The sequence below is a fragment of the Podarcis cretensis genome (genome assembly GCF_951804945.1).
Source record: "Podarcis cretensis genome assembly, chromosome: 11".
NCBI classification, from domain to species: Eukaryota; Metazoa; Chordata; class Lepidosauria; order Squamata; family Lacertidae; genus Podarcis; species Podarcis cretensis.
In genome coordinates, this window is record NC_137180.1 from 28680985 (window position 1) to 28969342 (window position 288358).

Genomic DNA, 288358 nt, shown 5'->3' on the forward strand with positions numbered 1-288358 from the left:
GAATCGCCACGACGGGGTGAGCTCCCGTTGCTCAGTCCTTGCTCCTGCCAACCTAGCAGTTCGAAAGCACGTCAAAGTGCAAATAGATAAATATGTACTGCTCCGGCAGGAAGGTAAACGGTGTTTCTGTGCACTGCTCTGGTTCGCCAGAAGCAGCTTAGTCATGCTGGCCACATGACCCGGAAGCTGTATGCTGGCTCCCTCGGCCAATAAAGCGAGATGAGTGCCGCAACCCCGGAGTCGGTCACAAGTGGACCTAATGGTCAGGGGTCCCTTTACCTTTACTTTTATCCACGAGGAAAACCCTCTTTCTTTACCCAAGGCATTTCTCCATGGAGTCAATCAATCTGTTACTCAAAAATTGACCAAATGATCTAGTAATCTACTTCACATTAGACATTGCAAAAGCAGACTACAATGCCCCAAAAGTATTCTCCGTCATCATTTCAGAAGTTTGCATTACTCAATAAGAGAAACTGAGGCAGCAAGGCATAAGTAAGCAGTCATACCACCGAGCTGCTTATAGCATGCTGCATAGCTCTGATCTCTTAGGATTCAGCTAGAAGACTCTCACTTTTCTATTTTTGTTTTGTTCCTTGGACAAGTTAATTGTAAGTGCTTTACAGACTACTAATCCTTTATAGATGTTTTTTAAGTTCATCGGAAATCAGGCAATGCTGTCTCATTTATTGGAAGCCTTTATTGTTACAGGTTGGAAGCCTTTATGGAACATTACTAAGCATCTGTATTCCCAAGCAGAGATGCTTCATCATGTTGAGTGCAAGGCTATTTCTTGTGAGGCTCTATCAAAAGGGTTTTTTCTGCAATAAGCAAGTCCCACCTGGAATCAAAATTATTTCCAATAAGGATAATGATTAAAGGTTTGGGTTAAAATATGTGCCTGTGCCTGTAAAAACAATCTCTTATTTAATTACACCTTTAGTTAAGATGAAACCCAGAAAAGAAAACTGGCTTTTAGACAGTGTCTAATGAGGTATATGCATTGATTAAACACTTTGTGGCCTTCTTGTTCCAGACACCTTAAACCTCACACAGTGTGCAGCCTTGGGGTCATTTTGTACTCACAGTTGTCCATGGGGGCACAGGTTAATTCTGTGTCCAGGGCAGCTGTCCACCAGCTCCATCTGATATATTGGCTGATACCCTACCTGCCTGCACACTGTCTCACCAGAATGGTGCATGCTCTAGTTATCTCCCACTTGGACTACTGCAATGCACTCTGCCTGGGGCTGCCTTTGAAAGTGACTCAGAAACTACAACTAATCCAGAATGCGGCAGCTAAACTGGTGACTGGGAGCTGCCGCTGGGACCATATCCTGAAAGACCTACATTAGCTCCCAGTACATTTCCAAGCACAATTTGAAGCATTGGTGCTGACCTTTAAAGCCCTAAATAGCCTTGGACCCTGTATACCTGAAGGAGCATCTCCACCCTGAGGGCCCCAAAGTTACAGGGAACCAGGCAAAGAGCCTTCTTGGTAGTCATACCTGCCCTGTGGAACACCCTCCCATCAGATGTCAAGGAAATAAACAACCATCTGACTTTTAGAAGATATCTGAAGGCAGCCTTGTATAGGGAGTTTTAATGTTTAATGTTTTATTATGTTTTTATATATGCTGGAAGCTGCCCAGAGTGATGAGGGCCACCCAGTCAGGTGGGCAGGGTATCATCATCATCATCATTATTTTCACAAGCAGCATTCATATTCCTGATGAAACAAAAATAGTATTACAGTCTCTCGGTGGAGAAGCAGATTAGGTAATATAATGTCAATCTTCTTTCCATGCTTACAAATTTAATTTGTTAACAGATGGAGTCATTTATTAAGGATTGTTATCTATGCTCCTGTATAGTATCATTCCATTATTATTTTTAAAAAAGAAAATTACTATAATAGCATGAACTTTAACATTTTTATTATTATTTTATTATTCTTTTGGTAGAGATAAATGTTTTGTATTGTTGGGTTACTAAAGCACTAGCTCTTTTTTTCTGCTCTTAAGACAGCCATAGGAAGGGTTGGGATAAAGCAGGAAGTAGATTGGGAACAAGGCGGAAAAAAGATCTACCTTGGGATTTGCTGCCCCTGTGCATCCTGCTGTCCGAGGCAATTGCCTCACCTTGCCTCATGTGTGGACCGGCCCTGTTGTTGCTTATCAGGATGGGGAAAGACAGGAAGGTGGTGAGGTTGGGGCAGCCCTGGTACACTGCCAGAGCCAACCCAGCACTTCTGCTTGTACACATGCAGTGTTCTAACCTCACCGCCACATGAACCAAACTCAATTCTGACTGCACAGTCAGAAAAGAAGAGAGAGAGAGAGAGAGAGAGAGAGAGAGAGAGAGAGAGAGAGAGAGAGGAAGTGTGGCAGGAAGCAACACTGGGGCCTTGGGGCACAAGAAAATATCAAACCTAGACATTTTAAGCATTTTTTTTCCTCATGTAACCATAATTTCTCAACTTTCTGTGGCAGGAGACTGATAATATTCTAGTCTTTGTAACTACTTTTGCGCCGCATGCTCTCAACTCCCCCCCCCCATAAACTCACAAAGCAGACTTTTATTTACGACTGCACACCAGCTTGTCACATGTCAATCCCAGTGATAAATCTGTGCACCTCAAATTCTCCAGTAAGCACTTGCACAAGTAGTGCCCAGCTCGACGCTTCAGGTCAAGTGGTGCTATAACTGCACAATTTGTCTTAGATTAATGCAGTGATGATGGATCTCTACAGGCCAACAGTCTGTGGCTTCTGCTATAGGAGATGATAAATAATGGCGACATCCACAATCCATTTCCCTAGGACCAACAGATGGGGCCAACTCAGCTAAAGGAGCAGCTATTTAAAAAGTAAGAGAAAGAATATATACTTCACTACGTTGCATATATTTCTGAAAACCAGTTTGGGGCATCTAACCAGCTGAACCTGCTATGCACTTGTTAACTTTTATGACTGATCTGCTTTCATGTTCGGCTCACCAGATACGAATCAGTAGCATCACTGAAAAGTGGACCAGAAACAAATAGAAGAAATTCAGAAGAAAAGGAAATGCTAACGTGGCTTCATTCTATAAGATGCCATTAAAGGATATCAACGAGGATATCAACGTACACATTTCTACTCAAATTGCCATTCCTTCTTATTCTGCTGTTTTGCTTCTTTGTTCCTTTGTTATCATTATTTATAGTAGTAGTTGTAATATCACTGGTGTGCATAGCATTTTACACATTATAGGACAAATCTCTGCCCTGAGAAGCATGCAATCTGAAAATAGACACAAAGCAAGCAAGCAAGCAAACAAACAGAAACAAGTAGATGGGTAGAAAGGTGAAGGCAAGGGTAGAAAAGGGAAGGATGCTGTGTTTGTTTAAGTTACACTGTTTAGCGATTCAGTCTAGACAAAAAGAAAGACTGCTTCTCACAGAAGCTATTGGCATCTGACTGTCTTGGGAAACAATGGAGAAGTGCCCCTTGGGGTGAAGTCAAACTGTTGGAAGGTTACAGCACCTGCTTTGGCTGTGGGGACTGATATGGAAGAGGCATGTTTTGTTGCAGCTGGGGTAGATGGAGCCGTCTAGTTGTGCTGCTACAGGTACACCATGGCATTTCTTCTTAAACTGTGGAATTTGTTCCCAGGGAATTGTGGCTCTGTGAGGGGGGAAAAGGGGTCTCCGAACAGCTCTCAGCACCCTGAACAGGTCGCAGTTCCCAGAATTCTCTGGGGGAACCAATGACTGCTTAAAGTGGTATGATACTGTTTTAAATGTATGGCGTGGGTGGCTCCTAAGAGGGAAAGGTTCACAGAGATGCTCTAAGAAGCAGATCAAAGCAAATGGTGTAATAAGGGAGAAGGGGTGCCGTCTTTTGAGGAAGCAAAACACCTTTGGACGGCTAAAGGTGATGGAACTGGAAGGTCAAAGAACATGGGCAGAGAGATAAAGGAGCAAAGAGATAACAGGCTTGAGGGCAGGAAAAGCCATGAAGGACTTTGAAGGTAAGGACAAAGAAATTATGCTGAATCCAGGAGCAGGCAGGAAATCAGTGTAGGGATTTCAGGAAGGGTGTCACTTAATCATAGTGACATTAGAAGTGGCTCATTTGGTAAGCAGAGTGCTAGATAGACATGAAGGGAGCCAGATGAGACAACAGACTAGGCAAGACATGGCCAGGAGTTCCCAATTTGTCCATGTAATATCAGCCCTCAGTGCTCACTGGAAGGACAGATCCTGAAGCTGAGGCTCCAATACTTTGGCCATCTCATGAAAAGAGAAGACTCCCTGGAAGAGACCCTGATGCTGGGAAAGATGGAGGGCACAAGGAGAAGGGGACGACAGAGGATGAGATGATTGGACAGTGTTCTCGAAGCTACCAGCATGAGTTTGACCAAACTGCGGGAGGCAGTGGAAGACAGAAGTGCCTGGCGTGCTCTGGTCCATGGGGTCACGAAGAGTCGGACACGACTAAACGACTAAACAGCAACAACAAAATGGATTGGCTTTAAGTTATCAATCAAATGTTTATAGTACGTCCATCTGCCATGAGCGTAAACATTCACTGCTACGTGATCATGGTCACCATTACTTCTTAAAAAGAGGGAAAGAAACGCAAATGCACTCCGCTCAGGATTCATGCTCAGACATGACATTTTATCTTATTACAAAGTCGTCTTTTCCCCTAGTCTCCTTTTATCCAATCACTATAACATGTTCCCAACAGGCTTTTCAGTTTTGCTCGTATTAATTAGGTGTGTACAATGAAGAATACAGTCACTTCATTAGTGACTGCTTTTCATATTGTTAGACAGGCAATCTGTCCATGCTCAGAAAATCTACTTGTACTCTGAACGGCGTGTGACTAATACTTGCTCTTTAGCAATGCATCTGCTTTTAATGAAACTTTGGAGGCAATTAGTGACTCAGTGTGTCAAGGAGCAGGCTTTACACATCTGAAAAGGAGCCAAAACCTTGCTGGTGGTGTTGCAAATGAAAGGGGCTTAATGATCTCGGTGCTGTCATCAGTTACTTCCATTATCCTGTGAATTATCTCTTGCCAAATTCCCTGTAAGCTGAATAATTCAGTTTCAATATAAAAAAATATATCAAGGATCAGAACATTTTCTGGGCAGCAGCAGCATCTGTTCTAGCCATCAGCTGTTTGTTGACAGACTTCAGAAGCTAGTCATCATCTCCTCCTCATCCTCACAGCACAATGTGCATCGCCGCTGCTGCCAAAGTATTGGGCATAAAGCATCTCAGCCAGGTCACAGCAAGCAAACGGAGGATGTCAGACGTGGCTTTGGAAAGACGAGGAAATGTTTGGGCAGAGGAAAATGTACGTCACCACTGTCCGTCTCGTGCTCACTGACACTCTCCATTTCTCATGACATCCCAGTGCTTTTCTTTTGAGGCCTTAAAAAGGGGGGGGGGGATGGCTCCAGAAGAACAGGGAAAGGAGCACACATATATAACAAACGAGCCAAACATTTTTAACATGTACAAAGGAGCTAACAACTAAAATGAGAATGTCCTCACATTAAGGCGCATACCTGCTAGCTGACATCATTCACAATATACAAGTTAGTACAATGCTTTTCTAAATCCATATAATACGATTATGCTGAAAACGGAATGTTCCCTAGAAGGAATGTATAATAGAGACAAATTCTCCTCTTTTCATGGCTTCATTTACTATCTTTCCTTGATGACTCCCAAATCTGATTTTCCACATTTATCCTATACCACAAACATTTCTTTCTTGATGTTCTACTGGTACCTCAAACTAAACGTGCTGGGTAGATGTCCTTGTTTTGATCACGAGTTCTGCTGATTCTGGCCACAAAACCCTTACAGTATAACCTGCCTATGACTGTATTACCTTGCATTGATTTTGGGGGAATCCCACGTTTAGATGCTTTCATTTTCAAAGAAAATCCCACATCCTCCAACATTTCTCTGATGAAAATAGGGACATCCTATTCCATACCCTCCAACCATGAGTGTTAGCCAGGATTTTTGGGGGGGGCAGCGGCAGGCCTTATGTTAGGGGGGGGGAGAACCTCAGTTAGCTATGTATGGTATTTATATTGATTGTTATTGATTTGGGGGGCAGCTGCCTCTCCCTGGCCCACCATGGCTACACCCATACCTCCAACATTTCTCCAATGAAAATAGGGACGTACTAAAGAAAAGTGGGCCATTCCGGGATCAAATCAGAAACCGGAATAGCTTCTGTAAATCCAGGACTGTCCCTGGAAAATGGGGACAAGGAAAGCTAATACATGAGGAAGAGAGTTAGACTAAAACCCTTCTCCCAAATAACATTTAAAAGTGCAGTCCATAGTTCAGCCATAAATAGCATGCCTGTCTTGACTAACATAAGACAACTTCCTATGTTCCAGTTTGAAGATTGAAGCAGTAAAATCCTGGGCGGAAGATTACCCCTGTGCATTTTCACTGCTTTTGAATCATCGTAAGTGCAGGCATGATGACAAGGTCCATGATCCAAAGAGGAGCATGATAAACCCTACACAGAAGCAAGAACTTCTGAAAACCTCTTCTTGAAAGCAGGTCTATACAACACCCAGTAGACTTCTGAAACTTCAAGGATCTTCAGGAGTGGTTCAGATGCAGCATGTGGAGGTAAGAAGATAGAGACAAAATGTTTCCACACTTCTTAAGCACTCTTTGGCAGTTAGTCATGGTGAAAAACCACTTATAGAATTATTCTGAGGACTCACTGGGCCGGGTAACAACTTATCAGCCCGAGGAACATCTACAGTTGTTTCTTAACTCCAAGAAACATAACTGGGCTGCTTTTCTGCACTCAAAGCATCACAATCATGCTGAGCTCTATTCTCTGTGCAACAGATTAAAATTGCAGGTTGCATCAATGGATCCAGTTTGTGCTTCCCTCCAAACTGCTTGTATCTGTTTGCTGCACACCCTCCAGCTTCAGCTCAGATATATTCATCACAGTGCTACTTGGCATTCCTCCAATCTGAATGCTCCCTGATCTTTTTCACTACATGATGTAACTCGAAACCTAGATGTCAGAGGTGAGGAATCTCCTGCCTAATTAGGTCTGCCAGGGGTCTGCAAGGCCATTTTTTCCAGAGCAGACCTCATAAGTGACATCAAATGTAGGGTAGATAAAGATTCAGCTGCAAAAGAACAATCAGGCGCTTAAAGTCCACTCCCAGTGGCTCCTTGGCAAGTAAGTTTTGCTGACAGCACTGACTGGCTGGTGGGTACTGACAGCAAGCCCCTTTGAAGCAGTCCGCTTTCAGGTGTGGTTTGAATTCAAAGAGGCATATTTTCCTTTGCAAACAGTTTTGCCTACCTTTGAACCCACACTGAACCCGCAAACAGGCAAAGACAGCTCACCATCATCGAGCCCCTTTGAAGAACGCTTTCTGGTGATTGACAGGTGCATGGCTCGGCTCACCTATAAAAAATGGCGCATGGAGGCGTGAGCTGATTCTCCATCTGGACCTTGGGCTGGAGGGGAAAATCCCTTGCTGGATCATTGAAATGGCATTACCAGTGTCACCTTCCAGGTCTCTCTGCCATTCCTTGAATTCTAGGGGTGCTCCCATACTGGTGCTTCTTGTGGAATAGTGCATTTCATTCATGTAACTCTTTTTTCACAGCATCCACAAGATAACATGGTGATCAAAATGCCAACCTATATTTTTTCCCTCATTTTATCTGGATTTACTTTTTCCATTGAAATCTGATGTTCAAAAAATAATAATGTGCCAACAACACATTTGCAATTTCTCAGTGACTCATTTGCAATATTAAGCCCCCATGTGGAAGGACCATAAGTGTCTTTTTCTTACCCATGAATTAGGCTTATCTAATATTCTGGCTCTACATGCTGCCAGTTGGCTCTGTGATGGCGATGAGGAAGATGTAGCGCTCCATATTTTGTTGGACTATGGCTGCCATCACCCTCATCACTGACCATACTGGCTGGAACAGATGGAAGTTGTATTCCAACGATATCTGGATGGTCACAGGTTCTCCATCTCTGCTCCAGGATGAAGAAAAGAGAAAGAGTGAGTTTTGTGAGATTTCAAAGTTTGCCAATGAGGTTTACATTTTTTGTTGTTGGGTCCAGACCCAAAGGGTTACCCAGAATTCAGTAGTACATGTGGTATAGTCCTGAATGAGACTCTGATAACTTCCAAAATGCATGTGGAGAATTGCATGACTGCATGACTCCCTTTCTTAAATTTCCCTATGTATGCAAAGCATAGTTAAAGCCATGGTTTTCCCATGGTTTTCTGTGTATGCAAAGTATAGTTAAAGCCATGGTTTTCCCAGTAGTGATGTATGGAAGTGAGAGCTAGACCATAAAGAAGGCTGATCGCCGAAGAATTGATGCTTTTGAATTATGGTGCTGGAGGAGACTCTTGAGAGTCCCATGGACTGCAAGAAGATCAAACCTATCAATTGGTAAGGAAATCAGCCATGAGAACTCACTGGAAGGACAGATCCTGAAGCTGAGACTCCAACACTTTGGCCACCTCATGAGAAGAGAAGACTCCCTGGAAAAGACCCTGATGCTGGTAAAGATGGAGGGCACAAGGACAAGGGGATGACAGAGGACGAGATGGTTGGACAGTGTTCTCGAAGCTACCAGCATGAGTTTGACCAAACTGCGGGAGGCAGTGGAAGACAGGGGTGCCTGGCGTGCTCTGGTCCATGGGGTCACGAAGAGTCGGAGACGACTAAACGACTAAAGAGCAACAACAAATGCAAAGCATGAGCACTTTAGAGGGAAAGTTTCTAGCCCCACAACTGCAGCAAGCTCTCTGGTGCCTGGAGATTCAAGTATTTATAAGACCGTTGGAAGATAGATACAACAATAAGTGGGTTTTTTAAGGGATTAATTGACGGATTGGATAAAGCAGACACATTTCCTCAGCTCAAAAAACTTTAGACAACACTCCCAATTATTATGTTTCTTAGTGATGTGTTTTTAAAAGGCACTCAGCCATGTTTGGCTCTTTCTCACCACCAGCTTCGCGGATCACCTTTCAGGAATTTCCAGTGCGTTTTTGAGCAGATGCCAGCAGGACGTTGCAAAGTGATGACAAGCCTGTGCCTTGAATTGTTCTGCATGCAAAAGCACTGTTATTTCCAGCCTCTGCCTGGGTTGTCTCAACAGAATCCTCTTCAAAACAAAAACAAAAAAACAGAGCACTAGGCATATTCCCTATCCCACTCCCAGCAAATATATTCTGTCGCATTTGCCAGCCGTTAGAATCCTGCTCTAGTTTTCTTTGCATTTCCTTATCTAGGAACCTACTGAGGCACTTTAAAGCTCGCATGGCCACCCCTCTCATTTTAATGGCTTCCCTGTAGTTCCCAGTATTAACTGGGTCTGGTATTAACCATGGTGCTCTGTGACGTATGGCATAAATCCATCCTTTTAGATTAATTTGTATCAAAGCAGAAGCTAAAGAATGGAAGAGTGATAGGGAATATCAGAGCTGAGGGTTAAATGTGGACCTCCAAGGCTTTCTAGCTGGCCCTCCGTCTCTTCAGCCAGGCCCTTTCTCCCCAGATCATATTCTTTACTTGCCCTGCTCTGCTCTGCACCATCCTTGAATGCTTTTGGTTGGCTGGAAGCTGCTCTTGAACAGGACTGATGCCTCTTGCTTCCTGAATGAGTGGTGGGAAAATGAGAGGGGAGGATGTAGAAACCTCTGACTAGTCAACCCCCCACAGGTGAGTGTCACATCTCTTGCTCAGACCACTTTTGACTCTGCCCCTGCCCACTGCTGTGAAGTGGCTCCTGGGAGGTTCCTCACAAGGGAATGTGGCCCCCTAGGCTGAAAGGCATTCCCATCCCTGACCAAGAAGGGAAGCAGCAGCAGCAGGCAAGTGCAGCCCTATCATATACATGGAAGACGAGTCCCACTGAATCCCAACAGGCTCAACTCCCATGTGGAATTTCATTTTCAAACTGCAATTCTTTTTTTGCAGAATATTTAGAAGTATATTGATTTACAATTGTCAGATGATAAGGTGAGCTCCAGAGGCAATACTAGGGGCATCAAAATGGCCCCATGCATAGTCAATGGGGCTTCTATCATGAAGACCTGGATTTACATCCTACCTTTTGTCAGCTAACTGTGCTTACCTGAAGGAGTGTCTCTACCTCCATCGTTCAGCCTGGATACTGAGATCCACCAATCGGGGGCCTTCTCACAGTTTCCTCACTGTGAGGTTACAGGGAACCAGGCAGAGGGCCTTCTTGGTAGTGGCGCCCGCCCTGTGAAACATCCTCCCATCAGATGTCAAGAAAATAAACAACTATCTGACTTATAGAAGACATCTGAAGGCAGCCCTGAATAGGGAAGTTTTTAATGTACAATGTTTTACTGTGGCTTTATAATTTGCTGGAAGATGCCCACAGTAGCTGGAGAAACCCAGTCAGATGGGTAGCATATGTGTTGTTGTTGTTGTTGTTGTTGTTGTTGTTGTTGTTGTTGTTGTATTCCCTACCCACCTCTGCCCCAGTCTCACATCTCTATTTTTAAAATGGCGTGCCAACCATTTTTTGTTCCAAACTGACCCCCACTCCAATCTTGACCCCTTCTCCTTACATGTGGGGTTCTAGACATGATTTTGCAAGCATATATAAGTAAACACATGTATTGAATCTGGCATGTAGTGGGGGAGATGATTGGGTGGGAGGTTGGAGTAGAAAGAAGACCAGCAGGAAAATGATTATCCATAACAGCACTTCTCAATTCAAAATGGCTGCTGTGGCAACTTTCTATTGAACAGCCATTAACGTTTTGCACCTGGGTATTTCCTTATAAATTCATGTGTTGCCCCTTAATCAGCAGTGGGGAACCTGACACCCTCCAGATATTGCTGGACTCCAACTCCCATCAGCCCCTGCCAGCATGGCAAATGGTATGGGATGATGGGAGTTGGAGCCCAGCAACATCTGGAGGCACACAGTTTCTCTATCCATGCTTGTAATTACAGGACACTTCTTCTCCCGTTCTGCCATAAATCCCCTTTCATTTCTATGACTAGGTTGAAATCACAATCTGTTCAACACTGCCTTGTCACAACAGGTCTTTGCTATCAGAATTGGGTTGGTTGTCTCAAAAAGGAGCATGAAGAACATCCCTACTTCCGCACAGATATAATTAAAGCTGTTGGGTATTTCAGTAAAAAAAGAGAAAGTCTTAAAAGCAAGGTTACGTTGTAAATGAAAGCCTTGACTCAACCACAAGCATTTATGCCATGGAAAGCAGTGTCTGCTAAAGTGCCTCGTTTGGTATCTTAAATCAGATTAAATGGCACATCAGCTTAAAATAAGACAAAAGTACTGTCCTCTAAATATACCATTAAAGGTTTTCTCCAAACCTTGCTGCCATCCTGAATGATATGGAGCCATAAGAGCAGCATGGCAGCTTTAAATGCACTGAGAAGTAAGAATTCCCAAGCAGTGTTAAGACTACAAGTATCTTCCTTCGCATACATTTCAATCATGGTTCATTACAGTTCCTGCTTACCGTAATATATACTGAAATATACTTGTCTTTTGAAGATCAGTGAAGCAAAACAGCAAACTCAAACATGACATGACATTTTTTCAGTGACATAGGTCAAGTGTGACACGGTGAATTTCTGGAAAGAGCAAAGTTTCAGATAATGAAGTGGTTTCTGTTTTGCTCACTGTGCCTGCCTTTTGAGGTTTACTTGCTTGTTTTTTAAAAATGAAATACTTGGTATTTTATAAAGTCTGAAATCTCTTTTTTTCTTAAAGCTCCTGGTAGCATCTATCTGATGGTTGCAGCTGGGCGTGGTACAGAGCAACTGAAACAGACACAGACCAAGGCAGTCATCTGCAAGTGACATGAGGAACGCTGCTCAGATAACAGGAAGCTCCTAAACAGAAAAGGAGAGTTGAAACTATCTCGGAATTTAAAAAATTCCTGTCATTTCGGGCTGTGACTTCACAGTCATTAAAATCCAAATAAAAGAGAAAGCACAGCAGCATTGCAGTCCATTCCTATGTAAGGCCTTTGATATATTCAATAGGGTTTCCTCCCAGTTATATGAGGTTGTAGCCATTTCACTAACCTCTGAATAACACTTAGCGCTCATATTGTACAATTGACCAAAATCTTTACTAATAAAGTTGTGGCCACTTTGAAGCCATTTTCTGTCTTGGGCCTCATCGACACCATGCATTTAAAGCATTTTTATTCCACTTTAAGAGTCCTGGCTCCCCTTGTTCCAAATCCCAGGAACTGTGGTTAGTTGGAGTTTTCTAACTAACTTTCATGAAATTAATTAACTGCCATTCCTAGGATTCTTTGGGAAAGGTAGCCATGACTCTTAAAGTGGAATGGGAGTGCTTTAAGTGTGCAGTGCAGATGTGACTGATATTTTGCTGCTGGTGCGATGTGCTTAGGGTAGTGTTGCACCCCCCCCAAAAAAACCACCCTAGCCCCTCCCCTGCTCCATACTGAGGATGCAACTAGATGTGACAGGGCACCTGTGCATGTTTAATCTTTAGGGTCGCTAAAGTGCCAACACACTATTGCAATACAAATTGCCAAATGTTGCAGGAACTCTCATCACTGGGCCACTTAGGACAAACTTTTGCCAATGGCTTACAAAACTATTTCGTCACGCACGATGCTTAAAATGGTTTTTGCTTCAATTAGATTCGTAATGCAAATATAAACACTGGCCAGAATTCTCATTTACTTTACAAATGCCTCGTCTTCACTTTCTCTTTCTCTGCATGAAAAAGAAACCAAGATGTAAAAAAAATAAAATTTTAAAAAAGGTTCAAAAGTGATTTAAGCTTCCTGTGTTTTCTGATTATCCTAAGGCAGTCGCCGCAGTTTTCTTCTGTTCCTTGAGGTCTGGTTCTACTTACATTAAAAGGTCATTTTAAGACCTTCTTCTCTTTCTCCTCAGAGAATTTGTATTCGTTCTATAATAACAAAAATTAAACTCTTGAAACCACATGAAGGGAACTAAAAAGAAGAAGAAGGAAGTACATTGTCTCCATTTTGGTCACTTCACATTTCTGTTTCTGTGTTTTACCAATACATACTTTATTGTAAATTGTGGCATTCACAGGGAACTTCTGCAGCAGCAGCGGGGGTAAGGGGGGAGAGAGAGAATTATCTATGGACCAAGCTAACCACTTGAGTTGATGCATTCTGCATGGGTGTGGGAAGCTGAGTCACTGCATCCAGTTTAGAATATTTGCTGAGTCGTGGCATTTGCACTACTTCGTGTCAGAACTACTGGAAACCTCCCTTAAGCTATGACACCAATAATTAAAGCAGCATCATTGTGCTCGTTTCCCTGGACTTATTATGGACAAAGACAATAAACCCATATTCTATAGTTATTATGTTGTAACCTTTTTCATTTCTTGACCAAAATTTCCTTTTGTCTAAAGAACTAAGCCTAATACCCCGAGTTTCTCTTCTTCACTTAAATGTACTGATTTGATGTAATGGAACTAAACAAAGACCATAAGTATGATAAAAGTGATTCATTATTACAGAACCTCCTGCTTATATATAACTAAATCATATGATGGCCATGTCTGCATTCATGTCTCACTCCATTCTGGTCTGGTTCTCCATTACTTGAGCTCTAGGTATGTATCCCACAGATAACATTGAAAATGCCCAGGCATAGGACTTCTTCAAACATTAAGAATTAGCTATATGCATATGTGCTTAGATCATGGTTTATGTGGTCTTAGAGTGCTCACTTGGCAACACTTCCAGGCTCCAAATAAAAAGGTGAGAATATCGGTCTATTATTCTGTGCTCCTGGGTGCTGTGGGTAATTGACTCTGCCTCTTTGACCCTTATTTTGCACCAACCTCTGTTTCCCAGCCACCATTTTCTTCCAGGCTTTTGTTGGTGGATCTAAAGGTCTAAAGTTGATCCTACAAGTCTGCCCCTTCCTACCTTATATATTCTTTAAAGGAAAAGCATTATTATCATTTAGAAACATATCAAGATCTTTTGAAAACAGAGCATTCTAGCATAATTTCACATTGGAGGGGTGCTCAACTCTCTCCTCTCTCTCTGCCTATATGTATTATGGAATAACATTGATTACAAATTTAAATATATGGGATTGAGGCAAAAATGCAACCTCCCATGTTTAGAGAATGGATTCTAGCTGGAGGACTTTGAAAGGAAAATATTACATTTATGTAAATCAGTTAAAAGAAGAACGTCATTCCTAAGTGAAGTAAGAATCATGCATGAGAGCAAATAAAAAAAGGAGAGGAGAAGGAAAGAAGAATTACAAGAGGGAATTTTCCTTTTCTCACAGACATATGCTTTCGCACAACCGGCACTATAAATCATGAGAAAGCAACAAGCACCTTGACCTGCAGGCCCATAAAATATCAATTACTGGCAGAAGCATGTTACAAGACTTGAAGGAATAAAGGTCTAGCATTGCAAAAAAGACAGAAAGAAAGAAGCATGTTACTCATAGGAAGTAAAACCTAAGATATGCTGGAGCAATCAGGCCTACAAACCAAAGATGGCAAAGGAAGACACCCCAGTGGAATTATTAGTAGAATTCTCTAGACACAAATGTCTACTTTGTCAAAATGGGTGAATAGATTTGATTTGTCAAATGCAAGTGAGATGGCCACATTCTCTTCCTAAATGCAAAGCAGGAGATGTCTGCTACCCTACACTTTCCCCGGCTCATACTCCCATTCTGATCATGCTCAGTCCTCCCCATAAAGGTAAAGATAAAGGGACCCCTGACTATTAGGTCCAGTCGCGGACACCTCTGGGGTTGCGGCGCTCATCTCGCTTTATTGGCCAAGGGAGCCGCCGTACAGCTTCCAGGTCATGGGGCCAACATGACTAAGCCGCTTTGGCGAACCAGAACAGCACATGGAAATGCCATTTACCTTCCCGCCAGAGCAGTACCTATTCATCTACTTGCACTTCGTGCTTTCAAACTGCTAGGTTGGCAGGAGCAGGGACCGAGTAACGTGAGCTCACCCCATCACAGGGATTCGAACCACCAACCTTCTGATCGGCAAGTCCTAGGCTCTGTGGTTTAGCCCACAGCGCCATCCATACCAGGTATTTATTTAAAAATACACACAACTGTGTAAGGGTTTTTAAGGAGGATTAAGAAAATTCATGGAGGATATCAGTGGCTATGAACCCTGATGCTTATGTTCTGCTTCCATTGTGGGAGGCCGTATCATATCCTCCAACATTTCTCTGATGAAAATAGGGACGTCCTGTTCCATAATAAATAATAATATTGATTTCATTATTTATACCCGTCAATCTGACTGGGTTGCCCCAGCCTCTCTGAGTGTCTTTCAACATAAAACATAAAAACTTAATATAAAAACTTAATAAAACACTAAATATTTTAAAATCTTCCCTATACAGGGCTGCCTTCAGATGTCTTCTAAAGGTTGTATAGTTACTTATCTCCTAGACTCGGGGGTTCACGTACCATATCTTCCAACATTTCTCCAATGAAAACAGGGATGTCTAAAGAAAAGCCAGACATTCCAGAATCAAACCAGGAACTGAGGCGGCTTCTGTAAAACTGAGTCTGTCCCCGGAAAACAGGGGCACTCGGTGGGTCTGAGTGTCCCAACCCACGGAACTGTAGAATCTACAGTTTTGGAAATCAATGGGACCACAGAATAGTTCATTTTAGACCTTTCAATTACATGCAGGAATAACACAGAGAAGGCAAATGAGGTCATTCTTGCTGTCCCTGTCTTGATCTCGCATAGAACACAGGACATCGCCAAACATGTATGGTCTCCCCACATGCTTTCTCCAGGTTCCACATCTTGTGGAGAATGGCTTTGTCCCAAAGGAGTGATCAATATGAGGCAAGGCATGGGCAGCGAGCATGAACCCATATTTCTTCCACCAGGTGTTGATTTTCCGTGGAATGTGAAGGCTGACTAGGATTCCTATAAAGCTAAGATAAACATTAACCACCAACAAATGGCGGTTAAGAAATACATTTCTAATCTTCCAACCAAGACTGTATGTCAATTTATAAAGGCACTAGTCCAGCTGCCATCAACAAATATACTCAGGCTTGTACCATTTGGTTATGAGAAGAATTGGGCTTAACATCCCTGCCTCCCCCGGTCTGCTTTTATTTTTCAATTTCATATAAATACAACTGACAGGCTTGGAAAGGATTTTTGCTCAGCTGTTCCAGCTATAACATTCCTCTGTTTTACCATCAGTTCCCACTACATTCCAGGCTTTGAATCAGAAATTGTTCCGTGTTGCTGGTTGAAGATATGCTATAAACCACAGCCCAAGAATTTCCAGTCGTTGTAAATTATTGTGCTGGCTCGATTTTGTAAACCCCTTTTTACAGAAAGAGTTATTCACAGACTTTTAAGGAATGGATTGTGAGAAAGGTGCACAAATGCCACATAAGACAACTGAAGTGCCTTCGCTGAGCAACTGGGTCCTGTGGACTTAACTTGCCTACCTTGCTTCTCCCTTTCCTTTCTTTGTCCTATCTGTGGTCCCATTCTTCACAGATCCAGGCTGCAGCATCCTTCTTGCCAGCTCTTTCTTTGAAGTAGCCAAGGGGAATGAAGCTGGCAATGCTATGCATAAGCTTAGTGCCTCAGCATCTTCTGCAGTGTCATAGACATTCCTGGCATGGGCCTCTTGGCTTGACTGCTGAGCCTATGCTGATGTCAAAAGGACCTCTTTGCAAGCTTTGACAGCTGGGGATAAAATAGGTGTGCAAACTAGATGAATAGCTTCCTCATATGTAGGGATGGGTGAAAATCTCAGTTTCAATTTCTCTCCTTCATTTTCCCAGTATTAAAATCAGTTCTCCAGGTTTCTATATTTTTTATTTTAAAAATCCTCATGAAAATCATTGGGATTTTAGTGCAGTTTTCATCCAAAATACACATTCTTGTATGCAATTCTGCCTAACATACATGTATTTGCAGGCAATTTCCTCCAATATAAGGCATTTGTGTATGTTATTTTCACTAATATGTGATTTTTTTTTAAATGCACACATTACCATGGTATATGCATTTCTGTACATATTTCCTGGGAAGAGCACTGCACTGCAAAATTTGGAATTTCAAAGGATAGCAGCATTTCAGCTTTGGGAAGTACAAATTTATTTAGTTTGCCTTTAAATGTGAACTGAACAGGGGCGTCTTGCCCATAGAGGCTAGTGGCGCCAGGGCGCCAAGTTCTGGAGGGCACCAAGGAAGAGACAGAGGCTGGACGCAGCACATCCCGGCATCAGCTCACTGCCCTTGCCCACCTCCGCCATGCCACACCCGGAGCCTCTGCCTGCCGTGGCCACCGCAGCACAGGTGCCAGGGAAGAGGTGGAGGCTGGGCGCGGCACCTCCCAGCATCAGCTCACTGCCCTCGCCCGCCTCACTGAAGCAGCGCTGCTCCCAGAGCCTCTGCCTCTTCCCCACCAGAGGAGCTGCCCTTCATCCACTGCCCATCTCCTCCAGCCCTGCAAAGCTGCCAGCAGCCCTTTAAAAAGGTCAGCAACTCTGGGAGATAGGGGGATACCGATGCCGGAGGGATCTTTGCACCACAGCACCAGATACACTTAAGATGGCCCTGGAACTGAACCCAATTTCTCCCCAATCCCTACTCCTAAAAGAAGACGGTCATTCCAGAATACCATGGAGGTCTTTGGGATAAAGCGGGGACAATAGATAATCCAAATCTTTTGGGAAGAAAGTGGGATATACATGCAAGAGATTGTGCAGTGTGTTAGTGACCAAGGGCCACAGCAAACATTGTATCTAACTGATCATGCTGTGGTCTATTGGGCTATAAATTGGGGCTGGACATCAACTTTGTGTATTATAAGAAATGTACAGTGTACAGGATGGAAGTCTCTCTCTCCTGCACTTTATTTGGCTGCATTGAGCCATTTTCCCCCAGCTCACTTCCCAAAACCAAATCTGGACTTGGAGTGTGCGTGTGTCAAAGCAATGGAACGCAATGAGTTCAGACAGTGGTGCAGTTATGATTGGACCTTGGAGCCAAAATCCCAGAGCAGAGACAAATGACCATCCACAGCATGGAGGATGCTGAGGGAAATGAAAAGCAAGTCCAGCGTCAGTGAGTTTAGGATGATTCTGTGATGTAAGGGAGCTTAAAATGCAAAACCAGACATGCCTAGAGTATTCCATTTTCGTTTTAATCAAGGAAAGTCAACTGGTTGGGTTTGGGTTTGGGTTTTCACTCTAAGCAGCTGTAATGCCTGAAATGACCTGGTGAGGATGGGGAAAGCACTGAGCCCTTCACAACTGAAGTAATGCCAATGGACTTCTAAATACCTCCCATGTCCCTAGAAAGACCAGTAATCCCAGACTCCAAAATTACCATTGCTCCTGTGCTCTTAGTATAAAGACTTACCCTTATCCTCACTTTAAAGGTGAAAGAGCCAACATGTTAATAACCACATATCTGTCCGATTTAGATCCAGGAGACTGAGCTTGGAAAAAACCCTGGAGAGGAGGGCATTCAGGCAGCTGTATTGTTGGAGCAAGACCTACTGGGAAGAGTGCTGGCATCACTAGGCCTGCACTGTTTTGGTCTTTTTGAATAAAGAGTTAACTTCACCGGTACCATTGGTTTTTTTTATCACTGACCTACACCAGATTCCAGCTCTTGACAGAGACTGAGCTTGCTCCTCCTTCTCTAGTCAGTTTCAGAATACAGGCCTTTAAATGTCTCATACGTCTTTATCAAATGCATGGCAGATGGCTGGAGATTATTTAAAAGCAACAATGCCATCTTTATATACCGCTTTATGGCTATTCTCATACGATCAGATTTAGTCTGCACTGCAATGCTAACAACCTAAAAAAACCATTTTGATTGAGTCATCATTCCGACATCCCAGCTTTCCCACCTGTTTGATAAAATGAATCCAGACCAATATGGCAGAAAGTGATGAATGGGCTTGTGTGTGCGCGCGGTCTTATTTTCAGAATATTCAAATTATTGCAATACATGTCACAGTTCGTTATGAAACAAACCAGGCAGCTTCGTAATTTGGTATAAATCATTCCTATAAATAATAAGGAAGTAGATAATATGCAAGGCAAGCTGTTCATTAAGATGGTATTACTTGAAATTATCGTGGAGGATCTTCCAGATATAAATATGTATAGGACAAAAGGGAGAATTGGCTGTACAAGCAGTACACAAGTTGAAACTCAAATCTCCTTGCTTCCAATGTTTGATAAACTGATCCTGGCTTGCAATTTCTGAATGATAGGAATTTTTTACAAAAATATAAAATGCATTGCATTTATAGCTGAGCCTGCCCTAATAGTTTATGTGGGGAAACAGGCAATCTATAGATCAAATGGGAACCAAAGTAATGAAAGGTAAGTTAGGACCAGAGGCAGCTGTTACATTCAAAGACCGGATATAATCTAATCCCCTCATAAGGTTAGATCTGTGCAAACAAATCAGGGTGGATGCTCAGTGAATAGTTTGTTTGAAGAAGGCTTTAGTGTGTGACACAAAAGTAACAGAGAAGTTATTTTCAGAATAGTTACTTATTATATCACATTTGTAGGGACGCAGGTGGCGCTGTGGGTTAAAGCCTCAGCGCCTAGGACTTGCCGATCGAAAGGTCGGCGGTTCGAATCCCTGCGGCGGGGTGCGCTCCTGCTGCTCGGTCCCAGCGCCTGCCAACCTAGCAGTTCGAAAGCACCTCCGGGTGCAAGTAGATAAATAGGGACCGCTTACCAGCGGGAAGGTAAACGGCGTTTCCGTGTGCAGCTCTGGCTCGCCAGAGCAGCGATGTCACGCTGGCCACGTGACCCGGAAGTGTCTCCGGACAGCGCTGGCCCCTGGCCTCTTAAGTGAGATGGGTGCACAACCCCAGAGTCTGTCAAGACTGGCCCGTACGGGCAGGGGTACCTTTACCTTTACCTTTTATATCACATTTATGCACCACTCAGTTTCGTGGGACTTATTCCTAGATGAGTATGTCTAGGACTGCAGCCTTAATGTGCAAAACCTGACTTAAAGGGCAAAAATAATAGTCTTGTGGTACCTTAAAGACAAACACATTTATTACAGCATGAGCTTTTGTTTACTAGAAGCAACTAAGGAAAACCAAGCAGCTACAAAAGTGAAATAGTACATGCAGGCATAGTGAGCAAAAGGCATTGCACAGCTGCCTGTTAACTCAGCCTTTGTTGAAGACACTCCATAACCTGGACTTGGTTGGGTTATACCCTAGGAATGGCACCCACTGGGAGAGGGAATGCTGGATGCCTCCAAAGAGGAGAACAACATAAACCAGTTAAAAAGCTGATTTTACCAAGCCAGGAGAGCAATCAATTCTATCAGACAGTGTGCAGGTTATCTGCTTCCCTTTTGATCAAGCAGAAGGAAGTGACCATGGTTTTGGGCTTTGGGTTTGTTTGTTTTTTGCTTCCTCTTGTCACTTACAATTCCAAAAAGAACCCCTTATTGTCACTACTGTGTAATTAAATTCACCCACTAAACTGTTGCTTTAAAGAATAGGTCAATGGAGAAAAAGGAGAACTCTGCCAAAGGTTTGGTGGTACCCTTTGTTTGACAAAGAGCTTTCTGTTTGAATACCTCCACCCCCCACCCCCACATGCTAAATCTAATACATTGGCCTGGGCTGAAGTTCAGAAAGCGCCATTTGTTTTCTCCATTATCTAGTTTTATAGGACAAACAGGGAAAGTACATTTGGCATTGCTGAGAATTTGGATCTGAAAACTTCCTAGGTCTTATAACATATAACTGCAGCCTTTTTTTAATGGCCATTTGCAACAAAAACATGAAAGTCAATACCTCATCCATTAATGCCCCCAGCCTGGTGAATAGGAAAAGTCAATAAAGCATTAGCACAATGATCATCTTTCTTTAGAGATTAACTAGGTAATATGGAGTGTTACTGGTGCAATTTGGTTGTGCAAATGGACTCTAACCCATGCAAAGCTATTTTGTTTAGATATATTTATCAAATAAAAGGGACGCGGGTGGCACTGTGGTCTAAACCACAGAGCCTAGGGCTTGCCGATCAGAAGGTTGGCGGTTTGAATCCCCGCGACAGGGTGAGCTTCCGTTGCTTGGTCCCTGCTCCTGCCAACTTAGCAGTTCGAAAGCATGTCAAAGTGCAAGTAGATAAATAGGTACCACTCTGGCGGAAAGATAAACAGCGTTTCCATGCTGCTCTGGTTCGCCAGAAGCGGCTTAGTCATGCTGGCCACATGACCCAGAAGCTGTACACCGGCTCCCTCGGCCAGTAAAGTGAGTTGAGTGCCACAACCCCAGAGTTGTCCGCGACTGGACCTAACATTCAGGGGTCCCCTTTACCAAATGCCATACAGAAATGGGTCTTCCTGGAGTGTAATATTCAATGAACGCCAGAAGTAATCGCCTCCACACAATATTCCCTGAAGAAATGCAGTATGATTCTGTCTATGTCTCTGTACATTATTATTTTTTTTAATAATTTTTATTCATTTTTCAGATAGATAACAAAAACAATACAAAACAGTATAATTTCAATCTCATCATTTCATACCCTTCTTTCTTTTGACTTCCCCATACCTCCCCATCCCTGCATCCTTGTTTAATAGTTCTTTAGCAACCCTTAGGTGATTCCGTCTATGTCTCAGCTCCTTCCACATCTCCTTCAGAAAGATTTGGGTATCACATGGCAGGACAGAGTTTCAAACAAAGACGTGCTCTCCCAAGCCCACGTTTCCCTTTTGAACTTTTTGGAATAAATCCTTCAGGAATAATGGAGCTGGGAGTCAAACTACTGTGTCTGTGAGTGAGAGCCAGGACACTTCCCAGCATTAAAAAAAGGAAACAAACAGCCCAATTTCATGCCAAATGCAACATTTCCAGTACTTCCCATTGATGTATATACACACATGGCATGTCTCTTCTGTTTGTAGGTGCTGCTCATCAAGCAAGACTGGCAGAGTGTAACTCAGGAAAACACAGCCCTCTTACAACAGACTGTGGATGGTCAACATGCTGGGTGGGAGATATCTTGTTCATGTATATCGGCCAGGAAACGAAGAACCATTAAAACTCTTGCTAAATCCCTGTTCTCTTGTCAAGTTTGTCAGGCAGAACTGCTGGGGTGGGCTCATTCATGTGAACTGTGACAGCCAAGTTCATAGCATCATTCCACTTTCCAAAAAGAGCTAGTTGCCAGAAATCTTAAACCCTTCTTGGGAAATATGATAAGTGGACTGCTTAACAAAAATTCAGAACTGGCGTACAAGTTGCTCCACTGGTAACTACTCAAACATTAACCAACGTTCTGTTTTCCCTAAATATGCAATCAGTTTTTCCATCACTATTCTCCCCCCTTTTGACATAATTATCCCCATTCACACCATGCCATTAACAAAACAAAAGATAAGTTTGACCGATTTACACATTGTCCCAGCCTTATGTACACACATCATCATCCCAGTCTTGGGCACTCAATTGTATTCATGAAGATAGACATCTCTTTAGCCTCCCAGTGTTCTTTCTTAATGTTCTTGGACAGGTTAGACTTCCCTAACCTTAATGGCTCCTGTATTTCTAAGTCGATGGTTCGCTGTGATAGGTAGGGCAAGGATAAAAAGGATTTTCATCAATGCCATCAGGACTGCATTCCACAAAGCAAAACTCCAAAGTTCATTAAGGCATCTTCTTTGCCATTTGATTTTTGTACCATCTAATGCATCTTTGTTTTTTCTCCTCTTCCATTGGATTCTCACTATATTCAGCAAGTAGCAGAGCAATCCAAATTCCATCTGCACCTTTGCAAAACCCAGGTAACTTTGCTTCATATCTTAGGGTCAATCATGCACAGGCATCACATAAAAAGCTATAGCATGTACCAAAGGTCGGAAGAGGCTAGCAAACCAACAAACTTTGCTATTTGCCATTTCCTTCCCAGGGTCCACAGCACTGCCACCAAATCAATGTCTTTAGTTTTCCTGGTTCTTTCATTTTGTTGTCTCCTATGGACTATGTTGTCTCTTTGACTGAAACAGCCAACTCACTGTAATGGGTAGAGTGGGGAGACAATTAGGCATTGGCATGAAGGGGGAGGAAGCAAGGCATCAAACCAAGGTTAACCAAGAACACATTTAGTTTTTTAAAGATATAATATTAGGGGTGGGGGCAGATTTCAAAAATACCATTGAAAAATGCATCTAACTAAAAATTCCTAGGTTATTTCCCTGCTTTAGCCAAGACCTAGCAATAAAACAATTTCTTTCAGCGATTACTAGTCCTATGACAGTGTAGCTTCCAGCCTTCTTGCTTTCTCCCAAGCGTCTTTTGTCTCTGGAGTCTGAGGTCTCTGTAGTACTCTCCACACCAGGTTTTGTCTTCTGATGTCTAGCTCTCCCAATTAGCTAAGTAGTGCGGACCCCCTGTTTTTCAAAAGCCAAGCCATGGACCCCTTAATTTTGAAAATGTTGATATCTCTATGGTAGTTTTTGTTATGTGAATAGTGCCATGGACCCCCTGGGAGGGTTACGCAGACCCAAGGAGTCTGCAGATTACCAACTAGAAACCATTGCACTATATACAATTAGAAGGGCAGCACAGTTTATACACATTTAATCAATAATAATAATAATAATAATAATAATAATAATAAGAGTTTTGCCAAGAGTATGGCTCTAAATGTATCCAGATTTTTTTCTCCCTTACCATTCAGTTTTTATATAACAATAACAATAACAATAATAATAATAATAATACCCTGTCCATCTGACTGGCTGTCCCCAGCCATTTCCTAGGTTGACCAGCTGTACCTTATGTGACCTTTTGACTCTAATGGCTAAATAATCTTGTCTAAACCAAAAGCAACCAATTTATAACTACAAACAAATGCATAATGGCTGGAGTTTCATTTCCTCATGTCGGCCCTCAATAATATTCTACTTGTGTTGTCACTATTTCTTCTTTCCCTTCAATATTCCAATCACTTATACTTGGGATGATCTCAAACTGAGGCAGATAGACTTCTCAGTCGCTTTTGCTTCCATCCATCAGGGACTTTTGAACTACCGTATTTTTCACTCTATAACACACACCCGACCATAACACGCACATAGTTTTTAGAGGAGGAAAACAAAGGGGGGGGGATTCTAAACGAAACAGTGGATGTATGATTTTTGTGGTTCATGCTGTGGCCACAGACATGTGATCTGACGGTGAGTTTGGGGTAGCCCAATGCAAAAATCCTGAGGATCCATATGGATCCATGCTTTGTAAGCACTTTTTTGGTGGGGAGGGAAGGAAAAGCACTCAAGGGACAAGGAGCACGCGTGGGGTGTGTGGAGAAGGATGCTGCTAATAATGCAGAAGAGGGGTATAAGAGGAGAAGGAACACGCGTGGGGTGTGTGGAGAGGGATGCTGCTAATAATGCAGAAGAGGGGTTTAAGGGGAGAAGGAACACACGCGGGGTGTGTGGAGAGGGATGCGGCTAATAATGCAGAAGAGGGGTTTAAGGGGAGAAGGAACACACGCGGGGTGTGTGGAGAGGGATGCTGCTAATAATGCAGAAGAGGGGTTTAAGGGGAGAAGGAACACGCGTGGGGTGTGTGGAGAGGGATGCTGCTAATAATGCAGAAGAGGGGTTTAAGGGGAGAAGGAACACGCGCGGGGTGTGTGGAGAGGGATGCTGCTAATAATGCAGGCGAGGGGTATAAGAGGAGAAGGCTCCTCTCCTCTCCCGCTTTGCTCCTTTGAAGCAAGCAGGCTCTGCTTCTCTCCCACCTCCCCGGCTTAGCGCTTAGCGATCTGAAAAACCTTGCTGCTTTTAGCGAGCTGAGTGGGGAGGAGAGAGGGACATGGTTGCTTTAAAGGAGCCAACCGGACAGGAGCCGCTTACACTCGTGTAAGCAGCTCCTCTCCTCTCCCACATTGCTACTTTGAAGCAAGCAGGCTCTGCTTCTCTCCCTCCTCCCCACTCAGCGGCTCTTCTCCTGCTTTGCTGTTTCAAAGCAAGCCACGGAGGAGGGAAGGACGGGGAACCATGGATCCTCTGCTCACGACTGCAACAGATCCCCCCGTCATCTGTAGGCATTCGCTCCATAACACACATTTCCCCTTACTTTCTAGGAGGAAAAAAGTGAGTGTTATGGTGCGAAAAGTACGGTATTCCCCTCATAAGAGCCTTTTGTTATGGGAGTAGGCCGGCTCTAAAAAAAAAAACACCTCTCAGTGCCCAGAACGTTTTAGAATACAAAGAATATATAATTTGATCAACAACTTCTTGAAATATAGAAAAAGAAGTGCTGGAAGTAATTTGCAACTGTTATGATGGCTTTTGTCATAGCATCTGCATCTATTTGAAAATAACAATATTTTTGAAGTGTTCTCATGGAAGCAATTTTAAAATGATATTATTTACCCGGACATTGTGGCTGTTGTTACATTTTTTTTTCATATTTGGTCAGTAGTCCATGTAAGGTATCATTCAGGAATCTATTCTCATGGTTAAATTAAAATTAGTGTTCCATCAATGAGATCTGCATGAGAAAGGACTGGTGAATCAGAATAGCTGATGCAATATCCTTTTCCACTGAACATTAGGCTTTTTTTTTTTTTTTGAAAAGGAATGTGTGGAGAGGGCAGCTAAACCCACCCTCTTCCCACCCCTTACCTCACTTACCCCTAAACAGCCTTCGTCCAGTATACCTGAAGGAGCATCTCCACCTCCATTGATCAGCCCGGACACTGAGGTCCAGCTCTGAGGGCCTTCTGGCAGTTCCCTCACTGCGAGAAGTGAGGTTACAGGGAACCAGGCAGAGGGCCTTCTCGGTAGTGGCACCTGCCCTTTGGAACACCCTCCCATCAGGTGTCAAGGAAATAAACAACTATCTGAGTTTTAGAAGACATCTGAAGGCAGCCCTGTTTAGGGAACTTTTTTAAATTTGAGGTTATAATTTGCTGGAAGCCACCCAGAGTGGCTGGGGCAACCCAGTCAGATTGGCAGGATAAGAATAAGAATACTGAACTCCATTGCTTTAAGCACATTTTCTCCCTTTCTGGCTTATTACCCATATTGCAGTTGGGTTCAGGAATAACTGTTTAAACACAGCAGAACACAGTGAGCTAAGGTGGGGAAAGAGGTGAATGGGATTGGTGTGCACATGACTGCCCTGTCACATCTAGTTTGGTCCTCAAAAAGAGTTATGAGTGCTGCCTTTTTTATTTTTCTTGGCAGCTTTTTTTTTTTTTAATGGCTCTTGCCGAGAGGGGAAAATTGGGATTTTCCGGAGGCAGTGGTTCTTCTGGGATAGGAGCCAAAAACCGAGCCAAAAACCGTGATGAATCATTACAGTTGGAGGGTATGACTTCAAATTCAGTTGAACAAGTTCAGAATCCATACTACCATTCTAGGCTGTGCACAGTTCCCCTGTCTCTTGCTGCCATCACTGTTTTGACCCATATCTCCAGAATGGCTTGCAAGAAAATGGTAATTCTGGGGGTAGGTTGTGGCAGCATATCTTTCCATGTAAGGACTCTATATGGGCTCTTGGACACCCCATAAGAGGAAAAGGGCAGATATTGTTTACAACATCTTCTTGTCATGTTACAGAGTCCATGCTAGTGAGGCATCTAATCATAGCCTGCATTTTTATTGAGGCTTGATCAGGGCCTGTATTTTAAAATGAGCTTAAAGATTTTCAAATGTTCATGCCAGGCAGAAGACCAGCTGCCTAAGAACCTTGGCAATATGTTTATTCTCCTGGACAAGGGGGCCCCCTGATTTATAGCAGAAAACAATTCTCAAAGTCAAAGGGAATTACAGGCTGACAGCCAAGGTTACACTGACCCTACATATTACAGAAGATAAAAAAAGAGATAAACATAATTAAGAGTGGGTAAATAGTAAAATAAAACCATGTGCCTCCCATTAAACTTGAGCCATATTTTCCTAAGGTTGAAAGGTCAAGAGCAGTGAAAAAGGCAACTGGCTTGGCTGGAGAAGAGGTTTTCTTTCTATCTTATTTTGAGGCTGTAAAATGTTCCTTCCTTTTTTACTTTGAAAAGGTTTATTCTTCTAAAAAGCTATCTATGTTATGTATTAAATATATTGGCTTAAATGTAATTATGCAAAGGAATTAGAAGCTAAGAAATGTTAAATCCTTATGCTAGATTCTTATTTCATATAGTTGGAAGAGATCACAGGGGCCATCAGCCACCAGCCCAGCCCCCCCCCTGCCAAGCAGGAAACATCATTAGAGCACACATATGGTTATCTGTTAAAAGACCTTCAAGAGAAGGAGATCTTTCAATGATGATGTGAACTCAAGATCCTTGACATCTGTTTAAGATAAAAATTTAAGATTAAACCACTTGTTTTGGAGGGCAATAGGGCGAGGTGAGCTGGTAATTAAGGTTCCTTGTTGAGACACATGTAAGATATATTACTACTTATTTGTCATTTATAGATAGAAGAATATATATCTTTTTGATTCCCATAAAAGGGCAAGAGGAAATGGGTGTATCTTTTGTGATTGGTTCTAGCAAACAGCCAATAGGAATTTCAACCAGGCTGATTGGACAGAGGCAGCCACAGGAGGAGCAAGGGGGCTGGATTAAGGAAATATAAGTGCTGGCCAGAATGGCAGGAGGCCAGGCCAGAGCTTGGTAACCATATACCACTGTGCCTCATATTTATTTGTCTGACAAATAAATTATTATTTTAATTTCTCTATTGCTGCGTTGAATATTTCATTCCAGCTAAGCGTTAACCACAAGCAGGGTGCTACAGTAGTTTGGAAAATGGAACTGTACTAACTATAGCGTGTTTACAAACCAGCTTTTGCTACCTTGCAAGCAACTTCCTGTCACTCTACCTGTGTTTCCTTGCCCTTCTATCTAGTCCTGCTAATGAAATGGAACAGGCTCGGCCCAGTTTGAAGTGCTCGCATCCATTTCAAATGATGCACTTGTTTCCCAAAGTTCACTTGAGGTTATTGTCACATTTTGAAACTGTAATAAGATGACACTGCTTAACATAATTAAGAGCCAATGCAAATATTAGCCGTGAACTGTAAGGCGTTCGGAGCCAAAGAATACGCAAACACAGTTTGCATTTCCTCTTTGCTGCAGCCGCCAAATTGTCCCTCTTTATGCAATGTGAATTTGATCCATGCAGTCTTTTCGGAGGCGCTTTATTTCATTCTCTGAAGCCTTTTTGGAAACAAAAACACAGGGCTTCTAAGGATCGCCTCAACCTATATACACAACTCTTTTTGCCTTCCCTTACCACAGGCTAATGCATGAAAAATATCTTGGAAAGCAGAAATAGCACTCATAATTTACTCAGTTTGCAACAGAGTATAGACATAACAGTGAGCCTTTCTGCAATTCCCTGTTATGTGTGGCTCAAAGTAGGGAAGATTTTTGTGAAAAAGAATAAATACCATTAGGAATGGAGGAGGATAAGTTTCATAAATGGAATTTGGTGGTTCTGAATCCATTGGTCTTAGCTCACACTAGACTGCCTCTTGTATTATGTCTCAGTCACTAATGCACTTAACAACAACAAAAGCTTGAATAATTAACTGCAAAAATATGTGCACAATGCATATAAAAGTCAAGACCCTTGCTGTATTACACTTCTGTAGCTTAATTTTATATAAATGCATGCACATTTTTATACAGCTATATGCATTTTTGTATGTGTCTGTTTATCTGCTGGTTATTTTAGGAAACCTGGAGTGTATATGCATAATTATATTATATGCAAAAATTGCTCCTACTTTTAGGAGAGCTTGGGGCTTGTTTTAAGTAAAGTTAAGGAGTGAGATGGGAATTAGGAAAAAAAATCCACACAGATAAGATCAGTATCGAGATTTTCAGAAAATTTCATCCCTAAGTAATATGCAAGAGAGCGGGACTGACTTGAAAAAGACATTGGGAGTTTTATGTTCCTATGATGTGTAGGAAGGTCACATAACTTGATTCAGCTCACAATTAAAGGTGAACCTACCTAATTCACCCTTTCTGAAACAATAAATGAACCAAAACAGCCGTTCTTCGAAATTTGCATTTTTCTAAATCTTTCAGTGTTGTTCTCCATCACAAGTAATGTGTACACAAATGCACATAGTAGGATAAAATGTGTGTATAAATTGTTAAGTTGTGGGTGAACATATCAGACGACACAGCGATTCTTCAAACAGCTCTTGTTTATTCACAGGCCAGGCCAGAACTGATCTGAAGGGTTCAGTCAGCCTGCTTATATAGAGCTCCAGTACAACGTAACTGTAACAATTTCCTAAAACTATCCAATCACTGAACGTCACTTTCGATCCCTTATTTGCATAACTATCTACAGTATCCCCCTGCTGGCCCAGGGTGAGAACTTCAGTATATAACATAAATGTGTATATTAGTGAAAACATTCAAAATGTATTAAATGAGGGAATTGCTTTGCAAAAGTGTGCATATTCAGCAAAATTGTATACAAATGTGGAAATGTGGAGAACCGATAATGAGAAAATGAGACAAACCAAAATTGACAGATTTGCCCATTGCTAGTAATGTGACAGCTAAAGTCAGCAGAGATCAGTTTTGCCTAATACACAGTTGTTAAAACTATATTAGCAAGAGCAAGACGGAGTCTGAGAGAATGTGATTCATGAAAATACATTTTTGCCAGTATTGTTGTTACTGAGCATATGAACCACGCTGCACTTCTTCCTCTGCCTCCAAATTGTTGTTCCTGGATTTAGGAAAGGTCGACATCATTTCCAGCACATTTATCCAAGCTCAGTGTTTGGTTACAGCCAATTCTGTTTCGCAAGCCAGAATGGAGAAACGTAAAGCACAAACTCATCAAGTTGAGCTCATGAGCCATGCAGAAGGGGCTTTGTTTAGCAGTATCAATAGCTCCTGTAAGCAGTACATTAGCAGCCTGGGATCAGATTTTGGAAGCATAAACTTGTGCAAGAACAAGTCTTCATTCGCATTTGAAGCTTCTCAGCAGAATCTCAAACTATGGATTTACTAATATTTTTATAGTGTTATAAGTTTGGGAGAGGGGGACTAGGCTGTAGGCTGGAACAACAATTTGGGTGTAGAGAAAGAAGTGCAGAGGTGGTTCATATGCTCAGTAACAACGATACTGGCAAAAATGATGTCTAATGTCTGGACCCCCACCCATCTAATGCCTGGAATAGCCAGGCTAGCTTCCTAATGCTCTGGCTGGCTTCAGGGGCTGCTGGCTGCCGTGGTGCCCACCATTTTTCCTTGCCGGAAGTCCCCATATGATGTGTCTTGTGCGCCTATGATGTGTCTTGTGCGCCTATGATGTGTCTTGTGCGATCTCCTGCCCCCTTCCCCCTTTGTTTTGACTGATTGGGGGAGGCTTGGGAGTTGTGGGCAGGTGGCTATTGCCCCGTTTTTTAAAAACTCTGTGCATTTATGTTTCACAGGGTGCGAAAGAAGGGCTTTGCACCTTTATACAATATGCATGTGTGCTTGGGCCCAGGGTCTTTTGCCTCACCATCCCCACTACTGACTCCCTGTTGCTACTCAATTTTTTTAAAAAAGTATCCCCGGATTTATTGAAAAAAATCTGGTAACCATATCCTAGACTCAGGTTGTATATATGCATATACATATATGTATGACATTACAGTCTCTACTGTGCTTCATTGCGACAGAAACACAACCCTGGGTAAGAGCCTGGAAACCCTGGAATGTCGTATACCTCAGAGATTGGGTTGGGGTGCAACAATATGCAGAATATTTACAATATATTTACAACAATTTACAATATACACCGCTCCCCTTTTTCTATGAACTCAGGCAAGCCATAGTACTTCCCTGCTAAAACGAACAAAGTGTCTAATATCCTCACATTCTGAGAACACATATAGGACCTGCAATATGATGGAATGCTCTCATTTATGGTGCCTGCCAGCCATCAATGTCCTCTCTTCCATTTTGTTCTCCTCACCTTGCTCCCCGCAACAGCCAGCCATTATTCCATGGCTACTGAGCATGCTCAGTCCTTATTGCACTGATCTGGGGTCTTCACACCTTCAGGGTTGCTTCCTAAAGATTGTGTGTATGTGTGTCGCTTCTCTACTTCTGAAAACCTTGCGTTTCCCTCAGTTGTGCATGGACAGTGCAATTTTGGCAACAAAGGGATCCACTCTTCTTAGAGAACGAGGCCCATAAAATGATCACTCTTGTCTTTGTTTTCTGTGATGCAGTACAATTTTAGGATACATTTTTAGTGTCCATGAAAGATTCTTATTGCACCTGACGAAATAAATGCTTATGACAGTGCATGCAACCATGAAATATATTTCTCTGGAGTAACCATTATTTTGTCGCCAAAGGTGCAAAGTGCTGAAAATGTGGTTTATATGCTGTTCTCATCTTTCCATGCCCTCTTAACAAGTTTCTTGCTATTGTTAAATGCACATTAAGAATACGGTGCTTAAAAGAAACCCTTCAATTGACTATTGCCATCTCTTTACGGGAACTTAAAAAATATATATCAGGAACTAGAATTCTATTGTTAACGTGAGTTTGAAGAATAATAACCGTACATGATTGATAATGGCTAGATCAGCAGATCTCAAGGGCTCTATCCACAAAATGGTATCACAGTCAGAAATATGGGGTTTCAACTTGTGGATCAAATGAGAAAAGCAGACAAGCTATGGGAGAAAATGAAAAGTAATTGGAAGACTATACCACAGACGTCTGTAAGGCAGAAGTTACTGCCCTCTATACGACGTGGTGATTACAGAGTAACAACTAGCAATGGTATAATCAGCCAAAGCTTTACAGTCAAACTATGGCTCATTTGGATGCTTCCCAACAATTTCTAAAAATAAAACTTTGCATGAATAGATGCCATATGGGAATTCTTAGACAGTTTTGGGCAACTGTGTTATTTTGGTTTACAAAACTGTAATATAGGTCATACATATGAATGGTGTAGTTACTGTAGTTGTCCTGAACTATTTTAGCAGAGATTGCTTATCCTGCAAACGTTAAAAGGATCACTGCTCAATCTGTGTAGACAGTAACATGTAATGGGAATAATATAATTTCAAAATCTAATGATTGCTTGGCTGAGTATGTTATGCCAATCCTAGGCACCTCTCTTTTGTATAAGCCTTTTCACAAACGAGCACTTTCAGATAAATAACATTCTTTCTGAAACCCAGGGGGGCACAAGTACGAGTAATAAATGCACCACTTCAGAAACCATGCTTTTTATGGATCCTTAACACAGATGGGTTGTTGTTGTTGTTTAGTCATTTAGTCGTGTCCCCATGGACCAGAGCACGCCAGGCACTCCTGTCTTCCACTGCCTCCCGCAGTTTGGTCAAACTCAAGCTGGTAGTTTCGAGAACACTATCCAACCATCTCGTCCTCTGTCGTCCCCTTCTCCCTGTGCCCTCCATCTTTCCCAACATCAGGGACTTTTCCAGGGAGTCTTCTCTTCTCATGAGGTGGCCAAAGTATTGGAGTCTCAGCTTCAGATGGGTTACTTGGAAATAATAATCATTGAACCCAATGGGATTTACTTCTAAGAAAAGAAGCTTAGGTTTGCTGGTCAATGAACCTTTTCAATAGACTGCATGTTCACTGAATTATATACCAGACATTATACACAATCAGCTTAAATGGGCTGATAGTAATACTTTATTATATTCCATTAAAATTTCAGTGGAAAGCTCTCATTTCATAAGTTTATCAGTAACAAAGAAGGAATGACAGCTGCAAATAGAATATTATAACTTCAGAGTTTTTAGTTTTGATTACTGAATATGAGTGAAATAAACAGGCCACGTTAAATCATTCCCTAGGGCATCAGAAATTTTTCTGATGCAGACTGAATTATTTTTCAATGCAAGTTAACCTAACTCAGATCTAATTACAGCTAAAAAGGTCATCAAACAAAGATTGGAAGAGGTTGATTTGCAACAAAATATTACTACAGGTGGAGGTACATGTTCTCCGATAAATCAGGGCTTTACATCTATGCCCCAGATACCTCGATATCTGTCTACCTTATCGGTTGCGTCGCATAGATTCGCATTTCTTAGAGCCAGATTTAATGTGTTCCCCCCAAATGTGCTGAGCAATAGATTTTCTAACGATAAAACCTCTGTTTTATGTGCATGTGACAACAAATCAATAGAATCCCTTTATCATATCTTGTTTAATTGCCCTTTATATATTGTTCCCCGATCAAGGATTCTGAGTTCAATCATTCTGGAAATTGTTGCTAAACCACCTGAATTACATCTAGCTTATCTACTCCAGGACATTGACTCTTATAGAACATTACAGGTCGCCAGATTCCTGTGTTCAGTTCTTTCATATAAAAGACTTCATGGAATGCTCCATGACTATTAAAAATCTAGTAAACTCTATGCACCATCTTTATCTTCAAGGCCATAATACGGTACATCTAGAGATTGTAAGTAATGTGAAGGAGATTATGTGTTGAAATATTTTAGTTGATATTTTAGAATGTAAAATGCTATTTTATTGATTGATTTGTTTTACCTTGTGGGCTTATAGCCGAATAAAGTATTATCTATCTATCTAACCTAACTCATTTTTTTATTTGAAACCCACATTCTTGTTTGACAGTGCTTCCAAAATATGGAGTTATCAAATCAAAAATTAGTCAGCCTACCACTTTTCTGCTCAAGCCTTGCCTTTCTTTAGTAACATATAATGAAACTGTATTAACCATGGCTTCAGGAGGCTACAAATGTGTTTATGATCCTGCACTGCTGAAAAAAAAGTGGTTGTAATATCACTCCTAACCAAAAAAACAAACAAACAAAAAGCAACCCTCTGGATCCCGAGGATTGTAACTATCAGTCAGTTGAAATTACAGTGGTACCTCGGGTTAAGAACTTACCGTAATTCGTTCTGGAGGTCTGTTCTTAACCTGAAGCACCACTTTAGCTAATGGGGCCTCCCACTGCCACTGCGCCGCCGCTGCATGATTTCTGTTCTCATCCTGAAGCAAATTTCTTAACCTGAGGTAAAATTTCTGGGTTAGCGGAGTCTGTAACCTGAAGCGTATGTAACCCGAAGTACCACTGTATATCCTTCCTGAGTAAGGTGACTAAATAGGTGGCAGCTGTGAAATTCTGTCCTGTTTAGGATGACTCTGGGTAAATGAATTCATTTCAGTCTGGTTTGAAGCTTGGGTTAGACACAGGAAGTCTTGGTTGCTGTTGCATACACCAGATAAAAGAGACAGGGAGTGTGACCTAGCTCAGGTATCGTCAACCTTTTCACACCAAGAACTCACTTTTTAACCCAAAAATCTTTTACCATATATTTGCATGGTGGTTAGTGTGACCCACATTGGATCAGGGCGCAACCCACTAGTGAGCCCCAACCCACCAGTTGAAGTCCAGTGACCTAACTGAAGTCCCCAGGACCTCTTAGCAGCTTTTGATACCTGACCATGCATTAAGATAGTCACTGGAGGCTCTTCGTCAAATGTCCCTGCCGTGACCGTCAGGTGTTATGAAAGTGATACCCCACTTATTTATTTATTTATTTATTTACTTGTCAGTATTTATAAACTTCAGTTTTACAGGTCGGGGAAAGCCTGGGCAAAATTAAATGTCCATATAAGTGGACTGAAGCAACTGTTTCACATCTGACAGAGGGGAGGATGTTCCATAATACAGGGGCAATAGCAGAAAATACCTGTACAGTGGTACCTCGGGTGAAGTACTTAATTCGTTCCGGAGGTCTGTTCTTAACCTGAAACTGTTCTTAACCTGAAGCACCACTTTAGCTGATGGGGCCTCCCGCTGCCGCCGTGCCACCGGAGCACGATTTCTGTTCTCATCCTGAAGCAAAGTTCTTAACCTGAGGTAATATTTCTGGGTTAGCGGAGTCTGTAAACTGAAGCGTATGTAACCTGAAGCATATGTAACCCGAGGTACCACCCAATGATACTCTATAATAAGGTGTGGTGCCATAAACAGAATTTTCCCAGATGATCTAGGTCAGGGGTGGCCAACTCCCAAGAGACTGCGATCTACTCACAGAGTTACAAACTGGCAGTGATCTATCCCCTTTTGGGGGGCTCAGGTCAAAGTTGTTGAACTTTTTTTTTTAGAAAGCCCTGGTTTTTTAGGGGTTCAGGTCAAAGTTGACCAGCTTTTTTTTTAGGGAGGAGGAAAGCACCGTTTTTGGGGAGTGCAGGGCTGAAATGTTGAGCTTGTTTAGGGGGACCAAAGTTGTTGAGGCAGTGATCTACCAGTGATCTACCTCAGACATCCAGTGATCTACCGGTAGATCACAGTCTACCTGTTGGATGTGCCTGATCTAGGTGATCTTGCAGGTCTGTATAGGAGCAAGTGGTCTTTCAGGTATTGTGGTCCCAAGCTGGCCAGAGCTATATATGATAACCACAAGATCTTTGACATGACATGGGAGCTGACTGACAGCCATTGCAGTTCCTTCAGCACAGATGTAGGTTGTGAACATTCAGGTGTTCCACTCAACAGCCTGACTGCAGTGTTCTACATCAGCTGCACTTTCCAAACCAGAACCAAGGGAATCCCTATGTAGAGTGTATTACAGTAGTCCAGTTGTAAGGTTACCAACACATCAATCACAGTGACCAAGCTGTAGCTGGCACACCAACCTATGAACTGCTTTCCACAGGAAAGTTTATCTGGTGCCTGCTCTTCTGCTATTCCAGCACCAGATGTTTTTCCCCAACTTTTTTAAATATTAGCTTAATGTGGTTTTAAATCTCTAAGACTAAACTACTTCATCTGTTTGGATAGAACACCAAAAATGCAGGTATGTTGTAGGGGTCCCGTCCACCCTGAAATCTGTTCTGAATTCCTGAAGTTATGAGGTTTCCAAGTAGAAGTCTGAGTTCATGGATGCTATGTTGGGACTCAGCATAGCAGAGTGTGTTTTATTGCTTACATAGTGTGAAAGTTAAGGCAGGATGCTAAGACTTAGCTTAACATTTCCATTTTTAGTTGTATTTTTGGTGCGTGAGTGAATTTGTCAAGGGCTTAACTGTTCCCTTAAACCAAAAGATTTTTTTATCTATCCTCAAATTTCCTTCCAGTGTTTCCATGTCCTTCTTAAAAGGTGGTAATCAAAACTGAACACACTGTTCTGGATTATGCCTATCCAGTATTTATCTAGTTTAATATTATGTCAGTTTAACCTTATTAGTCCAGGATCTTACTATTTGCAAAATATGTGAAGAGAACTTAACCTTCTCTAGTCACTGGAGATGAAGAATAGAAGCTTTATCTCAAAGCAAATTGTGAGTCAGGTCTCATCAGTGAGCTACAAAAGCACAATGGGTGGGTTGCCAATATCCCTGCTAAAACAGGAGGAAATGGGGGATGAAACTCTTTGATGGTTTTTCAACATAGACCATTTCATGGGTGCATATATCCCCTGAGAAAATAGTTTGGGAGCTGCTGCCCCTTTATTATCTTTTCTGACTAAGAGGATTTCAGTGATGAATCAGACTTTTTGCACGGAAAAGGAATTCATCAGAACACTTTCAGTCTCGGAAGAATACTAAGCCATGGTGTCACTATGTGCTTAGTGAGGTGCAAGCAGTACTGAGGATTCATTCAAGAAGATCCTCTCCCGTCCAAAAAAAACCCACCCCAGACACTCAGACACAATGGGTTGCATCAATGGCCATGAGCAATGTTCCACTCATGCAATGGAACTTCCTTTCCTCTTACCATGTGCCCCAAAATCTGCTCCAGAGGGCTGCAAGGGGGAGGAAAGCAAGGTTCTGTTGCACACGCAGCAGTGTTGGAGATATATTGTACTTCCTCACTGGGAGCTCCATCTTTGGAGGTGCTCCAGCAGAGCATTTTCAGTGGGTCCCCTTAGTCCCCTAAAGTGGGGCATTCAAACAGAGAGTTTTCTTATACTTCCTGTGACCTTGTTGGATGCTCTTGGGAATGGTGGAGACACTTGGTTAAGGTTTAGAAAGTTCAGCTATTGCAAAAGTTGATTTTATGCATTTTTAAAAATCACCATGGTATTTAACAGTAACATCTTACGTCTTTTAGAGGAGAAATTATGAATTGCAGGACTTGACATCTTTCCGCAGGGACTGCAAGACAGAGCTGTTCCACCAGGCCTTTGGTCAGGGCGCAGCCTGACTCCCTCCTTTGGCAATCTTCACAGAACTTTAGCTTAATGGTTGTCATCAATTTGATTTTAATTAATTTTTATAATGAAATGTTTTTAGAATGTTGCACTATTTTATTGTTGTTAGCCGCCCTGAGCCCGGCTTCAGCTGGGGAGGGCAGGATATAAATAATTTATTATTATTATTATTATTATTATTATTATTATTATTATTATTTAAATACCCGTCATCATCCTTGGCTTCACTCAATTTTGTTTATAACACTCTTCCATTTTCTTCTACTCATGAGGGGTGGGGAGGGGGAGGGGCTCTCTTTATCTAAATCCAGCCCTGGTTATGCTGAGCTTCATGGCTAGTGGGCGGAGAAGCCAAAGTGCCTCCCCTTACTGGCTCCCAAAAATGCTTTTCCCCAGGACTCTGAAAGCTGTGGTAGTAGGTAAGAGTATTTATTGATGTTGTGTCCTATTTAGGGGCTTCCCTGAACCATCTCGTTTGCCACAGTGGGAAAGAGGTTGCTGGAACATGTGGGCCCTTGGTTTGAAGAACAGCATGGCTGTTCTTAAACTCTTAGGTTCCAAAAGAGTTTGCACGCAAAATGAGATTTTTTGGACACACCAGGGATGGCCAGTGGGAGAGGTGGAGGCATGCACCTGGCCTTACACCAGCAGAGTCACTGGAAAGGAGTGAGGTGGTAGGGAGGTTTTTGTTGTGCAGGTGCACCAGCAGAACCAGTTCAGCACTCCTGCCATTGCACCAACCTCCCCATCCCCTCCTGCTTGCCAGTAGGCAGCATTGATTCCACTGCTAGGAGACCAAATATGTGATGGTGGTGCTGCTCGCTCACCAACCATTCCTGGTACCCATGTTTTTTTTGTTGGAGATTCCTCTTCATCACCTCCAGAGCTACAAATGTCTAAAGGCAAATTAACATTCCTTCCTTAAGGTAAAGGTAAAGGTAAAGGGACCCCTGACCATTAGGTTCAGTTGTGGCCAACTCTGGGGTTGCGGCACTCATCTCGCTTTATTGGCTGAGGGAGCCAGCATACAGCTTCCGGGTCATGTGGCCAGCATGACTAAGCCACTTCTGGCGAACCAGAGCAGCGCATGGAAACGCCGTTTACCTTGCTGCCGGAGTGGTACCTATTTATCTACTTGCACTTTGACGTGCTTTTGAACTGCTAGGTTGGCAGGAGCAAGGACCGAGCAACGGTCGGGAGCTCACCCTGTTGCGGGGATTCGAACCGCCGACCTTCTGATCAGCAAATCCTAGGCTCTGTGGTTTAACCCACAGCACTACCCGCCTTCCTTATTTACTCCAAATAGCCTTGTGCCATATTAAAACGATTGAAACTAAACCATAAATTAGAGAAAGAGAGTGTATGCAGTGGTTTTTTCATAATCCAGCAGCAGACAAAAGACTGTTCTTTGAACAGTACTGGAAATTTCTCATTTTCCACCCAGTTTGCACTGATTTCCCCCCCCCCCCCCATATTCTGTATGGGCCACTTGTCATTCCACTGACATTAAGCTTCTCTTCACATCTGCAGTGTTCTCTGCAGAATGCACTGTATCCCCCGTTCTATTAGCAGAAATCTAGATAAATGCCAACTTCACATTCCAAAGAAGAACGGGAATGTTCTAAGGAGTTTCCTTTATCATATAGTCCAAAGTTTGCTTGACATTTAATGGCTGTATACTGGGGATGGGATTACAGTGAAAAACAGGAAAGTGAGATTTCTGTTGCCTGTAAAACAAATGGGAAAGCTTGGAGGAATACTGTGGTATAAGGAATAAACACCATTTGCACAACAGCTGCTACTTCAGCCACTTGGAGAGGGGAAGCTGAGAGAAAATGAGCCCTTGGTATTTTCACACGCAAAAGTACTTGTATTTGCAAACTGTGAATTTAATAGGCTGTGACTACTGTCAGGGTTGGCATCAACTCTTGGTATTCTTGGGCAGCTGTCAAGAGCCCAGTGACCTGGCAGGGCTCACCATTAACCGGAACCCTCTTTTTAAAATTGTTGTAAGCTGCATGGAGAGACTGGGTCTAGCTGCCATTTTAACTTCCCCCGATGTCATAGCATTGCTTGGGAGCATTATTGGAAATTAAAATGGCAGCCTTCTACCATCCTATGCTGCTCAGAGCACTACTGCTTCCCATCCCCACTACCAGATTAGCCAAACAGTTGCAAAAATAAATAAAATGGAAGTACAGTGATACCTCGGGTTACGTACTTAATTCATTCCGGAGGTCCATTTTTAACCTGAAACTGTTCTTAACCTGAGGTACCACTTTAGCTAATGGGGCCTCCCGGTGCTACCGCACCGCCGCCGCTCAATTTCTGTTCTCATCCTGAAGCAAACTTCTTAACCCAAGGTACTACTTCTGGGTTAGCAGAGTCTGTAACCTGAAGCGTCTGTAACCGGAAGCGTCTGTAACCCGAGGTACTACTGTATACATCCATCTTACTGTAGGTTTTGTTTCATTTTTGGGGGAAATTAAAAAATATTCTTATTTTATTTGGACCACAATAAAGAATTGTTGTTTATATTTTGAATTAGATATATATGAGGGCACCAAAAACTTTTAAGTGCTATGGGCTTCTAATGGTCTTAATCTGACTCTGATTATCATGGCTGCATTTTTGTTTTGGTTCAGCCACAGCAATCACACAAATTGCTATGGTTATTTCGTGTCTGCTTTGCCCTCTACCCAGTAACACAGGACCAGCCCTGCCATGCAGGAGGGTAAAGCGTCCTGGTTCAAGCAGCACCATGAGGGAGCAATAGGTGTGAGTAGAAAATAGATGCTGTGAAAAGTATTTTTAAAGTGTCGGCCCTAGCAGAAGAAGAATTTGGACTTCACGCCCAGCAGCAAAATATATTTGGCCAGCAGCATTGTGGTAAAGTTCCCTCAAACAAGTGGTGTCATGGATAAGGTAAGTATTCGTGGTGACTGCCCCTACAGCTGACCCCCAAATAGTGCGTTTTGATAACACCTTTGCTCCCTGCAAAAGTCATCCCCATCCAGAAATTTTGGAACGGGTCATAAACCAGGGTGAAAATGTTCAGCTGCTGTGTGGAGCACAGAGAATGGGACCCTGTGTTGTCAAGGCAACCCTGTGTTCCCAAACTCTACTGTGGCAGTTTTATTGCCCATCCTCACAGCTCGGCACAAGGCAAAGAATGTTTCCTGGCATCGCTGAGGCAACTAAGCAACATGACCATTCTTGTCACTCTGTATTGTGCAGCCAGGCAATAAAACCACCACAGGACAGAGTCCGGGAGGAGCACCAGCCTGCTGCCTCAACATGGTATGTTTTCCCTCCTCCCTCCTGGGTGACGTCAGTACTGCTTCATTTGGCCTCAGTGACACTGCTAAGTAGCCAAATCTGATTGGTTACATAGCTTGGGGATATAAATTCACAGGGAGTATTATACAACCACCTACCAGGAACCTTCTTTGGCCCCCAAAAATCTTATGAGTCCCAGAATCATAGAGCTCTTTCTCTTAAGAGACACATCTGGTTGATTATCTTCTGGAAATGGAGCCATTTTTTGTTTGAGATGGCTATGGTTATTCTGCCATAGATGATGGAAAAGATGAAGAGTAGGTGGCATTTTAATTTAAAATGTTATTTTGTATGGTCAATATCTGGTTTATTTTTATTCCTTGGGAGTTTTTTCTAAACCCAAGCCTCTGAAATAAGGCAGAACAAGGACTCACAAGAATTTCTTTTACTGCAATGCTGCACTGATGAGCCAGCGAAAAGGAAAAGTTCAGAATACTATCGTCGTCTAAAAATGTAACAGGATTTAATCCTTTTTTTCTCAAATATGCTCATTGTCTTCTTTTTTTCCTTTTTTGCACTCCAGTGTTTACACTGCAGATGAATTCCTAGACATAATTAAAGGCAGGCATACTAAATGGGAAGGAGACATACCCACACAAATTTAGTATGTCTCCAGCTTTTCTAAAGGCAACTTTTCAGGATATTTAATTCATAAACAGAGCATACTGCTATAACCTGGTGCCCTCAAAGATGGCCCAAACATTTGGATAATGAGAACTTCAGATAAACTAGGCAGCTATTTATATTTGTATTGAAACATATTAGTGTAAAGACATAGATATGGAAGGCAAACAGCTACATCAGATAATGCAGTTTCAAATGACGATGCCTAATGTGAAGAGAGTTCCATTTTATTTTATTCAGGATTATTATAATGAGCTCCACAGTAAGTCATAAGGTTAAAAGTGGTAGACTTGGACAACCAGACTACTAGAATTACATATAGACTCTTAGAAGCTTCTGCAGCTTTATTGCTTTACAGACCATAATGACTGATATAATGGCTTCGTCTCTTCATATAATTACAATAATACATACACAGTGCTTTTAATCTTCAAAGCACTTCATATACTTAATTGAAAAGGAGTGATCCAATGTCTAGCCTAGTGATAAAAACTAAAAATGTGTGCCAATTAGACCTGTCAAACAAAAATGTGGGTTTTAACCAATTGAAAACCAAAATAAACTTCTCTAGGAGTACTTCAGTTACCCTTCCTTGGGTTTCTAAGAACCTGAAGGCACTAATTTCTGTAACTGCTGCAACCACAAACCACAGACCTCTGAACATTTTTTTTCCATTTCCAATATCCAAAGAATCATGAAATCAGAAATAAACATGCATATACAATGGTCTCATGGCTCAGATACTTGAAGGTGCACAGTTACATGAGCACATTATCTACTCTGAGCAGATTCATTTACATGTCTATATAGGGTAAGGCTACCAGATTTTTTTTTCAGTGAATCCGGGGACACTTTTCAACTTCAATGGATTTTGTATGAGGACGGATTTGTAAATCCGGGGACTGTCCCCAGGAAACGGGGATGTCTGGTAACCTTAATATAGGGTCTTATTGTTCAAATTCAGAGAGGAAGGAAAAGCTTATGCAGCCAAAGAGAACCCCATTAATTGCTGGGCTGTGTCCAACTGGTGTTGACCCACCCAGTTCAGCAAGTGACTTGACAGTGGCTTTGGCCCTGCCAAGGATGTGAACTCTCTATTTTTGTTGAGGAGATTCCTGCTCTTGTTCTTGTGACTCTCACTCTGCTGTTAACAGTCCTGGACCCAAGGATACCTACTAACTGGACACATATTTTGGCTCATTTTCTTTTTCTGTACTAAATATGAGATAAATCTAGTTCAGGGGGAAACAGAGTGAACTGAAACATAGCCTGACAATGAATGAATGAGGGCTTCTGTAAGGTACCAATGCATCTATAGCTAATGAAAAAATAAGCTGTGTAGTCAAAGCATCTATTTAAACAGCTGCATATAGAACATAATTACTTTTTTCTTTTTTTAAAATGAAATTTTCAGATGAACGTCCATCACACAAGCACTCTGCCCATGGTTGGGCTAGTATAGATTACAGCATGAACATCTGGTCTGAATTGTTGCAACATGACCCTGCATTATACTACATGCTTTCTTATTGCGGGTTAAGGATGAGAATAGAAAATTATGGTTTGCGCTCATGATAAACAATCTGGATGATCCACTTCACCTCAGAAAAGGCTTGTTCCCATAAATGGCACATGTTAAAGAGCGTTTCACAGAATTTTGTCTGCAGAATCCCAGAAACTCGGTGCAGATCCTCTTCTAAGTTTCATTCCTTGCTGTGCTTAGATTGCGTGGCCATGTTAATCCAATACATGAAAACGTCCAAGACTCATATGGTAGCCTTGGGGTACAATAGTCTGTGAAATGGGGCCTGGATTTTATGCTGTATGGGGTGCTTTACAGTGTGCCCTGCAGCAATGTGAGCTGAAAAGTCTTTCAGCTATAAAATTGCTGTTCTCCAATCTTCAGATAATTGTCAGCTATAGATGAAAGGCATCTGTTGTTCCAGTTTCCCCACCCCCACCTCTGTTCTTTTCATATGCGGTTTTCCTTCAGGGAACATTATTGGTCCGCATAATAATTACCGTATGTATGAAAAGGGAAAGTGGAAATCTATCATTTCAAACGCTCTAAAATAACAATAAAATTTGCTGATGGGAGAAGCTGGAGTTTATGCATGCAAGAAGTTGTCTTCATACCTTCAAGGCAGATTCCTATAAGGCCATTTCCGCACTTGAGTGTTAAAACTGTAGTTGTGGAAAGTATTTCAGGTGAAGGGTTAGGTGCCTTTTCCTGGACACACTGTGCCACTTGTTTTCAACAGGTAGATGGCAGCCCACAGCTGTCACCACCTGACTTAAAGTGGGTCAGAAGGGCATCAGTGCTGCCATCTTTTCCTTTTCAAAGTATGTTTAATTTGCTTAAGTCTCCCACAACATTAGGCACAGATAACCTCGGGGCCTAATGGACCCAGCTAGAGGAAACTCTGTGTCATTTGGTTTTCTGTGCACTTCTTGTTGGTGCGAAAAAATAGAGAGTTTCTTGATGCCAAGATCCAGGTTTGGAGTAAGTACTCTTTGGTGAGAGAATCTCTGCAGAGATTTAAAATCAAATCACAAAATTTGTGGAAAGATAGGCTACTAGACCTTTAAAATATGCCCTTCCGGGTGAGTTCCAACTTTCCCTCTTCCCCTAGCACAGGAAAAGACTACACATTTGTTAAGTTTTTTAAAAAAATGGTTTACTTACAAACTCTCCAAAGGTCTGCTTCATGTGCTTTTCCACAGATCGGTCAGAAAAGTTGCACAGGCAGTAAAACTTAGCTTAGTTATAAAGTAGTAAAAGTTCTTAGATTATTGGTATAAGAACACAACAGAGGCTTGTGAGAGCCATGCAGCTTCACTGGAGCAACCAGCTCAAACCTCTTCACATGTTGAGCTTCTCAGGTAGAATGAGGGGCAACAAGAGGCTTGATTGCCTAGGTCTTCCCAAGGTAAGAGAAGTGATATACCTAAGCCTGGCATGACAGCTTACTCTATGGCATTAACCCCTTTACGCAATAAGCATGTGGCTTATATAAGATGCTTATATATGGGATATGTTTATCCCACAGATCCTCCCCCTCTCTTTGATAAAAACACTGTGAGTATACCAGAAGCAGCTATAAGTTGTCTTTTTCTCTTTTGTGACTCCACAGGTAAGCAGGCAGGAAGTGGAAGAAGCACAGCTGAGCCACTTTTCTTCTTGCAGAGTTCCAGTTTCTTTAATGGCAGGCAGAAATTCAGTTGGTCCTGCTTTTCCTGTCTTGGGTGAATTTAATTGGGAGCTTCACTTATTAGAATTCTTACTGTCATTCTGATGTTAAACAGAACAGGAGCAAGGCAAGAAAAATGTAAATGTGACAATCCTTTTTCTTTTTCTTTTTCTAATTATATAGTAGTAGCATTACTGGAAAATTGATTTATGTTGTCTCTTTTTCTTTTGGAACAGTTATAATTTACCTTGAAAACCCAATAAACAGATAAGATATTATGTTCCTGTTAACACAAACCAAGCTTCCATTGTCACATTCATGCCATTTCTGTCCTTTAAATGTATAATTTTAAAAAAATTATCAGTTTCTTTTCATACTGATATGTGGCAGGCAGAGAAGACATAAGTGAATAAAAAAATTAATCCTAGTAGAACTATGGCCATTTTTTAATTTTAGTTTTTTGTGATAAACAACAAATTGGCACACTGGCAAAAGATTTCAATCACATTACACTAAGAATAGAGTGCCTTAAGAAAGCTGGCTGGTGTTATTTCCTTTCAACTTTTCAATTAGAATGTTCATAACAAGATTAATGGGATGCGCATGGCGCTGTGGGTTAAACCACAGAGCCTAGGACTTGCCAATCAGAAGGTTGGTGGTTCAAATCCCCGCAACGGGGTGAGCTCCCATTGCTCGGTCCCTGCTCCTGTCAAACTAGCAGTTCGAAAGCACATCAAAGTGCAAGTAGATAAATAGGTACCGCTCTGGCGGGAAGGTAAACGGCGTTTCCGTGCACTGCTCTGGTTTGCCAGAAGTGGCTTAGTCATGCTGGCCACATGAACTGTACGCCAGCTCCCTCGGCCAGTAAAGTGAGATGAGCGCCGCAACCCCAGAGTTGCCATGACTGGACCTAACTGTCAGGGGTCCCTTTAGCTTTTAACAAGATTAATATTTGGTACTTCCAGGGCAGAATGTGTGTAATGCTGTGAGTTCAATTATAGTACACTAGAATTAGCATTTGCAGGATCAGCTCCCTAAATAATATACATTTAGTTCACAGTTTTTTTAATATGCTGGTACTGTGTGTAATCATATATTGATCACATTATTTCATAGAATTGTAGAGTTGGAAGGGACCCTGAGGATCATCCAGTCCATCCCACTGCAATGCAGGAATATGTAGCTGTCCCATACGGGAATCGAACCTGCAACCTTGGCGTTATCACCACCATGGTATAACCAACTGTATTAACCTTCCCTTCTTCAGGAGCTCAGAGGAAAGTATCTCAGTTTCCCCTATGTTATCCTTACAAACTTTACCTTTGTGCGTATAATTTAATTTGGTTAATGAAGTGGAATTTAGGCTGCAGTCCTATACTCACTTAAGGTAAACAGTGCAATCCTATACAAACCTCTCTGGGAGTAAATTTTATTCAGTTCAGTATGCCTTAACACTGAGTAGGCATGCATTGTTAACCTTCACACCCCCAGTTCTGTTTATATTATTATATTATATTAATTTGGCCGTTTTCAAATTAGATTGCAATTGGCATCAATCTTTTTAAGTTAGGTAAAGGTAAAGGGACCCCTGACCATTAGGTCCAGTCATGGCCAACTCTGAGGTTGAGGTGCTCATCTTGCTTTATTGGCTGAGCGAGCCAGCGTACAGCTTCCGGGTCATGTGGCCAGCATGACTAAGCCGCTTCTGGTGAACCAGAGCAGCGCACGGAAATGCCATTTACCTTCCCGCCAGAGCGGTACCTATTCATTTACTTGCACTTCATGCTTTCGAACTGCTAGGTTGGCAGGAGCAGGGACCGAGCAACGGGAGCTCACCCCGTCACAGGGAGTCGAACCGCAGACCTTCCTATCGGTAAATCCTAGGCTCTGTGGTTTAACCCATAGCACTACCTGTGTCTCCTTTTTAAGTTACCTGAACAGAAAAGCTGCAGATAGTCTAGTGAGGCTATCATGAAGAGAGGTCCAGCTTTTAAAACAAGCAGGAACCTTGTATATGGAAAGGATTTCAGTTCAGTGGGTAACACCAGCTTTTTAAAACGCTCACATTGGAGAGATGGCAAACCAAACTATTGATTTGACTTGGTACAAGGCAGCCCTTGGAAGGAAAAATAGGATCATAAAGTTAAGATCTAGTAATAGCTAATATTTACCCAATATTTACTGATCCGTTCTTTTGGTTCAAATTCAGCATTTTTCTGTTTTCAAAGTTCTTCCCAACAAAGGTTTTCTGAAGTTGCCACGATTGTTGTTGTTGTTGTTTAGTAGTTTAGTCGTGTCCAACTCTTCGTGACCCCATGGACCAGAGCACGCCAGGCACTCCTGTCTTCCACTGCCTCCCGCAGTTTGGTCAGACTCATGTTTGTAGCTTCGTGAACACTATCCAACCATCTCGTCCTCTGTCGTCCCCTCCTTCTTGTGCCCTCAATCTTTCCCAGCATCAGGGTCTTTTCCAGGGAGTCGTCTCTTCTCATGAGGTGGCCAAAGTACTGGAGCCTCAACTTCACGATCTGTCCTTCCAGTGAGCACTCAGGGATGATTTCCTTAAGAATGGATACGTTTGATCTTCTTGCAGTCCATGGGACTCTCAAGAGTCTCCTCCAGCACCATAATTCAAAAGCATCAATTCTTCGGCGATCAGCCTTCTTGATGGTCCAGCTCTCACTTCCATACATCACTACTGGGAAAACCATGGCTTTAACTATATGGACCTTTGTTGGTAAGGTGATGTCTCTGCTTTTTAAGATGCTGTCTAGGTTTGCCATCACCTTTCTCCCAAGGAGCAGGCGTCTTTTAATTTCGTGACTGCTGTCACCATCTGCAGTGATCATGGAGCCCAAGAAAGTAAAATCTCTCACTGCCTCCATTTCTTCCCCTTCTATTTACCAGGAGGTGATGGGACCAGTGGCCATGATCTTCGTTTTTTTGATGTTGAGATTCAGACCATATTTTGCGCTCTCCTCTTTCACCCTCATTAAAAGGTTCTTTAATTCCTCCTCACTTTCTGCCATCAAGGTTGTTGATATTTCTTCCGGCGATCTTAATTCTGGCTTGGGATTCATCCAGCCCAGCCTTTCGCATGATGAATTCTGCATATAAGTTAAATAAGCAGGGGGACAATATACAGCCTTGCCGTGCTCCTTTCCCAATTTTGAACCAATCAGTTGTTCCATATCCAGTTCTAACTGTAGCTTCTTGTCCCACATAGAGATTTCTCAGGAGACAGATGAGGTGATCAGGCACTCCCATTTCTTTAAGAACTTGCCATAGTTTGCTGTGGTCGACACAGTCAAAGGCTTTTGCATAGTCAATGAAGCAGAAGTAGATGTCTTTCTGGAACTCTCTAGCTTTCTCCATAATCCAGCACATGTTTGCAATTTGGTCTCTGGTTCCTCTGCCTCTTCTAAATCCAGCTTGCACTTCTGGGAGTTCTCGGTCCACATACTGCTTAAGCCTGCCTTGTAGAATTTTAAGCATAACCTTGCTAGCGTGTGAAATGAGTGCAATTGTGCGGTAGTTGGAGCATTCTTTGGCACTTCCCTTCTTTGGGATTGGGATTTTTGCTAAATAACTAGTAATGTATGGTGGTTAAGATTAGGGACTACCTGAAGTGTCTCAGAAAAGAGTTTTGGGCTAGGTTTTTTAAAATTTTGAGCTTGTCCTGAGCTGCTGAAGAATTTCATCGCTCCCCTGGAGTATAGACAGCAACTGAATGTTAGGCAAAGAAAAACGGCTGCCCTGTTTTTGGCCTGCCATGTGCACAACTGTGGATCCAGTTTTCATATAGTTAAATATTTTATTTGTTTAAATATTTATTGGCTGCACTTTCAATATAGCACAGCAATATTTATCTATCTATATAATAAAAATCTAAGAGTGTCATGATGCTGCAGTTTGCTAGGCCCCAGATAGGTGGTGCTATGAACTGCAGAATGGTGACAAACTGGTTAGTTTCCCCCAGGAAAAAAGAGCGGAGAAGAAAGAAAGAGCATCTCAGAGCATGTTCTGTTACAAGTTTACACTGGCATTTGCTTGAGCTTTCCAGCTTCATTCGCTTGCTTGACGTTTGATGTGCCAACACAGTCAAGCACACCACCCATCGCTATCCATGACACATCATGCAGCAATCTGTGAGACTCAATCCCCGTCACTGGTAAAGCAGGACCTGTCTTGCATTTGCTTTGTGTTATTTGATTCCTCACACAAAATCCCAAACAGAACAAGGGATGAATTACCAAGTACCGTTAAAGAGATAAGCCTATAGATGGGAGAGGCAACAAAAAGCTTTGTTTTCTTCCCAGTTAGCCCTGATTGGATCTGAAAATCCAAACAGCTTAAAAGGCAAAACAAAATAAAAAAATGTATCTGAAGAAGTGTGCATGCACACGAAAGCTCATACCAAGAACTAACTTAGTTGGTCTTTAAGGTGCTACTGGAAGGAATTTTTTTATTTTGTTTTGACTATGGCAGACCAACACGGCTACCTATCTGTAGCTTAAAAGGCATTAGGGAACATAGTAAACTTTCATATCCACAAGTTAAGTTTCATATCCACAAGCTAGTAGCCACTGATAGTCCTCTCCTCCATGAATTTGTCTAATCCTCTTTTCAAGCCATCCAAGTTGGCCATCACTACCTCCTGGGGGCGTTCTGAAAGAATTTCATGCGGTCTGCTACCTCTTAATTTTTTAACACTGTGTTATAAGATTTTCAAGGTCTCAAACATAGAATAAATATTCATAAATGCACACATATCTAAATATATGAACCATGTGTCTGAAATAGTATGGGAGAGCAATCCTGAAGCCATTTTGACTCTCCCAATGACTTCAAATATTCCTCTGCAGTAGGAGAGGCAAATGGGGAAAGCGTTCCCATTGTCTTTTCGCTTGCAAATCCTGTCTTAAGGGCGTATTTGTGTATGAATAGGGTGAGCCTGTGACCTGGACTCAGGAACTAAAGGATTAACCATCACAAAAGAATGGCCAGGCTGCCCAGGTAATGCAATCAGTGACCATTATCAGGTGTCCTGGAAGACAGGATTTCTGCTGTAGACCATCTCCTTCTTTGATGTATGTATTATGGGGGGGTCTTGGGCTACAGTGTGGGCAATTTCAAAATGTGTAAGGGCTTGCACATCATTGTTCAGGGTTCTCCTCCCTCCTGCATGTGGTGAATTGGGACCCTGTTGCGACAATTCCTTTAATAAAGGTCAAGCTTACTAGTCACTTTGCTTTTCAATATACCCTGGCTGGCCTCTGTTTTCTCCTACCGATAGAGAACCCAATTAAGGACTCTATACAGGCTCTGGAATACCCCACATAAGGAAAAGGGAGCAGTTTTTCTTATAACAACTGTAAGATATATACGGTATATAAATTTTTGTGAATCTTTGTACTTTTGTCCATCTACTGTATTTATTTTTCCAGATTTGAACTATAAAATGGTGGTTTTCTTGAGTCAAAATGAGAGTAACCTTAAACATTTGTTTGGGGGGGGGAACTCTCTCTCTCTATATATATAAAATCCTTAGCAACACATTGTTGTTGTTTAGTCGTTTAGTCGTGTCCGACTCTTCGTGACCCCATGGACCAGAGCACGCCTGGCACTCCTGTCTTCCACTGCCTCCCGCAGTTTGGTCAGGCTCATGTTTGTAGCTTCGAGAACACTGTCCAACCATCTTGTCCTCTGTCATCCCCTTCTCCTTGTGCCCTCAATCTTTCCCAACATCAGGGTCTTTTCCAGGAAGTCTTCTCTTCTCATGAGGTGGCCAAAGTATTGGAGCCTCAGCTTCACGATCTGTCCTTCCAGTGAGCACTCAGGGCTGAATTCCTTAAGAATGGATACGTTTGATCTTCTTGCAGTCCATGGGACTCTCAAGCGTCTCCTCCAGCACCAGAATTCAAAAGCATCAATTCTTCGGCGATCAGCCTTCTTGATGGTCCAGCTCTCACTTCCATACATCACTACTGGCAACACATTGTCACCCTTTAAATTAAGATCTCCAACTAAAGGAAATCTGATTTCTGCTTATGTGTTTCTTAGTGGCGGTGTTTAATTCCACCTAACAACTTCCTCAGATAATTCCAGTTTTCTGATGCCTTTTTTTGTCCTTAGTTCTGGTTTGGATTGGGCACTGACTTCTAGGCATGCAAGCCTGAAACCTGTACCCAGTGCTATTTTTCTAGAAAAAGAGGTGCTAGAACTCACCACAAACACCTCCCTCTTAGAATGGCAATGGTACCCACCTTAGAGGTGCCGGAACTGAGTTCTGGTGAGTTCCGGCTGGAAAAAAAGCTTTGCCTCACTCAAAGCGATTCTATGTTGAAAATGGGGGCAGCAGAGGGGTGGAGAGAGAGAGAGAGAGAGAGAGAGAGAGAGAGAGAGCTGAATATTATCTGAACAAAGTCTGATTTAGTAAGTCCTGCTTAGTGTGGCCACTGACACAGGGCAAAAAAAGAGAGGACAAAGATAGCACAGGTTTGTATAAAATGCACACATACTAATTAATATGTATAGGTGCAAATTTAATAGTAATTATTATTTAACTACAAATGGAATAAATTTTACTTGTGCTCCTTACTACTCTGTTAGTTTTTTACTGCTCTCTTCTTACAACATAAAATTATATTGCAGGCAAGGGATGTAAATGACTGCCTCTGATACCAGAGATAGCCATCATGACTAAAAGCCATTGATAACTTGCAGTGGTACCTCAGGTTACATACATATATTCAGGTTACAGACTCCACTAACCCAGAAATAGTGCTTCAGGTTGAGAACTTTGCTTCAGGATGAGAACAGAAATCGGGCTCCGGTGGTGCGGCGGCAGTAGGAGGCCCCATTAGCTAAAGTGTTGCTTCAGGTTACGAACAGTTTCAGGTTAAGTACGGACCTCCGGAACGAATTAAGTACTTAACTTGAGGTACCACTGTATTTTCCAAAAAATTGTCTAACCCCACTTTCAAAGCTATCCAAGTTGACAGCCATCTCTATAACCCGTGCTAGAAAAAATTCAGGGTTTCACTAAGTATGAAAGTGCCTTTGTAGACTTAGAGGTTGTATCTGTACACATCTTCAGGAACATAATTTTTATTTTTTTTAACAAAAATTAGTCCAGTCATGTTTTCAGTGGGATTCCTTGCCTTCCTGAGAATAATGATTTGGTGGGGTAGGGAGCCTGGGGCAGCACAAACATATTTAATGGATCACCCTATCTGTCAAAACATGTCAGCGATGCCATATCATACTTTACTAGAGTTCAAGCATGCAAATAGAAACACGCTTAAGCAGATAATTTTATGTGGCAATATAAAATAGGAATGTATCTAAGTGGGTAATTAGCCATTCCTTGTGGGGCACATGGGTGTAGCCAGGGGGGCAGCTGCCCCCCTAAATCAAGTAAATAAATGAAAATACTGAACTAACTGTCCAATCGAGTCACAGATAGCTCAGTTCTGCATCCCCTACAAAAGTCTTTCCCCACTCCCCACCCCAGCATAAATCCTAGCTACACCCATGGTGGGACAATGGAACCTGTTTTCCAACAAAACAACCGATCTGGGGGCAGGAGGTGGGCACCCGTAAGGTAGAGAGAAAATGCTTAATGGTCATTCACATTTCTGTAGTACTTTAGCTATTCTTATTTCACATACAAGGGACGCAGATGGCGCTGTGGGTTAAAGCCTCAGCGCCTAGGGCTTGCCGATCGAAAGGTCGGCGGTTCGAATCCCTGCGGCGGGGTGCGCTCCCGTTGCTCGGTCCCAGCGCCTGCCAACCTAGCAGTTCGAAAGCACCCCCGGGTGCAAGTAGATAAATAGGGACCGCTTACTGGCGGGAAGGTAAACGGCGTTTCCGTGTGCGGCTCTGGCTTGCCAGAGCAGCGATGTCACGCTGGCCACGTGACCCGGAAGTGTCTCCGGACAGCGCTGGCCCCCGGCCTCTTGAGTGAGATGGGCGCACAACCCCAGAGTCTGTCAAGACTGGCCCGTACGGGCAGGGGTACCTTTACCTTTACCTTATTTCACATACACCAGCCTTGCAAAGCTTTATCTGTGACATAGTTGGAGCAAAACTACAACAAACCTAAAACCTACACACGCACCACATATTGTACCAGGGAACTAGAGAAACCTATCTCATTCAACTACCACATAAAATGTGCTTATTGACCATGTTTCTGACTAGCAGAACCACAGTGATTAAAAACTGGTTAAGCAAGGTTCTTCCTTAGCGTGGATCGAGCAACAATGCTTTCTGCTGACAAATACAAACTGTACATTGTAAGTGAGTAAAATGCAGTGTAACTTGCTCTGGGATCCCTTTGTTACAAATGCTTACCAATCAGTTGAAGCCAATGACTGAGTTGTTTGTTATCCTCTCTTTTCTGCTATGACTCATAAATCTCCCCAAGACAGGTTGATGGGACAACTAGGCTGCATGCAAATTACATTGTATTATTGCTTTCCCCCCCCCCCCCAGTCTTATTTGACCTTTCTTTTTCTTGCTTTCTGGTGGGTTTTTTTTTGGGGGGGGTGTATGATGGGAGCATTTTTTATTTTAAAGGAAGTAGAAAGAGCAATTTAAAAGACTTAAACTATTCAGCTGTTACGTTGTGTTCTAACTTTGGGCATCAAAATTTATCTCCACACGATGGTGCCAATTATAATAAATGCCACTCGTTGAATGTAGATACACAAAGAAAAGTTAGCAATGTAGTATATCTTCACTAATGGGGAAATGGTTGTGAATTGAGCAGTCTTAAATCAAGCTGAGGAAGGGCAATCGTGAACCAATGTGAAAAGAATTGCCTTTCCCCTCCAACATCCAATGCAATTTTTTCCCATCATAAAGGAACATAATGAAAAACATATGGTGGGCATGCTAGTTCTAGTAAGCTTCCTATAATAGAGATAAATTGCCACTTTAGCACCACTTGTATCCATGAGCAAAATGTACATTGACATTTTAATGAGCACTAGTATGGCTGGTTGCTGTTCTACGAATTTAATGCTCTGGGTGTGGAGGCTCTCAACACTATCGCACAGGATGATGCTTTAGGCAAACCAAGTGAGACATCAGTACAAAGCCACCGAGAGCTTTTTAAAGATAGGCTGAGATTCCTGACGCCAACAAAGGCGGATGAAATAGATGGCTGATACCTTGGAGAAATGGCACTGGGTTTTCAACAGAGATTGTAGGAATATTGTCTGAAGAAAGTGCAGGACTGAGAGTGAAGACATTTTTGTTCCCTGTTTTCACTTTCTCTTAAAGTAATAATAAAAAAGCCTGGATAAATCATTCCATCTCAGTGTCCTTCCTTACTGTCTCCACTTTTTCTGCAACGTCGCATCCATTGTGAAGAAATCCATTTGTCTCTACACAAAGGCTTAAAATATAACAGTAAGTTTTCAAAAATGACCATCTCCTCATGAACTCATGAATATGAACAGGATTGTCACAGAAGTATTCAAGACAAGGTCCCCCTTATTCCCTGGATATGTGGGACCATTCAAGCCATAGAAAAGGTGCTTTCAGCCAATCCCCAAATGCCATTTTGCACACACTCTGGCAAAAGCTGTTTTGGCTAACACATTTAAAGCATTCTTATATCACTTTAACAGTTGTGGCTTCTCTTCACCACCACAAAAAATTCTGGGAACTGTAGTTTGGTAAGGGTGCTGATGACTGTAGTACTATTGGGGCTGAACTACAGTTCCCATGATTTTTTTGCTGAATCTATGACTACTAAAGTGGTATAAATGTATGGTGTGGGTGTGACCCGAGTACATTGGTGCCCTTCCAATGTCCTATGTTTGAAGCTTCCTCTCTTCTTAGCTAGGGGAAAAGCAGAATATTCGTTAGCCATTGTTTTGCTTTTGGTTTTTGCTTTTTTAAAAAGCCACTTCCGGCCTGCCCAGGAGGTGGGGTTGCGGGCTTCATGCCCACCCCATGTGAGGGGGGGCTGGTTTCCGCCCCTGCGAGAACAGGGGAATCCCGGCCGCGTCTGCCCCCCAGCCAGCCAATCGGCAGGCTGGGGGGGGGCCTGCCCTATTTAGGGCCGGCGCGGAGGGGGCTCGCCCTCTTTTCGCCGGCCAGCCCTCACGTTTTTCCCGCCCTCCCTCCCTTTAGGTAGGCTTTAAGTAGGTCTTTGACTTTGCTATGGACTTCGGTCTGTCGCCGCAAGGGGCATGGTAGGAATTTTTCCCAATTGGCAATTTATAGCCTTTTGGTTTTTCGCCTACCTCGTAGCAACTCGTCACAACTCTTCGGCATTGGCGGTAGGCATTGGTAAGAAGGGGTTAAGAGGATGTGGGGGGGGAGGAACGCCATCACCTCCCCCCAGTGAGCGAAGGGTGGTCCGTTAAATGACTCCGGGGGGCGTGGCCCTGTCCGAAGCCTATGGAGGTGTGGGCCAAAGGCACGCCCCAGAGCGGTGACCCGGGGGAGCTCCTAGTCGACGTGCCTCGGCGGGAGACTCCCCTGATTTAGTGTTAACCCTTCCCTGTGTCTCCAGCTGGAGCCGGATAGTCGATAGGACCAATGCCTAAGCCAATGCCTCTCATTCCTGAATTCAATAAAGTTGTGGCCTAATTCGCCCAATTAACCTTAAATTATGGTGTCTCGTGTCTTTATTTATCCTGGTGGGGGGCGGGAACTCGCCACGCAAAAACAACAACACCTAATATCTTATTTGTGATCCAAAAGATCAACTGTGTCCACACACAACAGAGCCATCACAAGGTGGTTGTACCCTCTTTAACAGCCTAATAAATGCAGGGAAAGAGTTGCATACCTGCCAAGTGACCTGGGAAAAATAGAACATCTCATTTTTTTCACACGAGATCTCAGTGTCCGTTTTAGGTGCCATGATCTTGCACACTCTTGGGCTGTTCTCTAGCCCCCCAAAAAGCACTAGGGGGGGGGGCTAGAGCACAGAGCAAATCATGTGACACGCCCAGGAACTCATCCCTAAAGACGTGCGCCACAGTTTTGGATCCAAAAAAGTTGGACGTTATGGAGTTGTAGAATATTTTTTTAAAAATAATACACATACACTCATTTCAGTGAAAGAAACTACACACCTAAAAGACTGGGGAGATGTTGGGTACATAAGGTGGCCAGTGTTTACCTGAGACTAGGCAATGCTTTCCAGGGAAGCAGAGATGAATGAAAAAGTAGACTCTATGTCTCTCCCTCTCCCTCTGTCTTTCTCTTTCTCTCCTGATCCCTGGCAATAACCTCCAGAGGTTGCAGAAAAATGATCAAGAAGTGGTTGCAAGATGTGTTTCTTCACAAGGGTGTGGATGCAAATCCATCCCCTTAATAAAAAAAAAAGTGTACCATGCAAATGTGTCCTAATTAAAAAAAAACAAAAACTTCATTATATTCCATCCTTACTAGCTTAAAGAGTTGCATCACCTGAATGTGCAAGGACAAATAAAATGGCAAAATACGCCCATCTTCTTCTTGTGCTACAACATTTTCTCATGTTATAAGTTGTGGCTCAGAACTTGAACACAAGTTTTCAAGAACAAATGAAAAACTGAAGTAAGGGCCACAGCAATTCACTTTCATCCTTTTCTGTCTCAACGTGTAAGAGTGTGGGTGTGGTCCCAAAAACAAAGGCCAGGTGAGTTAGAACTTAATCATCACCATATACTACGATACAGGCTCATCAACTTATTCACTGAAACCACTGTTGTGCTTAATTTGGCTATCGCTCAAACGATGAACTGAGATTAATACTCAGTTTTACCATCATCGAGTATTAATTCAAACTAGTGAATCAGCAGGCATTTATTGACAGGGCCAATTCTTCTGAAATCAGGAAAGATTTCAATATGAGGTGTCCAATTTCAGCCCATGCAAAGGCCCTTTCAGACCGTGTTTACCAAACTACTCTAACCTTTAAAATCCTTCTCAAACTTCCTTGCATAATCATTTGAAGTCATGAGTGTGCGTGTGACTATCAGACGCATGCAAGGCTTTATCAGAACATTGCACACTGCATTTTGTTCACAGACTGACCTTAGCTTCCTTCTCCCTTCCATGTTATTCCCATTGTCTCTCAAATATTACTTTCAAAAATGGCTCAGGTCGTACAGTGAGTAGTCAAATAAACACATATTCCTTTTTATAGAGGATTCCTTGAGATCAGTTCCTTGTTGCCTCCGTCATCAGCAGTTCCTCTTCCACAGTCTCATCCAATATGACAGCCAATGTGAATTCCTACCTGGAAGCTAAGTTCACATAGACATATGCATGGAATGTCAACTAGATGGTACCATAATAATTCTCTGCACACATGGTGTGCATTCAGTGACAAATTTCTGCTTATTGCAATTTTTCAGTATAGCTACGCTGGCTCCCAATACATATCCAAGCCCCATTTAAATATATTTGTGTCCTTGAGATGACCATCACACAGTTTAATTCGGTTACACAAGCACTACTAAACCTGGCAGAGCAATTAAGAAACCCGGGATTTTGCTTGCCATTACTGCAGTTCATTTACATCTGTAGCAACATTGCCATGATTCTCACGTGATTAACTGCATGGTGATTTCACTGTATCTGCTGCTATCTTTGCCTCTCCCTTTCCATCGTTCTTTCTGGTGAATCTTTGTGGTGCTTTAGCTGGCTAATTTTTGGTGACCAAGATGATGGGTATGTGCTTGGAGGGAAGGAGAGATTCTGTCTGTGGCTTGGTGGTATAGTTTTTAATTCTCTTGCATAATTTATATTTTGTGGAGTGTTTTTGTATTGTAACTTCCATATCTACTTTTTTTGTGGCAAGCATCTAAGAAATGAAGATAAGGTTAAGGATGTATGTCTTACAATAAACATGTGGCACAGTGATCTGTATAAAGGGGCGTACAAATTTCTCCATGGAACTCAACTTCTGTATAAGAATTTCACCAGTTTTTATGAGGCTTCAATGCAATATAAGCCTGTAACAGTAATGCCCCTGGAAGACTAACAGCCTGCTTTTTCCTTCCAGTGTGAACCTTCAATTATTCTATGCACCAAGCCAGGTGTACTCCTGACAGATCACTCATCATCAGAGATGTCAAAGTCCTAAAATAGACTCTATGCCTGCCTGTGATTTATAAAATTCATGCAGCTTTAGGGAACAATTATATTTCATTTACTTCAAGTGCTCTTTGCTTAACAGGCTGCTTCTTGCATGTTAAGTGGGGTGATTTCTAGCAGGAGGGGGGAAATGTAGAATTGGAAGGTGCTGCAACCTCCTTTTGAAAAAGAAAGGATATGTTGTAGACATTAGAAATTAGACAGTATAAATCTTTTTACAGCTTTAAACATATTTTAAACAATTAAAAATAATATATAATGATAATATGAAATAATGATATATACTGAAGATAATGAGATTCACATTGTTCTCATCTGTATAGATGTTGCTCCCACATAACTTGCTTCAGATTGTCTGTGGGAGGAAGGGGAAATCTTTATTTAAATTGATCAGACTTTTCAGATAACATGTATGCTTGTCGCATCATGGATGCACCTCAGTGGCGGAAGAACCCTCTTCAGCACCTGGGGTGGAATACCAAGGGGCGGGACGAAACACCCGGTGGTGCACATGTGATGTCCATACGCTGTATGGACGGCGCGCAAGAGCGGCAGCACATACGGTCGACGTGCGAGAGGCAGCCCACACGGATGCCCATATGGACGGTGCGTGAGAGCAGCAGCCTGTATGGATGCCATGTGACTGCACGCACCCTTGGCTGCTCTACAGCTGAGGGGAGGCAGGGGCCATTTTGTCATGCACACCCCAGAGTGGCACCCAGGGCGGCCCGCCCCCTGCGCCCCCCACTTTGTACGCCCCTGACGTACCTAATCTCAATTTATCTTGTCAGTATCAGGTTGGTGATTAATTCATTATATGTTTACTGTCAGAAATTCCAGGTAAAAAAAATGTTCTCCTTTTTCCCTATTAGGAGGAGGGAAGAGGCATTTTTGTATGAGAAAAATGTATGACTCATGTCTGGGAATCAAAAGGCTGAAACTCAAGAAGAGATTATGGGTGACAGCTACGTGTAAACAGGCCAAGTCAAGAATAGCCAATGTGGTGCCCTCCAGTGTGGCTGGATGCCATATCTCATGAGACTCAGTCAGCAAGGTCAATGGACAGAACGATGGGAGTTGTTCTTCACCAACATCTGGAGGAACACAATTTACTTACCACTGATGTAAAATACAGACCCCTGATCCACCACACTTAAGCCAAATTGGATATGATGAAGATCTCCTTCAGCCTGGCTTAGCTCAATTCTGCTGGCATAAAGGGCCCTGCTGCACACCACAAAAGCTTGGGTGGAGAAAACTAATACTGGCAATTTGCTTGCCACTGGTAACCAGTGTGAGCCCCACAAAGGAGATATTTTGAGGTTGAACTAGGCCTGCCAAGAATCTGCTGGCTTGTAAGCTGGTCCAATTACTAGCACTGGACCCAACCCAGATAATGCGTAGAGTTTACTAAGGCAACTGTTCTCCTTGCACAATGGACTGCTGCCCCCTTACCTGCATGTCCCCAAAATCTGTTTCAGGGGTTCCCCCAGCTCTCTGGAACTGATTTAGGGAAGGGCATGTGGAAAGGAGAGGAAGGGAAAGTCATGTTGCACAAGCAAAAATTGTAGAGTTGGAAGGGGCCACGAGGGTCCTCTAGTCCAGCCCCCTGCAATACAGGAATCATTTCCCCAATGTGGGGCTCAAACCCACGACCCTGAGGTTAAGAGTCTCATGCTCTGCCACTTGAGCTAATAAGGATACCTAACAGAAGGGAAGGCACTTTGGCAAATCACAGACCACATATACCAGTGTATTCCGCTGAAACCAATAACAATGCACAGGGATAAAAAACCAACAGATTACATCCACAAACTCCTTGGAGATTTCATTTGAAAACCTTCCATATAATTTAGAAATTAACTCCTTTCTTAAGATTTCCCAAATGGTGGCAACTGCAAGGCAAAATGTCAGCATGTTCTCATTGCACCCAGCTCTAAAGAATTGGTTTTAAGTTATCTCAACAACAACGTTTCCTTGATCACCTTCCTCTTCTGATGGACATTTTAACGTTTGTTTAGCATGACATAGATAACCATTATGCTCTTAGCAAAGTGCACCACTAAGGTCTTCATCAGACTGGAGGGCGGGGAAAACACATTCGCACAAGTTGCCAAATCTTAACACACAAATTTATATGTCTTAAAAACATAAATTTGAAGGTGAGGCATATTCCTTGTAGGAGAATTGCACTGATCAGCCCAAGTTGCTAGGTGTTTTCTACACCTGACAGGTCAGCAGAAACAGCCCCACTAGTGGTGATTACACATCCTTTTTATGCTTCTGATGCACGTTATACCAGAAAAACTCCTCTGGCTCATGAGAACCAACACATTTGGGTGGATCCACGCAACATTTTACACCCAAGCTTTAGTTCAAAGTGCTGAACTCAGGAATGCTTCCCTCATTATCTAGCTTAAACACAGAAGTGTTCCTACACGATGCTCCCATATCTTCAGTGACCTTCAAACAGAACACCAAAAGAAGGATTGACTCATTGTTTCAGATTAATCATTTAAAATAACCCCACAGATATACTGGGGTCCTGGAAGTGGCTCAGCTGTCCTTAGAGCTACATGCATATTTTAACTTTCCCCATGTTACATTTTTGGAGTAATATAGCACAGCAAGAAAAATCATATGATATAAACAACTTGATTGCATTAATTCAGAGCTGTGTATCCACTCCAAAGCAGGCATGCAGCTCCTGTGCCTAAAATCCCATTCATTTCAATAAAGATGGGTTGCCATATTACAAGAAGTAAAAATCCGGACACAAAAGTTGTTGAGCTTCCTCAGAGTTGTTGGGCTTTCTTGGGAATTCACCCCAAAAAGGCAAAGAGTGATACTCAAATGCACTTTTCCAGGTGGCAAAAACCCAGACATTTTTATGATTTTGTAGAGGGAGTACTTTGACATAGAGTCAGTAGTTGAGTCCTTAAAAGAAAGACAACTCTTCATCTACACTGAAACACCTGCAAAACAGTGCTAGATCAGAGTGAATATATGCAGTTGATATATATTATCAGTGATATCAACTTAGAATATCTTAAGCAAAAAACAAACACCTACATATATTAAAACCTGAATTTTAAACAACCTAAAATAAAAATCTGTTTTTAAAAAATAGATTAAAACATCACACCTACAGAAAAGGCCATAGATAATTAAAACCCAAAGGCCTGTTGAAAAAGGAATGCTTTTTCCTGCGGCCTAAAGATATGTGATGATGGCACAAGGTGAGCCTTCATGGGGAAAACATTCCACAAGCAGGGAGCCACCACTGAAAAGGCCCATTCTCGAGTTGTCACCCTCTTCACCTCCTGAGGTGCAGACAATGAAAGGCCTCAGATGATGATCATATGGTCCAGGTCAGTTCATATGGGGAGAGGCAATTCTTGAGAAATTGGGATTCAGTGCTGCATAAAGCTTTATAGGTCACAACCAGCATTTTAAATTGAAATCAGAAACTAATCTGTAGCCAGTGCAGTTGGGCCAGGATTAGTGCTCACCCTGTCCTGTCCCAATGAGCAACCTGGCCACTGAATAGTGCACCAGCTGCGTTTTCCGAACCATTTTCAAAGGCAGTCCCACATATAATGCATTGCAGTAATCTAACCTAGAGGTTACCAGAGCCTAGACAACAGAAGTTAGGCTACACCTGTCCAGACAGGAGTGCAGCTGTGCTACCAGCCCAAGCTGGTGCTCTATGCCACCAAAGCCACTTGAGCCTCAAGCAGAGGCATAGCAAGGTCAGGTGGTACCCGGTGAAGAATTTTTTGTCACTCCCACACCCCACGTTGATGACTTGGAGTAGGCTTGGGAGTCTCGGGTGGGCAGTGCGCCAAATGTCACTCCCTCAACGATGACACCTAGGGTGCTCCACCCCCACCTGTACCCCACTTCCTATGCCTCTGGCCTCAAGTGATAGCAGGTGGATGCAGAAGTACCCCCAAGCGATTATTTTTTGTCTTCAGGTTGCCACAAGACTGTTATACATAAATTTGTGTGTGTTGCTCTGACTGGTATATTGTTCTTTGCATCTGTGCCACCAGAAGGAAGGGAGGAGGAAAATGCCCCAGCAGATATATATACTGATATGATATCTTTTACTATACGATGCTGGATCTATTCCTACCCCTACATCATATCGCATGCTTAGATATGCATTAAATTCCTGACACAAGACCAGGTATAACAAGGTTAGGTTAAGTCGGTCAGTTCTTCTGTGATGATCTTCTGAAGTGTGCAGAGATTCTTTATAAATTCAGATTCAGGCCCAGATCCTCTTCCAGGAATATATTGTTTACTGTTAATTAGCAGTGTAGTCAAAGATATGTAGAAAGTTAACAATTTGGGTAAAAAGGCATATGTGTATAGGAGACTGATTTTTCATATCGGTGAAATATCCTCAGGCATCAGATTTTGAGTGTCATGAAAAGGTGGCAAATGGTTATGTTTGTTGTTATTGTGCTTTTGTTCCCAGGGAGAGAGACATGTGGGATTTTTGCTTCAGGCCCCCAACTAACATTGTCAGCCTTAAGTACATTGTAGTTGGACTGGGACCAGTGGTGGGAGGAGGGAACTGTGCTGCGTTGCCTCGGGCAATGAAATGTCTTGGGCCTGCCCTATTTGTTTTAAGGATTTATTTGCCAACCTTTGATGTAAATATTTGCAGCACAGCTATGAATGTTGCTGGGTCAGAAAAACAGGACATAAAACAAGATAAACCTCTCTCTCTCTCTTGCTCTGTGTGTGTGTGTGTGAGTGTGAGTGTGAGTGTGTGTGTGTGTGTGTGTGTGTGTGTGTGTGTGTTTGCAGAAAACACAAATAAACAAGCTTGTGATAAGCCAAACAGAAGACACTCTTGGGTGAAAAACTAACTGAAAAAATACAAGGGAGAAATGGATGTCTTGAGTGATCTGGGTGGGGGGATTAATAATAATATTTATAACCAAGTTTCCTATGTGCCTCACTCATTGTAAAAAAAATTACAATGATTTTTGAATTTTAAGGAAAAAAACAATGATTGGAAACTAGTGTGGCATCTTTTCAAAAACCACATTTGAACTCAGTCAACCATAATGAGGAAAACTTTCCAGGAATAGGAGTTGTTTTCTCCTAAAACCTATAAAATTGTGGTCTGTTATTTAAATAGAAATTTCAGTGACCATGCTCATAAATGAACAAGGAATACAGGTATAAAAAAAGAATCAATTTTTGACACATATTCAGTGTTACCTTCAATATGCAACAGATTAGGCAGTGTTGATAGTACAAGTAGGAATTGAAAGAGGAGGGTAGAGAAGTCTGCAGAGCGTGGAAGTCAGGATATATGATGCATCCTGGGCAATTCTTTCTGTGACAATACATAGCATTCACAATCCAACACAAAGTGAGTGTGCTTAGAGCTATCAAGCCCATGTTGCATTGTGTTGATTTCAGCAACCACTTTAGAAATTGGTTGAATATTATGTAACTACTCAAGTGTCAAAGTTGATGACTTGTGAACAATAGGAATAGGCAGCTTGTGACCCACCGAGAGGCTAAAAAAATATTACAGTTGCTGCTATTAATGCATATAAATCTACAACTGCATGCTCTTTTGGGACAATTATCTGCAGTAAGTTTGATTTGACAGTGGGTTTTGACATCAACTTTTGTGAATTCTTATGTTTCAAGTTGTTTAATACTAAGATGGATCAGTAGCTCTTGCACCTGGTACTCTCTACTAATATCTGCCTGAAATTATCCTCTACATTGTAAAGTCTTCAGGTTCCTTTACTCAGTTAATTCTAGAGAGGAGAAGCAGTTTGCAACATTTTTGTAAACCATGTGGTCCAGTATAAGGAAAGTGACATTCAGTGCATCATTTAGATTATTCATCCCAGCAAGGCAAAACATTACTATTAGGTGTACATAAAAGGTAAGCAGCAAGAGAAGTCTGTTTCTGATAAAAGGCTTTGAGGCCAATTTGCACAAACAAGGTGTCATCAACAAGGTGTTCTTTAATGAGAGGTTTTCCTTAAACCTTAGCATTCAGAATCAAAGGACTCCCCCACTGCCCTGAAGCAGTGAGCTGTCCAGCCCAGCTGTCCAGCTGTCCTTGCAAAACGCCCTGGAATATCAAAGCAATGGAAACAGTGGCAGTCAGTGACATCTCTGGAGCCACCATCAAGTTCACTGGTGTCAAAGAGAGTCACAAAGAGAGCCAGTGTGGTGTAGTGGTTAAGAGCGGTAGTCTCATAATCTGGGGAACCGGGTTCGCATCTCTGCTCCTGCACATGCAGCTGCAGGGTGACCTTGGGCCAGTCACACTTCTTTGAAGTCTCTCAGCCCCACTCACCTCACAGAGTGTTTGTTGTGGGGGAGGAAGGCAAAGGAGAATGTTAGCCGCTTTGAGACTCCTGAAGGGGAGTGAAAGGCGGGATATCAAATCCAAACTCTTCTCTTCTTCTTCTTCACAATGCTGACACCAGGCAGCTGGCTCACTTGTTGGGGTTGTAACACAGGTCTGATATTATCATATCAAAGCATATAATCCAATGGCATTAACAAGCAAGGCTGGACCATCAAGCAGGAGGTTCAGCAAAACCTACGGCTTAGGAGGACAGGATGTCATGGCTGTCAGATGGATTCAACAAAGGAGGAGGAAGCCAAAGTAGGAAGGAGCAGGCCAGCGCCGGAGAATTACGAGAATTCTAAAGATGCTCATGGATAGACATAGAGCTGGATCCTTGAGTAATTGCTGCTACCTTTAGCTTTCAGCTCTCATACATGCATTGGTAACTTTCAGATTGAACTTGACTTCCACTCATGCGATGGAGTTCTCCTTCCTCTCATCCCCTCTGTCGCCTTTCAAACATACACATACACACACACACACCACAAAATTTGCTTTAGAGCAGATTTTAGGCGCACACAGGGGGCTGCAGAAGGGATGGGGAATTCATTCCACCATTCTTCAGGCAGGCAGACACTATTAGATTTCCTGCAAGGCATCCATAAACTATGCAGATGATGAGCTAAGAGTTATTGGTGGAGATCAGGTACGAAACTTCTCTCTCTATGAATGCTAGCAGAGATGACTGTCTGTGTTCAATGAAAACAGAGAACAGCAAATGCATTTTTGATTTCAGCTCATGCAGATCATTTTTCAAAGATAAAGTATTTGTGATGATGCCATACTGCAGGGTGATGGCACACAACAAATATGCATGTCAAATATCTGGAACGGCCACATAGCTGAGTGGCACTTTTTTTCAGTGGCACTAGCTCCTTTTGGAGGAAGGCTGACGTACCCATCCCTGTATAGCTGAGGGAAAACCTCGGCACTGCCTCTCCAGGCAATCATGATGGCCGGAGGCCAAAGTCCCAAAGGTAGGCAGCAAGAGAAGCTTCAAATGGCTAAATATAGCGAGTCCGATAGGCCACAGCCTTTCATGACAAATTCTCACAGTGACATACAAGCAAGACGGAAACAGAAGAGGCCATCTCTGAATTGACAAGATAATTTAAACAGCTGTTGTGTGTAGTCAGCTTTCACAGTTTAGCTGACTCATATCTCTGCCCAAAAAATAGAGCTTGGAAACTTCTCAGTTACATTGGCCGTTAAGTCAGAAATAATTCAAGCTGACTCTGCTGACTGACTTGAGTGGAAAAAAATCAGTTTAAAAAGTGCATTTTCACAAAATTATTATTGCTGCTGCTGCTGTTATTAAAGAGATTTCTAACCCACATTTCATTGATATCAGTATATCATATAATTGATGCATGACAGAAGAACTGGGAACAGTGTGTGAGATGAAGCACAAGGGAAAAGGCAGGGCAGTTACCTGGACCACCAGGACTTCCAGGTGTCTTGGTTGTGTATCCTCTTGCACAATAAGCCAGCTTTTATTTTATATTTTATTCTATTTATAAGCGTATTTCTAAACCACCAACTCTCATATACACACATATATACCATGGCAGTGTAAAAGGGGGAAAAAAACCCCTAAAACATCTTTAAAATATAAAATAATGAAATGGAGCAGACAGCCAACACTGTATCAAATTAATTCTCTGAAAATGATTTTCAAAACAGAAACTTTTGGCACCTCTGTCTGTTCATGATTATGCAGGTCTGGATGTTTGGCTCCAGTCAGGGGTATTTATGGATGAACCAATTAAAGATGGATCCTGACTAAGGCAGGATTCACCTAGTCACTCAGATTAGCAGCCTTGAGGTATTCCTGGATCCACTGCTGCGTCTCTGTCTTCAGTATGAGTACTTTTTGCCATCTGTATATATCGGAAGAAAGCTGCAACATTCCCAATGCAAAGTTTAGCAACCTCCCTGCCTGACTGCTGTGATGTAGCTTATATTTATTTATTCCAATGTACAACTTAATGTAATAAACTTCTCAAAAGAATGCAATTGCAATAAAAATGCAAACATTAAAAGAAAACCTTAAGCCAGGATAATAATAATAATAATAATAATAATAATAATAATAATAAACTCTATATCACAAGTAAAAAGAAAACTGAGGAGTATACAAAACAAAAAAGTAAACATTTTAAAAATCCGAGTCTAGGAAAGTGTGGGTAAACTTTGGGGGGGTTTTTTGAAGTCATTTAAACTGTCTCCACTTCACAAATGAAGAAGGGCATCTCAGAGTGGGAATGCTATTGCCAAGAAGGCGTGATGCCATGCTGTCATCAAGTGACAATCCAGTAATTGTGGATGACCAGATGCTCATAATATCTTAAAGTCTGGCTTGGTCTGAATCAGGGAATGCAGGTTGCAAAGTATCTGGTGTTCAGAGTTTACAACTTCTGCAGGTCACCCATTGCCTCAGAGTTGAGAAGTTGTATGCCAGCCTGTCAGGGAGAAAGGAAAGCCACTTCAACAAGCGAGCAGAGTGACCCAGGGTTAAGATGAGGCTGTGAAGCCCTTTCCCTCTTTTCCTATTGCTGGCCCCTTGGATAGAGAAAGAGAGGAAGGTGAGTTTTATTCAGAAGTGTCCACGGTTCAGCTTTGGCTGAGAAAGTGATCTCTTTTCTCTCCTCCTTGAAGACTGATCTTTGGACTCTGCCTTGTTCAGGTCAGTATCACTTTTGTTGTGGCTCCCTGTAATGCTCTTGTTGACTACAGTACGTTGCACCAGGACTGAACTTCCTGGCTCACAACACAGCACAACAACTCAGGTCCTTTACAACAGCTCATTTGTATTTAAATTAGCATAACTAAGCTAGGTCTGAGCAGCAAAACAACTCAGAACTCATATCTTGCAACTGCCACCATGCAAGTCTTTAGTTCTAAACCACTAGGGGTTAGAAAAGTTTCTAAACACATTTTCAACTTCATTTCTTTAGCACCTAGCAAAGCTTGAGACTCCACTGTTCAGCTCCAAAGCACTACTAATGTTTTAGATTTTTTGATGCTTTTAACTTCCATGATGAACAGGGTTTAAATGGGAAGATTAAAATACTCTTACAAGCCACACCAATCGTTGCTGGCCGATGTGAGATTCCATGGGTCTTGGCCCTTATCCAGGGTTTCTGTTCCTCTGCAATGAGGCCTGGGGAGACTAGTGTCTTTATGAAATATAGTTTATTCACACATATTTACACCTGAGTTTTTATGGCGAAAGAGTTAACAGCATTTACATCTCAAGAGGGGTTTGTCTTTCCCAGCAGCTCTTTGACTGAGAGGATGCAAAACTGTCACAGAATGGAAAAGGGCTCATCCATCCATTCTTAGCCATAAGTGCTTTTTCTCAGACCACAATGATCCCAACTCCAGGTATCAACTCATTGCTTTGAAGCAAAAATGCACAACGTCTATTATAAAAAGGGCCATTTGTCTTAGCTATAGTTTTCATATAGCTCTGGTGATTTACTATTGTGTTTCTTCTGTCTTTTATAAGCTTTATGCAATGAAATTAATGCAATCGGTTCAGGGTTTTCGCTTTCCCCCACCCCCTGTAACACTGCTGTGACTTTAAAAGCTGCACAACAGGCAGAAATTCAATAGGTTTGGCTTGCGGATCAATACACCTACATGTGGGAAGAGGCTACCCAATAGGGAACTCTGAAAGCCACAGATATATTGCCAAGAAAACCTAGCAACCTTAGATGTGTCCTAAAAGAGGGCAGCACAGCACTGACTGTTTAGGTTAGAGGTGGAGCTAATGTATAAACTTGATGTTCAAATTCTGGGACTAATCTGTGGCATTATGATCAAATCATCTGCTTGCAGAGTTCATAGCTGGAGATGCGATTCTTATCTAGTTCTGTATCCATGTCTCCAAAATGAGTGTGCCTCTAGAACAAGTAAGCGACAAGGAAACATTGGACAAGAGCCAAGCTGCTGTAGTGCAGTAGATAAGAGACTGTGGGCACCACAAGGCAGGCTGTGGGAGATCTGCATTTTTACAAGATAAAAGCAGCTGGGGGTGGGTCTAAGGCTGAGTCTATAGAACTGGACAAAGGAGTTCAACCCTTTCCCTTCCTAGCTTTCCCCCAATCTATGTCAGTCCCTTGACACAGAGATACATCTGTTTTCATCTGTGGGACAAATAGCAGTTCTGTGGGGGTTTTGGTGAGGTGAAATCAAAATGATAGCAAGGAAGAAAGCGGTTAACACCCCTACATAAAGAAAGTTGCAGTTCTGATCTCATTTGTGCACCCCACAATTGCCTTTTTTTTAAAAAAAAAAGTGAACCCCACACAATATATCACACTTCATTTGCATACACAACATATTTACTCATTAGTGTGCAACAGAAAACCCCAATACAGATGGAGAGAGTTGCTATATTGAGATGTCATTACAGGAATTCCCACAAGTGAGAATAGACTCACTGTACTACTGGGCCAGGAATTCAGAAACTTCAAAAATGCAAGAGAGTAACTAGGAAACTACCTCAGAGAGAGAACCACTTCCATCCCTTAGGAATGTATTACTAATCTTGAAAAGTTAAATGTATTATTATGAATGTATTCTTGAAAAGTCAAGAGAAGAAACTGAAAGACAGTGTGACAAAAGCTCACTTTCAACAGTCATGGTGAAAGCATCTTATGAGATATATTTGCAGACTTATATGGCCAAAGGGCTTTTCCATCGCGATATTATTTTCCACCTCCCTCCCCACACCCTGAATTAAGCAATACAGCTAATCTATCAAATACTGCAAATAAAAATAAGAATAATGTGAGCCAACAACTCAGAATGGAAAATTCTGTTTACAAAAAGATAATGAAATTTGTAACACACTTTTAGCTCCTGTTGTAGAATTCAGGGCACAATGTACTGTACTTTAACAAAGTATATGTTCTGTGTTTTTTTTATATATATCTATCACCCCCGAGGCTTCCATTTAATCATTTACTTCTTGATGACTAACTGCTGTTGCTCAGCCCATGGCGTCAGTGTTGCAAATGGATCCTCTTGCCTCCAGGAGGGAAATGACGTAAGCATTCCCTGTTAGTGCTGCTTGTTTGGGCTTTGTAGCATTTCCCCTGTGGGATTAGCAGATCTAAAGGAACAGAGGTTAAGCCATTTCAGTTTTAAATAGGTTAAAAGGAGGACGTGCTTGCCTGACATTCCGACAAGTCAAATGAAATGACAGTTCTGAACATTGGGAAAGAGTGGAACTGCAATCTTGATTTTCCTGTTTAATCATCCCTGTATACAAATACTATTATCTAGCTTCTGCTTCTGTTAAATGTCAGCAGCAGCAGCAACAGCAGCAAATTAACTTTTCTATGACCCATCAGCATGCACCCAGCATGTTCTGCAAGAGAGGTGGATTAAGGCTAGTTCAGATCTGAAAATTAATTCACATGACTTTTATAAATATTCTGAGTCCTCACTCAGGATAGTGAGCTGGGCATTTGTGAGTCATAGGTCTTTCAGTCCATTTTCTCTTCTCTTTGCCCCTCAGATAACACAGTAGTATGACCTAGTGGTCAAAGTGTAGATCACACATACTGTATGTGTGTGTGAGAGAGAGAGAGAGAGATCAGGTTACAGTGATACCTCAGGTTACAGATTCTGCTAGCCCAGAAATAGTACCTCGGGTTAAGAATTTTGCTTCAGGATGAGAACAGAAATTGTGCGGTGGCGTGGTGGCAGCAGGAGGTCCCATTAGCCCAGGTTACCTCAAGATAAGAACGGATTCAGGTTAGGAACGGACCTCCAGAATGAATTAAGTTCGTAACCAGAGGTACCACTGTATTATGTTCCTGCTGCACTGTAGCAATGTTGTATTAGCAGCATCTTCAGTGAAAGGTCTGTGAATTCTTTGCTTCTAAAGCTTGAAATCTATACTCGGTCCTGTGCTGCATTTCGCTGTGCAGCCAACACAAGAAAGAAAAAAAGATCATGGGAAGTGGTAACAAACCAGAACGGCTGTGGATCTTCACATGCTTCCCAATTTTTGTTATGAAATTGCATAAAAGGCAGTAAGATCTTGCCTTGGACCTTCTCGGTAGTGGCACCCGCCCTGTGGAACGCCCTCCAACCAGATGTCAAAGAGAACAACAACTAATGTTTAATAATGTCTCATTATTGTCTACTCCCTTGTTCTTCCCTCAAAATGTACCTTAGAACAGAGAAACAGTCCACAGGGGGCTGTTGGCAGCAACTACTGAAGCATTGTGCAAAGTAGTTGTTTTATTCAGAATTTAAAGACATTGTGTAAAAGTGAGGAGGAACAAATTCCCTCAGGTGAGGCGTCAATTACAACATAAATAGGCAAACATAAAGGGAATAAAGCTCTCTGGAGAACAAAAAAATTAAAACTATTTTTTCCCCCTTAGGGACTAACTTCCCTTGAAAATTGCATCAGCAGAAAACCACAGTGAGTCATGTTAAGGAACACAAGGCTGACCATAATCACGCAGTCGTGGCAAAAGTGTTTTACCTTAAAACCAACTTGAAACAACATTGACATGACTGGTCCTATCCCTATCACCAGAGTTGCTCTTTGCTGTTCTAATAAAAAGGGTTCCACCACCCCCACCCCCACCCCACACACAATGATGCTTGTCAACTAGAAGTGTGTAAATAAGCCTTCTCCAAAAACCTGCTTGGAACAACAGAACTTCAAAGGTGGTTATTATTAAAATGCTAATATGGTGGAACAGCAAGCAGTGACACAGAGAGCACTGCCAAGGAGAAAAACAAGGTACTGAATCTGTCACTCTTGAATTAAGAGATGAGCAAAATAAAAGGACAACTCAGGAGCCCGGGCAGTGCATGTAAGGACTTATTTTGGATTCTATCCCATTTGTCTCTACCCCAGATTACTCCACCTTATAACAAGCAAGAAACTGTGTAAACAACCAAAGTACTATAAAAACAAAACACAAAACCTGACTTGCATTTACTACTACTACTACTACCACTATTATTATTATTATTATTATTATTATTATTATTATTATTATTATAGTGCCCTTCACCTGAAGATCCCAGGGTGGTTCACAACAGAAAAATACAAAATGAGAATACAAAATACATAATAAAACAAAAACAAACCAATAAACACTCTCCCACAAACACATTTTAAAAGCCACAAAATGTTAATGAGCCAAACTCATGGTTGAAGAGAAACATTTTCTCCTGATGCCTAAAGATACAGAATGAAGGCACCAGGTGAGCGGGGGGCGTCATACCCATAGGGGCTAGTGGCGTGGGGTGCCAAGGTGCCAAGTTCTGGAGGGCGCCAGGGAAGAGGAAGAGGCTAGATGCAGTGCCTCCCAATATCACCTCGCCACCCTCGCCTGGAGCCTCCGTCTGCCGTGGCCACCATGGCACAAAGCGGCCAGCTGAGCAGGGAGCCACTGTGGCCAGCCTCTGCCTCTTCCCCGCCAGAGGAGCCACCCTCCAGCCGCTGCCCACCTCCTCCAGCCCCGCCGGCAGCGCCATCCTCCCTAAAAAAAGGTGAACAACTGGGGGGAAATGGGGGGTTGGGCGTCGGAGGGAGCTTTACACCACGGCACTGGATATGCTTAAGACAGTCCTGCAGGTGAGCCTCCCTGGGAAGAGTCTATCAAAACATTAAACTTGGGCTACAGGTTGCTAAAGTGATAAAGTGGCATCTTGAGCAATATAGATTTCCAAAGACGCTCTGCTACAAATTGATTATATCACAAAGATTATGTTTGCGCAGACACAACGAATGCTGTACTTCTCTCATGACAGAAAGCTGAAGTCGAACAATAGGAAGGGAATAATTACAGGGCCTAAGCATGTATTGCAACTTCTGTTCAATACAGAGTTATGCTGAGGTGTGTCCTTGAGGTAATAGGCACACCCATGCTGCCAGCTTCCATGGTTGGTGAAAGAACTTCTAGGGACAGCATCACCTAGTTTTGTTTCCTTCAGGAGAGGGAGCACTGGAGACACATCAGGTGTGACTTCATAATGAGGCATCTAATCATAAGCCTGAATTTTTATTAAAGCTTATATGTTTAATCAGGGCTTGTATTTTAAAAATGAGCTTAAAGATCTTCAAATATGCCAGGCAGAAGACCAGTTGCCTAAGAACCTTGGCAAAATGTTTTTACTCCTAGACAAGGGGGCCCCCTGATTTATAGCAGAAAACAATTCTCAAAGTCGTAAAAAGGGAATTACAGGCTGAGAGCCAAGGTTACACTGACCCTACAAATTAAGGGTGGATAAATAGTAAAATGAGCCATATCTTCTTCCTAAGGTTAAAAAGGTCAAGAGCAGTGAAAAAGCAACTGGTCTGGCTGGCAGAAACATAACATTTTTGGGAAGTCTTTTCTAAAGCTGTTTCTTTCTTAAACTAAGATCCTTTTAAGATTTCTTTTCCTTTTAAAAGGTTATTTATGTATTAAATATATTAGTTTAAATATAATTATGCAAAGGATTTAAGAAATGCTAGATTCTTATTTCATATAGTTGTAAGAGTTGTAACTATCCTGAAATTAAGTCAGCCACCAGCCAAGCCCCTTGTCAGACAGGAGACGCCATCGAGCACTCCTGATATATGGTTGTCAGGCCTTTTGTTTAGAAACCTTCAAATGAAGGAGATCTCTCAATGTTGATGTGAACTCAAAATCCTTGACATATGTTTAAGATAAAAATTCAAGATTAATCATCTGTTTTGGAAGGCAATAGGGCAAGGAGGGCAAGAGGTGAGCTGGTAATTAAGATTCCTTGTTGAGACACATGTAAGATATATTATTACTTATTTGTCATTTATAGATAGAAGAATATATAGCTTTTTGATTCCCATAAAAGGGCGAGAGGAAATGGGTGTATCTTTTGTGATTGGTTCTAGCAAACAGCCAATAGGAATTTCAACCAGGCTGATTGGACAGAGGCAGCCACAGGAGGAGCAAGGGGGCTGGATTAAGGAAATATAAGTGCTGGCCAGAATGGCAAGAGGCCAGGCCAGAGCTTGGTAACCATATACCACTGTGCCTCATATTTATTTGTCTGACAAATAAATTATTATTTTAATTTCTCTATTGCTGCGTTGAATATTTCATTCCAGCTAAGCGTTAACCACAAGCAGGGTGCTACAATAACAAACATACTGTAACACGCCACCCCACTCTCTGAGCAGTGTAAAATTCTGGAAGTCTTGGCACTTACCCAGAACTGCATATTAGATTCAAAGTGCTTTATATTCAGCCAGCTATCAGGCTTTCTTCTGTTTCTGCCCTAAACTGCTACGCTTGAATACAATCTGCTATGCCTCTGTCTCAGGCCTCACCTCTGCAGGTAAATTGCCCCTTTTAGCAAACATCCATTAAGAAACATTAACATTTTTTTTAATCCAGGAAGTGAACGGCCAATTCACAGTAACCAGCAAAGTCAGTAAACTCTTACTGAAATGTTATCCCATTTTACTGAGCCATGAGGGTAGGCGTTTTTTAAAAACAAAGTGAATGTTTCCTTTTAAATACACAGTAACTACAAAACATTCTAAATAAAACTCCAGAAGTATCAATAAATTGGAGGAAGATTTAGCAATTGACAAAACAGCCGTTGAATACTTTGCCATTGTCACTGTGTGACTTTGAAACTGAAAAACACAGATGTGAGGAGAAAGCAATCGGCTGTGTCAGGATAATAGCTCTCAGACTTTTAACAGGTAGCTTATTACCTGGAACGTTTCCTGTTGTTGTTCTTTTCAGACAATGAAGAAAGCTAAATGCAAATTATTAAACCATAGATCTTGAAAAGAGGTCACTTGGCTCATTGCTGTTTAATGCCCCTTTGGCATTCCTGAGCACAGAGCTGTAGACTTTGCCACCTATTTAAAATGAAAAACAGTTGCTATGGGGGTTTTCCTCTCATTTTTTTATGCATAAAAGTCAGTGGTACAAAGTGGCCACATTGCCTTTCTGACGCATGTACCCTTATGTCATATAGATAATGTGTGGACATCAGATGGCCTAGTTTACGCAGCAGCCTATAACTACTGTCCACCAACACAGGAAGAATGAGGGAATAATGCATTTTTCTTTTATTCTTCTTGAGCTGGAGATGCTGAGAAGAGCTATCTTCCTTCTGTGTAGGGACCCTGGTCTAAGTAGCTTAAGGATTTTGAGGAGTTCACTGGCAAGAAACCCCTGAACCTGGTAGAGATAGGACATGAACCCTAAGAATTCTCTTAAGTTGTATCTGATCTTCTAGAATGTTCTGTGCAAAGTGGAAATGGCAGCACTGTTAGGGTAGTGGGACTTCTGATATTATTGTGACAAGTCCTCTCCAGCATTTGTCACCCTCTGGAGCTGGTCCTGGAGCTAAGTCTAGTGTGTTGAGTGTTTTGGTTTACATTTTGTATGCCAGACAACTTATTTCATTTCTCATATACAAGTTTTCAACAGGCTACTTTTCCTGTCAGGAGCTATCAGCTATTTAATGTGGGTGAAAATCAGCACCATCTGTTTAATTCTGAACATGCATGTGCCAACTTGCATCTCTGGTTCAAGAAGATTCGTCCAGTCAACTACAGTAGAGCAGGGGTTGAGGGATCAAAATAAATACATAAGCAGCCTTTAACACATTAATCCAAATGTCTCCACCGACGTCAGGAGGCGCTTCCTCATGTAGCAGTGTGGCTGCCAAGCACTTATGTAAATACAGTTTATTTTAATTAAATCCAATGATATAATAGCAAGAAACAATTAAGAGTGTGAATAATGAATGTTTGTTTAATCATTTCAACCTGTGCTTAGTGTATAATTCAATATTAATAGCATTAAAATGCAAGCTATATACAAAGTTTTCCAGAGTAAACTAGATAGCCAGGGAGACAATCAGGACTAAAGAATGGGGCCAATGATATACTCACACTCATTTTTATTTTAAAATATATAAACTGAATATCTAAAGAAGTTCCCAATGAAAAACATTATAAACATTATAAAATCAGTATACTAGAAACACAGAGACAAGTTTTTTAAAAAGAAATGGATAAAATATTTCCTCAATATCTCCTCAAGAGATCCAAAACACTAGTAGAGCAATGCTATAACAGAGAAACCATTGTTTCCTTAGCCCAGGGGTGCCAGCTTGAATAAAATATTGGGGGGGCAGGTAAGCCCCACCTTGCATAATCAATCACATGATGGTAATGCCCATCAACTTGGGGGGGCTGGACCCCCTCAAATATTTTATTGGGGGGTCCAAAGACCCCTCAGCCTCTAGGAGTTGGCTCCTATGGCTCTGGTGAAATTGTGCCACCAGATTAGAAGGTAGAGGAAGCAGCTTTCCTCCTCGTTCCTATTTTATAAAAACTTATTTAATTCTTTCTTTAAACAAAAAACACCCTCCCATTGGTTTCAATAGAAGGAAAATTAACAATGCAAGAGGGAGGGACATTTTTAATTGGGAAAATGGTGCAAAACAGAAAGTCTTCAAAATGATCCTTCTCTAGCATCATGGTCTTATAGCTGCTACTAACTTTAAAACAAACAAAAACCCAAGGGACATCCTGCATGTCATCTCCTGCATCCCTAAGGAAGTGGCCTGGCGGGCCTTCTTGGGGAGAAAGTATTCTAAATGGTAGAGGTGCTCCTGGGAGATCCCTGCTCAAAGTCTCTCACATCCTGCCTAAAACGGACCGTGGGGGGGGGGGGGGAATCCCTTCCCACCCTTTCCTTGCACAGATGTTTCTCAAGTTAATGACCAGTGCAGGGCCAGGATGAATAAGTGTGGTGTCTTTATGAAGTGCTTGTTGCTGTTAAGTGTTGCAGAACAACATGAAGAAATGACATCTAACCCAGAGCTAACTGTCTGTTCTTTCCATATTTCATAACCAAAATATATATTAGGAATAAATTTGCATGCTTCAAGCACACATGTGGGTGGAACTTGGTTACAGCAATGGGTAAATGGGAAATTGTCAGAACTGTGCAAGGACTTGCAAATTTATTAACTTAAACTGCAGAGAATCCTGTGATTCTCCTGTTTGAGACGTGCACTTAGACTTGAGTCTTGATTAGTCTTGTGTATTTCTCAATATTAGATGGGCAGTTCTGAGTACTGCCAAAGAGGTCATGCCACTAAGTAAGTCTATTAGGCAAGAAATATTCATAGAACTCTTTCAGGAAGAGCAGAACAGATGTTTCTTCAGAATTCCCTGTGTCATAAAAAGTTTCCCACTTGTGACGTTCTTGGCTGCTAGTTGCATAGATTTTTGCATTGTTGTAGATGTTTCGTATTTCTGTCCCCTAGAAGAAGATACAAAAAACTACATTTCAAGACTATATATAACAATATTACTTAACATGATTTGAAACTATTTTTACGTATGAAAGTGTTTCTAAATGTTGTAATTGTTTTTTATATACAAAACTGTGATTGTTTTTATTGCAGATGTTTTTAATTGTGAAATTGCTTCTGGATATTTTATGGGAAGCGATTCATAAATGAAATAACTATATATGTAACTATATATTAGAGACTACCAAAAGGCTAACATTCTGTGATGAATGGATGGGTGATGGACAGAGCCCAACAAAAAGGAGTGACGCTTCTCAGATCATTCTCGATTACCCTTTTAAAAGACACAGTTTAAGCAAGAAAGAACACCCCTCCCCAAATTTTATAGCCATGTGTCCTTGTAATCCCTTAATCTGGTCCTGATTACAATGTAAACTGAAACAATGTTGTCTTCTGATCTAGTTCTAGTTCAGATAAAAACAGCAGCTGTAGAATGTGCATGTCCCTCCCATTCATGAAAGTTAACTTTGAAGTCCTGTTATTGCCTCTTATATGATAACGCTGTTAACTATCTCACAGCCCATATTTATATAATAACAAGCCAATTTATTAAGCAAGCAAGACACACCTGTTAAGTAAATCCTCCCTGTTACATTCCTTTGAAGGGGCATTCAGACTAAGTACACTCCTATATGCTTTACCTGATACAGATTGCACTGTTAAAGCCCCTTTAACAGAGCAGATCTTTCTGCAACCTAGATATTTTATTTTATTTTACAATACCCTTGAAACTAGCAAAAAGGCAAACTGAATGTATGCACATTTAATTCATTTAATATGTACAGTTATTAAATAATTACAAATCCTGGCAAATATACTAGGATTTTACACACACATACAAATATAAAACAAAAGAAGCAATGGAAATTGGTTTATTGTCAAAGTTGCCATTATTATTATTATTGTTGTTGTTGTTGTTGTTGTTGTTGTTATTATTATTATTATATATACACCACCCTATACCAGGTGGATTTGTTATATCATCTGTAAAGAATGACATGGATAAAAATTCTGGGACCAGTGGTTAAACTCTCTGATTTCAACCTAGAAGGTTTAGGAATGTGAGCTAAAGCTAAGTGGTTTTAACAATCAATCCCTCTTAACAGGGGACTCTTGGGATTGTACTTCTGCATGGGAAACACTGTAGGGGCCTCAGACCAACTCTCAGCACCCTTCCGAAAATGCAGCTCCCAGTATTCTTTGTTTAAAGTATATAATGTGAATATGGCCTCAAAGAGGCTAGGCTAGCCTGCTTCAGTCTGCATCCTTGCTAGAGATTAAGTCCTATTGATCTTAACTGGGTTTACCAGAGCAGACATGTATAAGGTGAACACTTGCAGTGTAAGCAGTTTTTGCTTACTGTAAAGAGGCAGACCGAAAATTGTATTGAAAACTTCACACAAATCTTATCTTCAGCAATTGGTTGGCTAAACATATTCCAAGATTCTGAGATATCCATTATGAATTAAATACTGGTTGCTAATAACAGCAAAACATCTAATTCCCTAAACCTATAAGATCTCAAGAAAAAGCAAAGTTACACTGAAAGGAAAGCTAAAAGATCAGATTTAGCTGTGGAAGCAGAGACACACATCTGCAGCATGCAGGTTTTGCTTTAATATCTGGTGTCCTTGCATGGGCAAGGTTCTTATCTTAAGTAAACTTTCTGGTCGGAGCACTTCTGACAATCCCTCCAAGTTAACACCACAAAGTTAATTAGAGTCACTCCTCAGTTGCTAAAATTCTGAACAAGGGTTACTTAGCTATTGGATTTGCTTGCAGTCAATTACTTTGCAAGAATCAGGTGAGATACCTTAGGGATTTTACATTGTCCAAGGCAGGCTATGCAATTCATTGCATAAATACCCTACATCATCAGCTTCAAATTAGTGATCCATGGATCCCAGGGCCTCTGCATAACCCACCCAGGGGGTTTGTGACACCATTCACATTTTTAAAAACCTACCAGGGAGATATCAATTTTTTTGAAAGTAGGGGGTCCACGGCTTGGCTTTTGAAAAGCAGGGGGTCTGCAGTACTTAGCTATCTGGGAACCACTGTCCTACATGATGAAAATGTGCAATATTGATGTAGGTGAAAGTCTGCAAGCATAGTGTAGGGAAAAACCACCATTATATAGCAACATTCAATATTATAGTAAGTGGTTAAATTGTAGTGCAAGGTTGCAATTGCTTAAGCCTGGGAGTCATTCCATGGAGCTTCAACTCAGTGGGACTTACTTTCATGAAGAAGCACATAGGATAATGGTGGAAGGGCAGCCTATCCCAACCTGTTGCCCTCTAGAGGTTTTGTACTACAAATCCCATCATCCTGGTCATTAGCAATGCTGACTGGGGCTGAAGGGAGTTGAAGTCCAAAATGTCTGGAAGGCATCAGGTTGGGGAAGGCTGGGATTTGTTCTGATATTAAGCCCCCCACACACACACACACTTAATAGGCATTAGGGGAGCCTAATATATAGAACACTCCATACACTTGTAGTGGCTACCAAGTTTCAAGAGTGAATACAAGTGTCTGTAGCTTCAAGGAGAGACTAACAAAGAGAACCAGCTTTGGCACTGTTTGGGTCCTCAATAACAAGAAAATGCAAAGCTAATGCCAAAGTGAGCAAATGCTAAACTCTGTCCTTCCTGGGAGCACAGAGCAAGAGATAGCTAGAGGGAGGCTTCTGTAGTATTGAAACTAATAGCCGTTACAGGTGCATGGAGGCTTTCCCCATATAGTGCACCATTAAGAGACTTAATATTCAGCATATCTGTCAGTGAATCAGCTCTAATATACAATATTTCATTCACATAACCTTCTCTAGCCTCCTGAAAGACAATAGTCTGACTCTAGATTCCTCAGCTGACAAGTCAGCTGTTGCACATAGATAGCAGGCTTTTTGAACGATATTCCACGGATATTTGTGTGCCAGTGGTGCAGTCTGCAATGATTTATATGATGTTACTAAGTGCTCCACTTGCAGCCTGAAGAAGTACAAACCTTTCTGTGTTTTGTTGTCTGTCTTCCTAGCCATCGTCTCATCCCTCTTCTTTAATCATCAGACCCATTCCTATTATGAGTTTGCACTATTGTCCCTTGCGGAAATTTCACCCGGCCCATCTGAAGTCTCCCCATCCTCCATTTTTTCAACAATGTGCAGTGCATCAGACTCATCTGGCACACATCTCCTGAGGATGCAAATGCAATTGCACAAACTCAGTGTTGTTGTTTTAAAAACAAAACAAAACAAAATAAAAACCCTGAGCCAACATTGTCAAGTGGTGAAAGCATGTTTATATTCATAAGAAGAAAAAGTGAAAGTGCTGCCTTGGATGCATCCAGAGTTTTAATATGTTTGGAGCCTCTTAACCTAATTTCAAAATTGTTTCTCAAACTTCTGTACACTTGGGCTGTGCAAAACTCTTAACATTTGCTAGATGAACTTTGATATATTTGTTTTACATTAAGTGAGACATAGCTGGCTAGTGAGTAAGCCTTAGCTAAGAGTTCCAACAGCTGAAAATTTTAGAAAGCCTTATTTTGAAATGCATATTGCCACACAAGTCAAGAAAGAAATGACATTAAAATATCACAAATCTCCATATTTGTAAACTTGGCATATACAACGATTAGATCCAGCATTAAATCTTGAAAAGTGGTATTCCTCAAGCCAAAAGGGGGACTTTTGGATACCATACTTCAAACATTTTGAGTACACAAACATTGTGCAAATAGTAGGGCTGCCATACATCTGAATTTTCCCAGACACTTCCAAGATTTCAAAGGTGGAATTGATGTCCGGGGGGCATAGCTGTCAACTTTTCCCTTTTCTTGCGAGGAATCCTATTCAGAATAAGGGAATTTCCCTTTTAAAAGGGAAACGTTGACAGCTATGCCGGGGGGGATTTCTGAAAGGAAGTGCTTCGTCCAGGATCTTAGGCAAGTCAATTGAAAAATTGTGGGTTTTGGAGCGTTTTTGTAAAATAAAGCTCAACAACTTTTGCGGTGTCCTGGTTTTTCCTTCTTGAAATATAGTGTTACAGGAAAAATCCGAGGGCTCCCTTGGACAAAACAAAGACACCAACCAGGATAACTTGGAGCAAAACAGCAGCCTGTAGGCTTGGTCTTTATTGAACTGTTGCAACAGGGTATTCCCCTCACTTGCAGGAGAGAGGAAAGACCCAGAAGAATAGTGCACAAGGTCTTATAAAAACTTTTGAAATTCCCCTCCTCTAGATCAAGCCCACCCCCAGAAACATCATGCATACATTACAGAAAGGAGGGGTTGAGGGAGGAGTTGGTGGTAACCTGAGTGTCTTGTCACCTGGCTGGTTCCTCCCTTCCCCCCTCCCCCTGAGTCACTTCCAGGAGACAAAGGGGAGTTTGCAGTTTCCTGCCCCCTGAGGGAAGATCTGATCAGTGTCCTTTGTTTCAGTCCATGCTGAATCCACTCCCATATGCAACTTCTTTGTGATCTTGATTGTCTTCTGTCTGGGACCATCAGGGTTGGCATAGCAACTGGGCAGGGCACCTGTGTATGTGCTGGGATGCTGAAGGGATTATGGCAGCCCTGTATCAAACCTGCCCCATTTTGTAGTCTTTCCTTCATGGAGTAAAATAAAAGTGGAACAGTGCAAATCCAATGTATGGTTGATTTTCTATGAATTTATAACAGAAGCATAGCGTATGTAGTGTGTGAGTGTGAGTGTGTGTGAAGTTTGTACAAACAGAATGATTGGGGTGGGGGGGTTCCTGCTACAGTTCCCCCCTTCGGAGATAAGATTGCAAAGGTGGCCGGCAGCTTTCTGCTGGTTGAAAGATTGGCTACTTCTTGAGAATGCAGACATTCTGGACTTGGAAGGATTCGACAACAGGTTTGGTTGGCATGCATATATATGGTATGACAAGGTTAAAGTTCACAAGGGTTTCAAAAACCATATTGTTAGGAAAGCATTATACAATGTTTGGATTCGATATAAGGATTTGTTGGAAAATAAAACTCCTAGGTGGTTATCACCAATGGAGGCTAAGGAGGTGAAGAAACTTAATATGGAATCTAAATGGCCAAAATATTTTGAAATCTTAGAACAAGAAAGTGGCAAATTCAAATTACAGAGCTTTGAGAAAATAAAGTCCAAGGTACGAGACTGGCTCCATTATTACCAAATAATGGAGACTTTTAAACAAGACAGGAAAATTGGCTTCCAGGTGGAGAAATCGAAATTAGAAACAGAATTGCTAGAACCCAATACTAAGAATTTATCAAGAATGTATAACCTGTTGCTGAGGTGGAATACAATAGATGAGACAGTCAAGTCAGCTATGATTAAATGGGCACAGGACATAGGTCATGACATTATGTTTGCTGACTGGGAACAGTTATGGACCACCGGTATCAAATTTACGGCATGTAATGCCCTAAGAGAAAATATTATGAAAATGATTTACAGGTGGTACATGACCCCAGTCAAGCTTGCGAAGATTTATCATCTGCCCAATAATAAATGTTGGAAATGTAATGAGACTGAAGGCACCTTCTTTCACCTTTGGTGGACCTGCCCAAAGATTAAAGCCTTTTGGGAAATGATTTATAATGAAATTAAGAAGGTACTTAAATGTACTTTCCATAAGAAACCAGAGGCATTTCTCTTGGGCATGGTCGGCCAATTGGTGTCAAGGAAGGACAAGACTTTTTTTATGTACGCCACTACAGCAGCAAGGATTCTTCTAGCAAAGTATTGGAAGACACAAGAACTACCCACACTGGAAGAATGGCAGACGAAAGTGATCGACTTTATGGGACTGGCAGAAATGACTGGCAGAATCCGTGACCAAGAGAAAGAGACGGTGGAGGAAGACTGGAAGAAGTATAAAGTATATCTTAAGGACTGTTACAAAATTGAGGAGTGCTAAAATGTCAAGGGGAAGGAAGACGCAGAATTACAGCTGAAATTGTTTGATGATTTAAGGTGAAATTGAGAAAGATAATAAGTTTAAATTTAATTGGCAAAAAGGGTTGCTGAAAAACTGTAAAATAAGGATGCAAAAAGGGTGAGGTATGGGGAAGTCCGAGAAAGGAGGTTTATGAAAATGAGGTTAAGAAACTACATTTGTATGTTTGTTTGTATTTGTTGATGTTTGCATGTTGTTGTTGACTTGTTTTAAAATTGGAAAACTAATAAAAATTAAAAAAAAAAAAAGATTGCAAAGGTGGCTACATTGCAATCCTTTTCTCCGCACAATTTAAAGTGGTAAATATTAACCTGCTATTCTCCCTCCCAGATGCGTGTGTCCATGTGAACCTGAAAGGGACTTGGATGTCACGTTTCTCAAGGATATTTGCATAGAAATATAACAGTGTAATAGTGCACATAGTTAGACATAGGATATCACGTAAAATTAATATTTTGTTGCTCAGTTACTTGTGGTATTTTTGCACCTTGGAATAAATATTTTCTCAATAGTGGCGTATGCTTTACATTTAGCAGGAAGGTCCACTAATGACTGAAAAATGCAGTTTGCTTTGCCCCCCACCATTTTTGCGTTCTCAGGTGTCAAAGTAGCTCTTCTGTGGTCTCACACCGGCATGGTGTCACAGTAGTGGCAATCCCTGGCGAATCCACTTAGGGCTTTCATATCAACCATGTTGCCTGGCACTCACCACAGCTGCCACAGGTTTGGACACGTCCTGAGAGAAATGTCTTTACCTTGGCCTTTCTATGGGGTTTTATTATTATAGGCTCTGGTCTTGCAGTCATGGGAAGTTGCTCACTTGCACATTAAGGACCAAAAAGCTAATTGCAGCCTGGATAAAAGGTAAAGGTACCCCTGCCCGTACGGGCCAGTCTTGACAGACTCTGGGGTTGTGCGCCCATCTCACTTAAGAGGCCAGGGGCCAGCGCTGTCCGGAGACACTTCCGGGTCACGTGGCCAGCGTGACATCGCTGCTCTGGCCAGAGCCAGAGCCGCACGCGGAAACGCCGTTTACCTTCCCGCTGGTAAGCGGTCCCTATTTATCTACTTGCACCCGGAGGTGCTTTCGAACTGCTAGGTTGGCAGGCGCTGGGACCGAGCAGCGGGAGCGCACCCCGCCGCAGGGATTCGAACCGCCGACCTTTCGATCGGCAAGTCCTAGGCGCTGAGGCTTTAACCCACAGCGCCACCTGTGTCCCGATACACTTGCCCAATTCAAACTGAGTCCAATTTGAATTTATCTTGCCCCATGGTTCTCAACTTTTCAAACCAATCTGTTAAAAGAAAACCATTCTTAAAAGGGCACTTGTCCAAATAAGTCAATTTAACTCTATAAGGGATCATTCCTGCTAAACCAAAGCATATCCACCTTCATGTATCTTAGAAGCTGCTCCTTGGTAAAGTGAGTTTTAGCACATTTTAAAATGGGTAGGGAAGTTGGCAGAGTGCCAGGTGAAACAACGAAATGTGGTTATAAATTTATCTAATTCTAAACATTGGACTACATAATAGCCTGATCTGTAAAAAAAGCATAAAATGTATGAGAATCCTCCACTGGGGTGTAAGGAATAAGACATTAAACATAAAAACAATTACACACAAAAATACCCCCCTTCCATTTGTGGAAATAACAAACTGTCAAGACACATTTCAACATTCCTACGTAATAACACATAATACAAAACAAACTAATTAAATATCAGTTGCATATCTTGAGACAATTGGGATATTTTATGTATGTATCTTGAGGTTCAAAAGTCAGAAAATGTCCTTGCAATTCCACTCCACCCCCCTTTGTCAGCCCCACTCCCCCGGCAGTCTATATCCTTTGAAAGAGATAGCTGTGGGCATTTTGAAAACTCTGGTGTCTGTTGTCGCAGGTCTTGTGATGGCGAAGAACTGAGTTGAGGGGTTGTTGCTGCTTTTTCATCATTGCACATCTGTAGAAGTGATATCCTGTAAGGGGTTAGGGTTTTTTTGGGACTTAAAAGACAGTTAGAAAAGGGAGGAGCAAAAAAACCCCTCCCCAAGAAAATCTCCTTGAGTTATTAGCTGCAAATAATAAAATCTTAGCATGTTAAGCATTTTACTCATTTTAATATTATTATCACATTTTCATATAATTACTGTTATTATCTGCTAAGTTTGTTTGCTTTCCTTCACTTAGTTTTTTTGGTGTTTTTTTTTTCATATTATTAAATAAAAAATTACTCCACATGTATAGAAAGAGAACTGTAAAAAATACAACAAAGGTTAAAAAATAAAAAAGCCAAAAATTAGATTACCTGTCAGATGAAAACAGACTTGACACAAAGACATCAGATTTAGAAAAAGAATTATTATTAAATAATACAAAGATATTATCAAAACCACAGATTACTACTGGACTGAAAGAATGAGAAAACAATGGAAAAGGGCTTAAAATGACTTTCAGTATGTGATGGACATGTCCCCAAAGTAAACACACACACAATGACCTATGAGGAACCAGAAATAATAATACTCAGGCAAAAAGGTAAACAAATACCATTCCACAAACAATGTTTGGTTGTGCTTCGATTAATTTCATAGACTTCATGGAAAAACTGATTAAATAAATGAAAAGAGATTATTTGTAACTTAAAGTGTCAAAGCCACAAAGAGATGGAAGTCACTAATACAGCAGGGATTCAGACTTGTTTCACAGAACAGGAAAGAAAGTTGCTGTGGGAGAAAAGAAGGGACAAACACTTTGTTATCGGGGTTCACATATCCTGTTAAAAGGGAAAAAATTATTTCATGTGAGAAGCCTGTCCTAAAATGCACACAAAGTCTGTGATTTAAATCCCTTGGGGGGGGGGAGTGCTTTGATATTTACCTGTGAAAAGAATTTGGCATGTTAATCATGTTAAGATTTGAAACTTGGCAACCTCCTGACTTTGATGGTCCAGTACTTAACACCTTTTGTCTTACGTAGCCCCTGGAGCAAAAGACACATTAAGGGTGATTTCCCTCAGTGGCTCCAAGTTTTTTTACATAAGGAAATTTGGATAAATTTCCCCTTCAGCCCAAGCTCCTCTCACTCCCTACAGTTCCCCCTCCTTCCTCTCTCTATCTCTCTCCCCCCTTTTTTGCTGATCTAGCCTCTGTGCATGTGCAGAGTTCATGTCTCAGCAAACCTTTTATACTATTGAAAATGTTGAAACCTTTGGCTAAATTACCATTTGAATAAAGGAAATGAAGGGTAAGGAGTAGATTTAAAAAATAGGGTTAGATTTAAAACAAAACAAGAAACTCTGTAATACAAGGCATCCTGTAGCCCAAGCAAGGGAGCGCTTCCTTTATTTACAGGAAAGGGCTGTCATTGTCGGACAACAATTCCACGCCCTTATATATGGGGGGAAATGGCCAGAGAGTCAGAATTCATAGGATTTTTTTTTTAACATTCTCAGTCATTTCAGCCTTACCATTTGCAGACAAATTTTTCTGCCCTTTATTTACAGGATAAATGGTCAAGACTCATATGTATTTGTATGTGCTTAAACTTTGAATTGAATTTGAAGTCTGATTTTTTTTTTTAATAGTAGACAAAATGATAAACACTGTAATCACTCAAATGTTTGAAATTACCAGTTCTGCTTCAAAACATCACGGATTTTACCTCCAGAATGATTGGGGTGGGGAGGTTCCTGCTACAATAGCAACCCTACAAATAGTTAATTAATTACAAAATCACCTTGGAATCACTTTATGTAGGCATATAGCCCAGATGAGAGCAGAACTTGGGTGCAGAGGCATGACATAAAGGTGCATAAAGTCTACATTTGCACATTTAGATGTATACACAATGTACAGTATATGTATAGATTGCCTATGGGATAGTGAAATGCTAGATTCCGGGTGTTTGATGGTTTGTGTTTTATCAACACAATAGTTTGCAGTGCACACAGCTAAACTATAAGCAACATTAAAAAAATTAATGCCACACTTGCAACTTACATTTTTAACAGGTATTGTACCACTGTCATGGCTTCCCCCAAAGAATCCTGGGAACTGTAGTTTGTTAAGTGTGGTGAGACTTGTTTGACAACTCCTATTCCCTTCACAGAGCTATAATTCTCAGCATTCCCTGTGAAGAGGGATTGATGGTTAAAAGGCCAATTTGTGAGGCATGGAAAGGTGGGATTTAGAAGTTAGTCCCACTGCATTCAGTGGTCTTAGAAAGTGCATTTAAAGACTGTGGCCTAACACCACAATCCTATAGATATTTTAGTATGGCTCACTCCCAAGTAACTGTGTACAAGATTGCAGCCTAAACTTCACTCCGGAGTAATAAAATATTCACATAAAAGGTCTACATTTTATTTTCAAGTACTCCATTTTGCTGGCTACTGTGTTCATAGTGTTTATGAAAGATAAGAAATGCCCCATTTACAAGCTTCAGTTCTATAAATAATGGCAAAACTTCGTCTTCCTAGAAAACACAGCAGTTATAGTGTTTTGACAGAACTAATGAAGGCTTAAGTGATGGCTACAACTTCTTCCAGCAAAAGAAACAAAAATTCTATTGCTTCCACAACAACAGAGACTTTCAAATACAAAACCAGAAGGGCAGGGCTCCTATTTAAGGAACAATATCTAAACACTGGGCACAATTATATATTTTAAAATGGAATAGTAAACTGAACCTGTTGCTACATGCTAAATTACCTACATGCAGTCCACCAGACTTAAGCAATTATAGTTTTAAACAAATTCCTTCCCCTCTAATTTGTTTAATGATTTTCTGGTGGGGACACATTGTACCGAAAAAAACAAATTCACATTTTTGATCCAGAGGGCTTTTTTTTAAAAAAAAAGGCTACAACCCTAGCCTGGTGCTCGTGGCATGCTAAACCAAGACTTGGCTTGACAACATACCTGTGGGCCCTTAGAAAGGAGCTTGCAGCTGCTTTGCTGCTCCCAAGCCCTTTTTGCCACCACACCATGATGAGCTAATGTCATGAACTGGCTGGATACAGAAGAGTGGTGGGAGGCACCAGCAGAGGAACCCCCAGGGGAAGAAGACTCAGAGCCAGGGGATTGGTGGAGGGACAATGATGAGTGGTCAGAAGGAGGAGACGGGGGTGGGGAGAGGTGTTGGAAGATGGAGGGGCAACAGGGTTTAGTGAGCAGGAAGAGTCTGTGGCTGAATGTAGTTCAGACTCTGAGGCAGAAGCAGAGGCTGGAGAGGAGGGGGTCAAGAGGCTCCTGAAGAATCCAGGGATTCTCTGCCTCCTGCAGTGACAAGCTCCCCAAGAAGGCACAGTATAATGAGGAGAGCAGAACAGAGCTCAGAGGTGTGCAGACACCTCTGCAGACACAGTTTGAGACTGTGTGGGGAAAACCCTGGAGAGGAGGAACCTTAGAGAGAGGTAGTGTTGTAAACAAAAATTGCCCTTTTCCCTTATGGGGTATCCAAGAGCCCATATAGAGTCCTTACATAGGTTCCCTATTGGTAGGAGAAGATAACAGAGGCCAACCACAGAATATTGAGAAGCAAAGCAGCTAGTAAGCTTGATCTTTATTGATATGTTGCAATAGGGTGCTCCCCTCACCCGCAGGAGAGGAGGAACTCCGAAAAATGGTGCACAAGGCCTTATAAAGACTTTTGAAATTGCCACCCTGTAGATCAAGACCAGGGATGCGGGTGGCGCTGTGGGTAAAACCTCAGTGCCTAGGACTTGCTGATCGTATGGTCGGCGGTTCGAATCCCTGCGGCAGGGTGAGCTCCCGTCGTTCGGTCCCAGCTCCTGCCCACCTAGCAGTTCGAAAGCACTCTTAAGTGCAAGTAGATAAATAGGGACCGCTTTATAGCGGTAAGGTAAATGGCGTTTCTGTGTGTTGCGCTGGTGCTGGCTCGCCAGCTGCAGCTTCGTCACGCTGGCTACATGACCCGGAAGTGTCTTCGGACGGCGCCAGCTCACGGCCTCTAGAGCGAGATGAGCACCTAACCCTAGAGTCGGACACGACTGGCCCGTACGGGCAGGGGTACCTTTACCTTTACCTTTACCTTTAGATCAAGACCACCCCCAGAAACATCATACATACATCACAGAAGGGGTGTAACCTAAGACCACCCCTCAGATATATCATACCTACATCAAAGAAAAAGCGGTCTAAACAGAAATTTGAATGTTGTTTTTCTCCTGTCCTTGTTTATCTCCTGTCTGGCAGGTTACTTGATTGGATTGCCTGGGGAGCCTGGTCATTCTTTTGTAGTGATAAATACTTAGTTCCTGGGCCAGGTCACAGGCTCACACCCTATTCATATCTTAAATGTGCCCTTAAGACAAGATTTGTGAGGAAAGAGACAATGGGGAGGTTTCCCACTTTGACCTTGCAGAGAAAACATTTGCTCAGTTTAGGAGTCAAAATGGTTCCAGGTCAGTCTTCCTGTGCTGATCTATGTACGTGCTTGGTTGGTACGCTTATGAACATTACAGATATCTAAGACCTCAAAATTCCTATCACAGTAGGAAGGCGGGGCCCTTCAGTCCTCGCAACTATGTCATTGGGGCAAGACTTCCAAGAAAGAGTTGCTGAGACTACAGGGCCTGATCTGTGGTTTGTTTCCGTGGATAAAGATTTAACTTCACTGGCCCTGGGTGATTTATGGTTTTTGATTGCTGACCTATGCCTTCCTCAAGCACTGACAGCTAAGTCAAGCTCAGAGGCAGATTTAAGAGCAGCATGACTGGCTTCCCCACACTGGACACTGAGTCTAAGAGACAATGCAGAGCACTGCAACTATGGCATAGTGAACTGAACAGAATGGAAGGCCAGAGGCAGGACGGGGCGCCGAATTTTGGCCTTGAACAGGGTGCCGCTGTAATTTGAAAGACCCAAGTCCGCCCCGGCTAAGCTATGGCTGAGCACATCATCCAAACCTGGGCTTGTGGTTAAGTTTTGTCCTCACCAACTACAAGCCAAAGTTTGTTCTAGGTTGCACCTCAAAAAGTGACATTTTGTATCATAAGGTCAGTTATAAGGATCTAGCAAAGGAAGACAAAGTGAAGATCTAGCTTAAACGTCTGTTGGTTTTTGGTGTACCGAAGGACAGGAACCACTGATCCAAATTTGGCCCGGGAGGCAATTTTCCCAAACGACACCCAACTGCCCTACACTTTACATCATATGTGAACAGGGAGAGAGACAGCTGGATTGTCTGCCCAACCATTAGACATCCTAATGATGGCAGGTGATTGATAGGTGAATTGTTACACCCGACTGTCCAAGTTGGCCCACCTTACTGTTTTTAACACTTGATTATTATTATTATTATTATTATTATTATTATTATTATTTCCATGAAGACCAGTATGTAGTACAGTGGTACCTCGGGTTAAGTACTTAATTCGTTCCGGAGATCCGGTCTTAACCTGAAACTGTTCTTAACCTGCAGCACCACTTTAGTTAATGGGGCCTCCCGCTGCTGCTGCGCTGCCGGAGCACGATTTCTGTTCTCATCCTGGAGCAAAGTTCTTAACCCAAGGTAATATTTCTGGGTCTGTAACATGAAGCGTATGTAACCTGAAGCTTATGTAACCCGAGGTACCACTGTACAGGAAACGGACCAAGCTTTCCCCCAACCTTAGGGCATAAGCTTCCCCAGGGTGGTGGCAGTCTACCTTACAATCTAGAGGGTCAACAGAGTGAGATGCAAATGAGTTCCAGCAGTAGTCTAACATGTATTTATCATTTTATACCCTGGAATAGCTTGTGAGGGCTGCTCCATGGAAACCCTTTTCACCTTTGGTGTGAACCCTCCACAAGAACGTTGCACAACGAAAATAAACAAAACAACAGCAACACTGCATTGTATTTTGTGTAGCAGGTGTTTCACATGTTTAAAATACGATTAACCTCTCAAATCTAAGCCTAAAACCTGTGTGTATGGGCACTTTGCCAGTGACCTTGGTGAGAGAAGACTCCTATCAAATGGTCTCCATTGTAAAAGTTCTTTGTATTCATTGTCTGACTTTTGAAGGTTCAATTGATCTCTTTTGTAGCCCTTATCATTGCACTTTCTGGCACCAGTGTGACTTTAACAATGCTCCCCTCCAGATGGGAACTCTCCAAATCAGATGCTAAAGTACTTTAGGAAATCCCTTTCTACAGACAAAACATGTTTCCAAAGCAGGATTCTAAGCCTTTTGTCCTGTTCTGAACAAAGTCATCCTGATTTGCAGCCATGGGACAAATGGACCACAGCAACTGCAGCCTATTTTCAGTCATAAAGAAATAAATAAATAAAATCAAGCGGTCTAGCAAGAAACACACATGATATAAACAGGGATGCAAGCCCAATGGACACTTCTGCCTGTTCATTAAGCTTTTACTCTTTCAAAGTCAGTGCAAGTTTTAAAAAACGGTGCTCACTTCAGTACTTAGGAGAATTAAGGAGAAGTTGTCAGGAGGAATAAATCACAATGCCTGTAATCCAGCATGCAACTATGCATGATTCAGTCCCACTGATTGAAGTTGTTCTATCAATCTGAATGGGACTTAAGTGAGCATAATTGGATGCAAGGCTGCTTTCATCCTATTTCAATTCTAGGAAGTGTTGTGGTGGTGGTACTAGTATCACTGTGTACACCTAAGACTGCAGCCTTATGCACATTTACTTGAACACAGCGGAACTTCCTTCCTGGAAAATCGGCATGCTGGTCAGGCTGTGAACTGGATCCATTTTTCTTTCAGTTATCTCAGAGGCTGCGGACAAAGACCATACAATTAAAACACATTCCCAGCACCACTCAAAGAATCCTGGGAACTGTAGTTTAGCCCTCACAGAATCAGCATTCCAAGCACCCTTAACCAGTGCCTTTTTTTCTATTAAAAAAAATGTACTCTCATTTTGACTCAAGAAAATCACCATTTTATAGTTCAAATCGGGGAAAATAAATACAGTAAATGGACAAAAGTACAAAGAACATGCATTACACGGGGAAAGGAAAGGAAGCCACCATTGGAGGTGGTAACAACGAAACTGACCAATCACCGTGCTAGATTCCAACTCCTACTTCACACATTAAATGCTCACTTCTGTCCAAGACTCAGAAAACACTGTGACAGGAAATGAGGCCACCATTGGGGTGGCAACAGAACTGACAATTCACCATGGTGGAGAAGAAAATATTTTTTAAAAAGTTTCTTCTCCTGTTAGATTCACAAAATGTTTAGGGGTATGTGTACCCCTGTGTACTCCCAGAAAAAAGCACTGCCCTTAACAAACTAGTTCTCAGGATTCTTCTTGATCTCTGAGCACAGGTGTTATATGGTGACAAGACCTCTCCTGTCAGCAATCGTGTCGCAGCATTCTTTGTTAAATAGCAGTTTCAGGGGTGTCTCAGACAGGAGGAGAGGGTTTAAAAACAGCAGCAGCCGCCTTCTCTGTGTTTCACAGATGTCCCAATCCTGATTGGATGTCAATAGCAAACAGCAGCGTTACCTGTAGTTTAGCCTTTGGAAGCCAGAGAACAAGGCTCCAGTGTCCTCCAGTGCTCCTGGACTATTCCCTCACAAGCAGAATAATCTTACATTAAAACACTAGCATCACAGAAACCATTCAAATGTGTTTATTTTTCCTGTAGTGGAATGTGAATAACCTGGCGCAGACTTTTGGAAACTGAGTACATGCAGCTCTGAAGACTACCAACTTCAGCACGAACAATTCTCTGTGATTCTTCCTTTGTTTTAACCATTGTCTGTGCCATATGCCATTATCGTCACACAGAGAGAGGCAGCCTTTTATCCTGGGAAGAAATTACGGTAGTGCAAAATAGTTCATCCAACTGTTTTAAGACTTCATATTAAAAAGAAAACAAAAACCCTGGCAAGGAGAAATAGTACCTGACCCTGGAAGAATGGAGACAAACAGGATTATGCAACCATCTGTTGCAACCTGCCACCAAATCACACATCCTCCCTTTCTCAGTATGTGTATCAAATGCTGGAATGTACTGAATTTGTATTAAAACAGTAGCTGATTCCCCAAGCCCAGCTATTGCTAGTAGTAATCTGCCGTCTTCCTTTAACACCAGAACGTAAATATTAGCTAGCATGTTAGTTGTCAAACAAACAAACAAAAACATGCAGAATTTCAAAACAAGGACAACAAAACATGGTGCTGATGATGCCAATGTTGCAGGTTCAGTCCCCACATGGGACAACTGCATATTCCTGCATTGCCAAGTGTTGGACTAGATGATTCTCAGGGTCCCTTCCAACTCTACAATTCTAGGATTCTAACATTACACACAGTCCTGATTTCTCGAGATATTTCCAGTTTGGGGATAAGCACACTGATGTCTCCAAAAATACGTTCCACCCGCTTTTTTTCTTAGCTATCATCTATGCCCTTATATGGCAAATGTAAGAAGATTGCATGACATAATAAACATTTGGGATTAAATTTGTAACCCCCATTGGGATTACATTCATAACACCCTTTCTGCCTTTATCCTGGATCTGAATAGAATCACAGTAGTGTATGGCTTCAGCTTCAGAGGAGGACCTGAGAGACCAGGGTTTTAATCCCCACTTGGCCATGAAGTTTGCTGGGTGACCTTGGGCCAATCATCTCTCAGTCTATAACCTACCTCACAGAATTGTTGAGAGGATTAAAAAATGGGGGAGGAGAGAACCATGACTGTCCCCTTGAGAAGAGGAAAGCTACAAGCATAGACCATGAGTGGTGAAACTGTGCTTCTGGACCTGTAGAGGTTTGCACTCAATGCATGGATGTCAAGGAGAGCAGCCAGGGAACTGCACACTTTCACAGCCAGCCACACTGCCCCTTTCACACAAGGGGGATTAAGCCCTCAGTCACAGGTCTGATATGAGAGAAAGGGCTTTAGGTGTGATTGCCACATCCCCAATGCACCAAGTGCAATGCTAGGAAAGCAAGGAACAAGCCAAGCATGGGCACCTCTCACATATCCCTTGAACTCATGGAAGGGAGGGATGTCTTCCAAACTCCCTGAGATGAGCGCATGAAGGGAGCTAAACTGAATAGTTAAAATGTCACTAAATGATTAACTCTAAGCCTCTTTCAATGCCTGCTTACGGATACAGTGGGGATTTTTATCTGTACAGTATATGGAACAGCATGGAAACAGTAAATGATACGTAAAATAAGAATTATGAAGTGTTTTGCACAATTAAAAAATGAACTATATAAATCACTCAATAATATATTTATTATCCCAGATTACTATGAGAGCTACATTTGGAGGGATAGCATCAAGCATCAAGGGTATGCCCTGCCCGATGTGTTGCACCAATGCCCATCTGAGATAGCCCCATGGTTGTCATGAAGGCCATGAAGTCATTTAATGCACTTTAAATATATACAACCAAGTATAAGAGACTCTATGCTTCAGACATTTGCCCAGCATCTTGTCGAGACTGACTGGTAATGGGAAAAGATAGTACATTCATTCTAGCTACCCCCACCACACATTTCCTTCACCGATATTTAGACTTTCTACAAAGAACAAATCAGGCATTAGGAAACTCCTGATTTCACCCACCTATAACTAAATTCTGTGCCACCTAGCGAGTCACTTGGCTAAGCAGTGAGGATGGGAATCCTGTGATCCTCCAAACCAGCCTTCCCTCACCCAGTGCTCTCCAGTTGTTTCAAACTCCAGCGCCCATCAATCCCAACCAGCATAGCTTAGATTTAGTAGTTCAAAACAGCTAGAGGTCACCAGCTTGGAGAAGGCTCGCCTCCAGAAGCTTATTTGATTTTTATCCCATCTTTCCTGAAAGGAGCTCAATGTGGTACCCCCCCCCCACTTTATCCTAACAACAACCCTGTGAGGCAGGTCGCTGGACTCCAAATCCTATCAGCCCCAGCCAGCACGCATGGCCAATGGTCTGGGACAAGGGAGGTTGAAAGCCTCAACATCTGGAGAACCCCAGGCTCCCTAACCCTGCAATATAAGAGCACAAGCCACACACAGAGAGATATATGCAGCCTCGTGGATCCAGATGTGGGGAGAAATAGCATCCTGGAGGAGAGCAAACACTGATGTGGGTAAACAGGCGGCACAGAGCACGGCCGCTGACAGCCCAAGGTACATAATGGTCCTACAGGTGACTCAACCCTAAGCGTCAATAATGATATAAACGCGCTTGAACACCGCCTGCGCTGACGTCAGCGTGCAGCCCCGCCCCCCTCCTCTCCGGCTGACCTCGGGTAAGCCTCTTTCGCGCGGATCCCGACTGGGGAAGCTTCGGCCAATCAGCGAGGCCGGCGGCGCGAGGCGTCTTCGCGCGGGGAGGGGGGCGTGGCGTGCGTGTCGCGGCCTGGCAGCGGGCCTGTCGCGTGGGGGGAAGAAAGGGGGCGTGGCTAAGGTGTGCGGAGAGGGAGGAGGAGGAGAGGGGAAGGGCGGCCGTTGCGCTGAGTGGGCGGGGTGCTGCGGCGGCGGCGGCGGCGCGGCGCTGGCGGCGTCTGCGCGCTGGCGGGCTTGGCTGGTACGTCAGCGGCAGGATGGCTGTAGCTGTTGACCCAGCAGCAGCAACAGTAGCAGGCTCCGGTGGCGGCTTGGCGGCCCCAGCGGTGGCAGTGGTGGCTGTGGGGCGGGAGGTGGCGGCGGCGGCGGCGGCGGCTTGGTAAGATGGCGGCGCTGCAGGAAGGGGGCAGGTATGGCGTGTCCTGCGGCAGAGTCACCCAGGACAACATCACGGTGCTACATGTCAAGCTGACCGAGACCGCCTTCCGAGCGCTGGAGAGCTACCAGGGGAGCAAGGTGAGCGGCGCCCCGGCGTCGCCGGTTGTCCTCACTCGCCCGGGCTGGGACGCCCGGGAAGGGAAGAGGGACACGCAGCCGGCACAAGGGGCGTGGAGGGGCTGCTTCTTCGAGGAATTCCGCGCACCCCACTCATCCCAGGGCGTGAAATCTCGCCCCACACTGAGCTCTGGGTCCGGCTGAGGATCCCTTAGAAAAGTCTCCTCTTCCCCCCCCCTTCCATGGGACCGTCTCTCCATATGGTTCGTGCCTATTTATAGGCATGGGGGGTGGGAATAAGAATACTAATTCCACATTCTTCCTTCTCACCAACTTTTGATCCCCCTCTCTTTTTTCTTTTCCTTCCGCGTAAGGGACAAAAAAAAAGTTTTGCGGGGCAACAAATGCCCCCAGCTGCCCTGTATGTACCTCACGCAGAAGGGAGGAGGAGGAGGAGGAGGTTGGCCGTGGCAGAGGGCGATCCTTTGAAAATGGCATTTACACAAGAAAGTCATTTTTCTCGGTGTCTGTGCCAGCTAGTGCCTCTGGAGCTGGCCGTGACCGGAGCCAGCCGTTCCCAGATGAGGCCGATTCTGCTGAGCTGTCATTTATTTATGGGCTTAGTTCTTCTGCCTGCTGATCTCGCTCGCTCTCCCCCCCCCGGGGCAGGGAGAGAGGGATGGGCTGAGCTTTTCTCTAGGCCCAGCTTCTCAGCCTGCCCACCCCGAAAATGTGAAGTGGCCCTGGTTGTTTTTTTAAGGGACAATGGCAACTATGACAGTTTTATTGTACATCTTTATCATGCTGTCAGGAAAACTGTTTCTCACTGTCTTCCTGTGTCCCCCACCACCTTGTCCCTCTCCCACCCCCATCCGTAACAGCTGCCTTGTGAGAAATCCTGATGGGGACAAGTTCCACAGCACATTCCAGTGGTAACAGCAGCTGTATAAATTGTTCAGCACATCGGAGATAATATAGAAATATTTTAAATCGGTTTATATCTGGATTGTATTCCCCTTTTCATTTATATTCTGTAGATAGGTTGGATTCATGCAATGTTGTCTTTGGTTGGGGGATTAACACCCTACACCCCCCAAAAAATAAAACAGCATAGGGGAAGGGCATTTTAGACTTAGGGGAATGGGTCAGTTAAAAAGAACATATGATAGATCTCTCTCTGTCAGGCTTCTCTTGCAAAAGTAGGGGACAGGAGAATTGATAGTCTTCTTTAGTTTTTCCTTACTGTAGCTTTCCATTGGAAACTTGAGCCTCCGCTTGTGTTTGTTCAGGGCACATTAAAAGTGGCTATATGTCCCAGCAAGGAGGATTAAGCTCTAATTAGCTGGTGTTTTAACATGGAATTTCAAATTAAATGTTGCTTGTCTCATTTTTTTTCCCTAAGGCCCATTTGTTACTCTCTCCCCTCTCCCTTACTGTTCTGAGAAATCTTGGAGGATTGTTACTTTGAGTACAATGAATCCCAAGAAAAGGTGCTGATCGACTCTTCTTTTTTCTTTTCTTTTAAAAAAATAATTCTTATGTCTTTTGTAGTGCCAGCAGGCTTTCTTCCAAAAAATTTCCTTTGAAACAGTTCTAGGAGCAATTCTTAAAAGATAAGCCAGGAACATACTAAAACCAGACAGAATTTAAATAACAGGTTCTTGACAGACAGCAGTCTCTCTTCTCAGAGTCTCAGTGCTGCTTTCCTTATGTAGTTCTTCATGTAAAAAGATGACTCAGACATGGTTTTCCCAGAATTGACCTCCAAATTGTGCCTTTTCTTATGACTAATGGTTGTTTTTCATAATAAGTAGGTGAATCTAAAATAGAGTAAGCAAGTAAGCTTCCTTCACCGAGTTTGCCCCTTCTATTCTAGCGTGTCTGGGCCATCATTCTCTCTGCCCCTTAGCCACTGAACAGTGTATTATAGCCACTCTGGGTTTTGTACTGCACAATTATGCAGTACATCAGCTGTTTCCCTTGTTAAACCTGAGTGGAAATCATTACTTCTGCCAAATGATCCTTCGAAATCAACTTCAAATTGCAGCTTTCCACTGCATATGTTTCTTGAAGAACTGCAAACTGTTATTGCTATGTCAAGGCTGCTCTAAGGCTCATATTCAGGAATGTGATCGTTTTAAACACTATTGATTTCTTCTTTAAATGTAGAGAGTTGCTTGTGTTCCCCTCCCCCATCTTTTAATAATTAAGAAAAGTTAGAACTTTGGAGTAAGCAGCGTGTGGTTGGAGGTATAATTATTTTTAATACTCAGTGTTTTTTTTAAAATAAACTCATTAACTTTTGAACCAAACTGCTTATAAAGAAAGTTTTAGAGTAAATATCTTCCGTGGAATTTTTGTTGTTCAGACTTAACCTGATTAAAGTGAGATTGAGTTATAGCAGTTTTTTAATATAAAAAATTGAGTTGCATAGTATACCAATTTTATGTTCAGTTTTAAATATCATTCTTCTCCTGTCTTGAAACTAACTTCGGTCAATATTTCGAACATAAAAAGTAGTCATATTGAATAATTTTTGCCTATTTTGTAGAGTTTAAAGAAACCAAAGGCTTTGTTGAGGCTGAAATTGCTAGCTTTTAAAATTCCATAATGCTTTAGGTTTCCATAATGTAAGACATATTACTTTGTGGCACAAAATAAACTGTTTTTGAAGTTGTAATTGTAAAATACATAATTTTCACATCAACTTAATTTCCTATAAAATGTAAAATATATATAAAACTGTAGATTTGAGTTTAATTTTAAGCATTCTTCTGGAGTCTCTTATGAATAGGGTCTCATGTACGTAATACCTAATTTAACCTGAACGTAGTGACACTCTTGCATGTTACAACACATGACTATTTAAAATTTTGTGCTGAGTTCAGCTAGTCTGCATTTTGTAGGTAAATGCATCATCGAGAAGGATAATTGCCCTAGCGTTGTAAAATCAAATGTGATTAACTTAAAAACAGGAGCTTAGCTGCAACTTTTTTAGTGATTTAGAATGTGAAATATCAGTTACATGAGAATAAACATAATTTAATTTCCTGGAGTTTACATTGCGTACAGAATTATCGTGTGTATACAGACGTTATTTACCTATAATTGAGATAAATAAAATTTGAAGTAACAAAGCTAGTTGCTGTTTCCTTGTCTGGCAAAATATTACTGTGCAAATATGTTCAAAGTAAGTTCTGCAATATGCAACATACCGGGAATTTGTAACGGAAGGGAACAGTACTTGCCCACCATTTGATCAGCTGTCTGCAGAGTCATAAAGTAGCTATTAAAGTGACAGTTTGATGAACAAAAATCAGTTTGGCTTTTAGCTGCCTGCATTGGTAATCTTCACCAGCTTTCCCTATGCCCATTTGCCTAATTAATTAAACAGCAAAACATCTCTAACTTGAACAGTTCTTCCAGCCGTCCAAAACACAGGGAAATTTGTAGTTAATTTCTTTTTATTCTTGCTATATCACAGTAGTTAGATATTATTGTCATTGAATTCATCCAAAAAGCACAGGGCAGTTTTACAATATGAAAATAAAACAATACTTGCCATAATAATAATAACAAAAAAAATAACAAGCGCACACACATACAGTTTAAAAAGCCATAGGTTGTTTAATTAGCTAAAGGCCTGGGAGAAGAGAAATGTTTTTGCCTGGCATTTAAAAATATGTAACATGCATGAATAGCCTCCTGAAAAATAAATTAATTAAAATATTGTAAGAAGCCATAGGCACTGTGTAAGGGATTTAAGAAATATTATCTTCAAATGCTTATAGTCATAAACATGATGTGGGTGCAAAGCATTTGCTGTGTAATGTATGTATCATTTATAGGTACTGTCAAAACGTTTAGCTAAGCTGAAACGTCATATATGCAATAAAATCTTGTTATGGTACAAGCACATCTTGTACCTTTTTAATCAGATCATTCCAGCAGCCTGTCTTTTTATTTTATTTCTTTAGTTTGAATAGGAAATTCAGAATAGTTCATGAACTGAGTTCCTCAAAGGAGCAGATTGGCTCCTGCTGCAGATCTGTGATCAGACTTTGTATAACTGCTTACAAGCTGGCACTATTCTGAATGTGATCAAGAGAGTGATCACCCTTCAAGAAAGGATGGCCTCACAACTAATACTGCAGGAATCTGATTTGTGTCAAGGCCAGCTTTTTATGTGCCCATAAATAACCAGTAGGAACTTTGGGGTCAGGGCAGGTGTTAATAGTTCTTCTAATCTACTAAAAGTCCGATCACTGTGCTAGTCCCTTTTTCTCTTCACATAACATTTTTAGAATTGTAATACTTTAATAATGTTGATGTCAAGCTTTTGCGCTTGTCGCTGATTATTTATTATAAATGCTCCTAGGGTGCCCTTTATCTACAGAGATACCTGGATGGCATACAAAGGTTAATTAAAAAAAATAAAAACAATATAATACTATGAAAGATAAAACAACAACATAAAAACAATGGAGACAGTTTTAAAAGCAAGCAACAGGCTGGATACTGATCAACTTTAAAACTTTGGACTTTAAATTGCCCAGGCAAATAAATGAGTTTTAACCTGGCACCAAAATGATTGTACCATTGTGTCAAGTAGATCCTTTGGGTTCAGGCAACTGGCTTATTAGTATATAAACTGTACATGCAAAAGTCTTAAGGTGACCCTTTTAATACAAGTTTGGGGGTAGTGTTGCACTTTGTAATATATATCATTCTTCTAGGTTGATTATGGAGCACCTAAAAATATACTGAGAGCTTTACAAAAGGTAATACAGAGAGACCTCTGCCCAAAGCAGCTTACAATCTAAAAATAAATACGCAACAGAGTACAGGAAAATGAAGGGAATTGAGAACAATAGTATGGAGATTAAGGGGACACTTGGTGTAAAAGGTGCTTGGTTTTACTATCTCTTTACTATGAAGAGCTGTTTTTCATTTAATGCCTACCTATGTAACACTGTAAGAATACAGTAGTTTAAAGGCAACAGAATTAAGCAATCAAGCTGTGGCTGATTTTTATTGTATAGTTTTTCAATATTTATTATGATGCTAATATGTAGGTAGTTTGACATTTCATGCAGGTCAAGGTTTGCAAAATGTTTTCCCATTTCAACACCTAGGCTGATGTCTTCATTTTTCTTAATCAAAAAGTTATTTGAGTTCCTAATCAACTCAAGTGATGTAACACACCCCTTGAAGCATCAAATATATTTACAGTTTATATTGTGAATCTGAATGGAATAGAGTCTGAAAACTCTAAACAAGCATATTTGAGTTGTCATTTCATATTTAACAAATATTTGAATACGCTTCATGAATTTAAGAATTATAACAAAAGTATATTTTGTACTGTTGTGCTTTCCACTGAACACAGTGAGCCTTATTTCTGAGTAAGCTATAGTACTGCTTGTGTTGAAATTAAACATGCGTAGAAGAAGATTAAGAAAATGAAGGTGGAAGCAGGTATCTGCTTGACGCACAAGGCATTTAGCATCAGCTGTCTTAGCAAGCACATACATTTCTGGAAACAAATCTGCAATGCTTCAAGTCACTATGAAACTGATGCAGATATTGGTCTTGTTTGACTGTGACATTAAACTCCACATTAGTGTTATGCAAAAGAATCTTGTTTCATCAAGTCTCTTGTACAGCAGGGAGAGGGGAGCCAAAGCTTTCATTTTGATTTTTAGATAAATACATTTTAGTGTTTGGTTGAATCTGGACAAACTCTGGTTAGCCAAGCTATGGTTTATGTAAATAAGCCAACTTCAATCCATGGTTTATTAAGTTGACTTGTTTCAATAAAATATAGTTAAAAGACGAACGACAGCTTGAGGCTCAAACATAATTATAAAATGCAGTTAATTGAAAACTTCCCTGAAAGCTTCCAATCTCCTTATGGCCACAGCATATATAATAGGACAGTGCACACGCCTGAGGATTTTGAATCTCACATAAACCATAGTTTATGCATCTACACTAGAGCAATGAATAGTGAGGTGCTTGTTGAGGAATGCAAATATGTACAGAAGAGTTGCTCTTTTTAAAATGACTATTCCATGGCATAACCAACAGAACTACAGAACTAGAACCTAAACTGTTTTGTCATATATAACCTAATTTCAGTTGTTGGCAGTGTTTGTTGAGGTGTCTTGAACTTGTCCACTGAGGTGCTTTTAGATTAAAGCTAAGGAGCTCTTTTCAGTTTGAAGGCCACATTTCCTCCTAGTCAACCTCAAATATTTCTACACAAACCCCCCAGGCATATCCCTCCATCCATGCAACCAGGAGGTATTATCATCAAGCAGACAAAAGGGCTGAAATGAGGTAGGGCTTAAAGCAGAGCAGGCAAAGGGTGTAGCCCAGGAAAAGAGGGTGTAGCTTGGGGAGAGTTGCAAAGACCAGATAAAAAGGTCTAGAGGGCCACATTCAATCCTGGGCCTGAGTTTCCCCATTGATGTTGCAAAAACAATTGCCTAAGCTGTTAAATTAGTTTGATGCAACGTTGTCAAAACCAAATCTAGTTAGGTTCTGGTTGTTGTTACAAAACATCAAATAGAAAGATCCAGCTATATGAACCATTTTGAGCAATTTGGGATTGGGCTGTAGAAATTCTTTTCTTCAGTTCCTCTGCCTTTTTATGGGCCTAAAGCTGAGTATTGCAACAGTAAAGCTGTGATTCATCTTATATGAGGCACCATCAAATTAGACCTTTAACAATTAGTAAAGTATCACTGTTTTTGTCGCTTTCTGCAAAGCATGTTCAGTATCCTTACAATAAAGCCATTCATTCGATTTTATTGTATTTGGATAATTTCCAAAGGTTCCATTCGCAGTCATAGGTTTTTCTTGTACCAAAACAAATTGGGAATAGCAGACGACTTTTTGTTTGTATATATTAAATAAGCCTGCTGAAAGGTAACAAACCATTCACTATTAAATGCTTTAAATGCTATTCATAGTCTGGTTTTTCCTCCTGAATTAGTGGAAAGGGATATGTGCCCCACAGTTGTGTTTTGTTTTAGTTTTTTGTGAAGAACTTTACCTGATTCATTCTGTTTTCATTTTTGTGGGATCTAATGCTCTCCCAGCTAAGTTAGCTGAATCAAATTACATTTGTGTTAGACCAGCTGAGATAAAGATAATGGGTGATGTTCAGTGTGGCTATTCTGCTAAGGAGAGAGAAGGTGAGGAAGTGCTTTTCTGCTGCAGACCCCTGAAAGCCTATTCAGAGCAGTGGAGATGGTCATGCAGGGGGCTTCAGAGGCCAGAAGGAATGATTGAGAACTGTTTTCCCTTCACTTACATTAGTTCCACTTGTTGCTGCAAGTGGAACAACAACATTGTTTCATTCAGAGCGCATACTATGGATGTAATGCTAAGCCATGGTTTAGTACTACATGATGAGCCATGGTGGGCTTCAGGCTTGCTCCTTCTTCTTCTTTCCATGAAACTAGAAAGCGGACCCATGTTTTGAAATTGCCTTTATTTCAAACTGACCATAGGTGGGGATAAACCATGATACTGGGTTTGAGTTTGGTGGAAGTCAGGGTTCAAGAAAACTAAAAGTGAGTACTGCAGAAGTCCTCTTCACAGCATGGGAGGCAGGGATGGGCAGAATACGGAAACCCAAGCCTTGCTGCAACTCATTCCTGTAACACTAAGCCATGATTTGACATTGCATCTGACCCTAGCCGATGCCATTTCAGAGATCAGACTTAATGTGTATTAACCTCTGATTCTTTGTACAATAATTACAAGCATGTACAAAATACTTAAGATGATTGTTGAAGTAGCTTTGATTTTTTTTCTTTTCTTTGAGAGCTCATTGTTCCTTGTTCTTCTTTAGAATCTGGTTCCTTCTCGACCTTCCATCCAATTTCAAGGACTCCAAGGGGTGAGTATTTACTTTTTTAAAAAAAATAACTATTATCATGTTAACAAAAGCTTCTCTCTTCTGGCGTGTGTAGTGCCTCCATAAACTGACTTTCTGGGATATGTGAGACTAGCACTCTCAGAACAGAGTGACATAAAACTTAACATGTGAACATGTTTGGAAGAAACAGGGAGGGGGAGACATTAATATATGGAAAACTGAAATATGTGACAGTGCATTTTTCATAGTTACCTAATATTTTTGCTATAATGTTTTTCATTCAACCTTTTTGGAAATGTGGAAGGATAGACTTGGGAGGGAAGATGTATAGAGGCTTTTCCTTAGTATGACAGAGAAGTTTTGAAGTCTAAGGCAAACAGAAGGGACAGGGAGGAAAGCTTTTATAAATAATCTTGCTCTTAATGATATTGAGTGTTAGACTTCTAAAAATGCATATTTAGTATACATTACTAAAGGCAAATCTGGGTCAGGTCAGTGCTTGGATTGGAACTTGGGAGCCTTAAGTATGTATTCCTGGACAAAAGGTGGAGTACATATACATGCAATAAATAAAGGTGTTTCCTGAAGTAAACTGGTCTTACGGTCAGTGTACTTACTATTCAAAACCACCAACATTGCTCTAAATGCCAGCGTGCTTTGGACTCTCCTAGTCAAGTGATGGAAGGGGAAAAAACTAAATTAAATATGAAGGCAAGACATGGGGAAGATTTAATAGGTGTGTTTGCTAGAATTCATGACACTCCAGTTTCAATATAAATTCTAGGCTGAGAAGTGACAACTCAGTTGTTGGTTATTCAGTGCTTCGGGGTAGGGAACATGGGGCCCTTTAGACATTGTTGGACAATAGCTCCCATCAACACTGCTAGCGGTAAGGAATGATGGGAATTTTAGTCTAACAACATCTAGAAAGCACTATGATGGCTACCCATGGATAAGGTGGTCAGGTGGCTTTCTCTGATCTCTGGGACTGGTTGTTAACAACTGCTACAACAATACAGGCCATAATTTTAAACAGACTAGAGGGCATTTTTATATTGTGGTACCTCGGGTTACAAACTTCTGGAGGTCCGTTCTTAACCCGAAACCGTTCTTAACCTGAGGCGCGCTTTCGCTAATGGGGCCTTACACTGCCGCCGCACAATTGCCGTTCTCATATTGGGGCAAAGTTTGTAACCCGAGGTACTACTTCCAGATTAGCGGAGTTGGTAACCCAAAGTGTTTGTAACCTGAGGTGTTTGTAACCCAAGGGACCACTGTACTATGACTCTAGCTGCTTCATGTGATTACCTCTTATAATAGGTATGAACTCTTGGAAAAATAAGGCAATACAAAATTGAATTCTTTGCTGGCAATAGCTAGAAACTCTGTATGAAACTCTGTAGATTTTGTGAATTTGCATCTTAAATTTTAGCATGCAAAGCCACCACTGCTCTGCTTCTCCATAAGCCACTAGACTGTTGGCAAGTATTTTCTTTCTTTGGTTCATCTTATCTTAAATTTTGGATTGAGTCTGAAGTTGACTTTTCTGTCCGTCTCTCTGCTTGCACATCTGGTTACTGTTTAACCACATTGGTTGGTTAGCTGAACTAAGCAGGCCACAGTACCTAAATGCCTTCCTCAGAATCGGCAGACTTACTGATGATCTATTTACAACGATGATGCCATCTGCTATTTTACAGCCATCAGAGTTTCATTAGGTTTAAAGCCAGATTTTGAGGACTGGATTGCCCTGTATATGCCCAAATATTGGAAGTCTAAGAACAACTGAAGAAGTTAAGTACAGTGGTACCTCTGCATGCGAACAGGATCCATTCCGGAGCCCCATTCGCATCCTGAAGCGAACGCAATCCGCATCTGTGTGTGTGTGGGTCGCGATTCACCACTTCCGTGCATGCGCGTGACGTCATTTTGAGCATCTGCGCATGCACGAGCAGTGAAACCCGGAAGTAACACACTCCGTTACTTCCAGGTCGCCGCAGAGCGTAACCTGAAAACACTCAACCTGAAGCAAATTTAACCTGAGGTATAACTGTATTTAAGAATACAGTGGTACCTCGGATTACGTATGCTTCAGGTTACATAGGCTTCAGGTTACAGACTCCGCTAACCCAGAAATAGTACCTTGGGTTAAGAACTTTGCTTCAGGATGAGAACAGACATTGTGGTCTGGCGGCGCGGCGGCAGCAGGAGGCCTCATTAGCTAAAGTGCTGTTTCAGGTTAAAAACAGTTTCAGGTTAAGAACGGACCTTCGGAACGAATTAAGTACATAACCCGAGGTACCACTGTAGTAACTAGATACAGTTCCAGTGTTGGTTCTGTTTCGACTGGCATGGATTCCTCTCAGTAGCAGATAAGATACATCTGAAGAATTTCACATACTATTTGTGAGTCATACCAAATATTATCTTTGGCAATGCCACTTCTAAAATGGTTGGTAATGTATAAAGAAACTCCAAAAATTAAAAACTTTTTGAAAATTACATCTTCTTCTATAATTAAAGAAGTGACATGTGAATCTCCCTTTAACATGGTGACTAATAAATGACTTCATTTTTGCTGGTATGTCAGCCCCTAGCCATCCAGTTTATTGTGCCTGGCAGAAATATAAGGAATGTTACCTTTCTCTTGCCAAAGGATATACTTCTGAAAATTTCTTTACTGACCTGAAACAGTCCGTAGCATATTCACGGCGTGTTGCTACCCCCTCCCCTTTTTAAATGAATATCCGTCTGTCTAGTGCAGCATTGTCTTCATTGACAAGCAATGACTTTCCAGGGTCTCAATCAGGGTGGGATCTTCTTACAGTTCTCCCTGGAAATGGAGATTGAACATAACACACTCTGCCACTAAGCTGTGGCCTCTCCCCCATCTCAACACAAGCCAGACTGGATCCAGCCCTATATTTATGTACTTAGAAGTAAGTTTCCTTGAGTACAGAGGGTCTTACTCCAATAAATGTGTATAGGATTACAGTTATACATGGAATTTTCCCATACTCTCTTCCTCCTATGGCATTTTGCATTTTTCAAGAGAACATACACACAGACATATTCCTATGTAGATGTTATTCAGAGGGTTGCCGTGGGGATGAAGGAATGGAAAGCTTTCCTCCCTTATCATTGGATGCAAGCCATTGATATTAAAAGGGGCAATACATCAATTCAGTCATCTAAGCCCATTAATATCTACCATATTTTGCAAAGTTGTTCTTTTACTGTGCATTTGAACACCCCAAATTGTGCATGATGATTCCCAAGATCAAGGAGCAGGTTTTTGTCTCTGTTTGGATACAGTTGGGTACCATTTTGAATCAAAGTGATGGACTGCACAATTGAAAACTCTACTGCCTTTAACCATTGATTAAACTGCACTGCACTGCACTGATAGCAAGAGTGTAGAATTCCAGTGCAATACTGGGTACAAAACTGCTAGTTCCGAATAAAAAATGCTTCCAGGTGGTGTCTAGGTCTGGTCTTTAGCAAGTTGCCCTACAGGACTGGGGCAGACAGGCACATAGAGTTCTTCTCTATATGCTCAGTCCTTGCTGCATGGATGGTAATGCCTTAGAGTGCAGAGAATTACAGGAACTGGAAACATTTCCTTATATATGTTATGCCCAAATTGTATGGGTGTTTGTAAGCAAGCACGTTTAGTTGCTACTTATTCTTCTTTGTTTCTGGAAGACTTCAGTGACTATGCAGAGAACTTGAACCTTTAGGAAAATACCTTAGGAAGCAAAAAGAAAAGAGGCCCTTGGAAAGAATTTTCCAAATATGCACATTCTACACAATCATTTAAGTTACCTTAATGCTAAATTATATCACAATGTGTTATTTTACACACACAATTTTTCCATTTGGTTGTAGTCATATCAAATGCCACTTTATGGCATCTCTGATCTCCAGGAACACCTTTCGGGGAGGCAGAAGGAGCTTAATTGGGAAGGGGGCTAAAATGCCTTCATGTACTCATGGACTGTTGTGCCTTCCCCACCTTAATTAATTATTACATTTACATCCCATTTTCCTTGGAGGAAAAAGGAGGTCAAGGTGGCATACATGGTTTCTCTCATCTCACAATGTTATCCTCCGAAGAACCCTGTGAGGTATTTTAGGCTAAGACAGTGACTAGCGCAAGGTCACCCAGTGAGCATCATGACTGGGTTGCAGCCATCACTCTAAGCAGTGCACCACGTTGGCTATCATCCATGATGCTTTATAATTATAAATATTACAGGAGCAAAATCAGATTTAACCCCAAAGATCAATGTATTGAAGAACCTGTTTGAATGTAAACCAGTAGGTGCAACTATTTATTTATAAATCTGTTTATAAAGACATCTTTAATACCACCTTTTGGTCCCATTAAGAACTCCCTATTATCTTAGAAAGAGCAGTCTACAATAGTAATATTGAATGGAATTGAATCTAAAACACACATAGATTTTTGGGAAAGAGAACACACATGCAAGAAAAATATTTCAGTTGGGAATACTGCATAAAGATTCCAAAATGAGGAGCCACAAGCAGAGAGAACTAGTTATATTCTCATAGATTGAAGCTGACATCCAGAAGGCTCCCAGACCCTGCCTTCCCCTCCAATAAAAGCCCAAGCATATCTGCATTGTGAGGGGATTCTGAGCGAAGTCTTTTTTGGGTCTTCCACACCCAATTTCTGTTTCCCCAAAGAAGAGGAGCAGCCAGGGTGAACCTACTGTGTGTCTCCCTTCCTTCTCCTGCTTCTGTTTAGGGCACATGGTTGTGCACACTCTTCTTGCTAAGCTGTGCTTAAGTGTACAGGAAAACTGTTGGGTGTGATACGCCAGGTATGGAAGAAACCCTAGATAGATCACTCTTGTTGGACATAGACATCATCTTTGAACTAGATCCCCTTTGCTTAATTTATTTAGATATTTTCTAGTGTTGCTTACCTATTCAAAAATACTTGCTCCATAAGATATGCCTTTGTATAGTGGACCACATGACAAAGTGTCTCCCCCCCCTTTTTGTATACATTATCTGTGCTTGCACAGTACAGTACTTTATAATCTCTACTAGAATACAGTATCAGTTGCAGTCAGTAGAACAGCATAGCTGCATTATGCTGGCCCCATTATGCTTTTGTACAAAAGCTGTTGATAGAAGTTGCTGGGTCCTCAGAGTGATTTTGAAGCCAATTTTAGTAGCAGGGTTACTTGTGAACCCACTGGAATGTTTGCTGTAGTGAGCAGGTATCAGTGTTTGTATCGGCCTCATTTTTTATTTCTTGGATCTATTGCCATTTACCTTTTGACAATAGCAACAGCTACAGAGCAAGAAAGAAGATGCAATTAAAGTCCTCACCCCATTGAGCATCTGTTGGAAATACCTATCTAATTAGGCTTATAATTCCATGAAATACTGGCCTGTAATTCTATGAAATGTACTGCATTAATGAAAAACATTTAAAAAATAAAGTAATACTGATGACATTTATGCTAGTCAAGATTTGGACCATAGTTATCCCTATTTTATCCTAACTATATCTTCAGTTTTTATAAAGAAGAAAATCCTAGCAACTTTAGCTTGGCACCTGAGTGGACATATAATATGTCAAGTCCAAAATGGCCCTCTGGACCCAAATGAAATACTCTGGGTTTGTAGATAATGCTGAGTGGCCAAGCTGCCTGGCATCGCTACTGCTGTGTCCTTTGGCCAATAAATTTGGAAGAAGTCTTTTGTGCCTGCGTTTATTCATTTATTTATATTTATTAAATTTGTATACCACCCTTCATCTGAAGATCTCAGGCAGTTCACAGCATAAACCTACATGATCAAAATACATAATAAAAGCAAGAACAAAACAATTACACCCCCCCTTGTGTGTACACATGAGATTATTGAGACTTTAAATGTAAATGAATTATGTAAAGGGGCATTTAGGGCTACTATACCTTGCAAGAAATGTCTAGTTTGTTGTATGCCTTATTATGGATTAATAAACCAGTGAAAGGAAAATATATTGTGAACTCTAAAATATTTCTATGTGTAGCAATATTTTTGCTTGCGCTTTTGTGATTAGAATGCAGTTCTTTCTTAGACTCAGTGTGTGGGATATAGTGTTATTCATACGCAGAATAAATCTATTGAAATCAGTGAACTTCACTCCATTGATTTCGGAAGATCTACTCTGTGGCTTGGTTGGATATCACCCAGTGGGTGTCCCTTTGGCAAGTTGTCATCTTTCAGTTGCATCTGTTACATGATTATAAGCGGCTGACATTGCAGGTTTGCTGTATTGTTCATTACAGTATTAATGATCAGATATTGTACTTTTCCATAAAGTAAGCATGTCTGAGTCTTTTTTTTTTAATTGCTTTTTCAGCTTGTCAAGATTCCCAAAACTGATCTCCCAAATGAAGTGCATACCTTTAATTTCTATTTGTCAAATGTTGGCAAAGATAATCCTCAGGGAAGCTTTGACTGCGTCCAGCAAACTGTTTCAAGGTAATGTTTATGAAAGGGAAATGAAATTGTTTGTTTTTAATTGCTCCTATGATCTGAAGAGTAATTGCAATGAACTATTGATGAGGAATCCCTCTCCTAATTTAAACATTACTTTTAAATGTGCTACAATCTGCTCCAGAATGCATTTACCTGTCTGTGGGAAATAATCTTGTTGAGACTTAGTGTTTGACAAAAAAGTGCCACTTCTTCACCTTCTGCTATTTGATATGAAGTGCCTTCCACTCTTTATCCTATAAATGTGCCAAAGTATCCTGTCCAATTTACATTATTGAGTTTCTTTCTACCAGGCATACACGTGTGATGCTTAGAGATGATCCACGGTGCTCACAAATTTAATAAAGAGCATACAGAAAGAGCTGTTTACTTTTGTTACTCAGCCTGCTAAATATGGCAGATGCACCCAGGATACGACTGATGAATCATGCCTTTGCTATAGAATGGAATGAAAGGAATATTAATATGTATTCTTGGCACAATTGCTTTGTGTGTATTATAGAAATTCAGTACAAATTTCTTTAAGGCTACAGCCTCTTAGAAACTAATTATTGTGGCGTCTTCTGTAGGCACCAGAATATTTAATCTAACGATCAGTGGGGGTTGAGCAGATAAGTGTCTATTTACGCACATTTTGCCTTTTTGTAAATTCTTGATCTTGAAGCACCTGTAAATATTACTGTGATTTGGTGGAATATGGAGAAGTCTGCACTTCTAAGTTTACTAATTTCTGAGTAAAAATGTTTAGGATCATTTTTGTAAATTTTAAGTGTCAAATCTAGTTCTTAAGTCTGGCTCAAATGCCTCTTCATAATGGGCAGCTAACTAAAAACATTGGCCCAGTTCTGCTAAACCATAGGTTAGCTATGTGCAGATCAGGGAGAAGCTGCTATGAGTCTTGGGCTCTGGCTCCCACTCTTCTCTTCATTCTATAAAGTCAAGTGGAAGAAGAGTTCCTCAACCCTGACTTTCAGTCACCAGGGAGGAATGAGCATCATGTGAGACCAAGACTCATGGTGAATCTATCCTCTTTATACACAGAGCACTTAACCATGGTGTAGCATTATGTACAAACTAGACCACTAAGAATTGTCTAGGATCAACAACAGGAGAGGACTTTTGTTTTCTAGCCCTGATTATGGGGTGTCCTGAGGCATCTGATTGGCCAAAACTGGATGTTAGACTGATTCAATTTTTGATCTGATCCATCAAGGCTGCTCTTAATTTTTTCACCATATTCATTGCTTTTGCTTTAAGAAATCAATTCATTTCACTTCCCTGCTGCAGTATATTTGTATAAATGCTGTTTTATGTCGTTGCCTGACCGGATGGATACTAGAATCAGCAAGGGATACCCACATGACCTGAAGGTGCTGCTGTGCAATGCCAGGTCAATGATTCATAAGACCACTGCCATCCATGACTTGATCATGGATGGAGGACTTGACCTGGCATGTGTGACAGAGACTTGGTTGGATGAAGCAGATGGGCCTGTCCTTGCCGCTGCTTGTCCACCAGGTTTCTCTTACGCACAGCAACCCAGGTCATGTGGGCGGGGAGGGGGGGTTGCAGTGATTTTTAGAAGGGCATTAGTTTGCACCAGGCGTCCTATTGGGAAGACCCAGTTTTCCGAGTGCATGTTCTGGAAGTTGGGCAATAGGGGCAGTACAGGATTCCTTTTGGTGTACCGACCTCCCCGCTGCACCAAGGATTCCCTGCCCGAGCTGCTTCAGGTCGTGGCGGATGTTCTCCTGGAGACACCCAGCTTGGTTGTCCTAGGGGATTTTAACATCCATGCCGACACGACCTTACAATGGGCCGCTCGGGACTTCGTGGAAAGCATGGCCTCCATGGGGCTATCCCTGAATAAGTCTGGCCCAACCCATAGCCGCGGACATGCCTTGGACCTGGTGTTTACCTCTATGGATGTTGGTGATCTGACACTAAAAGCGAAACGAAAGAAGTGCCACGGTCAGATCACTTCCTGGTGCAACTGGACTTCTCTGCGACCCATCCCCTCTGCAGGGAGGTGGGACCAATTCGGATGGTCCGCCCCCGCCACTTAATGGATCCAAATGGTTTCCAGAGAGTGGTAGGGGATGCTTTATCCCATGTTGATGGCCTTTCAGCCGATTCCCTGGTGGCCCGCTGGAATGCGGAGTTAACCAGGGCTATTGACTGTTTGGCTCCGAAGCGCCCTCTCCGATTGCATGGAACCCGGACAGCCCCGTGGTTTTCCACGGATCTGAGGGCAATGAAACAATCGTTGAGACGGCTAGAGCGCCGGTGGCGGATAACTCATTCCGAATCTGACCGGACACAGGTTAGAGCTCAACGTTGAGCCTACCAAGTGGCGATAGCGACGGCGAAGAAGAATTTCTTCACCGCCTCTATTGCATCTGCAGAAAACAGCAGCAGGAGACTTTTTCAGGTGGTTCACAATTTAGCGGAACCACCTGCAACATCGGGGCCCAGTACGGGCCACATGTTCTCCTGCAATGATTTTGCAAGGTTTTTGCAGATAAAATCGCTCAGATTCGGGAAGAAGTAGACTCCACCGTGGGAGCAGGACCGGGGCGGGAAAGTGCTAGAGTTCTGTCTGGTCAAGTTGAGTGGGATCAATTCCAATCTGTTACCTCCGAGGATGTGGACAGGCTGCTTGGACGAGTGAAACCAACCACCTGTCTCCTGGATCCTTGCCCATCCTGGCTTATAAAAGCTAGCCGGGAAGGACTGGGCGATGGGCTTCGTGGGGTGGTGAATGCTTCCCTCCGTGAGGGAGCCTTCCCAGACCCGCTGAAAGAGGCGGTTATTAAACCGCTTCTTAAAAAACCATCTTTAGATGCGGCCACGATGGCCAACTATCGTCCAGTCTCAAATCTTCCATTCTTGGGCAAGGTGATTGAGCGAGCGGTTGCCGAACAACTCCAGGCACGCCTGGAAGAAGCGGACCATTTGGATCCCTTCCAGTCGGGATTCAGGCCTCATCATGGGACTGAAACTGCCTTGGTCGCAATGGTTGATGATCTCCGGCGGGCTAGGGACAAAGGTGAGAGCTGTTTCCTAGTTCTGCTGGATCTCTCAGCGGCATTTGATACCATCGACCATAACATCCTTCTGGACCGTCTTGAGGGGCTGGGAGCTGGGGGCACTGTCATACAGTGGTTCCGCTCCTTCCTCCTGGGCCGTGTTCAGAAAGTGGTGGTGGGGGATGAGTGTTCAGACCCCTGGGCTCTCACTTGTGGGGTGCCTCAGGGTTCTGTCCTCTCCCCCATGCTTTTCAACATTTACATGCAGCCGCTGGGAGAGATCATCAGGAGGTTTGGGCTGGGTGTTCATCAGTATGCGGATGATACCCAGCTCTACCTCTCTTTCAAATCAGAACCAGTGAGGGCGGTGAAGGTCCTGTGTGAGTGTCTGGAGGCGGTTGGAGGATGGATGGCGGCTAACAGATTGAGGTTGAATCCTGACAAGACAGAAGTACTGTTTTTGGGGGACAGGAGGCGGGCAGGTGTGGAGGATTCCCTGGTCCTGAACGGGGTAACTGTGCCCCTGAAGGACCAGGTGCGCAGCCTGGGAGTCATTTTGGACTCACAGCTGTCCATGGAAGCACAGGTCAAATCTGTGTCCAGGGCAGCTGTTTACCAGCTCCATCTGGTACGTAGGCTGAGACCCTATCTGCCTGCGGACTGTCTCGCCAGAGTGGTGCATGCTCTGGTTATCTCCCGCTTGGATTACTGCAATGCACTCTACGTGGGGCTACCTTTGAAGGTGACTCGGAAACTACAACTAATCCAGAATGCGGCGGCTAGACTGGTGACTGGGAGCGGCCGCCGAGACCATATAACACCGGTCTTGAAAGACCTACACTGGCTCCCAGTATGTTTCCGAGCACAATTCAAAGTGTTGGTGCTGACCTTTAAAGCCCTAAACGGCCTCGGTCCAGTATACCTGAAGGAGCGTCTCCACCTCCATCATTCTGCCCGGACGCTGAGGTCCAGCGCCGAGGGCCTTCTGGCGGTTCCCTCATTGCGAGAAGCAAAGCTACAGGGAACCAGGCAGAGGGCCTTCTCGGTAGTGGCCCCCGCACTGTGGAACGCCCTTCCAGCAGATGTCAAAGCGATAAACAACTACCTGACATTCAGAAGACATCTTAACATTTTAACGTGTGATATTTTACTGTATTTTTGGTTTTTATGGAAGCCGCCCAGAGTGGCTGGGGAGGCCCAGCCAGATGGGTGGGGTATAAATAATAAATTATTATTATTATTATTATTATTATTATTATTATTATTATTATTATTATTATTATTCTCTGTTACAAAAACATCTATTACAGATTTATATACAAAGCTGGCAAACAGATGAATATGTTACAGTCCATAACTTGGCTTTAAATGACCAGAAGGAATTAAAATAGTGTATTTTCATACTTAGTTTTGCTATATCTTTGTATCTACATCCAAATGTTTTAAATAAGGATTTTTTCCCTTCATTATTGCTTAGTACCGGATCTTCCCAGCTCAGTTGCTTGGGGTTTATACAGGACAAAATCACAGTATGTGCAACAAATGATTCTTACCAAATGACTAGAGAACGTATGACCCAAGCAGAAGAGGAGTCTCGCAATCGAAGTACAAAGGTCATAAAACCTGGTGGACCATATGTAGGTATGACTGTCGTCTTCTTTTTTCTCCCCCTCTGTAACAGCCTGATGCTAACTGTTTTAACGGTTGAAGTATAACCTGTTGGTTTCAGTGAACCTTACTGCTATGTAAACATATATAGGACTGCAACGTTCATACATTGCCTTTTTTTGAAAGCATCCATATGGCACCAGAATACATTGTTTGAGAGGAAACAATGGTTGACATTTGTGCTATGGGAATGACTATCTGTTAGTGATGTATCTCTTGATCCTGATGGCATCATGTCAGGTTCATCTGAATTCTGCTGCTGGATACCATAGTTACCGTTTGAACAATATTTTTAATGCATTTCAGGACTCTGCAGTAGATATAAGTTGCTGTTTTAATATCTTTCTGATTTTAAGGAGTAGAACATTAGTATCTTAAAAATCATAGAACTGGATTTAGAAGGGATCTCAGAGGTTATTTATTTATTTAGTTCAGTGTCCAAATTTATGTTGGAGGCAGTATTTTAACAGGATTTTAGATGGCACTAGCAGCTACAGTGTACAGTGATGGAAGAGAGATATGAAGAAGAGAGTTTAATTGAGACACCAGTTTTGCCAATTTATATTCTGTCAGATGTGTTAAATAAGTTAAACCATAATATGCAGAGATACTTTGATCCAGACATTTCTGTGTGCATTTTTTAAAAAAAGTATGTCCAGTGTCTGCAGAAGTTGTGCCAGCTGAAGTTTTTGACAGCTGCAGCTGACATACCAAGTGCATAGGTATTAAAGCTAGAATATTTATGCTGCTGTCTGCTAGTTCTTATACCAGTGGTAGCTACAGGATTGCTAATGACGGTAATTGTAATAATAGGTGGATTGGCGTTCAGTTGTTGTGGTATGGCTTCCTTCACAATCCTATATAGGTCTATTCAGGAATAAGACTTACTGAATTCAGTGGGGCTTGTTCTCAAGCAAGGGAGTATAGGATTTGTAGCCTGAGTAAAGGAAAATGGAGAGACTCCATATGTAATCTATACTATTTTATACTCTTTGGTTGTTGGGTAATGTGCCAGGGAAGGCTCAGCTTCCTGAAGAGCCATAGAGATAAGGTAGGACAGAGAAGGAAGAGTCCTTTTCTATCCTACCTTATCTCTATGGCTCTTCAGGAGTTTGAAGAAACACAGTAGTAAGGATTAAGCTGCATAGGCTAATAGGAATCAACTGCAGTTAATTCATTTGGATTAGTGCTTTTAATTTTGTTTCTATTTATGTGTCTATTTTAATGTTCTGAAGCAGGAATTCAAGTTGTTGCATGTTGTATATGAGCTTCAAGTTATCTTTTACTTTATTGACTTTAGAAACTTGGGTTGTACATGCTCGGAATGGCATTCTTTGTAATGCGCTGTCCACTTGGCAAATCATTAAATGTCTTTTGGAAGAAAAGCTAAATTTTATAAAATTAGCCAAATAATTTTTTTGCAGCTCTCTTAATTTCTAGTCACATTATTCTTCTTTTATTTTTTCCTTTGGCAATCTGTAAGGTAGATGGCTATGATTCTCACTTCACAGATCGGCAAAGGATGCCAAAACTCCAGACTTGTTCATGCAAACATATTTTTGCCAAGTGAAACCTAGAGGAATAGTAATTCTCAAGCAAGCTGTGTCATGATGTAAACAGATCATTTAATCTGTATTCACTATTAGCAGTAAACATTTAACTTCCAAAGAATGTTTTGGTTCTGGTGTATTTGTTGCTTGCAGTAGATTAGAATTAGAGAAGCATTTGGGTCTTTTTTGCAACAGTAAAATGCTAGTCACATTGCCAATATATTTTATAACAACTGGGAAGCTGTTATGTTAACTGGGAGGAAGCTATTTGTAAAACAAGAAAATAACAACCTGATTAATGAGAGAACACTTACTGAAGTGTTATCAAAGGATGGCTGAAATAAGATAATAGTTTCTTTAAATAACATAGGTTTTACCTGTGTTTGGTTAAAGTGTGTTAGATTTTTTATAAAAACTAACAAAGGTTTTAGTATAGCAGTAATAAAACCATCTAGTTTTCTGTCCTTTACCTTTAGTTAGCCTCCAAAGCAGTGAGTTTCCTAGTATAATCCAGCTCTACAAAACATTATCATCCGCTTTCTCAGCCAGTCATCTAACTCATGACACCAAAGAACTCTTAAATAGCCATGTTCCGAAGCATTAGTAGCTGTTGTTGAAACCACGTTATCCCTTGTTCAAATCTGGGATCTGTGTGTATGTGGAATGAGTTCAGGTGGTTTTCATTAGAACTCCTCCTTCCACACAGTTAGCAAGATTTACAGAAGAGATGAAGCACTGCAGAACTTTTTTAAAAGACACAGCTCTTGCCAAATAATTTTGAATGCTTGTGGTGATGCAAAGCTCTTTTCCTGGAAAGATACAGCAAAGCTCCAGAACCAAAACATGCTAGTTGTGGGTTCTTCAGAGAAACTTCATAGCAACTATTTTGACTGGCTGTGGAAAAAACTAGGCATATTGGATTCTGCAATATTAACGAGAAACATATTTACTTATCATCTTTAGTGCTCTGTCGTAACTCTGTGTGGCATAGGTTAGAGTGAGCAATATCATAGCCGTCTTTTGTGGTGATATAAATATAGTTCACCACTTTGGGGGCCTTTGGACTAAAAACTGTATATAAATAAACCATATCCCACAATAAACTTGTTCAAAGCAACCTGGTGAGTTCAGCCATGCATAGCTTTGAATTTGGGTGTTTCACTGACTTGGGAAACTCTGATTTCCTAGAAATAGCTTATTAGCATCTCCTAGTATAAAATGAAGCAGTAGAAAGTCTTTAAGTAGTATCTATCAGGTGTCAAAAGATCAATTATTTTATTTATAGCTGCCAAGAAGCTGCTAGTAAAATTAGATTGTCTCTTCTACTAAATTTTGAATCCATTTTGCCCTATATAGAATTTGTAAAGCACAATAGCAGGGGTACCAGTCAGTGATCCTTGGACTTAGTTTCATTTTAAAGAACAGTTGAGAGCAGAGGATACAGACACACACCAGCAGAAAATTTAATACTAGAAGAAAATAATACCATCACAAAAAAAGAGAATGGTTCCATTTCATCAACTAGCACATAGTTGGACTCACCTAGTCTGTTGCACTAGCAGGATGCCACAGTTAAATTTTACAGAATAAAAAGAGATGGGTTGATTATCACCCCTTCACACAAATTACATAGCCTTAACATTGACCAAACTTGCCCGTTGGAAATATACTGCAGGGATTTACTTGAGTCTTAAATTACAAGGTAATGAAATTATATCCATTGTTACTGATATTAATATAGGCTATAGGCACAAAGAAGGAACAAATCTCTAAAACGGTTGAAAATCCTTTTAAAAAAATAAATAAATCCCTAGTATGTCATAAAAACTTGAGTCAATGAACCTGTTTTCTCCAGCAGTCAGTTTGGAAGTAAATTTTGGGTAACTCGTTTGTGTCTAAGGTGGAGAGAAATGAAAACGGTTGTTTATCTTGCATATAGGTAAAAGAGTACAAATTCGGAAAGCGCCACAAAGTATTCCAGATGCAGTGCCTGAGAGGAAAAGGTCCACTCCCATCAACCCAGCAAGTACAATACGCAAGACGCATACAAACAACAGTATTTCTCAGCGGCCATATAGGGATAGAGTGATTCACTTATTGGCACTGAAAACCTATAAAAAACCAGAGCTTCTTGCTCGCTTACTCAAAGATGGTGTTAGTCAAAAAGACAGGAATTCCCTTGCAATTATTCTTCAACAGGTGAGATTATTTGTTTTACTCTCCTATCCTTTCTCATGTTTTTGTTTTCAGTGGTTATGGTACATATATTGCCATGCTCAAACTAGTGGTCTTATGCTGAATGAGTTGTTTTTTTCTTTTCTTTTGCATATCTTGAAAATGCCTCCAGTTTTGCCAACATCCATCTATATAAAAAACTGCAAGTTTGGGTCTAAATCTAAAGACTCTTGTAACATGTTCCACAGTGTTGTTTGTGTAAAAACTCTTGAGAAAAATCTTGTGCATTAGCTTGCTCAAATGGGAGGACTACTTTGAATCTGGGGTCACAGTTTTCATGACCAAGCACATTTATACTTGGTCAGAAACAGCACTTGAATGAAAAAGTGAAGGAAGGCATCTTTGCTTCCAAGCCAATGGATTTAAACAACCCAGTTAAAAAGAGCATTTTTTTCTAAAATTCTCATTTTAAGAATTGAGAAAACAACTCCTCAAGAAATTTTTCTCCTGATATTTTAAAGAGGGAGAATTGTTACTCTTTAAACTTGAATCAATGAGAACTTCTATAATGCTCCCCACCCCCAGCTAAATTAATTTTATTAGCTGAAGGAGAAATCTTACTAGGAAGTGATTATAACGGGGTCTTTAAATTGACAAGAATAAAGAAATAGAAAATAAGACTAAGCTACTTCCAAAAGAATTTAGAAAAAGAGTGGGCAGAAGAGAACTCTTTTGCTAAATGCAAGCCTTCAAAGTGGGATGATGAAGTAATTCCATGTGTGTAAAAATGTAGACTCTTCTCTTCAGAAACTACAAGGTAGCTGAGAAGTATATTTCAGAAGTCTTAACTGAGTAGAATATCTGAAGTTAACTCCTACTGATGCAGCACTGCTGTATTCCTGCTCTCACTGCCAGAGAGGCAACCTGGTTTTTAAGCTAAACAGCAGTTTGCTTCTTCAGAAACTGCTGCGCCAAGAACAATAAGCAAAGTTCCAGCTTCATGTGCAATTTACTCCTGCACATGCAGATCTTTTCTTTGGAATATAGCCATCATTTAGGTATCTGGGATAGACAGCTATACTTGATTGGTGTTTAAAAGTGATCGCATAAAATAGTTGAATAATTTCATATTTGGTTATCTTTTAAGTACTTACTCATATCACTCTAGACACTGGCGGAGGAAAGTGGGGGTGAGGGGGCGCACTGCTCTGGGTGTCATCCCTGAGCAGGGGTGACATTCGGTGCTCCACCCACCCACAACTTGGACTCCCACACCTACCGCAAGACATCGGGGAAGCTACTGCGCCTCTTTGCCGGTTCCTTCCTCTTCTCTTCCCACAGACCTGTCTCCTTCCCATCCTCTCCCCTGCCTGCTTGCCTCCTCCAGCCAGGAGCATGGCGCAGCAGCTCCCCCCTTCCCCTGATGGCTGACGGTAGGCGCAGGAGTCATGGGCGGGCAGTGCGCCGTTGCCCCATGCTCCCGGCTGGAGGAGGCAGGCAGGCAGGGGAGAGGACGGAAAGGATGCAGGCGAGCGGGAAGGGGAAATGAAGGAAGGATCAGTGGGTGCATGCGTGACTATCCTGCGCCTGGAAGGGCACCCTCCACACCCCTTGGGAACACCCCCCCGTGCCCCTCGGGAACGCGCCCACAGCACGGGCATATGCTCCACCACTGACTCTAGAAAGTGAAAAGATTCCATGGTTTACATAGGTTTTTACAAATCTGGAATGTTCTGATGGATGGTGCAGTGATTTAGGGAAGAAAGGAGATATCTTAGGCCGTTGAGAGATCAGTTAGGGTTAGCTAAAAATTTGGCTTTTCGTTATCTAGGAAGAATAAGGAGGGAAATATATATATATCTTAAAAAACAAGTGGAATAAATATAAGAAAGAACACCAGCTATTTTCCAGTAACCAAAGCAATTTTGGAGGATAATTAGGTAATGTTCAGGTGTAGAGAAATGCAGGATTAGACTAATATGTTGAATTGTTCAGGTTAATACATATGAAGGGAAAATGCAATGTCGGCCACCTCTTTTTCAGAATATATACATTCACACATACTGTGTGACCTAGGTATGTGATAATTTGAACCAAATTTGTGCTTAGGATGGAGTCTGGATGTATTCAGTCATCATATCAGATCATATGTCTGTTTAACCATATTTAATCATGTGTATGTGTATGTATATGTTATATGTTTTGTATTTAAAACATTTCTATGAGTCTGTGTGCAAATACATACACTGAATAAGCAAAACTATTTTTAACATGGTATTTATATTCTCTTTAAAGTCTTGGAATAAATCTATATGTAGCTGTTGTGGCTTTTACATCAGTCTTGCAGGGTCTTACCCAAATTTTATCTGTAGCTTATTTCTTTAATAATATTTCTATACCACTGGCATGGTGATTTACACTTGCAAAGTGATTTACAAAAGTAAATAATCTTGAGAAGCCCAATCACAGGAATAAAACTAGGAATGGTGTAGTGCTACCAGTCAGGGAAAGTCTGATTAAGTGGGATTTTAGGAAGCAGTGGACAAACCCAACAGTCTGTGTCTCCCAAACATTGGAGTTGGGGGAAGGCATTCTATAGACTAGGCACCACTGTGGAGAAGACCCGCCTTCATAGTTTGCTGTGTTGAACACCAGGTTCTGTCAACTTGCTGATACTGTTTGTATTTTTATCTCTTTATCTGTAGGTAGCCAATTTGAATCCAAAGGACAACTCTTATACACTGAAAGACTATGTTTATAAGGAAGTTCAGAAAGACTGGCCTGGGTACAATGAAATAGATAAACAGTCACTGGAATTAATACTCTCCCGGTAAGTTCAATTCCCTTCTTTGTAATATGTTGACTTGAAAACAAAAGCTGTTTGCTTCCTACAAATAATAACTGCTAGAGCATCGTTAACTTGATATTCCTTGTAACCTGGAATGTGGGTGATCTTTACAGAAAACTCAATTCATCTCAGAATGTCACCAGCACCAGTCACTTGGAATCGCCTCTGGGTTCTCAAAAAGATGCTGCATCTGCTTCTCCTTCTCAGGTATTTTATTTGTCACTCTTTATACCCTGATTCATCCAATAAGGCAACACATGACAAATGCTAGTGTATGTTTGGAACCTTCAGTTGTCTAGTGGGAAAGAGCCATGTAGAGCACACTCACTTGGCATGCAAAAAGGTCCTGGCATATTCTTGCCTGAAGTTCGAAAGAGCTGCTACCAGTGTTGGAGCGTATGCCCGTGCTGCCTGGGGCGGGCTGGGCACAGAGTTCAGGATTGGAGAGGGGAAGCTCCTGCCCACTCTTCTACTGCTCTCCGCCTCCGGGTCAGACGTGACTCGGCAGTGGAGCTACTGCTGCTAGGCGCAAGGTGTGCCGTGGAGGGTGGGCAGCAGCTCTTCCACCCACTTGCCTGTTCTCCTTCTCCCCGGGTCAGGCCTGAACCAGGGGGTGGAACTGCAACAGGCACAAGTGTTGCAGCCAAGGCATAGCTTCTTGTAGCACGGAGCCAGGGTCTGACGAAGGAGCCTGCTATGGGTTGCCTGTTTGTGCCCTTTCAAAATTGCACCCGGGGCCATGGCACCCACCACACTATGCCTCTGGCTGCTACTAGCCACTATAGACGACACTGAACTAGAAGGTTGAGTGTTCCAGTTTGATATAAGGCAGCTTCTCTTTCTCTGAGTATTTCTATAGATATCTATATTATGGTAACACCTGTTTTGGAGAGGGAATTACAACAGTATTCCCAAGTTGAAAATATTGCACTTATAGAGTGGCTTAAAATTCCTAATAAGAGAAAAAGAATCAGGAGCAGTTCTAATCTGCCTTAAGGAGGAAGAATGACTTTTTGTGCTTGCTTTTGGGTCTGCTGGTTTCTGTCTCTTCTGTGCAGTCTCTCTGACTCACATCTAATTTAAATCTGTTGTGTAGATTGGTGCTGAGCCCTTCTGGTAAGATTTCCTGCACTGTACTGAAACAGTCCATGTCCTTACAGATATGAGTCATTGGACACAACCCACTTGACTGCTTGAGCACACATACACCTGGCATTAGTTGTCTTTCCAGTTTGGCAGCCCCATGCCACCAAAGCGCATTTTAAGCTTTTCAGTTTCAAAATGTGGCTTGTTGTTTCCCCGGGAAAGTGCTGATTTGGCAAAGTAGCATCTAGCTTGGGTGTGTGCATGCGTGCTCTTGGGCATATATTCACTCTGTGGGGTTTGTTTGTTTTTTTAAAAAATCTCCACTATTGGGTGAGAGTGACTTCAGACAATATTGGAATTATTTTTTCCTCCCATGTGAAAAAGTCTGGTCCTATCCTACAGCAAGCTGAAGCTGACCATTTCAGATAGCATGGGTGAAAGGGATTGATGAATGCAGAAATTAATGTCTGAAGAGTGTAGCAAAACTTTTTTGAAGTGTTGGTTCTGTCATGGTGGGGAGTCACGATTTGATGCTTTGCTTCTGGCAGCAAAATATTTTGGGCCATGGCTTCATGTGGACACAAGAAATTAGGACAAGGAAAGTGTGTTTAGTGGTTTCAGAAAATTAATTTAACACCAGTTGACATGTTAAGTACAAACATTGTTCCTTTAATATCTAAATTATCACAGTGTGAATTATTTGGTTTTCTTAAGGAAGGAATCCATGTCCAATAGAGAATTCCCATGGCACCATAAATAAAATCAATTGCGGGAGCTTCCTTCTGCTCACACAACTCGTCTTCTAAAGCTTGAAATAGTGTTCCTTTATCTTCTATATTTGCTATATAACTATTTCTAATTGTCATTTCTTAATAAGTGCAAAAAAAATAACAGTGTTGTTTGTGTGCCTCAATTTATTGCAGAAACGGCTTTTGGATTCTGATTTTATTGATCCGTTAATGAGCAAAAAACCAAGGATATCTCATCTTACCAATAGAGTTCAACCAACACTAAATGGTCACTTGACTGCTTCTGGTGAAAAGAATGCTGAAGCTTCTCAGCCTCCCCCTCCCCCTGCAGTTGCTGCAACACCAGCTGCTCTGCCACTTCCTCCAACTTGCCTTCCTGTTTCAAATCCTCCTCGGACTGTGAATTCTAACTCCAATTCCCCCAGCACTCCTGAAGGCCGGGGGACTCAAGACCTGCCTGTTGACACTTTGAGTCAGAATGGCAGCATTTATGGGGACCAGCATCAGAAATATACTTCTAGGACTCCGCTGGAAATCCCAGCACCTGCTGAAGATCTGTCAGTGTGCCCAAAGTCTACGGATGAGAAACACTCAGCGTTGCACAAAAAATCCAAGAAGAAGTCAAAGAAGCATAAGGAGAAGGACCAAATCAAAGACCACAACACTGGGAATGCTGCAGAGAAGGAGAGAGACTGTGAAAAGAAGGAAATTGTCAAACTGAAGAACTCCAGCCTGAAATTGATTGAAGGTATTGTCATTGCTTTTCACTTTGGACGACCAAGGCACCTATGCCCTATAATTACATTAGCACTGAAGCATGGGAGTTATTTGCCCATGGTAATACCTGCATACAGTAATACCTGCATACAGGTAGACAAGGGATAGTTGAATGAAGTGGTTACCTCCCATGCCAACCCCTCCCTTGTCTCCAGGATGCAGGCATTCCTGTTATTAGTGCAGGATGGGGCCAGCCCACAAGCAGTTAAACCCATGCAAATGTAGTACATGGAAATTCCCTGTCTCTTTCCTTCTGTCTGAACTTGAAATCTGTTGCCAACGACCAATGCATATTCAGAGTCACATGAATGAAAGCCTTATACGGTGTATATATCTTGCCTCCGAACAATTTCTCTAATCAGCTGAAGTATATATTTGTATGCCTGTTCTTGTAAGGTTGTTTTTCTCTTTATTAGCTTGCATACACAGTTTCAGTGTTGGAGAGAAGTAACAGCTGCAAAAAGCTGTGGGAATGTACTCTGACCATCATTTATTCTAACCTGCCCCACAGATTTCCTTTGTATTGATTTATTTGAGAGTCTAGTGGGTGGGACCGGAATAATATTTAAATCATTGACAGTAATGAACCCAGTATGCAGCAGTCTACAAATTTGGGCTGGCCTTGATTACCAGTCGCAAACTTACAGTCACCAGGACACTGACTCACCTCGGAGTTGAACTTTGAGAAGGTCTAGTGGGGTGTTATTGAAATCACAATACTTAGAGGTAAGCCCCAGCATGCTTGCAGCTGAAGAGTAGGGCTAGGGTTTGCTTTGTACTTCTAAGTGTCTCAAGAGCAAAGAGTCAAGGTGACAAGCCCCCACTCCCCATATGATATAGGCTGGAGCTATGCATAAACAGCCAAAAGGCACAAGTTTGTTATATTGACTACTGTTACCACACTTGTGGCCCAATTCAAGAACCACACCTCATAACTTTTCAGATAGCGAAAAATACAAACATGATTGATGGCTGTAGCATGATTAAGTCATTGGTGCACATTATTAAAGTACATAGGCATCCCATTAGTAAATAGCTAGAAATAATTATTCATACCATTCTTTTAATTTCTCAACTGTTAGATTTGACATGGCCCCAAGACACAGTATTTAGATACAGAGTTCCAGGCTTCCCCTAATAGTTGTAGTGACAGCCGCTCAGGGAACTTGAGTTGTTATCCTGAAAGTTGACCACCTAACCCATCTGTTGCCTTCCCTATTTTAGAAAGGATATGAAGATGCTGTGGTTAGAAAAATCCAGACAGGGAGGAAATTGTAGCTGCTATTTTTTAAAAAAGTTATTGAATATCAGCAATGGCACTGTGATTTGTAACTTTTTCTAAAGGACCTATGACACACTTTGTAGAGCCAAATTTAGTTGTGAACTTAAAATTATTTTGTGAAGCTAAATAAAAAGTTGACTACATATTTGAACAAATTCCTGTTTAAATATTATTGCTGACTAGATACAATAGATTTCCAATTCACTGAGGCTCATGACTTGGTTGTCCTAGTCAGGGCCTGGGACAATTTGAATTGTCTTTGTTAGTTGCTTGGTCGCACAGGGTACTATCACAGATTCTTGGTCTTCTTTATCAGACTAAGTCCAGTTTAAGAAACACACATTTTAAAATTATATTATTAGGAATACAAAATAAGTTTTTCCTTTTCTAATGTGTTAACTTGGATTATATATTGATATGAAATACATTAATCTACCACTATATTTGATTGTGTTTGGCATCATTGTAAGAAATCTATATATATATATATTGCCTCACATGTAAGTGCAAGTGCCTTCTGTTCATACAAGAAATTCTTTACATCCAAGCAATTATTTTTAACCCTGCCATTCTGATGACAGATAGATTCAGCCCAGTGATTGCTTGTCATCTTCTTTTATAGTAAATTATTTGATTATCTTTGCATATTCATAACTTTGTGTGAAGGGGAAGAATTAGCAAAAAGAAAAGCACTTTGGCATTCCACTCCATTGTTGTTTTATTGTGCCCTAGTGAAAGCTGGATGTTGATGTAAAACTCCCATCTCCTTTTGTCCACTGACATCTGCCACAGAAATTCTTGAATTGCTGTGCAGATGCCACAACTTGTCTTGAAATAATAGATGGCTGACCTTAGGTTAAGACTGGACTGCTTTTATTGTACGCAGACCAAAGTTCCTTTTGCATTTTAAGTTCCTGCCATTGGCTGATTGAAAATTTGTCATGCAACTACTATTATAAATATTCAATAGGGTGGCTTGTCTCTTAAAGCTAATGCCTAGAAAGGAACCCTCTGTGTAGGCATTTGAAAGTCAAATCCAGTTTGGTTTGGGAACAATCTCTGATGATCAAAGTGTGTAAACTTGTATTTCTTTATAGGTGTTGAAGAGACTTGCGCTTCCACCACAGATCCTTTGTCAACAAGTGAACTACCGGACTACTTTGTGTAAGTAGGATAATACTGGTGAAAGGGGATAGAGTGGCATGAAACAATTTATCCAGTGCTCCCTCAAAGTGAAAAAGCACTTAGTAACTAAGAAAGCTACTAAGTAAAGAGGGGAAAGCTGCCTGGAAATGTTGCTCTGTGTAAGATTTCAAGTAAGGTAAAGGGACCCCTGACCGTTAAGTCCAGTCGCAGACGACTCTAGGGTTGTGGCGCTCATCTCACTTTACTGGCCAAGGGAATAGGCGTCTTGTCCGCAGACAGCTTCTGGGTCTTGTGGCCAGCATGACTAAGCTGCTTCTTGCGAACCAGAGCAGCACACAGAAATGCTGTTTACCTTCCCGCTGGAGCGGTACCTATTTATCTACTTGCACTTTGACATGCTTTCAAAATGCTAGGTTGGCAGGAGCAGGGACCGAGCAAAGAGAGCTCACCCTGTCGCGGGGATTCGAACCGCCAACCTTCTGATCGGCAGGCCCTAGGCTCTGTAGTTTAGACCACAGCACCACCCATTTCAAGTCTATTTCAAGTAGACTTGTGTTATTGCAGCTCTGCCTTGACTTTCCCTCCGATTCCCATGCTGAAGAGAAAAGTCTCTTAGTTGATATGCCATCTTGAGGAGTGCTTGTGAATAAAGTTCATGTTTACCTCACCTCTGGCCTTTTCATAAGAATAAAATAGTCAAAAGTACCTGTGTTCTTTGGCTAGCTTGTCTGCCATCTTGATTCCTGGTACTGAGATCTGCCCATTCATCCTTCCAGAAAGTGTAATCTGTTAAAAGAGTAACTCTCTTAGATGAGATAGCTGGCTGAATTCAAATTGTTCCCAGACGTTTGGAGTCAAATGACTCTCAGCAACCTGAATTTATTTGTTTTGGGTTTTTTGTTTTTGTTTTTTGGTATGTTCTGCATCCATTTTGTTCCCTTGGCAGCGGCTGATTATAAACACCATTTTTTCTCCTTTCCCTTTTTGCCGTTTAATTTGGCCGTGGCAATCAATGTGATTTTGTTGACAACTGCTCACTGGTATGCCTTGCAATTTTGTTGCACAGATGCAAACAAAATCGCGTGGGTCACCCTTGATAAATGGCATCAAAAGCAAAAGGGAGTGAAAAAGAATAATGGCACACAGAAGCCATTGCAGTCAAGGAAACAAATGGGCATCAAAACAACATGAACGTATGGCTGCATGAATATTCCTGTGGCCTAGCAGGCTACACCTGTTTTGAAAAAGCCATTGCAATGCAGACTGGGTTATGACTGTTTATAATAAAAACAGCAAAACTTCATGTAAAAAATACTATTGTTTTGTCTTTTCTCTGCTCCTCTTCCCCAGAATATGTCTGTGCTTCAAAATCATTGTTGTTTTTCTAAAATTTGAAATAGATCATGTGGAGTGTGTGTGCTTCTTAGATGAGATAGTGGTGGGGGATGTAAAAACAAAAATATTGTCCAATCAACTAAGCTCACTTATTTATTTTAAAGCATTCCCACCCAGCTGTTCATCTGAAAAGGCTCCCAGAGTGCCTCACAAAGACCAGTGATAAGACAAAACAAAAAAAATTCCTTCCAGTAGCACCTTAAAGACCAACTAAGTCAGTTCTTGGTATGAGCTTTTGTGTGCATGCACACTTCTTCAGATACACAGTGTGCATGCACACGAAAGCTCATACCAAGAACTGACTTTGTTGGTCTTTAAGGTGCTACTGGAAGGATTTTTTTTGTTTTGACTATGGCAGACCAACACGGCTACCTATCTGTAACAGTGATAAGACAGTCTCTGCCCTCAGGCTTAAAAAGAGACACAAAAGAAAAAGAGATTAGGATGAAGGAAAGGGGGGGAAGTCGGGCATTAGTTCTCAGTTAAGTTTTTCTAATGACCAGCTGAGACAGAAATGGTTCGAGGAGAGGAGGAGCCAAAAGTTGCTCTTCTGCTTCAGTCTTAATCTTTCCTGCAACCTGATGGAAAGCTGCTGTCAGGTGATAGTTGAGGAAGCTGAAACATCTGGTGGAGCTGGCCTCTCAGCAGTGCCAGTGGTGTGGGACTGCAGCCTGCTTGGGGTGTAAACATCTCTACAACTAGAACTTTGCACCGTTCAGACATAACATCTCCTCTTGGTAGATGTCCAGTTTGCAGCAGTCACAGATTTAGCTATTCACTAATAATTAACTAGTTAGTGCTATGGTAGAAATCCTGCTGAAAAGTAACTATTTTCAAACATCTGGTTGCTGATTTTCAGTATGTCCTGTTTGTAATTGTTTCTTGAGACAAAGAAAATGAAATGCACATTTTTATGAGTTACTTGAAATGCTTTTCCAACACCCCTCTGTGTTGGAAAGAGATTTACTTCTCGTTCTCTAACAAGATTTTTTTTTTTAAAAGCCATCCATACTGGGGATTTAAATACATGCAGTAAACCTAATAACCCTTGGTGTAAAAAAAAAGAGAAAGAGCAGTGTTTGCTTTTGAATGTTGTGAATCGAAATGCTGACACAACCTTGCCCAGTAGTGCTACTGTACAACAGGGCGGTGAGAGTGCAATGACTCCAATCATGTTCACATGACCCTTGTCCCTGGAATCACGCTGCCTGCACATGTCTATCGCGTATCAGCTGTAACTGGCACAGAGCCCCGTTTTGTTCTACTTGGGCAGCACACATTCCTTTTGTGCAGAAAAATCTGAGATGATGGTGTCTTGTATTCCTGTAGAAACTCACTTGACAGTGTGGCTAGCAATTTCTCTCCCAAAGGCACTGTTTGTTAGCAGTCATGCAGAAAACAGATAAAGGGTTCCAAGGCCAGTGGAATAATGTTTTTTTTAATCTACAGTGCTGCCTATGTACATGGCATTTTACAAAAAGAGAGAAAACGGGTCTTTAAGCACCTGCAGTCTAAAAATAGGCACAAGGGAAATAGAGGAAGTGGAGAGTGATGGAGGCAGCAGTAAATGGAAGTAGAATGTACCATTATTTCTCATAAATGTACTTGGGTTTAGTTACAATCGGCTATCGGGACTGGGGGTTGTCCCAGAGGCTTCATAACATGGCAAAAGCGGGTTTTGAGGAAGTACTTGAAGAGAGTAAACAACATGGAGGTGTTCAGGGAGACAGTTTTGGGTAGAAGGGACAGCAAAGAGTAAAGTTATTTCAGGTAGGAGAAGACCTTCAGATAGTTGAGGAGGGTGGAGCTGGATGAGTAATAGCTACAGTTAGGGTTGTGTCAAGATACAAGAACTGAATATGGAAAGGCAAAGGCCATGGAGGGTTGCGAAGGTACGGATAAGAATCTTGTGCGTGATCTAGGAGCAAACAGGAAGCCAGTTTAGGGAATTAAAGAGGGCTGTTGCATGGTAAGAGCAATGCAAAGGTGAATAATGATAAAGTGAAGGGTATAACGTAGGACAATGCAAGAACAGAAAGGAGACAATCTATAATATTGTTCCTTCTAATTCCCCTAACCCAGCAGAGAGGGAGGCTTGGAGATATGTAGCAATAAGCAGCAATTAGGTTGATTGCATAAAATGTAATTCCACTAAAACATCTTCAGTGAGGTGGAAGCTGTTTATCTTTCCTCCTACACAATCGTAATTGATACAATACTGTAACTATTTCTTAAGTCTTAGCCACCTGGGCTTTTTATTAACTTCTTTAATCCACCCAAGTCATGAGATTTTGCCTGATATTTAAAAGGTCCTTCAGTTGTATTAATTGTAGGAAATATAAACTATAATCAGATTCACAGAAGAATTTTAAAAACCAGCAGTGTTTGATTTTAATATTCTTGGTTCCTATGTAAAAAATGCATGTCATTGTGAACATTTTTTTGAACAAAATAACCGGTAACCTGGAGATTGCAGAAACTAAATTCTGACTAGTTAAAAGGTGGTTAGATCACCATGACAGTGAAGGGGGAATTAAGTAATTTATACCTCTTAATAAGTTTTTAAGGGGAAGTGAATTATGGCACCCTTTAAAAAAATTACAATACCATGAATTTTAAATCTTGTTTATTTTATTTCTTCTTTTTTTTAAAAAAAAGAAAATACATAGCTATTATCTCTTATGAACAACGACAAAGTTACAAGGATGACTTCAACGCAGAATATGATGAATATAGAACCTTGCATGCAAGGATGGAGAGTGTTACTAGAAGGTTTATGAAACTAGATGCACAGCGTAAGCTGGTTTCTCCAGGATCAAAAGAATATCAGGTAAAACTTGCTTTCCACCTTCCTCTGATGTTAATGTAGCTTTAACCTTCATCCAAGTATGCCTCATGATTTGGATTAGTATTGTTGGACATACGTTACATCTGTTCCCCATGGTATGGCCATAATGTTAAGTTCTATAAGAACTTTTGACTGTACCTTGCATGTGCCAAATCCCTCCATGGAGGCCTTATAGAGAAGAACTTTTGGGAAATGTTCCACAATTGTGAGCATTCCTGTCCTGGAGACTTGGCAGAGGCTGGTTCTATTTTGTAAACGCCGTCACATTTTTTATTTTGGGAAGTGATGGATCTTTACTTTCCTTGGCAAGGCTTAAACTAGTATTGGATTATTTTAGGAGAATTATTTACATATCAATCATGAACTGATCCTCAGTGTTTACTCCCATTCTCTGGTTCAAACCAATATAGTGATTAGGGATATGGGTTCATCAGTCTTGTGTCTTCAAGTTACTTTAAGATAAATGAGAAGCAGTATTTGCTGCTGAGTCTTAAAACCAATGATTAGTGATGGCAAAGGGTTGTGCAAGAGCAGGATGGCGCTCATGTTGTGGTAGGATCAACAATATATTTGTATAAACTTGGTTCTTTTGTCCTAGCCTCTAACCCCTGGAGTGTTGCTTAGCACAAACAGAACAGCAGGAGAGGAGACTTCCTAAAGTGTCTAGTCGGAAAGCTCTCTGATGCTAAAAGGCAATGCCCACATTCAGCATTCACATTCAGCATATCTTGGTTTAATAAACTGAGATGAACATTTGCTCACACTGCAAATGGAAGAGCAAAGGAGCTGTATGCATGCAGTGTAAACCAACCAACCAGAAAGCCTCTAATTAGCCATAGCTTCCTGTTTCTTTTTTTGACAATTTTATTGGTTTTCCAAATTTTAGCTTGATTATGAAAATTCTACTAATTATTTCCAAATTAATACAATTTTGTTTTAAGTGGCTTCCCACATGCCATTCTTGATGCGTCTTTATCATCTACTAATACTTTGTTTCATACTCCTATTTACCTCTGGTTACATTCCATTTTACAAAATTATCACTTAGTCAACAGCTGCACTCTTAATGATTTCTATTCATTGTATTATATTATTTAACTTTTCATATAACATCAAGTGAGGAGCAATATTTCTTTTCTCTTCAGTCCAGATGTGTTCTGATAAATCCAGTTGTTGACATTCATTGGTCTTGTGTGTCTGCCATTGATGTATTAAACTGCATTCTTTGCTGGCTGGTCACAATACAGTGGTACCTCGGTTTAAGAACAGTCCTGTTTACGAACAATTCAGTTTACAAACTCCGCAAAACCAGAAGTAGTGTCCCGGTTTGCAAATTTTACCTTGCTCTAAAAACGGAATCCAAACAGTGGAAGGGCACCGGCGGCGGGAGGCCTCATTAGGGAAAGCGCGCCTTGGTTTAAGAATGGTTTCAGTTTAAGAACGGACTTCCAGAATGGATTACGTTCGTAAACCGAGGTACCACTGTATTGTTGTTCCATTGTGATTGGGGTGGACAGCTGAAATCTCAAGGATAACTCCAGTCTTCCTCTGCTCAGTTCCTGTCCCTTCCATCCCATAGTAGGAAGTTCCAAAGGAACTATAGTCTTCTCCTTTCAGTTGGTCAGCTAGATCAACAAGTTCCAGGAAATTGCCATTTTCTTTCTCAGTCTGAAGGCAGGGTATTTTTCTCCAAGTATAGCTGACAAGTGGTAACCACCTCCCGCTCCCATCAGAAGCATCTCCAGAGACCCTGCACCGCTTCACACATACGTTGCAAAATTTCTCTCACCTCCACAGTGACTTTTGGCCCATGTTGTTCCTCTTAAACATAAGTTGTATCTCAACATTGCTTTAAGTTCATAGTCCCCTGGGGGGGGGTAGCGTGTTTAAGCTCTAGCCTCCAATGACATCCATCAAAACAACAAGGCTTTCCCACAAATCATAGTTTCCTGTTTCATCCAAACTGGGATACTGTAGCTTCAGTATTCCAGGGATACCAGCTCCAGAACAAGCCAAGACATTAAGCAACAGTTTGAAGTTGGTTTAAATTCTTATTCATATTTCAGCCTAGTAAGCTGAGACATGATGTCTGAACTGGCTCAGTGACTCTTTGTTACTGACTGTTCTTCTCTATTAGTGAGCAATTATTTTTCCTCAGAGAAGGCAGAAATGAGGGGCTCTACCAAATGGGTTTTCAAACTGTAATACCAAATTCACACCATCCCAATTCTTGAGGGGAGAGTGGGAGTTTTTGGTAAAATGAATGTGTGATCCAGGAATGTGTAAGATGGATGTTCTTACTGTACAGGTGTGGTACAGTGTCTTCAGTTAATCTTAAGGTAATTGTTAATTGCTAGCTGTACTTAGTAACCATAAATTTACCCTTAAACTTGTAGATCCTTCATGATGAAGTTTTACAAGAATATCGGAAGATCAAACAGGTTTGTATAACCTTTATTTAATTATTGTGTATGGTGTATGTATAAAACTGTATGCCATGCCAGTTGAATAGGATTAATTAGAGCTCAGAGTTAACATCAAAAAGACCTAATTCCTGTACTCATATTGGCTTCACTGTATAGAATTCTAGCACTTCTAATTTTACAGTGAAATGGATTAAAACACATATTTAGGTGACATGTATTTAAATACTGAAACCATATTGGATCATTGCCTCTTGGATTCTCATTGCATTAGGCTTGCTTTTCAGTCTGGACAAATGCTTCTATTTGTCTGTTTTTAATAATTTTGTGGCAAGTGTTTTGTTTTGGCTTCTATGATAAATGTGAATTGTAAATCTTCATATGAGTGATACACATTTTAGTCCTGCCTTCTATAGCATTCCACTCTCCAACTGAATCCTCTAGCCATAGTGACAGCCAAGGCTTGGTATTGATCCCAGATATTCAGAATTATAAATAGTGCTCTTAAAACAATGAGAATTTTAGAAATGTGACTTAGAAATGAGGCTCTAATTGACCATTTTCCTCTTCTTATGTGCTCTCCCTCATTTGCTGCTTAAAACTGAAGGAGTAATTGCAAATATGGTGCTGAGCATCTGTATGCCTTATGTGGCTGCATCACTTTCTGAGCCTGGGCACATAACCTAGGAAGCAGAGCAGAGCTGGAAAGGGAAGTGACAGTCACTCGGGCCTTGGAAGAACCATCTGTTGAGGATTGGGGAGGAGCCTTCTGCCAGAGAGGCATGAACTGAGAAGGACATCAGCTGGTCCCATTGCTGGAGGTGGAGAGAGGCAGATGAGGGTGGTATAAACCCCCCAACAAGTGTTTTTCACATGAGCAATCCAGATACATTAATGTCTGAATCCCACTAAAGTGCAAGAGGCTTCATCTTATCTCATGTAACTGTGTTCATTGGGCTCCCCCTGCACAGTAGGATTTAGAAGTACCTAGTATTCCCTGCATTGTACCTCCTGCTTCCAGAATTTTACAGAGTTCCTAAAAATTCTGGGTCAATTCATGTGTGTTAAACCCATGTTAAAACTGTGAGAGTGACTCAAGGACCCAGCAGTGTGGAGGAAGTAGTACATGATCTGGTTCAGCCATGGGTCCAAAAGCAATAGCTGTGCCCAATTCTCTTTTGTGCGGTAACCATTTTTTTCAGTTACCACAGTGATCAAATTAGTTCTGGGAACATATGGCTGTATTTGTGAACATGCCAGACACTTTATATGAATCACATCCTGGGGCCACATACAGCGCATCACAAATATCTCAGCTGGTCCCGTTTTGAAACAAAATGGCACCTGTCCTTTCTACTGCAGTACGATATGCAGCCAACCTCCACTGTAACCGCAAGGCCACGTAGTATTTGAACATTGCTTGTTCCAATGTAGCATTAGTTAGATATGCCTTTTGAATACTGTGTATGTCAAGAGTTGTCTCAGGTTACACCATGGATTCTCTGAGAAGGAAGTACCCTCATTTTTTAAAACGTGGTCGTTGCCACATCTGTCACCAGCCTTAAGCAAAACACACAAGTTCCTTGATAGGCAGAGAACAGAATACAGTGAATTACACTGTATAATTGCGTAAGTTTTGTTAACTATCTGATTAATTATGGAAAATGCCTGGGCATGGGTTGTATAACATACAAAGGACAAAAAAAGGCTAACAAAAAAACCCCTGAAATCAAAAGTTTCCTCTATGGAATTTGATTGTCTGAATCTTCAGCCTGTTTTCTATTCCAATTTTGTGACTGAAACATCCCTGACTGATGCTAGACAGGGGAAGCATGTCCCTGATTATTGTGCAGGACCTCTTGGCATCAGTGCCAATGACCATGGTGTCCTCGTGAACTGTGTATCTGAGATGGGTTTAAGAGCCCAACTTTGTGGTGGTTCCTATTCTTTCTGAATTGGTAGGGTTTCAGGAGATGCTTGTGGGACAGATTACGTTTTGTTTTATCTGTGATTTAAAAAGTAATGAAATGCAAACATATAAACAATGTTTTGTGTCTTATATACTGTCAGTGTCAGGACGATGAGATATAAATATGCTAAATATATACTCTGTATATAGTTAGAATTTTACTTTTGTATCTGTTGCAGTCTAGTCCTAACTACCATGAAGAAAAGTACAGATGTGAATATCTCCACAACAAGCTGGCTCACATTAAGAGACTTATAGGTGAATATGACCAACGGCACGCAGAGTCATGGCACTAGGGCTCTGGACCAGAAGATGTGAATAAACTAAAGATTATTTATTTAAAATTCCATATGAATTGCTCTAAGGTTTAAAAACAAAGTGAAATCTCTAATGCAGGAGTTTCAGCATTAGCAGGCCGAGTTGCTGTTTTTCTTGATGGTGAGGATGTTGCTTCCCTGCATAGTTGAAGCTGCTTTTTCTCCCGGTCCCTTTTTATCCTTAACATTTACTCGTTTATCCATGGAAATCATTTTACCATTGGGTACTGGGGATCCAGTCTCTGTAGTTCTGAGGTTGTGCACATTTTTAAAATATATATATATATAAATTGTAGCAGAAGCAGATGCTTTTGGATGAATTACAAGCCTGTTTTCTTCCTGACTTTTTCTTGTTAATGCAAAAACGATTTGCCTTAAATGGTAGAAAGTTTAAAAATTTGCACAATAAAATAAACATTGTTTCTGGAGGGTTCAGAGGTGTGTATGTGTGAATGCCCACATGCACACACCTATCAACAAGAGTAACTTATTTCTGTGATTTCAACCCCCACTGCAATGATTGCCTTACATTGTTTGCTTATGTATCTGAATTGTACTTAATCCATTTCTCCATAAACACTGCTTCCCAGTACATTAAAATGGGAAGCACTACTGTGTCTGAAATAAGTGTGTGTGTATGTCTGCGTGTGTGCATGGGAGAGAGAGAGAGAGAGAGAGAGAGAGAGAGAGAGAGAGAGAGAGGAGGGGGGTTGTGTGCATACACAGTTGGGGGGTAAATCTGCTATATAGGCCAAATGTTCAGGTTGACAACTGACAAGTGTTAATGCAGTGTTTTTTTCCAATAAAACTGCTGCATCTGTTCTGGAAGACAAATATTTCCATTTCAACGATTTGTCAGCTTTCTTATCCAGGAAAAATTGATACTTTACAAAAAAAATATTCTATAGTTTTGGGGCAAAATTATAAAATTAACATGTAGGTGACCTATTTATATACTGCTATAAAAAGTATTTTTGAAGAGAATATGCAATGAAGCTATTGCCTACATGAAATGTATATTTAAAGATTTTTCTTCCTGTGTGTCAGGAATATAACAAAGATGTATTTAACTATAAAATACTGTGATCATCAAACAGCACAAACTTTCATTTCATGCAGTTAATTGGTTTAATTTAAGTTAAACCGTCACTTTATCATGTGGGAACATAAGTTATTTGGTCACAAAATTGACTTATACTTGTCTTTTCTTTTGTCTTAATATATTTCTTTCAAAAGTGCTGCCAATTGAAAAGGGAAGCATTATGTTTACAAGTCTGATTTTATTTTATTTTTTGGAATGTTTGCCAAAATTTTGGTAGTATCTTTAATAAACTTGTCTCCAGCATCAACTCAGTTGTTGTGTGTTGCTGTACAGCAGAACAACAGAACATGGTATATTTCATACAAATACTGTAAGTGTTATACACATATAACTCTGAAATGCTGGGCTCAGATTTTAAAGACAACAAAAAATTATATCTGGAACATTTTTCACAAGAAACCATGTACCTCTTCACAGCCCATTATTTTAGCCACAAAGCATAAATTTTCACAGCCTTTTAGTGTAGTCATTTTAACATATTATGACTTACTACAGTCAAACCTCTTCCTCAGGAGTACTTTTTTGGTGTATTGGCTTTCAAGGCTTAGTGGACTGATGCAGAAATTTCTGAATTGCATTTGGCAACATTCTTTTTTATGTTAATGTCATTTGCATAGAGGACCCAACAGTAATATCAAACTTGGCATTTTTCTCTGCTACATACTGGTGTTAACTTTTTTTTCTTTTTGACCAGTTGTCATATGTAGTTTTGTTACTCACGAGACTTGAGTGGGAAATCTCAATCTGCTGCAAGTGCATGGACATCAGCCTGAGTGGCAGAGAAGCTTTGGTTTGTAACCTAACTCAGCCATGGCCTTGGGCAAATCTCTTCCTCCATTTCATTTCCTCCCTGTTGTAAAACCAGAATGATGGTTACTTAGCTCAAAGGGTGATACAGCTAATCGGCAGAGAGATTGTAAAGCACTAATGCTGCATTTGTAATACATCATAATGCAAAATAAATCCACCCGTGAAGTTGCATGCACTTCATGATTTTACAAGTTTGTTTACAAGTAGCTGAAGAGTGATTATTTCTCTATGGTTCCATCATTACATGCCTTGAAAGCTGACAACTACTTTAAATGAACTGTATTTTGAGAACTGCTGTAGCAGTATAGCTAAGTGATTTATGAGCAAAAAGTTCTAAGTTCAAATTTCAGTGCACCCATGAACCCACAGCATGGCCTTAGACAAGATACACCATCTGGCCCAGTGCATTATATTTAATATACATTTAAGTTTTAATTGAATGTACTTTTTACATCTCATTGCCGTTGAACCCCCATCTTACATTTTCCCTCTTAACACCCTCCTTGTGTATACGTTGACAGGATTTCTCAAAACCTGTTGGACATAATGCATAATGACCAGAGAATGGACAAATTCAGTCAATATATGTTTATTTACCAAGGCCAGTTGGAGACTACATACATTGTCTGGGAAATGTGCACAATTACTTCTTTGTGGGCGAATTATGTGCACATTCTCCATGAGGCCTGGGAAATGTCCAGTTGTTCCACACACTAACCTCTCGATCCATATTCTCCTTAACATAGTATTTCTGCAAACAAAATTCATTTCCCGCAGCTGGACAAAGTGAACTTTAGACTTCAAATGCATATGATTTTGTTAGCATTTAAGTGCTGTTTTTGCTTCAGAAGATTAACATGGTGACTGCTCTGGAAACAGAGTATTATAAATTGTTATGTTAGGGGTCACATATATTGACAGTGCCAAATTAATAATAGTGTTACAAAGCTGTGGCCAGGAATCAAAATGACAATGCACTGAGTCAATGAGATAACATCAATAGTGTAATTCTGTTGCTAAGATTTTAAATACATACTCCTCTGAAACAGCACAGAATGTCCTTATGACCTCCCAGTAGATCGGGGGGCAGGTAAGAATCACATTCAACATGGGGACTTCCACACTCTATACATTGAAAGCACAAAGAATCCTGTGCTCTCTTGATTTGTTAAGGGTGTTGGGAATTTTAGTTCTGTGTAGGGTAAACTATAGTTCCCAGGATTCTTTTGGGGAAGCCGTGTGCTTTCAATGTATGGTATTCATATGACCTAAGACAGGAGCAACAGGAACTGTATTATCTAGTAGGTGAGGGCTGTTTCTTTTGCTAAATGAGTTACAGTAAAAAAGGCAAGTCCAAAGTAGTATTTAGCTTACAAGTATGTCTGTCTACAATTAAAACTTTCTTCCTGACAATCTATGGTGAACTCATAGGTTCCTTTAACTAGATCAGGCATAGGCAAACTTGGCCCTCCAGATGTTTTGGGACTACAACTCCCATCATCCCTAGCTAACAGGACCAGCAGTCAGGGATGATGGGAGTTGTAGTCCCAAAACATCTGGAGGGCTAAGTTTGCCTATGCATGATGCAGTTTCTCTCACTAACACTACTAATCAAACATTAGAAATATGAATTATAGGGCAGTAACCGGATATTTTCAAGTGTCTTGCCTATGAAACTGCTTTACTCTTAACTAAAATGCCCTTTAAAAAAACACCAACCAGGCGGCTTTTTATTTTGTAATGGAAACATTACAAACATTTTTCACTCGGATCTGTTAACGTTGAAAACGGGGACTTCAGAGACTATGGGTTCTGTGGAAGGGTTTAATATAATAAACCAAGGTAAGAACAAAAGGCAGGATTTGTATCATGGATCTATGTCCGGTTGAATTAAATCGAGAGGCAGATCAAAACAAAAAACCTTTGGACATGACCTCCGAAGATCTCTGCACAGAACAGAACATGCTGCAAATAGACACAGTATGTACTGGCCGGCTTAAGACTGCTTCCTGCAGCATTTAAGGTCTCCCATCGGTCCTGCCGGGAAGATGATTATCCAGAATGTGGCACCTTTTAACTTAATATGTGCTGAGCTAGCATCTTGGCCAAATGTCAACGTGGCAAGGCCTTGTACATCTGGAGATCCTTCCTTTAGAACGAGGCCTGAACGAATTTTAATGAGTCCTCATGGCTAATAGTCTATACAAACAAGCATTGTTCTCATCCTTTCCCCACCCTCTTGGCTAAGCAGACCAGCTTGCCAGATCAGGCCATGGCCCATCTAGTCCAGCATCCTGTTTCCAACCAGATGTTTGTGGGAAACATACATTAAAGGCACAGGGCATCCCCAGCAAAGAATCCCGGGAATCCTAATTTACCCCTCCCAGAGCCACAATTCCCAGCAGTCTTAGCAAACTACACTTCCCAGTATTCAGTGGGGTGGGGAGCAATGTGCTTTCAATGGACCTTAACATCTTAGTCTTGCACTGTAAATGTGAACGACTACTGGAACATCATTTATACTGTATTTTATGCTGTTTTTTGTTGCATCAATTAAGTGTTTTAAATTTGTTGTTAGCCGCCCTAAGCCTAGTTTTCTGAACCGGGAAGGGGGAGTATAAATAAAAAATTATTAATTAATAATAATAAGAATAATATATTTATACCCCACCCATCTGGCTGAGTTTTCCCAGCCACTCTGGGTGGCTTCCAATCAAGTGTTAAAAACAATACAGCATTAAATATTAAAAACTTCCCTAAACAGGGCTGCCTATTATTTAAGGGCTGCAATAGCCTAGGTAAAAAAACAACACATGAATACAACCTGCACATTTCCTTTATGTTTAAATGTGTTGCTTTCAAAATGAAACAAAAAACATTTCCTCCGGCAGCAACTGGAAGTGTATAATGAAATGGCTTGCTTGTGTCAGGGCCAGATAAAACAACTCTGGCCCACCATGAGCATGCATGTTTCCAAACTCTAGCTTTCCCCCTAATAACCTTGAGCAAATGCAAGTCTTAATGTTTGTTTTTCAGCAATTTATCCAGGCTGTAGTGTTTTCACAAGAGTGCCTGTAGTGTTCTCGTCTACAGTCAACTTGGCATCATTTGTTTCTTAGGCTTTTAATAACCATGGCACAAGCACTGAGAAGTGAATATTGGAACACTTCCATCCGCTTTAGCAGAGATTCTTGCATTGCAGGGGGTTGGACTAGATGACCCTTGGGGTCCCGTCCAACTTTACGATTCTATGATTCTACTTCATCCCTGAACAGGACCAGTGACAGGAGTACAGGGGTTTCACATGTACTTAGGCAGCAGAGACCTCAGACTCGTAAATTTTGTTTGTTTTTTTGAGTCAATCAGACATTTCTGAAAAAAGTTAGCACACCAAATGTGGAGGCAGCTCTAAGACTTCAGCACCATTGCTAAATACACTTAATCACTGTTGCTAAACAATCAAAGCAAAAAAAGGCTGGCCACTCCCACCAGGGTCTTGGGATGCCCCCCCCCCAATCCCAGCAAGAGTGGTGGCTGCTACTAGCCTGAAGCTAGACACAGGTGGATCCTGGGAAATGGTTAAGCACTTTCCTATACGTTCAAATGATTTAATTCACTCCCCAAGTGCACTGCCTTTACAGAATAAAAGGCAACTTGGCTGACTTGGGTATGTGTTACTCAGAAGTAACTCGCTTGAAATAAATAAAGCTTCCTTCCTACTTAGAAAAAAATGCTATTGCAACACCCCTGGTGTTGATTGGGCTGTTATTTATGAATATGCAGCAACCATAAACAAAATAGAAAATGCAAAACGAATCAGCAAACACGTTCGGGCTGCAGCAAGCTAAAATTCCTATAGGCAATGCATTAACTCAATGATCCTTTTTTATTTCTCATAAAAGTTTTGTGTACGTGTTTTGCTGAGAGCTGTGACTTGTGCTCGTGGTTGTAGATTTGTATCTTGATTTTACTCCCAGGAGCTCCAGGCTGCATACATTGTCTTCTTCCCCCTTCACAATAGGGAAGCTAGGCTGGGAGTCGGCAGTTCAGACACCCAAGCAGTGAAACCGCACACACTTAAATGTGTACTTATTTTTCCTTATCAGAGTTGGCCCTTTTCTTTTTGAAGGACTACGAAATGTTGCCTGTAAAGCAAGGGGGCCAGTGTGAATGACATATATTTGCATTTTGCTTTTCCACAAAGGAGCTCAAGGTTGTGTAAATTACCTACTCCCTTCTTCTGCTTTCAACTTTGCAACAGGATCCAACCTATTCCTGTAACTAATGTGCTTTTTTTAAAAAAACTGCTTTAATATCGGGTTTTATACAGCTGTAACATGCCCTGAAACCTTAAGGTGAAGGGTGGGCAAGAAATCAAATAATAATAATCACAATAGCCCTGTGAGGTAGGTTAGGCTAAGTTAATATATGTACATTAGCAGCAGTTCTTGCCAATGGATTGAGGGCCAGGGAGGTGCTATGCCTAGGAAATCCTGTTGGCATCCCTCTCCAAAGCTTATTGGCACTGGCAGAGTCTCTTCTCCTCCGGCCCCACCCACTCCCCACAAAAAAAAACCATTTCTAGAGCATTTCGATAAATATTTGAGCAATGAACATTGCAAAATTACCGGTAGTTACTATTCCAGTTAGACTTGGGCAATTCTGAGCTACAAGCAAATACCGCGAGTGGAAAGGCTTTAAACTGTCAGTTGCAAAAGCGGGTGGTTTGTTATGCCTACTGCTACTTAAATGTTTCCTTCCTCTGTAGAAGGATCCCCTTTCCTTTCCTTTGACTGCTATCCGACATCGCGCCATGGCTAATATTGTGGGTGGGCGCAATTGAAGTGAATAGGGGCTGTGTAAGCATATCCGGCAGCCTTGGGAATAAGTTATTTGGTAGTGTTAATGGAGGAAAGAGTTTCACCTGGATCAGGCCCATTGTTCAGCCTTACACAGAATTGTAGAATGCAGGAATCTCAGCTAAAGCATCTCATTGTTTTGGGAAGAGTTTTTTTTTTTTTAGGGCTTTCAAACTGTATTGTTATAAGAATTTTAAGGTCTTTTATATATATATATATATATATATATATATATATATATATATATATATATATATATAATAAATATTCATGTATAAACCACATGTCTAAAACCCCACAGAAAAAGTCCTGAAACCATTTGTCTCTTCCAAATTGACCTCAAATATTTCTCTGCAAGGTCGAAGGAAATGGGGAGCTTCCCCATTGTCTCTTTGCTCACAAATCCTGTCTCAAGGGCACATTTAATATTTGAATAGGGTAAGCCTGTGACCTGGATTCAGGAATTGAGTAGTTATCATAACAAAAGAGTGGCCAGGATGCCCGGGTAATCCAGTCAGGTAACTGGCAGACAGGATAAAAACAACTCAAATTTCTGTTGTAGTCTGCCCCTTCTCTGATGTACATATGGTGTATTTGGGGGGTGCTCTTGGGCTACACCCCTTCTGTGATGTATGTATGATGTATTGGGGGGTGGTCCTGAGCTACAGAGTGGGCAGTTCAAAAGTCTGTATAAGGGCTTGCACACCTTTGTCCTCTTCCTCTCTCCTGTGTGTGGGGGCAGCACCCTGTTGCAAAAGCTTTAATAAAGATCAGGCTTACTAGCTGCTTTGCTTCTCAATATTCTCTGGTTGGCCTCTGTTATTTTCTCCTACCGATGGAGAGGCGTTTCCGTGTGCGGCTCTGGCTCTGGCCAGAGCAGCGATGTCACGCTGGCCACGTGACCCGGAAGTGTCTCCGGACAGCGCTGGCCCCTGGCCTCTTAAGTGAGATGGGCGCACAACCCCAGAGTCTGTCAAGACTGGCCCGTACGGGCAGGGGTACCTTTACCTTTACCTTTTTACCGATGGAGAACCTACAAAGGCTCTTGTGTACCCCATAAGGAAAAGGGAGCAGTTTTTGTTTACAACAGTATGTACTCAGGTCTTACATTTGCTTTTAGCCATGCAACTCAGAAGGTCTTTATGCCTGATTGGAAGTAGTCTGTCCATTAAATTTTTTAAATATATCTGTTCTCTTTTCCTAGAGCATGACATGCAGTGTCCTGAATGGAGTGGGGGACATAATGCATTATGCTTGAAGTGCAACACTGCCAGAATTACATGCACACCACACATGCAATGTGTAGATTCCTGCCCTACTTTTCAAATAATCATTCGCCACTTTTTACATTAAGGCCGAGCGCTGACTGTCCCCCCTGTGATCACAGGCGTTCTCTGCTACAGAAAACTTATTTTCATGGAAAGTTTTCTCTGAAACCAAGGTTTTATTCCATTACTCAGTGTTTTCCTGGAACGGCTGCCAAAACCTTTCACAAAGGTGCGACAGTATAAAATAGGTCAGCGGCTCTTCCAAGAGGTAGAGTGTGGTTTGTTGACTAGAGGTCAAAAGCAAACTTAGACAGCTTTCTGAACTTCACCTATTTGCATTTCAAAGCTCCAGTGATTGCCCGTAATAGATTTGAGAGGCAGAAACTCTTAATGTAAAAATGACCTTTTGTGCGGGCGAGTTAGGCCAAAAGAAAGGTAAACACAGCAATCCCACTTTATAAATCTTGTATCTTCATGACAGCAAGTGGCTTCCTGCAATCATCACCATTATTTATAAGGCATCTAAATTTACTAAGCAATATGCAGATTAAAAAAAGAAGAAGAATATATTATTGCAAATGTGCAATCTCTAAAACATGGGTCGCAAGATCAGAATATACTGGTAGATCTCTGGGTGACTGGCAGTAAATTAGCTAAGGTCATTTGATTCCTAGTTACCCAACAACCGCAACAACTAAAAAGCATTTTCCCCTGCCCCAAATTAATGTAGGTTAGAGTGCATTTCATCTGAAACAATACGGGACCTTACTTCTAGTACAGATCACAAATCTGTGAGCTGAGCATATGCTCAGAAGCACTCTGTTGTACCCTCTTAGTGTATGCCTGCCCTTGCTAAGCTACTATTTGGACCTGGCTCAGGCTGGTGGACCTCAGGGTTCTGGTAAGTAACAAATTAAATCCTGCAAGTCTGGGGCCTGTCCATCTGTAACCTAAAAGAGATAACACAAAAGGAAAAGGGATGGAGGAGGGCAAAGGAAAACAAGCAAACTCGGGAACAACATAGTGGTTAGTATGGCCATCTTGAATGAAGACAGTGCAGGGAGAGGAGGACCCAAAGGGCAGCTAGATTCTTTGCTGAGCTAATGGAGTGGGTCCTGCTTTCTCAGCTGGGCTTCTGCTGCAGCCAGAAACTAATACTGGGAACTTGTACACAAGTGAGAGTCAGTAACTGTATATTACAATAAAGGACACGTTCCAAACATTGGAGTAAGGGTACAATGCAAGACTAGTGAGGCACGTATGACAGGGGACAACCCCAGAGGCCAAACAGAGGGGCCTGAAGCACCTCATTTAGTTCCTAGGCCTAAGGTTCCCCACCCTTGAATTACAGTAATCCAGTCCTGGAAGTAATTGAAGCATGGATGACTGAAGCCAAATTTGCCTTCTCCAGGTAATAATGGTCACATCTGGCATATCAGCTGAAGCTGATAAAAGCCCCTCCAGGCAACTGTAGCCACCTGAGCACCCAGGAAAAAGCTGACAGCTTCTGTTTCTGCAGCAATTGCGCAGCTGGCTCTGCTGCTGGGTGTGTATGTTATGCTGACTTTGTTGTAGCCTGACCATAACACCCAAGCCTGTGATGGCCAGGGGATTGGCAGGCCAACCAGTTGTGGGTTATTCTGCTGGTTTCTGGCTTCTTATCAACACCAACCAACTGGCAAAGTACAGATCTACTGATATTAGTTCCTGGTTCTGAGCTTCTCTTTCAATCAGTCCTAATAATCTTGGTAAATTGTAGCAGGTAGTTTGCTCAACCTTATTCCAATACTTGGCATTCGTCCCCTTTTTCTTTTATAATTGCAAGCTTTTTCTTTTATAATTGCAAGCTTGTTTTTGTTTGCTCTATGTCCAGTGAAGATGAGATACAGTACATTGGGGACAGGGGATATTCAACAAGCTTGCTGTCCAGTATTTTAGACTTTTAATTAAGCAATAACTAATTTATAGTGAACCTGTGGATCCTGTAAGTAGGGGGGGGGAACCCCACCATCCACATAGAACGGGGAGTTATTAGCAGGCTAGGAAGATCCCTGACATTTGAAGAAGTACAAAAAAGAAACATATTTAGGGGGTGGAATATAAGGGCTGTAAATGAAAAACAATCTATTGAGGACTAAGCACATACCGTGGGCATGTTATACTGACTGTTGGGGGCAGGAAGACAGAAAACTAGAGGAAAAAGAAATGGAATGGAGTTTCCTGAAAGAGGGCATGGCTGGCTGTTAGGTGTACTCTGCACTGCAAGATTTTGTTGCGGGTGCCACCTGTAATTTCTCCTGCTTGTGAGCTGTTTTCCTGCGCCTCTGAACAAATCATAGTACAGGAATAAAGGACAGAATGGTAGCTTCCCCCAAGGAGAAGTGGGGCAGGACAGAATCACAAGGCCTTTCAATTACCGCAACTAGTCAGGGCCTTGATCTTAGGTCTTATTATCCAGCCCTGTTTCTCTTCAAGTAGGAGGAAGCATGGCTCATCGCCATCATCGCTTCCTGCACTCACTTTGAAGCCCAGCTGCCAAGCAAGCTTGGCCATGATGCAACTGATAGGAAGCAACAGAAGATGCAGGTGTTTATCTCAAGAGACATTTAAATATCATTATTAGCAGGTGAGCATTTATAAGAATTTGAGAGGAAGGTCTCCTAAAGTGATTCTGAGCCCAAGAAAACAAGGCATTTCTTATATAGCTTACACATTAATGTGGTTTACGGAGTTTCTTCAGTGTAGAGGCTGTTCTACAAAGTAAAATAGTGTCACAGTTTTTTCTGACATTTCGTCAGAATCCCCCTTCATGTAACTTGAAGCCGTTGGTTCAATTCCTAACTTCCAGAGCGGGAGAAAACAAGCTTGTTCCCTCTTCCATGAGATATTGGAAGATGGCTATCATATCTCCTTTCAGTTGCCTTTTTCCAGGTTAAACATGCCCAACGTTGACAGTCTGGTCTTCCATTTACCAAAGATATGCTTGCAGACGACACTGCATGTCTCCCTGTCACATCTAAATGCTACTTGTAGTACAGATCACAGGTGAGGATCTTGTGAGCAACTCTCCACAGAAAAGATACCCGTTCTCAAGTTGAGTGTGCATTCTGGGCTGTTATGTGCGGTTGGAAATGTGTAGAGGAAACCTGAAATTCTTTGAAATCCAGGAGAACAGCACTCATAGGCCATATGACTAAATGGACTGTGGGTGGTGGTTCCTTCCTCAGTAAGCACTACATGTCTGACTGTCTTTGCTGCCAGTCACCTCCTAGGGAGGAGTCACTCGAGGTTGAGCCGCCAGCTCATTAAAAACAAAGAATCACAACCGATGCAAAGGAAGCTGATGACAAACCCTTGAGCAAAAGGGCTTATTAAAAACCCAGCCTCATCTAGCTATTTAGCAGTGTAGTAGTAGGTCAGGAAATTTCACTGAATGGGTGGGTGAAGGTATATAGCCTGTTTGTAATTAGCAAGCCAGATTGCATTCAGCCGAAACTCTGAATCTTCCTGGGCCAGGCAATTATAATTCCTTTTTATAGCGTCAACTTCCTATGAACCAAGGTGTATCGATGGAACAAAATGTTGGATGGATCTGAAGGACAGGAAGGTTTAATTTCTACTTCAAGCAGTGAAACATCGTCAGCTTTCATTCTTTCTCTACCTCTGCCTCCAGCCCAGGCTACTGAGATCAAGAGTGGCTACCAAATTTCACAGGAAGGAAGATTTGAAGGGATTTTTAACAATAAGTCAATCAAGGAAACTAACATAGTTTTTCCATAAATTGGTCTCAGGACAGGCAGAAAATGAATATGTAGGTTGTGAACAAAACTTTATTGTCCCCCACCTCTCACCAGCATCAGATCATTTAAATATGAATTTGAAGGACCTGGTGAAGAAACTCCATTTCCAAAGGAGTTAATGAGAAACTGCCCCCCAAAGTAACTTGGAATGAAATTCTCGTCACCCTGTGGGTCTGCGTCAGGGTTTCCCCACGGTTTCGCAAGTGCCTCTGTCCTCTTGAAATGGCTCAGCCCCTGAGGGCATCCTATTGCGTAAGCCTGAATAATTCCTTTGACAAAAATGCCAACTTTCGAAAGCAGCTATAGCAAGCACAGTGAAAAGCAAAAGTTCAGCCGACGAAAATGGAACATAACTCTGTTTATTATTATTGTTCGAGTGGGGAGGTGTTGCTTCTTAAAAATCCAGGAGTAGATGAAAGTTTATCTTTCTGTGCTTGGTATTATATGCTGCTGTAATCAATCCCTGGCAATTGGAAGAGATGATAACCTGGAATGGCTGTGTCAAACCTATACGGCCTGTGTTTTTAAATATAAACAAGCTGGGAGGGTGCCCAGCGGGGGGCGGGGGGCGACAACAGGGAGGAATTCAACATTGCACTTAGTTAATTGTTCCATCAGTGTAAGCATTTCAGCTTGCTAGATGGAATTATCTGCTCTTTCCTTTCTTTGTGTGCAGTTCTGGGGGGTTTCCTCAACCACTCAAGCCAATTTTGGAGGGTGTGTAGAGGGTGCAGGGGGGCAGAGAGTGGGGAGAGCCTCATTGCACAAGTGACAGACTTTATTAGGTGAATCAGACCCATAATTGTGTGCCAAAGAAATCGAGATTCTCCTCTCAGAATTAATAATTCATTATGTGCTTTGGTATTCAGCTGAATATCGTAACTTTTATTAAATGTGTTTTAAAGGTCCAGCTCCGCAGGACTTCTGGTGGTTCCCTCAATGTGAGAAGTTACAGGGAACCTGGCAGAAGGCCTTCCCAGGAGTGGTGCTTGGCGCTCTCTCTGTGGAATGCCCTCCTGTCAGATGTCAATCAGATAAAGAACTATCTGACTTTTGGAAGATATCTGATGACAGCCCTGTATAGTGAAGTTTTTAATGTTTGATGTTTTATTGTGTTTTTATATTTTGCTGGAAGCTGCCCAGAGTAGCTGGGGCAGCCCAGTCAGATGGGCTGCATATAACTAATAAAATTATTCCTTTTGTCCCACCTTTCCTCTGAAGAAGGACAGTATGGTTCTCCCCTTAAACCCCCCCCCCCCTATTTCAGGTAAGTTAGGCTGGGACTGAGACAGTGACTGGGCCCCAAATCTCCTGAAGAGCCTGTGCGATAGAGTGGAAGTTTGAACCCGAATCTCCCCACTCACACACCAACCAATATAACCACTTTACATCATTATCCAAATTCTTATTCCTTGAGAATCTGAGGGCAGGTAAGATGACTCAGCAGATGATAAAGAGACAGGAAGCAAGACACAGATTGTGAACAAGGAATTAGGAGGGACAGAAAACAATCTATCAAACTGGGACAGGAAGTTGTGTGATGCAGTGATAGTTGTTTGAAGCCGGTCCTGCCTTGTGGATACTAGAAATTTGCTAGAGAGAGCATCTGGGGGAAATGTTTGGGATTTAGAGGCTGATTGCCTAAACTTTTGTGTCCTGAATTTCACTTCTAGAAATATGGTACACCCTAAATTAAGAACTCCAGGTTCTGGAATCCAAATACAGTCGTACCTCGGAGGTCAAACGGAATCCGTTCCAGAAGTCCGTTCAACTTCCAAAACATTCGGAAACCAAAGCGCGGCTTCTGATTGGCTGCATGAAGCTCCTGCAGCCAATCGGTACCTGTGGAAGCCCCGTCGGACGTTCGGGTTCCAAAGAACATTCGCAAACCGGAACACTCACTTCTGGGTTTGCAGCGTTCGGGAGCCAAAATGTCTGAGTACCAAGGCGTTTGGAATCCAAGATACAACTGTAGCTTCCTATAGCAGTCCTCCTTCCCCCCAACCTGTCTTCAAGAACAGCCCCACTGAGAGTGCATTACAGTGGTACCTCAGGTTAAGTACTTAATTCGTTCCGGAGGTCTGTTCTTAACCTGAAACTGTTCTTAACCTGAAGCACCACTTTAGCTAATGGGGCCTCCTGCTGCTGCTGCGCCGCCGGAGCACGATTTCTGTTCTCATCCTGAAGCAAAGTTCTTAACTCGAGGTAATATTTCTGGATTAGCGGAGTCTGTAACCTGAAGTGTATGTAACCCGAGGTACCACTGTACAGTATTCCAAGCTGGAGGTTACCAGAACATGGATTACTGTGGCTAGCTTCGTGCAGGAATGCCCACAGATAGTGAAGCAGCCATAGCTGGAACTACCAGGCACTTGCTCCTCGCTATGGAGGCCCCATGGACTTCCAGTAACAGGTCTGGATGAACAAGAACCTCCAAACAATGCCCCTGGTCTTTCAACAGGTATGCAGCCCCATCAAGCACAGGCCATCTCTCCAGCTCCCAGACTCAGGAAGTACCTCCTGTCTTTTCTGGAAGATAGCCAATGCAGCACTAGCTTTTTAACTAAGCACTGGAGCAATTAAGAAGCAAGTTCTGAGCTCGATCTGTTCAGCAAAGCAAATTGTAAGGATTTATATCGTGCCAAAGGTGTGTGGCAAGCCTTCTTTGAAAAGCTCTTTGGTCTGCTGCCAGCAGTCTGCTATCTAAATTGGATGCACAGCAGCAACAAGGCTAATATTTTAAAATAATAATTCTTTATTATTTCTGTCTGCCTGGCCCTAATTAGCTCCTACTTTGGTGAAGAGAAAAATCAAATAAATTGTCATTTACATTTCCCTGATTCATTTCTAGCCAGCACCACACCTGCTGTTGGAGTAAACTATACAGTTGGTCATTGTAGCCAAGCAAGAGAATTCTGACTCAGCTGCTGAACCAGAAGTCTCTGAAACCAGCCAAAATTGCACAACAGAGCCAGGAGTGGAAGGTGTTGTTGTGAGCAGTAATGCACTGAAATGCATAAGTCAGGGGTCAGCAAACTTTTTCACCAGGGGGCCAGTCCACTGTCCCTCAGACCTTGTGGGGGACCGGACTATATTTTGGAAAAAAATAGTGAATGAATTCCTATGCCCCACAAATAACCCAGAGATGCACTTTAAATAAAAGGACACATTCCACTCACGTAAAAACAGGCTGATTCCCGGACCAGCCGTGGGCTGGATCGAGAAGGCGATTGGACCAGATCCAGCCCCCGGGCCTTAGTTTGCCTACCCATGGCATAGATCCTATTCTGCAGTAATGGGCCGATAATAAACTACACTTATATATTTGAGGGGCAGAGAAGGATCTTTTTTGGGCTGCTATTAAAAAAACAAAAAAACTGCCCACATAATGCAGGTTAAATATTGTGGCTCCATCACTTTCATATCCTAATCTTAAAGCCTGCTAGCCATTACAAAGACAAAAATACCAGTCTTTTGGCACATCCACTTACACGTCACTCTGACATGACAGAGCTTTGGTGCAAAACTCTTGTAGTTCCCTGTCACTGCCTTAATATGGAACTTGGCAAAAAAAGAATGATCTCAACAGGCTCCCTGTGAAGTAAATGGTGATGGATTAGCTGGTATGTGTCAGCCAATAAGAAGTAAGATGTTCTCTGGGGCAGCTCAACCCATTTTGCCACCTGAGGCGAAATGGGATGGTGCTTCCTCTGCCCACCATGTCACTTACCGGCTGGCCTTTCATGGAACTCTCTCACAATATCTTCCCAGAAGCTGCCACCTCACCACACTTCTCTGGCGATGGCAGCCTCTGTGCCCCTCATGAGTGTCTGTTACTAGGTGGGCTTATTGGTTTAAAAATGTGCTGGAGGTGGGAATTATACATGTTGTTGTTTAGTTGTTTAGTTGTGTCCGACTCTTCATGACCCCATGGACCAGAGCACGCCAGGCACTCCTGTCTTCCACTGCCTCCCGCAGTTTGGTCAAACTCATGCTGGTAGCTTTGAGAACACTGTCCAATCATCTCGTCCTCTGTTGTCCCCTTCTCCTTGTGCTCTCCATCTTTCCCAACATCAGGGTCTTTTCCAGGGAGTCTTCTCTTCTCATGAGGTGGCCAAAGTATTGGAGCCTCAGCTTCAGGATATGTCCTTCCAGTGAGCACTCAGGGCTGATTTCCTTAAGAATGGATATGTTTGATCTTCTTGCAGTCCATGGGACTCTCAAGAGTTTCCTCCAGCACCATAATTCAAAAGCATCAATTCTTTGGCAATCAGCCTTCTTTATGGTCCAGCTCTCACTTCCATACATCACTACTGGGAAAACCATAGCTTTTACTATACGGACCTTTGTTGGCAGGAATTATACATAGTGCTAGTCATTTGCACCAGCCTTTCCCATCTACTGGTGCCTAGCAGAGTTTGGACTAAAAACTCCATACCCTCCAACATTTCTCCGAGGAAAAGAGGGGTTTCCTATTCAATAATAATAATATTTATACCCTGCCCATCTGACTGGGTTGCCCCAGCCACTCTGGACAGCTTCCAACACATATAAAAACATAATAAAACATTAAACATTTTTAAACTTCCCTACTATACATGGCTGCCTTCAGATGTCCTCTTAAGTTTAATAGTTACTTATCTCCTCAGCTCGGGAGTCACATAATGCCATACCCTCCAACAATTCTCTGGTGAAAATAGGGGCATCCTAAGGCATGGGTGAAACTAGGCTTTATTTCTCACAGGTCTAAGACCTAGTTTGACCCCCCCCCCCACAGGCTGGGAACCTCAATGGTACCCCTCTGGAGGCTTCACCTGGGGCAAAAAACCCAGCTAGCCCTGCTGCAGCTATGGCTCTGCCTAAGGAAAAGTGGGACATTCCAGGATCAAATCAGAAACCGGGGCGGCTTCTGTAAATCCGGAGCTGTCTCTGGAAAATAGGGACACTTGGAGGGTCTGTTATTGGTTTTATAATGTGCTAGAGGTGGGAATTATACATAGTGCTTCTGATTTACACCAGCCTTCCCCAAACTAAAACTCCCATCATCCCTGACTACTGGTCGTACTGGCTGGGCTAATGAGAATCGTAGTCCCAAACAGCTGGAAGGCACCTGGTTGGAAAAAGTCACTTTACACCCTGTACTTTATAGAATTACACAAAAGCTCCCAGCCTTAGGAGCATACATTCTACATTTAGATCAGTGTTTGCACTGCTTTTCCTCTTCATATCTGCTTAAGTCACTTCCAAACAGATGCAGAAACAATTTGTCACAGGATTCCTACATTTATGGGATGATGTCTCATCTCCAGGTTATGCTTGTTCAGACTTCCATCTTATTTGCATATTTAGAAATACCACACCTAACGCTTTCTTCTTCTATAGAAGAGACCGTGTTCCCAGGAGGAGAACCCAGATGCAATGTAAAAATGCCAATTTAATGCGCATCTACACAGCTGTGCCTGCTCACGGGAATAGGGTTATATGTGTTTTCCAGACTATTCAGATTCAATACCCACATTGCCAGGAACCGTCGTGCAAATTAGCAACACTTGTTTAGCACATTACATGCTGCATTAATTGTATTCCGAAGTTTTGAGAGAGAAAAATTGTTACACACACATCTGCACAAGCCCTTGTTGGTATCAAATCCTCAATGGGGTTTAATGGAAATGGGGTTATTTTTATCAACATCCCCTCCTGACTTTGAATGTGTTTGTGAGTTGCTTATTTAATTTAGGAGAGATGGCTTCCATGCTCAAGTGGGGTCACATGGTTAAAAGTTTTGATAACAAAAGATGTAGACACAAAAAATATATATGCTAGTACAGTGGTACCTCGGGTTACATACACTTCAGGTTACATGCGCTTCAGGTTACAGACTCCGCTAACCCAGAAATAGTACCTCGGGTTAAGAACTTTGCTTCAGGATGAGAACAGAAATCGTGCTGTGGCGGCGCGGCGGCAGCGGGAGGCCCCATTAGCTAAAGTGTTGCTTCAGGTTAAGAACAGTTTCAGGTTAAGAACAGACCTCCGGAACGAATTAAGTACTTAACCCGAGATACCACTGTAGAGGTTGGTCAATATGGGCCCTGCCTCACTAACCTGTCTCTACCCTCCAGTCCAGAAGGTGGTGCTGTCTGACAACCTCTCCACTTTAGTCTCAGCACTGCCCTTGTAGAACTGAGCGAAGAGGAGGATGGGGATAAAAGTAGAATTAGTTTGCCTGTCGTTGGCTCTGGCTTCACCTCCTATTGGTCTATCCGTCTTGTGCCCTAAAAGATGTTTGGATAATTTGGTGGTTAAGAAAGACACAAGGGGAAAGATGACTAACCCCAAGCAGTGGTCATCAGTAGCTGATGGGTGCAAACAGCACCCCACTATTGATGACTGGTTCAGTGGGGACTTTCAGCTAAAAGAAACCTCCACACTTCCACAAGCACAGGGCAAAAGTAAAAAAAGAGCAAAGCATTCGTAATGGAGATCAGGGAGGATGTGCCAGTCAAAGTAATGGTGCAAGTTATTCCACTAAAATTGGCACCAGAGATTCACACAGGGCAATACATGTACAAAGGGAGAAACCATGTGCACACTGCGGTCAGATGTGTGCCACTAAGAGCGTCCATCTTCACATGTTGTCCCTTCCTGCCTCATAGCCTGTTATGTACTGGGTTGAATAGGATCCAAACTGCAGCAGTCTGATTGGCCCTAGAACAATAGGATCCAAAAGGCAGCAGCCTGATTGGTCCTAGAACAATAGGATTCAGAATGCAGCAGTCTGATTGGTCCTAGAACAATGCAGCAGTATGATTGGTTGGCAGGAACTACCCAATCATGCTCCAGATAGAAGTGAATCCACAACCTGATTGGCTTACAGTAGAATTCCGGAATTAGCCAATCATGTGCTGATCCATTGTGCTGTGCACGCGTGGGTTCGGATCCCATCCTCGTCGCCAGTGAAATATACTCAGAGTCGCAAAGGGATTTCATGCTATTCATTCCTCCTCACCACTATGAGCTGAATAAAGAGCATGAAATCCCTTTGCGACTCTGAGTATATTTCATAGCCCTTATGCTTTGCACACAAAGGGAACATAAACACTGAACGTGTATGTGAACATATTCTCATCCAGGGAAGAAGGATTTAGTTCCCTTCCTTTATGAGTTCGTGTGGGGTGTCAGGGGAGGGGTAGCACCTCTGGTTGGGGGTGGGGAGAACATCATGCTCCTTCTGGGGTAGCTTGTCCACCTTTAGTCCCCCACCCTTGAAACGCCCTGCAGAACCAGAAAAGGGCACTTTGGAGTTCAGATACGCAGGAATTTCAAAGAAAGATGCCCAAACTTACAGGCAAAGGCCCAATGCCTTCCTCCTTGCCCCTGCTCACAGCATTCACGTGGGACGGACTCCACAGCGAGGAGATGCCTTGTCCATACCCAAGTAAAGAGACACACAACCTTTATAGGCCCAGGCAGGTCACATCACATGGGAACACCGGGAGCTGGTCTTAACCATTACCTCCTCCTCTAGCTTGGCCTGGGGCCTGTGGATGCATCAAACTGTGAGGTGAGAAAGACTTTCTGCTGGCCATCAGGCAATGGCTTTTTCCACCTGCTTTGCCCCACCCTCTCCAGCCCTGGGAGCCTTTCCCAGAACAGCAGAAGCAGCTGGGGAGAGAGAAGAGGAGTTCAGGGATATTAAAATAAAAAAGGTTTCTAAATTGTGTGTCTTTGCTTCTCAGTTTTATATTGTGTTATTTTATGCACTATGACTTGCTGTTATTTTTTATTGGTTATAGTTTAGAAATTATTTGTTGCAATCTTTAAGAATAAATTTCTGTTCAATTATTATTAATTTTATTGTGTACTATTATATGCTAATGGATATTACTTTATTCAATATAAGTTGTTTATTTTAAAGCTATGTTTTCATTGTGACATTTCTGTGTTGCATCAGATTGCTATAAGGTGTATGATATTTGTTGTTTCTTCAGCTTGCAAAGCACCTTGTGTATAGTAATATACAGTGGTGCCCCGCAAGACGAATGCCTCGCAAGACGGAAAACCCGCTAGACGAAAGGGTTTTCCGTTTTGGAGGCGCTTCGCAAAACGAATTTCCCTATGGGCTTGCTTCGCAAGACGAAAATATCTTGCGAGTTCCTGCGGGTTTTTTTCCCTTCCCCCCTTTTTCTAAGCAGCTAAGCCACTTATCAGCTGATCCACTAAGCTGATAAGCCACTAAAAGCCGCTAAAAGCCGCTAAACCGCTAATAGCGCTAATCCGCTAAGCTGTCAATGGGCTTGCTTCGCAAGACGAAAAAACCGCTATACGAAGAGACTCACAAAACGGATTAATTTCGTCTTGCGAGGCACCACTGTAGAAAGGTGGTATACGAATTAAAAGTGAAATGAAACGAAACGAAATGGGGGGGGGGAGGGAAAGCTTGTGAAACACATACGAGCTCAGCACTACAGCTGCTATCAATTAGGCAGGGATCATCTTGATCATCAATATGCTGCAAGCAGGGCTTCCAGACCAGCTTGCCTTTTGGGTCAACACAACTCTCACCTATGGCTCCTAGAAGCTGTCAATATGCAACAGCAGTCAAACCCTGGAATAGCTTTGGCTGACCAGCTAAATCAGGTGAGGGTAGCCAATGCGCCTCAAACCCTTGGGGAGTTAGAGACTTCTCCTGTGTGCATAGACAGATAGAGCAGATGAGGCCAATAGCGGGTCCAACGATGAAGAAGGCAGCTTCTGCATGTGCTGAATTTGAAGGATATGGGTGAGCCATTCGTTGCTCATACAAAGTTCAATTAGAGTTGGACCAGAGTCGCTGCCCATTGATCAATGATTCACTGACCCATGATGGCCAACAGTTGTACTCTCTGGGACTGCAAATCTCAGGAAGGTAGAATTTATGCATATCACAAGTGAGATATCAATAGTCCTTCGGGAAAAAAGCAATTCTCAAAGCTGATTGCAAGCAGTGATTCTTTCTGCTGTTTAATAAAATGGAAATGTGGTGCAACAATACAATGCTGCCACCTAGTGGATAATCTGCATACTGTAGGCACCTTTGAATATATAACACCATGAGAAAATACTTCTTCGAACAAACTTGTAAAGCCAGCGGGAGGAGGAGACTTAGACAACTGTGGGAAGTCGGGGACCTTCAGTCCACACAACTGCCTCATAGGGGCAAGATCTACCTGGACGAGTTGCTGTGCTCATTAGGCCTGGCTTCCTGAGCCGACCCAGTTGCACCCTGCAGCCAGGGGCAGAACGAGCCGCCCATGAGGATGGAGCGAGCCGCCGATGGCAGACATTTGGCATCAGGCCTGACAGAGGGGGGCCATATGGGCCACTTGGCCCGGGCCTCCAATTCCAAAGGGGGCCTCAGTCAGCATATTCACAATCGCAGGGGATGCACTGGGGCGAACGCAGAGGCGGTGGGCGGATTCCCTGGGGCCGTGTCTGGCAGTGCGAGAGAAAAGCTTCCCCGGCGTCCAGGGCGGGGCCTGCGATTGGCTCCTCAGAGAAGCACGGAATGGACGCCAGGTGTTTATTTTTTAAAAGCACTATTGTATATCTATATTTTTCATTTTGTCCTTATATGCAGATACAGTTCAAGCCTTGAAATAAAATTATTTGTCAGCACAACTTTTGTGAAAATTATTTATATACTTACTTATTTATAAGACTTCAGTTATCCCCAGGGTAAAAAAAGGGGGGCCCACATTATCTACCTGGCCCAGGCCTCTGCCTGGCTCTGCAAGGCCCTGTTTGGTGCACCGCCCACCCGCAACTCCCAAACCTCCCTCAGCTGTAAAAACAAAGAGGGAAGGGGGGCAAAGCAGCGCAGCTCCCCCCTTCCCCCGACAGCTCGGGGTAGTCTTTGGAGTCGCGGGTGAGCTGTGCGCCAAATGTCACCCCCCTCAGAGAAGACACCAGGGGGCCGCCCCCACCACCCCCTTCCTCCGCCCCTGCTGCCACCTGCTCCGCTCCTCTTGACACCTTATGTCAACACTAAACTGCTCTTAAACTTGAATGCCCCCATTCCAGCAAGTGAAAAATGCAAGGCCCCACTTTGAAAATGTAGTATAAACATTGACAACTGGGGAACACTGGCCTGCAAGTGCTCCAATTGGAGAACAGCCTTTAACAAAGGTGTCATGGGCTTTGAAGACGCTCGAACTCAGGACACAAGGGAGAAATGTGCTAAGAGGAAGGCAAGCTTGGCAAACCCTCACCATGATCAACTCCCGCCCGAAAACCAATGTCCCCACTGTGGAAGGACATGTGGATCCAGAATTGGCCTCCACAGTCACTTACGAACTCACTTTTAAAACTGTGTTTATGAAAGACAATCTTACTAGGCTACGAGTGATCACCAAAGAAAAAGAAGACGAAGAAGAAGAAGACGACGACTCTTAAACTTAAATGACCCAAACCAGCAAGTGCAGAAGTTTTGGGAATGCCTCCTTGAATTGGCTTCTGAGATGAGACAGTCAGTGACCAAAGTTAAATGGGATAGCGTCTACAATTTCCAATGTAGGAGCCAATGTAGGTCTTTCAGGAGAAATGTCTCAGAATGTCACCATCACCAACTTAGTACCACAGCTTAAACGTGTATTTCATTATCTTCATTTCCCTGAAAAACAAACAAACCCTATTTCTGTTCTCAGGATGTATATCTTACACTTTTTCCCCCTTCCCCAGTCACAAGCAGTTGTTATAGCAACAAGACAGCTGTATACACCTACTTTTGACTCACAGCCCAGAGTTATTTATAGCTGCTGTAATTCCCCATGGTACTTTAGTAATGGAAACCACAGCGAGCTAAAATTGCACAATTGATAGACTGGCATCTTAATCTAGTCTCCGTGCTTGCTGAAATTATCCACACCTCATGCTCCAGTTCCATATTCATCCCTCCAAAATGAAGCAAGGCGACACGGCAGGGTGTAGGAAGGAGCAGACGGTTGATATTCATGCCTGCCCAAGTCATCTTTAATAGCAACACCTCAGGAATATGTTTTATTATTGTTGTTACATGAACTTGAAATGCCTTCACCGTCTCCTCATCCACAATGAATAAACCTAGGGATGAAATAGTTTATCTATGATAATCTTATAATAAAACAAGCAATCAAAAAACCACTTTTTAAAAGGTCAGCTCTGTTGAAATTAGGTACATTATGGCACTCTAGGTGCACCAATATGCTCGTGTTTTCTTTTTCATTTCCCTTACTCCCAGGGATATCAAAATAATGAAGTTATTTTCTGATGTGCTAGCATCTGAAAAGTGGGGTAAGTATAGTTTAAGATGCCGCAACATGAAGAAAAATCTGAAAATTGAACATTTGTATGCCTCCCCCCCCCCCTCAAAATTCAGGACCCAAAGTGCACACCCAAATTATTTAGAGTTCAAGTTATTCCAGGTGACACGGATTTTGGTGCCAGGGCCATGCAAGCTGCATGGCGCGCACAGCTCCGGGTACCCATGGTTGCATCCTGATCTCTGTCACACAAAAAGGTCATGTTATACCCCAAAATAAGTAAGCTACTTCCACAGTAGATAGAAAGCAGTAACTTGGCACGCCCATAGTTCAAAGCATGTTTGAAGATTTGTACGCTTTGTCCCCAAGTAGAATATACTATTACAGGCCACCCCAATCCCTGCCAAGCCATGCACGGGATTCCAGGGTCTGTGCATAGGCTAGCCCAGGAATTCCTCTGCAGATTGTATATTCCCTTCAAATCCCAAATAATCAAAATCCTACCATTTCTTAATTTCTAGTGTTTAGAGGTTCCCCCCCCAAAAAAAAACCAAAAACAACCTATAACAATCCTCTCACGTCACTTATGAAGCTGGCATCCATCTAGAGAAAGGCACTCAGGTTACAAGTCTGAAAACGGGACTTTCAAAGATGTAGCAATCCAAACTGAGAACGTGACATTTACCGCTTATTCTGAAATGGCCCTCAGCCCAGCAAAGGACTCTGAGTTCCTGTACGGGGCAGAATGCTGGGCTGTGGGAGTTCCATTTCCTCTTCACACACTTTAAGCTGCCTTGGAAGAACTTCCCGTAACAGCTGGAAATGTGCATTTCTACTCTCAGAAAGGAAGTGCAAACTGGGTTCATTCTTTTACTTCCTTTAAATTGCTCGCATCCTGCCTTGCGGTTACAAACACTTCAAATGCTGCTTGCAAGACAGAAAGAAATAATTAAAACGCTGGAAAGAGAGAAACTACAAAACCACATTAAAATGGCGAAACAGACAAAATGACAGCAGAATCTGAAAGAGCAAAGCAGCAAGATCGATAAAGTTTTGAATGAATTAGTGTGCAGATATATAACTATAGCCAAATAGAAATAATATTCAGCATTTGAAACAGAAGACCCTCCAAGTGTCCCTTATTTTCCAAGGACAATCCAGGATTTACAGAAGCCATCCTGGTTTCTGCATTGATCTTAGAATGTCACTGCTTTTCCTTAGGGAGTCCCTATTTTCATCAGAAAAATGTCGGAGGGTATGGAGTTATGCTACCCCCAAGCCAAGGAAATAATTACGTAACTACTCAACCTTTGGAAGACTTCTGAAGTAAGCCTGTATAGGGAAGTGTTTTAAATGTTCAATATTCTATTCCAAACATATGTTGGAAGCCGCCCAGAGTGGCTGGGGCAACCCAGTCAGATGGGCGGGGTACATCATCATTATTATTATTATTATTATTATTATTATCTTACCTATTTTCATTAGCTAAATGTTGACGGGTACAGAACAGTAACGCCACCCACCACAAATATTAATGCTACTTCCTTAGCAAACTGAGAGGCAGTATGGAGTAGCAGTTAGAGGGTCTGAGTAGGATTGAGATGGTTTGAATACCTGCTGAGCTCTGAATCTGACCAGATGATGTTTGGCTAGTAACAATCTCTCCATTCAGCATATAACAGAGGTGTGATGAGGAAGGAGGAGAACAATTAATGCCACCCTGAGCTCCTTGGAAGAAGGGCGGCATAAAATTGTAATTGATTAAAATAAACAAACCCTTGTGTGATTCTGGGACACTGCACAGCACCCTGGAATCTGTTTTCTGTTTGTTTGTGTGTGCTTTTTGTAGGCTTATCTGTTCATTTCAGCAGCACGAACAGTACCTATTCAAGGAGACCCATAAGGTTTAAGAGGACCTAAATCAAGAGCACATCTCTAGTCTCCTAGATGTGTTTTCTGTATAAGGCACATGAGTGCTAAATATTGCAGATGATGAATATATCACAGTCAAAATGCAACTTGGCATGAGTAGGTTTATGCCATGACACAATTTAAAAAATTGGTTGCAATCAGCTTAATCCCTCCTGAGGGTTGAGTCTGCAGGCTTGAAAGGCTGAATAGGCAATAACACAGCCAATGTAATCCTTGTGATTTCTATGCCAGAGCATATTATTGTATTTGTTATCCTTCTTAATAACATTTTTTTAAATTAATGCAAAGTTAGACAAGTCAATCCAAAATGATAGCTCAGGATTCCTGAGTGCTTTAATAAAAACTCACTCCAGGCAATGATATTTTTAAAAATTCAATAACAAAAACAAAACAAAAACAATCTCCATATGGTAAGAAATTTCAGGGTTCCCAAACAGGCTGGTCAAACTACGCATCAATTTAAAGTCACAGGGTAAATCAATATCAGTAAGAAAGTAAGTATTTTTCTTGATTCAGAGTACAGTGGTACCTTGGGTTAAGCACCTAATTCATTCCAGAGGTCCATTCTTAACCTGAAACTGTTCTTAACCTGAAGCACCACTTTAGCTAAAGGGGCCTCCTGCTGCCGCGACGCCAGAGCATGATTTCTGTTCTCATCCTGAAGCAAAGTTCTTAACCCGAGGTACTATTTTTGGGTTAGCAGAGCCTGTAACCTGAAGCGTATGTAACCTGAAGCATATGTAACCTGAAGCATATGTAAACCGAGGTACCACTGTAAGGCACTTTGCTTTGGAAGAACTGAAAACTTCATAGATGAATATTCTTGGCATTTAGTTTCAGGGCAGTAAGAAAACTCAACACTGCAGTGCTCCCAAAAGACTCTAGATAATAGGTTGCCAATGTGCAAGTGTGCTTGCTAGTACCTCCTGTGAAAGGTCCAAGTCAATATCAGCTCAAAAACCCACAATGGGTGAGAGATTATTTGCTTTTCCTGCTCAGTTCCTGTTTGCCTGGGCTGCTTGTCTCCTACAGGCCCTCAAGGCAGCATTTTCTGACTGGCACAGTCTACAATTCCTCAGAATTCCCCATGTGCTCCCTCACTGACCCAAGAAGCTTCGCCACTCATCCTCTAGATTTTGCACATAGATATGAGAGGCGTTCCAGTGTCCTCTTCTTAAAAGATTTCTGCTGATGAGAAGTGCCTAATCCACATGTGGAGCAGCTTCAAACATAATGCCTGCAACATGTGGAGAGACTCAGAGTGGCCTTCAGATGGTGGCCAAAGCTTATAAATTTGGGTTAAAGTATGCACCCTGATATCACTTTGTCAGTACACATGCTTGTATCCCATTTTGATCAAGCTGATTGTGGGGAGGAAGGTAGCTCAGTTGGTAGGGCATGAGATTCCTAATCTCAGGGTTGTGGGTTTGAGCCCCACATTGAGCAAAGAATTCCTGCATCGCAGGGGGTTGGACTAGATGACCCTCGTAGTCCCTTCCAACTCCACAGTTCTAGGCTTCTGTGATCCCTAATTTATCCTACACTGACTCCCAGTACATTTCTGTGCACAATTCAAAGTGTTGGTGCTGACCTTTGAAGCCCTAAACGGCCTCGGTCCAGTATACCTGAAGGAGCGTCTCCACCTCCATCGTTCTGCCCGGACACTGAGGTCCAGTGCCGAGGGCCTTCTGGCAGTTCCCTCGCTGCGAGAAGCCAAGTTACAGGGAACCAGGCAAAGGGCCTTCTCAGTAGTGGCACCCGCCCTGTGGAACGCCCTCCCACCAGATGTCAAAGAGAAAAATAACTACCAAACTTTTATTGGACATCTGAAGGCACCCCTGTTTAGGGAAGCTTTTAATGTTTAATAGGTTATTGTATTTTAGTGTTCTGTTGGAAGCTGCCCAGAGTGGCTGGGGAGGTCCAGCCAGATGGGCGAGGTATAAATAATAAATTATTATTATTATTATTATTATCCTCATGACAAGTGAGTTAGGTACTGACTGAGAGCATAGGTACACTGAGCATAGGTACACTGAGAGCATTGACTGGCCCAGGGAAGCTACATGGCCCCAGCTGATAGCGATGTGCCATCTCCACAGCTGGGAAAACCTATGTCCCCACTGTGGAAGGACGTGTGGATCCAGAATTGGCCTCCACAGTCACTTACGGACTCATTGTTAAAACCGTGTTTATGGAAGACAATCTTACTCGGCTACAAGTGATCGCCAAAGAAGAAAGAAGAAGTACATAACAAACATGGGACTGCAAGTGTGACAGGCAAGGACAGTCCAGAGTTATTCGCTGACTTTGTGGCTTGTTTAGCAGCAACATCCAGATGCACCACGGCTTTCCTAGCATGGCTGTGGAGATAACACTGTTGCTATATGTTGGCAATATGCCAAGTTTCATGACACTGCATTTCAAAAAGGGTTTCACAATAGTCTCACAAGAGCTGCAGTTGTCACATGCGAGGAGTCTTAGTCAATCAGGGAGTCAAAACAATGCATCATTCATTCATCCCAATATCCTGTACTGCAATACACAGATCACAGGTTGTGTCCTAAATGGGACGGTCCTTTTCCTGCTATCCAGTTTGGTACATTAACGTAATGGGCAGCTTACCTAACTGATAATCTTATAATCATGTTGATAAAGTAAAGGTAAAGGTACCCCTGCCCGTACGGGCCAGTCTTGACAGACTCTGGGGTTGTACGCCCATCTCACTTAAGAGGCCAGGGGCCAGCGCTGTCCGGAGACACTTCCAGGTCACGTGGCCAGCGTGACATCGCTGCTCTGGCCAGAGCCAGAAATGCCGTTTACCTTCCCGCTGGTAAGTGGTCCCTATTTATCTACTTGCACCCGGAGGTGCTTTCGAACTGCTAGGTTGGCAGGCGCTGGGACCGAGCAGCGGGAGCGCACCCCGCCGCAGGGATTCGAACCGCCGACCTTTCGATCGGCAAGCCCTAGGCGCTGAGGCTTTAACCCAGAGCAGCGATGTCACACTGGCCACGTGACCCGGAAGTGTCTCCGGGTCCTTTACCTTTACCTTTACCTTTACCTATATTTTGTTGTAATAACATGTTCACTATGGGAACCTTTGGGCCAAAGATAAGTATATAAACACACTGTATGGTGAATTATTATTCTACTTATTTTCTACACAGGAGCCCTGTCTTCTTTTGCATCTGGCCACTCTAGTTTCGGATTTCAGTCTTGGAAAGTGCATTGCATCAAGGCACCTGTTGCTTCTAGCTCTGTGGCTATTTTGTCACATGAACAAGCCCAGCAGAGCCAGTCAATACAATGTCACCAGGGAAGAAGAGGCATGACTTTCCGTTGCAGACCAAGCTTTTCATTTGGTTGGTTAGACCACAGTGCTGGTAATGCCAAGGTTGCAGGTTCGATTCCCCCTGCATTGCAGGGGGCTGGACTAGATGATCCTCAGGGTCCCTTGCGAGTCCATTAGAGGGATTTCTAGCCTGCCTTTCAATCCCACAGAAAACTGTGCATATTTACTTGGAAGCTGGTCTCACGCCGTTCTGTAGGAGTTGCACCTCAGGAAGCAAGTTTGACTGCTGCAGGGAAGACTCTTCTATCCAAAACAAATAAAGGCCATGCAAATGCTATGAAGCAAGCAACTTCCGTCCAAAATGGACTAAGGGCGCGCCAGCAAATTATTTACCACGCGGCTTGTGTAGGGAATACAGACCATAACGCTTCCACTGGGCAACTGTTCATAGTCATTTCTGACATTAAAAAAAAAAAAAAACAAAGAAGAAAGCCGCAGATAAGAGAGGGCGAGGGCTCCTCCTACAGGGTGTTGTCCCTTAAAGGAGGAGCGACGGCTGCAACTCATAAAAGAGCGCACAGCGCGGCGGGAGCCGCTGCAATCTTCCAGTCGCGCGAGGCTGCTTGTGGAGAGGCGGCGAAGGTCCCAGAATGGCTCAGCAATTCGTCAACAGCAAGCTGAAAGCTGATAAGGTGGTTGTGTTCGGCAAGCGGAGCTGTCCTTACTGCCACGACGCTGTCAAGCTCCTGGAAGGACTTCATCTCAAGCCTGGGCACTTCGAGTATGTGGATCTCACCACCCGAAGCGACATGTCTGCTATCCAGGACTATCTTTTGGAGATAACGGGGGCCAGAACAGTGAGTTTCCTTTCAATGATCCTAATTCTTGCGCGCGAGGGAGAAGGAAAGCAATGGTGTTTTTTTCTGCTTTCTAGCCGTGGATTTCTCCTTAGATTCCTCCACCCTGCCGTAGGAAGTGGCTCTCCCCCCCCCCCCCCATGACATCAACTGGAAAAAGCTCTCCAACATGTGGACAGCACTGGAAGTCTTTTTACGCATGGCTCAGGAAATGTCCCCGCCTTGAGCGCCTACAGCAAAGTTCTGAGCAAAGGTTCTGAGCTCTCAATGGATCTCTGGGGCTACTTTGTGCGGAAACGAGCGCCTGTCTTTGGATACCGTTGCGCTCAGTGCTGCTGCGATGTAATGACGAGAGGATTGCTGGAATCTTGCGTTAACGCCCATCCATCCCCACCTGAGTCACTTTCTGTGAGAAGCAGGATACTGGACTGTAGAGACTTTTGGTCTGGTCCATAGGGCGTTTTGTGTTTGCTACCTACCTCACAGGGTTGTTGTGTGAATACAGTGGGGTGGGGGGGGGAATTGTGTGCTCTGCCTTAAGCTCCATCTGGGGGTGAGGATAGGATAGAAACAAAGCTGTGTAGCTGAGGTGGCCCTGATAACTTAAGGGCCACTTCTGCTACCCAGCTTTGCAAAGATCTCTGTTCTTCCAGGGCAGCTCAGGACCACGTTGCCCTTCATATGTCCTTGTGAGGTATTTTTTTGCTTGTAGCTCACCTGAAGTTAGGGGGTGAGCTACAGAGGGAGGTGCTGAGAGTTGTTAGGAAACCCCTGTTCCCCTCACAGAGCTGCAACTCTGTAATTTAACAACCAATCCCTCTTCCCCGGTTACTCTAGAAACTGTTAACTCTATGAGAACAGGTGTCTCCCAAAAATTATCAACAGCCTTAAAAAACTATGGTTTCCAGGATTCTTGGGGAGAAGCCATCACTGTTCAATAGAGGTTTCAAACCACTTTAAATGTGTAGTGCAGAAGGGTTCAAAGTCATGCTCATTTAGGCTATGGTGGGGTTAGCAAGCTAACACACCATCCTGCTCTACTTTTTTCCATTGTGGGATTTAACAGAGTCCAAGCAGCCCTTAAAAAAAAAAGAAGAAGACATGTAGGCACATGTAAACTGCTTTGTTTTCTTACAATCAAGCAGTATATATAAATGATGGTGGTGGTGATGAGAGCAAGTGTCACATTCTTGACACTCATAGCACCAATGCACATCTTCTGGAACAGTTTCCAGAATTCTTCTATAGGTGAGAAAGACTTTTGTAAGACACAATGTAAGTCTTTTGAAACTTAACTACTAAGAAGCGGGTCTTTTGAAACGTTGTACCTAGAAAGATGCGAGTCTTTTGAAACATAGCTAGTAAGGTGTGACTCTTTTGAAATATACTGTAACTAGTGTACACAGAAATTGAAATATTTCAGTATTTTAAGTACTGTACTTAAAACCAATCCCTCCAGGGGTGGACCGGACTAGCAGCCTGATAGATCACTCCTGTAAAACCTTGTACGATTTCCAAAAGAACATGCGGCAACTATAAGTTAAGACGTAACAAGCTCATTCTCATGTTGTAATAGAGAAGCCATTAGGTCTGCATTCCTGTGCCAATTCTTCCCTTTGTGAAACTTAACTCAGCGGCTTCCTTCAAACTTTTCAAGATGAGCAACATGCCTGGAGCAGGGACGCTTTAGGGAATTCAGATTTCTTAACAGGGCAGGGTGTTTGGCAAGGGAGGTAAACCCCTTTTGGAATTCTCAGTTAGTCAGATTTCCATTTAGTTATGCACTGCAGGGCGAAGAGTCTGTGAGTTTTGTGCACAGGCCATACCCTTGCGTATATGAAGCTGACTTCTCTGACCACAGGTTTTCAGAATTTCTACCTCAGCGGCTCTCTTTTTGTTACTGGAGTCCATCTCCCATCATCCCTGACCATCAGCTAGGCTGGCTAGACCTGATGGGAATTTAGGGTCCCAACAGCTTCTTGGAGCCACCCCAGTTGTAAATGAGGCGCATGGTGTGTCAGTCATGATGATAATTGGCACAGTCCATTGGTGGGTTGCCAACATTTCTGCTGGCCCTGCCCTTGTCTCTTGAATGGCTGCCTATAATGCATAAAGTTAATGGGCAGTACTTCTGTTTCCGCTTTCCGAGCTGAATGTAAAACAAAGGAACAGCTGCACTTAACTGCATGTCATAATAACTCTAGACAAATCTGTGGGGCAACAGGGTATACTGTATACAGTCTTGGTTGCCTCATCTAAAAAAAGGGGGAGGATGCTGTAGAAATGGAGAAAGGTTCAAAGAAAGAGGAACCCAAATGTAGAGCAACATCACCACGAGGAAAGGTTACAAGCTTTGGGGGGCTTTTAGCTTAGAAAAAAGTTTATCTCCCTCTCTCTGGGGTCATCCAGTGGAGATGAATGTTGGAAGATTCAGGACAGAAAAATGGGTGCACTACTTCACAGAGTGCATAACGGGAATTGGCTACCAACTTGAATGGCTTTAAAAGGGGATTAGATAAATTTATAGATAGAGCTTTTGGTGGCTATCGCTCAGCATGGGGTATATATTACCTCTATGGGACTTCCCATAGGTGGGCCACTATGGCAGCAGAATCCTGTAGGGCCTTTCTTCTGATTTCAGAGGTTTATACTTGGAGAGCCAGTAGAAGCCAAATCCCCAGGGAATTCCCTGTTTTCAGGTCCCACTGTAATGAACAGAACCTGTATAGAAGTATGGTTGGGTGGTTGCCCACCCCATTCACCTCAATGGGATTTGCACCACAGAACTTCAGAAGGAAGGAGGGACTGTGCCTGTTGTATTGTGGGGACCTATATCTAATTAAACTTAACATTATTGCACTGAGAACAGCACCTCCAATTAAAATCCACAGCTTAACGCTGCAAAACGGGGCTTCATGTTAGGAGCTTCGTACTGTGCTGGTGAGCAACAGAGAACAGATGTTGAGTAAAACCTCCTGATACATTAGCTTCAGGCCAAGAATGACGGCAGGCACATGTCACTGGTCTTCAAATGTTCTGGATAGGGGCCTTCTGAGAGTTACTGCAAGCTGCAACGAGAATCCTTAGTGTTAAGAAGGCACTTCCTCCTTGGCAAAAGCAAGTTATGCAAATCTAGGCGATGAAGTCCAAGGCCTATGGCACAGTGACCTTTGCCGTAGTGCATGGGAGGGTAAATCACACCTGCTCCTGATGGAAATTTGTCATGTGCAAATTTCCTGTTACCTGAGATTCAGCTGCAATAGTTCTTGTTACAACAGTCTTTTCTGCATCCTCAAGAGATGAGTTGCCTCTAGTATTGCTTGCCCTGAAATTTACAGCATCACACACAGCAAGAACGTGTCTTCATGGCCTGCAAGATACAGATGTGACCTTGCGGGACTTTGGACCTGCTGTTCTGTTCCATTTGCTTGCCATTCTATCCTATGGTTCACAGCATGGAAGAGAAGAAATTGAAGAAATTATTGGAAGAGGTGCCATCACTGTATACCGTCTTGGGAACTTCTGACACCCTAAGTGAGGGGAAAGAGTCTTCAGATTTGTACCTGGAAATCCTGTCCACCCCAGGCATGAGGAAGGTCTGATCCACAGGCTTAATTAGGCCTGGCATGGGTCTCAATTTGCCCTGGGAGGCTGTATTTATTTTCTCTTCCCCATGCCAACTTGCTGCACGCAGGGGCGTTCTGGGGGGGGGGGCGCACCGGGTACCATTCCAAAGGAGGGGTGACAAAATGCACCCCCAGGATACGTGCCATGCCCCTGGAACAAGCGCCGCTCCGGGTACTGGATCCGGTTGCTTTGTCGCTGGCTGCCCGCACCTGACATCACATACAGTGTCAGGTGAGGGGCAGGTGGGGATGTGGCTGCCAATGCCCAGTTGGGAACCTTAAAATGCCCTCCTGATTGTGCATTGGCAAGGGAGGCATGTTGTCACTGTGAGTCAGCTGACTGAGAGTGAGAGTGAACCAGCAGGCAACGACTGCCTTATGGAGTTCCCCATAGGGAACGCAGGAGAAAAGCAGAACTTCAAGTAAGTGCCTGTCAGCCTCTCAGACCTTGCACTTCAAGGTCTCTGGGATCAGAGCTCCATGAGGAACTCTGTAGCCAGCCAGGGCTTGCAAAGAGCTTTGTTCTGCACCTTGAATTCTGACTATCAGCTACCTGGCACTTCAAAGCACCACACAGGAAGCCCTGTGTGGCACTATCAAGTCCCAGCAATTGCCGGTACTTCAAAGCACCCCATCGCCAAATGTCATTGTGACATCGGGTGATTAGCAGGTGTCTGGCCACACCCAACTGTCAAATTTCACCCATAAAGGTAGGGGAGATAAGGATCAGGTCTGCTGGCTGTATCCAGTTCTCCAGCCTTGCACTACCCTTATCCCTCCAACTTAACAGTAAGCTTTCATCTCTCTCACCGTTTATCTTTTGCTGTCATTCTTCTAGCTCTGTTTTAAGCTCCTGCCTCCCTAGGAGACTATGCTCCTAAAATCCATTTTTCTTTACCGAGTAATCCTAACAACTTTAACTACTTCTTCTAGGTCCCTCGTGTCTTTATTGGAGAAAAGTGTATAGGTGGCTTTACAGACCTGGATGCTCTATATAGGAGTGGAGAACTTAAAACCATTTTGCAGAAGATTGGAGCCTTGTGAAGGTAAGTGTTTGGATATGCTATCCAGCCAACTTGAGAATGAGGAAGAAATGCAGATGCCACCCTGTGAGACAAACTATGTGTTACATTCAATATGTAAGAGCAGTCCATCTAGTGCTTCATTTTGCTTAATACTACAGTAAGTGGTCTGTGGCAGTGTTCAAAATTCACCAGCTATTGGCCACTTGTGACCACACGAAGACACTAGGATGATGGCTGACATCTCCCAAGATCTGGAGGAGCTTGCCTTGAGGTCCTTGGATCTTGTTTGTTTTCACACACTAACAACAACATATCCATTAGAATTCTATCCATGGTATTTTATCTGCACCATCAGAGCGAATTTCAGGAACCAAATTGTTCTATTGAAAAAGACAGCCTTCTGAGCCGTCTGGCCCCCAAATGGCAACTAGACATTCTGTTTTGGTGACTGTAACCCTGGTTTAAGGAGCCATTTGGTGCCTAGCTTATATATATCTGAGTTTCTGACACTGGGGTGGGTGGAATTGTATCAGGTAGCACATAGGGAGAGGAGGTTTAAACCTTCCCTTCCTTGCTGCAATTGCACCCCCATATAACCATTAGCTGTAGCTGGGTGCTTTTTAATAAAGCAAACTGCTGTGACAGGAAGGGACTCTGGTCGTGATCCTGGTGGTGGAAGGAAGGTTTAAACTTCGTTTCCCCATGCATTGTGGTACCTATTACAATCCCTCATGCTTCATATTAATAAAAAATGGTAGTTGCATGCTTTGCATAGCATGTTGTTTGACTACAGTAAAAGTAATGTTGTTGTTGGCTGTGCTGGCTGGAGTTGTAGTAAAAAAAGAAACCCATAAACAAAAAAAATCAGGTGGGCACCAGGTTGGGGAAGACGAGCATAGCTCAAGTAGCTGCAAGTGCAACTCCTTGCACACAAAGCAGAAACATGTGACTGGCTGCTCCCACAAGCAGCATAAAGGATTCCTGATCTGCACAGAGGTTTATTTTGAGAAAAGCTTGCTCCAAAAGTATTTTCAAAATGTACAGAGGAATCTTGCTGCAGGAATGAGGAGGCAACTTTAAAATGGCAAAAATGTATGTTGGCATCTCATGCTGCATCAGATGAAGCGAAACGAGGCTTGCCAGCATCTTGCTCGCAGCTAGATATTGTAGGGCAGTCGATTTCCTGAAATGTATTAGTTGAAAAGAGGCATACCAGAGGTGGGGGGGGGATACTTTTTCTAGGCCAGGCACACAGCTCTTCTGAAGGCCTAGACACTTGAAATAACAGGGTTGGAAACATGCAGGGGTTTGCAAATGCCTGATCTCTGGAAATGAACAGCTGCTTCACAGGTCAGTTGCCCTTGGAAGCATTCTCTATGTCCTTCTGTCTGGAAGTCTGGCTTGGAACGCTGGAAGCAACAGCTGGAGAAAGGAGCTTTCCAGTATGTTCTGCAGACCCTGTTAACCTTTCTCATTCCCACAGAGCACTGACTTCACCCTCCAAGTCAGCTAGAGGTAGCTTATGCTAACCCTGTGCCGCAGAAGAAGTGCCAGTCCTTGCCAACTGTAATCATTGCCTCAGTTCAAGTTGCACTTACATCCACACCATATAATGAAAGCAACAGCTTTCCCCAAAGATTCCTGGGCCTTGTAGTTTACCCTTCACAGAGATACAGTTCCCCAGTACCGTTAACAAACTACATTTCCCAGGATACTTTGCTGGAAGCAATGTGCTCTAAGTGCATGGTGTGGTTGTAACCTTTAAGCCTCTGCTTTTAACAGAGGGGCATCATTCACTGGAGGAGGCAACAGGAAGTGCTACTACTAAAATTGCTATCTGTTCCTAGTGTGCAATGAAGTGAGAGCCTTACACTGGTGTGCAACCATCTCGGTACACTTTTGCACCAACAGAGAGAGTGCAGAAAACAGAGGTTGGATAGGTTTGCACAGTCCAGAGCAGTTATTGGTCACTTAATATTCTTTTTTCAACTACAGTGGTACCTTGGTTTTCAAACGTAATCTGTTCCAGAAGACGGTTCGAGTTCTGAAACATTCAAAAACCAAAAACTAAATAGCCAACAGCTAGGCCTCAGGATCTTGCACTCAGCGGAAGCTGCATGGCATGTTTGACTTCTGAGGTGTTTTCAAAAACTGAGGCATTTACTTCCGGGTTTATAGCGTTCAAAAATGAAATGTTAATCAACGGGGATGTTTGAAAACCAAGGTACCACTGTATTGCATTTCCAGTATAATCGTCTCAGTGGCAATGGGTTTCTTTTTTGAAACCAAGCTTTCTCCCAAAGTACTGCTCAAGATCTTTATAGCTGCCAAATGTCATTTTTCATTGAAACCTTCCAATGTTCATAATGTGTCCCTTTTTTAAATTTTCAGAGCAGCAATGGACTGGAGGACAGCACTACCTCATGCTACTGCACTATCTTTTGGAAATGAAATCGCAGCTGCCTGCCTCTCGCTTTATCCTGCATCTACTATGTTGCTTATGGTGCGTTTCAATGTAGAGTAATGATGGCCGAAGGCTTTGGTCACTGTCTGGTTTTGCTGAGCACGTGGCTGTAACTTCTGGCACATTTTAGTATGCACCATCTCTGCTAGTTTACATGGGGACGGTTAGAACCCGATGCAGTGGAATAAAATGCTTGTACTAAGAAGGAGTTTTATTATATAATTTATATGCATATATACATGGGTAGCAATCTTCATTCTCCAAGAGCTGGTCCTTGCCTAGCCCAAACAGCACTATCCATGCACATAGGGGAGGCATCAGTGATCTGCGGGGGAGAACTGCAAAGTTTGCAGGGAGGGCTCTTAAAGGGAGCCACGGAAAACATCCCAGGGAGGTTTGAGCATGCTGCATGAGGCACAGAATTCAAGTTAACTTGTGGAGAGTAGGAATGAAAAACCCAGCAGGAGAGGAAATGCAATGTCTAGGGTTTTGAGTATATTCTGAGAATATGCTGCAGCATTTTGTTGTAGGCCATACTTCTCCCTCTCATACAACCAATATCATTAGCTTTGTTTACTTCCTTCCAACATGGGTGAGTCCATACATTGACACCTGGCTTTTTCTACCTTGTAGAAATTTGGTTCCATTTATCTGCGTCCTGCTCTCCTTCAATCACTTCTCAAAGTTAGCTGGTCTTTCTTCAGGCTGAGAATAACAGAGCCCTTTGTATCTGCCCATCCTCATACAATTATTGGGCCATCCATCATAAAAGGGATTTAAGTGGTACAAGGCAGAGTATCTCCCTCTTAGTCATCAATCCCTGCCTCAAAATTAGGACCATTCTTATTTGCTACAGCTACATCCTAAAGCACCCTTTTGGGACTCTTGTCTCCTGTGCATTTGGGCATTGTGGGGCATAAGTCAGCATACTTCAATTTTTGCAGCTCTCAATTCTTCCTTCTAGTGAGCCCTAGATTGTTAGGCCTCTGGGCAGGGGATCTGTACAATGCCTGCCCACAAAAGTTAATGTTTAGATTTAGTAGCACTTAATGGCAAAGCACTTAGTTCTCTTGACCTTCACAATTACTTTCTGGGGGGAAAGTTTCATCTCTGTTCACAATACACTGGTGGAATTTAGAGGATGCAGTCACTTAACTCCATCCCACCCAGGAATGCAACAGCAGAGAAGGAACTTAAATCCTGTGCTTTTAAGGGCTGTGATCAGTCAACTTGTTGCCTCCTGTGCGTTGTACAGGGGTAGCACTGTGCAGCAAGGTGATGAGTTCGGTGTCAGAATATTTCCCTGTATTTGAGGAGAACAACAACAGCACCCTCAAACTGATATGCCACTAATTGCCTACACAGCTAATTTTCCTACACAACAGATGGCACTGTGGTCTCAATCACTGAACCTCTTGGGATTGCTGATCAGAAGGTTGATAGTTCGAATCCACATGATGGGGTGAGCTCCTGCTGCTCTGTCCCAGCTTCTTGTAACCTAGCAGTTTGAAAGCAAGCCAGCACAAGTAGATAAATAGGTACAGCTGTGGCTGGAAGGTAAACAGTGTTTCCATGTGCTCTGGTTTCTGACAGTGTCCCATTCCACCAGAAGCAGTTTGGTCATGCTGGCCACATGTCCCGAAAAGCTGTCTGTGGACAAATGCCAGTTCCCTCGGCCTGAAGTGAGATGAATGCCACACCCCATAGTCACCTTTGACTGGACTTAACCATCCAGGGGCCATCTACCTTACCTTTACTTCTGCTATAGTAATTTAAGAGTACAAATCAGTACAGGGGAGACTTGGATTCCAGTCCCCACTGAGCTCACAGACTGAGCTTGGGCCAGTCACTGTGTCTTAGCCAACCCTTCATCAACCTACCCAGAGATGCCACAGATTGAGCCTAGAACATTCCACAGCCCTTCACCTGAGATGCCTTTTGATGCTATTGCTGTAACTGACAATGAACTGAGTGGGAAGACACAGGATCCATCCCTTGGGGCATGTGTATGGATCCTGAGGAGCATACACTGCCACCAAAGTCTAGCTCTGGAATGCTCTACACATGCTTTCCCAAATATAAGCCTACACTGGGACCTCACAGAAGAACTGGTCTCTTACACATGTATACCTTTGAGTCATGCATTGTTAAGTTATTGGAAAGCGCTAGCAAATATCAGGTGCCTCTGATGAAAGTGTGACACACCTTGGTGGAAATCTATTTTCTTGTCAGCCGTACAAAATGCAAGGTGACTTAATTTTTCCACCCATGAATGCCGTTGAAATTTGTGCTTTGTTGTCAAAGGGAGAGGCCATTATTCTGCGAAAGCTGCTAAGTTGTGCAATTGCAGATCTTTTTTTGAAGTTGCTGTCTTCAGGTACAATTATATGTGTTTTAACATAATTGAAGCTCTTATATGTTAGCACATAACATAATGGTTGTATAATAACCTTTAGTATGAATAAGGCTGATTCGTTTAGTCTCGGGCCATTTCCATCTGGAGACCTAAAGCAGGACTTTGAAGGCTGATTGCTGTGTTATGTTGCAAGTCATTCTTGTGATGAAAATCACAGAAAAAACCTACCTACAAACCATAAGGTCCCAAGGCAGGTTACAACATTTGAAACAGTTGAAAACCATGAAACAGTTTGTAAATTATAAAAAATGGGAAGTAAAACAATTATCAAGTATACATGATTGGTCCCACAAAAATACTTTAAACTGTCAAATGTATAGGTATGTCTTTAGCACAGTGAAAACTGAATAATTATAGTGTTCAATGCACCTCTGCAGGGAGCACGTTCTGCAACTTAGGGGCTGCCGCTGAGAAGGCCCTTCTCCTGCATTGGCATTGTCTCTACTTCGGAGGTTGGTGAAACTGCCAATCTTAACACCCAAGAGGATCTGTAGGAATGGAGGCGGTCTTTCAGATATTTGGGTCATTTATGACTTTAAACACCAATGTGAGTGTGCTGAATTAGGCCCAGAAACAAACTGGCGACCAGTGTGGCAATTTTAAAATAAGGGTTATATGAATTCTAAATGGAATCCCAGATAGTCATCAGGCTGCTGTATTTTGGACCCTGGAAGTTTCGGAATTGTCTTCAAGGGCAACCCCATGTAAAGCACATTGCAGTAATCCAATCTGGAGGTTACCAGAGCAAGTATGGCTGGCAAGTAATTTATATGACACATCTGGGTCAGGTGAGGCTATCCATTTTGCTTTGGTTAAGACCTTAATCCTTCTGAGGCGAGTGCATTGTCTTGGAAGTTTTGTTTTAATCCAGTGCACACTCCTAGTATATGTTAGACTTCATCTAGCATGAAACTGACTTTTTTTTTTTTCATTTCTAAAGTTGATCAAATACACACCGAGTATAGTTTGAACTATAGCTATTTAATGGATAAATAAGCACATGAGATGAACACTTAGTAGAAACATTTTATTGAGTTAAATATTAAATTTAAAATCTTGTAAATTTTAAGTACCAGCTAACATGTGAAATTATTATTACATATCCAACACATGCCATAATAAAATAAGTGTTTCTTTGAGCTACAAACACTCTCATCCATGTGACAAGACTACAACAAAGATTCTTGTATCTTAAGGTTGGTTCTCTATACATCTCCATGCTGGCTTGACATTAGCCCATGTTCATAATTTCACTTTAAGAAATTATAACAGTCTGTTATCAGAAATTATTATTATTTAAATAAAAATAGACATTGAAGTAATCCCTTCAGTGTGAACTCTCTTGAATGCTACTTACAATACCTGCTTATTAATTAATAATTGTATAATTAGAAATGTGAAATCTACTACTTGTCTTCTAAAATAGACTTACATCAATTGCCCCATGAAATCACTGTAGGAAACTTTAGGAAAGTTACAAGTTGCTATCATGTGTTTGCAGATGGTAGGGCAGGATTTGACTATCTGAGCAGGGATTATGGTACAATGCATGTGGCTGTAAGGGAATCTGGAAGCTTTTCTGCCTTTTTGTGGTTAAATTTGGCAGATCAAGCTATGCAAGAGTTTCTCGGGTAATTTATATATTAAAACCAAATCATGGTTTGCTAATTTTCAAGCTAAACTAATTCATACATGTTCATACTAATTCTAAACTGATTCAACTATGCATTTTTCCTAATCCAGCTAGGGCCGTACACCATCTGCATGAGCATCGAGGAACACAAACAGGTGCACCATATGTGGTTTATAATCCTAAACAAAAACAAAAACCTAACTAGTTCCCCGCAGTTCCAGGAAGCTTCTTAAATTGCTATACTTGCCATATTGCAGAAATACTAGTGCTCTGTTTTTTCTCTCACACAGTTCTATCCAATTACTGCTGTATACAGAGTTGCAACATAGCAGGCCAAAATTGGGTCTTAGGGGTGTAAACATTTTGATTGCAGAATGCACATCTATAGCAAACTCCTGTGTGGCTATCCTCTTTCAGGTGAAATTTACAATAAATCTTAATTTTAAACATGTTCAAGCCCAGGTGGAATTCAATGACTGAGTCACATGAGCGGACGTCCTGCGCAAAGCCTTCCACTTACACAATGGGGCTTTCCTCTTCTCCTACCTCCTACTCCATGCCCCCAAAATTTACTTGTGAGAACCCCTGGAGTAGAACACAGGGAAAGGAGGGGGTACCATTCTGTCTGGCAAGCCGAAATGACAAAACTATTGCCTTAGCACAACAATGAATTCCTCCCATTATTCCTAAGGTTACTTGTCAACATCACCGCAACAAATCCATTTGAGCTGCTGTGCTTGTTTGTAGTATGTAATGTTGTATCTAATACATGCAAGTACAGAGTGCAAGTAAGGAATTACAACCTATTTTGTGTGCCTGCATACTTAGCAAATCATTAGACATTTAGAAGGGAAACTGTCATGCTTGCCCTGCTGACCTGTGGAAAATGTATTGCAAAATGCAGCAAGTGTGTGTGTGTTTTTTAATTGGTCTCCATAAAAACCACACTGCTGGATATTAGTTTCTAGTAAGAGATCCACAAATGCTTCAATTTTTTTTAAAAGGTTAAAAACCTAATAGAAAACACTATTTACAAGGGCCACTGAAATGCATGTGGGCTGTAAGGGAGGAACGCTTGGTGTAAATCTCATCTCTGGTGACATCAACAGGATCCTACACCTACGTGTTTGCGCATGTGGAAGGTACAATGTGGCAGCCTCTGGATGTGCACACAGGTGTTGAGGATAGGTAAGGAAATACAGGCACACACACACACACACACACACACACACACACATATATATATAGCCTCATATGCACACAAAAGCAGACAATAGTCTCAGCAGGGACATGCCAGTGAAAACCAATGGGAGGCAGCTCCTGCTTTCCAGTAGGGATTCAGCCCTCTGGATCCTGGCCAGTCCAGGCATGCAGACTGGATGCGGGGTGGCTACATGCAGGCCTCTCTGACGAAGGACAGGAGAATCTTGCTGGGACATCATACGTCTGGAGATGTGTAAAAAGGAAAAGCCAGGGCTTGTGAATTAAACTTTGGTGACTGGGAGACTGGGGTGGCAGTCTGAGCGCAATAGCATGCCTGGATCCCCTGGAATCTGCAATGTCTAGCTCCAAAGTGGCCAAAGCCAATCTGTCCAGCTGGCTCCTTTCTTCTCTCTTGCAGCCTCTGGGACATCAAAGTATAAGCAACAAGCCCTGGTCATGGTTTTCAAAGACTACACCTGGCTGCTGAGTGTCACCTTGCTCCATAAGCTTTGCCTTGCAGATTTCCAACCCTTGCATTTTCATGCCCTTGGCTAAGCTACGAATGCAATGTACTTTTGAAAAGCGTTTCTGTCACATGCCCCCTTTAGGGAGAATTTTCCTGGAGAAATTCATGTGGACTTAATTTGTCATCTACTCAGGAAGAGCTGGCAAAAATGCAGTAGCGTTACATGGTTGTGACAATGTTTTGGTTTTTCTCCACATGGAAACACATTTGTAGAGGATATATACACACACACAAGAAACAATGTGGAAGAATGCTTATTACTTGATAATTTCTTTTGCATTGCAGGATAATGACCAGCAAATAAATGGCACTATTTTAGATATATTAGGCCATTCAGTGAGGGGAAAACATAAATCAATATTTTCTAGAAAGATAGTGATGTATTTTACACCATAACATAGGAATTTAATGATGCTAACAGGAAGTACATTTTTCTAATTACCAGTGCAGAAACATAATAATCTATGTTTTTACAAAATTTTTAAAAGGCCCAAAAATAAATTACAGAAATCCTTAACAGAGTAACTAGCAAACAAAATTAGGTTCTCCAGACAAAGAGAACCTACAAACATTTAATGAATTTGGAATCTCCTTCAGACTCTTAAAATCCCAATCATGGGCTGACATGATTTCCTGGCTCTAAATAAGTCTAAACTCCACTAAAAACCTGAAATAATATGACATGAATTGATGTCTCCATACAAGGAAATTAGACCCAGCAGCAGAATTGGGAAACATCCTGGTTAAATGCTTATGCTTTTCTAAATTTTGTTTCACATGCTTTTAAAAAAAATACAGTAGTTATTCATTAGCAAGTGCAGTATTAGATCATAGTTTCACAGCATGTAAGCTCAGCATTTGCTTTCAGTCTTGTGAAGTTGTAAGATTCCTGAAGCAATTGACTTTCTTCTCTTCATAACTAAAGATGGATCAGCTTTCAGTTTACATTACTACGCAATGGCATTTTCGAGAATGAATGTAGTTCCTGTACTCTGCAAGCTGTTTCAGGTACATACTAGAAGGCCATCTATGCATCTCGACAAAATTGCGTTCTTCCACTAAAATGAGAAAAAGGGAAATGTATTTCTCATCAGGTTAAAAGATTTCTCTGTCCAGCGTGCTATTTCTAAACAACTTCAGAAGCTTTTTCTCTCTAAGGTAGAAATCTGTAAAGTTCTACCTTGTACCAGATCTGAATTGCAGTTTCATACATTCTGCACTCAACCTGAGTTGGAAACAGACAGGGTAAAAAGATTCTAACACACTACAGATTTGAAAACGATATATGACCTACTTTCATCTAACACCATGTTTAATGGACTTGGTAGAAATGAATTGTCAATATATTTTGTTACTACAGAAGATAAACTGAAATACAGGGAAATGATAAATTTTGAGGGAAAGGGGGCACTGCCAATCAGTGGGGTCACAGATCCTTGCTAAAAGTTGATAGATCCTGCCCAGGATCTTCTGAGGGCACAGCAGAAAAAGAGGACATGGGAATCCATAAAGCTGTCCTAGCTTTTGCTTCCAAAGCTCTCTTATGGAGGGAAGCTTTCTTTTACCCATTGGTAAAATGTTTTAGCCATGACTACATGTTATTCTTCAAAGTGCCCTTCTTCCTTTCTCTAGATACAATACTAGTTATGACATCCCAATATAATCTGGCTCTTTTTAAGGCTGCAGAGAAAATGGATGTACATTCGAAGGGTGCTACTCTGCACGACTTTTAGAACTCAAAGTATCATATTTTACAGTGCCTGGACCACCAAATCCCTACTCAGAAGTTTTACTTACGTGATCTCCAAGCACATGAATGAGGTCGTGCCAACTAGCCCTGCCCCAAATATCATGTGCGCTAATCTTGCCCATTGATGACTGCACATACAACGCAAAAACATCTGCAGGGATGCAGTCTTCACAGGTACTACTACAAGCGCAAAGGCTTGCACACAAACTGGAACCCTGTGTAATCTGGGTTCCAGATGCTGTGGAAGTCTTTACACATACAGCTATTCCTGGTATGAGATACTGACTTACAGAACTTTTGGGTTTCACATAAGAGTGTCATAGGTGTTCCAGATAAATTTGTTTCTCATCAAAAATAAAGTGGTATAAGGAGCTGGACTGTAAAGCATTTAGAAAGCTAGCTATTGTAATTTGCTTTGCTTGGGTGTGTTAGCAGATAGTGGACAACACAGGCCTCTTCCAAATTTGGTTTCTATCTTCCATCTAGACCTGGGCCTCCTTCCTTCTCCTCCTGATGCAAAACTTGGCACCTGATAATAAAGTGCATAGATTGATTTTCCTCCAGACTCAAAGTTCTTGGAGGCTGTTCCAGGCTTTCCCTGCTGTACTAATTCCTTGAAGTTTTTTCCGCCCTCATTGGATCCCTGCTGGAAGGGAAATTTTCACGACTCTCAGCTTTCTCCTCCCACAAATGCTACTCCCAGCATTCTATTTCCCTCATCTTGGGATGCTTGTTTGAGTAAAATGAAGCTGGAACCACAAATGTTTACAGTATTACCCTTGATAATGTAACAAGTGAGTGGCGGGTATGTTTGTATGAACAAGTTATGCACCAACCTCTATTTTTCTTTACATCTGTAAATTTCTTGAATTAAGTCGTCATAATTACTCTTCATAATTTTATGTCATGAATGTCCACAGTGTGGCATATCAACGATTACAGATATGTTGTCCCCCTGATGCATTCATGAAACTACCTGTTTGTCTGACAAAGCTCCATCAATTCCATAGTAAAGTTGGAAGGGCAGATTCTAGGTGATTTAAAGGTTGGTGGGCAAGATATCACCCTATCACTGCTAAAATAACATCAGTGACAGTGTGCACTCACATTGATAATGAGCTGGATCCAGACCTCATCATGCTTACAGTACGCCTACTGAAATCAATGTGACTACTCTAAACATGACTGAGTTGCTCCAATCCACCCTAGCATTAGTCCAAACATCAACTTCTTTGTGGTTAGGAAGCAAACTGGTAAATTACCTGAAAGGTCTTCAAATTCAGGTTTTTGACTGAAGATTAAGTAGTTAGAAGCAATAAAATGAAGCAGCCAGTTTGAAAGGCAATCAGAGTTGTGAAACTGCAAGAAATGGAAATAAAATACAGAGGTACTGGAATATTATAGAAAAACACATTTTGGCAAAAGCATTAACTAAAATGGGTAAATGTTTATCTAGAAATGTCATCTCTCTGCTGTGACTGGAAGACTCAGTAACCCCATCTATGTGACGCTAATAGAAACTGCTTATTACTGCAGTGTCTGTCTTTTATACGCACACATGCATATGCTTCATTTTGCCTGTGGCAATGCGCTATATCCAACTATGTTCTACTCAAAGTAAACCCTGTGCTGTTAATGGACCCAAGTTAGTTGTCTCTACTAATTGTAATAATGAGTCTACTATGAGTACAGCTAACACTGGCTACAACCTATATATACATTCTTCCTGTACTTTGCAGAAATTACAACCTATCCTAACAACAAGAAGAAAAACAAATAAACCAAGAGGATTTAGAATAAGCCAAGTTATTCAACAATTCTGAGGTAGAAGAAATGGTAATCACAGGCATCACAGGCCAGGTTAGAAGTGGGTGGAGGCTTTCGATGGGTCACTTTATGACAAGAGTGGTGGACCTGTGGTGCTCCTGATGTTGTGCATTCTAACTTCCACTGGCCCCAGTCAGCATGGGCAATGGTCCAGCATAACCCATAGATAGTCCGGCAACAGCTGGAAGGCGGTCACAAGTTAGCTACCCCGGCTTTATGGTCTTAATATTTGAGGCGGGTATCATTTCCTGATAGCTCTTTCACTGTTGTAAGGTAAAGGTAAAGGGACCCCCGACCATTAGGTCCAGTCGTGGCCAACTCTGGGATTACAGCGCTCATCTCGCTTTATTGGCTGAGGGAGCCGGCGTACAGCTTCCGAGTCATGTGGCCAGCATGACTAAGCCACGTCTGGCGAACCAGAGCAGCACACGAAAACACCATTTACCTTCCCGCCGGAGTGGTACCTATTTATCTACTTGCACTTTGACGTGCTTTTGAACTGCTAGGTTGGCAGGAGCAGGGACTGAGCAATGGGAGCTCACCCCGTCGCAGGGATTCGAACCGCCAACCTTCTGATCGGCAAGTCCTAGGCTCTGTGGTTTAACCCACAGCGCCACCCGCGTCCCTCCTTCTGACCATTTAACAGATGCTATGCTTAGCTCAATTCTGGAAAAAGGCTAATCTGCTAATTTCTTCAAGCCATTGCTAAAGGGACAGGAGCAGCCCTGGCAATTTGTTGCTGTTATTGTTGTTTACTGCCAGATGGCAACCATGAAATAAAAAATGATACTTCGGAACACCGCAGCTTTCGCTGGCTAGGGGGGAAAAAATGCCAGAGAGAAACCTTTTCCTTACTCAAGCATTGATTGAAGGAAATGTGCACGTATTTGATGCTTAGCACTTACCTTTGCTTTCCGAAGCAAGCTGACAATACTCAGGCTTGTTGATGCCAATTCCCTACTAGGCATGCTCTGGAGCTGTGTGATGATATACAGCTCACAGATGTGCTGGAGCCTTGACACCTGGTACATCTCAGCACAAATCAAGAGCGACATAGCTTGCAGAATGCTGGCTGGTAAGAATATCAAACCTGAGTTAGATTACTGACCACTTGATAGCAGGCTACTCAACGCAACCCTTACATGTCTGTTACTGGTGCTCCCTAATTCAAATAGGTCAGTGGTCATTTTTGAGCCGCTCTTCCTCTGCACATAATCGACTAGTTTACTAGCTATGAGTCCAAAATGGCTATGCCAAGAGCTTCCATTTACCAATCACAAAGCATCCTTCTTGAGATAAAGGGTTTTTCTAAAGGAGATTTGTCCACAATTTACTTTAGCTGAAGTATGATTTAATCTCACTGGCGTCTTTAGAACTAAATAAACTTAAATCCTACTATTTGTATTTAACTGGGTAGTGAATATGTCTCTTGGGAGACTCATTTTACTAAGTGCAAGGTATGACCCATGCTGCAGAGTCCTGCATAATCAAGGAGTTCCTGTTGCTGGCTATAGAAAGGGCCACCCCAAAGAGTACAAAAGGTTCTTTCTTTTCCTGTAGCTGCCAACTGGGAAACCCCATGACACACACTGACAGCAGCATAGCTGTAGTTTCAGAATATTTTAGTGCCGGCTTCCTCAAATGGCAGAAAGAAATTAAAGAAAAGAGGGTGAAATGAATAAAAAGAGAGAGATGTGATTTCTTTCTTTTAAAGTGCTGTTTCTTTTCCCTTTGGGGAAAGTCATATATAATTTTAGGGACTGCCACTGCAATCTACAATACAATTATCAAATCAACACCCAGTAGTATTCAAGGTCATAGCATAAAATATTCACATTAGCACGCCCTATTTAACAAGAAACCAACCTGAAACATTTCTTTTGAGGGGGTTTTTAATGAGAACGTTTATTACTATTATTAATAAAAGTTCATTTATAGAAGTTAGTACAAACTCAATTTCAGTGTTGATTCTGACACAAAAAGGGAGCTCTTTTGTTAGTCTGCTGCCTCTTTACAATGGGGTCAGGGAGACCGAGTACACAGCTGGGTGTGTCTGGTAAACAACTGTTTAATGAGATCTGAAGCGAGGAATGAGTCAGCTGGGAATGGGGCAGTGTGGGTAGAGGAAATTCCCTGAGTAACAAATAAAGGTGTGGGTGGCATGTCACATATTGATTGGCTATAAATTATCAACCCGCAAATTTCTACTTGCACAATGCTGGATAGAAATTTGTGGGTTGGGTATTCCTCTCACAGTGAGACGCATGGATATTAGTGGATTGAGAAATGTGGAGATTTTGAAGTGTAGCTATCTATATTCTATGTTGTAGTTTTTTTATTTTCAGCCTTTTATTCTTACTTGTTTTCATTAGCTCGGAGCCAAAAAAAATCTGAATGGTGTACTTGGTTGTCTATTTGATTTGGGGGTATAGATTTTACAATCATTCACTTTTTACAAGTCATCCAACATGATGACATCATTCAATTATTGTTATCTTATATTTCTCTGTGGTTCTTTTGTCTTTTCTCAGACCGCAGAAAGTCTTTTTTTCAGAGGAACAGAAGAGCAGCACAATCTCTCCAGGTGAAAATAAATGCCTTTTGCATTACCATTCCTCCTTCTTTAAAGTTTTTTTTTAATGTGGACAGTGACATACTAAGAAAGAGGACCTATCACAGCTCAGCAGGCATTTATTATAAAATTTGCAGTGAGTGCCATTTTACGGCCCATTTCTTTTTAAAAAATCAGTCTCTTAATTATCACTAGAACACTTTTCTGACTGTTTTTTAAAATGAAAGGGAGGCACGGTAATATAAGTCTATGGTGGTTTTTTATTATTTAAACAATCCCTACCCCTTTCTGGTCACACCACCATTAACCATGTCGATAAAACAAGGAGAAAGCTTAAAAAATCATTTAACATTATTGTATTATAGTATTACAGCACCATAATAGATTAACGTTATAACATTTTGGTGATAATGATGTTAAACCCTTCTCTCTCTTGGGCTAGAAAAACACTTTACCAATAATTAAAATACTGATAAAAAAAGGAAAGATCATAAAAAGGTGCCCACCACAAAGTAAATGTATGCTAAGGATCAACTGTCACAACAACTATGCCACACTGTTGTGGACAAAACATGGAGGGATAATAGAAAAACCATCATACTCCTGGGAGTGTGAAAAGTCAATTACAATTCTGCCTGTAGCTTCCAACAAAAGAGCAGTGACTGAGTAGCACTAGGAGTTACTCATATTGAAGCTGGCCTGAACTAAGCCTTTAAAAGGTAATGCAGGAATGCCCAGAAATATTTTTACCCAATATCAAAAAATCCAAGGTTAAGAACCAGAAAATTCAAAAGGTACAACACTATGCAAAATGTACTCAGCAGCAAGTCCACTTAGTTCTTAATAACTATACTTAGGATTGCAGCTGTGCAGAGTATATGCAAGTATACTCAGAAGTAAGTTCCATGGTGTTAAATGGAATTTACTGTATTTTTCCATGTATAAGACTAGGTTCTTCTAACCAAAAAATTAGGTTTAAAATTGGGGTTCGTCTTATACACAAGTAGTGCTGAGGAGTGTTTTCTTAACCTGGAGACCCCCAAAATAGGGGGCATCTTATACACGGGGGCGTCTTATACACGGAAAAATACGGTACTTCCAGTGAAGTCTGCACAGGATTGCAGCCTTGCTCAGCCGTAGAAGAAAAATGATATGATTGTATCTACTTCTGTTCCCTCTTCCTTCACCAGAAGTATATGAATATACAAAAAAAGCTTAAATATTTGTTTACCTGGACAACAGGAGTCCGTATACAGATACTCTAGAAAGGACAAGAAAGTGTCTTTGGAAATCCCATAAACTGGAACCAGAAAACTATTAGATTCTGCATAGTTACCGTTGAACATAGCCGCCATTACCTCACAGCGAGCCACGAGGACTGCTCTGTGAGCGGGCACTGTAGCACCTGCAAGAAGAGGGGTGGGGGAGAGAAAGAAAACCAAGGCAATGATTTCAACATTTTTATGCTGAAATGTATTTAAGTTAGGGATGTGGAATCTGTGGCACTCTAGATGCTATTGGACTACAGGGTTGATGGCAGTTACATGTATAATAACACACAAAGGGCCACTGTTTCTCATCCCTAATTTAAGAGTGATGTTTTCTTAAATTATTGAACACTGGTGTTTCAGGAAAAATCTGCCATGGTTAACAAATTCTACAATATAAAACAATATAAAGTGACAGGATTTATAGTGATGCCTTCACTTAATGGGATCTGAACCCACTGTCCATTTAGGATGAAATATTTGGTTTCTGGATCTACTCTGGTTGCCTTCAGTACACCTAAGTTTACAATCCTCTACACATTTACTGCAGGAATCAGTCCAATTTAATTCAGTAGGTTTTACTTTTGAGTAAATATGCTTAAAATTATATGGCACACTGGCCTGAACCCAAATTCCGTAATTTATTGTATCAGCAAAGAAAAAGACTGTGTGTGTGTGTGTGTGTGTGTGTGCGCGCGCGCGCGCGTGTGTGTTTCTATTAATGCTGCCCATTGAAACTTTGTGATCTGTAGCACCAAACTGTAAATATGCTATCCATGTGTATAATGCAAACGTCTCAAGGAGGCTTCCACATCATCTGCAACCCTAACTATTCAGGGTTCCATATAGTTTAGAAGGCTTTGTGCACTCAGATATTTGAGTAAAGATTCCCACCCAGCCGATGTGCATCCTGTAGACAGAGGTGCCTGAGAGCAGGGCTACTCAGCACCAGTATCAGGGGCAGAGTTATATTCTTCTTTGCTGCAGCCCCACTCTTTCTTCACATGATCAATTAAGTTTTGAATAAAATGCCTGAATTAGGGCTTAATTCTTTGAAAAAAGCACTGATAGAAGCAAAGTGACATTTGCTCTGCAATAGAAAGACTTCTAAATGGCTCCAGCATTTCACATTTCTAATACATTGATCTGCAGCAGCATGAGAGAAATAATGCACTGGTGAGGCATTTACCCATAATTTTATTCATCTCTAGGCCTAACTTACGAGTACTTAAGTATTTAAAATGCACAATCAGAGGCTCATTTTTTAAAATAACTGTTTCAGGCTCAAAACTGTCTTAGTGCCATGCTCTATGACTTGGAACTATTGGTTTAATCCCTGGGATCCTTCAGTAAGGAAGGAATAGCACTTTTCACATCCTCAGAGGTACTCCTATTATTATTGGAATTAAAAAGTCTCAGGGACTGATCTGTGTGTCCTGACAAAAATCTGGATGCAATCTGGTAAACACAACAGCACTCTTTTGTGCAGTACATTCTTAAATTAGGTGTTTTTAGCTCTAAAGACAAAACACTTTAAAAAGTACAAATTCATTTTCATTGTGTTCTGTTTCTAATAGATGGTTGCACTCTTGTTAATATGAATATATTCCTCTGTGGCATTTGTTTGAGACAAGCAATGAAACCTATTGTTCCCTCAACTTCCTACAAGAATTGTCCAAAGAGTAGCCCTTAGAACTGAGCTGTCTGTCTCACCAAGCTGTGCATTTGTATTTTGTTCTCCTTTCAAAGGACTGTTTGTTTTCTCTGCATACTGAAGGCGGCATCTAGAAAAGAATTCCCTTGTACGCATGTGCCTAGTTCATAGAGATTCAGACTTGGCTGTGGCTTTTCAAAGCTGAAAGCAAAATAATTAAACAACTCTTTAATCCTGTGCAAGCAGAAGTTTGAAGTTGATCAAAAATACTTGCCACTACTTGCAGCAAAAACTGCAAGGTTTTTAGCGGAGGCAATTAGAATAAGATCTATTATTTGATTATTGATGTAAACCTCCAAAATGTATTTGGTATAGTTAAGTTTTTACCTCTTTCTTCAGTACAGTTTATTTTATTTCTATGGCTAGTGGCTGATGCAAATAAAGATTCTTCTGATTCTTGCCACTACTCCTGTCTGTGTATAGGCATAGAAGTAGTTCAGGGTTGCAATTCTGTACAAAATCCTGCTTAAATCCCACTGAAGTCAATGAGATTAGGCACTGTTAATAGTACACAGGACAGCAAATAAAGGTCCATGACTGGCAAGGCAAAAATGAAGAAATGCCAGTATCATCTGTAAAGGCAGCTGTGTTGGCGTATAAGAAAATTAGGCCAATATATAGGCCAACCAAAATAGCACAAGTTAGAATTGCAAGTTTTTGAGTTTTACAGAACTGTTCATCAAGCTAGATGGTAAACAGAGCAATGTGGGGACAGGTGGGTGATTTCTTTTTTATTGCTTGGTTGCTGTTGAAAACATGGGAGTTTGAATCTGGACATAGTCTTACAATGGAATGGGGGCACTAGCAGACATTAACATGAGGCTATTTAGGTGCTGTGGGACGCAGGTGGCGCTGTGGGTTAAAGCCTCAGCGCCTAGGGCTTGCCGATCGAAAGGTCGGCAGTTCGAATCCCTGCGGCGGGGTGCGCTCCTGCTGCTCGGTCCCAGCGCCTGCCAACCTAGCAGTTCAAAAGCACCTCCGGGTGCAAGTAGATAAATAGGGACCGCTTACCAGCGGGAAGGTAAACGGCGTTTCCGTGTGCGGCTCTGGCTCGCCAGAGCAGCGATGTCACGCTGGCCACGTCACCCGGAAGTGTCTCCGGACAGCGCTGGCCCCTGGCCTCTTAAGTGAGATGGGCGCACAACCCCAGAGTCTGTCAAGACTGGCCCGTACGGGCAGGGGTACCTTTACCTTTACCTTTATTTAGGTGCTATGTGGCTCTCACCTTCACTAATATAAGGCCTGCGTCCTGGCTGAGAAATGGTGCCAGGATAGGTGCTGATTTCCTGCAAGAGCTTATGAGGTGTCAGCAAAGTCTTGAAAGATTTCTAGAAGTGCAAAATATCTCTTGAGATCTGAGAGAGATCTTGCAAGCTCTTTCACAGACCAATGCCACCACTGCTTCTCCACAAGTGGTGACACAGCTGGTGGGATAGCTGCAGTGCCACCAGTAGGTGGCTAAGTGGTGGTGAGTGTCAGATGTACCACCCCTGATCTCAGGATTCTAGAGCTGTCAGCTCTGAGGGAAGGCAGGCAAGGGCCCACAGTCCGGGTGGGGCTCGCTAGCTCAGGGAGGAGGTGTGTGATTCCTTGGCTGGAGAAGGCTCAGGTGAGGGTCAGATGCCTTGTCAAGCCCAGAAGCTGTAACAGGCCTGCGTCGTGGTTTCCACCTACTAAGAAACCTGTGTGTTTTGCCTAAGGTTGGAGACAGACCTGTATAACAGACAATTCTTGAGTTTTGAGGGATCAGGTATCGGCCACATTTATGATTCTTTTTCCCAGCTGGCCCCTAACCATTCTCATACTACCTCCTTCCCCATTGTTTTGAGATTTTGATCAGATACAGTGGAACCTCAATTGTCGAAAGCTTCTGAAGTAGAAAGCTTCGGTTTTCGAACTCTGACAACCTGGTGAATGCTTCCGTTTTCGAATGCGCCTCAGAAGTCGAATGGCTTCCAAGGTGCGTTTCTCTGTTTTTTCAATGGGTTTTGCCAACTGGCAATTGCACCTTGGTTGTCAAATGTTTCAGAAGTCCAATGGTCTTCCAGAACGGATTACATCTGACAACCGTGGTTCAACTGTATAGGCTCCATGACTTTAAAATCAGCTTTAAAAAAATGTTTCCTCCTTCCCATATCCCACTTCTCTGTTTTTACCATCTAGCCTGCTGAAAAGTTCTGGGAGACCTGGAAGCTTTGAAACTATTTTGTGATTATTTTAGACAGCCTACTAAAGACACTGCTGTAATTGGGATTTTGCAATATAATCAAATATCAAATGAGATTCCCCCCTCTCCTATCACACATTCGGCTTTGAAACATTTTCGCAACACTATAATAAATATTGCTGGAAACCCCGGGAGGGAAGAGTGCTCTTGTGCTCGAATCCTGCTTGCAAGTTTTTCACAGGCATCTAGTTGGTCATTGTGGGAACAGGATGCGGGACTAGATGGGCCATTGGCCTGATCCAGCAGGCTCTTCTTATGATAGGCTCTTAGATATTGAATTCTCCCTCATATTATAGATCATGAAAGCATATTGATGGTGCCACGCATTTTTATTGAAATAGTTATTCAATTTATCACCAGGAGGTATTTTATCATTGTTTGACTATTTAAAGGGAAAAGGTGGGGAAACAAATGAGATAAGTAATACCTTGTATCTTGAACATGACATCAGCTAATACAGTTGTGTTAAAGAAGAGCCTGAGAGAGCTGTTACATAACTGCAGGGGCCTTTTTGACAAATATGATCTGCAATTTCTTGAGCTGTTAACCTGAAAAAGGAAAAGACAGGGGAACATGTGAGTGCCAATGCTTTTTAAGTGCCTACCTTTGTTCCTGCTTTTGTAGCAAATGATATGAAACCACTGAGCCTGTTCTTTTCACTTCGTTCACAACTGATCAGCAACATCTGTTGCACACTTTCAAAAGCTCTTCCTCCCTTTTCATTTCTACTACCATAAATAGAGATCTCACAATGGTTCTTACTCTAAATATGCAGCCTGCCACTGTAAGCTCCCCCCCCCCCAGGGATGCATATAGCGTTGCACAGACCATAATTCTGACACAGGGTAGTAATCAATATTTCCTTGCCAGTAGCAGACCCTAGCCCCTCACCTTTTGGGATGTTCCTCTAGCTAGACACCTAATATTGGGAAGATCAAGGTGAGAGGTTGCAAAAATAAATGTGACATTCTCCTACGCATACATAGAATCCTGAACACGACACTTTGTTTCTGACCATGGGGCACAATCCATCACAAAGTTATCCTGCACCTATCTTGTTGTGCAAAAGACCACCCATGCACATTGTGTCCCAGCCTTGGGTCAGATGAGTGTGTCTCTCTTAAAGGTATCCAGAAGCTGGCAGCCTGAGACAGCTACTTCACCTAGTGGGATGGCAGGGCTGCTTCTGCATCAACATTCATAAACAAAATAAAGTACTGCTCCCTTATATGAACCAAATATTTTCCCCTTTGAAACCTGACACTTGTTAGCATTTAAGCTTCCCATAGCTGTATTTTAAACTCTTTCATTGTTAGGAAGAATATTAATAAAGAAATAATTGTTTAATAAGGATTGTTTTTGAATACTCTGCCATCATCTCCCGTGAGTTATTAAATCCACACATTCAAAAAGTTTATAATCTTTCCAGTTGCTGAATTCACCATCTTCCCCTATTTCTATAGCCTAACTAATACTGAACTTAATGGTGAGTCATTTGGACTTAACACCCTTTATTGATAAATATTGTATCTAAGGGATCCAAACCACTCCATCTGGTCCTTTTTGCAATCCAATAAGTGCAACTGAAAGATAAAATAATGTGGCTTACCTTTCCTGGAATTTTCAAGATACATTTTACTCTCTCAAGAACAAGCTCAACGTTCCCAAGATCCTTCAGCTTCTTTTTGATATGTTCTTCTAATAGTTCCCATTGGAAAGCACCTGTGGAGATGAGATAAACAATACTTCTAGGCTATGGCTCCTCTCAGACTATCAGTTTTTTAGCTCCAGAAATGCAGTTATTACCAATATGTGCTGCACACAACCCAAGCATCTTCTCAGAGGGTGGCATTTCTGCCACAGGGACACTGCATTTTTGTATCACTGAAAGAACTATATTTGGTACCTGGGAAAAGGAAAACCTTGCCTCTCCACATGCCCGAATAGCAAAGTCACTGTTATTGTGCCTGATGTTAGTAATGTGGGTGTCATCGGCACTAATAAGACATCCCTATGGTGTGAATGACAAGAAGTGACAAAACTACCTCCCCAGTTCCTGACTTTTAAATAAAGAAATAATTAGAACTGGAGAGGAGGAATCTGTTTGCCCTTGAACAACTGGCCTTGCAAAGGTTGTGAAGTTGCATCCTTCGATGCACACATACACAACAACATTTCAGCATCAGACTTGGAAGAAAATACACGTTTAGACATGACACCTAGATTCAGAGTTCTGCATGGGTTTTGATGCATAAACAGATTTCCTGGAGAATATGGCATCCCCACCTAGTGCAATAAACCCAACAGGCATGTGACTGGAGTTGTCCTCAAACACACTGAAAGGAACAGTCCTTTCAAGAGCAAGAACTCCATGTGTAGACAGCAACACTCTAAGTTTAAGGAATCTTAGGGCAGTAAAATTGGGTACAATTCACCAAAGAGTGCCATTGCACTATTTCCATTTTGTTTGTTTTTTTATTTCCTTCTTCAAAGGCTCTTGACTGCAATAGCTTGGTGGATTGCTTTATTGCACCTCCTTAGTAGAGTAACCAAGTGCCAAAGTCTATCATCTCCAAGTTTGGTCATCAATATCACTTTTCCTCCATCACCACTATTCAGCAAAAGTTCTTAAAATATGTAATAATCAGAAAACAACAAAGATGATGAGAACGGGATAGTCTGGTGCCCAACCAACTTAAATTGTGCAAACAAAAGTTCTGGCAACATTTACACTTCCCACTGAAATCTCCTTCATTAAAAAAAAATCCCTACATAAAAGAACACCAGACATTTGGAAGAAAAGTTTTCAGATAGTCTACTCCCTGACATGCTAGTAATCTGTATGCATCTACTTCAAGTCTGAAGTGGTTAAGTTCAGGTGCAGATTTATTACAACAATGAGAACTAGGCCTCTAGCGAGATGGTATGCCGCCCCATTGCAGTAGGTTAGCTCTTTCTTGCTAAAAGACAAAAAACAGCCAGAACCATTCTGACAGGATACCTGAGTAAATGAAGTGCAGAATGTCTGACAAACAAGAACAGAAGAAAGAGTCTTTAACAATGACTCTTACTGGTGAGTTGCATGATGAGTTGTGGTTTAAAACAGGAAGCACAGCTTGCCGATTTGCTGCAAAGAGGGTCTGGGCAGTTCGAATGATGGAGGAATCCTGAATGTCTGCTGGACTCTTCACATTAAAGAGTAACATGAACACATGGCTAACAGAGCACAGAACAATCCTGTGAGCTTCTGCTACTTCCTTCAAGTCTTCAGAATAAAATACCACATCTGCACACTGGCAACAGAACAGCAGGTTATGTAAATCGGAGTCATAATGTGAGGCTTCACCTTTTAAAATTGGCATTTTTTCTAAAACAAAACCAAAAAAATAGAAATCATGAATAAACTGTTTGTAACTACAAATTTGCGCTAGGCACAATGCAAACAAAAGCATTTTTATTCCCTGGGACTGGATTAAATGAGGACATAACAGCGTTTTCCTAACTGCCCTAAATACATTTCTCTTTACTACACTTTGGCCATCAAAGGAAGCCCAGTTTCTCTAACTTCTCAGGTTAATACAAATTGTAGAAACATTTACTAAAAAATTAGATGTTTCTGAAATTAATCATTGGAGAATTGCTTGAACTTCAGTTCTTTTAAACAATATAGCCAAAGGACTGTGAGGATAAAAGGCTGCATACTCACAAAGGCCAAACTACGTTTTATACTGAACATCACCAGCAACTGCTTGTAATAGTGAAAAAAATGCAGAACATTCTAATGTCAGGGAAAATTGTACTAGATGCCAGAGGAGTCTGAGGAGCTACACAGCATTTTTGACAGCAGCCATGCACTTAACGTAATCAGAGTTCAAGAAACTCACCTGATTCCTCATCATGGGCCAGGGCCCTTTTGCCATCTGGCCAGCAGAGGATGTGGGGTGGGGTGGAAAATAATACCAGTGGAGCATGAATAATAAAAGCTGTTAGGTGCCAGAGAACTTACAGCTGGCTTCTATTCAGATACTGGCACCAGTACTATAATTATTTGTTGTAACTCGTACTTTCCTCTAGGCCCTGAAGCCCCTCTGCTGCAGCAAGCCTGCCAGGAGTTAGTCCCAAAACTGGGCATTCCAGGGATAGGGCAGCCTATGGTCTACCAGAGCCCTCCATCCCCCTGAGTGATCCTAGGATCAGACCCATCAACTACACAAGTATAGAACTACTGTGTTAGTTTCTCTTCCATTGAAATGGGAGGGTTTGTCAAAAACACACTCAAAAGAACCATAAAAAGAAGACCTCCACCCCTGACAGCGCAGGCCAGGAGGCTTTAAAATTGATAAATTCTCCCTCCATCTCCCGTCACTTAGATGTGCTCTGTTGGAAATTATACCTGGCTGATCAAGTTGAGGTGGCTTAACTCCATGGCACTTATGGCTTTTTTTCCTTTTCTTCATTTTTTCTGAAGATTTCTGATTCAAGCTTTGTATCATAAAATATTCCAGCTAAAATAAAATATACACATATATATATATTTACTTAACCTTCTTAGATTTATTTAAGAAGCCACAGCAGATCAATTATGGTTAATGCTGACTGGACACTTTAATCACTTAGAAAGATAACAAATTTCTTATGTACCTTTTCATACAAAAGCAGGAGCACCGAACATATTAAGAAAAGTAGAAAGGATGACTCCTATGTTAGTGGAGTTAGTTTGATGTTAGTGGCAGGGAGTTTGGCTGTTTCAGAACTGACCAGAACTGACCAAGTGTCCAAATCTCCATGTGGTTTTTACCCTTTCTCATTACCCATTAAATTAGCCTCATCTGCCGAGTACAAGAAACAGGGCATTTCCTCCAGCAGCCTCTATGTCTATTATGGAATTCCCTGCTAGCGGAAATGAAGTAAGCCTCCTCCTCTTTGAAATTTTAAACATTCTTTGAAAACGTTTTGTAGGAAGGCCTTTTATGTAAAGGGTGTATAGGGTGCCCAATGCAAGAGAGGACTATTCTGGCTCCCGCCTAAGACCAAACCACAGAGGCATTTACTTGCAAGTAAAGAAGTAAATTTTGATACAAACTTAGCAGCTAAGAAAGAACATAATCTAGTCCATAGATTTGCATACACTGGACAGGCTGCAGAGCTGGCCCTCTCTGTATGGAAGTAGACTCTAGAGCTCACAGGTACATGCCAGTCCCTATGCCCATGCTTATGAGTGCCTTGCCATAGTTCTGCTAGGTGCTGTGTTGTGCACTGAGCCTCCTTGGTGCAGCAATGGGAGCCTCATAAGCCTCTCTGAAGGAAGAACATGAAAATCATCCAAACTTGATGAAATGAGGTATTGTTTATTATACCAACAAATCTTTAAAAGATTAGCCTTTATCATTCCTGCTTCAAAATAACACTAATAGAAATTAGTACAAGGGAGGAACACCATGCCCAAAGTGCTTATAGAATAAATTTAGTAGGCAAAGCCAAGCAAATGAGGACAGCTCTCACAGATGTTAATTTAAAAACAATAACAAATCAACATAATATGTATTCAATTAGCTCCCTCACAGCTAAATTACTACTCTGCACATTAACTATCCTGTTTTCCATGGGAGAAACCTAACGTCTATTGAAGTTCATTTTTAAAGTAGCTGATTCAACAGACAAACTAAAGTGCCTACTGACTGCAAACCAAACTGCAGAAATCTTAAAACAGGCTCACTTCCAATACACAATTAAGATTGGCAAATCCATTAATGGCACTAAATATTGTTTCCCAGAAATAATTTGGAATCTATTGCTACTGTTTTCAAGACAGTGATTCATTTGAGAATGTCATTTGCTCTATGATCTTGGGTGTAATCTGTATCCATTCAAACCATTTCTTTAAAAAAATCTGATATGGCTAGCCAATGGCTAATGTAATTAATGAACTGAAATGAACTATTTATCACTTTAGAGACCTTTTAAATTAATAGCCCTATCCTCTGAATGTCTACTCAGAAGAAAGCCTTCCGTGAGATTAATTACCTGGAAAATGTGCATATAACTGCAGCCTAAATCATTTTTAAACTAGTTGTGGCATGTGAGGGAATTGCCACTGTACCATCCTCAAAGCTGCTGTTTGCCAAGACTGGGATGAGGAAGGACAGGTTGGTGATGCACATGTGCTTAGGCCCACTGCTACCAGAGGTGTACCTAGGCTCCTTTGTGACCTTGGCAAGGAGATGTATCAGCGCCACCCCTCTGAAGAGATATATTGAGGAGATATATTGGTTCCTCTGAAGCCAGGAGAGACCATGGACCCAAAATTCAAAAACTTTGCTTTTCATCACCTATTGCACTCTGCCAGTTGTTTCCTCCTTGGCCATTAGAGTTGGGTCTGCTCTGCACCACCTCCCCTCCTCCTCCATTGGTCCCTCTGCCTGCTTTCCTCCCTCCCTCTGGTTCCTGCTTTCCCTTCTGCCTTCTCCCACCCTCCCTTCCTTTTTCCTCCTCCTGCAACTCTCACCCTGCCTCTTCTTTCTTCCATCTGAGCCCTCACACTTCTAATAGCACCACCACCCACTGGGGAGGGGCCCCCAGCAAGTGACTGGATTCTATTGCAAAGGCACCCAGAGGAGCCTGTAGGTCTTGCCCAGCCGCTCAGAAAAGAGAGCACAGGTGAGCTCTGACAGGGCTGTCTTAAGCATATCTGGTGCCGTGGTGCAAAGATCCCTCCGGTGTGCTGCCCCCCTCCATTTCCCAGAGTTGTTGACCTTTTCCCAAGCCTCTGTGGGGATCGCTCTCCTCCCACGAAGGCTTGGGAGGCAAGCTGCCCGCCCGCCAGCCATATGGTTGACGGGGCACAGCTGGCGGGTGTGCAGGGAAAGGGGAGGCCGCCGGCAAAGCCACGCAGCTCCCCCACTCACTGGGGCGCCCCTGATAGGCCAGCGCCATGGCGCAACGCGCCAGTAAGTCCAATAGGAAAGAAGGCTATGGGCTCCAAGCCACTCTAAGTGGCACAATTTTTGTGCCCTCATGGGCCTGCATCCTTAGCAGGGGCCAACCCGACCAACCCTTATGTACACCCCTGAATGCCACCACCAACCCATTGCTTCCGCTGCCCTGTCCATACTAATCAGCGGCAGCGTTGCCCCAGCTAGGAATATGCAACAACAGCACTTCTTACATATTGCAACTGTACAAAATGCGTCCAGATTAAGGGCGTAATACTATACTCGCATACTAGGAGCAAGTCCCACTGAACTCAAAGGCACTTGTGTTTCAGAAAGCACATTCACGATAGTGCTGAAACACTTTTGCTGCATTTCAATTTAATTTAGTTCCACTCCTCCAAGTACTATTCATTACAGTGGTACCTTGGGTTAAGAACTTAATTTGTTCTGGAGGTCCGTTCTTAACCTGAAACTGTTCTTAACCTGAGGTACCACTTTAGCTAATGGCCACCGTGCCGCCGGAGCATGATTTCTGTTCTCATCCTGAAGCAAAGTTCTTAACCCGAGGTACTATTTCTGGGTTAGCAGAGTCTGTAACCTGAAGCGTCTGTAACCTGAAGCATCTGTAACCCGAGGTACCACTGTACATGTAGACTTTCTCCTTCCAAAATAGTGGACTTTGAACAATGAAGGAGGTGGCCTTAAAAATGGCTTGGAGAAGAGGCAGTGCAGGACTGTTGTCCGTGAAAATACCCCCACTTCCTAATATGATTTCCTGTGGTACCTTGAGCAAAATGTTTCAATTACACCGTTTATTTCACTTATACAATTTACCCTTGCAACAACTCTGTCCGATAGCTTTAAGCTAAAGTTTAAACTGTCATAATGAGTTGCCACATTTATATCCCATCTTTCCTTCAAGGAGCTCAAGGTGTCATACAAGATTCTCCCCCTTCCCATTTTATCCTCTTAATAACCTTGTGAAGCACATTAGGCTAAGAGGGAGTGACTGACCCAGCTTCACAGTTGGGTGAACTCTGTTCTCCCTGGTCCTAATACAACACTTTAACCACTACACCATGCTGGCTCTCTGTGGGGATAGTGTACGAAACAGAAATATATATATATTTATAATTTGACCTATGTCATCCAGTGGACTTCAGGTCAGAGCAGGAGTAGCCAATGTCCATATCCGTCCAAAAAAAACCATAGTCCAAATTTCAAAAGATATTTGAAATCTTACCATTTGATCATTCTGAGATTCTTTTCTACTTACCACTCCTCCAAAATATTTTCCTATGTAGAAATCATTGAGACTGTGCAGTTCCAAATAAGTAGCTCCAAGTTCTTTAGCAAGCTGAATCCCTTCAGAAGCTGTAACACAGCTCCCTCTGTCTGAGATGCACAAAGGACAAGTGCAGGGAACTTCTGAGAAAACAAATTATTTATGCAAAATATTTTAATTACATTGGCTCTTCTTCAGTAGCTTCAAAACCATACTGAGGAATTAATAGCACATTCAACAAAAGGTAAGATTTTTAAATCTATTAACAGCATAAGTAATGCAAGTAGAAATGCAGAGCTACTCCAACAAGAATTAAACAATACTTTCATGTTAATTATATTATATCTTACTTTTCTTATTGCAAGCTAGTTTTGAACATGGGTTGTATTCAACTAAATTCTACTCAGCACAGATCCACTGAAATTAATGAACCTAGTAATGTGCATTTACTTCAACAGGTCTACTCTGAGTAGGACTAGCACTGAATACCACCCCTTATCTTGTTATTCGCTGTTTGTCTGATGTATAACAGCTAAGGTTGCATCAAGGCTTTCTACAAAGATCCCTCCTGAAATGCAAATATGGCTTGCCAAAATGATTAATGTGCATGACACAGTATTTCCTCCCCCCCAAATGAAATTAAGTGTCTTATTATTGTCACTTCACTTTTCAATTTATCAAAAGTTTCAAAAATTTAAGACAAGTTTCAATGGCAGGCCATTATAAATCATAAGGCAAATAATGAGGAAAGCTTGTAACACTTTGCAAGGACATTTGCCAGACCACAATTTCCTCTAAATTGCAGTCAGCATGATATTACACAAGAATTCTGCATTCCTTACTAAGCAGTGTCAGTAGAACCACAGACAGAGTAAACAAGGCTCTGCAGACAGCATTATCTGTTATTTTCATTGTTAACTGAAGGAAAAAGGTTCCCATAGCAAACAAACTTGTGCTGTTATAAATAAAAATATTTAAGTGCATTATTATATTGTATTATCAGTTTACATGGGGCTGATATTCAAAAAGACAAGATCTTCTTGCCCCCTAAATTTAATCTCAAGAATGCCCTAGGATATATCAAATTGCCTATGAACCACATCAGATAATATTTCATGAAAAAGAAGACTGCTATCTACTGACAGTTCTTACTGTAAAAGCAGTGGTGCAGTCACACTGAAATAATCTCTCTTGGGTCATTTATATTCTGATTATCAACTACTCCAAATAACTTATTGCCTTGCAAAAGCATGACAAAAATGACAAACATAAGGTTGGATCCAATGGTAGGCATAGTCAAAGCAGACCCACTGAAATTAATGGACATGACCAACTTCGGTCCAATAATTTTAATGGGTCTATTCTGAGTATAATTCAGTTTGATAGAACATAGATCTGTATATATAAATGCACAGAGAGAGAAATTTTCGACATCAATACATTTTCACCAAGCATCAAGTTCATTACCTATGGTTAATTTTCAAGGTTTACTAACATGCAACACAACCTTTTTTATACTTTTAGTGTTAACTGCCCACAAGTATTCCAGTAAAGAAATTTCAATTGGGAATCAGGTATTACATCAATGAGGATAAATTGCAGCCTTTTAAATAATAAGTATGATGAATATCAAACTGGTTCATATTATTACAATCCTACTGTGGTAGAAACTATTGTTGAATTTGATGGCATGTTTTCAGATAAAGTAGAATAGACTGTTTATTAACAGTGTGACCATACAAAGCAGTTTCATTTTTGTACATGTTCTCCTTTTTTACACAAATTTAATCTGGAAAAGTTTCCCCTTTTCCTTCATGTTGCTATTCAGTACAGTAGCACCATAGTTTTAACTAAAAAGCATTTCAAATAGTCTACCATATGGAAATGGTCTGCAAGGTATTGGGGCCCATAATGCAACAAAGCTTAAGAATTCAGTGGACTGCATTACAGCAACTACCGGTATATTTAAAAAACCACTTAAAAGTAGCTGCAACTTACAACAATATAATGGACAAAAACATGACAATGTATTAAGTAATGAATAAACTTTTTAACAAATGCTTCCCAATAAGAAATTACAGACTACTCTGATGCTACTACTTTCCAATAATCACATTAGCTTGGAAGGTACCAGAAATAAGGAAGAAACAAAAACTTTTTTTTCACTTTTGCCACTGTATCAGATTTCACACAAATAATGCCTTCATCAGAATTCATTAAACATCATTAAAACTAAAAGTGCATAGCTCATAAATGCCCAAACAACATTCTAGGGGGCAGGAACGCTAATATGCCTGTCACTATGCCACAATAAATACATTATGTTAAAATTTCAATTTTCCTGTCAACCTGAATGCCTCTGCCTGAATAAATGCTCTAGACAAGCCTCCTTCAGTTTCCACTGAGAGCAGGGTAATTTTGCCACAGATGTGTTTGGATCATTCAATCGCTCATGATACAGATACACAGCAAAATTACCCATGAGGCATACCAAAATGGAGACATAAAGTAACACTACTCTGGGCCACTACTTTCATGAGTAAGGGCTCAAATCTGTATCTCAGCTATTAGAAGCTTGAGAAACAATGGCTCAGCTAAAGTTATGACAATGGACTCTGCTCATGCAAAATCTAAGGACGATGAGATTCAGAACAGATCTTCACATACACGAGAGAGAGATGTAGAGATCAAATGTGCAAAATCTGTTTTTACCATGTTTACCAATTTTTCAGAAGATGGCATTCATTGTTTCATCAGCCAGAGCATAAATTTCACCTAACAAACTTCTGCAGTGGGATAAATAGGCAGGGATTTGCCCAGAGCTTCATAGCTCAAAAGGGATTAAAGCCTCAGTCCAAGTTCAAGTCGAACCCATCAGGCACCCTTTAAATAACTTTTTCATAAGTGGCTCCCACTTGGGCAGCGAATAATATTTTCGGTTCTAACTAAAGAAGTAACAGGAGGGGATGCAAATTTCATGGGGCAGGCACTTTTGATCAGCCCTGCCCATATGGTTGGATCATTTTAATGTAATTGCAACTGTGCAGGATCCACTCAAATAAGTTAAGCTCCTACACAGTCTGTGGGATCCCAGCAGACCACACACCTGACGGGTACCAATGTGGCTTCAGCACAGACAATACAGCCTGCATGACTTCAACTTCTGAATGCAAAGGTGACAGAGGTATGCCCTTTTAATAGAATCCCTTAGCTACTGGGATTGACCTACAGTATGTAAAGTCTACACTAAGGAAAGGAAATGATGTTAGGAAGTTACCTGTTACACACAGAACTGATACTGTGATAGAGTAGGCAAATGTTTGGCAAGTAATGCTAACAATGTAAAGAATTTTCCAAGCAAATGACTGATATGCAATGTCAATAAGCATTTTAATGTTGCAATCTTACCCACACTTGCTAAGGTATAAGCCCCACTGAACACTGTGGGACTTACTTTCAAGTCAATGTGCACAGGAGTCTGCTGAAACCTATCAAAAGCGGCAATTCTGAAACCAACTAAATTTGGCAAACTTGCATTTCCTGGCTTAGCCCCAGTAACAGCACAAGAGTACACAAACCTAAGTGCTTTACCCAACCATGTAGAAGTGCAATTCTGGAACAAGTCTCTTGACTATAACAAATCTAACCAACAGTACAAATGTTTTGTGACCAAACATTAAGCGTATCATGATTGAACTAACAGCATAGTTTTCCCCCACCATGATTAACCCAACACTTAGTCTCATATCGGTACCTCAGCTGTTTATAAGATGAGCTCCAGCACATACCGTTTTGTCTTGCACCAACAGCAGAAATTATGACAGGAATTGAACAGTGGTTTAATGCTTTTTTTATCAGGGGTGCATAAATGTCCTTTACTTCTTGAAATGAAGACTTGTCATTTACAGAGTATTTAATCACAATGATATCTGCTTCTCCAATAAGGTTCCGAGATGTGTACCAGTCACTGTCAAAAATATCCTATACAAAACAAAAAGATGGAGCTAAATTCCATTTTCTATGGATCAAGAGCAACTGGCAAAATAGTCCTCCACACAAAAGTAATACAAAAGAGTGATTTTTTATGATGAACTGAATGGTTGCTAAAGTCAAGAACAGAATTTGTAGTCACAGTTTTGTTTGTTTTTACTTTAAAGCCATTTGCATAGAGATGGCCATAATTAACAAATTCATTACTATGAAAAATTACCTTTAAACTTCATCTCATTCATTTTTGCAGCAACCCTGTCTTTGATATTTCCACTTTAGAGATAGGGAACTGAGTGCATGACACTAATTGGTGAGTTAATAGGTGCACAGCAATTTGGATCTAGACCTCCCAACTCAAAGACCAACATTCAGTATGGTTTTAGAACCTCTGGTTGTTGTGTTTATTGGTATTACTTATAAGGAATCTTTATGCAGCAAAATTGTTTTAAATTTCTAGTAAATTGTAGCTACAACAATCTGTTTGCAGGTATGAATATAACTTAAAAACACATGAAGTTCGTTTTTTAAAATGCTGCCTTTTTAAGAAATTAATGGGAAGGTGTAATTCAAAGTCACCTGCACTACTGACAACTTAATCTAGGCATAATATCCGTGGCATGGTTGTACCGTATGAATACTAATCATAATTTAAATAAATGTGCCTTCTTTTCTGAATATCAGTAACATTTGTAGCCATAAAAATGGGAGAAATCATTCAAATCCAAATGAAGTACTTACTAATTTTTTAATGTATGCCCAAACTTTCTTTTAATAAAGAACTAACCAACTATAGTATTATAGAAGAGAACTTGGCTTATTTTTCCTCTGTGAGATACTTTACTATTATTTGAGCTTATTCCAGCCTACACGTTCCCAGCATACAATAATCTGCATTCCAATACTCCCTTTGACTAGCACTTTTCCCCATTCTCTTATTTAAATTATTATAATAAAATTCTGAATGTCCAAGTATGGAGAATGACAATCTTTTGTTTATTCTTACAAGCAGAGGCCACCAGATATTCTACATTTGTTTCTCCAGTAGTATTCTGGAAAGTTCACTACTAGAGAATGGAAAGGCCAGTCCAATGTCCTTGCTTCTTATGCAATGTATACTTATTACTAGCTGATGAAAGGCTTTCAGAGTAATCTCCTGCTCTCCTTATTTCTCAGTGTGTAAAATTCCAGTCTGCAGAAGTGCAGAAATAGCACAACAATTTGAGATTAGCATTAGACTTCCCAACATTCTAAATAACACTAGACAAAATAGAGGAGATAAATTCAGAATGTTTAGATTTGTGGGAATTAAACGCAAGACGGGAACAGAACAGAAAAGTACATTCAAAGGAGAAGGAACAGAGAAATGTGAAAATCAAAGACACAGAAAACAAGATCTGGAAGATTAATAAAACCAAAATTAATGCATTAAAACTTGTTTAGTGAATGAATGTACTGAGAAGTGTTAATTCACAGGCATATCTCTGTACATTCTTCACCCCAACATTCTAAATGTTGACCAAATATTTGCCCAGTTAGAGAGCAACTATGCTGAAATCCCAGACTTCTGCAGGCACATTAGGAACCTTGACATACTTCTTAGGCCATGATAGTTAGGTCCTTCTAGACATCAATTCCCTCCATTTCAGAAGTTCAGAGATGGATGTGGATCCTTGTGCAGCCAAATCAGCACCATCCATACTCAAGGAAGAGGGAAACGGCAAGATTTGCAAAAGTGCAAAAACAAAACAAAACAAAAAACCACAACTTTAGGGGGAAACCCCAAGGGAGGGAACCCCAAAAATAGCCCAGTGAGGGCTGAGCATGCTCAGTGCAACAGAATGTTGACTGGGTGGAAGAGGGAGAGAAAGTGTTCCCTGGGAAAGGGCATGAGTAACTGACTGAACACTAAACAGGCACAATTAATGCTGCAATGGTCTGTTACAGGTCTCACTTGTTTGCTTTACTTGCAAAACAAGTTAACAACAATGGAAGTGTTTTATATCTAAAAAGTACCTCTTACCCATAGGATTTGGAGCTATTGTTGCTACTCTTGCACAACAGTAATTATCCTATATGTGCTAATATTTCTAGTATTAGAAAGAGCTAGACTGATCAACATGGCAATTTCGGGAGTTGCTGCCTGACTTGTAAATATCTGGAAAGCTCAGATAAATTGCTGCAAAAAACACTATGCCTGAAGAAAACTGACACTGCAATTGTATGCCTACACATCTAAGAGTTAGTTTATTTCTAAGTAGACACATATAGGAATGTACTGTTTAGTCAAACAATTTGAGATGTGCATAAAATACCAGTTTTCAACACTAATAATAAATAGCAGAAGTAACCCAACTTGATTGCATTATGTTCCAGACAGTAAATGCAAGGTCAGATGAATCAATAATGTTGTCTGTCAGTTGTCTCTGCATGTTTCCATACACAAACGTATGTATGCATATACTAATCATTGCACAGCACAGATTGAGAAAGGGTAAAGGTAAAGGGACCCCTGACCATTAGGTCCAGTCGTGGACGACTCTGGTGTTGTGGCGCTCATCTCACTTTATTGGCCGAGGGAGCCGGTGTACAGCTTCTGGGTCAGGTGGCCAGCATGACTAAGCTGCTTCTAGAGAACCAGAGCAGCGCATGGAAACACTGTTTACCTTCCCACCAGAGTGGTACCTATTTATCTACTTGCACTTTGTGCTTTCGAACTCCTAGGTTGGAAGGAGCAGGGACTGAGCAACGGGAGCTCACCCTGTCGCGGGGATTCAAACCGCCGACCTTCTGATCGGCAAGCCCTAGGCTCTGTGGTTTAACCCACAGCACCACCCACATCCCGCAAGGGTAAAGGTAATAGTAAAGGTAAAGGGACCCCTGACCATTAGGTCCAGTCGCAGATGACTCTCAAGATTGAGAAAGGGTAATGATCTTAAATCACTGTTCTGCACACATGATCAGAAAAACTACAAACTATGAATGCTTTGTGTGAAGCTGTTCAATCTATTTCATGTTTTTAACTGTGGGTATAGGTCCAGACCATGTTATTCATTCTAGATTTAATAGTTCAGAATGAATTTTTAAACATTGTCCTCAGGATTTGTCATGAGGCAAGAGATATCTTAACACTATTTGTAATTATTCACTTTTTAAATCTGTAAAGTCTCCAGAATTATCTTAAGTGATAGGATTTTTAACACAACAAAAGTTCTTCCTAAACGATATTGTTTTGGGCACATGGTATGCATATGCCAGGGATACAGGGGACCTTTTTCGTCTACTGCACCAGTTCACGGATTTGAATGTTCCCTAAAATAAAGCTTCATTACTGAGTTACTATGAAAATTCAATTTCCCTACAACAGCAACTATTGCACTGAAGTTATATGATCATAGTTTCACTACTTAATAATGCTTACAACAACAATGTAGTGAAGAGTAACACAATAGTAACTCCTCACTCTACCCGTGCCACTTTGTACTTTAAATGCCCTGTCATTTAAATTATTTTTTGTTTTTCCTGGTTTCCATATACTCTCTTCAGATACTGTGCACTTCTGCTATACACCTATCCCAATATGCTGAAAATGGCTATTGCTCAGCAACAAGATTACCCATCTTCCATTCCAAGGGGTTGCAAATATAATGGCACCAGAGAGGGTGGGTATCAAAATTATAAGCTGCTTTTTGGAAAAGGCCCAAAGAATGTGGTCCACATCCATCAGATAATTTCAGGGAATAGATTCTTGTTAACAATCTACTGTATGTCGCATCTTTAGATACCAGTCAACTCCAAAATAACCAACCGTTCAGATACTCAAAAGATTTTCCTTGATGTACGCCATCTCAAAACATTTAGGAATTTCTAAAGAACCATAGTCTTCAGCCATTTCAGACCTGGCCCCCATGTTTAAATTTTAAACTGCATATGTCTGTCTTTCTTTCCCTCTCTTTCATTTTACTCACATTACATTGTTCCTATTAAATGCATACACAAACACTCCAAAAATGGTGGTGGTGGTGCTTTCGATGCAGCCCAAGTGTGGTTGGGAAGCCATGATTTTTTATAGAATATCTGTAAATGAAGATGTTGCATACAAGGATTGAGGGTAGGGAGGAAATCTATTTAAGTGAAAATAAATGAAATTTACTAACAGAACCATAAGTTGACCCAATATAATTTACCCAAGGTCTTATCAAAAAGTTATAAATATGATTCCTGATAAGTGACCTTATCACTAACTCCAGAAACACTATTAAGAGCCAAATTGGTATATGGTCAACTTATTACAAAAATAAATAACAGAACATGCACTCTTTTCAAAACTTTGTAATCATGCAACTGTCAATCAAATTCAAAGGTGAAGGCCTCATAGAAAATTAGTTGCATAAACTGCTTTACTGTTCTATTAGTTCCAGCTAAATGTCTGCATTAATACAGTTTTTCAACCCTCCAATATGTGTTTATTCTCTGAAACACATGACTTCCATATCAGAACAGCAGGTGATGGTCCTCTTTCTTTTGATCTTTTCACATTTCTTCAAGGAATGAACTTATTCAAATGGCAGTAATTTACAGAAGATAGTATTTTCAGTTCTCTTTTTCTATGAAGCTATATTCTAATAACCTTATACTGCTTTAGAAGTTGACCAAACTAAGGCAGCAATCCTAATTCCACTTACCTGGGAGTAAGCCCCACTGAATTCAATAGGACTTACTTCAGAAGACATGATTAGGATTGCATTGAAAAGCTACAATATTAGCATAATTACAAGGAAGTAAACCCCTTGGAACTTAATTAGACACCTGTGTAAATACATTTAAGATGACTCTGTTAATTTCATATTACAGTCTCTTACCCAGAGAGGACAGTCATGTACCACCAATCTGACATTTCCAAACACACAGGCTTGATATTCGGTGAATGCAGGATTTCTAACATAGTTGGCAGAGTTTAACAACAAGCTGCTGTCAGTCTCTGAAACCAGAGCACTTCTCCCAAGATAGGTCCAAATCAGACTCCTCTGCTGATCATCCTCGGAAAAGCCACCTCTTTCATTTCCAAAAGCTACAACGTGAACGGACCTACAAATAAACAATGTTTTTAATCTGCTGGTATCAAACATCTATTATGACAAAATGAAAAGAATGTGGGAAAGGGAGAAGAGGGGGGAAAGCAAATGATGTTTTTCAAGTGACGACAAGAATCATGATTATTTTCTCAAGGCACACGGGTTTTTTTGTTTTTGTTTTTGCCAGAGACAGGAAACACTCAAGGAACAAATAACACAACCCACGTACATGATCTTAAATCCAAAAGCAGGAGAGCAAGGTGACTATGGATCCTGCAAAAGCTGCTTGCATTATAAATCCAAAGCTGCTTGGGTTCATTCTTTCTCCATTTCCTGAGGTTGTTTCATTCACCCCGTCGACGGCTGTGGGGTGCTTCCGCCACCGTCCTCCTCCTATTCAGCAATCCCTTCTCTGCAAGTGGAAAATGAGCCTTAGCTCTCTGTGACAACAGCTCGCTGCTGCCGAAGGTGAAACCGGCACGTAAACTCAGCAGCTCCCAGCTTCGAGCTCAGCCATTTGCCTCGTGACGTCAGTAAACCCTACCAACAAAGGGTATTAGCACCCGCAAAGGGAAGAGCGGCTCGACATTTCTGCAGAGCCAACATAATACGGTCAGGTCAGCAGAGGGAGAGAGAAAAACAAAGTGTGGCGTTGGGAACAGCAGCATTGCTGTTGCTGCTACTAGCGGGAAAGAGATCCATAAATACATGAGCTCACTGGCAGCCAATCCACTTCCAGTCATTCCCAAATGCGAGCTGGGGCAAAGGCGTCAACACTCAAGAAAGAAATGCCCTCAATTTGAAACATTTGCTTTCAGACCTTTCACTGGCACAACAGTGTCATTGTTTTAGGGAAAAAGGCGTTTCAGATGCTGCATCCTGCTTTGTTAATAGGAAGGTTAAATTGCATCTTATATTTGATTGTAAATATACATGATTTTTTTTTAAAGGTGTGGCCTCTAAATAAAGTATCTTTTGTTCAGTAAGAATTTGTTCACTATGTCTGTTACCTTTCTAAAAGAGAAATAGGTATTTTATGAGGCTCTTAATTTAAAAAAACCCTGCTCCTAGCAATGCCACTGCAAATCAATTTCGGTATATAAAAAAGGAATTCTTAACAGTAATAATATTAACAGAATATGCATGGCCTCCAACTTAAGTTGCAGACCCATCGAAAGCAATGGACTTTTACTTAGATGGATGCAACAATATGGGCTGTCGCCAATGTCTGTTATACTCAAGAGTAGATCTATTAGAAGTAATTGACATGGCTTAGGCATTACTTTAAATGGGTTAACTCTGAGCAGAACTTAGTTGGATATCAGGGTATGGCTACCAAATATGGGGAGGGGGAGAGTAAAAGCAACAAAGAGCACTTCAGACAAGTTTACTCTGGATCTTGTAGCACATATTTATTACAAGGACTAAATAGAAATCTTATTTACAGTAAAACGTTTTGGTTTCCACCTTCATCAGCTGCTCTGATAAAAATGATGCTGTTTCACAGGTTAAGAGACCTTTGAGGATGCTCAGAAAGCCTTCATTCCCTCAAGGGTGCTGGTACCACCCACTAGGCTGAGATCATGTGGTTAATGTGTCCAGCATGTACAGCCAGAAGTTCTCCCTTTTTTGCTAACACTGCTGGATCTGTTGGCATATGTCTAGAATTACTATTGCTAATTCCATCAGGTCGCGTTTCTCAGAAGTGTTTGGCAAACGCTTTGTCAAAATTGCCGATCTGTGGTTTCTAAAACTGTGCGCCTAGCTTGTAGCTTTACCTACATATAGTTGATACACAAAACACATGAGAGGAGCCTTCCTGTTTGCTTTGTTTTTAAACCTTAATAAATGCAGCGAAGGCAAGAGGCATTGAAATACTATAAAAACATACTGTCTGCAGACAAGGACGTAGCCAGGATTTTTGTTGGGGGAGGGCAGGCTTTTGTTGGGGGTGGGGGAATCTCAGTTAAGTATTTTTATTGATTTTTATTGATGGGGGGCCATGGCAACGCCCATGAGACTTCTCTTTGAGGCTGCAAATGTATTTACACCTTAAAAAATACGAGTGACCTTATTTATACTGTGGAACTATTCTCAGCATGCTTCATCAGGCCAATCGTGGGGGTTTCAATACTTTTGCTTGCTGCTCCTTAAAATAACAAGGTTTGCCCTAATGTTGGAAAACTGGTTTTAGGTGTGGGGAAGCAGCGCTTCCGAGTCATTTATTTCGCACCTTCTTCCATAAAATGGGTCCCACTCTGGGCCAGATTTAGGTTTGATGAGGCCCTAAACTACTGAAGGTAATGTGGCCCTTTTTTATATCCAGCTGTCCTTTGACAACAACAAATTGTCACTGTTTTTTGTGTTGAATATATGCTATATGGTAATTTATCGACCTAATAGGTATCTAAAGCCATTTATCTAAAGCACATAACAAAATTTGTATTTTATCAAAGTAATTGTTGAACTGAAATGCAATTAAAAAGAAGTATATTAATAGTGAAATACAACCCTATATATAGAAACGAGCAAACCAGTGGTATTTTAGGGAGCAGGCTAGAAGGCGGGGCCCATTACTTACATCATAGGAGCCTACACAACACAAAACACTGTTGCTGTATGTAGGTTTTATTTTATTTGTTTTTTATCTTCTATTTTGGAAATTTACATCCAGTTGTTGTTTTTTTCTTTAAATTTTTAAAGCTATAGCTTGTTTAGCTTATACGTAAATTCGGCACTGCAAGGTAAAACGGGTGACCTAGAAACATACACCGACCGAGGTGGAATAAAATATGAGGCGGGGGAGAAGCTCTACCCCCACCCCACCCCCGACCAGAAGAACAACAAGAGGAAGAAGAAAAGAGCAGGAGACGAGGGGGCCATGAGGGAGACTCGAAATACAAGGCCGCCTCAGCGCTCGCCCGCGCCGCCTCTGCAGAAGAGCAACGGCCTCTCGCGCTCCCTCGCGTTGCCCTGGTTACCGCCCGAGCGGCCCCCGCCCCCACCCGCCGCGGCCGTTTGCCGCCATTCTAAGAAGCGCGTGCCGGCGAGGATCGGTTGGCGCCTGCTCTGCTCCCCCCCCTCCTTCTCAACGTAACATGCACCGAGCGAGGCCACGGTGGGGCGCCGCGGCCCTGTGGAGCAGCGCGGCCAGGAGCCGCCGCTACTGGAGGACCGTGGGGCAGCTGGAAGGCATCGTGTCGGAGCAGGACACGGACCATCACTTCGTGCACCGGAGCACCATTCCTACCATGCACTTCCAGCCCAGCTTGCCCAGGTTCCCCCGCGTCGCCGTTGCTCCAGAGGGGGATGGCGGGTGCGAGGGAGAAAGAGGAGCTGAGGAGGAAGCGGGAAGGCGAGCAGGTCCCTCGTGCCGCCGCCTTCTTCTTCCTCCTCCTCCTCTTCCCAAAAAGCCACTCGTTCCCACAGGGGTTATATATGCACAGTAGTTTGCACTTAAGAGCAAACGCAACGAGATACCTCAAGTGAAAGCCGGCCCGCTTGTTGGGCAGAGTGCTTGGGGCTGATCCTACTTGAGTGAGCTCCTCCTTCCACCCTGAAGTGCAAAATATAAGTAAGATTTATTTGACCACGTTGTACGTTTGCATTGTGAGTCGTCTCAGGACCATTTTTAAAAGCTGTCGCCTTAAATACTAATGCGGTTACCATCTGCAGAAACTTTGGCTGTGCAGGATATTGGGTTGCGATCCTATGGCCACTTACTTTAGGGCAAGTCGGTTGAGCTTTGTGGAAGTACATTTTCTGGTAAACAGATAGGATTGCGCTCTTAGGCGTCAAGGCACAACAATACTCTTTTTGTGCGTGCCAACTTAACACTAGGATCCTTTGTGGGTACACCATGCAGAGATGCAACACTGATAAGGGACCTTAGCAAAGCCCAGAGCTTTCCAAGCTTTTCATGTTGGTGACACACTTTTTAGATGTGCATCATTTTTTGACACTGTAATTCAGTTTCACTAGCAAACCAGAGGTTAAACTAGCCTGTTTCCAGCTTCTGGAGGACTGCAGGGTGCATTCGCACAACACCCTTACAAACTGCAGCCGATGCGCTCATGCATGTCCTGGGCAGAAGGAGGACCTGAGAAGGATTCCTTCATTAATTGATTTATAAATAATATTTATTGACATTGTGGGCACATCTGTCCACCTAACATTTGTTCTATTAAAACTAATCTCATATCAGTTTTCCTGGTAAACCTGAACATTAATTAAGACTAGTTACGCCTTAATATGTCTAGTTTAACTGGAATAGTTGCACCCTGTTCAATGGCTGCTCACAATCCATAAATGGATGTAGTGCACAGGTGGAAAGTGTGCAGCATTTAATAACTGTTTAATCATCCTGATTATACTGAAGGATTGTAGGAAGCATTAAGCTGCTTGAAATAAGATGCTTTTTGTAGGAGACAAGTGTTTCAGCACTTCTGATCCTCACAGGACAAAATTTTGTTGTGTATCTGCATGCATGTTTCTGTGAGCATGGGGATAGCTCATACTGGTCCTCACCTGCTGACATTACAGATATAAATCAGTATGAGTGAGGCACTGCTGGTTTGCTACTGTAGGGGGTCCCTGATATGTGATTTATTTCACTTCCTCTGATTTTCATTGTGCATTATATCCTTTAAATCTTAGAAGGCATAACGATTCAGTGTGAATGTATCATTGTGGAAATAGAACTAGTAGTCTTTCCACTCTTACTGTTTTTAACATTTGTAGATAAGAGGCTTTGGTGTCTTCATTATTTAAGTTGTCTTTAATTTTTTTAAATAATACTTGTGGCAAGTAAGAATCACCTCTGGGTGATCAGGCAACAAAGGCTTTGCAAATTAAAAGAGTATTTATTCTCCCCCACTCCAGGTAATCTATAAATTATGTGTCTATGTGCCATAAATTATTAATTTAAATATGAATGAACAGGTGGGTTGGTATATTGAAGGGGAGGTAGTAATCTCTGAGGATTTATGTGCCGGATCTATAATTTGTCAATATCCATTTGTAGATTGCCTATTCCAAAACTGGAGGATACTATTAATAGATATTTAGCTGCCCAGAAGCCACTATTGAATGAAGAAGAGTACAGGTACAAGAAATGACACTTGCAATTATTTCAATATGTCAAATGTAAACACAAAAATTAACATTCGCTCTCCAGCTCTATCACCAGCAGCTGCTTAAACAACTACTCTCTTGTATGGCTCTGTATGTGTTTTCTATTGGTGCTCCTTGCCAATAGGAAGAGCTGTAGCACAGTACATGCTTGGCATACTGATTGTCCCAGGTTCAATCTTCAGCATCTTGTCTGAAACCCTGCAGAGATGCTATTAGTTAGTGTAGAAATAAGACAGAGGCTGTGTACACACTAACCCATTTGTAGCACAAAAATGTAACTTTTCTCGATCAAGAATTGTTAATGCCTGTCCTCAACATGCTGCTTTCAGTCTTGATGTGCTGGTTATCTCTCACTTGGACTGCTTTGATGCGCTCTACGTGGGGCTACCTTTGAAGGTGACTCGGAACTACAGTTAATCCAGAATGCGGCAGCTAGATAGGTGACTGGGAGCAGCTGCTGAGACCACATAACACCTGTCCTGAAAAAGCTACATTGGCTCCCAGTACATTTCCGAGCACAATTCAAAGTGCTGGTGCTGACATTTAAAGCCCTAAACGGCCTCAGCCCTGTATACCTGAAGGAACATCACCACCCCCATTGTTCAGCCCAAGGCCCTTCTGGCGGTCCTCACACTGCGAGAATTGAGATTACAGGGAACCACGCAGAGGGCCTTTTTTCAAATGGACACATTGTGGGGTAATGCAGAATCAATCTGCAATGAGCTTTCCTTTTTGAAAATGGAACCAATTTCTCAAGAAGCACTTTTTGGGGCCCCCAAAAATAAAAAAGATCTAGATTGTGTGTGGACTATGTAGAAAAAAACAACTACATAGTCTCCAGTGGCTCTTGACTAAACTGTTGTGTATACACAGCCTGAGCCAGCTGGACATATTCTCTGACTCAATGTAAAATAGCTTCTTATATTTACTGGTAACTCCTTCCCAGAACAAATTATGGTGCCACTTCCCAGTCCTCAGAAACCACAATTTCTGTGAAACCTTTGACTTAAAAACATAGTTTGCATCCCTAGCTGAATGAAAACAATCTAAGATGCAATCCTTTGCACACTTACTTGGGACATGTATGTTGATGGTGCTGTTTCACTGATAATTAGGGGTCCAGCCCTTGTTTTTGGTTGGCAGTGCACTTCCTCTCCCCCTTCCCCCAAATTCTTTGGTGTGTGCAGATTATGCAACGGAGTGGTATGCTCTACCACTCACTTCCTGCTCGGCTTTGGAGAATCAGAAGTGGCACAATATACTAGGGATGGACTTCTGCTTCTTCTGCCTTCTTTTGCTGAAGGAACCAGGGAGAGGCGTTCTGGTGTGACTTCATGCTGGGTCTGAGAGGTGGCAGAAACAGCCCAAGTCCTTTTGCTGCTTCTGCTTCTCTAAAACCTAGCTGCTAAGGCCCCTGATAAGAGAGACCAGTCCCACCTCAGGTTCTTTCCACATGCACAGTAGAAGACTCTTCTGAGTTCTCTGGAATTTGTAGACACCATAGCGGACCTGGAATTTGTGTTGATAATCCAGGTCAATGATTCATGCAGCAAGTTCAGGAAGACCTGTCATAGCAAACTGTCTTTATGGACTCCTAAATAGAATTCATATAAACATTTACTTCCTCAAAAACTCCAAGCCTGGAATTACAACAATTTCTATTTACAATATTTGTTAGCCTTGACTTTGATTAAGGAGCACACCTAACTTGACTCTTTTCAGGGTCATATTTACTTCATCCATTAATTTCATATAATGTTTATTTAATGTGTGATTTGTTGAAACACTGCTCCTGCACAACCTACATTAATGTCCCGGTGTGTAAGGATGGCACTATATATTGCATATATGTGTTACATAAAAGGGAATTATATTAACTAAATATTATAATTTATTATAATAAATACTATTGAAATCCAGTGCTAAGATGAGTAACACTTTTTCAATTTCTAGAAATACTGAAAAAATTGCTAGAAAGTTTGAAGCTGGAGAAGGGAGGTTAATACATCGTGATCTTCTGGAACATGATAGACTTAATAAGCATACAAGTTATATAGCAGGTTGGTTTTTAATTTTCTTGCAATTAAAAAAATGCCCATGAACTTTCTTACTATTATTGATGTTTATTCAAGAGACAGTTTAGGAATTATTTTCAACAACCATGCTCTCTCATTATGTGCTGATTGTTTTCCCCCACCAGATTATATGTTTGTGATAAAGTAGTCATGTAAGAATTCCACTTCATGTGGAGACTGCAGTTGAATGCTCTATCCCAAAACCTAAAAAGTTGATTGCACAATGGCTAGTTCACTCATGATATCTAGGTGAGTAACAAAATTGTCACAAGATCACTTTCCATTTTCAAATTGCAGACAAAACACAATTCAAGCAGAAAAACTAAGCACTCAAAGTGGTCAGCTGAATGAACTCTGTACCTCTGCTGAAACTTTCTGTCTGGTAGACTACACATTATCCTGTATCTTTTGGTCCTCAGAAGCATATATAGTCTTGACTTCTATTACTCTCCACACAAAAAATTAATTAGTATTCATTAGCTTAATGAATTCCTGCCAACCTAGCAGTTCGAAAGCACACAGTGCAAATAGATAAATAGGTACTGCTCCTGCGGGAAGGTAAACGGTGTTTCTGTGCACTGCTCTGGTTTCGCCAGAAGTGGCTTAGTCATGCTGGCCACATGACCCGGAAAAACTGTCTGCTGAAGCAGACAAACGCTGGCTCCCTCAGCCTTTAAAGTGAGATGAGCGCCGTAACCCCAGAGTCACTCGTGACTGGACTTAATTGTCAGGGGTCCCTTTACCCTTTACCTTTAGCTTAATGAATACACATATTCTGTTAGTATTAGGTGAATAAATATTGACCAATATAAGAAGAGCTTATTGGATCAGACCAAAAGCCGGTATAGTTGAGCACTCTGTTGCTGTTGACTAAGTAAATATCTATGGGAATCCCATAAGCAGGACATAAGCACAATAGCACTCTCCGACTTAAGATTCCCAGCAACTAGCATTTAGAGGCATACTTCTGATATTGGAGGGAATATATAGCCATCATTGATAGGTTTATCCTCCATAAATTCATCTAATCCCCCTGTAGAGCTGATGGGGACGCAGGTGGCGCTGTGGGTTAAAGCCTCAGCGCCTAGGGCTTGCCGATCGAAAGGTCGGCGGTTCGAATCCCTGCGGCGGGGTGCGCTCCCGCTGCTCGGTCCCAGCGCCTGCCAACCTAGCAGTTCGAAAGCACCTCCGGGTGCAAGTAGATAAATAGGGACCGCTTACCAGCGGGAAGGTAAACGGCGTTTCCGTGTGCGGCTCTGGCTCTGGCTCTGGCTCTGGCCAGAGCAGCGATGTCACGCTGGCCACGTGACCCGGAAGTGTCTCCGGACAGCGCTGGCCCCTGGCCTCTTAAGTGAGATGGGCGCACAACCCCAGAGTCTGTCAAGACTGGCCCGTACGGGCAGGGGTACCTTTACCTTTTACCTTTTTAGAGCTGATTAAGTTGTCAGCCATCACTACATTACATGGTAGCAAAATTCCATTGTTTACCAATACCCTGCATGAAATACGTTATATCTATTTCTCTGTCCTGAATCTCCCTGAAATTCAGCTTCAACTGATTACTCTGGGGTATTGAATTTTTCAGCACCACAAATACTTTTGTACATGTCTATCATGTTCCCTTATGCCTGCTTTTTTTCTAAGCTAAAAAAACATAAAAATCTTCTGCCTAGGGAAGTTGCTCCAGCCCCTTGATCATTTTGTGAACTGCACATCTTCCAGCTCTACAATATCCTTTTTGAGGTGTGTGTGTGTGTGTGTGTGTGAGAGAGAGAGAGAGAGAGAGAAACTGTTCTTATTTGGGTAAGACTTCCAACTTTCTTAAGGTAGACTTTTTTCTTTAATGGCACATGTGACAGTGATTGTTATCCCCACTGGTGACCTCTTGGCTTTGATTGTGCAACTATCTTTGATATATCAAAGAGCCAAATGTGCATTTTATTAACTGGATTTTTCTTTGTTTTTGTAGGGCCCTGGTATGATATGTATCTTTCTGCAAGAGATCCAATTGTTTTAAACTACAACCCTTTCATTACTTTAAATCCTGATCCAAAACCGGAATACAACAGGCAAATAGTGAGAGCAACAAATCTGGTTGTATCATCGTTAAAATTTCTTAACAGCCTGAAGAATAACTATTTGCGGCCAGATATATATTATGTCAATCGCAAATGGGGTCAGAGTAAAGTATTCAAACATTTTATCCGTATTCTTCCACCTAGTATATCCTGGTATGGAGCGTATTTGGTGAATGCATATCCTTTAGACATGTCACAATATAAGTCACTCTTCAACAGCACCAGAATTCCTAATTTAAGCAAAGATGCATTGTTCACAAGTGAATTTGCAAGACATTTGTTGGTGATGAGAAATGGACATCTCTATGTTTTTGAAGTATTGGATGCTTTTGGTAACATTCTACACCCATCTGAAATCTTGGCTCATTTAACACAAATAATACACGATGCTGATCGGTTGCCTCGGTTTGAACTTTGCTACCTGACAACTGAAGATAGAAATACCTGGGCAACACTAAGACAGGAACTTGTTCAAAAAGGTAATGAAGAAAACCTCAAGAAAATTGACAGTGCCGTATTTTGTCTTTGCTTAGATAGAGCTTCCCCCCAAAATGAACTTGAACTCACTCATTGTTTTCTTCATGGATATGGTTTCAATCGCTGGTTTGACAAATCTTTTAGTCTGATTGTCACTAGTGATGGTACTGCAGGAATAAATTTTGAACACTCTTGGGGAGATGGAATTGCAATTCTGCGTTTTATTAATGAAGTCTATAGAGACAGCACAGAGCACCCGGCTCTTGTACCACAAGCCAGTCCAGCTCTATTTGTTACATCATGTGACAAGCTTGAATTTAATATGGATCACACAATAACATCTGCTATAAGTGCTGCACGTCAGAAATTTGATCAAAAAAGGGGAATGTTCTGTGTTAGAACGCTTAAGTATAAAAAGTTTGGAAAACAATATTTAATAAATCAAAATTTGAGCCCTGATGCTGTGTTTCAGCTTGCATGCCAGATGGCTGTGTATCACCAGTATGGAAAACTTCTTCCTTCTTACGAAGCATGTAGTACTGCAGCTTTTAAGCATGGTCGCACTGAAACAATTCGACCAACATCTGTGTACACAAAAAAATGTACAGTTGCATTTATTGATCAACGAGGGAAGCATAGCGCTGAAGATATGAGAAACATGATTGACGAATGTTCGAAGTACCATAGACGCTTGCAGCTGGAGGCTACATTAGGTTAGGCCTTTTCAACATTTTATCATACATATTAGATTTCTGTTGTTTGACTTGTCTTACATTACTAGGAGTTTTCACATGGAGATTTATTCTGGATTTTCTTCATTTAACTAAAGACCTTGCTGAGAGATAGATAGTGCAGATGTCACTGAAGTGTGGTAAAACATAACTGGCATCCCTCAATGACCTTAATTTAGGCACAGGACAGTAGTGAATAGACTCTCCTAGTTTCACGAAGTTCCAAAGGACATAAGCTGCTATCAGGTGAGGTGCTATAACTAGGTTAGGTGGAGCCCCAGTTGTGGAATGCCCTCCCTTTCAGGATATGGCTAGCACCAACATTTGAGTTTTTGTCACCAGCTAAAGAATGTATTGCTTATATATTTGCTAAACCATTCTCTTAGTTATGTAGGTTATCTGAATTTGTTTTAATTACTGTTGTACTTGGTGGGATTCGTTTTTATCTGCCTTGTAATTTGAAGTCTGTTTATTTGTTTCAGTGTACTCTCCTGAGATTGCTAGATGATCAAACGCAGCCTTAAATAAAATAAATACTCTATGTAACAGGAATGTTCTAAAATTCGGTATATTTCCTAACAGTCATAGACATTCAGATGCCATGCTAAATAGTGTTTTAGGATGGCATTTATGAGCCTACCTTCCTTCCAGGTTTACATGCTTTCCCCTCCTATTTCCTCCTGTAGCCTGGAGGCGCTTAGAAGCTTAAATTTGCCTTTTTGCATCTAAACCACAGACCATAGTTTACCATTAAATATACCAACTTGAAATCATAGATTATGAAGCTGGTTTGTTGAGACCAATTAGTGCTAAACCACACAACAAAAAGTTGTATCTAAGAGAAAAAAATAAACGCTTTCAGATTCTTGCGCTCAGTTGTGTGGGAGAATCACAGAACTGTAGAGTTGGAAGGGACCAACCCCCTGTAATGAAGGACTATGCAGCTGCCCCATACGGGGATCATACCTGCAACCTTGGCTTTATCAGCACCACGCTCTAACAAACTGAGAAGAGATAGCACAGAAGATCAGGAGGAAGGTAGGCACATGCATGTCATGCTAAACCAAATGTGGCCACACACCCCCTAGTAAGATGAAGTATGGTTATGCTTAGTGGGAAGGCATTTCAGTGTATCTTTGGGGATACTTATGGGTGTCTAGCTGTCTGGCATCATTAGACAAAGTTGCTGGTCATTTCAGGATAACAGGAAAATATGATAAAAATAAGGAATGGCATCAAGTCAATGATAGAAGAAACCGCTTGAAGCTGTTTAAAAGCTATCACTTAATGGAGGTGTTTTCACAAAATCATGTGTAAATAGTGTTTTCTATTTCATATAACTAGAATGGAAAATTATATTTACTAAGTATATAATCAAAATGCTCTAGCTCACTTTCTGTACATTAGGTTGTATCCAAGGGTAGTCATAATCAGGGCAGACTGCTTGAAATTAGTGAACATAGCTAGCTTTCCTTTTCACCTGAGCTTTTGGTCATTCATGTGTGGGTTTCAAGTATTTGTGGCCTCTTTTAGTAGGCAGGATCTGTAAGCCCTGTTGTTGTTTTAATACTTACTCTATGCATTTGCCCTTTTTTTTTAAATCCAGGCCAAGGATTTGATCGCCATTTATTTGCCTTGAAGTACCTTGTCCAGCGCAGAGGTGGACGTATGCCTGATATTTATAATGACCCAGCCTACAAAAACATAAACCATATTATAATTTCAACTAGTACATTAGGCAGTGAAGCAATTAATCATGGTGGGTTTGGACCAGTTGTGCCAGATGGTTTTGGAGTTGGATATAACATGTTTGATGATTGGGTAGGAAGTATTATAACTAGCTATTTAGAAAAAGACTCAGAAGAACTTATAAAATACCTAGAATATACATTGAATGATATATATGATGTCTTAGAAGGAAGAAGTCTTAAATAGTATCAAATTTTCTACTATATTGAGCTAGCAAAATAATGATGCAAAATTAAATATTTATATATTGTGCAGAGGACTATGAAATGCAACAGTTAGAAAATAAACATTGTAGAAAACAAAAATTTCAGACAATGGTTAAAGTAGTTCTATGTCAATATCAGTATACTAATATTGTAATTTCTTGTTCTTTTTGTATATTATTGTTACTATTATTAATTATTTTATAGTAAACATTTATGCAATATTTTTCCATTGATTGTATTCACTGCTGCTCATCTAGGGAAATAATATTGTGCTAAAGAGTTTATCAGTTTTGAGACTAATCCCAAACAGTGCAAAACCAAGCAATATATATGCCGGTGTTTATATGTGTCACCCAGTCAGCCCGCTCTCAAAATGCTTCCTTCCCTCCCATTCTCAAGTGTAAGAAAATATGTATATACATTTTAGCATGCAGAGTCAGCACTGCATCATATTATAATTTCAAGGAACTTTTCCTTTCTTATATGCACATCAACATGGGAGCAAGGAGCAGATCTGAGTAGCTCTGCCCCTGATGTCCCCTGCTCCTTCACCCAGACTCTTAAGTCAGCATGACTATCTGAATGGAGGGGAAATGCGGGTCTTCTGAGGAGGAGTGATGGCAGACTAGTTGTTGATTGCTGACACTCTCATCGGCAGAGATAATTATGTGGTGATTAAAGGTAATCAAGATATAAGTCTTGGTTACCAAACTCTATGAATGGAGAGGAACTTCACAAGTATGTGCAGGTTGTGTGTGTGCAGTTTGTTATACCACATCAGTTAGAAAAGGATATAAAAATCCTCCTGCATTTTTCTTTCAATAAACCTAATCCTATTATAACAGTCCTAGTAATTTGCATGAATTCCCTTTAAAAAGAACTGGGACAGGTGTTTAGGGATGATTCCTGGAGAAGCATGGGGTGGTGAGGAGGGGCTCCAACAGAAAACTACTTGTTGTAGCTGTTGATTAATCAAATCACACTGTTAAGTCTTGTCTCAACTTATTACTCGTAGAGGATACCATTTATACTTAATATTTCTTCAATAAAAGCCATGTTACTGACTTACAAAGAAGAAAGATAGCCAGTGCAAAAACAGAGTAAAACAACACTTAAATAAAAGCAATGTGGTGTCTACGAGGCTCATTTTATAAAAAGTAGCTTTCAGTGAAATAACAGTCACCCAGTACACGTGATAAAGCTTACAAATCCTAAAAGCTACTGAATAGTTTGCAGAGACAGAAAAGGAACACACACTAAAAGCAATTGATTAATCTGTGTACAGAGAAAACTAGCCAGTTTAAAGTGCACAGGTCACAAGTTAGAACCATTAAGAAAGTAAACAATTAACAATATAACTTGCTGAGCAGTCAAAATAAACAGACCAAAACACAATGGGATATTTTCCTCCTTTGCATCAATGAAGATTTCTGCCACATGGAAAGCAATTGAAAAGAATATCCAGATTTCTGACAGATGAAATATGCATGTTTAGTTCTTTTAAGTAATCCCACTGACATGCAGGCCGAGACCTAACCTAGATGTATATTTTGGATACCGGTGAAGTGTGAATCCTGAATTTCATCTAGTAAGAAATAGAAAAGGGGTAGCAATCAATTGCTGGGGATAATTGGGCTTTGACAGAGACAGGAGCCACTGCAGATATTCAGTATTGGACCCTCAGAGAAAGTAATTTATATATGTAATTTGGGATTCAGTCTGGTACTACTTTCCACCCCTGACCCCGCCTCATATCAGGCTTTGAAATTAGTGTGAGAACATTTTAAGCAGTGATTTCTCTTGCAACATCGATGGCATTTGTTTCTGGCAGTTAACACGCAGCAGCTTCTGCATTCTGGACCAACTTAAGTTTCCAAACTATCTTCATGGGCACCCATGTATTGTAGTGCATCAAGAGGTGATGAGGGCATGTATAACTGTAGCAAGACCTTGTCTCTGTGGGACAGATTACCTGCATAATTCAGGAGTACCCACTGTTGCTTAGACACAGACCACTTAGTCCAAAATTGGAGTTATGAGTATGATGTGAGGACCTTTAAAAGTAGCATCCTCACTGCCTCTTTCGTACTACCGGGAACAGTTTCTCCCAGAGAAGTATTGGTTAGATACAACAGGGATGGGGAATCTCGGGTCCAACCGCTGAATGTGGGACCCAGCAGTCAGAACTCTACCCAGCCACACACCCTCTCCCTAGACTGTAGTCCCCACCAACCCTGATCTGTACCTTTTCCAGGTACATTTACTCTTTTAATGAACAACCTGGCAGAATGAAAGCTCCTTTTGATTTTAGTCCTTCGAAAGAGGGAGTTTGAACGAAGTATAGGCGTAGTAGGATTTATAAATGCTTTCTCTACATTGCTGGAAAGGTAATTTAGCAAACAGATTTTATCCGATACAATTTAGAAGTGCCAAAGGGAACCTAGAGTATGGCATGAAAACATTACGCACTACAGCTACACATACTGTAATATTAGAAGCGTAATGTGAAATTTGCAGCTATTGGCAACAATCCAGTACTAAGCAGGACTGCAAAAAAACACCTAACTCAATGGCTATTGTACGTATTACCAGCTAAAAATGCTGCTACATCATTTGTTTTCTCAATTCGGAGTGAAGTTGGTTTAGAAGGAAAAGCATCAAAACACAGTATTTTATTAAAAACAACAGAATATATACAGGGCAGATATAGACTGTGGAACATGTGAACATCGCTTCCCAAACCAGTGGTGGGAGCACCCTTCATGCAATGTAAACAGAAATGTGTGCACATCCTGTTTGTCCCCCATGTCTTCAGCAAATGGATTCCAGGAATGGTGTAATAACAGTTTATTTCACCAGCCATGTGAGGAGGGCACTGCCTGGCTAATATGTCCTAGCAAGAATTGGAACGAAATATATAATTAGTGCCTTTCCACCTGATCTTTTTTTGTCAGTGCAGAAAAAATATATGCAGTTATATGCAATAACAGTAGAAACATATAAACATCTAAGTTCTATTAAGCTAAATATAACCAACTTTGCTGAGTAGATATGCATAAGTCTGCATTGTCAGTATCTCAAAGCATACAATTGATAAACAGAAAAATAAATTGTAATATTAATATACCCACGGCAGAGCAGGCCACTAAATTTTCTTAAAGTAAAACTTACACACATTCCATCCAACATTCACTGTACTCTGTTTTAAAAGTCAAGGGAGGGGACTTTGGAACTTTTCATTCATTCTGAAACAGAATTATAAGAATGTTAGGTACTGTATAACCCAGAAACCAGAGCACTTTTTGCACCTTGCTTTTTGGACAGGATCAGTCAAAGGAAGCTGTGAGTGTCTTTAGGAAAATAATAGGAATTGTGACATACATACATAGGCAGCTATTTTGCTGTCAAAAATTCCAAAATAGCCTTGTAATTATCAACTAATAAAAATCTTAGTTATTCTTCAACTTTTTAACATTGCTTTTACTACTTTAACAATTAAAGGGAAAAGGTAAAGGGACGCCTGACCATTAGGTCCAGTGGTGACCGACTCTGTGGCTGCAGTGCTCATCTCACTCTATAGGCCGAGGGAGCTGGCGTACAGCTTCCGGGTCATGTGGCCAGAGTGACTAAGCCACTTCTGGTGAATCAGAGCACCGCATGGAAATGCCGTTTACCTTCCCGCCGGAGCGGTATCTATTTATCTACTTGCATGTTGACGTGCTTTCGAACTCCTAGCAGGAGCAGGGACCAAGCAACGGGAGCTCACCCCGCCGCGGGGATTTGAACCGCCAACCTTTTGATTGGCAAGTCCTAGAATGCCCAATCTAGGACGCCGATCAGAAGGTTGGCGGTTCAAATTAATTTAGTTCCCTCTTAAAGTTCCCTCTTAAAAAGAATAATGACCCAGCAGTCTTCCTTTTAATGATAATGATAATGATAAAGTTTGCTTACATGCAGTTCACTGTATGGTCCTGAAGGCAGGCTTTATCTTGTAATTACAGATACAGAGAGAAGTGTGGGTTCATCCTCTGTGAGGGATGAGCCCATGTGCTGCTGGCTGAGAGCCAGCAGACAGCAAAAGGCAAAACAGAATAAGGCGGAATAGGGAAGATGGCTGCATGACCAGCCCTTTTGTAGGGTCTGCTAGGCTCACACCACTCATTTCCTCTGTTCCCCTGGTAAGGGAATTTCAATGGGAGGAGCACGTTTTGGAAGCTAAGCCTGCTGAAATTCATCTAGACAACTGTTAAAGGTACAGGAGCCTTGTCCTCTTTCACATCTGACCACATCACTTTCCCTCTTTCCTAGACACATAATGCATACTTAAGGTGAAATCTGGAATTTTCATGTGATCCCGAATGCTCTACCGAATGCTCTAGGTCTTAATGCATCAAACTGTCCTCCCCCCCCCCCCAGAGTACCGTAATTTGACTATTTTTTTCTCTCCCTCCTTGTATTGACTTATTTTTCAGGACGGCAATTGCACTGTTCAGGAGTCTAGGTCTGTTGTGGCGAGAGTGTTTTCTTCTGCTCATGCAGTAATGATTAGGCATGGGCTAGCTCATCTCTCCCGCTCTTCAAAATCAATTGCTAAATTCGTGCAGCCACATCTTATTCAAAAATTGGCAGAGCTGCATAGGATATCACATGGTCTCTTTCAGAAACTGAATGCTCCCAAACAACCTCTTTATAAATTGAAGGTAGGCAATGTTGGGATTCAGAACGTACAGGGTTAAGATGTTCTGAGTAATGCCTCACATTCTGACGTTTGGAAGGAGGGAGGAGCTTTACTTTCTGTCTCTCTTTGTCTCTGAAAGAGAAGGCAGCCATGAATGCTAGCAGTCCAGGAGAATCTGAGAAATGCTGAGCTGTAAATATTTTGCTGCAATAAAGAACTGATAATTTGGACACACAAGTGCTTGGTGTGTTTGTCTGGATCTGATGCAACAGTTTTTTCCGCTGTGTTTTTTACTCGGCAAGGCGAAACCGGAGAGAAGGTGGTCGGCGCAGCTCGGCTAAGAAGTGTGCCGGACCGCTATAAACTGGGCTAATTGGGCCATAAAGCAATTAGCCAGCCACATTTTATAACAGGCAATGGGTGTGACTGCTCCATCTCATATTTTCTTTTCTTTTTTTAAAAAAAAATATTTTATTAGGAATTTCAACATAACCATCTCATATTTTCTAAGTGAGTTCTAAGTGAGTGTGTGAGGGATTTTCCCCAAGTCTCTCCCCCCCCCCCCATAATTTGTCTGGGGCAGCAGCGATAGTGTGTGGGCGCACAGAGAGTTAGCAAACCACATCAGGAGCTCTGCATGGAAATATTTAGGAACTGTCTAGCATGTGAATATTAGCTTGTTATCCATGTTGAGCTTTATGTCCCATTGATTTAAATAAGGAAGATATAAGCAAGGTCTTAACTCTCCCATTCAAACCAAAGGAACTTAAAAGTGCTAAACTTCGAAAGGATCATGTATACCAAACTGCAATATGGCAGAAGAATGAATCCCTTGACTATGAATCCCAGCATGGTGTAATGGTTAAGAGCGGTGGACTCGTAATCTGGTGAACTGGGTTCGCTTCCCCGCTCCTCCACATGCAGCTGCTGGGTGACCTTGGGCTAGTCATATTTCTCTGAAGTCTCTCAGTCTCACTCACCTCACAGAGTGTTTGTTGTGGGGGATGAAGGGGAAGGAGATTGTTAGCCGCTTTGAGACTCCTTAAGGGGAGTGAAAGGCAGGATATCAAGTCCAAAATCTTCTTCTCTACAGGAAAAATCCATGTTCCTTTATGATGTCCTTTCCTATCCAACGAAGACCGCCCTCACTAGTGTAATGAGCATTTCTTATGCAGCACTAATTTATCTGGTAGGTTCGTAAATACTGTTCTTTCTGATCCTTCTTGTTTCGTGCTTCCCCTTCCCTTCAGCAAAGAATTGAAGCCATGCATTAATCTTCAATTACTGTGCACCCTTTTAGTGCACATTACCAATGCACAGCTGTAGCTGGCATGCTAGCTGTGACCTTTCCTCGACCAACATTGCCTACCTACAGTAGCATATATACGGGTAACCTGTAATTTAGACTGTTGCTATTGCACTCTGCAAAGGGCAGCTATTCAAGACAGTCCAGAAACGGCCACTGACACTAAAGCAGAATCAAGTGTCACTCAACCTTAAACCTCAAGAGGATAATCATCCAACTGTCAATATGCCAGCATTTATTAAAAGTATTCATGAGAACAAGTGGCTGTAGGAAGCTTCTGCAGCCAATCAGAAGCCGCGTCGGACGTTCGGGTTCCAAAGAACGTTCGCAAACTGGAACACTCACTCCCAGGTTTGTGTTGTTCGGGTGCCAAAACATTCGACTCGCAAGGTGTTCACGAACCAAGGTACGACTGTATTGATACAAGTAATCCATCCTAACCAAGTACGGCTATACTGCAAAACTGTATCTCTTAAAGTTAGGCAGAAATGCAGAGGATTCCAAACCTTTCCGTTTCTTTATGCTAAAAAATGTACCTCTTATGTGTATACAGGCAGACTCCATTAATAATACACTGGAGAGAATAATAAGCATAAAAGAAAGAAAAAAGAGCTCCAGGGAAAGCAGCAGCGATAGTCTCAATGCAGATGAATCTCGAAGAATGAAGGAAACAGCAAACTCTGCAACTGCCTCCACAAGCGGCGGAAGCATCCGAACACTTTTGGCAATACATAAAGAAAACAAGGAATAATGCTCCCTTGTACCCTATAAAGGTAAAGGCACCTCGACCATTAGGTCCACTTGTGGCCAACTCTGGGGCTGCAGGGCTCATCTCACTCTACAGGCCGAGGGAGCTGGTGTACAGCTTCCAGGTCATGGGGCCAGCATGACTAAGCCACTTCTGGCGAACCAGAGCAGTGCACGGAAACGCCGTTTCCCTTCCCGCCGGAGCGGTACCTATTTATCTACTTGTACATTGACGTGCTTTCGAACCGCCAACCTTCCGATCGGCATCCTAGATTGGGCATTCTAGGACTTGCCGATCAGAAGGTTGGCGGTTCGAATCCCTGCGACGGGGTGAGCTTCCATTGCTCGGTCCCTGCTCCTGCCAACCTAGCAGTTCGAAAGCATGTCAACGTGCAAGTAGATAAATAGGTACCGCTCCGGCGGGGTGGTAAACAGTGTTTCCGTGCACTCCTCTGGTTCGCCAGAAGTGTCTTAGTCATGCTGGCCACATGACCCGGAAGCTGTACGCCAGCTCCCTCGGCCTATAGAGTGAGATGAGCACTGCAGCCCCAGAGCCGGTCACCACTGGACCCAATGGTCAGGCGTCCTTTTCCCTTTAATTGTTAAAGTAGTAAAAGTAATGTTAAAAAGTTGAAGAATGACTAAGATTTTTATTAGTTGATAATTACAAGGCTATTTTGGAATTTTTGACAGCAAAATAGCTGCCTATGTATGTATGTCAAAATTTCTATTATTTTCCTAAAGACACTCATAGCTTCCTTTGACTGATCCTGTCCACAAGGCATTTAGTTTCACAGTATTTTGTCTTTTAACTCGCTCTTCCAGTATGTATGCATTACTGTACAGAGCTTTCCTATGGGCTTGGTTTAAAAACAAAGTTCAATCGTACACTAGAAAATGGTTTCAGAACTCTGAACTCCAGAGAACCGTCATCAAATTAAGGGCAGTGCAGGAATTTGGTTATTTTCTTTTCCTTCTCAGTTGTCCTTGTCAGTCAGCTAGCCACATACTGTATAGGAAGGGCAGATTGCTCCCAGCAGCTCCACCTACACAGCAGTGAGTGCCAGGCTTATCCAAAACTACTGTGTAAATGGGGCTTTGTTGCTCACAAACTCTTTCCTGTGCACAGTTTCTCGCTACTGGAAGAAAAGGGCTCTGTTTGCAGCTAGGAGAAAAGGGCAGATTTCTTTACTTAGCAAAAACCCCAGACCTGATTAAGTGTTACAGATATGTGTGGTTTCTGCTGCTGCTGCTGCTGCTGCTGCTGTTTATCCTTTGTGGTGGCATAACTTTTGAAAGCTTTTACAGCATCTCTGCATCAGTTCCAGCACCTACCAAGGATTTGCAGTGTTTGTGCGAGGTTGGCAAACAGAGTAGGATGGGTTTTTTAATACTACATCAGCAACATAGAAGGGTGCCACATGGTATTGCTTTACACTTAGATAGGCCATCATCCAGGGGTACCAACTTGAATAAAATATTGTGGAGGCTCAGGTAAGCCCCTCCCTGCATAATCAATCACATGATGTGGTGCATGCATACCATTTGAATGGCAATGCCCATCAACATTGGGGGGGGGGTCCTCTCAAATATTTTATGGAAGGCGGCGAAGGGACCGCGGCCTCTAGGCGTTGGCTCCTTTGCCATCATCAGTTGCCAGAGTTTCCAAGGACCAGGAGAAAGCAATCTGAAGACCTGTCAACCACTTGTTGGCAAGGGAGAAAATGCCTTATGTGGCACATAAGAAACTACAATATGTTCCCTGACTTGCTTTTAGCCTTGCCTTCTGCATTTTCAGCAAAAGTTTCGTAAGTTTTTCAATAGACCTTTGTGATGCATGCATATCATCTAGAAACAAAACTGACAAACTAAGAGTTAAATACTTGCATTCCTCAGAGCATGGCTGTACCTAGCTAATATGCATAACTGAGTAATTGCACATCTATCAAGACAAGAATAAGCATGAAAAAATGCCAGTGTGTCAAATCCTTGAGCATCATATCGTGAAAGTGAAGCCATTATCAGAGAAGGATTATGTGTCTCTGTGTTAAAGATGAGTGATAGACTTCTCTAAGTCATGGTCCTCCATCCTCTGGCAAGCAATTTCACCCTTTTCTGGAGTACATTCCACCAATTTGGACCACCCAGGTATTTATCACTGCATTAGCTTACTGTATCTCACTCACACACCCACATCACACCCCTACCCTCTCTCCCTACAGCCACATAGAGGCATACCTAGTATTCTGCCACAACACACACCAATTGCACTCTTCTCCTTGCCTGTCAAGAGAGGCATGGCAAACTACCAAGGAGTTCAGCTTTTCCAGGATATACCTTCAGCACAGTGAATTTGGCCCAAAAGCAGCCTGTCACTTCCAGATGATACATGGCTGAGCTGGCCTCTAGCCGAGTTGCATTAGGCAGAAGCTGGGCTCCCTCATGCCGCTCTCCTGCCTCACGGGCAGATCTATGCACTGCTAAATAACTGCACAGCTGGAACAGCCTTCAGGAATTCTTGCAGGAACCAATATAAACTTTGGCGATCATTTTGAGAAGGATTGGATTAAGCGCGAGAAAAAGACTCCCAACAATAACAAATCATATTAGCATACAAGCACAACATCTCCAATTATATTGATAACATTGGTACATCATAATACTTTTAAAACATCATTTTATATTCTGGAAGCGAGACACACTTCTGAAGGCTGGATCAATATAAATCTAACATTTTGATTACTGGCAAAATTAATCTATTATAAGCACACTATACTATATTCTTCTCAAAGGCACAAATGCTTCTCTGATCAACTCCCTTTTTAGAGAGACTGGAGCTCAGTTTCATATCATCACTCAGAAGCTGAATACAAGGATAACATTCACATTCGCTGTTATTTTAAAGCCATTTACTAGGAAGCACAGAAGATGCTATTTTTTCTTAGGAGGCAGTATAATCCTATTGTGTATGTTAGCATAATGGTCAGAATCTATATTGTCATCTGTATCTGAAAGAGTCACATAAACATTTCCACTGTCCACAGTAACTCTATGAGTCCTCTGTTTTACTCCTTTCGACTGCCATTTGGGTTTTGGAGATGGCTCCCTGGGATTTATTGCTTGATACAATCCTTCACCTGTTGCCAGAGTTATTTTATACCTGTGCCAGGGACAAATAATGCAAGGCTGTCCATTGATGTCCTAAACACACAAGGGAAGGAGGGAAGAACAGATGGGAAGGGAAAAATAATAAAATTATTATTATTATTACACTGAACATGCCCCACACAAAATCCTTCATATCACTATAATAGGAGTATTAGGTTCCTGTTTTTTTAAAAAAAGCATATAAATGTAACAAGAGTGCAAACTCCTGGAAAGTCTCCCTTAAAGTTCATTGGAAAATAACTTTAGTACTGGTTCACTTCTGACGCCCCCCCCCCCCCCTTCTGAGATTACGTGGCGAGTTCCCGTCCCCCCCCCCAGTGGAAATAAAGACACAAGACACATGACACAATTATTTAAGGTTAATGGGCTAAATATGGCCACAACTTTATTGGTTACAGGTGATGGTTACAGGTGAAGGGTTAACTACTGGTGGTTAACCCTTCCCGGACTTCAAGCAATCAGACTGAAGCCGGATAGTCAGTTAGGACCAATGCCTAAGCCAACACCGCTCATTACCTGTAGCCAATAAAGTTGTGGCCAATTTTAGCCCATTAAACTAAATATTTGTGTCATCTATCTTTATTTCCTCTGGGGGGAGGCGGGAACCTGCCACGCAATGGTGTATTAACAGTTTATTTCACCAGCCATGTGAGGAGGGCACTGCCTGGCTAATATGTCCTAGCAAGAATTGGAACGAAATATATAATTAGTACCTTTCCACCCAATCTTTTTTTGTCAGTGTAAAAAAAATATATGCAGTTATGTGCAGTAACAGTACAAACATATATACATCTAAGTTCTATTAAGCTAAATATAACTAACTTTGCTGAGTAGATATGCATAAGTCTGCATTGTCAGTATCCCAAAGCATACAATTGATAAACAGAATAATAAATTGTAATATTAATATACCCACGGCAGAGCAGGCCGCTAAAGTAAAACTCACACACATTCCATCCAACATTCACTATACTCTGTTTTAAAAGTCAAGGGAGGGGACTTTGGAACTTTTCGTTCATTCTGAAACAGAATTCTAAGAACGTTAGGTGCTGTATAACCCAGAAAACAAAGCACTTTTTTACACCTTGCTCTTCAGCTTTTATGCTAGTCTATCAAAGACAATAAACACAAGAAAACAATACAGTGGTACCTCGGGTTAAGTACTTAATTCGTTCCGGAGGTCCATTCTTAACCTGAAACTGTACTTAACCTGAAGCACCACTTTAGCTAATGGGGCCTCCTGCTGCCACTGCGCCGCTGGAGCCTGATTTCTGTTCTTATCCTGAAGCAAAGTTCTTAACCTGAAGCACTATTTCTGGGTTAGCGGAGTGTGTAACCTGAAGCGTATGTAACCTGAAGCGTACGTAACCCGAGGTACCACTGTACTTGTTAATGTGGTTTCTGTGATGTAAAAAGAAAGCCATTGGTTTTTACATTATGTTATTTTGGAATGATCATATTTGAAAGTCCTGGTTGTTGAGACTACAGTGATTTTTTTTTTGGGGGGGGGGCTATTTTCTTGTGTGCCCATGATGTCAGGAGTCAAGGAGGCACTGTGCTTAAGAGGCACATTGTGTTCTCATAAAGGTTTATTGCCTTAGAGGTGGAGCTACACACATGTATGGCGTATTGTCATACATATATGGCATAAAACCAGATTAGGCTAAATTCAGGAGCTGTAGATAGACACCAGGGCATGCAGGATGTCTTTCAGGCCAATTGGCTGGATATGTGGACAGCTGGTCAACAAATTTGCTGGACAAGGTATGAGCTACTCTGTTTCTGCGTCTTGAATCCCCGAATGGAAATGAGTTCTCAAATCCTGGATTCTGGGAACACTGCCTTCTCTACACCTCTGTACCTGTTCCTACCAGATAGGCCAGGGGCAGGGAACCTCATTCCTGGGGGCCAAATATGGCCCTCAATGCCTCTCTGGCCTGTGGAATTTCATGTCTGAACAATATTTCACGTCTGAACAATGCTTACACGATACGTATAATTTTGAAGACAGGTGCTTTATTCTTTTTGACTACTGTTTTTCAATTCAGCCCAGATAATACAGAGACTCTTCTTGGAAATTATAGATGAGATTAGGGATGAATTCCCCAATTTACTGAGACTGGCAAGCTCAAACCAGGTAATGTTTCTTAGCTAATACTAATATTCTTTCACTATTATTTGAAAGTTAAGTTTATTTATACAATAGTCTGTTAAAGACTGCATTTGCTACAAACTCAGCAAAGTTTCAGCTTAATGTTTTACTCATACACAAAGTTATACACAAAGTTAGAAAAATAATTAATATATTCAGGGGAGACAAGTTTTGGTATAGCATACCTCCAGAAAGCTGCTACACACACACACACACACACGTATCATTTTTATCCAATGATGATAAAAACCATATTATTACTAAATCCCCAAAATAAGCATACCCGTGTGTGCATCTATTGAGTTTTGACTAATTTTTCCAAGTAAGCAAAGTTAAACTGATGTTTCTAAAGCAGTCTAAAGTTCTACGGCATACAATGTTCTTTAGTAAAGAGCCCAAGGGTAGTAATGCTAATTTCCCCCCTACTGGTGTTTCTGTGAATAATTGTCTAAAATACATGTCAACTTGGTGCATTTGCTGGAATCTTGGAGTAGGAGGGACCAGGGTTCAAATTCCCACTAAGCCATGAAGTCACTGGATGACAGCCCAGTCACTGTCTCTCAGACTAACCTCCCCCACAGGGTTGTGGGGAGGGAGAGATCCATTTATGCCATCTTGAGCTCCTTGGATTAAAAGTGAGATATAAATATAATATAATAAATGAATGAATGAATGCCAGGGTCAGATGTTTGCAGATCTCATCATATATTCATTGTCCCCAATGGCAAACTATTACTAGATCAGCAATAGGGCCCAGCGTGGGAATGTTGAGGATAGTAGGAGAGAATATATTGATTAAATATTATCCTTCCTCACTCATGCTAGTGAGCTAGTAGCAGAGCACATTCCCTTGTACATTGCAAGAAGCTAGTTGATGCATCAAACTGGCTTTCTCTGTTCTAGGCCTCCCCCCCCCCGCCCCCGAGTACCGTAATTTGACTATTTTTTTCTCTCCCTCCTTGTATTGACTTATATTTCAGGACGGCAATCGCACCGTGCAGGAGTCTAGGTCTGTTGTGGCGAGAGTGTTTTCTTCCGCTCATGCGGTAATGATTAGGCATGGGCTAGGTCATCTCTCCCGCTCTTCAAAATCAATTGCAAAATTTGTGCAGCCACACCTCATTCAAAAATTGGCAGGGCTGCATAGGCTATCACATTGTCTCTTGCAGAAACTGAATGCTCCCAAACAACCTCTTTATAAATTGAAGGTAGGCAATGGGTGTGACTGCTCCATCTCATATTTTCTTTTCTTTTTTTAAAAAAAATCTTTATTAGGAATTTCAACATAAACATCTCATATTTTCTAAGTGAGTTCTAAGTGAGTGTGTGAGGGATTTTCCTCAGCACCACAGCAGAGGATGAGAAGGTAAAATTTCCTCCTCCATGCCATCTTGAGATTTTCATAATTATAAGCCTTATCAGCTGATGATATTTGCTCTAAAAATGTTAGGCGCAAAGACCTTTTTTTTAAACATTCACATACACTTTGATCTTCCTTGTGCAGACAAGGATTCAGTATGAGATAAGATTCAGTATGGCAGCTTTCAATGTTCCAATGATAGCATATTACAGCACAAACAAACAAAAAGGAATCTTGTGGCAGACTAATAGATATATTGTGGTACAGGCTTGTGTATTAGAGACTAGTGCTTTGTGCATATTTGCTAAAAACTAAGTCCCACTGAGTTCAAAAGTTTACTCCCATGTCAATATGGGACATGGGCTTGTAGCCTTATGTTCTATTGAAATCAATGGGAACTATTTCCATGAAATATGTTTAGGATTTACATAATGACCTGTCAATTTGTAAACCTGATCTTCCCCAATAATTTGTCTGGGGCAGCAGTGATAGTGTGTGGGCGCACAGAGAGTTAATAAACCACATCAGGAATCCTGCATGGAAATATTTAGCAACTGTCTAGCATGTGAACATTAGATTGTTATCCATGCTGAGCTTTATGTCCCATTGATTTAAATAAGGAAGATATAAGCAAGGTCTTAACTCTCCCATTCAAACCAAAGGAACTTAAAAGTGCTAAACTTTGAAAGGATCATGTATACCAAACTGCAATTTGGCAATAGAATGAATTCCTTGAATATGAATCCCAGCTTGGTGTAGTGGTTAAGAGCAGTGGACTTGTAATCTGGTGAACTGGGTTCGCTTCCCCGCTCCTCCACATGCAGCTGCTAGGTGACCTTGGGCTAGTCATATTTCTCTGAAGTCTCTCAGTCTCACTCACCTCACAGAGTGTTTGTTGTGGGGGAGGAAGGGAAAGAAGATTGTTAGCCACTTTGAGACTCCTTTAGGGGAGTGAAAGGCAGAATATCAAATCCAAACTCTTCTTCTTCTTCTCTACTACAGGAAAAATCCATGTTCCTTTATGATGTCCTTTCCTATCCAACGAAGACCGCCCTCACTAGTGTAATGAGCATTTCTTATGCAGCACTAATTTATCTGGTAGGTTCGTAAATACTGTTCTTTCTGATCCTTCTTGTTTCGTGCTTCCCCTTCCCTTCAGCAAAGAATTGAAGCCATGCATTATTCTTCCATTACTGTGCACCCTTTTAGTGCACATTACCAATGCACAGCTGTAGCTGGCATGCTAGCTGTGACCTTTCCTCGACCAACATTGCCTACCTACAGTAGCATATATACGGGTAACCTGTAATTTAGACTGTTGCTATTGCACTCTGCAAAGGGCAGCTATTCAAGACAGTCCAGAAACGGCCACTGGCACTAAAGCAGGATCAAGGGTCACTCATTCTTAAAGCTCAAGAGGATGATCATGCAACTGTCAATATGCCAGCATTTATTAAAAGTGTTCATGAGAACAAGTGTTGACCACATGCAGCATTCCTTGATGGGATGGTTCAAAGGGTAGGACAACACACACACATATACACACATACACACAGCCTTTTAGACTGAAACCAGTCTGGAAATTTTCAAAGTGTGATCTGCTCACCTCATCCCCATCATGATTCTATCCTTTCTCCCAGGCATTTGATATACAGCGGTACCTCGGAAGTCAAATGGAATCCGTTCCGGAAGCCCGTTTGACTTCCAAAATGTTCGGAAACCAAGGCACGGTTTCTGATTGGCTGTAGGAAGCTTCTGCAGCCAATCAGAAGCCACGTCGGATGTTCGGGTTCCAAAGAACGTTCGCAAACTGGAACACTCACTCCCAGGTTTGCGTTGTTTGGCTGCCAAAACATTCGACTCGCAAGGCGTTCATGAACCAAGGTACGACTGTATTGATACAAGTAATGCATCCTAACCAAGTACGGCTATACTGCAAAACTGTATCTCTTAAAGTTAGGCAGAAGTGCAGAGGATTCCAAACCTTTCCGTTTCTTTATGCTAAAAAATGTACCTCTTATGTGTATACAGGCAGTCTCCATTAATAAAGCACTGGGAAGAATTAAAAGCATAACTGAAACAAAAAAGAGCTCCAGGGAAAGCAGCAGCGATGGTCTCGATGCAGATGGATTTCCCAGAGTCAAGGAAACGGGAAACGACTCTGCAACTTCCTCCACACACCAAGTATCTTCAGAGTTGACTATTAAGGAATCACCAAGCAGAGGAAGCATCCAAACACTACTTTTGGCAATAGATAAAGAAAATGAATAATAATGCTCCCTTGTACCCAATAAAGGTAAAGGCACCCCTGACCCTCAGATGTCACTTTTGTTTCTTGGACGTGCCTTTTTAAATTCAGAACTATCACTCCCTAAATAAAAAGGCAGTATCACTCTTTTTTCCAGTTGGCAGTGCTGAAGTGAGGATGGAGAGGCCTGTACAGTAGTACCTCGGGTTAAGAACTTAATTTGTTCTGGAGGTCTGTTGTTAACCTGAAACTCTTCTTAACCTGAAGCACCACTTTAGCTAATGGGGCCTCCCTCTGCCACTGCGCTGCCGAAGCAGGATTTCTGTTCTCATCCTGAAGCAAAGTTCTTAACCCGAGGTACTATTTTTGGGTTAGTGGAGTCTGTAACCTGAAGCGTCTGTAACATGAAGCATATGTAACCTGAGGTACCACTGTACACATGTTCCATGGAACCTCTTTTAAAAGACTCACCCTGTATATGCACAGTAGTACTGCATTACTGTCGCATTAAGTTAATAGCATTCTTATTTATCAGAAGGTTCTGAATGAGGAAGTACTGTATTTGCATACCTCTATATCTCCTTCATGTAAGGGACCTCCTGTATCTGTTAAAAGAACAGGATACAAAATTAGAGCAGAGGCTCAAACTAGCTAACGTTTAAAGTTGTTCCAAAAGCACTATCTTCAGAAAAATTCTTACGGTAACAGCGGCAATCCAGAGCATAAAACCTTCCATCGTGATAGAAGACAACAACTTCTCTGTCATGGATGACCACTGTTGTCCTTCGTAGTTTTTTAATATCATCTTCTCTGCCAACACAAACTGGACTTCTGTCTTCCTTCTTTTTAGACATTTCGACAGAGCTGTCCTCATTCATATTCTGAAAGCAAGAGAAAATGCATTATATTACTTAATACGACTGTCAGAAATAACCATGTTGAGGAAAGAAAATCACAACCATTACTGGCCCCCATTTATAGCTGGTGCACAAAGAACCTTCACTGCAAACAAACAATATACAGTGGTACCTCAGTTTACAAACTTAATCCGTTCCGGAAGTCTGTTCTTAAACCAAAACTGTTCTTAAACCGAGCTTTCCCTAGTGAGGCCTCCGGCTGCCAGTGCCCTTCCACCGTTCGGCTTCTGTTCTTAGACCAAGGTAAAGTTTGCAAACTGGGACACTACTTCTGGTTTTGTGGAGTTCGTAAACCAAATAGTTCGTAAACAGGGCTGTTCTTAAACCGAGGTACCACTGTATTTATTTTATGTGGGTCAAATGGTATTTCAAGCATGATATGGAAAGGGTGAATAAAAATAAAACAGGAGTAGTACATCCTGTTCGGCATTTGAAAACCTTTCTGAAATTTACTGTAGACTACGTATTTTAAAAAGAGGGATTCATCCATTCATGTGTGTGGCAATCCAATCTGTGAACTGGACGATTTTCACCCTATCTTTTATCCACGTATGGTGGTGTGAAATTTTTAAAGGTTATCTGATCTATGTGGCAAGCTGTTGAATGCAAATGGCTTATCCTTTAAGGACAGCGTCACAAGGATAAAGTCCTCATCTGATGGCCAGTATATTGAAACAAGTAGCCCTTGTTCATGGCACCAACATAGCAACAACTTTCCACAGCAATAGCAGAATGTTAATCAAAAGCTAAAGTAAAGGGTGGAGGTTTTGTGTGCATGAAAATTTTTCTTTTCTGAAATGCTGTCCATTTTCATTCTGTGACCACAGGGTATTATTTGTTCAAAGGTATGCAAAAACCTTGATTTTACAACTTGTCACAAGTTCTTCTGAGGATGCAGTGGCAGCCAAAAACTAAGTTATAAAGCATATAGGACAACCTGAACTGGAGGAAAAAAATCACATTCATTTTGCCATCAGTGACAGCTGTTAATTTTGTTGTATAATACACAGTTCTTGGGTTGTTTTTTAAAAAAACATATTGCACAAAAATGTGTTTTGAGAGCCAGAACAGATAAAGTGTTTAATGATTTTCTGAGTGCTTAAAGCTGCAATCTAAGAGACAGCGGAGTAAATTGCATAACTGCCAGATCTGCAGTCACTGTGTCTCGTCTTCGGTCTTAGCTTATAATACTTTCCAGCTTACAAACCAACACTAAATGAGCCCCAGTGAGTTCAATGTGAATTCACTGCATTAGGCATGCATAGAATTGTAGAATAAGATAAAAGGAAATACTTAGCAGCACAAGATGAAAGAATAGATATAATTACAAGCAATATCTTAAACTTTCACAATGGAAGACGTTGTACAAAATAGTACAAAATAATACATATGAAACAGAGAAAACAAGATACTTTCTGAATCTACTTTAATTATATTTCACAATCAGAAACACCTTTAAATGAAAAGTCAGTGGCACTGCATTTAAAAACTATTGTTAAGAATGGTACCTGTGTGGAAAGTGGCAGATTCACATTCCCAGGGAAATCTGAATGGTGATTCTCTAAGACAGTAGTGTGGCAAACGACAAAGAAGTTGTATTGTCACAGAAATATAGAAGGAAGATTGTAAAAGGTGGGTGAAAGTTCTGAATCATCAGCTTCCAACGGTCACATCCACCACGTATGCCTTTATACAGAGGAGTTCTTTACTGGGAAAGATGTTTTCGTAGAGCCTTCACACAGTGACGTGACTTGGGAGAAGATGCATCCTGCCAGAGCAGATAGGAAAGCTAAGAACCAGGCTGCACTGAATTGATAAGGATGTTTTAGATAATCACTTGTTCACCTTAAAAGTAACCCCTAACCTAAAGCAACTAGATATTTTAGAGTACTGTAATGAAACTTTATTACGGAGCATGACCAAAGTCTGCAATTTTATCATGACAAGTTGTTTGTTGTTTACTGTCGTAACAACATGTATCTTCTGTACCATGAAAAATAAAAACATGGTTTTTAAAAGAAAGACGTAGTGCTAAACCTGCCTCCTCCAGGAACACTGGATCGCAATGATGAAAATATTACTCATGTCTCAGGCTTAACAACAACAACAACAACAACAACAACAACAACAACAATTTATTATTACGGTTGGAGACCAGCTTGTGAAACACAAATGGGACTGCCATCCCAAATAAGAATTATTTATTTGTACCCTGCCCACCTGACTGGGTTTCCCCAGCCACTCGGGCAGCTACTGTTGCCCATGATCAAGGGTGAATTTCCACCCCCACAAGTGCTTTATTTTTCTGATAAAACATCCTGTTTCCTAAATTCATTAGTAACAATGAATAGGTAAAGGTAAAGGGATCCCTGACCATTAGGTCCAGTCGTGACCGACTCTGGGGTTGTGGTGCTCATCTTGCTTTATAGGCCGGGGGAGCCAGCCTACAGCTTCCAGGTCATGTGGCCAGCATGACTAAGCCGCTTCTGGCGAACCAGAGCAGCGCACGGAAACGCCGTTTACCTTCCCGCCGGAGCAGAACCTATTTATCTACTTGCACGCTGATGTGCTTTCAAACTGCTAGGTTGGCAGGAGCAGGGACCGAGCAACGGGAGCTCACACCGTCACGGGGATTCGAACCGCCGACCTTCTGATTGGCAAGTCCTAGGCTCTGTGGTTTAACCCACAGCGCCACCCGCGTCCCTAACAATGAATAGAGGCCAACTATAAATCCAATACTAGACAAGTGTGCCAGTCTTGTACAAGTCAAAGTGGTGTATAAACAGTACAACTGAACTTTGTTTGAGAACTCACTCTCAGACAAATATGCATATATAGGATCAGGCTCCAAAAGCCTCCACGCATTCCAGTGAAGCAATACTGCCCCAAGCAATATCAGAGCCACACACCTTTTGCAGACATAATCCCAGTGAGTTGAATGGGCTTCATGCTATCACAGAAGCTTTGAAATATTTAATCTATGCAGTTCCCAGCACACCGATACAATCCTTATTCAGCCACAAGCAAGTGGAATCTGATTGCTCATACAGGTGTGCAACTCGTAGTAGCGTCTGTGTAAATTGGCCATAAAAACTCTCAGTACGGAGAGAGTGTAAAAGGATTTGGGAGAAGGCCAGCTGTGGACACTCGCCGATGTCTATAGCAAATTCGATTAACTTGTGTTTCCCAGCTTTCATTCTTCCTGTGAGTCACCCTTCCTACTGCCAAGCAGACTCTTAGCTGGGAACACTCTGAGATTTGTGATGAACAAGGAAAGAACTGCCTGGAAGTAAACATACTGGCACAGCATCCATAGAAGCATTGTGTTCAGAATACAGAAATGTGAAGGGGGAGGGGAGAGAACCACCTAGTAGCGGTTGAAGTTGCCAACTCCACTGTGATACAATGACAATCCTTACTGTATGTTAATAACTAGATCTTACCCCTCTCTGGGGCAACCACCTGAAAGAAAATGGGTTCTTCTCACTTGCACATCTTCTTTTATTTGTATGCACATTTTTTAAAGTTGTCCTCTACCTAATATCTAACTTTAACTTAAAATAAGCCAGATGGCTTAGAAGTCAAAAGTCATGCAAGTGTGGTTTATTACATACTTATTAAAATGTAAAAAAAAGAAAAACACATGTGGGATTTATATACAGTGGTACCTCGGGTTACATACGCTTCAGGTTACATATGCTTCAGGTTACATATGCTTCAGGTTACAGTCTCCGCTAACCCAGAAATAGTGCTTCAGGTTAAGAACTTTGCTTCACAATGAGAACAGAAATTGTGCTCCGTCGGCGCGGCAGCAGCAGGAGGCCCCATTAACTAAAGTGGTGCTTCAGGTTAAGAACAGTTTCAGGTTAAGTACGGACCTCCGGAACAAATTAAGTACTTAACCCGAGGTACCACTGTAATGTGAAACACACAAGAATCCTTCCCAATTTATAAAGCTTTCGAGAAATCTATGGAATAAGATAGGAAGTGGGGAGGAGTATTAAGTTGCCACTGAAATCATATAAAGCTTAAAACATACATTGTGATACTCACAGAATTGTAGAATTGGGAGGTCATCTAGTTCAACCCCCTGCAATGCAGGAATCTTTTGCCCAACGTGAAACTCGAACCCAAGACCCTGAGATTAGGAGTCAAATGCTCTACCAACTGAGCTATAATAATATAATGGGCACAATTATTTTCTTAAAAAATCAAGTCAAGTCAAGTAATATATCATGGCCATAATCCAGTCTCTCATTAGATCATCTTCCCCCACTCCTGTGTGTGCTGTTTCGGGGTGAGGAGCTGTCCTTCTAATCTAATCACTTCCCCTTCTTTCTAGCAGTTTTACTACAAGCAGACAGCTGTGGGCGGCTAACAGAATTCATGAAGTACAGCCTGGATGGGGCTCTATGATATCCTATGCGAGTCATACTCACGGTCATTTGTATCCTGTGTTACTCAGAGTACACCACTGGAATTAATGGGCATTATGATAGAGGATTCACTGCCTCCTGCTGTTTTTGCAGTACATTTTTAGAGTAATTGGCTGGAGTGGTTATATAGCTATAACTGAGCCACAACTTTGCTGTACTGTAAATTACAAGTGTCTAACAGGAGAAGCTCATACTCATTAGAGAATGCCCATTTTTTGAAACATGAGCAGAGAAACCTGAGACCCATATCGATTTAGTTTAGCTCCTCACGACAAATGTAAATATAAAATTTCACCCATGCTACACAGCACTCTTAACAATCAAACTGCAGAAATCTACCAGGTTAAATGCACTGTTTAAAATATCCCTGCTTCTTTGAATAGGTATCACTTTGCAAAGAATATCACGACTGCAAGATGTAGCGCGTGTGTAAAACGGGAGTTACACAAATATATTATTTGAAAGGCGTGCGGCGGATCCACACGCCACGGAGTGATTTATTTCCATTTATATTTCCATTTACAGCTTCAGAGCCAGGCATTCTCCTCCCTCCGTACCCAATTTGGCCGCAAAGCTCAGAAAAACGTCGGCAATTAAAAACAACATAACACTGATAGCAACAACCGCTAGGCGGCGATCGACACAAAAAGTCTTCAACCAGCGTAGCCTTGTCTAGTATGCAACACGCATGTGCAGGAGCTTTTATCTCCAAGCTCAGACTGCAATACCCAGCAGCCACCGCGCTCCGAGACTACAACTCCCGAAGGTCCTTGCGCTGTCACCCCTCCCCCCTTCCTCTCGCGCGTCTTATGTGGGCTTAAGAGGGAGGGGGAAGGGAAGTGGCTTCTTGACGTCTACAAACCTGCTAAATGTGGCCTAACGCTGCAGTAGCAACCGGAGGGCGAGACCCACGAGTTGAGGCGCCACCGCAAATCGCTAACTGAGGAACGGTTTATGCTTCTCCGCGGCGTCGCGCCATTAAAACGCGAAGGGAGAAACGCTATTGGACGGCGAGGTGTCACGTGGTAGTGGTTGCTGCACCTTTCCTAGATCTAGAATGCAGCTCTAAATTCACGCTGGAGGAGAAAGCAGTCCATTCCCACTAAGCGGAACGTACTTCTGAGTTAATATGCGAAGGGCTGCGCTGTTAGGAAAGCCAGGAAAGCGTTGGGGGAAAATAATAAAGAGACACCATATGGTAATGCAGTCATTAGGCCACCTGTACGTACACACACACACACAGTGCAATGAGGTCCTAAGCAAACTTGAGAAGTACTCCTGAACTCTTCATCGTACTCCGTGGCAGATTTACATATAAGCTAAACAAGCTATAGCTTAGGGCCCCACTCCCTTGGGGGCCCCAAAAAAATGTAAAGGGAGGGGGGGAACTGGATGTACATTTCTGAAATCTAAGATAAAATAAAATAAAATCTACATAAATTACCATATAGCATATATACAACAACAACAATCTTTATTACGGTCCAGAGACCCAACAATTTTTTTTAAAAAAAAATAATATTTATTAACATTTTAAAGACTGCAAAAGAAAGACAAAGAATTAAACAGAACAATACAATACAATACAAAAACAAAAACACAACACAACACCAACCCCCAAACATTAAATTAACAAAACCAAACAAACACAATTTAAAACACATCTAATAAGTTCAGTATCTTAACTTTCATTTACTTGTTTCAACGACCTCCTCACACCTCCCTTTTTGTATTCCACTTTAATTAACTGTTTCAGCAATTCCTTTCCATCTTCCTCTATTTTCTGTCCTGTAATTTATCTTAACATATTCTAACCTTATTTTTCCCTTTAATATATAATTGTCCTAACATATTTTAACTTTATTTTCCCTTTAACACTCGCAATAATCTATTTGTACTTAATTCCTTGTAACATTTCTACTAAAGCCATATAGCTCCTTTCCAACATTTTTCTAACACTCATTAATTTTACAATATTTTTATAAATAGTCTTTAAACTTTTTCCAATCTTCTTCCACCGACTCTTCTCCCTGGTCCCGGATTCTGCCAGTCATATCCGCCAATTCCCTATAGTCCATCAACCTGGTGATCTTCTGTCCGATGCTCTTAACTCTTTTCCAAGTCCCTTCTGCGAGTCTTCTTCATATTTATACATGAACTTTACTTTGTCTTCCACTGATCTTATTTTCAATTTCCTTCCTTTGAGGCTAAAGAGTAGATCTCGGGGAAACTCCCACCTAAAGATGATTTTATTCCTTCTCGACAGGGCAACCAAATCTCCGTAGTTAAATCTAAGATCTGAAAGGTATTTCAGGACGTCTTTCAAAATTTCCACTCTTGACTGTTGTTCTTCTAAGTTCCTCTGGTAGTTCCAACAGTCTCTTATTTTGTTCTTCTCTTTTTCCCTCCTCTTCCATGTCCGAGAGCCCTCACAGTTTTAATCTCTTCTTGACCCAAGTCCTGGTCCCAAAAGTCATCAAATTCCTGTGTAAGGAAATCTATCAAACTTTTCTTCTCCAGTTCAGGTAGGGCTCTGATCCTCGAAATCTGATTTTCTTTAAATTCAATCATAGCAGGCATCAACTTATGGTCATCAAATTGCATCTGTAAGGCTGGGACTCTCTCTTTCTCCAATTGTGTTACTTTAGGTTCAACGGCAATAACTTTCTCCCTAGCCTTCTCCGCAGTTTGCCATGTCAAAGTAGATTCCTGTGTCAGTTTCTGAATAGTTTCTATATTGGTGTTCACTTTTTGTCCCAAATTGTCAATTTTGGTAGTTACCACATCCACCTTTTTGTGAAGCTGTTCCAGTGAGTCACTTATCTTACATAATACAACCACTAAGGCCTCTTCAGTCAACATTCTTAACCGATTTAAGGTCCCCAGAATCCCACAGGTTTTTATCTTGCAGCTGGAAATTCCCCCAGCTCAACTCTTGTGACAGTTTCAAAAGCTTCCTCTAGAGGGAAACAGTTCCTCTAGAGGGAAACAGTTTCTATTTGTATTAGTCCTTTTAAACTCAATTCAAACAATAAAGTTAGTTTCAATTTTCAGTTACTTTTACTCCTTTTTAAACGCAGACGGAGACCATGGAAACAATGTATTCCTCTTATTTAACTAACTGTCAGTGAACATTCTAATCACGGTCAGTCCTGTTGGCAGCCTGTTTCCAGGATCGGAGCGGTGGTATATTAACTCTGTTCACTCTCTCCTGCAGGTATACTCAGTCCAAAACCTTCCCTCCTCTTCTCCTGCCACCAAGGGGGGGTTTAGTATTTTTTACTGATGGAAATTTAGTCCTTTACGATAGGCTTTCCGAGACTTCAGCTTGCATCCTCATTGCTTCAATCTATTTACAAAAGGGGAAGGTGGACTTCCTGTTTTAGACCTCCCCGTTTCGGCACCAAATTAAGACGTTTAAAAATCCAATTCTCCACTCTACTCACGGGTACTTGCTTTAAGATCAAATTGTCCACAGGAAAAAGTCAGCGCTCTCCGGCAACAGCTATGCGGCTTCACTCCGTGGAAGAAGCAGTCAATTCGAAGCACCGTGCCGCTCACCCCACGTCGCTCCGGATCCCCGAAACCAGGTTTCCCTGCAAGTAGGGGAGGCGCAAAAGGTGCCAGCCGAATCCCACGTTCACAGGCTTCACCCGCCTGTGATTTCTAGTGGGTCTCCGCCTTCGCCGTGGTGGCCAGACCCGGATTCCTACGAAGCAAATTCCTCCCGATCAGAGGAATTCCGCCATTACCGGAGGCGCTAACCCGGAAGTCAGAGAGCCCCAACAAATCGTTACAAAGCAATACACAATTCATACAGCCTACCTCCAGGTTAAACAAGCATTTTGTTCAGACAAAACCATGACAATTTGTTGTTGACAAAGGAGAGCTGGACATATAAAGGGCCCCATTACCTTCAGCAGCTAAGGCCTCATCAAACCTAAATCCAGCCCTGATCACACTTGAGGAGCAGCACGAAGGATGGAGGGCATGGGCATAGCCAGGGACAGGGAACAACAGCTCCCCCAAACAAACAAACAAACAAGTAGAAATAATTAGAATGAAATTGAAATGCTCACTGAGGTCACTTGGATGATGCTGTGGTGCATTCTAGCAACGCAACTGGCAACCCGACTGAGGGACAGCGCTAGACAGAGGATGATGACAGGTGAGTGTCCTGCCCCCCCCCCCATATATCCTGGCTACGCCCATGGGTGGAGGAGTGGGTAGAGGAAGGGTTGCATCCCCTCCTCTGCAATCATGTGGTGGTTGGGGCCAGAGGCAAAAGTGGGCAGAGCAACAGAGGTAACTTTAACTTTGTACAGTTGTCTACACTGCGGCCACATAAAAGCCAGATGTTTCTACACACCTGCACATATCTCTCCATCCAGGCAAGCAAGAGGCATTGTCACAATTTAAGAACACGTTTCAGACATGCCCAAAGCACTAGACAAGGGTACAGAGCACAGCTGGTGGGGATGGATGTGACCTGAGGACATGAGTTGTTGCCTTGGGAGGGTCCATAGGACGGGCAGAGAGGTCTGAAGGACTGCGTTCAACATCTGGGCCACTGGTTCCACAGCACTATAGTAGCCATTATGGCTAAAAGTCATTGAGTTCAGATGGAATCAGACTTTTGCCTTACAATCCAAACGCACTGATTACAAGTCGGCTTCACTGATTTCAGGCTCAACCTATATCAATGTTTTGAGGGTCAAAAATGAAATAGTAATATAAAAAAGTCACAAAAAAGAACAGAAAAAAGTAGCAAATTTTAAATAACACAAGCAGCATTTCTGTTGTTGTTTAAACAACAAGGAGCATTTCTAAATCTTCATTTTTGGATTATTTTATTTATTTGAAGATTAAAACCTTGGATGCTTTTCTACCATTTCTGATTCATTTCTGATGGGGGCGTACTTATAAAGAAGTACCATCTGGAAGAAATAATATTAGAAATGCCTTGGTGTAGGAGAAAGATTTATCCTTTGCAATAAAAATACAAGTACATTCATGCAGTATTAATCTGTGGCCAACCTTTCTGCGGCAATTCTTTATAATGCAAAGATGCAGAAAAAAATTATTGTAAATCATAGCACAATAACAAACATGCCTTCCAACAGGATTCAACTTTCCAAACTACCAAGGCAAAGAATCGCTTTCGGTTGAACAGGATTTGTAAACAAGTTTAGCTGTGTATGTGTGTATGGGTTGTTTTAATTAATAAAAAAAACCACATAACACAATGACATTCAATCAGCCTCTCTGTGTCCCCCCCCCCCAAGTGATTGAGCTACTCTCCCCAAGGACCTCTGTAAAGTCACCTGATCATTTAGGCTTTTTGTTGTTGTTGTTCTTTAGGAATTTTTTTAAAAATTCAGGGGGAAGGTATCTGTGTTTGGCTACACAAGAAAAAACACATTTATATCCCATCTTTCTTTCACCATGGAACTTAAGCCAGAATACACAGGCAGTCTTGCATCCAGGACTGAACAGACTCAGACCTGCTTAGTCTGAGCAAGGTGGCAGCACCTTAAAAAACATATTTCCTGTTTGATGAAGAGGGCTCTAGTTTACAAATATCTATACCCCAATACACTTGTCAGCTGTTAATGTGCCACAAATGGAGAAGACCTTTTGCTGGTCTGATTTCCCCTTTCTACCAAGTTGGGCCGCTTCATGGATCACTGCCTTGCCGTGGCGAAGGGGCTTGAATAACTCAGAGAAGCTATGAACTATGCCGTGCCAGGCACCCAAGATGGACAGGTCATGACTATGCAAAAGCCTTTGACTGTGTCGACCACAGCAAACTATGGCAAGTTCTTAAAGAAATGGGAGTGCCTGATCACCTCATCTGTCTCCTGAGAAATCTCTATGTGGGACAAGAAGCTACAGTTAGAACTGGATATGGAACAACTGATTGGGTCAAAACTGGGAAAGGAGTACAACAAGGCTGTAAATTGTCTCCCTGCTTATTTAACTTATATGCAAAATTCATCATGCAAAAGGCTGGGCTAGATGAATCCCAAGCCGGAATAAAGATTGCCGGAAGAAATATCAACAACCTCAGATATGCAGATGACACAACCTTGATGGCAGAAAGTGAGGAGGAATTAAAGAATCTTTTAATGAGGGTGAAAGAGGAGAGCGCAAAATATGGTTTGAAGCTCAACATCAAAAAAATGAAGATCATGGCCACTGGTCCCATCATCTCCTGGCAAATAGAAGGGGAAGAAATGGAGGCAGTGAGAGATTTTACTTTCTTGGGCTCCATGATCTCTGCAGATGGTGACAGCAGCCACAAAATTAAAAGACGCCTGCTTCTTGGGAGAAAAGCAATGACAAACCTAGACAGCATCTTAAAAAGCAGAGACATCACCTTGCCAACAAAGGTCCGTATAGTTAAAGCTATGGTTTTCCCAGTAGTGATGTATGGAAGTGAGAGCTGGACCATAAAGAAGGCTGATTGCCGAAGAATTGATGCTTTTGTATTATGGTGCTGGAGGAGACTCTTGAGAGTCCCATGGACTGCAAGAAGATCAAACCTATCAATTCTTAAGGAAATCAGCCCTGAATGCTCACTGGAAGGACAGATCCTGAAGCTGAGTTTCCAATACTTTGGCCACCTCATGAGAAGAGAAGACTCCCTGGAAAAGACCCTGATGTTGGGAAAGATGGAGAGCACAAGGAGAAGGGAACAACAGAGGATGAGATGGTTGGATAGTATTCTCGAAGCTACTAACATGAATTTGACCAAACTGCAGGAGGGAGTGCCTGGCATGCTCTGGTCCATAGGGACACGAAGAGTCGACTAAACAACAAACCAAGTTGGGGCAAAAGCTGTGAAAATACCACAGGAGCACTGTAGGAAGTATGGAAATCAGGAGCAATAGTTTCTGGCTGTTTAATCTGCATCTGTGAGTTTCACAGTTGTCAGCTATTTACCTGCCCACTATAGCTATGCCTATAAAACAGCAGCTTGATGTGCAGACATCAGCTGATAAGTGTTGATGCTGTGAAAAGCTTAACAATTTCTGTACATCAAACTGCTGCAGGGGGCACAAGACGATTTTAGCTTTGATAAGGTTATGAAGAATATGCAGTCTGTTCTTCGTGGCGTCCCTGGCAAGACTCCTGGGCTTTTCTAATACTGCAGGATTTGTTTGTGCTTTCCTTGCAACAGGTTTTCTAGCACATTCAAGCTAGATATGAACCCCTTTGGGAAAACAACAGTGAATTGATGCTGCCTTCTACAGAGAGGAGCGGGGAACCGATCTTTTTCGTTTAGTGAGAATTGATCGCCGGTATTTAGCTGCGAAAGGCGTGTGCTTTCGGGAGGCGACTGTGGAAAATGTGACAATGAAGAGACCCCGACTCCGCTAAAGACGACTGCAACCGTTGAAATGGAGGGGAGGGCGAGATGGGCTGAGGAGTGGGCAGAGCACACAGGCGCGATGGCTGCAGCCTGGTGCGCCCACCCACGGTGAGTGACAGGTGACAGGCAGAGCCCCTATATATGCTGCCGAGGGCACCCGTGCACAATCCTCGCTGCCATGGAGGACGCGTTCAACCCGGACAGCCTTGCCGTCGGACCCAACTTATCCGGCATCGCGATTCCCGGGTGGAACTTGAACCTTTCGTCCCCCGGCGCTACTCTGGGGCAGCCTAGCGCGCGGACCCTGTCGGCGGGCGCGATCCTGCTGCTGGCGCTGGTGGGCAACGGCTTGCTCTTGCACAGGCTGCGCTGCGGAGGGTGCTGCTGCGGGGCCCGCTTCGGACGGCGGCGCAAGATGGATTTCCTGCTGGCGCACTTGGCCATCGCCGACCTCTACGGGTGCGGGCTGGTGCTGCTCTCTCAGCTTCCGCCGGTCGACGTGGAGCCGGGGCAAGCGGCGTGGCCTGTAGGGGACGCCACTTGCCGCCTGCTGTGGCTCCTGCAAGGCTCCGGGCTGCTGGCGCCCTCGCACATGCTGGTCCTGATCGCGATCGAGCGACACCACATGGTGACGGGCCCCGCGCACCCGCCGCTCTCTTTCCTGCCTGCCCGGGGCGCTTTGGCTGCGCTGGGCTGGCTGCTGGCGCTGCTGCTCGCCTTGCCGCAAGCCTTCGTCTATCGGCTGGCGCCTCCCGAGGCCGGGGGCCGTTGCCTCAGCATCTTCGCGCAGCGGCCCCGCTGGCACGGCCAGACCTACGCCGTGTACTGGGCCGTCGCGGGCTTCGTGGCGCCCGCCTGCCTCCTGGGCGGGACCTGCGGCCGCATCCTCAGCGCGCTCGGCGGCGCACCCGGCGCCAAGGGCGACTACGACGACGCCGAGCCGTCGCGGGGGGCAGCGGGCAGCGCCCGCCACTACGGCGCGGAGCTTCCGGGCGCCTCCGCCGCTCCTCGCCCGCCTCCGCCGCTCTTGCTGCGGCTGCTGCCCGTCGCCAAGTGCGCGCTGCCCTCGCCGCCTGCGCCGCGGAGCCTGCCCCGCGCGCGGGCCCGGGCGCTGCAGCTGACGCTGGCGCTGGCCATGCTGTTCGCGCTCTGCGGCTTCCCGCGCTTTCTCCTGGAGCTCGCCTTGGCCTTCGCCTCCTCCGAGGGCGGCGACGAAGCGCGGGCGGCCCTGGGGAGCATCATGGCGGCCACCAACAGCGCCCTCAACCCCTACGTGTGCCTCTTGTTCCACAGCCACGGCCCGTGGGCGCGGCGCCTCCAGCGCAGGCTGTGCCGCTGCCCCGACGGGCAGCCCCGACGGCGGGCTCGCCACCGGCATCGCCCGCCGCCGCCGCAAGCGGCTGTTGAGCGCCCTGGGCGCTGGCTGTGCCCTTGCCAGACCAAGCCGCCCACCGTCTCCACGGTCGTCCACCTCGAGGAGGGCGAGAAGCCGCTCTCCGCCGCTTGCGAAAGCGGCTTCTAAACAGTTTCTTGTGGGAATGCAGGCACCGAACGTTTTTGCAGTATCCCCAGGACGTCGTCAACAAGTATTTTTGACTCATTTAACCCGGATATTCCCGGGGAAATCAGACGTTTAACACCTACACACCCCACGACCTCTTGTTACCGCAATCCCTTGGGGATGTCTCAGCAGCCGATTTGCCATATCTGGCCTGGGAAGTACCCAAGGAGGAAGACAAAAAGACAAAAGAGAACTGACAAATTATTATAACGCCCACCTCAAGCACACTAGGTGCCCTTTTCCTGTGGGCTGCTCACTTGCTCAAATCTGGGAGACTCCCATCTCCCATCTGAGGGTTACTGCCTACTCCAGTGTGGAAAACGCCCTCTGCACTTGCTCAAGAACCTTAATTAATACTTCACACTTCACAGCGCCCACCCATTACTGAAATTTGGCTGTGAATCTGGAGCACTTGTGACCCTTGCTTACTTTAATCGATTATGAAGCCATGACCCTCTTCCAAATCAAGGAAACCCAGAAGGGCCAGGAAATTCTATTTGACCATTTCAGATATATCTGCTATTTTAAGCCCTTGCTGGGAATGTAGGGACTTGTTTCCAAGTAAATGGGCTTAGCTTGGACATGGTAACAGCCAAATGTTTTAAACTTCCTGAAGTTTTGTTCAATTCATTGCACTCCATAACTTATGACAGGACTTGCACAATGTGGTTTTAGCACAGTAATTTTGTTAGGTTTGTCAACAACGGGGTTCTGCATAATCTGTTGCTTTCACCCATTACAGCAATTTTCAGGTGTGTTATTTTCAAATTCCATTGCCACAGATTTTGTCCCTTTTCAAGAGAAAGGGGCAAAAATAAGGACTGCTTTTGCTATGCAAACTGACCGTATATACTGCCTTTCTTAATTTTGTCATATTCCACACAATCAGTGCAAGTGAACTTAATATTAGACATTTTGTATATGAAGCATATGGTAATTGTCTTTTCTGTTCAGTACGATTGGTCTAATTAGCATATAAGCTGTAATGAAAGCTGCCAGTGACCTGTGGGCAGAGGTTGAGAAAAATCAGCAGGTACAAAATGTAACTTGCAAAACTGAAAGGCTTTTAAGAATGCTTTATGCAAATATAGTTCCTTTCTAAGTGGGCATTAGTGGCAAGTATGCAAAAATATGTGGTCTTGTAACAGGTGCAAATAAATGTCATATATAAGTACCCCTGACTGATAATCTACAATTGCAGTAGTTTCTAAAGGAGTATAATTACTTTCACCTTTGATAGTTAATATTCTGTTCTCTTTTCTCACATAATAGTAGAGTTCATTCCAGCAGGTGGATTTTATTTTTTGCACAATTTGCTCTAGAAAATAGCGCAAGGAGTTGATAATATGTCTATGTTCTGGGTACTCCACTCCCTTTTCACATAAAAAGTCTGTTTGCCAGTAAAAAGGTTGAAGCTTTTGTACAGTTGATCCCTTGCACACTATATAAAATGATATTTGGGTGTGCATGGGTTCAATTAAGGAAATTAGCATTTATAAACAAATAATGAATCCAACAATTCCAGGACAAGCAAGGATGTATGCACAGGATACATGTAAGCAAATTGTAATAGAACAGAGGGAGTGAAATAAAATGAAATGCAACAAGTGCTTGTCTGAACACAGCCCAAGCTGTTTATTAATGCTGAAATGAATTCCAGCATCCTGTCCTATTTCTCCCTTCAGAGGCAGCATTGCTTAAAGCAGTAGTAGCTCAGTGTCCCACTAGCTTTCATTTGGGGAAAAACACAAAGATGTTGTGCAGCTTGTGTAACAAAACATTAAAAAGTAGGAGCACACAAAAAAGGGCACTTCATCATTAACCCATGACAGAAGTTCTGTTGTTCAGGATTTCCAAGCCATCTGCAACAGGAGCTGGGAATGTTAGCCTCAAATGCAAGCATTTTCTAAGAGTAATGGGGGTATATTTCTGCAGAAGGAAAAGGCAAAACTCGTTTTTCCTTTTCCTTCAGAGTCCCCCCCCCCCAACTCTGCAATTCTAGGATTCCTGCTGAAACCATTTAATGCAGGGAGAGGAGTTTGGGGCTGTTGTTTTGAATTTCATAAGGCAATCTCAAATGGGTAGCATACTGGCAGCCTGTACGGTTCTTACAGCAAGGGTGTTACATGCTGATGCTAGGCTGCTCCATTCACGAGACTGGCCACTGTATTCTGCTCCAGCTGCAACTTCCAGATCAACCTCAGCCTCCACATGCAGGTCTTGGAGGCTATTGAGCACAGGTTCATAGCATGGGGCCACTCACGTTCAGCATTTGAGGGAAATATGATGAGATTTAGGGACGCAGGTGGCGCTGTGGGTTAAAGCCTCAGCGCCTAGGACTTGCCGATCGAACAGTCGGCGGTTCGAATCCCTGCGGCGGGGTGCGCTCCCGCTGCTTGGTCCCAGCGCCTGCCAACCTAGCAGTTCGAAAGCACCTCCGGGTGCAAGTAGATAAATAGGGACCGCTTACCAGCGGGAAGGTAAACGGCGTTTCCGTGTGCGGCTCTGGCTCGCCAGAGCAGCGATGTCAGGCTGGCCACGTGACCCGGAAGTGTCTCCGGACAGCGCTGGCCCCTGGCCTCTTAAGTGAGATGGGCGCACAACCCCAGAGTCTGTCAAGACTGGCCCGTACGGGCAGGGGTACCTTTACCTTTTACCTTCTATGATGAGATTTGCCTACACAAATACCACCTTTATTCGTTTTAAACTTCACCTCTCAGTTCTAATACATGGAGGTTTGGCGGGGGCAGGGAGAGATTAAGACAACTAGTTTTTCCCCCTGCACTAGAGAGCAGATCCAAATTATTCTGAGTTTCTTCTTATTCTTTGCCCTTGCATTTGCTTGAAGGAAAGGGGACTAGCTCTGTGTGTGTTTGTGTGTGTGTAATCGAAAGGACAACGGTTGCTAGGGAGATTTAACATATTTGAGTAGCAAAAATCTGCATGCAAATGTGTTGGATATTTAGACCAAATGAAACAACATATGCTGCTCACACTTAAACTGCAAATGCAAGCCGTGTTGGTATACCCAGACAAGTATCTGGAGTGTGTTGCATGAAGGTTAAACAGTACTTAAAAGGCTTATGCAATACAGTAAAAGAAAACAGCGGTTTTTAATAGCTGCAAGCCCTTAGAAGAATAAGAAGGAAGTGTAGATGAATCTAGCATTACCCCACACAATGTTAACCACCACCATACTACTAACTTCATGGGGGGGGGTGTTGTTAAAAAACCCCACTTGTAAATTGCTACACAAAGCATTAACCCAAAGGAATTCAGGACTGTATCACACAATCATTAGTCACAAATGGCATCAGTATGGTGGGGACCTAAAATTGCATGTTATCTCTTGTGTTCAGTAGTAACTGAGGGCATTGCCAGACTTCTCTGTTTTGTGGGAGGAACTGAAATGCATACCAGAACTTCAGGTTTCTACATTCAAGGTGGGTTAAAGGGTTATGTTGCTCTTGTACAACAAATCCACTTTTTTAAAAACTCAAGACTCTGTGGTTTTGAAAGTGACAGAAAAATGCACCGAAAATGATTCCATGTAAACATAACCACAAGCAAAATGGAGGATGAATGCTCAATAAGACTAGGTATAATCTAACCTTCCTATAAGCTTTGTGCAAACAAATTGGGATGAATGCAAATGGATCACCTGGAGGGAGGCTGAACAGATGCGCTTGCCCTTGTTCAGCCCTAAACTGTTAATACTACACTTTGAAATGTTGTGTTCTGACCAAGAAAAAAAATCCAGTTAGAACACAAACTCACTCACAAAATGAATACTTTAACTAGTGCAAGAATACGGTAGCTTACAAAGTATCCTGTGGATGCTGTTGGACTCCAATTCCCATCATCCCTGACTATGAACCATATTGGTTGGGGCTGATGGGATGTGGTGTTCAATAACATATGGAAGCTCAAAGGTTAGCCACTCCAGTTAGGGCACTGCAAATCCTATACTTGCTATTCCAAGTATGGTAATACAAATGCGTATAGTGCTTTCAGAGTGTTTTAAGGTAAAGGTAAAGGTACCCCTGCCCGTACGGGCCAGTCTTGACAGACTCTGGGGTTGTGCGCCCATCTCACTCAAGAGGCCAGGGGCCAGCGCTGTCCGGAGACACTTCCGGGTCACGTGGCCAGCGTGACATCGCTGCTCTGGCGAGCCAGAGCCGCACACGGAAACGCCGTTTACCTTCCCGCTGGTAAGCGGTCCCTATTTATCTACTTGCACCCGGAGGTGCTTTCGAACTGCTAGGTTGGCAGGCGCTGGGACCGAGCAGCGGGAGCGCACCCCGCCGCAGGGATTCGAACCGCCGACCTTTCGATCGGCAAGCCCTAGGCGCTGAGGCTTTAACCCACAGCACCACCTGCGTCCCCCAGAGTGTTTTACATGCATCTAATTGTTATCCTTACAACACTGTATGGCAAGCCACCGATTATTCCCCATATTGCAGGCAACAGCGGAGAAAGAGTGGCTTGTCTAAGGCACCTAGTGAGTTCATGGCAGTGACAAGATTGAAACCTGAGAATTCCTAATTCACAGCTAAGTCCTAGCCACTACAGTATATACTTTCCCACCTGAAAAAGTGTAGTCTTGGGGCTAGTGCAGATGTAATCAGCTTTTGCTTCTGTTTTCTGTTGACTGCTTTTTATTGCTTTGTCCAAAACCAAAACTCTGATTAATCTTAACAAAGGTTTAGGGAAACAAGCAAATTGTCCTGCTCCAACCATGTCAGGGCTTAGTTCTTAGGCAGAGGCTGGGGTAGCCCTGTCTGCTCCTGCAACCAAGTGAAAAGCAGACTGAAGTCAAGCTGTAGTCCATGCCAAAGCACAATAAAAGCAGTCCATCAACAAGCCTAGCTCTAAAGGCAGGATCTAAGTAGAAGCCAGCAACAGAGGCCATCGGTCAAAAGGCATGGCAGAATAGACAAGGTGGTTCAAAAGAGTTGCTAGATTTCAATATGTGCTGTTCCAGCAGCTTCTATAGTCTGGTCTCCCACACTTCACCCAAGACCCCTTACTTTGAGTAGCTCTATAATTTTGGACTATCAGACTTGTACTGTTTTGGTAGGTAGATGCCCAAACCTAGACTTTCTGGGCTCTATGCTCTCCGGGGCTGGGAGATTGTTTGGTCTCCCCCTCTGAAAGGGGGATGAGTTGGGAACCCACCTCAAGAGTCCTTCTAGAGCAACCTCTGGACACAGGCATGGTGAGATTTTCCCTGGTTGTTAAGGGCTTCTTATTAGTGCTAGAGATGGTGGAGGGGTGGCGGTTTCCATTTATCCCCTAGGGTATCCTTAGCTCGGGGGCTTTGCTGGCAGAATACTTTTCCAAGTCTTGGCAGGGCCCAGCGTGACATCACATTGACAAAATGCAGCTTGACGTTGGTTGGTTTCTCTGAACCATAGTTGAAACTAAGCACGGTTTGCTGAGGTTTGAACATAATGGTAAACTCTGCTTAAAAATGGAAGGAAAAGATTTTGATATCCCCTTTGTGGCTGTGCCAGAGGAGAAGGGAGATGGGAAGTGCAGACAAGGCTCACACTAACAACCATAATTTAACATTGTGTCCCAATAAGGCCATTATATCAACATCCATGTTAATCACAGGTCACTTAGCAGGGATTCTTAACCAGAATTGAAATCAGGTTCTGAAGCTGGCTAGCAAATCCTGGTTAACAGGCAACTGAGGCTAGCTAGCGTTTATAGCTTAGCAGAGTGGATTTGTGTCGGGAAACGGGAAAGACTGGAGGATAGCATCTGACCCCACATCCCATTTCAGTATCTGTTGCAGTAAGAGGAAACTGCTTATTGCACCCACACTGCCTCTTTACATTCAGGAGCAGATTGTTCATTCTCACTTTCTGCAGACATTTCACAGATTTGTCTTCTCTTTAATCCATCTATCAATTGCATCCTCGTACTTCTTTGGGTCCTTCTTCCAGTTCTGGTGCCACCTGAGGTTAGCTAAGGTATCAGAATAGTTTTGTCCTAAACTTTGTTTCCAGTTGATAAACTCCTGTTTGTTGTACTGTTCAACAGAGGCAGAGACTTTGGGATAATCAACGATGGAGTAGAGTTTTTTGTTCAAATACTGTGTGATCTCTGGAAACTTGGTTGCTACGTTTGTTAGTTCATCTGGATCGGCAGAGAGATCTGCAACGAAGAACGATTAGGACAAATTAATGAGCCTGAACTTGAAAAAAGCGGTAGCGCAGCACTGGAGCATTTGTTTGACATGCAGAAGGTCTCCCAATTTCAATCCCCAGTATTCATTTTATTACTATTATTTTGCTTTTATATCTCAGCTTTCCTCTAAAGAGCTCAAGGTGGTGTACATGGCTCTCCCATCTCCATATTATGCTTACATCAAAGCTGTGAAGTAGGTGAAGTTAAGAGATGGTGCCTGGCCCAAGGTCACCCAGCAAGATTCATATCTGAGAAGGGATTTGAACCCTGTTCTCCCACATCTTAGTCCAACACCCTAATGGCTACACCACCCTAGTGTAGGTTGGGCTAGTAAAGCCCCCTGCCAGTCAGTACAGAGCAGGAGAAGGGAAACTTTCATCTGAAGGACCATACTGTGTTAGATACTGGAGGTGGTACATAGCTCCATCTTCCTTGAAATCCCCTTTTCAAGCCACCTAAGTTGGCAGCCATCACTACACCTCACAGTAACAAATTCCATTAAGCATGTGCTGTGTGGAAAAATACTCCTTTCCCTCCCCTCAAAACTCTCACCATTCAGCTTTATTGGATGGTCCCAAATTCTAGTTTTATGGGAGGAAGAAAAACGTCCTCCACTTTCTCAACACCATGCATGTTTTTATATACCTCTCTCATATGCCACTTTACTCACCTTTAACAAACAAATCCCGAAAACCCTCAAATGTCATTACTCCTCATAGGTGAGTTGCTCCCTTGATGATTTTGGTAATGTAACCAGGCCTAGACTACGGCATGCCACCTTTTCGGACCTTAACGTCTTTGGGTGCCTAGTCATCTGACCACATTGTCCAATTTGAGAGGATAGAACCGTAGTTCATTGGTCAAATTCAAACCCAGGTTTATGGGTTTAAGCAGACTGGGCTATGCACAGTTGAGACATTAAAGAGACAACTGTCCTACCTGTCTCAGGCTTTGGCCAGTGATTCTAGTGTCTTCAGACTGCACTTTTGCTGTTTCCAACAGTGCAGTGCATTGACTGCAGAACTGTGTTTTGATTTAACTGTCATATTTTGTTTGTACAAACTTGCATGGTTGCAAAGGAGGGTGCTGATCCTTATGAAGAATGAGATGCTAATTACTATCACTACTACTTTACTACACTGCTTCTCTGCTCTTCTGGTGAACCACACAAGACATGATGAAGCAAGAATTAATCATAGGTCTGGTAGTTTGTGTTGCTTCAAGACAGGAGCTACTTAGTTCTGCTAATGCAACATTGATTTGCACCTCCCTATCATACTCGTGCGGACCAGAACAGAGGACCAGACTGTACATTAATCAAGTAGCAAACGTACCAAACAGCTGAGGAGATACTGAACGACCATCTGAGTATGCTATGTATTTCCACCTGTCAGTTCTCAGCATGTAGGTCGAAGAATTCACATTGCAGCCATGGAATTCACTCAGAATCCAAGTAGGATGTTGCTTTCTAGTTGGGACTTTATCTTCTGCCTGTTTCAATACCAGGGGCATCAGTGAATATCCACTGAGATTTTTGGGTATGGGTATTCCAGCAACGTCTGAAATTGAAATTGTGACTTAAGTCAATTTGTTTTTAAAATTTGATATTTACATTATTTAAAAAGAATTAAACATAATTAAAAGAAAAGGCAGAAATATATAAAACCAACAAGGAAATAAATTATATACTATGTCAACCATTGCAACTTGTCCTTTGCCCCTTATAGTGATTTTTCTGATCCTCTTATCTTTGCATTTATATTAAGTCCAAGATGCCTCTTATATTTTCTTACTGAAAAATTAATACTAGCTACCTAGGGAAATTATTTCCACAAAACTTCAGTTCTGTTCTAACCATTAGCAGTTTATTTGTTACTTTTAAGCAACTCATATGCGGTGCAAAAGAGACAGATAGAGAGATTTTTTAAGTCACTGAAATTAAACCTAACATCTTTGTGAACTAAGGGTGGCATCTAATTGCAGTGTCCTGTTTGCACAAGTGAGACTTACCCTTCCTTCTCCCTGAAGCCCGCCGCCCCCCCATCTGCCTAATTTAAACAACCTTTAAGATGGAGGTACAACACCATAGGTTGCATCCAGTGCTGTCACTGCACAAAGGGAACAGACATCCACTTGTGCAATGGAACTTCCTGTCCCTTTCCATCCCTGCATATCCTCAAAAACATGCTTCAGAGGGCTGAGGAACCCTCTGGAGTGATTTTTTTTTTTTTGGGGGGGGGGTGTTGGTGGTGTACTACAAAGAGAAATACAGGATGGCAAAATCTGCTGCAGGAATAAAAGTCTGTTTGTGCCATGTTAGATACAACACCACACTTTTAAGGGAAATTGTTCAAGATGCGACACATACATGTACAGAAACAAACTGTAAAATCAAATGGTAAGGCACACAGACAGAGTCTATATTCCTGTCTACTACAGATAAGGTCAGAGCTTACTTCATCAGTCGGAGTGTCTGAGAAAATAACATTAATCATTTGTTTGTTACTCACCTAAATAAATTAATCATTTTTGATTTTTTTTGTATTTTTTTAATATTCTGAATACAGGAAGGAAGAATCAGGAGAGAACATATGGAGAATGAGAGCACAGGAAGGACGGTGATTTAAAAATACAAACTTCAAGAAGAGAGAGAGGGGAAATTAAGACAGTTGGAACAAGAAGGTAGGGGCTGAGATTTGATTAAGAGACTGTGTGACTCATTCATTAGTAATGTTAAACTAAAGTCTCTAGTTAGAATATAGGGTTTGAACTGAAAGTACTAACTATTTTCCAGGAGTGAAGAAATCCCCAACTTCTTGGCGACCTTACAGTGAATCCTTCATAAGAGCTCACCTATTCAGAAGGCTTTGCCCTCACTCTGAATTGACCCAATTTTATCTCTGTAATACAGTACTGTCATGTCATGTCAAATACAGTTAACTATGAAGCATGGCCATCTTATAATGTTCACAGTGTGATTCCCAATTGGTTAGGCTCGCCCATGTGACCAGCCCAGGAAACATCATCCTCACACTCATTAATTTTATGCTGCTGCACTTCCATAAAACTGTACCATGTGCCTTCAGACAATGCCAGGGTAAGCAAATTAGCTTTGTTTCTCTCAGTAAAATCTAATTGGCTATGCAATATTACAAGATCATCCTATTTACTAAATGACCTCTAGACAAATGAATACATTTTTGTTCCTACAAACTTTCCCAGTTGGATAAATTGTTCTTTACTGTGGGTGTCTACTTTGCTAGGGTTTCAGTACTGTCTTTAATGTATTTGCTGTTTTGGTGTTTTTAAGTGTTGTTAATACTCTTATGTGTAAATGGTTGTTCAGAAGGCAATGAATAAATCAAAGATGATGATGATAATATGTGGGATAACTCATGTCACTGATCCAGGTAGCAACGATCCCAGTTTCACATTGATTTCTTGTCCTCAGCGATGTCACATAGCTAAATCTAACAAGTTTCTTAGTGCCTTGACAACATTCAGGTCACTATATGGCCTATGAATAATCTAGGATTGCCTGTGTGATTAAGTCTAGGAAGAAGAAGCAGTACTCAGAAATTTGGTGGGAAGGAAATCAAGCTGCAGCAGACAGAACAACCAACAGCAACAAACATGACTGGAAGAGGGCAAATATTCCCACAATTAAAAGGGTTTCTTTTCTCCAGGAAATATTTCTCATCCTTCCCGCAAATGGGACACTTTTGACGCAGAAACGAAAATAAGGCAGAATACATTATTTTCCACATTCCAGGTGTTTATAATTTCAGAAGGATTTTGAGAGCCTCATTATTTCATTCAGGATTTTTTGTTGTTTTTTTAAAGTCCCCATTATTAAAACATTCAGTAATATCTCATTTTGGAAATGACTGGGGATCTGCTGAAAACTCCATGCCCACCTGCCTAAATATATAACCCATTACATGTCCTTTGAGCACACTATTTATTTTTTAAAAAGTGTGATTTTTATATCTGCGCAGAGCAGTGCAAGTATCATTCTGGCAATGTGTGCATGAATCAAGGGTGGCTTCGGTGCACATGTGGACAAAAATACACTATTCATATACACTAACGTTAAATCATAGGAGGTGAAACTGACTGGGGCATCTCCAAATTTTGGCTTTATTGATCAGTGTCAGATCCTTTAAATGTCCCTTCTTTGCAAGCTGAGCAGTAAATCCCAACATGGTGTTGGCATGTTGGGGCAGTTATCTGACAGTAGTGGCACCATGGTTGCTAGTAAGCCATGCTTTAAAACCAGGGGTGGCTAACCTGTGCTCTTCCAGACATTCTTGGACTCCAACTCCCACCAGCCTCAACCAGCATGACCAAAGGTAAGGGATGATGGGAGCTGTAGTCCACCAACTTCTAGACAGTCCCAAGTGAGCAGCTCGTGCTTTTAAGCCATATTTTTTATCCCTGCTGGTCATATGAAGTAAGCTTGCTATTCCAACAGAAATATTGCTTACCGAGCATGGTAGGGTAGATATCCACAAGGGACACCACATTGGGGATGAATTGCAGCTTAATATTCGGCCCCATTATAAGGAGAGGAACATGGGAGCTTGCTTCGTACATGCTCATTTTGTAAAACTGCCTGTGTTCCATGGCAAGTTCTCCGTGATCTGCAGTGAATACGACAAGAGTCCTTCTGAGTAGTCCTGTGTCATTTAGAGCAGAAATTATCTCACCTGCAACAAAATATAAGGGAGGGTTAATACGCAAACATCAAAATATTCATTAAATATTGACATGCATAAAAATAGTTTTTAGATGTCACAAGGAGGTAGCTCTTCTGCCAGTGCAATGAAAGCACTAGATCACGTTGCCTGTGTTCTCATTTATACAGAAGCCGTTGCTGTTTCAAGGATTCCAAAGAAAAGTCCTCTGGGAGGATGGAGAGAAGCTGATTATGGGAGATCATGAGGGGCAGTTTATTTTCTCCTTGAGAACTCTGAATAAGTTCCTTCCACAGCTAAATATCAGCATGCACAACTGTGGCTTCCATACTTCCAGAAATCTCCATCCAAAATGCTGCATTTTGCTAATTTGTTGCTAAACACCCACAGTTATCCACTTTTAGAAGCTCACATTTATGTCTGCCATACAGATCTCAAAGTATGCTTTAATAGTCTGAAACTTGCAAGAGTTTTTAAAACTGTACTGAACGTTTAGTGATGAGTCTGAATCCCATTTAAGGTGGTGCACAAGCTCAGATACAAGATTTAGGTCGCAATCCTATACATACTTAAATGGGCGTAGTTGGGGGGGCAGGGAGGGGAAGCTACCCCCCCCATAATAAATAAAAATCAATCAAATACATAGCAAACTGAGGTTCTGTCCCCTCCAAACAAAAAGCCTGCCCCTCTTAACAAAAGGCCTGCCCCCACAACAAAAAATCCTGGCTACCCGCATGCATACTTATTTGGATGTAAGCTCCACTAAACACAATGAGACTTGCTTCTGAGTAAGTGTACCTAGGATTTGAGTTGTCAATAGCTGGGTTTGTTGTAGTTCGCTTGAATTCACCCAGTGTTTATTATCATGTATGAAACTGTCAAATTTCTCCTGAATTTCTACATACGCTAAGGGTTTTCAAAGAAGTTACGACTACTGGCATGGATTGCAATAACTGATCAGTAAGCCCAAAATATGGAGATTTTCTATACTGCCCATAGATCATCAAAGAGACAGCAAGGCACCAAAATTCTACCCAAAGAAAACACTTGACCTAAGCTCCTTCTCGCTTCTGTTCTCCATCTCTCTCATTACACTTAGGCTTTTAGGAATTAAAGCTGGAATTCTCAGAATGCCAAATTCTGCAGAAGATGGGAACAGCATTCCAGATGTGAAGCCAACATATAAAAAGAAGATTCATAATAATTGAGAGGATTCCGAACTCTACCTCACTTCAGTTTCAGTAGATGTTCCTTGACAATTTTTGTGCTCTTCTGGCAATAACAATATAAAAATGCTACAGTGTCAGAATTGATGTGCCTGAATATCCTTTCATTTCCAACCTCTTCCCCCAAGACAGCCATCTCAGAATATTAATTCCATAAAGTACATGTCTTACATGTATTAAGCCACAGAGAACCAATACACCAAATTAATTATATTCCCTCCCCAATGACACTCCTATCAGAATTGTACTGCAGGCGTGACAACACTCAACACTCCCTTTGCAGCACTTTCTGCCACAGATGTTTGGTAAACATGAAGGAGCGTCTCCGCCCCCATCGTTCAGCCCGGACACTGAGAACCAGTGCCGAGGGCCTTCTGGCGGTTCCCTCATTGCGAGAAGTGAGGCTACAGGGAACCAGACAGAGGGGCTTCTCGGTAGTGGCGCCCGCCCTGTGGAACGCCCTCCCATCAGATGTCAAAGAGATAAACAACTACCTGACATTCAGAAGACATCTTAAAGTAGCCCTGTTCAGGGAAGTTTTTAATATGTGATGCTGTACTGTTTTTAACACTTGATTGGGAGCCGCCCAGAGTGGCTGGGGAAGCTCAGCCAGATGGGCGGGGTATAAATAATAAATAATAATAAAGGTAAAGGTAAAGGTACCCCTGCCCGTACGGGCCAGTCTTGACAGACTCTGGGGTTGTGCGCCCATCTCACTTAAGAGGCCAGGGGCCAGCGCTGTCCGGAGACACTTCCGGGTCACGTGGCCAGGGTGACATCGCTGCTCTGGCGAGCCAGAGCCGCACACGGAAACGCCGTTTACCTTCCCGCTGGTAAGCGGTCCCTATTTATCTACTTGCACCCGGAGGTGCTTTCGAACTGCTAGGTTGGCAGGCGCTGGGACCGAGCAGCGGGAGCGCACCCCGTCGCAGGGATTCGAACCGCCGACCTTTCGATCGGCAAGCCCTAGGCGCTGAGGCTTTAACCCACAGCGCCACCTGCGTCCCATAAATAATAATAATAATAATTTATTATTATTATTATTATTATTATTAATTATTATTATTATTATTATTATTATTATTATTATTATTATTATTATTATACAAAGGTAAAGGCACCCCTGACCATTAGGTCCAGTCGTGGACAACTCTGGGGTTGTGGCGTTCATCTCGCTCTATAGGCCGAGGGAGCTGGCGTTTGTCCACAGACAGCTTCCGGGTCATGTGGCCAGCATGACTAAGCCACTTCTGGTGAACCAGAGCAGCGCACGGAAATGCCGCTTACCTTCCCGCTGGAGCAGTACCTATTTATCTACTTGCACTTTGACGTGCTTTCGAACTGCTAGGTGGGAAGGAGTTGGGACCGAACAACGAGAGCTCACCCCATTGTGGGGATTCAAACCGCCAACCTTCTGATCAGCAATCCCTAGGCTCTGTGATTTAGACCACAGCGCCACCTGTGTCCCTCAGATGTTTGGTACAGACATCTAAAACCAGGTTAATGTCATTTGTGTGGTGGTGGATGAGACCAGGTCTCAGAAAGATGTACATAGGGCAGAACCACATGAATGATGCCTTGTGTGACACATGCAAAGGCCCACCTGATCCTTTCCTCAAAGGAGTTGCAGAGTCATGCAGCTCAGATGTATCGGATGATATCCGGCCTAAATCAAGAGTAGACCCATTGAAATAAAGTTGGTCAAGTCCATTTATTTTAGTGGGTCTACTAAGTTTGACTTAGTTGAATATCATCACAGTACAGAGCTACATTTGTAAACATAATTGCTTGGCTCACATAATACATTATTTGCATTAAGATTGCTGTGTACACTCCTGAGATTGTGTCCCAGCCTCTTGCATTTTGCCACCTGAGGCAAAACAAGGAAGTGGCTACCCTTCTGCGCAGCTGTACCTTCTTCCAGGAAGATCTTGCAAGAGTTCTGTGAGATCTTGCTGGAAGAAGATGCAGCTGCGCAACCGCAGCAGTGGTGGCAGGGGTGGGGGCACTGCCCCGCAGGATTCTGCTGCCTGAGGCAGCTGCTTCAGCCTACCTCATGGCTGGACTGGTTCTAGTCCTGGCCTCTGCAACTGAAATGACGTTACCATAGTCCTTAATACATGAACTGAGACATATTGTTTTCTTCATGGATCAGATTCTAACCTTGTAGGCAGAGTATGATAGAAGTTTTATTAAATAATAGATTAAAGAAACCCCAACAGAAAACATCTAGTTGTTACTTTCTGGAAAAAAATCTTTTTACGCGAAGCTTAGCTATGAAAAATATATAGGCTGCAGTTCTAAGACTTTGAATAATGCATAATTAGGACTGTAGCCTCTACATGGCTAGAATCAGGGAAGAAAACAATCTTTGCAGTAATTTTGTTGTTGTTTAGTTGTTTAGTCGTGTCCGACTCTTTGTGACCCCATGGACCAGAGCACGCCAGGCACTCCTGTCTTCCACTGCCTCCTGCAGTTTGGTCAGACTCATGTTTGTAACTTCGAGAACACTGTCCAACCATCTCGTCCTCTGTCGTCCCCTTCTTCTTGTGCCCTCCATCTTTCCCAAAATCAGGATCTTTTCCAGGGAGTCTTCTCTTCTCATGAGGTGGCCAAAGTATTGGAGCCTCAGCTTCACGATCTGTCCTTCCAGTGAGCACTCAGGGCTGATTTCCTTAAGAATGGATACGTTTGATCTTCTTGCAGTCCATGGGACTCTCAAGAGTCTCCTCCAGCACCATAATTCAAAAGCATGAATTCTTCGGCAATCAGCCTTCTTTATGGTCCAGCTCGCACTTCCATACATCACTACTGGGAAAACCATGGCTTTAACTATACGGACCTTTGTTGGCAAGGTGATGTCTCTGCTTTTTAAGATGCTGTCTAGGTTTGTCATTGCTTTTCTCCCAAGAAGCAGGCGTCTTTTAATTTTGTGGCTGCTGTCACCATCTGCAGTGATCATGGAGCCCAAGAAAGTAAAATCTCTCACTGCCTCCATTTCTTCCCCTTCTATTTGCCAGGAGGTGATGGGCCCAGTGGCCATGATCTTCATTTTTTTTTGATGTTGAGCTTCAGACCATATTTTGCACTCTCCTCTTTCACCCTCATTAAAAGGTTCTTTAATTCCTCCTCACTTTCTGCCATCAAGGTTGTGTCATCTGCATATCTGAGGTTGTTGATATTTCTTCCGGCGATCTTAATTCTGGCTTGGGATTCATCCAGCCCAGCCTTTCGCATGATGAATTTTGCATATAAGTTAAATAAGCAGGGAGACAATATACAGCCTTGCCATACTCCTTTCCCAATTTTGAACCAATCAGTTGTTCCATATCCAGTTCTAACCGTAGCTTCTTGTCCCACATAGAGATTTCTCAGGAGACAGATGAGGTGATCAGGCACTCCCATTTCTTTAAGAACTTGCCATAGTTTGCTGTGGTCGACACAGTCAAAGACTTTTGCATAGTCAATGAAGCAGTAATAGTATTGAGAAATACATTATGATATTAGTAAGATAATCAGGATATCACTTACCAAGCATTGCATCCGTTTCTGCACACATGGCATAATAATGTGCTCGGATATCTCTGATTTCTTTCTCCGTAAATTTCTCTGTGCAGTTCTTTGTATAAGAGGAATAGTAATCTACTGGGTGCATCTCTGAAAATGGAAGCCATTTTGGAATCTTGATGGCTTCGTACCTCACCTAGTAACAAAGTAAAAATGTTTTATTTTGTCAAAAGATAACTATTATCACCATCCAATTTGTCAGCAGCCCAAGGTAGACATACTGACTGAACATGAGGACTCCATGTTTTATAAATGAGGGGAGAAGAAGAGGGGAGGGCCCCATTGCGCAAGCAGAAGTCCTCGAACAGGGCTTGTGCTGACGTGACTTCTTAGGTGACTCCTGACCAATGCATTATTTACAGAGCAGGACCAAAGTGCATAGTGCTTTACAGAGAACAAGAGCACATGATCCTGCCCTGAGGGGAGTGCAATCTGTAATATGACCCAGAGGAAGAGGGGGGAAATGGAGACAGGGATAAACAGATATGTTCAGTTGCACATACTTAGGCATAGTTCGAGAATGCCATGAAGACTAGGGACTTGTGCCAAAAAGCTTTGCAGAGAAAGTGCACTTTGAGGAAGGTGTCCAGGGTGGTATTCAATGAAGGGTAACACAAAGTACACTTATTGAAATCAGTGGGCCTAACTTAGTCATGTTCACTAACTACAATGTATGTACTCAGGGATAAACTTAGTCGAATTCCACCTCCAATCTGCTTCTCAATAGGTTAGAACATTGGAGTAAGGAGAGAGTCCCTGATCCACTGCTGTTCTTATCAGATATCTGTGCAGCAAAATGTAGCATGTGTTTAGAGGCAATACTCCAGACATTACCACTACACTTGGTGTTTTTCCTGCCTGTGCAATTCATTCAGGTAAAGAGTTGGATCTGCTACAGCCTGCTTCCATAAGGTTCAGTTAGATTTTAGGAGATTATCACAGCCTTCCACCGCAATTACTTCTTTTGCAGTCAGCAGCTTCTTCCGGTTCCACTATCCCCTCCCTAAGCTCCTACAAGAAAGACTTTCCCTAAAAAATGGAACGTGTGGTCTTCCCTTGCTCACCGCAGTGCCTGTGTCTAGGAACAAAGCCACGCGCCTTAAAGATGGCTCCAGCTGATACCTTACAGACCATCTGCTTAGCAACATAGCGTACTGTGAGACCATCATGTTGATGCACTGCTTTGAATTGATTCAGCAAATGAGAGAGCTTGATTCAGTGCTAAGCTTCATTCCAACCTAGACAGGCCATTGCTGCAACCCCAAGAACCACACAATTAATTCTACGTGCCTGCAGGACTTCCAATGGTGCATACACATAAACATAATGGCAACCCAATATTCAAAGCAAAAGTCAAAGTGTGACATACTGCATAGAAACCCATGGCTCACAGAAAAGAACTCCTTTGTTTAGCAATCAAATCATTGCAATATATTAACTTGACAGCAATCCTCTGGAAGTGAATACCCAATTAATATTTTTGTAGAACATGTATTCGAGTTCATCTTCATATTTAGCTTCAATGTTAGTTGAAGCCGCTGATTCAACTACAGTGGTACCTCGGTTGTCAAATGTAATCTGTTCCGGAAGACCGTTCGACTTCTGAAATGTTCGACAACCAAGGCGCAATGGGCGGTTGGCCAATTCCATTGAGAAAATTGAGAAATGCACCTCGGAGGCACGTTTGAAAATGGAAGAATTCACTTTCAGGTTTTTGGCATTCAAAAACCAAAATGTTTGGCTTCTGAGACACTTGAAAACAGAGGTACCACTGTACTGCTACTGGGCAAATGTGTTCAAGTTAATTGTCATCAATGGAGACAATGTCACAGCTAGAGAAATGGACAGTGCTTATTGGTTGCTGTGAGGCAACAGCACAGGAGGTCTACCCTATTGCACGGCTTGGAAGCATGTGATTGGCAACTGTGAGACTCAGGATGCTGTAACTAGATGCATGTTTGGTTTGATCCAGCCGGGTTCTTGACTTCTTAGATGTTCACAGCTGCCCCCTCAGAAAACTCCGGAGCAAACAAAAGACTATTTTTGTCTGGCTCCAGTTTTTCCATGGAAAACAATATAACCAAACATTCACCTGAAGCAATCCCGTGAATTAGTGCCCGAGATACTACAGCCAACTAGGTTTTGTATGAAAATGTAGTAAATAGATGCTTCAAGGAAATTCGGAATCCATACATACAACAGACGATAAATATGATTGCAATAATGGCTTTCATAGTCAGCTCACAGGAATGGGGAAGCCACAGTACACAATATGTACATTGTACAATACACATTAGGTATACTCCAGAACATACCACCCATACTTCTCATTAGGCATTCCAACACACAATTATGGGGTGGATCCTAGCAGAAGGCACATAATTAGGGCTTTTTTTCAGCCAGAACTCACTGGAACGGAGTTTGCACACCTCTCAGATGGGCATCATTGCCATTATAAGAGAACCAGGGAGGCATTCATGGTGAGTTCCGGCACCTCTTTTTCTAGGAAAATAACACTGCACATAACTTTTCTCCCATTGAGCCTCTCCTGTGCCAACAATCAAAAGCCATCTCTGCAGCTCATGCTGGCCATGAGGTTCTCCCTGCCACACAGAGGGATGAAAGGTGACCTGAGAAGAGTGAAGAAATTGGTTTCACTCGGTTCCCAAGCTAAGAACAACTGCATGTTCTCCCTAGTATAAGGATATTCAGGGACTAGAGCTAAGACAAAAATTCTAGCAGAGATCCTAGAAAACTGAATACAAGGTGTACACTTTCTGAGCTTATTGTACTTCCCTATCTCAATACAGATCCCTTGGAGTGGATGACAACAGGAAAAGAGGAGTAATCAAGAAATCATTCAAACAGCTGAAATTCTAAGACATTGCAATGATGGAGACTAAAATTGAGCACTATTCTCATTACATATAAAAAAAGTAAACCATGCGCTGAAGATGCTTTTGTGAAGAAATGGTTGTTTCCTTTAAAACATTCTGCTGAATTACAGGGTTACACTGCCATTTAAGGAGTGGGAGCCATGGCAACCAGTCTGGAGAGTTTTGTGTGACCATTGTAAAAACAGAACCTGGAAACAACTCAAATGGAATACAAATAAACAGGAAGAGCTGACTCCCCCTCACAGAAAGAAACCATGTATGCCATCTTGAACTCATTGGAGGAAATGTGGGATAGAAATGTAATACACAAATAAAATAAAGAGTATCTTTACATCACAAGCTTAAACTGGTTTTATTAGTCATTCTCAGGGCTTTTTTTTCCCAGTCGGAACTCGGGACTCACTTCTCAGGTGGGCGCCATTGCCATTCTAAGAGAACAAGGGAGGCGTTCATGGTGAGTTCCGGCACCATTTTTTTCTAGGAAAATAGCATGGGTCTTTCAATTTATCCAGGGAACTATGAGCATAGCGGTTTTTAACAGGAAGGATGTAGGACTAGATATTCTGAAAAGAGAATTCTCAGCACTGTCACCCTACTATAATTCCTGTGGGGCCAAGGAGATTACAGTTTAGTATAAAAACGTAAGTACATATCTGCTGTACTTGGTCACAGACAATCTGGCAACATAATAAAATACAGTCGTACCTTGGTTCTCAAATTTAATCCATTCTGGGAGTCCGTTCGACTCCCGAAATGGTTCAAAAACTAAGGCACGGCTTCCAATTGGCTGTAGGAGCTTCCTGCACTCAATCGGAAGCTGCATTGGGTGTTCGGCTTCCAAAAAAGTTTGCAAACCAGAACACTCACTTCCAGGTTTGCAGCGTTTGGGAGCCAATTTGTTCGACAACTAAGGCATTCAACTACCAGGGTACCACTGTACTGTGGTTAATCTTTCATTTCAGATTTGAGTCACACAGCATTAGGAACATAGGAAGCTGCCCTATACTGAGTCAAGCCATTGGTCCATCTTGATCAGTATTGTTTACACTGATTGGCAGAGGTTCTCTGGGGTTTCAGGCAGGAACCTCTCCCAGTCCTACCATGAGGTGCTGGGGACTTGAGACCCCCTGCCACTGAGCTATGGTCCTTCTGTGGGTTGAGGAATAAAATGCTCTAGAAATACAATTCTTTTTTTAAAAAACATATATCAAGCTATACGCTAATATTTGCATACCCTCTGTAGCCAATAAGGAGATGTCCAAAATGTAGATGCCCCATAATTTTCTCCGGAGGAAGGTGAAGGATATGGATGAGGCAAATTTAGCCCCAAGTAAAGAACGAAGGGTTGTGTCAAGTTGGTGGCTTTGTTTCTTAGCCAAGCTGCAGCATCGTCAGTGGCTTTCCAATCTTTTTGCATGATTCTCACATAGGACTTGTTACCTACGAGTTCTGCCACAGGCCTGCCTTCTTGCTGAAGCAAAAAATCAACGCTTCTGGTCCAAGCCTCCACACGGTTACTGAAAATCAGAACAGTATTCAGTATATATGCTATTTCCATGTAGATACAATCACAGGCATAGGGATGCGGTTGGCGCTGTGGGTTACACCACAGAGCCTAAGGCTTGCCGATCAGGAAGTCAGCGGTTCGAATCCCCACGACGGGGTGAGCTCCTGTTGCTCGGTCCCTGCTCCTGCCAACCTAGCAGTTCGTAACCATGAAGTGCAAGTAGATAAACAGGTACCGCTCCGGCAGGAACGTAAACGGCATTTCTGTACGCTGCTCTGGTTCGCCAGAAGCGGCTTAGTCATGCTGGCCACATGACTCGGAAGCTGTACGCCGGCTCCCTTGGCCAATAAAGCGAGATGAGTGCTGCAACCCCAGAGTCATCCATGACTGGACCTAATGGTCAGGGGTCCCTTTACCTTTATAATCACAGGCAAATTATCATTATGTTCAGATTTCTGACATGCTTACCATTTGTATTCAGTGGTTTATGACATTAAATTTTAACTGGGTTTATAAAAATATATTTATATCAGTTTGCCTTTGCAAATGATGTTCAAACATGGCCCAGCAGTAAGCCTTGTACCTGGCCACTTCTCTCTCTTCCTCTGCCTTTGCACGGCTGTAGCAAGAAGCTGGGAAGTTAAATTTTGCTTGTTGTGACATTTAAAAATGGACAAACCGTGGCTAGGCTTAAGTAAACAAGGATTAGTGAAAACAAGTCAATTCAAGTAACAGTGAAAACAAGACAGGTTTGACAACTAACTAATTTAGATTAAACATGGTTTAGGGTTTGGCTGTAACAACAAACCATGGTTAATTTAAAATGGAAAGGGACATTTCTGATCTCTTCCAAGCCATGCTGGAGAAGAGGAGGGAGCCTCCCTCTTCTCCCCCTGCAGCCCTCTGCATTTTCAACTCTCTGCAGCATGCACAAAGCAAAAGGGAGAATGTCTTTATATGAAACTTGAGCTTCAGTAAGCAGGGCTAGACATGTTAGAAGTGGAATGACACATCCAATTATTTTCTCCTTATGCAGCATAAAGAAACTATGACCCTCAGAAAGGTTGCCTACAAGTGGCTGCATTGTGAAGAAAAATACTAGGCAGTAATATTTGTTCAAGAGCAAATGACTGTAGCTCTCCCAAGGTACTTAGTTCTTACAATAAACCCTTCTGAGAAGTTTGCTGCCTTTATAATGGATTCTGTAGCTCCCTGACAATAAGGACTTCTTTGAGCAATGATGAGGATTTTAGTTATGAAACTAAAATGTTTCGAGAAAGTGTTTTTTTAAAAAATCATCTGAAAAAGTGCTACCAGTTTCATATACTTAATGGAACAAAAATTTGACAGGGGAACCCATTTTACAGACGAGTGAACTGTCAGAACTTGAGGTTACTACAGAGAACACATCCATTTATGAGTAGGTTTACAGATAGTACAAAACAAAAAGTACTGTTTCAACTTAAAGTCTTAGGGCCTCAAAAGGGGTGTTGTCAGGATAAATGAAGTAAATACTAAAAAGCACTTTGTACATAGAAATGATTAAATAACAATTCAGTTTTAGCCAAGAGGCTTTCAATTAGCAGTAATCACGCCTCTGATTAACCAGTTTTAACCAGAAATAGGGTTTTCCCAATTGCTTACCTTAGTGAGTGATGCCCTGAAGTATAATCCAGTTTTCCATATTTCTGAGCATAGTAGCCATGTTTTTCCATGAGGTCCATCCATGTTGTGTGATTTGGATCTAAACCCTTGAAATTATTCCAAGATTCTGTTATGTGAGTGAAGAGGCCACTCCACATAGCTAAAACAAAAACAAGAAACACACCCATAATAGAATTGGTTGATGAATCATATAAAACATATATAATCTGACTAAAACAAAGTATGCACAGCTTTCCTCTTGCATGTTTATTAGACACCTTTGGGCACCAGGCGAAAACGTTCCTCTTTAAGCAGGTCTTGGGCTGACTGACATCAGATGCCCTTTTGAATGCGTTGTGGAAGGGGGAGATTATTGGGTTGTCTTTGTTCTTATTTTTATTACATGTTTTGTGTTTTTTATATTGTAATTTTATGTTGTGAACCTCCCTGAGATCTATGGGCACATAGCGGAATACAAAATAAATAAATGTTTATGACTTCCACTGCAGCTAAAAGGCATGGGCAACCAGTGGCCTTCCAAATATTGTTGAAATACGATTCCCATCAGCCCCAGCCAATGGGATTAATGGTGACGGATGATGGGAGCGTCTGGCGGGCCACAGGTTCCCTACCCCTGCCCTAAAGCAAGAAGTTTTGGCTTCAAGGACCCATAGAGACTTTGCCACTATATTTTTCTAACCCAACATTACAATGGCTCCAGGAGGCCAGAACTCGTTCAGCAGCATGAGGAATCTTCACAACCCCTCTGCCCTCTCCAATCACCAGAAAAATATTTTTATTATTAGTTCTACCTTGCCTTTTAAAGCAAGCCACTTACAATAAAAATATTAAAAGCAATACAATTCTCGCCAGGCTTTGATTACTTTGTATTCAGCAAGGAAAGGAACTTGAGAACTGTTACTGCCACTATTTTCCGAACTACAAGTTGGAGTCAAATCTCCTAACTTCAGTCACACTATTGACAGGTTAATTCTCAGAAGCCATAATACAGTAAGAGGTGTGAAGAAATGGAAGCAGGTTTCTGCTAATGGATAAGCTCTCAGCTCTGACAATCCATGGAAGGGAGAGGGGAGAGGAGCCAGTGCTGGACTCAGTCTAGGTATCCTAACCATCTATTGAGGGTGGTTCATTCTGATCATCAGTGTGAAGAAAAAAGGAGGAGCACCAATAAATGTTGCAGCCCATTTAATCAATCCTCAGTTAAGTGTTTGCTTAGAAGGGCTTTCCATTTTGTCTTCCCACTTCTAGGAAATGCCCAAGGCACCTAATACTCAAAATATGTGATTAACAAAATAAAAGAAAAAAGTTGAACAGACAGAGCAGCAAATAAAAATATCCATAAAAACAGAAAACAGCCAACTAATCAGATGGAATGCCAGTCAAAATAAGGGGCTATAAAAATGATAATATGGGGTGGGGAGGTCTCTCCCAAGGCAGGGAGTTCTTGTAACACAATCCCTAAAGAGTGTGCAAGGTGTGTAATTCATATAACTTATTCATCTAGAAGACAAGCCAAGAAGCCCACTGAGTGGCTTTGTGCAATTCACTGTCATACCCAGCCTAGTTTCTCCACTTATAAAAGGGGTATGACAACAGGCTTAGCCCTAACTCACATGATGAATCTTCTAACGTTGACCTTCAGCCACTCTGCACTTGGTAAATACAGACAACAACCCACTCCTAATGTCCCACAAGCATATTATTTATTTCCTTTTTAAAACATGCCAGTGATACTATGTTTATCCTGAAGGCCTGGCTCACAGACACTAAAAGGAACCAGAAGTTTCAAGGTTGCCCAGGGAAAATCTTTTAAAGTTTAGCTATCATAAAGTAGTACAGTATTTAAATAGGTTCTACTCATGTATTTCTTGCTTAAGTATGATCTTACCTGCACGGGAAGGACAACATATTGGAGAATTGGTATAAGCATTAAGAAAGAGACTGCCATGTTTTCGCATGAGGTTCACAAAAGGCAAGTCTACTGTTTCATTTTTTGGGTGAAATGTCAGCCTTCCATCCTGCATGCAGCGGGGGGAAAACATTTTGAGAATTACTCTGGAAATTAATCAATGCAACATTATAAACCACATTAAACAATGCAATGTTACAAATCACACTGTAAAAAACACATTCTACCAAAACACCCATTTCAGTGGTTCTGGATGCAATATATGTTTTCTAGGAACATGTCTTTACTGACAGGACACCAGCATGGTTAGAAATATATATTCCTACAAATATACATATTGACAATTGAAACATTTCAGTGAGAGGTACAATTAAGCAAGAACTGAACTGTGATTTCCTTACTGGGATTTCAGTGAGACTTTCTGACTGGTTCCAAGTTTTTCCAGGAATGAACAACGGCATGAGAGCAGTGACTAATTGCCCAGAAGACTTTGTGTCATGTTGGTTAAGAGCAGTTTTGGAGCTGGCCATTTGCAATAACGCAGGCAAAGAAGACAGTGTGATGTGTGGGCCGTACATATGAAGTATGACAACGTGGGCAACCTTTCCACTTCCCCTGCTCCCAATTTAAATCAGAAGAAGAAAGAACTCATTGCCAATGACCCATTTGCAAACTAAATCCCTGTTCTGGAGCACCATTAGTGCTCCTGTACCTTTTATTTTGTCACTATTGAGCAAAACTTGCAAGCTGCTTCATGTTCACTCCCACATATTCACTTATGCTAGAGGTGTTATAACCCCTAGCGTACATAAAGCACTACTTGACTTGTTTCATATAATGCTCTCCTTTTTTCAGTATAATGCTAAATTGTTTTGTATAATGCTAAATTTCCCCCTCCTCTCCTATCACAGACAGCACAGTACATTTGGATGTTTATAATCTTGCAAAAAGTTACATCTTAAGTGCTGAAAGTTTACTTTCACTGTGTTAACTGAATTTCTTCCCAAAATAGGCGTGTATAGGACTGCAACCCAAGTGTGACACAAGAACATGCTCTCCAATTATTAAGTGAAAGCTTAGCAACAAACGTCATTCTCAAAACAAGCTCTTTTCGCATGGGGTTCTCTAGCATGTAAATGGCACCTCCAAGCGGAAAAAAACAGCAGCTAAGCTCAAGCAGCAGGGAGATCAGGTCCACAGCAGCTGAGCCTGAAAGAGTAGATATTTCAATTTACACCATTCCTTCGCAAGCAGCAGCAGCAGCATGACTGGAAAGAAGTTGCTCTGGACAGTTTTGCTTTTGTTTTGAAGAAGTCAAATACTTACTAAGGAATCGCACATCACCATCACAATGTTAGGCTTCCCGCAGCTGCTGCAAGAGTAATCCTCGTTGAGCAGGGGCCTCGCCTTCACTGCTCCCCAAAAAGCGAAGAGGACCAAGGCAACGAGGTGACTTGCAGAGGTTACATGATTTCTACCTTTTCCACCCATTTCGGCCAGATCAGGAGCTCAGCGGAGCCTCCACGCAGAGCTCCCTTCTCTGCCCCACCCTTCTCTTCACCCTGACAGATGATCATGACGCGTCCCTTGAGCAACCGGGGTGGTGCATCTCGTGCCGCACCCGCTGACCCGTCCGGGAGCAAAAAGCTCACGAAGGGAAGGAGAGCAAGCGGACACCGTTCACAAACTCAGCCGCCGTGTCGCGGGAAACAGCGACTCTCATCATACATGTCGGTAAAGAAAGCGGGAGGAAATAATGTCAAAGGCCGCTGCAACGCGCCAGGGGAGAAATAAAGACGCACCCCCTTTTTTAACATACTTTTTTTAGGGAGGGCGGAAATAACCGTCAGGTGGAGAACTACAATTCCCATAATGCAACGCCACCGGGAAGGGTTCCCTGTTGTCAGAGGACGCACATAGAGTTGCTTAGAGTTACCGTTCCAGTGTTAACTGGTGGGATCGCTGGGTGGCATTTTTCCCCTCCTCCCCCTGCAAAATAAAATTAGACAGCCGCCAGTTCTAAACGACGGAGAAACCCGGGATTTCTGAGCAGGTGTAATTGGATCATAGCTGTTAACGTTTCCCTTTTTAAAAAGGGAAAGTCCCTTATTCCGAATAGGATTCCTCGCAATATAATAATAATAATAATAATAATAATAATAATAATAATAATGATGATGATGATGATGATGATGGGTTTCCCCAGCCACTCTGGGCGGCTTCCACAAAGACAAAAAATACACTAAGATGTCACACATTAAAAACTTCCCTGAACAGAAAAGGAAAAAAAGTTGACAGCTATGAATTGGATAGCAGCATGATGACCCTTCTCCACGATGGTAGAAAGGAGGGCCGGAATGTATGCTCCTTATAACTCAGACCTGATCGCGTGCTTTAAATAAAAACGAAAAACCCAGTTTGCAAGCTGCATTTCCCTTGCTATGCAGGGTACACGCAATGACCGAACAGTCTCATTGAAATCCATGGAACTTTCTCCTGAGTAGAATAGACCTACACAGAATCGCAGTGTGTACTGTTCATTAGTTGCTGGTGCAATTTGGGATTATGTGAGAAATTGTACTGTCTCGGGTTGCCCTTCTCCCGGGTTGCGTCTGTATTCTGTTCAGGGTTAGACTCTGAAGCTTTGCTGGCGCTGCCCTACTCTGCTGGTCATGCCAGTATAGATGTGATATCAAAACATTGCCATTGGTGTGGTGCAGCTTAACAGAGTGACGGGCTACTAGTACTACTCTGAAGACCAGGGTTCAAATCCCCACTCTCTCATGAAGCTCGCTGGATAACCTTTTCAACCCAGCCCACCTCACAGGGTTGCAGTGAGGATAAAAATGGTGCGTGTGTAAGAGAAGAAACATATATGCCACCACGAACTCCTCGGATGAAAGGTGGGGTGTTAATGCAATAATAAATAAATAAGCGTGTGCGACTCCACTTTCACCACATTGCTGAAAGCAAAGGGCCATTGCTTTGACAGCTTGAGCGCCTGAGAACCACGTGTGTTTCAAGATGTAAAAAATCCGATGCATAAATATTAGATAATAAGCTCTGGGCATAAAGCAACAGAGACAAGTCACTCTCGTCCGTGCCATCAAGAGTAAGCCCTATGATGTTTCGATTTGACTTTTTCACAGGAACTGCTCAGACCTTCCAAGTGTCCCTATTTTGCAGAGGCAGTCCCGGATTTACAGCAGCTGTCCCAGTTTCTGATTGAACTGCCCCGGTTTTTTCCCCTTAGGACGTCCCTATTTTCATCGGAGAAACGCTGGAGGGCACGCGCGTTTAGGATTGCAGGGTTGGAAAGGGGGCTCGGTCGTAGCTGAGGCTGGCAAAACCGCGCCTTCCTGCGCGACACTAGGGAGAAATACGACTGCCTCTGCCACGCGGAAGGCCGACTTGGCGTTTGACAGCGGCGCGCCTCTGAGGGGATTCTTCTGTCCACGACGTCGGTTGAGGGGCGGGGCTAAGGAGGGGCGGCGCCTTCCGCGCGTGCGCGGGACGGCCTTGCTGGTCGCCTGCTGCCGGCAGTAGCCGTGGCCGGGGTCGGTAGCAGCCGGTGAGTGCCTGTTCGCCGCGCGGCTTCGTGGCGAAGGAAGGCCTGGTCCCTCGAAGGCTCCGGCGGGGCGTGAAGGGCCAGCGGCCCTCCCTGGAGCTGGGCTGCGGTTCCTCTGGGCGAAGCGGAGGGGAAGAAGAGCAGCTGGGTCAGGCTTGGGAGGCTGCGGCTCCTGCTTTAACGAATCCCCGTTTAACTCCTCGTTTAAATCCGGGCACTAACGCGCGCAGCTTTGGCTTTAACTTCTTAGTCTTGCGCCCTGGCTTGAATTGTATGTAAAAGGAACTTATCGTAGGATTGCGGAGCTGGAAAGGGACCCTGAGGATCATCTAGTCCACCCCCACCCCGCGAGACAGGAATATGCAGTTGCCCCATACGGGGATCGAACCTGCGACCTTCGTGTTCCCAGCACTAGGGCTCTAACCGACTGAGCTTTGAATGGGAAAGCAGCAGGTATCAGATAAAGCAGTGAGGGGTTGCTCCCAGGTGTCAGAAAAGGTTATTTGTGTATGTTACTGCTGCAGCCCGTGTTTTGTTAGCCCCAAAATGGAAAAGGAGTGGGGTCCCAACCAAAGCAGAACGTCAGCTTAAATTGACAGAATATGCACAACTTGCAGACTTAACATATAGAATAAGAGAACAAGAAGAACATAACGTTTAAAGAAGATTGGAAAACGCTTATTAAATATATGGGAAATAACTGTGTCCAGCTGAAAACGCTGTTAGCATTAAGATAAATTCAACAGTGTAAATAAGTTTTGATGGATGCAATAATGGAATACTGAATGGTATAGTTTTTGCAAAATATGCAAGGATTTATGATATGTAAAATGAACCATGGAAAGAGAATCAGGGAAGTCACTGATGTCTTAAGGATATAAAATGAGTATTTTAAATTGTAAAACAAAGTTTAATAAAAAATTATACGCGGCGGGGGGGCGACAGTGAGGGGTTGCAGGTCAGAACAGTGTGTGGGGTTGTAGCCTGCCCCACACCCCGAGCTAGCCTCTTCCCCCAAGTTCAGTAGAGGATGCTGTCCTGTGGTCAGTGTTGAAGGTAAGATCCGGTCAGCTTCACTGTAGCCAGCAAAATGTCTTAGTTTGGCCCTGAAGAGTTAGAATCGCCATTGTTTATAACTCTAAACCTGGATGATATTGCTCATATTTGCCCTATATGAAGAGGTCCATTTAGTGGCAGAACTAAAACAAAACAAAGCAAAACCCTGCATCATAGGTTTGTGGCATAAATTATCACTTATTTTGTCAAGAAGCAAAAATACCATGAAAAAGAAGGGATTAAAATAAGACTATGTTGAAAATTCTCCACATGGCCTGATATAATTGCTGAAATTTTCTTCTGTTACCTTGCCAGTAATCATGTCCAACAAGGAAGTGAAAGCAGCATTGAAAAGTGCCAGAGATGCTATAAGGAATAAGGAGTACAAAGAAGCACTGAAACACTGCAAGGTAACTAGCACTCAAATGTACAATTAAGCTTTCAGCATGCGAAATTGTATGTTCAATTCATAGTACTCCTCTCTGATATTTTAAAGCATTTCTTCATTGTCTTGGTGTTCCTTGCTGTATTTGTTTATCTGCTGCCAAACTAAAAGCTAAAGTTAGGCTGCACAGCAGTGGTGTCATTTTCTGTTTCTGCCCTGTTGGTGGTGGTTTGGATGTTTTGTCATTCTCATAGATATCATCAGCACAAAGAGTTGCCTTATATTGAACCAGGCCATCAGTTCATTTAGGTCAGTACTGTCTTCTCTTATTGGCAGAAGCACTCTAGTGTCTTAAACAGGTTTTTTGCTTTAGCTTTGCTGTTGAGATCTTTTGAGCTGGAAATGTTTGGGATTGAGCTTGGGACTTTGTACATGCAAAGCACTTAACCTTGGGCTCCTTCTGCAGCTTTAGAATCTTTTGATGATAACATCTGAGCATGCATCAGTTCTGCTTTCTTCTTCAGCTTTGAAATGATTTATTAATATTGCTTATTGTAAGTGTTTCAGTGTTTTTTCACTTGTTTTTGTAGGCAGTATTGAAACAGGAGAAGAATAACTACAATGCCTGGGTATTCATTGGTTTGGCAGCTGCTGAGCTAGAACAACCCGATCAAGCCCAAGGTGCCTACAGAAAAGCTGCTGAACTTGAACCAGGGCAGTTGCTAGCATGGCAAGTACGTAGAATCATAGAATTGTAGAATTGGAAGGGACCACAAGCGTCATCTAGTCCAACACCCTGCAACGCAGGAATCTTTTGCTCAATGTGGGGCTTGAACCCACAACCCTGAGATTAAAAGCCTCATGCTTTACAGACTGAGTTATCCTAGCTGATGTTGTAATATGACAGGTTCCATTTCCCTATTCCATATATTTATATGAGTAAAATGCAAATAGTATGCAAATAGTATGCAATATTAGATTCAAATTTATGAGACTGTACATTGGACTATCTTCTAGGCATCTTCCTGACTACATTTAACAAGGCTAGTCTTTCTTGCTTAGAAGTTATAAATGATGTGGAGAATGTAGACAAATTACTCACTGCCTCTGCAGTGTTATCTTCACACAGTCAGTTTGATGAACCTTGAAATGCTATGCTTCAAAAACTATTAAACAGTAACATGGTTATATCTCAGGAATGGATATGAACATGGAGATGATAGTTGTGACCCAACAAGGATTTGCTTCAAAAGTTATATGCTTCACTTTCCTCTAGGGCTTAGCAAATTTATATGAAAAAACAAACCATGCAGATGTCGGAGAAGATTTGGTTAATGTGTATCAGAAACTCCTGGAACTCTATGAAAGGTAGGAAATCAACTATTTTACAGCATTTTGAAAAAATAAGTTAAACATTTACTTGAGGTGAATATTATGATACTAATTATAGAGGAAATGTTTATCACAACAGTATTCACAGCATTCCCATGTCAAATTTATCTTATGTATTCCAGCAGAATGTAAAGTGCTTCCATCATTCTGAAAATAAATCATTGTTCCCTGATAATTTTTTTTACATTTAATCAACATGGTAGAAAAGTTGTCCATGCAAAATGGTAAAATCCATTATAGTGTGAAATTTAGTTCAACTATTTGTTTTATGTTATTACTTTACCCATAAAATGTTTTGAGTGTTAGAATGCACCTATATTTTCCTGAACTTGGAGAGATCCTTCTCTTTTTGCTAGAAAATGCAATTAGGAAAACAAAAAGGCTGTCTTAAGTAGATAGGCTTCAGTGCCAAGGTGATAGCTTCTGCTAGTAGATCAAGCTTTTGTCTACTCCAAAAACTTAATTAGAAACACATTTCTCACTGTGTAGGACTGAAGGGAAGGAGATGGAGAAGGCAGAAGACAAATAGAAGTGGGGTAGCCCTAAAGCAGGAAGCAGGTAGCCCTAAAATGAAGTGGTGGGGAAGCAGGCGCCAAAGGATGGGAGCCTGTGCCAGGACCACCGGGGGTTGGCAGGAAGAGCAAAGAGGAAGGTCCCCAGTACCTAAGGGAAAGGGGAAAGGAGACTGCAAGATGGCATAAGAAGAGGGGAGAGAGGACTGCAGGAAGCAAGGTTCACAGGTTGAAGATGGAGTGGAAAAAGCCACAATTGAAAAAGAAAGAAGTTTGAAAGAGCAGTTTGTTAAACAAATATTTTAAATTGAAAAAGTACGTTAACTGAGGATTTCCTTAACAGGCAAAGACATATAAGAAGGATGGGGAGGAAAAATACGTGGCAGTAGAACTGTCAATTTTGAGCCCTATGCGGTTCACCCCAGCCAGGGTTTAAAGGGGGAAAAGTCTGGAGGGGAAAGTAGTAGGCAGCTCCAGGGCTGGCAGATTCAAACCCCACCCCCCACCCAGTCCCAACACATTCCTTTCCCCCTCCTATTGCTCTCAGAGGACTGATATAGAACGAGGGACAGCCAGTGCAACAAAGGGTGGATTTCCTGCTCCAGCTGCAGGTCTACAAAATCTTATGTCTCCTGACACCGCCTTTCCAGGTACAATAGGATTGCACCCTTATATTGTAGACATTTTGTCTTTCTCCCCCAGCACTGATAAACAGAAATGGTGTGAAGTATGTAGAAAGCTTGTGGAGCTGTATCAGCGAGAGAGAAAATACCTTCAGGTTAGTCACTGTCATGTTCGTTGTAACTTATTGTTATCAGTGTTAGTAGTCAATGTTTCTTTGTTTTGCCCCCCCCCCAAAAAAACCACGCCAAATTTTCCTTTGCAGAAATATTTACTAGCTTCATGACTTCACCAGTCTTGGCTGTGCTTGCACCCTGTTGCTTTCAGATGAAATACCTTGTTTTTGTCCATTACATTGCCTCAGAGTCAACTTCTGTTTCCACAAGCCTGCGGGAGGACTTTAATTACTTTTTTCTTCTCTCCCTCCCATTTTTAAATAATGGAATAGCAATATTTTGCGCGTTCTCTCTCTCTTTCTTTTTAAAAAAGAACAATCATGAGAGGAAGCCAGTGACTAAAGCTTCCCTTTTTGTGAAATCAAACACTTCATTGCCCCAAATCTAAAGTTTGTTTGAGGGGCAGTTAGTAGGCTAATTCATCGCATTTCCACCACCCACTATAAAATGAAAGCAAGGTGCAGTCAAATAATGCTTATGTCTATGTTTAAATGGGAAAAGGAAGTGAGGAGCCCATAAAAGCCTCAATAGTGCTTTGCTGTTCATACTAGGCAAGGCTGGTGCTGTGATTACATTTTATTACAATCAATCAATCAATCAATCAATCAATAAAGGCACATGATGTGGAAAACATTAGTGTGGAAGCAGCCTGTATCAGGGTATTTGAAATGTCATGAGAGATACTGCCCACACCATACCACTAAAAGAATCTGTATAGCTGTATTACTTGGTAGGCAGCAGTAAGCAAGAAGACTGCAAAATCATCTCATAACACTGACACCTTATTGCTTCTGACATCTCATTTACGTTAAAAGGCATACGCCTTGATCCCTGGAATTGGGAAATGTCTTCCAGTGCTCCAGTAGTCAGAGGCGATAAATGTCTCAGATTTGAGAAGACATTGAGGCTTGACTGGTTTTCTTTTGACAGGTGGCTCGGACGTGGCAGAAGCTAATAAAAATACGACAGGAAGAAGGTGCAGAAAAAGCTGAGCTTCATCAGTTATGGAAGAGGTTGGTCCAGTTACTGGAAGAAGGCACACATCTCCAGGATAATGAGACACAGCAATTGGTAAGGGTTTGTCCCCTGATTCGGCTATATTTATTGTTTTTCAAACAATAAATCTATATAAAATTCAGCATAACAATTGTAGCTGATTCTTAGAACAGCTTGGAAGGAATAATTCCGAATTTCCATCTTACAGATGGGATGTGATACAATGATTTTCTGAGGACTGCCTGCTTGAGGCTATGACTAAATGGCATATGCCCAGCTCTTGGTTTATACAAACTGGAGGCTGTAAATCACAAAACCTGTTAGGGTAGAAATAATATTTGGCAGTGCGAAAGTATAAGCAGCAGTCCTGCTTATAACACATAACTACATTAGGGCATTGGCGTAATTTTTTTCAATCCATGCTTTATGTGCTTTTGCTTATTTGCTCGAGTTGAATTATTTCACTAAATTGATCCTTCCTGCATCTTCCCCCTAACATGGTACATTATTTGCTTCTGCTCTGTTCTTGACTCAGACTATCAAGATGAAGTGGTTTGTATAGAGTCATAGTTCTGAAAAAACCCCGCACCATTCTGTAAATCGACAGAAAATCTTGCTGTGCATAGTGCCAATTGACTAATGCTTGTGATGTCATGGAGACTTTCTAGCTTACACCCCAAGAGCAATTTTGCAATTGTTTTTAAAATCTTGAAAATATGTATGAAGCGTAGGATGAACATAGAGAAAACAAAGGTTTCTATCCCGTTTCTCCCACTAGTCTTGAATGTCACCAACTCCACCTTGTGGTTGAAGGCAAGAAATGTTTTGGCTACCTTCACCCAAAGTCAAACAGGATCATAGTGAGATCCTTTCTATTTTCCTGTCCGTCTTTTATTCATTCTGGTGATTAAAATGAACTTCAGGCATGCTCCCGGCACTGGAAGTTGTAGTATGGGAAAATAAGCCATGCTGCATGTTGGACAGAAAAAGGCAAAATAGCAATTTTGGTAGCAATACACAGCATTCACAATTTTACCATATTAGTTTGGTAATTTTAGGACCAAACCATTGCGCCTACTGTGTGTAACTGTATGAACTGTGTGACAGTTGTTGATTTTTATTTTTATTTTTTAAAAAAAGGAAAATAAAAGTTGAGGAGATCAGAGCACCAGTGTGAGCAGACTGTCTTGAAGGGAAGAGGGAATGCCCAGCTCTTATGATGCTAGCTATTTATTCACTCACTCTGTGTTCCCATTCATGGACGTGGAGAAAAGATGAAGTCTTATCTATTTCCCCCTCCCACTGTGGGTGGGAAAGCACTTTGTGGAAGGTGTGGATCAATTTTGACAAATGGCTAACAAGTTCCTTCCTCTGACCCCCAATGGATACTCTTCGTTAAAAAAATCACCAGAAAGAACCACACAATTATGTGTAATGATAGCTTGGCTCTGATTTTGTGTAGAAAAGAAGTATTTGCTGGCACAGTAGTAGAACTGAATCTTTTCAAACTTATAGGTGCATTAATTATCCAGAGATTGCACCATCACTTGTTAAAAGCTTGCTGCATTTTGGGCTTTGTTGTTCCATATTGCAGTGTCTATACTATTTGTTTTTCAGCTCCTCAATGCATTTGAAGAGGCTGTGAATTCCTCAGACCCAATCCCAAGTGAAGAGCATCAAAAGACTTATAGAGAGTTCATTCATTGTTTGTCAAAAGTAAGGATTATTTATTTATTTTGCTGTAAGGTAAAACATCCTGCTTTGAAATTGACCGCTATCTACAGACAACTGCCTACATTGCTAATTGCTTTTCTCCTCCTGAAATAAGTTTCCTCATGAGGATTTCAGACTGAAGAAGGCCTGTGAAGATATGATGATTTTGTATCCTGCTGCGAGTTATCCTCTGGAAGTTCTTTGCTTGCGATTCATTCAATCAGGTAGTTTTTGGTTTATTTATTTTCTTTTTTTCTTTACTACAGTACTTTCTTTTATTTGATCACTGCATCTGCTGCCTTTCTGTACTTTTTTCATACATCTGAGTTGCTCTGAGATTATCCGGGAGATTTGAGTTTGTCACAGAAGAGGTTCTAAAAGGGAGGGGGAGCTAAAATAAAAAACTAAAATTTGTTGGTGGAATTCAGCAACTCATTAAGACAAATGTTGCCTCTGCCCCTCCCCGTCTCTTGCACACTGTTCACCTGCTTTTTGTATGCTGTTCCAAGAGCTTTAGCTGAAGAACAGCTAATAAGTATTTTAAATAAATGAAAACAATTCTGGTGGGCATAGAAATAAAGCTGCCTTAGTGGTCCTGAAATAATCTCCTTTTCCCGTATTGCTCTGATTACCATTAATGGCAGCATTCTTGACCTCAAAAGCTTTCAAATCCTTTGGCCTCTATGTGTGTGCCATATATGCTATTGCTTCCTTTCTTTTCCATTATGTACCATCACGTGTCCCAAGACTGATTGAAAGTGCCGTACTGAAAGCAGCTGGTCTTTATTTATATCCAGATTTACATTCCGCCCCATTCTTAAAGCTCTGGGCAAGTAACAATTTAACAAGCAATGTAGCAAACATAGAACAAAAGGCTTGCCTAAACCTTATTAAAACAGTAAGAACTGATAATGTAAGCATTTTTAACTTAAAGCAGCTTGCTTTTACTATCAATGGCCACGATGGCTATGCTCAGCCATTGCAGTTGGAGGCTGCAATGCTTCTGAATGCCACAAGGCATTCAGTATTCGTTTTGGACAACTCAGAAAATAGTATGCGACGCCAGCAAAAATAATATAGCGATTATATAGAGAGATTTTCGTATTCTTTTCACCATCTAAACTGTGGCCAAATGGAAATTCCTCCATGTATTCTAGGCAGTTTCACTGATGAGGCCCTGAATTGTTGTCGGAAGCTGTTGGATATTGACTCAAGAAGTGGCCCAGCCCTTATTGGATTAGGGATTCAATCTCTCCAAGAAAAAAAGTATGATGAAGGTGAAAAAAAGCTAACAGAAGGTGAGCGATATGGGAAGAGAACAATGGGTGTGTACATAATGTATATTATAGGAATAATATGACTGAATTGGAGTGAAATGCTATCCTTGTTTTTTAGGGAGGCATTATTGAGTCTGGCCAAACTATCTTTTTTCTCCCAGTTTGGGCTTCGATATATTCTTATATGCAATCAGTTTTCAGAATTTATGCTGTCTTTAGGACTCTACACTAGAATGTAAATTATCCTTAGACACTTTTTGAGGGAAGGAGGAGTTCAAAGTTAGTTCTGAGTGACAATTTATGTCCAATCTATATGAAATCTAATTTGTATATTGTTGTAGGTTTGAGGTTGTTCATGTATATCAGATGCAGTGGTACCTCGGGTTAAGTACTTAATTCGTTCCGGAGGTCCGTACTTAACCTGAAACTGTTCTTAACATGAAGCACCACTTTAGCTAATGGGACCTCCCGCTGCTGCTGCGCCGCCGGAGCACAATTTCTGTTCTCATCCTAAAGCAAAGTTCTTAACCTGAAGCACTATTTCTGGGTTAGCGGAGTCTGTAACCTGTAGCGTATGTAACCTGAGGTACCACTGTACTAAGATCAAATATACATAAGGCAAAACATAATAGTTGAACCAGTTACTTCTGGGGTGGGGCTATGGTTATTGTCTGGTATTCATGAATTGAAAAGTTAAATAGCATTAAAATTCTAGTAATTGCAAGTGCCATCTGAACTCATGTGTTTAAATCATGTTAAACATGCAAAATCTTTCCTGCCAGGTTTGCAGCAGACCAGCCAGTGTCCGGAAGCATGGTGTTACTTAGGAAAGGCACAAGTGAAAATGCATAAATACAAAGAAGCTGTTCTTTCTTGCAATCAAGGTAATTGCACAGCTAAAATACAACTGCTTCAGAAAAAAGGTAGTTCAACTTTTGATAAAATATCCCAAAGGCAGGCAACAAAAATATAATAATAAAAAGTGAATAAAGCAATCAAATAATTATAGAGGCAGTAGAACAGCAATTTCAAGCAGTAGTGGTAAGCTGGAATTGCAGCACTCTGCTAACATGCTCAGCAGTCAAAGGCTAATCTAATAAAGGTTTTCAAGGTCTGTTTAAAAAGAATGGGCTCCTGCATGTGGTGGATTTCTTGTGGAAGATTGGTTCCACAATCTTGATACTAATAACAGAAAAAAAGCCTTCTCTGCCACTGTAATTTTATAGTAGCAGGCACATGCAATAAATTGGTACTACACCTCAGTGCTTAGTATAGTTAATATTTTGTCGTCAACGTTATTTCAGATTTCTGTGATCCCAGATATAGTAACACAGTAATTGGGCATGCTGTATTGCTGGTTTTGTATTGTAACTCACCCTGGGATCATTTCAGTGAAAGGTGGGCTTATAAATTGAGGGGGGTGGAACACATGTTTAATATAGTGCTAATAAAATATAGGTTACAAACTGGTAGATCTTAATAGCCTTTTCTTGAAATTGCTTCATAGGATACAGATAATATGTTGAGATGTCAACCACTTCTCAAGCTAGTGGTTTATTTTACAATCCATAATTGATGGGTGGTATATCGTAAGAGCAACGTTAAACTGTACAGGCAAATACAATGTCTTTTAAACCAAGTTTAAGTCAAACATAGAATTAGAATTCTTTCTTTGGCAGCTTTAAAGATATTGGGACAGCTTAATGAATCCAGTTCCAGTCAGCAGCAGAAAAACCTTGCCCATCGCATCAAAGCCACGGCCTTGATTAAAATCCCAGGTGTCGACTCTGCAAAAGAAGCTATAAGTTCCCTTGAAGAGGTATGTGAATAGCTTCTCCCTCCCCTCTTTAAACAACTTTGGTAAATGAAATCTGCCTTAGGCTTTCCAGTTTAAGATGGTGAGGGGTCCTTTGTGCCTTTATAGTTGTAAGGAGGGAGAAGTTCATTGAGTCTAGGTTTCCCCTTCATAGTGTTGTGGTGATTAGGGAAAGCTGGTCTCTTTACTGAATACTCTGAAACTATTGTCTGTTTCTGGGCGGACAGACAGAGGAATCATTGTGTTTGTGAACATTATTATTCTACTACTTATACAGTGGTGCCCCGCAAGACGAATGCCTCGCAAGACGAAAAACTCGCTAGACGAAAGAGTTTTCCCTCTTTTGAGGTGCTTCGCAAGACGAATTTCCCTATGGGCTTGCTTCGCAAGACGAAACGTCTTGCGAGTTCTTTTCCTTTCCCCCCTTTTTCTAAGCCGCTAATAGCGCTAAGCCGCTAATAGCCGTGCTTCGCAAGACGAAAAAACCGCAAGACGAAGAGACTCGCGGAACGAATTAATTTCGTCTTGCGAGGCACCACTGTACTTCAATAAGATTTGGTTTAATAAGTATTTCTCTCACAAGGTAGCTTCAGTTTTCATTTCATTTCAAATGTGTTTGGTTCCTAGGTTTTGGATAGAAACAATGATCCCAAGCTTATAGCTCTTAAAGGAGAGGCCTGTCTCAATAAAGGGCTTGTTGATGAAGCTTTGAAGGTTAGTATGTCCCCCCCCCCAATAATACAGCCTATTGTTAAAAATATGGCATTGCTCCATATGAAACTGTAGAATTTAACACTTTTTATACTATAGATTGCACAGGAGCTTAAACAGACCCACCCAGACTTAGCAGAAGCTGACTACCTTGAAGGTTTGATTCATTATCAGCAAAAGAACTATCATCAAGCAGAAACAAGGTAAACCATGCTCATTTGGGGGAGAAAATTTGAAATAAACATACACACACACACACACACACACACACACACACAAAATAATTTTTTTTTTTTAAAGTTTCCAGAGAGCTATTGAAAAAGAAGCGGAAATAGCTGACTTCCATTTCTGCCTGGGCCTCACTTATTGGTTTATGAGTGAAGAGACAAGAAAAAACAAATCCAAAGCTCTTACTCAGTTTCTGAAGGTAAACCAAGAGGATGGAAATGGGTTACAGCTGAACATATTTCATAATGATTTTCCCTCTTCCAAACAGTGGTCAGCAACTTGATTACTAGCCTGTGGGAAAATCAAGGGCAGAGTGAAGGAACCAAGGAGCCATCTTTCTCCTTACGTGCTCCTCCCAGTTCTGGAATGTTCCAGATGAACACACAGTGGTTATCATGAGAAGGAAAGGGAATTGTGAGAGATGCAACCTATGTGTTTCAGGTTCTTCCTGCCACACCCATTAGAAGCTAGTGGCGCGGAAGTTAGCTGCTTCCAAAAGGTTCCTGTAAGCCCCCTTGAGGTGATAAATGAAGGGAATGAATACGAATCTCCATGCTGCTTATTAAGCCTCAGAAAAATTTGTTGATATAGTGCCAGTGGTATGCCCACTGCGTTATAAAACAACATCAAAAACAGGCCTCTGCCCCAAGGAGCTTACCATTTACCGTATTGGCCTGAATATAAGCCTCACATTTTCCCCAAATTCCAACCGTGAAAAGTTAAAATGCGGCTTATATTTGCGACCTTACGATATGCAGCTAGGAGCATGGGGCAAACAGTGCCAGGAGTGCAGCGAAGCGGCGCCTGCCCTGTGCATAGTCCCCCATCCTGCCCCCCAAGGCCAGGAAGGGAGAGAGAGTGAGGAAGGGGAAAGGCCGCTAGCAACGCAGCGCAGCTCCCACACCCTCCAGTATGTAGCCAGGAGCAGCGAGGAAGGGAGTGGCTTATATTCAGGTATTTTTTCTTTTTTTCTTTTCCCTCCTCCAATTTTAAAGGTCTATTCGTGTGGCCTATATTTGGGCCCAGTGCTTTTTTTCTGTGGGTATGTGGGGGTACGCATACCTCTAAACATTTTGTGAATCTAAGTTTGGCCTAATTGAGGGGCAGTATTTCAATACGAATAGGAGAAGGAGAGTACCCCTAAACATTTTTTTAGAAAAAAGCACTGTTCGGGCCAATATGGTAAATATTGTGATGCGGAAAAGAGAACCAAAAGTGGCAAAGGGGGGGGGGGATATATATATATATATATATATGTGTGTGTGTGTGTGTGTGTATGTATATATGTGTATATATATATATATATGTATGTATGTAGAGTTATACTATATTATAAAATATAGTTTATGTTTTGGATTAATAATGAGGACAGAGTGTTAAGTTAATGGCTCCACAGAAAACACGAATTCTTAGTGATTTTAAGAGAGAGATTGAAATTTAATTATTTCCTTGCCTTTCTTCCTTCCTTCCCTTCATTAATGCATTTTATTTAAAAGATTGAATTTGCCACTCCAAGGGAGCCTCCAACTTTAGAAACATTAACAACAATAATAAAACAGACCAGTGAAACAGTGGTGTACAAAGCTAGTAGGTTAGTAAAAAACAACACCAACCCATTAAATCACAGCAGCATAATAAAACCTAGACACTCAACCACATTTTAAAAAGGTCTGGTAAATAAAAAAAAGCTGAACCTTTAGCTGAGGGTTACTAGAAGGGAGGAGGACATTGCAGGTCTGGAATCCACAACGGAGATAGCCCTTTTCCCATTCACCACCCCTCTTGCTCTTGATAGTGGGAGCACTCAGAGAAAGGTGCCAAATATTATTTTAAAGTGTGGACAGGATATTATGAGAGAAGGTGCTCTTTTGGTGTCCTTTTTGTTAGTTTTTGTTTCCTCAGCTGAAAAGCCATTTGCCTGCATATGAAAACGATGGATTGAAATGTACTGTGTTGTTATTTTTCTTCACAGGCAGCAAAACTGGACAATTACCTGGGAAGTGCTTTCCACTACTTAGGTCAATACTACAGGGATATAGCTGGAGATAAAAACAGAGCACTTGGCTGCTATAAAAAGGCTTTTGAAAAAGATAAAACAGATGGAGAAGCTGGAGCAGCGGTAGTGGACTTAAGCACCGAGCTTGGAGACTTGGTACTGTAATAAGTTAGAGTATTTTAATGTACTGCACTGATCAGAATAGCTGTAAAATGCAAACATTTCATAAACATTTTCTCTTCCTTAATGTTTTATCACTGATGTTGCAAAGGGTCGCTTTACCTTATTTTGCATACATTCTTGCTCTAATTAAATTGTCACTGTTTGAATGTCTTCCATTTCATTCTGACCTCACTGCTTACAGCCCCTACATGTGAATAAATACCTACAGCTGAGAATTA

The 288358-nt window shown here is 42.0% G+C and overlaps 10 protein-coding genes and 3 long non-coding RNA genes across 25 annotated transcripts in view; 8 read left to right on the forward strand and 5 right to left on the reverse strand.

Moving 5' to 3' along the window:
• Nucleotides 1-40518: 40518 nt before the first annotated feature.
• Nucleotides 40519-44645, forward strand: LOC307226146. Its single transcript, XR_013843340.1, has 2 exons — nt 40519-40585; nt 44383-44645. It is a non-coding gene; the product is annotated as an uncharacterized lncRNA (long non-coding RNA).
• A 30295-nt stretch (nt 44646-74940) lies between these two features.
• On the reverse strand, nt 74941-94497 carry LOC307226884. The gene is made up of 3 exons (XR_013843652.1): nt 94278-94497; nt 90937-91024; nt 74941-76260 (listed from the first exon to the last, which is right to left on the reverse strand). It is a non-coding gene; the product is annotated as an uncharacterized lncRNA (long non-coding RNA).
• LOC307226962 lies at nt 91875-94264 on the reverse strand. The gene is made up of 2 exons (XR_013843744.1): nt 93847-94264; nt 91875-92067 (listed from the first exon to the last, which is right to left on the reverse strand). It is a non-coding gene; the product is annotated as an uncharacterized lncRNA (long non-coding RNA).
• Nucleotides 94498-94755: 258 nt separating the features above from the next.
• ELL2 (elongation factor for RNA polymerase II 2) lies at nt 94756-136073 on the forward strand. Its single transcript, XM_079995541.1, has 12 exons — nt 94756-95070; nt 102914-102961; nt 109326-109447; nt 113969-114132; nt 117649-117908; nt 120590-120714; nt 120846-120939; nt 122742-123315; nt 125724-125790; nt 129826-129997; nt 132412-132456; nt 134587-136073. Exons 1-12 carry the CDS (start codon nt 94939-94941, stop codon nt 134701-134703), a joined length of 1920 nt encoding a protein of 639 aa, XP_079851667.1. The 5' UTR covers nt 94756-94938; the 3' UTR covers nt 134704-136073.
• On the reverse strand, nt 134287-210424 carry RHOBTB3 (Rho related BTB domain containing 3). Of its 7 annotated transcripts, none has more exons than XR_013843539.1 (13): nt 205677-206124; nt 205235-205460; nt 200174-200366; nt 196377-196528; nt 192562-192673; nt 191170-191535; nt 189778-189890; nt 188596-188716; nt 184191-184364; nt 181293-181459; nt 179823-179919; nt 176476-177868; nt 134287-134296 (listed from the first exon to the last, which is right to left on the reverse strand). XR_013843539.1 is itself a non-coding variant. In XM_079995566.1 (13 exons), coding segments are annotated over exons 2-13 (1839 nt in total). In that variant the 5' UTR covers nt 205679-205859; nt 208698-210424; the 3' UTR covers nt 174462-177752. The 7 variants fall into 7 exon arrangements, 6 of the variants coding, with proteins under 6 accessions (XP_079851692.1, XP_079851693.1, XP_079851691.1 ...); XM_079995566.1 differs by lacking the exon at nt 134287-134296 and adding an exon at nt 208698-210424 and having other exon boundaries at nt 174462-177868; nt 205677-205859; XM_079995567.1 differs by lacking the exon at nt 134287-134296 and adding an exon at nt 208224-208397 and having other exon boundaries at nt 174462-177868; nt 205677-205859.
• On the forward strand, nt 163644-171237 carry GLRX (glutaredoxin). Its single transcript, XM_079995916.1, has 3 exons — nt 163644-163917; nt 168477-168589; nt 170960-171237. The coding sequence occupies exons 1-2, from the start codon at nt 163711-163713 to the stop codon at nt 168585-168587; spliced, it is 318 nt and encodes a 105-aa protein (XP_079852042.1). The 5' UTR covers nt 163644-163710; the 3' UTR covers nt 168588-168589; nt 170960-171237.
• On the forward strand, nt 208469-218085 carry LOC307226662 (carnitine O-palmitoyltransferase 2, mitochondrial-like). Its single transcript, XM_079995520.1, has 5 exons — nt 208469-208724; nt 210471-210551; nt 212534-212640; nt 214625-215923; nt 217548-218085. Exons 1-5 carry the CDS (start codon nt 208546-208548, stop codon nt 217874-217876), a joined length of 1995 nt encoding a protein of 664 aa, XP_079851646.1. The 5' UTR covers nt 208469-208545; the 3' UTR covers nt 217877-218085.
• Nucleotides 218086-221757: 3672 nt separating this feature from the next.
• Nucleotides 221758-224777, forward strand: LOC307226819 (spermatogenesis-associated protein 9-like). Its single transcript, XM_079995907.1, has 3 exons — nt 221758-222596; nt 223668-223763; nt 224434-224777. Exons 1-3 carry the CDS (start codon nt 222438-222440, stop codon nt 224629-224631), a joined length of 453 nt encoding a protein of 150 aa, XP_079852033.1. The 5' UTR covers nt 221758-222437; the 3' UTR covers nt 224632-224777.
• A 2435-nt stretch (nt 224778-227212) lies between these two features.
• Nucleotides 227213-239900, reverse strand: RFESD (Rieske Fe-S domain containing). Of its 3 annotated transcripts, none has more exons than XM_079995903.1 (5): nt 239771-239900; nt 235981-236240; nt 234256-234436; nt 234126-234160; nt 227213-227828 (listed from the first exon to the last, which is right to left on the reverse strand). In XM_079995903.1, the coding sequence occupies exons 3-5, from the start codon at nt 234431-234433 to the stop codon at nt 227559-227561; spliced, it is 483 nt and encodes a 160-aa protein (XP_079852029.1). In that variant the 5' UTR covers nt 234434-234436; nt 235981-236240; nt 239771-239900; the 3' UTR covers nt 227213-227558. The 3 variants fall into 3 exon arrangements, with proteins under 3 accessions (XP_079852029.1, XP_079852028.1, XP_079852030.1); XM_079995902.1 differs by having other exon boundaries at nt 239767-239893; XM_079995904.1 differs by lacking the exon at nt 239771-239900 and adding an exon at nt 237686-237811.
• On the forward strand, nt 229234-233619 carry LOC307226786 (spermatogenesis-associated protein 9-like). The gene is made up of 5 exons (XM_079995834.1): nt 229234-229559; nt 229844-229932; nt 230928-231155; nt 232310-232405; nt 233339-233619. Exons 1-5 carry the CDS (start codon nt 229499-229501, stop codon nt 233576-233578), a joined length of 714 nt encoding a protein of 237 aa, XP_079851960.1. The 5' UTR covers nt 229234-229498; the 3' UTR covers nt 233579-233619.
• Nucleotides 239901-245686: 5786 nt separating the features above from the next.
• GPR150 (G protein-coupled receptor 150) lies at nt 245687-256699 on the forward strand. 2 transcript variants are annotated; one of them, XR_013843545.1, is made up of 2 exons: nt 245705-248596; nt 256610-256699. XR_013843545.1 is itself a non-coding variant. In XM_079995689.1 (1 exon), the coding sequence occupies exon 1, from the start codon at nt 246462-246464 to the stop codon at nt 247803-247805; it is 1344 nt and encodes a 447-aa protein (XP_079851815.1). In that variant the 5' UTR covers nt 245687-246461; the 3' UTR covers nt 247806-249018. The 2 variants fall into 2 exon arrangements, 1 of the variants encoding a protein (XP_079851815.1); XM_079995689.1 differs by lacking the exon at nt 256610-256699 and having other exon boundaries at nt 245687-249018.
• On the reverse strand, nt 252485-273357 carry ARSK (arylsulfatase family member K). 2 transcript variants are annotated; one of them, XM_079995598.1, is made up of 8 exons: nt 272837-273357; nt 271490-271619; nt 269581-269740; nt 267664-267946; nt 263497-263668; nt 258530-258751; nt 255377-255601; nt 252485-254009 (listed from the first exon to the last, which is right to left on the reverse strand). In XM_079995598.1, exons 1-8 carry the CDS (start codon nt 272999-273001, stop codon nt 253729-253731), a joined length of 1638 nt encoding a protein of 545 aa, XP_079851724.1. In that variant the 5' UTR covers nt 273002-273357; the 3' UTR covers nt 252485-253728. The 2 variants fall into 2 exon arrangements, with proteins under 2 accessions (XP_079851724.1, XP_079851725.1); XM_079995599.1 differs by lacking the exon at nt 271490-271619 and having other exon boundaries at nt 272837-272934.
• Nucleotides 273358-274970: 1613 nt separating this feature from the next.
• Nucleotides 274971-288358, forward strand: part of SKIC3 (SKI3 subunit of superkiller complex) — a 43431-nt gene continuing 30043 nt past the window's right edge. The window contains exons 1-15 of one of the 3 annotated variants that reach the window (XM_079995288.1): nt 274971-275081; nt 276450-276544; nt 277110-277253; nt 277796-277887; nt 279126-279201; nt 280151-280291; nt 281834-281932; nt 282045-282153; nt 283087-283227; nt 283989-284090; nt 284886-285025; nt 285650-285736; nt 285833-285936; nt 286034-286160; nt 287934-288113. In XM_079995288.1, the coding sequence (XP_079851414.1) occupies nt 276455-276544; nt 277110-277253; nt 277796-277887; nt 279126-279201; nt 280151-280291; nt 281834-281932; nt 282045-282153; nt 283087-283227; nt 283989-284090; nt 284886-285025; nt 285650-285736; nt 285833-285936; nt 286034-286160; nt 287934-288113 (1632 nt within the window). In that variant the 5' untranslated portion in view covers nt 274971-275081; nt 276450-276454. Of the gene's footprint in view, nt 275082-275232; nt 275532-276449; nt 276545-277109; nt 277254-277795; nt 277888-279125; nt 279202-280150; nt 280292-281833; nt 281933-282044; nt 282154-283086; nt 283228-283988; nt 284091-284885; nt 285026-285649; nt 285737-285832; nt 285937-286033; nt 286161-287933; nt 288114-288358 lie in introns of those variants that run through there. The other 2 variants (XM_079995290.1, XM_079995289.1) reach the window with 2 other exon arrangements.

Coding starts and splice junctions, on each gene's coding strand:
- LOC307226819 (XM_079995907.1), top strand. CDS start 222,438: ATGATTAGGCATGGGCTAGCTCATCTCTCCCGCTCTTCAAAATCAATT. Junction 222,597..223,667: donor AACCTCTTTATAAATTGAAG/GTAGGCAATGTT, acceptor TCTTCTCTACAG/GAAAAATCCATGTTCCTTTA. Junction 223,764..224,433: donor ATGCAGCACTAATTTATCTG/GTAGGTTCGTAA, acceptor ATGTGTATACAG/GCAGACTCCATTAATAATAC.
- LOC307226786 (XM_079995834.1), top strand. CDS start 229,499: ATGTCTTTCAGGCCAATTGGCTGGATATGTGGACAGCTGGTCAACAAA. Junction 229,933..230,927: donor GACTGGCAAGCTCAAACCAG/GTAATGTTTCTT, acceptor CTTATATTTCAG/GACGGCAATCGCACCGTGCA. Junction 232,406..233,338: donor ATGCAGCACTAATTTATCTG/GTAGGTTCGTAA, acceptor ATGTGTATACAG/GCAGTCTCCATTAATAAAGC.
- GLRX (XM_079995916.1), top strand. CDS start 163,711: ATGGCTCAGCAATTCGTCAACAGCAAGCTGAAAGCTGATAAGGTGGTT. Junction 163,918..168,476: donor AGATAACGGGGGCCAGAACA/GTGAGTTTCCTT, acceptor TACTTCTTCTAG/GTCCCTCGTGTCTTTATTGG.
- ARSK (XM_079995598.1), bottom strand. CDS start 273,001: ATGGGTGGAAAAGGTAGAAATCATGTAACCTCTGCAAGTCACCTCGTT. Junction 267,947..269,580: donor TCAGGGCATCACTCACTAAG/GTAAGCAATTGG, acceptor TCTGATTTTCAG/TAACCGTGTGGAGGCTTGGA. Junction 254,010..255,376: donor AGTATCTCCTCAGCTGTTTG/GTACGTTTGCTA, acceptor TCTTCGTTGCAG/ATCTCTCTGCCGATCCAGAT.
- RFESD (XM_079995903.1), bottom strand. CDS start 234,433: ATGAATGAGGACAGCTCTGTCGAAATGTCTAAAAAGAAGGAAGACAGA. Junction 234,161..234,255: donor TCTGGATTGCCGCTGTTACC/GTAAGAATTTTT, acceptor TTCTTTTAACAG/ATACAGGAGGTCCCTTACAT. Junction 227,829..234,125: donor TACATGAAGGAGATATAGAG/GTATGCAAATAC, acceptor TTGTGTGTTTAG/GACATCAATGGACAGCCTTG.
- RHOBTB3 (XM_079995566.1), bottom strand. Junction 184,365..188,595: donor TGTCATGTTCAAGATACAAG/GTATTACTTATC, acceptor CTCTTCTTGCAG/GTGCTACAGTGCCCGCTCAC. Junction 177,869..179,822: donor TGAATTTGAAGACCTTTCAG/GTAATTTACCAG, acceptor TTCTCATTTTAG/TGGAAGAACGCAATTTTGTC.
- GPR150 (XM_079995689.1), top strand. CDS start 246,462: ATGGAGGACGCGTTCAACCCGGACAGCCTTGCCGTCGGACCCAACTTA.
- ELL2 (XM_079995541.1), top strand. CDS start 94,939: ATGGCGGCGCTGCAGGAAGGGGGCAGGTATGGCGTGTCCTGCGGCAGA. Junction 120,715..120,845: donor CTGGAATTAATACTCTCCCG/GTAAGTTCAATT, acceptor TGATCTTTACAG/AAAACTCAATTCATCTCAGA. Junction 120,940..122,741: donor CATCTGCTTCTCCTTCTCAG/GTATTTTATTTG, acceptor AATTTATTGCAG/AAACGGCTTTTGGATTCTGA.
- LOC307226662 (XM_079995520.1), top strand. CDS start 208,546: ATGCACCGAGCGAGGCCACGGTGGGGCGCCGCGGCCCTGTGGAGCAGC. Junction 208,725..210,470: donor TTCCAGCCCAGCTTGCCCAG/GTTCCCCCGCGT, acceptor ATCCATTTGTAG/ATTGCCTATTCCAAAACTGG. Junction 215,924..217,547: donor GCAGCTGGAGGCTACATTAG/GTTAGGCCTTTT, acceptor TTTTAAATCCAG/GCCAAGGATTTGATCGCCAT.